The sequence below is a fragment of the Antedon mediterranea genome, chromosome 7 (assembly GCF_964355755.1).
Source record: "Antedon mediterranea chromosome 7, ecAntMedi1.1, whole genome shotgun sequence".
NCBI lineage: Eukaryota > Metazoa > Echinodermata > Crinoidea > Comatulida > Antedonidae > Antedon > Antedon mediterranea.
The window spans coordinates 20,003,652-20,229,331 of NC_092676.1; the positions used below are offsets into that span (position 1 = coordinate 20,003,652).

At 32.9% G+C, this 225,680-nt stretch overlaps 17 protein-coding genes across 23 annotated transcripts; 6 read left to right on the forward strand and 11 right to left on the reverse strand.

The window, feature by feature from the left end:
• Positions 1 to 1,244: 1,244 nt before the first annotated feature.
• LOC140054494 (lysoplasmalogenase TMEM86A-like) lies at positions 1,245 to 6,292 on the forward strand. Its single transcript, XM_072099501.1, has 2 exons — positions 1,245 to 1,348; positions 1,994 to 6,292. The coding sequence occupies exons 1-2, from the start codon at positions 1,331 to 1,333 to the stop codon at positions 2,699 to 2,701; spliced, it is 726 nt and encodes a 241-aa protein (XP_071955602.1). The 5' UTR covers positions 1,245 to 1,330; the 3' UTR covers positions 2,702 to 6,292.
• Positions 6,293 to 17,136: 10,844 nt separating this feature from the next.
• On the reverse strand, positions 17,137 to 50,745 carry LOC140055280 (serine/threonine-protein kinase tricornered-like). The gene is made up of 11 exons (XM_072100577.1): positions 50,654 to 50,745; positions 39,340 to 39,488; positions 32,182 to 32,227; positions 31,522 to 31,728; positions 30,761 to 30,884; positions 24,979 to 25,133; positions 23,989 to 24,091; positions 23,457 to 23,527; positions 21,350 to 21,591; positions 19,318 to 19,502; positions 17,137 to 17,612 (listed from the first exon to the last, which is right to left on the reverse strand). Exons 2-11 carry the CDS (start codon positions 39,462 to 39,464, stop codon positions 17,455 to 17,457), a joined length of 1,416 nt encoding a protein of 471 aa, XP_071956678.1. The 5' UTR covers positions 39,465 to 39,488; positions 50,654 to 50,745; the 3' UTR covers positions 17,137 to 17,454.
• Positions 50,746 to 51,588: 843 nt separating this feature from the next.
• On the reverse strand, positions 51,589 to 66,768 carry LOC140054023 (uncharacterized). Its single transcript, XM_072098822.1, has 20 exons — positions 66,404 to 66,768; positions 65,993 to 66,165; positions 65,321 to 65,429; positions 64,614 to 64,727; positions 63,477 to 63,538; positions 62,927 to 63,052; positions 62,186 to 62,296; positions 61,052 to 61,123; positions 60,381 to 60,489; positions 59,826 to 59,902; positions 58,973 to 59,037; positions 58,256 to 58,448; positions 57,526 to 57,678; positions 57,017 to 57,088; positions 56,480 to 56,636; positions 55,917 to 56,062; positions 55,380 to 55,474; positions 54,692 to 54,767; positions 53,781 to 53,892; positions 51,589 to 53,381 (listed from the first exon to the last, which is right to left on the reverse strand). Exons 1-20 carry the CDS (start codon positions 66,609 to 66,611, stop codon positions 53,305 to 53,307), a joined length of 2,307 nt encoding a protein of 768 aa, XP_071954923.1. The 5' UTR covers positions 66,612 to 66,768; the 3' UTR covers positions 51,589 to 53,304.
• A 114-nt stretch (positions 66,769 to 66,882) lies between these two features.
• On the forward strand, positions 66,883 to 82,488 carry LOC140054646 (uncharacterized). Its single transcript, XM_072099716.1, has 9 exons — positions 66,883 to 67,011; positions 67,508 to 67,770; positions 68,842 to 69,037; positions 78,045 to 78,239; positions 78,833 to 79,010; positions 79,279 to 79,412; positions 79,927 to 80,068; positions 80,311 to 80,477; positions 80,879 to 82,488. The coding sequence occupies exons 2-9, from the start codon at positions 67,543 to 67,545 to the stop codon at positions 81,022 to 81,024; spliced, it is 1,386 nt and encodes a 461-aa protein (XP_071955817.1). The 5' UTR covers positions 66,883 to 67,011; positions 67,508 to 67,542; the 3' UTR covers positions 81,025 to 82,488.
• Positions 82,489 to 118,162, reverse strand: LOC140054650 (tetraspanin-9-like). 6 transcript variants are annotated; one of them, XM_072099722.1, is made up of 8 exons: positions 118,050 to 118,162; positions 108,697 to 108,827; positions 91,966 to 92,052; positions 91,361 to 91,552; positions 90,339 to 90,515; positions 86,815 to 86,973; positions 86,394 to 86,477; positions 82,489 to 84,108 (listed from the first exon to the last, which is right to left on the reverse strand). In XM_072099722.1, the coding sequence occupies exons 3-8, from the start codon at positions 92,029 to 92,031 to the stop codon at positions 84,043 to 84,045; spliced, it is 744 nt and encodes a 247-aa protein (XP_071955823.1). In that variant the 5' UTR covers positions 92,032 to 92,052; positions 108,697 to 108,827; positions 118,050 to 118,162; the 3' UTR covers positions 82,489 to 84,042. The 6 variants fall into 6 exon arrangements, with proteins under 6 accessions (XP_071955823.1, XP_071955826.1, XP_071955824.1 ...); XM_072099725.1 differs by lacking the exons at positions 108,697 to 108,827; positions 118,050 to 118,162 and adding exons at positions 85,493 to 85,592; positions 94,351 to 94,456; XM_072099723.1 differs by lacking the exon at positions 118,050 to 118,162 and having other exon boundaries at positions 108,697 to 108,872.
• A 78-nt stretch (positions 118,163 to 118,240) lies between these two features.
• Positions 118,241 to 120,415, forward strand: LOC140054648 (uncharacterized). 2 transcript variants are annotated; one of them, XM_072099719.1, is made up of 3 exons: positions 118,281 to 118,300; positions 118,398 to 118,523; positions 118,720 to 120,415. In XM_072099719.1, the coding sequence occupies exon 3, from the start codon at positions 118,734 to 118,736 to the stop codon at positions 119,559 to 119,561; it is 828 nt and encodes a 275-aa protein (XP_071955820.1). In that variant the 5' UTR covers positions 118,281 to 118,300; positions 118,398 to 118,523; positions 118,720 to 118,733; the 3' UTR covers positions 119,562 to 120,415. The 2 variants fall into 2 exon arrangements, with proteins under 2 accessions (XP_071955819.1, XP_071955820.1); XM_072099718.1 differs by lacking the exon at positions 118,398 to 118,523 and having other exon boundaries at positions 118,241 to 118,325.
• Positions 120,317 to 128,643, reverse strand: LOC140054647 (metal cation symporter ZIP14-like). Its single transcript, XM_072099717.1, has 7 exons — positions 128,555 to 128,643; positions 127,696 to 127,865; positions 126,433 to 126,561; positions 124,397 to 124,600; positions 123,300 to 123,534; positions 122,200 to 122,387; positions 120,317 to 122,037 (listed from the first exon to the last, which is right to left on the reverse strand). Exons 1-7 carry the CDS (start codon positions 128,595 to 128,597, stop codon positions 121,885 to 121,887), a joined length of 1,122 nt encoding a protein of 373 aa, XP_071955818.1. The 5' UTR covers positions 128,598 to 128,643; the 3' UTR covers positions 120,317 to 121,884.
• Positions 128,644 to 138,240: 9,597 nt separating this feature from the next.
• LOC140055673 (metal cation symporter ZIP14-like) lies at positions 138,241 to 146,615 on the reverse strand. The gene is made up of 7 exons (XM_072101039.1): positions 146,390 to 146,615; positions 142,446 to 142,615; positions 141,766 to 141,894; positions 140,417 to 140,617; positions 139,522 to 139,750; positions 139,099 to 139,286; positions 138,241 to 138,741 (listed from the first exon to the last, which is right to left on the reverse strand). The coding sequence occupies exons 1-7, from the start codon at positions 146,430 to 146,432 to the stop codon at positions 138,589 to 138,591; spliced, it is 1,113 nt and encodes a 370-aa protein (XP_071957140.1). The 5' UTR covers positions 146,433 to 146,615; the 3' UTR covers positions 138,241 to 138,588.
• Positions 146,616 to 147,968: 1,353 nt separating this feature from the next.
• Positions 147,969 to 151,330, reverse strand: LOC140055090 (uncharacterized). Its single transcript, XM_072100299.1, has 5 exons — positions 151,300 to 151,330; positions 150,940 to 151,061; positions 150,335 to 150,435; positions 149,574 to 149,694; positions 147,969 to 148,525 (listed from the first exon to the last, which is right to left on the reverse strand). The coding sequence occupies exons 2-5, from the start codon at positions 151,037 to 151,039 to the stop codon at positions 148,374 to 148,376; spliced, it is 474 nt and encodes a 157-aa protein (XP_071956400.1). The 5' UTR covers positions 151,040 to 151,061; positions 151,300 to 151,330; the 3' UTR covers positions 147,969 to 148,373.
• A 5,284-nt stretch (positions 151,331 to 156,614) lies between these two features.
• On the forward strand, positions 156,615 to 169,997 carry LOC140054397 (uncharacterized). The gene is made up of 3 exons (XM_072099376.1): positions 156,615 to 156,643; positions 160,682 to 161,087; positions 168,460 to 169,997. The coding sequence occupies exons 2-3, from the start codon at positions 161,061 to 161,063 to the stop codon at positions 168,928 to 168,930; spliced, it is 498 nt and encodes a 165-aa protein (XP_071955477.1). The 5' UTR covers positions 156,615 to 156,643; positions 160,682 to 161,060; the 3' UTR covers positions 168,931 to 169,997.
• Positions 169,998 to 171,279: 1,282 nt separating this feature from the next.
• On the forward strand, positions 171,280 to 179,105 carry LOC140055672 (uncharacterized). The gene is made up of 5 exons (XM_072101038.1): positions 171,280 to 172,261; positions 172,988 to 173,030; positions 177,187 to 177,379; positions 177,722 to 177,942; positions 178,366 to 179,105. Exons 1-5 carry the CDS (start codon positions 171,564 to 171,566, stop codon positions 178,561 to 178,563), a joined length of 1,353 nt encoding a protein of 450 aa, XP_071957139.1. The 5' UTR covers positions 171,280 to 171,563; the 3' UTR covers positions 178,564 to 179,105.
• A 3,158-nt stretch (positions 179,106 to 182,263) lies between these two features.
• Positions 182,264 to 187,539, reverse strand: LOC140054112 (leucine-rich repeat-containing protein 72-like). The gene is made up of 6 exons (XM_072098987.1): positions 187,400 to 187,539; positions 186,964 to 187,037; positions 186,479 to 186,744; positions 185,556 to 185,645; positions 184,995 to 185,184; positions 182,264 to 184,709 (listed from the first exon to the last, which is right to left on the reverse strand). The coding sequence occupies exons 1-6, from the start codon at positions 187,415 to 187,417 to the stop codon at positions 184,538 to 184,540; spliced, it is 810 nt and encodes a 269-aa protein (XP_071955088.1). The 5' UTR covers positions 187,418 to 187,539; the 3' UTR covers positions 182,264 to 184,537.
• Positions 187,540 to 187,639: 100 nt separating this feature from the next.
• LOC140054111 (phosphatidylinositol-glycan-specific phospholipase D-like) lies at positions 187,640 to 201,190 on the reverse strand. The gene is made up of 25 exons (XM_072098986.1): positions 201,068 to 201,190; positions 199,872 to 199,930; positions 199,406 to 199,484; positions 198,876 to 198,973; positions 198,428 to 198,538; positions 197,509 to 197,557; positions 197,165 to 197,225; positions 196,534 to 196,641; positions 196,010 to 196,037; positions 195,199 to 195,338; positions 194,706 to 194,895; positions 194,155 to 194,279; positions 193,532 to 193,721; positions 193,325 to 193,435; positions 192,929 to 192,997; positions 192,470 to 192,629; positions 192,201 to 192,253; positions 191,855 to 191,952; positions 191,297 to 191,490; positions 190,552 to 190,764; positions 190,174 to 190,233; positions 189,863 to 189,975; positions 189,510 to 189,536; positions 189,363 to 189,407; positions 187,640 to 188,437 (listed from the first exon to the last, which is right to left on the reverse strand). Exons 1-25 carry the CDS (start codon positions 201,147 to 201,149, stop codon positions 188,351 to 188,353), a joined length of 2,550 nt encoding a protein of 849 aa, XP_071955087.1. The 5' UTR covers positions 201,150 to 201,190; the 3' UTR covers positions 187,640 to 188,350.
• Positions 201,191 to 201,713: 523 nt separating this feature from the next.
• Positions 201,714 to 202,670, reverse strand: LOC140055477 (D(1)-like dopamine receptor). Its single transcript, XM_072100817.1, has one exon. The coding sequence runs from the start codon at positions 202,668 to 202,670 to the stop codon at positions 201,714 to 201,716; it is 957 nt and encodes a 318-aa protein (XP_071956918.1).
• A 1,179-nt stretch (positions 202,671 to 203,849) lies between these two features.
• Positions 203,850 to 204,821, reverse strand: LOC140055478 (galanin receptor 2a-like). Its single transcript, XM_072100818.1, has one exon. It carries the CDS (start codon positions 204,819 to 204,821, stop codon positions 203,850 to 203,852), a length of 972 nt encoding a protein of 323 aa, XP_071956919.1.
• A 137-nt stretch (positions 204,822 to 204,958) lies between these two features.
• LOC140055671 (zinc transporter ZIP12-like) lies at positions 204,959 to 217,672 on the reverse strand. The gene is made up of 13 exons (XM_072101037.1): positions 217,447 to 217,672; positions 214,004 to 214,267; positions 212,288 to 212,498; positions 211,983 to 212,059; positions 211,162 to 211,266; positions 210,650 to 210,824; positions 209,736 to 209,905; positions 209,211 to 209,375; positions 208,752 to 208,841; positions 208,186 to 208,240; positions 207,723 to 207,875; positions 207,353 to 207,540; positions 204,959 to 207,124 (listed from the first exon to the last, which is right to left on the reverse strand). Exons 1-13 carry the CDS (start codon positions 217,468 to 217,470, stop codon positions 206,987 to 206,989), a joined length of 1,815 nt encoding a protein of 604 aa, XP_071957138.1. The 5' UTR covers positions 217,471 to 217,672; the 3' UTR covers positions 204,959 to 206,986.
• A 1,824-nt stretch (positions 217,673 to 219,496) lies between these two features.
• On the forward strand, positions 219,497 to 224,953 carry LOC140054263 (inactive hydroxysteroid dehydrogenase-like protein 1). The gene is made up of 7 exons (XM_072099184.1): positions 219,497 to 219,728; positions 220,495 to 220,617; positions 221,321 to 221,431; positions 221,740 to 221,840; positions 222,657 to 222,773; positions 223,373 to 223,600; positions 223,963 to 224,953. Exons 1-7 carry the CDS (start codon positions 219,515 to 219,517, stop codon positions 224,068 to 224,070), a joined length of 1,002 nt encoding a protein of 333 aa, XP_071955285.1. The 5' UTR covers positions 219,497 to 219,514; the 3' UTR covers positions 224,071 to 224,953.
• The last annotated feature ends 727 nt before the right edge of the window (positions 224,954 to 225,680 follow it).

Here is a 225,680-nt window from a genome sequence, read left to right on the forward strand (position 1 = left end):
ATTCTTTTCATAAACAATAATTATCATCCTAAAAAAACGCAGCAATCTCAGAAAAAATACAACACGAACTGAGTAGCAGTCAATTTATTGATATGATGACGTTTTGTCAGTACCAAATAGCCAGTTTGTTAAATGCACAGGTAGACCTATTTAAACGAAAAATTATGATGAGAAACAACAGCGTTATTTTTTACTTGCTAATCCAGAAATATCAATATATACAGTGCTATTCACAATTTAATAATCGAAGAAGAGAACAATACAACGATAATAACTTTAATATATATGGCTCTGAATTCTACGATGTTATGTCGCCCTCTCTAAAACTATAAAAAAATAGGTAGAGATAAAGAAAGATATAAAATACGGTACATATTTTATCTTTATTTATCTCTATCTATTTCTATATCAACCATTCGGTGTACGTCTGCACGACACATCACTTTTTACACTTAGCCTAAACTATAAAAAAAATGTCCATAAAGTTGTTATTGAATAGTTTTTATTGTTTCAAAATTAAAATGGTTTAATTCATTTACAACAAAGATAAGTAAAGATGAATTTATATGGCGCATGTCGCATCTTTAAGCAGTCACGTACAAGTTTCCAGGTGTTAAATTTGATTTTATTTATTTGCATCTTATTAAAAAATACATATTAAGATAACGAATATTTATATATAGGGCCTAAATACAATTTAAAAAAAAACAAAGAACATTAAAATGTAATAGTGTAGGTATGTAGTAGTAGTATGGTACGGAACATGCGTTTCATACAAATAAATTAATTAAATGATAAATTGGGGAAACTTTACTGTATAACAATATTTTTAATTGCTAAATTACATGGAATTTCCAGTTAGAACTAGGCGTAATTGTATTAACTTATTTTGCACCGCAATAAATAAGTTGCAGGAAAATTATAATATTTTGTCGGTTGTAGGCCCCTACAAAAAGTTGAACAAACTTCATTCAATATTATTATTTATTATTATATCAATATCCGCATATGAAATTTCCAGTTAATTATTTGACACCGCAATCAAATTCCTAGTACTGTACTTTTTAGCATTCCTAAATACCGTATGACGCGGACCTTCTCACTTTACTTGCCCTATTTTTATCTTCTTTGTAATAATGGACGAGTCCATAGAAATCAATCAGCCACGTGATCAAAACATCATTGACGTAATCTCTGTGACGTTGCAGCCAGAGGTAAACACTATCACATGCTATAATCTATAAGAACCATTGCGCAGTTAGTGACCAACTGTAACCATCGAGTTTTTACTGCTTTAAAATATAATATATTGTAATTAACTGTCAGAAAAATGATGAGGAATCGTTTGGTAAGTTGTTTCTGTTTCTCTATACATAGATTAGATTCAAAGAGTGTTTAAAACACTGGACAATGTTAGGCTGACTGAGAGTGAGCTTACTTAGTTAGTATGGTGCATGGACTCGTGTTCAGACCACCAGGAAGACGATAAGATAAGCACACACATTGCATGTGCTATTAGTATTAGCCGTGATGATAGTTCCTATTTATCTTTAAATCTTTCATTTAACTTTATTTTAAAATTCATAAAATATGTTCTAGTGAGTGAATAGTTTTAAAAATAACTTGTCCTGTTAGGCCTACTATATTAACCAACCAGACACAGGGTGTTACAGAACAATATCTTTTTGTTTTTGGTTTATTAACAAAGAAGAACCATGCTGCAGTTCACAAGCCACAAATGCCCAACGTCGTTACCTGACCTGTTGGGTTAATTCAGGAACAATGGGTATAATATGTGTTTACATTTATACAAAATAGCCTTCAATTATTAATCATTATTATATGAAAGTGTCCCCTTAAAATGAGGGTTTCTACTGTGTGCTGGGAAAAGGAGGTTCTCTTACCAAAAAAAATATTTTCCTGAATTCTACAAATTTTCTTCCAATACATGGTTACATTGTTGATTAAACAATTCTTTTTTATTTGTTTTCAGATAAAATCTGTTGGACCAAAACTCCTTCCTTTTCTCCTAAGCTCAATCTTATATTTTGCACTGCAGCCGCAAAAGTGGGAGCCATCACCTTACAGAATCTTCTTCAAATGCTTACCAATAGTCAGCCTATGTTTCTTTGTTCTATCCTACTATTTCTCAATTAAAAAACGTTATTCATCTCTTATACTTGTCGGACTTACTCTCTCATGTGTGGGTGATGCGTGTCTGATATATTGCGAAAACTTCTTCATCCACGGACTTCTATTTTTTGCGATGGCACACCTGACGTATATCATCGCGTTTGGTGTATCCCCCGCAAAATGGTCAGTCTTATGTGTCTGTGGTTTTCTCGGCCTTTCTATTTACCTCTTCATGCTTCCAGGACTACAGAACGAGATGATATTCCTAGGTGGTTTATACATCCTGCTGATCCTGATCATGGCATGGCGTGCTGTCGCAAGACTACAAGTATTCGAGAAAATGTGGACATGGACAAAGATTTGTGCGACTGTCGGTGCTATTTTATTTTGCATTTCAGACTTTGTTTTGGCTGTGAATAAGTTCAGGTTCCCTGTGCCCTACCACCAGGAGATAATCATGGGCACATATTACACAGCCCAGCTTGGCCTTGCGTTATCAGTCGTGGAGTTGTCGTCACGTGGGGATGAAAATACTGCTCAAGTTTGCAGTAAAAAGAAGGAAAATTGATTAATGTGTTTTTAGTAATTTATTAAAGTAAATTTCTCTAAATAAATTAACAATATCATATTTTATAAATTAATATGTTTGATAATATGTACAGCGGTAATAGAAAGCAGATAAAATGAAGGAATAACAAGTTTAATAAGCTTATTAAAAAGTAAAACTTGACACACTAAATAAGTCGTAGACTCGGGTACCCCGAGTAAAAAGTACAGTCAGAACCGTAGCCATGTGACTTAAAGTGGGTTAAACTCTCTGACCTGGGGAGGGGGGGGGGGTGTCTGGTGGAACTCCTGGATCCTAAATGAAAGAGCTATTAGCATTTATACGGCACATTTTAAAGATATTATTGGGGATTACGACCTTGTCTGTGCTAAAAATAGCCCACAGAGAGCTATTTTTTTAAAAAAAACAATCTGTTGTTTCTAGCTTACCCTAATTGGTCCATGTAATTTTTCCCTGAATTTATTTTGTTTTTCTTGCCTGGCTAGCATTGGGTTATACTAGCAACTTAAAGGATACCCTGCTGTTCTATTGCCACATGACATGGTAACGTGAACTACCTCTCTGGCTTGCTACATATTTTCTGTTGAAGAATTCTAATTTTTAAGCAAGTGGTCATGACTAATAGTTTGCTAAAATTATCTTGGCTTCCATCCACTTTATTCTAATTTTAGTATTTTCTCTTGAGTAGTTACTTGAAGATTTATAACTTCTCTTCTTTTGCCTGGTGAGGAAAACTACTAGCAAAGCAAAAGGTTGGCAAACCTGAATTCAACAGTGTTATACTTTCTAAAATTACATTCAGCTCTGTTTGAATGTGGGTATACACAATGCACTGTCAGTTGTAACTATTTATAATCATTATATATGATTACAATAATTTTGTAGTCAAGTATTTTTCTACTAGAAGTTTACTTTCAATTTGTCCACATTTATTATACTGTATATTGATGTACTGTATCATATTCGTGTAATGGTGTTAATTAAAAGTAATAATATTTATGTAATTATTCTAGGCCTTATTTTCACTTACTCTGAAATTTCATGGCCCATAAAGATAATATAGATTTCATAACATGTTTTGTAACCATACAATTTGAAATGATTGTTGTTTATGACGGAAATGATTGTACAGTTTATCGTTTCGTAATCATTATTTCTTGAATTAACGATGCAAATTTCGAAGAAGGAAGAGTCTACTAAAATTTATTGGAAAAATTTGTTTTTGCTTTGTTCCTGCTAATTAAAAAAAAAAGAATGATTAGATAGTACTGTATAACCATATATGGACCTGCCATAAAATCACATGTCTAAACTAAGCTACTGTACTGTAGATAGAGATATCTTAAAATAGCTTTATATTTACTTTATTGATAAATTAAATGATATTTTTATATTTCATTGATTATATGAAGCAATAATAGATTAATGTATTGTGTCGTTATTATCTTAAGTGATATTACTGTTTGATATTTCATAATTGAACTCCTAAAATAGCCTTTTGGTTGTGTAGAATGAGTTGTGTTTGCTATTACCGTTGATTTTGCAATACTGTGAAAACAATGCGATCATAAAAGGTCATACAGGTTTGATGTGGTAAAATAGATTCCATCTGCTACAAATTGGTAAAGGAAAAATGTGTTTTATTATTTGAATGCATAGTTTAATATACAATGTACTTCCAGTATAATAAAAAGATATAAGAAGTCGAACAAGCACAAATAATTTGGCATTCTTTAATTTGTACAACAGCTTGTTGTAGATTTACAGTATAAATAAATAAATAAATTTAAGTATAAATTAGTCACCCATTATAATATTAGAGGAAACATTTTTCCATATATTTCTATTTCTAAGTACAATATACAGTAAAATAGAGAGAGAAAACAAAAGAGTATAACTTACCTTTTTTAAAAACAAGAACAAGTCGATTTTGCATATAATTTTATATTCTTATTTTCCCAACATTACAAGTTTTGTTTTTCACGATAAAGTATTTATGCTAAAATTCAGTCCAACCTTAATTCATTCTCAATTTTTTAAGAGTGCAAAATATTTTACAATAAAAGGTTTAGAAAGGTTTGACAGTGGCGGATCAAAGATTTTGAAATAGGGGGAAGGGCGTAAAAGTAGTGCAATGAAGTATTGAACTTCATTTGATGTACTATCTTTTGTTTTACAATTTGTGAAATTTAGAGGTGGCCCGGGCTGGTTGGCCACCCCCCCTCCCCCTCCTTGAATCCGCCCCTGTTTGAAAGTGAAAATGTATTAAATATTTCATTTCTAAATTCTAAACACTTTAAAGGTTTAGCAAACAAAAAGCAAAACTATTTCATCAATTATAAATATTTATCAATTCTGTATTTATTTGACTGTATTTTGTGTTTCTATATTGCAATATAAGTTTTCTCTCCTTTTTTATTCACTTCATTTGATCATGTAAAATTATTTTTATTTTCGACTCAGGGGTAAGTCAGACAAGATTACCTTGTAAAGTGTAATGCAACAGTCAATGCAAAGACCTAATATATCAGTAATGCTTACTGTAGATTCAGTAAGGATTCTGATACAGGTGTCAAAAGATATTTGTTTTCTCAGGTGTATAAAACAGCCTATTTTATTTAGACAGAAATATGTATCATAGGGTGTAGTCCTATGTTTCTTGTACATCCCAAAAAATGCGTTTAATGCTGTTTTGTTTAATTTATTAGCTTTTTTGTCAAATAAAATAATAATGTACTACTAATATTAAACCGATAGGTGCATTTTTCATTACTACCGAATTTCTTGTCATGTGTTCCATACCTGTGAATTCTGAATTTGGAATAAAGGGATACAAATTAACCTTTGACATTTTGTACATAGATATGTATACGCTGCGCACCCTTTTTATTTCAAATTCTCTATCCACTGGTACCAATAGGTATCACTAATGTACAAGGACATTTCAGTTTTTAAATATTTTTGTGTGTGCTTGTTATGTTTAGCCTATATTTTTTGAGTAAAAAATGAGTATTTTAAATTTTTGATGTGAAAACTAGTTGATTATCAATAAATAAGATTGTAAATGATTTTAATTTAAAACTGAAGTTAGTTTTCTTTGAAACAAAAGCAGAATTTAAGTTGTTTTTGTTTTAGGAATCTCGGTTTACAAAAAGGAAATGGTTAAATCATAGGACACATATATGTCTATTGTTCAAAAAGTCATTCTCTCACGTTACAATAATTATATTATTATTTTATGTTTCAATTGTGGATACGTTATTTATTTTATGGCAAAATATAGCCCCATTTCAACATCCACTCTTACACAATGATACTGGTATTGATATAAGCCCACCTAAATTTAAAATAAACATAAAAAATAAAACAGTGATGTACAGGGGCAGTGGGTTTATACATTGTAGGCACAGTAAACTTAAATATAATTAAAGTATCTATAGTAATGAATTATAAATATGTATATCCTTTGATACAATTTAATTTTAATAGATATATTTAAGAATATTTTACAGATAAACTGAATATTTGTTTTTTTTTTTATCCTGGTAAAATGTAATTCTTAGATGTTATATGTTAATAAAAATATACAGACAGTCTGTGTACAAATGATTCTTTAATTTTGATTATTTTGTCACATTTATAAAGCAGTAACAGTCTAGGGCAGGTCCAGGGGAAGCACTAAGCTACTCTACCCTTTTTGACCGCTAAAATTAAATTATAAATTACTCTTTGATATATTTTTTGACAGACTTTCAATATTATATGTTTGCGCTCCTCTGTTAAAAAAATCCTGGTTCCGCCCCTTTATAATTTCTTACAGTACAAGTCTTCAGCATTAACAAATAGGCCTTCAAGAAACATATTTTTATAGTGTACACTCCAGTACATGCATTTTGAAAGCTCTCCAGTTTCATAATTTCAATACAATCAATACTTAGACTTTTGTACTAAAAAGAAATTGAAAGTCAACTTTCAATACATTTTAAAAGCCAAATAATACACTGTATATAATAGTATAGACAAATCCATTATAATTAAATTTATAGTGGTAAAATCATTAATTTCATTTACTTGTATAAAGAAGGTCTATTAAGGTTTATGCTCTGATGAATCATGGGAAAAGATATTATTTTAGCCTAGTCATATTTTTGTAAACCGCAGAATGCATTTTTGCAGATTAAGTCAGAACACTGAAGTTAAGCGATGTTTTAGGCCAGACAGAACTTGGAGGCGTCTGAGAATGGGTGCCGTATAGATCTTTCCAAGTGACTTGGCATAATGGTTTAGAAATACCATACAAGAGGCATGGGTTCCAGCCTTTGTCTGTGCCATATTAATTGTAAAGGCAAAATGCTTTACTCTCAATGCCGCGTCTTTTGGAAGATATTGCTCTTTCATTAAGGGGGCCCCAGAGCCTAAAAATGGTAAAATGAAGCTTAATTTCGTGTCCTGTCTTTTGCATTACAATTCGCGAAATTTAGATCCCCCCCACCCCCACTTGGATCCGTCCCTGTGTCATGTCATTGAACAGTAGAAATGGATCATATAAAATGGACTGTACTCATTTCCAACTTCTAAGCCAAAGGATTCTAAAAATAATCTTGGTTTAGAAATTAGTATTAGTCATCATAGCTTAGTGCTATCTGCAACACTACATGTGTGTTTAAATAGCTATCATGAGATACCGTAGATAACACCGTTTACTACATGAAGTGAAATAAAGAATATTGGTTAAGTATCAAGAAGGAAACCCAAGCCTAACCTCCTTCAAATGATATTCAACCTTAGGTGGTAGCTATAATAATAGCAAATGCAACAAAGTTTGTAAATGTATATAACCAGACTATTTGTTTGTTTAGTGATATTTATTTATTTTATATGAGAATTATATTGTATATATTTGAGAGAAAGTGTGTTTAAAAAAAAGTGTTTATGTATATTAATTTTATTTTAGACAGGTAGCCCTAATTTATTTATATAACTATTTATATTTCAATGTTTAGGGGCTGAACTTGATTAGTTTTAACTATTTTTTAGCCCTTCCCTTGATATAATTATTATTATTTGTATATTACAATGTTTATAATTTATATTTTATGGGTAAATAAATAAAGAAAGAAAGAAAGAAGAACGACGTCCAGGAGGCCTAGGTTCAGCTGCATAAAAAAGGGGACGAAAAGAAAGAAAAAATAGGTTGTTGAAATAATCAATATAGTACTGTAAAACGCTGTTATGGCAAAGAAGAACAAACTGCATTGTACACACATGGGTTTGTATATACATGCATACATACAAGTTTGAGCGTTTGTACAAATAACAGTTTGTGTACATGTACAAATAACAGTCTGCGTACATGTACAAATAACAGTATGCGTACATGTACAAATAACAGTATGCGTACATGTACAAATAACAGTCTGCGTACATGTACAAATAACAGTATGCGTACATGTACAAATAACAGTCTGTGTACATGTACAAATAACAGTCTGCGTACATGTACAAATAACAGTCTGCGTACATGTACAAATAACAGTCTGCGTACATGTACAAATAACAGTCTGCGTACATGTACAAATAACAGTCTGCGTACATGTACAAATAACAGTCTGCGTACATGTACAAATAACAGTCTGCGTACATGTACAAATAACAGTCTGCGTACATGTACAAATAACAGTATGCGTACATGTACAAATAACAGTCTGCGTACATGTACAAATAACAGTCTGCGTACATGTACAAATAACAGTCTGCGTACATGTACAAATAACAGTCTGCGTACATGTACAAATAACAGTATGCGTACATGTACAAATAACAGTCTGCGTACATGTACAAATAACAGTCTGCGTACATGTACAAATAACAGTATGCGTACATGTACAAATAACAGTATGCGTACATGTACAAATAACAGTCTGCGTACATGTACAAATAACAGTATGCGTACATGTACAAATAACAGTCTGTGTACATGTACAAATAACAGTCTGCGTACATGTACAAATAACAGTCTGCGTACATGTACAAATAACAGTCTGCGTACATGTACAAATAACAGTCTGCGTACATGTACAAATAACAGTCTGCGTACATGTACAAATAACAGTCTGCGTACATGTACAAATAACAGTCTGCGTACATGTACAAATAACAGTCTGCGTACATGTACAAATAACAGTCTGCGTACATGTACAAATAACAGTATGCGTACATGTACAAATAACAGTCTGCGTACATGTACAAATAACAGTCTGCGTACATGTACAAATAACAGTCTGCGTACATGTACAAATAACAGTCTGCGTACATGTACAAATAACAGTCTGCGTACATGTACAAATAACAGTATGCGTACATGTACAAATAACAGTCTGCGTACATGTACAAATAACAGTCTGCGTACATGTACAAATAACAGTATGCGTACATGTACAAATAACAGTCTGCGTACATGTACAAATAACAGTCTGCATACATGTACAAATAACAGTCTGCGTACATGTACAAATAACAGTATGCGTACATGTACAAATAACAGTCTGCGTACATGTACAAATAACAGTCTGCATACATGTACAAATAACAGTCTGCGTACATGTACAAATAACAGTCTGCGTACATGTACAAATAACAGTATGCGTACATGTACAAATAACAGTCTGCGTACATGTACAAATAACAGTCTGCGTACATGTACAAATAACAGTATGCGTACATGTACAAATAACAGTCTGCGTACATGTACAAATAACAGTCTGCGTACATGTACAAATAACAGTCTGCGTACATGTACAAATAACAGTATGCGTACATGTACAAATAACAGTCTGCGTACATGTACAAATAACAGTCTGCGTACATGTACAAATAACAGTCTGCGTACATGTACAAATAACAGTCTGCAAATGTGTATGAATATCAATTTGAGCATGAATTTAGAAAAGGTTTGCAAGTGTGTACAAATAAATTAAACTTACAGAAATGCAAATAACAGTTGAAGTTGAGCAAACTTGAGCAAATGTGCAAAGATAATAGTTAGAACATATGAGAGTAACATTATGAGCGCATATTACTATAGAGTAACACTATGAGCGCATGTTAGAGTAACACTATGAGCGCATGTTAGAGTAACACTATGAGCGCATGTTACAGTAACACTATGAGTGCATGTGAGAGTAACAGTATGAGCACATGTGAGAGCAACAGTATGAGCACATGTGAGAGCAACAGTATGAGCACACGTTAGAGTAACATTATGAGCGCACGTTAGAGTAACATTATGAGCGCATGTTAGAGTAACATTATGAGCGTATGTTAGGGTAACAGTATGAGTGCATGTTACAGTAACAGTATGAGCGCATGTGAGAGTAACGGTATGAGTGCATGTGAGAGTAACAGTATGAGCACACGTTACAGTAACAGTATGAGCGCATGTGAGAGTAACAGTATGAGTACATGTGAGAGTAACAGTATGAGCACACGTTACAGTAACAGTATGAACGCATGTGAGAGTAACAGTATGAGTACATGTGAGAGTAACAGTATGAGCACACGTTACAGTAACAGTATGAGCGCATGTGAGAGTAACAGTATGAGTACATGTGAGAGTAACAGTATGAGCACACGTTACAGTAACAGTATGAGCGCATGTGAGAGTAACATTATGAGTACATGCGAGAGTAACAGTATAAGCGCACGCAAGAGTAACAGTATGACCGCACGCGAGAGGAACAGTATGACCGCACGCGAGAGGAACAGTATGAGTGCATGTGTGATAGTAACATTATGACCGCACGTGAGAGTAACAGTATGAGTACACGCGAGAGTAACAGTATGAGTGCATGTGTTATAGTAACATTATGACCGCATGTGAGAGTAACAGTATGAGTACAAGCGAGAGGAACAGTATGAGTGCATGTGTGATAGTAACATTATGAGCGCATGTGAGAGTAACATTATGAGTACACGCGAGAGTAACAGTATAAGCGCACGCGAGAGTAACAGTATGACCGCACGCGAGAGGAACAGTATGACCGCACGCGAGAGGAACAGTATGAGTGCATGTGTGATAGTAACATTATGACCGCACGTGAGAGTAACAGTATGAGTACACGCGAGAGTAACAGTATGAGTGCATGTGTTATAGTAACATTATGACCGCATGTGAGAGTAACAGTATGAGTACAAGCGAGAGGAACAGTATGAGTGCATGTGTGATAGTAACATTATGAGCGCATGTGAGAGTAACATTATGAGTACACGCGAGAGTAACAGTATAAGCGCACGCGAGATTAACAGTATGACCGCACGCGAGAGGAACAGTATGACCGCACGCGAGAGGAACAGTATGAGTGCATGTGTGATAGTAACATTATGACCGCATGTGAGAGTAACAGTATGAGTACACGCGAGAGTAACAGTATGAGTGCATGTGTGATAGTAACATTATGACCGCATGTGAGAGTAACAGTATGAGTACACGCGAGAGGAACAGTATGAGTGCATGTGTGATAGTAACATTATGAGCGCATGTGAGAGTAACATTATGAGTACACGCGAGAGTAGCAGTATAAGCGCACGCGAGAGTAACAGTATGACCGCACGCGAGAGGAACAGTATGACCGCACGCGAGAGGAACAGTATGAGTGCATGTGTGATAGTAACATTATGACCGCATGTGTGAGTAAAAGTATAAGTGCATGTTAGAGTAACAATATGACCTGTAAGAGTTGGTTTAAATGTTTTAAATGTCTAAATACAACATACGACAAATAATAATATTTCTCTTGACTGTTGAATAATTTATTCATTAAGCATCTTCACAATATTGGCCACTTTACATGCACATCACCACTTTTCTTCCAAAGTGGTTATGTGAATCTTCTATAGCAACAACAAAAAATTAAATAAAAATAACTTCATCATATTAACAAACTAAAACCCAAAATAAATTAGCACTATGTTAAAAACTAACGATTGAATCATTATCAAAATTATAACTATTTTAGAATTTCTATCCGTAATTATAAATCAAAAACAATATTTGTTAAATGATGAGAAAAAAAAAATCTGTCCAAATAATTTTGAAAGCATGACTAAAATCTAGGATTAGAAGCACCCCTATTACCTAAATATTGCACAACATCCGATGCGACAAATATGGTTAAACTCAAATGACTGCCGGACTGGTCTCTCAGTCACGGTTTACTGCATATTCACCGGTCAAGCTGAAAGCAGGCAGCAGTCAAGGGTCAATTAAAGTGCAAATTTACACCTACTTATTAAACAGAAAGTCATTAAAAATTAAGTAAAACAACCCTTTAAAGTCAATATAATTCAAACTAGTTGATATTCATGCTTTTAAAGTTACTTTTGTTATAAGATGGTTATACCGATTTTGTCTGAATAGTAGAATACATTGGGAAAATATCAGTGTTATAATACATATACCATAATACATTTTGTCCTGGTAAATGTTGCAGTATACAGTACATACCACAGTGGTTTAAATACTATATGTACTACCACAGTGTTATCATGTGCCACAGTGTTACACATACAGCATGGTGTTACACATACAGCATGGTGTTATACATACAGCATGGTTTTATACATACACAGTGTTATACACATTACTACTGTGTCTTCATGTACCACTGTGTTTTTTCTCATGTAATAGTGTTATACATGTACCACAGTGTTATACATGTACCACAGTGTTATACATGTACCACAGTGTTATACATGTACCACAGTGTTATACATGTACCACAGTGTTATACATGTACCACAGTGTTATACATGTACCACAGTGTTATACAGTACATGTACCAGTGTTATACTAATGTACCATTAAAACAGTTATCAGTGCTGTAATACCAGCTAGTGTTCCTGGTAAAATGTACCTTAAGCTAACTTAGCTAATTTGTTTAAAAACTGGTGTGGGAAAATAATATACAACTCTTATTAAAGTTTGGTTTGAAATCGGTTACCAATACCAAGTGCGAAAGCAGAGTTAAAATCAATACTCTATACTTGTCAAATGCTATAAAACGACAGTAAAGCCCAAAGTGCACTTCATACTGTATATAATGTATACATCTGCAAAACCAAATCAGAAATACTATTTTGAACAAATGGATTGAAAGTGATCGAATATACATGTCCTCACATCAATTCAATAGAAATGTTTGTTTTGACAATCAGAGAACTACTTTTGTTTTATAATTTAAAACAATTACAATCTGAGTATTTATCAAATTTAAAGCACTAAAAATAAATTGAATATAAAAATAATAGTACAGTATAATTTATTATAAAAACAAAACAAAATTAAATAGACCTAATTTTTTTAGAATGGTATAAATAGCAAATTAGGATCAGAAAACAAAACATTATTTCTAACACAAAGTATTGAAATGAGCATGTTATTAAATTTATTTTCCATCCAACGTGAATTAGCAAAAGGAAGAGTTTAATGATTCGATACCATGATTCAATTTGAACTCATAACTAGGGAAGTGGTATTATTGAATACAAATTATTATGGGTATTACTCTATGTAGTGGGTTCTGTGGGTTCTAAGATCCTGTGTGACGTATCAGGTCTATTATATCCTTACCTCACCATTCTCACACCGCTTTCACACTACCAAGAAAACAAACTCTCGAGTTTACAATTCAAACACACACTTGGAAGCACATCATACAACACCCCAGTGTGTGTAAACCCTAAGTTTTGCTAGGCAGTGTGAAAAGGGTATTAGACCCTATCTTACCTAATGGGTGGATACAAATAGGAAACATATTTGAGAGGATAACAACACACAACTACAATAACAATCTGATTAAAACTCAAATGTTATGCATCTGCAAACAGATTAACAAACCAGCAGAATTATAGATTGCCAGAAACTAATCCCTATCAATCCAAGTCTCTGGGAGAAAATGAAAAGGAAACAAACGAATGTATAGATAGAACATTAACATCACCACAATCTCATTGTGTGCAAAATCTACTATTAGTTTTAACCGGTTTGGACTGGCTTCCTCAGAAGACCTTGATCTTATAACAAGTAAATCCCATTCATAGGAAACCAGACTGAACTAGAAAGAACACAAGCAAAGTACAGATCATTTAAAAATGGATTTAAAACCAACTTGAAAGGGGTTTGACAGTAGACCAAAATATAAAACTTGCAGAGCTATAGGATTAATATAAATGTAACAAAACGGAATCCTTAACAAATGCAAAACAATCGCATTTAATGATGCTATGAAGACAACCACATTTATGATAGGCCTAGAGGGAGTTTATCCTCAGAAGGGAACCCAAACAATAATGCATCATGCCAAAAATATTTAGTGTACAACAAGTAATGAGGTGCCAACATAAAAAGAATGGATTCAAAGATCCACAAGATTAAGACAAAATGCATTAATAGCAAAGTGTTACCATATATCTCTTAATGTCTCTATATACACCATGTTATCATTACGTTATATTTTATATATATACTTATATACTGTACAAATCATTGGATAGAATTTATCGTCATAAAAGGCAGAATACCTGACATTGAAACATATTGAGCTTAACTTGACAGGAAAAATAAATCCAACTGAAATCGTTGTTAATTTGATTTGAGTTTGAAATGGTTAAAGATTGAGTAGCGAGTACGGATTTATATTTCAAAGGTTAGACTTAAATTGTGCATAATAGGGCATTCTTAAAGTATGGAGTTGTTTTGAATATTAACATTACTGTATTGAAGTATTAATAGTGCTTAATACAAAAATTGCTTAGAAATTCAATGTGACCATTAAAAGGTGTTTATTTGTCATATGAATTATTGTGTGTAGAATAATATACTGTAGGAAAAAATTCTATTATTTCAATGTCTGCGAACACAGTAAAACCCCTATCAAGGCACATCATCGGGACCCAACAAAGTGTCTTCTAAATAGGGGTGTCCCCTGAATAGAGATTGGCTGTAGTGTTCAAACATAAATTTCCCCTCATGCGTTTTACACATAGTGTCTTCTCAATAGGGGTGTCCTCTGAATAGAGATTGGCTGTATTGTTAAAACATAAATTTCCCCTCATTCGTTTTACAAATAGTGTCTTCTTAATAGGGGTTGACTGTAGTGCTAAAACATAGAAGAGATGTAGATATGCAGATACCCATTAAGCTCTGTATTAGTACATCATACAGACATCAAATGGTTCCTATTGTCTTTTCATATGGAAAGAAAAAAGTGCATTTTGAAAAAGAGGAAATGACTATCTATTGTCCACTGTTATTATACCAGTGTTTTATACCACCCAAATTATTGCTTTTTCCTGACCAATATTATTTACAGAGTTTATTATATTGTCGCAACTGTACACAATAGCTTTATTTTCTGAATATATAATCTTAAGGTATGTAGGTGAGTTTATATCATTCAAGGAGGCTTAAAATAATAGGCTCAAGTGATTCGCAATAAGGCCACTAAACTGCTAAACAACATGCATAGACTAAGGTATACAGGGTTAGGAATCAACATTCTCCCAGCCCCTCATCACATTGTCCAACTTATCCTCCTTTCTGTTCCTTTTTTTTATTTTCTATAATGTTTACTTCATCTCTTCCTGTCCTTTCTACTCTTCCTATCCCTCTTTCCACATAATCTCTACTTCCTTTCTCATATTACTTCTCCATCAATCATTCCTGCCATCTTCGTTCCATTCTTCTACCTCCCGCATCATCCCCTACTCTCCCTTCCTCCCATTTCATTCATTCTTACTTTTCTCCATATCAGCGATATTCTCCTTTACATAGATACCTACAGTCACTAAATCATCTCCTATTATTATCCTCTTTTCCATGCTTTCCAACCTTTGATCCTAGAGCAAGCATGGGAAGACAACGCAAGGCATAATCACACTGTTTTACTTTACATCACGATAAATTTTTGCCAAAAATACATTCTTATTTATTCATTTATTATCTATATACATATATATCATTGTTAACGTTTTCTTTGGCAACAAAAACAACAACACAGTGATAATATTAAGCCAAAAAACAACGCAAGTGCTCAGGATTTAGGTATTAGGAGTGAGGCTTAAGTGATATAGAGGTTTAACATGCATTACAGGTATGTTTTAAATTCATTTGAGTCCTTCTTGATAATCTGAAATGGTAGCTGCCTATAAGCCAGCTATTTTATATACAAACTATGGCTGATGTATGGATCACTTCACAGATAATCTGAGATAACTAGGTCATGACGAAATCGAATCATGACCCTAATCATCTCATAATGATCATCTCATGATGATAATCAGAGCATGACAACAATCAGGTGATCATCTCATGACTATAATCAGATCATAACAATGATCAGGTGAGCATTTCATGACTATGATGATCACCTGATCACGGCGACCATAATCAGATAATATCAGGTGATCATTTTATGGTCACCTAATGACTGTGACTAGATCATGCGATGATGATAATGATCAAGGATGATCATGTCATGATGATTATGATGACTAATTATGATGATTATAGTAATTATTGCATGACGACAATGATGACGAGTAAATTCTATTTATGATACTACTTATGTTAGTAACAATTATTGATAATGGCGATGATTAAAGAGATTGATTTTTAAATATTATTTTCAAAGCAGTATCTAATATTTAAATACACACTTTCTCAAGTATCTAATATTTAAATACACACTTTCTCAGATACATTTACATATTAACATACCCAGACTGGGTAATAGTCCAACATATCCAAGCCATGGATTCTAATGAATATATTCCTAATGTACAAAACGCTGACAGAGCCTGAGAAAACAAAAACGACAAACATACGACGACGACAACAATGATTGCATTGACTAATAAGAAGGAATGATGCTGTCGACCAATCACAAACTCAATCTTCTTCACCTGACTTGCATAGACTATTCCACGAGATTTTCAAGACAACCGTTGTGTAACAATATTACAGACTGAGCAAAATTCTAAAGCTCTGTCTACACTATCAAACAAGTTTGACAAAAAAAGTGTGATGTGCCCAAATATGGTAGTGATATGCTTAAATATGGTAGTGATATGACATCACCATGTCCATATATGGGCACATCAATCTTTTTGCCACATAAAGTTTGATAGTATAGACAGAGCTTGACTCCTATGATATGTAGCTCTGTTTTATATTTCTGACTTCAAGACATAACGTAACCATTCAACCATGTATATCTGCCTTCCTTTATAGCAGTTGCAAATTGAGCTGTCTACATTATCAAATTTTATGTGACAAAAAAATGGGATGTGCCCATATTTGGACATGATGATGTCGTATCACTACCATATTTGGCCATATCACTACCATATTTGGGCACATCACACTTTTTTTTGTCAAGCTAGTTTGCTAGTGTAGACAAAGCTTAAGAAACAATATTCATCAACTATATTGATCTATTGTCACATATGTTTAAATAACAATTGAACATAGTTTACTCATTCTTGTTTGTGGTAAACATACATAAAAACATCTGTTTTCCACTGAATGCAGTGAATTTACACAAATAACACATCTTTTTCACTCAAAACATTACACATGACAAACATATAGATTTTTGAAATGAATAATTTAGTGAGAGAGAATAATTTTAAATGCTTTTTTATGCTAGAAAAACTTCATCTGTTAAGTACATATTAGTTTCGTTGGTGGCTACCGTCTACCTGAAATTGTTTTGGGAAACAAGTGTTGATAACCGGTTAGCGTTTGCGCTGCGTTGCACTCCCCGTTGTGTTAAGCCTTCGAAACGTTTGAAAGTATAATTAATAAAGACCCAATCTTTATAGTTGTCATCACCTTCTTTAGGTACAGGAGCAACTGAAATAAAAAGAAGAAATATACAGAACATATGAAACAATAATAATAAAAGTGTAAAAGATGATGATGTTGATAATGATGTTATAAAAAGATGGTAAGAAATATAGAGTGATGAAGATAATGATATGGATGATACTGAGATAAAAAGATGATAAGTATGATGATGATAAGAGAGAAGATGATTATGATGATAATTATGATAAAGTGATGAAGATAATGATATGGATGATGCTAACAATGACCAAGTTGATGAAGATGAAAAAGATGGTAAGAAAGATAGAGTGATGAAGATAATGATATGGATGATGCTGAGATAAAAAGATGATAAGTATGATGATGATAGAGATGATTATGATAAGAATGATAAAGTGATGAGGATAATGATATGGATGATGCTGAGATAAAAAGATGATAAGTATGATGATGATAGAGATGATTATGATAAGAATGATAAAGTGATGAAGATAATGATATGGATGATGCTGAGATAAAAAGATGATAAGTATGATGATGATAGAGATGATTATGATAAGAATGATAAAGTGATGAAGATAATGATATGGATGATGCTGAGATAAAAAGATGATAAGTATGATGATGATAGAGATGATTATGATAAGAATGATAAAGTGATGAAGATAATGATATGGATGATGCTGAGATAAAAAGATGATAAGTATGATGATGATAGAGATGATTATGATAAGAATGATAAAGTGATGAAGATAATGATATGGATGATGCTGAGATAAAAAGATGATAAGTATGATGATGAGAGAGATGATTATGATAAGAATGATAAAGTGATGAAGATAATGATATGGATGATGCTGAGATAAAAAGATGATAAGTATGATGATGAGAGAGATGATTATGATGATAAGAATGATAAAGTGATGAAGATAATGATATGGATGATGCTGAGATAAAAAGATGTTAAGTATGATGATGAGAGAGATGATTATGATAAGAATGATAAAGTGATGAAGATAATGATATGGATGATGCTGAGATAAAAAGATGATAAGTATGATGATGAGAGAGATGATTATGATGATAATTATGATAAAGTGATGAAGATAATGATATGGATGATGCTGAGATAAAAAGATGATAAGTATGATGATGAGAGAGATGATTATGATGATAAGAATGATAAAGTGATGAAGATAATGATATGGATGATGCTGAGATAAAAAGATGTTAAGTATGATGATGAGAGAGATGATTATGATGATAAGAATGATAAAGTGATGAAGATAATGATATGGATGATGCTAACAATGACCAAGTTGATGAAGATGAAAAAGATGGTAAGAAAGATAGAGTGATGAAGATAATGATATGGATGATACTGAGATAAAAAGATGATAAGTATGATGATGATAAGAGAGAAGATGATTATGATGATAATTATGATAAAGTGATGAAGATAATGATATGGATGATGCTGAGATAAAAAGATGTTAAGTATGATGATGAGAGAGATGATTATGATGATAAGAACGATAAAGTGATGAAGATAATGATATGGATGATGCTAACAATGACCAAGTTTATGAAGATGATGGTAGAAAGTTGATAAAACTAACATGATGATCGATTTAAATACTGTTTATTAGCACTATTACAAAACAACCACATACTGAACTAATAAATGATTCTTTATTTAATAAGATATTGCACAATGTAAATGAATACTTACGTGGCTTGACCTCAATATCTGGAAAGCTATCAAAATTTGAGGTATCATCAAGACCTTTGACATCAATTGCTATAGGCGACGGTCGTTCACGAATGTGCTCCCAGTCAACCCCTTCAAAAAATGGATGACTCTTGATTTCATCAACTCCATTCTTGCCGATGCGATGATCTGCTTCACAGCATAGCCTATTGGTATAATGTAGATGATATAAAAGTTTATTGACATATCCAACAACAGAGGGCCTCCTTCACAATTCACAAACATCTATGAATTTTTCCTGACTACATTGGGCCCGTTTCTGCTGCCAACCCAAAATATACCGTATATATACCGTATATGAAATTCGTGCACCGTTTTCGCTGCACATACTTCGTGGGTGGGTTGTAAAAAAGTTGGCTTTCATTACCCAAAATGCATTTCGTGAGACGGAAGTATGGATTGACCTCGTGTGAGTGAGGTTTTTACAAAACAATGATGGTTCTCAAAACGTCAAAGCATTGCTTTCTATTTTAAATCTAATGAGTAGAAGTAGCAACGAATTTACACCGCACATACAAGCACAATCTAGAAATTTCACTATAAATAAACTCTGTTATTCAAATTGAGTTTATATTATGCTATATTATCCTATATTGCCGTTTTAATTTCCATTTTCTATTATACAGTATTTTACCATGATTTTACATCACGTTGTGTAAGAACATTCGATTTATTGTAATTAAAATCTTGGTATCGCTTCTGTTGCCATGCAGTCTTCCCCCAACCTTCGCTTCCCCCCACAATTGAATTGCAAAAATAGTGATTTGTTCGGTCCACAGTGACATTTTGATCTGTTGCTTGCTTTTACACGTGTGTTTCAACTTTCAATGCAGCAGAAAAACCAAAACAAACGCGTCGCGCTCTGTTAGTTTTTTACCTCGTGTCATGAATTCGGGTCACATTTACGGTATATTTTGAGTGCAGCAGAAACGGGGAACGAAATATACGGTATATTTTGGAATATACCGTATAATATCCACAAACGATGGGGATATTTATGCAGTATATATACCGCAAATATATACGGTATATTTTTTATGAGACCCATTTCTGCTGCCAAAAAATATACCGTATATAAAATATACCGTATATATACGGTATATTTTTGGCAGCAGAAACGTGGCCATTGTTGACATGAAGAAAAGTTTATATTACATAGATGATACAAAATAAATTTAAGTTGATTTTGCAGGTCCTCTATTTTATAACCAGCCTTTGGCCTGGTGACAATATATGGTGACACTGGATTTCCTTTTAGGTAAGAAAAACAATTTAAAAAAAAATAAATATTTGTGTATGTATTTAACTACTACTATTAAAGTAGATTTGTATCAGGTTTGTATCAGGGAACCAATTTTAATTGGACAGATGTTTGCTCTCCTCTGAAGTAATTGTATTGTACACATTGAGAACACTTTACAATAAAATTACACAAACCAGAAATGGTGTTGATAGTCTATAAGTGCTAGCTTACCTGGATAAACCGACAAATGCCATATTTCTCCTCAAAGAGCGATTTATACTCGAAAGTAGAAAATTCATTGAACACCCCTCTCTCTAAATGGTACAGTCCACTAACCTCAAGTGGGAACATCCCTACAATTCACCATCTTAATTACTTTTCGAGACATGAAAGAGTAAACATGTCTGACAAAGAGCTTGCAATTCACAGTGAATTTGCTGTTTGCAAAGAAAGTTACTGAGATTGCTACTACATGCGCACGAAGCTAAGTAGTTGTTCTTGTTTAGAGATTCATTGAAATATGGCATTTGTCGGTTTATCCAGGTAAGCTAGGCACGTAATAGACTTAGGAAAGCAATTCTTGAGACCCACCCAAGTACAGTATCAATGCCAGGCTAGTGATCTGGAGGCAGTAGGTTAGAGTTTCACAAAGGATGACTTGCAAATTTGATTGTATTCTCAATGTACTGAGTACACAACATAGAGTAGGGATAACATGTGACTAATTAAATACTGTATATCTTTATTAACCTTAAAATAAGATCCTTTGCTTCAGCAGATATCGGATTTTCTGGCGGGAAGACGAGGGTATCTTTCCAGTTCATCACTTTATGGTAAGTTTCTTGTGGTGACTCTGAACAGAATGGCGGAAATCCTATTAACATCTCGTACATAATTACGCCTAGTGACCACCAATCACATGCTTGCGTATAACCAGTTTGTAGAAACACCTCAGGTGCAATGTAGTCTGGCGTGCCTACAGTAGAATATGCCTATAACAAGAGTAAGATGTTAGATCAATTCATTAAATCAGATGACAATAACCTATTGAAACTAGAAAAGCGTTTGATAGCGGTATGGCGTAGTAACAAATGCTGGACTAGCATTAAGAGGCATAGGTTCGAGACGCATCCTTGTCGTTTCAGTGGTGTAATGCAGGGGTAAAGGCCCTGGTTTAGCACTCCAAAAGGGTCTGCTCATTCTCTGGGGCCTGGGTTTAGCCATAGCAACTGCTCATAGCTATTGTGTCATTTGTATCGATGGGATGAAATATTCTTATTGCCTTGTCCTTCGGTAGCATGAAAATAAAAAGTAGTGGATTGTCATTCGGTGTGCCTTGTCCTTCGGTAGCATGAAAATAAAAAGTAGTGGATTGTCATCCGGTGTGCTTACATGGTCCTAGACTACGTCGTCTGGGAGAACAGTCTTGTACAGAAGGGGTATACTGTATCACCCAGTATAAATAAGAAATAAATAAAAATATAAATTTTGCCTTGTCTTTCGGTATACCAACATGATGTAAATAAAGAACTTTTGAAAACAGTAGTGGATTGTTTTCCGGTGTGCTAACACGGTGTAGGCCCTCTGGGAGATTAAAAGGTGTCACCCAGTATAAATAAAAAATATATAAAAATATAAATTTTTTAAAATCTTTTAGAAGGAACCTTTCACATTCAGACATTGTTACAAAAATAATAACAGTTAATATTATCATGAAGTTTGTAAGTAATTTTAATATGAATAATGAATTGAAATGACTAAACAGCATATTTAGTGAGTCATAAACGATGAAAATAATGCGCATGGTGCTCTTCAGCCTGAAGTAAGATAGTACTATGAAGACACATCGATCATGGGAATCCAACCTGGATGATTTATGTGTCATTATCTCTAATTCCAACAAATCCAACAAAAGAACCAAATCACATGTTTCCCCCATTAACATTCAGAATAGTTTTTAAATACAAGCTTTAATTAGACTTAAATATATCGGTTAGTTGTTTATGTTGCATTAAATGTTTTCATAAATGAGTTTTTTTTTAGTGCGGACTATCATTCATTTAATGAAATATCAAAATGTTTGTGTTTGTATACAAGTTTTTTTTACGCGAGCAACATTGGTTTGATACCAGTTTCCGCTTCACAACCTTCAGTGTAAATCTCTCATCTCATCATTTTTTTAAATCTCACCCGTTTTTTTTTTACGTTTAGCGCGGTGAGCCATCAGCAAACAGCACTTTATAAATGTTTATTATTGTAATATTAAAAGAAACACAGGATATCAGAGTATTTATAAATAAAACTGTTTTCTCATTCTTACTCAATCTTTATCGTTTCAAATCAATTATTTAATTTTCAGTATATCACCAGGCTGTTCACAATTAATAATCTGCGTCTCTTTGTGGTGTATATAATAATAATATATATAATTTTTAACAATATATGTATGTATATAATAATAATATATATAATTTTAAACAATATATGTACGGAATTTTAAAAGTCCTCGATAACAAAAAATAAACAATTTGAAAAAATAAAGGGTGATTCATTCATTCATGAAAGAGATACAATAATGAGTACATACAATAGCGAGTTCATTTCTACTAGTGATAAATGATAATTTATACTCAATTCATCCTGTTTAATTCCTCTACACAGGAAGTACATCGTTGTGTACATGTTTGTATTCTAATAGATGATAATTACAGGGTGATCTGTATTTGTAATGAGGCTCGTAAATGATGAGGCGGACAATCTTGTAGATTCTGTGAATGAAGAGTTTGTTTTGTGTTTTTGTTTGTTTTATGAGATGAATAAAGAGAAGTTGTGTTAGTAAAAATAGTTAGATTTTTACCAATGCACGTCGATTCCTCTTCCATGTTTCCATTTTTCTTTTTGAATCTAATGGCTTGTTTGCTTGCACAGCTAAAAAAAACAAAATAAAAATAAATTCACAGCAACATAGAGAGTAACGATTGTTTGTATTTTTGTCACCTTTGTACAATTAATTGAAGCCATAGCGATAAAGAACATATTGTTTATTCATTTAGGAGCCATACAGTAACGCCCCCCCCCCCCCACCACACATAATGGGTTGTTATTGTTTTTGTGGTTATTGCCCTACATTCTTTATCACACAATTCAAAGAAAAATATAGATATAAGTATAGTACAGTAGTAGTCATTTGGGACAACGCTATTTAGGGGACACGTTCCTGTGAAATGAATGAGGGGAAATGTATGTTTTAACACTACAGTCAACCACTATTCAGGAGACACCCCTATGAAGGGACTTTGTTAGGTCTTGAAGGTGGCCCTTAAAGGATAGCTCCGGGTTTAACATTTCTAGAACCTTTGCAGCAACATTGTTGATATCCCAATACTTACTTAATTCTCTTGGATTTGCCCGAGATAAGTCGCGATAAAATTCTGTTCTATGTGCCTTTTTTAAACCTGTACACAGTCCAAAATCTGATAACTTAATATGACCCTGTACAAGAGAAAAAAACAATGATTTAGTATTGCAAGGAACTAGACTTTAAGCTGTCTACACTATCAAACTAGTTTGACAAAATAAGTGTGATGTGCCCAAATGTAGTAGTGATATGCCCAAATATAGTAGTGAGATATGACATCATCATGTCCATATATGGGCACAGAGCTTTACAGATGGACACTATGCATTTTCTTTGGATGAAGAAAACCCAATACAAGATTTGTCGTCAAACCAAAGAAAAAGCAAAGACTATAAATTAGACAGAATTTTCTTTTAGCAAATATTGATCAATTGGGGTTAGTTCAAATTTGGCGTACATATAAAACTGATACGATTCTAGAAAAATAGCCATATATAGGGCATGTGGCACAGTGGGTTAGATCGTGAGTTCGATTCCAAGATTGTCGCATTACTTGTATCCTTAGGCAAGATATTTACAGTACCTCTCTTCACCCAGGTGTACAAATGGGTACCTGGTACTGTATATGTCAAAACACAATTGCGCTGATTACTGGCTGCAACATTATGGGAGTATGTTTCCATGTGTGTTTGACCCAAAAAATGACTGGGGTAATAATGTGAAGCGCAGATCCAAAATGTAATACGTAATCAACCAATCAACACATTGGTTGCCAGACTTTTTTTAAGGTCATGTATGCCGGAACAAGTTATCAAAAACAGAGAATTAAACTCAAAATTAACAATCTTCTCAGCACTACACTGTGGAATTGTAATGTCCAATGACGTATACATGCGGGTTAACAAACATTTTAAGTAAACCACTGTTTTTGACGAGCCTGGACAAAACAGATATGACGAGTACACTCGTCGCTGGCAGACAACATGTTAAAAAGCAAGGATAAACTCGTAAAAAAACTTACCGTAATATCAATAAGAAGATTATCAGGTTTGATATCTCTATGTATAAATTCTAGTTTATGTATTGAGTGAATCGCTAATATAGTCTCTGCTATACAGAATTGAGTACACTCTTCAGAAAGAGTGTCCCTCTTAATTAGTAGTGTCATCATATCACCTGAAAAATACAAATGTTCTTTTGTCAAGATTTATTATGAATTTTGTGAACATTGCTAAATTGGGAACACGTTATAATCAACCATATCTTATCATCTAAATATTTCTTTTTTTTTAAAAGAGAAACTATAGATGGTATTGATATTCCTGCATGCTACCGTAAAACAGATCAGATACGAGATATGTTTATTTTACTGTAAGTAATAACATGTTTTTTTTTGTATCCTGATATGATAAACAACTGTGTTTTTTTTATTGATAAATTTATAAAACACATGCATTTTAAAATACTCAATACATTGTGCATGTCCTTATCCTTGGTGGTAGATTTAATCAACAACTTATATTAAACCTAATCTCTGATTAAAAGACCAATGTAATCTCTTAAAAACTTATCATATTCAAAACAAAAACATCAATAACGGCAATATGAACGTCTTGCATTGAATATAATGTTCGCCAATCAATATAATTTTATTAGCAATATTTCGTTTTCGGTAAACGCCTACCTAGTAAAAATACCATTCTCATCAACATATGTTTCTGATCGTGCACAGAATTAATTTTTTATTTGATAGACATGTATTGCGCGTCAAGAAAACGAAAAGGTCGATAATGTCAGTTTCAAGATAACCTGTTGGCTTAGGATAATTTAAGAACTCTGAAATAGTAGAAGGCAGCTAAAAGTGGAGACAACACCCATTATTTTTGTGTAAAGAGTAATATCTTGGTACATGGGACCACCAGCTTTACATCTTCTCCGAAGGATGCAGCTATAATATTAAATGATTTTCCTCATAGACATGACAGCACAGTTATAACATATTTTAACACATTAGTTTACTATTCTACCATATCTCTGGCTTTATGTGTAGTTGTATACTAATATTAAAATAACTCATTTCAAAGTGTTGAAAAGATGGATATTTTCACAGATAGCACTGATATCAAGTAATAATACTATTGGGATCAGCATTTAGTCAAACACTTTACTTGCTGAATTTTTTTATGAAATATTATACTAGCAGAAGCAGTAAACAGTTTGCTAGGCCAGCTTCTTCACTTTGTTGTGTGGTGTTGGCTAAATTTATTTCAGCGGAAGATGGCGGCTTGGGACGGTTTCGATCCAAGTCGGCCCTAAACCGTCTCGGCCAAAGTCAAGTCGGCCTCAAGTCAACTCGGCCTCAAGTCAACTCGGCCTCAAGTCAACTCGGCCTCAAGTCAACTCGGCTTCACGTCAACTCGGCTAAAAAATAATCGGTAAACTCGGCCCCGTTAAAGTATGGAACGCAAAAAGTGCAAATGAAGGGGATTGATAAAATAATATTTCATCACAATTTTTTAACTATAAATAATTCTGACTTTTAATGAATATTAATATTTAGACAATAATATATTTAGCAAAAAAATAGGAATGATTTCACCAACTTTCCTTTATTAATACGTTTAATAAAATTTCAAATTGCACAATTGAAAACAATTCGTAGCTGCGCCTCCCTGCGCCTTTGGCAGCTTTTTCGATATCTACAACTGCTACGTGTTTTCACTGACCGGGGTATTCCCCTTTTTTTTAAACGCAAATCATGGACAAAAACGATGTACAATCATTTTTTCTATGGCCAAATGGTGGAACGTAGGCCTCCGTCTTCGATTTACTAAAATGCGGTACCTGCACGTGGGTACTTATATTCATATTGGCAATGAGTTCATTTTTTTATATGATATTATTTAATTATATTTTTTTTTTTATTCATTTTTTTTTAAGCGTGGATAGTAAGAATCATAATAATATTAAGCACTTTTTGCATTCCATACTTTATTGTGGCCGAGTTGACCGATTAGTTTTTGGCCGAGTTGACGTGAGGCCGAGTTGACTTGAGGCCGAGTTGACTTGTGGCCGAGTTGACTTGGGGCCGACTTGACGTGGGGCCGACTTGACTTTGGCCGAGACGGTTTAGGGCCGACTTGACCTGCACCCCTTGGGACACCTTCTTTTGTCAGCTGAGGGGCCTAGATTATAATCCTGTTATCCGCCATATTGACAAAATCATCCACCTTAAATCTTGCTATATTATTATATCTGGGTATATTCAAGTACACTACATTAAAAGATTGAGAGGATTATGAGGAAGAAAGTGAAAAAAAATAAGCATTAAATTTAACTCTATTCAAAAGGCATGAAAAAGCCTAGAATAGCCTTAGATAACAGATACAAAGACTGTATATATATAAACTTTATTTAGACACGAGACTGATGTGCAGTACAACTCGTTCAATCAATATTGATTGTTTTTACACAAGTTCGTGATACTGTATTACAAAACAAAAAAAAATCAACACCATATAAATACAACAGAAACAAAAAAAATTGAAATTGAAAAGAAACAAAATTACAGCACAATCCCCTTCATCTGACACCTCTATTTAGGGTACACCATTATGTGTAGGGTACATTATGAACATGGATACATCAAATGTACGGTACAGAGACACAGATATTAAACTGAAAAAGATCTAGTAAATGGTGTATGCCTGGTCTGATGAAAACCACACAGCTATCACTTTATTGATAAGTACAAAACATATTCTATTGAAAAGTGCTCTCCTCAAAGCTAATAGAACACATATTGTTTAAAGAATAACACCAAATTTATGCGATCTCTGCATATGGTGTTTGTTGTCATATCAGTTCGCAAAATCTACAAACAGGGCAAACAACAAATTTATCTTTCCTAGTCGTGTTTGTACACAGTTGGCCATCTACAAACAGACAAAGATAAGGTCATTGATAATAGGTCTAAATAAACACGTCGAATAAAAGCAATCTACAAATAAAGACAATTTCAGTTTTGTACACAATATTAAATAGACATCATACCATATTTGAAAAATTATCATAGTGTGTTAACAGCAATTTTCACATGGTAATGGTATACAAACTTGAACAGACAGAAAATTTCAATGACAATGTCTAAAACAAACTACATTATTTGTCAAATAGTGGGTGGTCAAAATGTGTTTGCCAAGCTTGATAAAGAAATGAGTAGGTGTATGCAAAAAATTGGTTTATTTCGTGGCCTGGCCACCATAAATAATGTTTTGTGGATTTGGTAAACGCAAATCACTTTATATGAATGTTTGAATACTGTAGACATATTGTTAATTAAATTAAAGTAGATTAAAGTAGATTAAATGAGGGCTGTTCTAAAATTGTATTACTGTTTTTCATACTGCTTTCCAGGTGTACAATCTAGGGGCAAAATAGACCTGCACATTTGATAGTTAACTACCAGGATATAGTATGTTTATTATATCCAAGATAATGCAAAAAGCATACACATGTATTCAAGTTGATAAATCTAGGTTTTAGATATATATTAATAAAATTAAGAAATTAAATAGTCAAGTCGAGTGGCCGAGCTGTTAAGGCAGGGGTGCCGCAAACCATAGCTATAAAATCGACACAGGTTCAAAGCACTCCTCTAACATTGTTCTGGTGGTAAAACAAGTCTTATTTAGATAAGAACTTAAAACTGGAGGTCCCGTATAGACATCTGGCTTGTGTGCCCTTTAAAGAACCCAGTTTATCTTTCGGAAGAGTAGGGGGGTACCCTGGTGTACTGGACTATTCAGCCCCTGTCATTGTTAACGAACGCCGTTTGTTGGCAGCACTAGACACGAAGGGACCCTTAGGGGAGAAGAAAGTTGTGGTATGTGTCATCCACATGTGCGCAATTCAGCTCAGTAGGCTGCAATTCGCAGGTTATTCTCCATTTACATTTACAGGATTTTTTGAATAAAAAAAAAAAATCAATCTTTACTGTTTTATCCTACAGTATCCAAACCTACCTACAGAACACATATTATGTTTTGGTTTCTGTCTCCAACTTTTAATCTATTAAATAATCTTGCTATACAATTAATATGATTTTTAACCAATAGATTTCATGGATGCAGAACACAAGTTATCGTAATAAAAGAAGCTTGAGGACAGTCAAAATATATTGATAGATACATAGTGTACCTCAAACTTTATATCAACATTTGATTTCGCCATGCAAACCTTCAAATATAAAAGCAGAATCCATAAGCGGTCCTTTTAATTTCAGAAGTGTCACCAGTGTACCACATGTTTTCACAGATGGTAATGAGGTACAGCTGATGAAACCAACGCAACAGACAGCTTGGATTAATCAATCATTCAATTTAATTATATGGTAAAAATAATTATTATGTACATTTTAATTGAACAAGAAAAGGAGGCTAATTATAGAATTGTCATCGCTTTTTTTTTTGGTCATACGAATGGACATGAAGGATGATCATGTTATTGTGTTCAAAATACTTAAATTAATTAATTTACATTTAAATTAGTAGTTATTAAACAATATTTTTCAAGGATATGATTTCCAAAATATAAAGTGAGGTGTTGATCATAAGATGTATCTAATCTGATCTACAGTACTGTATAGGGGTAAATACAAAAAGGTGAAATATATTGTACATGTTATAAATCCAACATACAAAGTATAAACTCCGTTTGCTCTTGTTTTTAATGTTGTGTTATATTTTTTACACAATTTTAAATTACCGGTTGCGAGCCAATTTATTACAGTAAATTTTGCTGGCAAAACAAGATTGGGGCTAACATGAAACCAAGTGGGAGGTGTGTAGGAGAGGGAGAGTGTGTGGAGAGGGAAATGTGTCGGGGAGGGAAATGTGTAGGGGAGGGAAATGTGTAGGGGAGGGAAATGTGTAGGGGAGGGAAATGTGTAGGACAGGGAAATGTGTAGGGAAGGGAAATGTGTAGGAGAGGGGAATGTGTAGGAGAGGGGAATGTGTAGGAGAGGGGAATGTGTAGGAGAGGGGAATGTGTAGGAGAGGGGAATGTGTAGGAGAGGGGAATGTGTAGGAGAGGGGAATGTGTAGGAGAGGGGAATGTGTAGGAGAGGGGAATGTGTAGGAGAGGGGAATGTGTAGGAAAGGGGAATGTGTAGGAGAGGGGAATGTGTAGGGAAAGGGGAATGTGTAGGGAAGGGGAATGGATAGGAGAGGAGAATGTGTAGGAGAGGGGAATGTGTAGGAGAGGAGAATGTGTAGGAGAGGGAAATGTGTAGGAGAGGGAATGGATAGGAAAGGGAATGTGTAGGAGAGGGGAATGTGTAGGAGAGGGAATGTGTAGGAGAGGGGAATGTGTAGGAGAGGGAAATGTGTCGGGGAGGGAAATGTGTAGGACAGGGGAATGTGTAGGACAGGGGAATGTGTAGGAAAGGGGAATGTGTAGGACAAGGGAATGTGTAGGACAGGGGAATGTGTAGGAAAGGGGAATGTGTAGGAGAGGAAGATGTGTCGGGGAGGGGAATGTGTTGGGAAGGGGATGTTCGATTATTTTCACAAGAACAATACATGTATTTGAATATTGGCCAATGAGAAAATATAAGTATGAATTGGATGCTCATTGGAGGTTCATTTGTGATATTGTTGTTGTTCAGCAATTAAAACTGTACTTGTGTTAATTTGATACTGGTAGAATTGCCTTCTGAGCTGTGTCTTATATTCTGAATAAATTGACATTTATAAAGAGTCTATTAAGTATATGCTTTTAGAATTGCTGATTAAATGTCTTACCTCCGGGCAGGAATTCCATTATTAAATACAAGTTGTTTGGATCTTGGAATGAGTAATACATCTTCACCACCCATGGGTTGTCCGCTTCTACTAAAATATCACGTTCAGCTCGCACATGTGCAACCTGCACTCAGGGAAGAAAACAATGACGAAAACATTAGACAACTCATAACATGAAATTTAAATATTGCGTTCAGCTCGCACATGTGTAACCTGCACTCAGAAAAGAAAACAATGATGAAAACATTAGAAAACTCATAACATGAAATTTAAATATTGCGTTCAGATCGCACATGTGCAACCTGTACTCGGAAAAGAAAACAATTATAACAAAAATATTTTTAACACTTTTACTTTGCTAAAATCTTAATCATATTTGCCAGCCAATTACAATACTACCAAAATGACAATCCCAGGATAAACTTGGAAGTGGAGATGCTTTTTAGCCATACAATTCTGGTACCATTATTGTGACCACCCGTAGTCCTATCAACTAAATTATGTAGTATAGTAATGTCTTGGGCCCATTCTATACTCCATCAGGGCTATTATGTATGGATGACAAGTTGGGAGCAGGAATGCTAGTAGACCAAACCCAGAACCATACGATCATTCTGGACATCTTGTCCCGTCCTAATAAACACTATCCCTGTGGCCTGTCTACGTTAACATGTCCATAATAAGATATCCATAAGTATATATCATTTTGCACACATCAATTGGTATTCAAATTAAGTAATTAGCATATTTAAATGACCCACCTGTTCTTTTTCATGCATATCAGCTTTACGTAAAATCTTCATAGCATATATATGACCAGTGTCTTTCTTTTGAACGAGCCGCACTTCACCAAACGCACCTCTTCCGATTACTCGCAACGACTCAAAATCATCGACCCCTAGTCGTGACCTCTTCAGCCGTAGAAATTCTGTTTCTTTTTGGGCATGATGTGCTCTTTTTTCTCGTTTCTAAAAATTATAGATAAAAAAGAAACATTTTTTGATGAGAAATGAATTTTTATATATTTTTAGTGTAAAACAGAACAAGAAAAAGGGTAATATAATTCTATAGAAAATGGCCGTCTTCTGAGAGGCAAAACAAAATTATCGACTCATTTTCTAACCAATAAAGTGCACATGATCAGTCATTACCAAACAACCAGATGCCCAATCACAACGCAACAATTTTTCCTTCAGGTCAAACGTTAAAAATTATTGCATTTATCCAATAATTAATCGATTTGAATGAGATAATTATCAGTTAATTTTTCTCAAGTGGAATCGGTTAAACCCAATTTCCACAGGCAGTTTATCGGTTAATTATTGGCTGTGGAAACATGACCAATCTGCAAAATACAAATTGTATTGGAAATAATCAGAAAAATGTTATTCTCAATTAAAGCAATGTTTCCTTTATTTTACCTCTTCTTCAGATAGACCTTCTATTATTTCTTCAAGTTGCTTTATTCTAAAAGACAAAAAAATTCACAAAATGAATAACTTCTTTGATAAATTCTTTAAATCAATCAAAAATAAATATGAATTTGAAAATTATATAATAAATTATTAGAATTAGTAATTTATAAAACAAGGAATTAAGTATTTTGATCAGAACAACAATAAACTATGATACTGTAAACGTTAGCATTATGTAAGAAATTGCTTTATACCATGATTAACACTTTCTGGAAAAAATTAAAGGCCAACATTTTATTGTATAGCTTTATAAGTATAAACACTGACGTCAATGCAATCAGGTAACAACTTGAAGATAAGCATAAAACATTAACTTTTTTCCCCCGTAGGAAATGTGACAAAATTAACATTTTCATAATTGTATAAAATTAAACGACAACTACAAATCAGATGTCTCATGGGTCCTATTTGAGACGACTTATGTTGTCATTGTTAAGTCACAACATACAAACAAATTATCTTTCGTATGAAATGATGTCATAGCTTGTAACGATCGTATTCTGCAGATCACATGATGACATGTATACATCATTGCCTCATTTGCATATTTTCATAGTTTATTGACCACAAAGCCAATCAAATAAAATACGTTAACTGAATAACTGTTAAATGTTGTAGTTTGTAATACGTAGTCTTGTTGTACTGTAGGTGACTAGTACTATAGTAGGTACATTGACAGGGTTCCTCACACATTAAGGGGATATATGTAAAAGGGGCTGGTGTGGGCTTGGGGCAAGGGGATGTCTGACCATAGAAACCTTGCTGACTTGATTTGCAACTCAAAACAAAGAATTACAGAATATTATCTATTATCAATTACTGCACAACATCTACAGTTACAAAAATATTACAATGTGGTATATCAATAATAATTGTAATGTCATTAGTATTAGCATATTGTACTACACACTGCATACTGAATATCACAGCAAATCTTATCTTACTGATCAGATACCAATGTTCTCCTGAAGCTGGTTTTACCAGATAGATTTATCAATAAAATTTCTTTAAAATAAATTTCTCCCAAACAGTATACATTTGTAAAAATGGTACAATACACAAACTTTCTTTTTTAATATTTTTAGGCAAGGCCTAGCTTTTAAAACTATTACACAATTGGAGGCTATTTTATGTCAATTAGATTGAAATGTACAGTGCCATACTTTTGTATTCAGATTTAGATATGCAATATATCACTTTACGATTAGGATTGCAAATAATAGTACGGAATTGCTTTTTATCGGGAGAACACTGGGTACAATCATAGAGATATTATAGTGAACTATTCACTATAATATCTCTATGGTACAATACAATATGTTTTATATACTTCAGTTATCTATTATGTCTTTTGCTGAAACATTTATTGCTAACCTGGGATTTTGTTTACACTTACAGCTCCGAATACTTAAATTCTAGGGTATACATGTTCTAAATACCTAATTTTTTTTCAGCTTTGTTTTTTGTCTATGATTGATTTGAGGGCCTACAGTATAAGAGTAACAACATACCTTATGGGAGCTGGTAAAAATAAATGATATTGCTAGATAGGTGGCTTATTTCATAAATAAAAGTATAGGTTCCTTCATAACGCTGAAATATTTTTCAGAAAAGAAAGGATAATATATTTGATGATTTGATTTGAAAGGGTAATGGAGAAGATAAATTGGTTATCTGTTTTATAGGGTACAACATGAAAACACATCTATAATAGAAACACAGCTATTATACAACATTGATTAAAATACTAGGATTTACAACTGTAAATCCTTCCTATAGAATGATTAGAACATAGATTAATAATAAAAACAGGATATTCTTAAAGCTAGCTATACAAAATATGATTTTGTTTACTGGTACAATTTCTAAAAATAACACATTATCCAAATTAAAACATAATATTTCAAGGAGGTTCAGATTCAATATTTTGATATTCAATATTTCTGCATTAATACGTCATCAATACGGGTATACAGTAGACTTTTACAATACTGGCCATGATGATCCAGAGAGCATAATAGCGAATCCTGGATTTTCACATCGACTATCTTGACATGATTACATCATTTTGAGATGTTCCGCATGCATCAGATCGTCGTCTCCTGTCTACACTATCAAACTAGTTTGACAAAAAAAGTGTGATGTGCTCAATATGGTAGTGATATGACATCATCATGTCCATATTCCGCTATTCTACTGATTTTTTTTATTTTAGACTTTTTGCTGATGATTCCAACCTATTTAAACCTTTATCTGGAAATGTGTTAAATTTTGACGAAATTAACCTACAATTTCAAAAAGTAATTACTTGGTGTAATGCCAATAAATTAACAATTAATACTGACAAAACAAAGTTTATTGTTTTTCGTTCAAGAAATAAAAATATTAGTATCAATGGCTCTATCAAGATAAATAATAATAAGATTTCTGAAACGGATACGATTTCTTTTGTTGGTATTATTTTGGATAAATTTCTTTCATTTAAAGACTACATTGTTGATTTGAACAATAAATTAAGGAAGCGGGTTGGTATTTTATTCAAATTACGGCACTATATCCCTCGGAACACTTTAATCTTGCTTTATAACATGCTTTTATTCAGCCACATCTAATGTATGGTATTGAGATATGGGGAAGCACATATGATTCGTATTTAAAACCCCTTTTAGTTACACAAAAAATGTGTGTCAGGTGTATGACTTTTTCTAAGTTTGGAACACATTCATCGCCTTTATTTCATTTACTTAAAATATTAGATATAAATAAACTTTATACCTTATGTGTTTCTAAATTCGTTTCTGATCTATTTAATAATAGATTACCTCATAGTTTATCTGATTATTTTGAAACTACTGATCATGCATATAATACAAGAATTAATCATTATTTTAATTTAGCCATTCCCCCTTATTATTATTATTTGGAATGATTTACCTTTAGAATTACGAACAATTACATCTAGATTTGCTTTCTCTAAACAACTTAAAGAATTACTTTTATTTAAGTATATAAAAGAATAATCTATTAATTTACAATGTTTTATATATTGTTAATTCATCAGATATTATCTATTGAACTGATATGGTTTTGTTTATTACAGTATAGTACATACAGCACTTTATGTTATGTTATGTTATTTATTTATTATTCAACATTTTTTGTTTTGTTTTTGACGTTATCAAATTTTTATTTTCTTTTAAGTTCTGTTATTTATTTGTTAATTTCGTAGCTTAAGTTAGTTAAGATAAAAGGTACCAAGCTTGATTAGCTTCGGCTATACCTTGGCTACCTTTTGTATTGAAATTGTTTTTGTTTGATACAATAAAAGAAGAAGAAGGTATATATTGGCACATCACATTTTTTGTCAGTTTGATAGTGTAGACAGAGCTTTATAGTACCTATCTGACCCTAAATATTACTAAGGTACATCCATAATGTAATATTTCCAAGGATACTACTACTACTACTACTGTATGTTCCTCACGGGAAACAGCTGGTGACATTTAGGTACAAAAATAACATACAGTTAGAAAGCCCAAAGTATACCTACACTGTAAATGGTTAAATATATAAAACATTATTTCCTAAGGGAAGGTGATCAGGTGTTTGGTGGAATTTATTCGCAGTATCAAATATGACATAGTGTTATTATCAATAATTGTATGAATGGAAGTTATTTAAAATATTACAACCCGAGATAGCTACTGTATATGGAACAGGCACCAAACGATAATTTAATGCACTAAGTAGGCCTACAGTCTAATCTTAGTTCTGATGCAGAATGCAAGCAGAAGCCCAACCATCCCCCACTCAAACTTGTAGTACAGTACATGCCATGTATGTATAGTTCAGGTAGAAGTAATTATGAAAATAATACATTATACCATGAACTGAAATATCATGATAGATTTCACATTCTCTTGGTGTTATTTTTTTTTCCATATATAAATGTCAAAGTTCAAGGTTGACATTATTAATATAGTGTATGCCACAACATAAATTCTAAGGATGCTTTGTAGCAAGTACACAGCTGCATTGTAGGTAATCTATAAATTAATTATTGGCCTAATTATAACCTCATCTCCTCACATGTCACTCGAAAAATTAATTGATCATACTGCAATTACAGACTTTATAAAACATTTTTCAAGTGAGTGAGTGAGTGGCCGAGCGGTTAAGACCGTGGAACCGTAATTACGTAGCCATAACATCGGCAGGGGTTCGAGGCTCACTCACTCCAGGGTTCTGGTGGTAGAACGAGTCTTCTCGGATAAGGACTATAAACCGTAGGTCCAGTGTACACATCTAGCTCGTGTGCACTTTAAATAACCTAGTACATCTTTCGAGACGAGTAGGGGGTTACCCCGGTGTATTAGTACATCACAGCCACTGATCACCAACTGGGCCCTCTGGGAGACCAGTCTTTGACTGAAGAGGTTACCCAGTATAAATATATATTTCAATCAATCAATCAACAATTATTTAAAAACACAGGTAGTAAGGGGCATCTTGCAGCCTTATGGGCCACGAGGCCCGAAGAGGTTAGGTAAGTAAGGTAGGTATAGTTAGGGGCATATCCAGTGTAGTTGTGGCTTGGTGGTTATGATGCTTGTCTACCAGTCCAAGGGTCCTGGGTTCAAGTCCCGTCACATGTCAGGATTTTTTCTAAGGACCAAATTACTCACAAAGACTTGTAATAAGACTTTGTTTATGTATAGCATCTTGTGTATATGTTTGTCTTGTGAACCTCTGAGGGTCAGCAATAGCTGGATGGATCACCCTCATTAAATATGGTTTAAAAAAGAATTAAAAAAAATCCGGAGAGAATACTGTAAGGTACTGTACAGTAGTACAAAATGTCCAATAAAATATAATAATCGTTATTTAACAAGAATTTTATTGAACAATTTAAATATGAAAAACAAATCCAGGAAGTATTAACTTTTATTATGCTTATTCTTTCCAACTTAGTGTTAAATAATACAATTAATGGTGAATGATATAAGAGCACTAACATTATGCTATCTTGAACAATACCTCCCACTTGAATGCACCTAGATAATGAAAGGTGCAAGAATCAAACTGATCTGGGAATTCAAATGGGATACTTAAATGTAGCATTTAAATTCAGATTTCAATTATTGTGATTATGGTTTGATTCCAAGAAAATTTTATTATACTAAGATCGTGAATGGGCGTTTTTATTCTAGTTCAACTCTAGTTCAAAACTAATTATATTCGTACGAGCCCTGTTCGGTTGCGAATAAAACCGTGGAATCGTGCCAAATTTAGCAGCATCCTTGCATTTCCAAGAACGTTGCTTGCGTATACAGTTAGGATCAGTCCATCATAAAACAACAAATGTTACATTAGAAATCAAATGACCAGTTTGAAAAGCACGGAGAACAATGACGGGTTGAAAGCAGAATTTGACAAACGCCATCCATGCATGATGGTATGATGTCATACCACCCAGATTATATTGATCCATTGAAATCCAGATATTCAACCTCGCAGCATTTACTTTCAGTATGATCGCAAACAATAGCAGTCATTAATAATATTACAATATAATATTGTTTGAGGTATCACAATGGACATAAATGGCAATCACTCAATTATATTTCTGACTAATAATTAACATAAACAATGATAACTGCTGATGTTTAAATGATTGCTATTAATTTTAATTAAATATAGTATGAAATACTTGAAATAACCATATAAATTTCATTCTTTTAATTAATAAGCTCTGATACTTACTTTACTGCTAATGATAGCAGATAAATTCCAGAACAGAATAGACAGTTTTATATTAATATTAAAAGCACGATCAGGCATTATTTCTTTAATATTAATTATGCTGTATGTTGATAATACAGTACTGTGCCACATAGAGTCACACAAGGGCCCTTTTAGACTTAGTTATTCACCTGGGTACGTTGGTTTCATGGGCCCAATTATCTATAACTATGGTTCGGTAAAAATAGGGCTACTAGGTCCGTGGAAATTGCACTTATATACTTTGAAATATAAAACAAAATATAAGTCTCTCCAGGACCAGACCTACATGGTTGGGGCTGTGTGAAGAAAATAACTAATATAGTTTGAAAATGTAAGGCCTAAGCCTAAATAAAACAAGCTTTCTGGGGGCCGACATACCAGCCTCACCCCTATCCTACGCCCCTGATGTACATATTTTACGCAGCGGGCACTGTCTGTTAAGAGGTATAGAACTCTTCGTGTCGCAACAGATAAACCCTTCGATCTCCGGAGCTCAGCACCCTGTAGTTAGATTGCATTGGATCCATACAGTTGTCTCAATTACAAACAAAGATAATTTTATTCCTACATGATATCACTTTAAATGTCATATCACACATTTGCACCTGCAATTTTATTTCAATAGTAGAAATATATTCATAAAGGTTTTAATATAGTGTCATATTTTATGATAACGTCAGTAGATGAAATTAATATATCTTTGATGAATACCATCTCGCAAATTAAATGAACCACACCCATTGACTAGACTTTGTAAATACAATTAGCATTGATAATTCTTAATCATGTTTTAGCAAACAGAAAAAGGTTTAAAACATGTTTTAATAATCATATTGATTGATATGATAGCAAAACTAGAGAATCAATCGCATACCAATAAACAGATATTTAATGTTTCTACTGAAAATAAGTGAACTTTAATTAGTAATGTGTAATTAGATTGTTTATATGAATACTTTCAACCAGGAAAGAGTACTACTTATATAAATAAAAAAAAATAAATAAAAATTATAAATTATATTAAAAGGGTTGTGTTGAAGCTCTGGGGTGAGGTGGATATCTTTGCTATGTATTCTGTACAACAATTACGACGATGACAGTTATTTTCTTCATAAAACATAATGACAACACAGTGAAAATATAAAACTCTTGAAATGAAAAACTGAAAATTTGTGTACTGTAATTATATAATGACAAAAATGTATTCAAATATTTAAAACTTTTTAAAAGACAGTTCCTACTTGTGTGACTCCTACAATCTATGAAAATAAAATCGTTTTATACTGTATGATCTTAAAAATTAATTATGTGAATATTCACCTTTTTTGTCTTTCTTCATGTTGAAATACTAAATTTGTATAAAAGCTTTCAAGGGTTACTTTCGCCTTCGTCACCTTGTCATAAGTGTGTTGGCTACAGCGGATATCAGCCCCTACCGTCGCCATCAGTCACTATGGCTCAGACCTGATCTGTGAAGGAATAATAATTTTCGCTTATGTTGTTGAAAATTATAATTAAATAACTTAACTGCACTGTAGTCGAATTATTTTAAAAAAAATGTTACTAAAAAAAAATAGACTTTCAATTAACCAGAAATAAAGGAATTTGGATAAGGCTCTTATTGGGGCATAGTAGCCACATCACCCAAAAGACAATACCCTATTCTTCTTTGAACTGATCTGAGAAACAAGGCAATGACAGTATTTGAAGGTTTTTTTGGCATAAAAAACACAAACAAGATGGCGCAAGAATGTTGTGGAGTCATATCTTCTCAAAAAAGCCTTATTCCTGCACATCATGCAGATTCTTCCTTGCCGCTCTGAAAACACAGTGGATTGCGTGGATCACATGTACAACATATTATGTTATGGTTTTTAACTATAGAAGCAATCAACTTAACTATTTTCTGTGTTCGTTGGGACTACAGTATTATTGATCTTTAGTTTAAGAGGAAGCCTACTGTACAAACAATAAAACAGTACAATTAGAAAAGGACAGTTAATGAGATTTATAAATTCCTTAAAAAACGATGCAAATCAAATTTAAATATTTAAATACATGAACAACATACGGATTGTACAGGCACGAGTCTCTGTTTATAATTATTTGTTCAATGATTTAAATATAATACACCATTTGTACAGCATGTAGAAATGGTGTCTACCGTATTAAATAGCGTGTACAGAAGGCGTTGAAATCCATACGACGGAAACACAGAACTGTTTCACATGCAAAGTTACTCTGATTACCGAAACACCATTGTAATCAGAACCCGACAATAGAACTTAAGTAATGATCTTAAAATAAACAGTATAAAATGTGTCATTATAAAAGAATCTTTGACCTAAAGCCTGGGGAGTGGAGACTAGCCAACGCAGCATGTGTGTCTATGTTGTCAGGTCATGGTCTGTGAATGCTGGATACGTATTTATTAATTATTATTTGACCTCTGAACTGATTCTGAATTCTATTCTAAGACTATTTGTCATACTCCTTTTAAGGAACAGGTTTTTTTTTTAATTAGTAAATTCAACTTATATTTTACATCTCTCTGATTTTATCTACTAAGGTACTATAAAAACTCTTTTCTTTGTTCAAACAAAACCAATACCATGCTTCCAATTACATCCTTGTTGGTAGCCACCCTATGGTTTTTGCTACCACAAAGTAAATACCAATAGTCGTGGCATGAAATAGAACTGAAAGTGATAAGTACTGTATTGAGTATTTAACATTAAATGTGTACTTTACTCTACTACACTATAGCATTTTCTTCAAACAAATTTGATAAAAGAAAAACAAAGACAAGAAAAAAAAGAAAGAAATAATATAGAAATATGATAAAATAAATTATATACTGTATGATAAAATACAGTAAAAATCAAAAACGTTGAATCATGGCTCCCTCTCATTATTGGGAGTCATTTTTATACTACAGTATGTTATTTAAGTATAGAAATTTATTGAATGTATTTCTTGATCAATAATCAATCAAACTTGATCAATATAATCAATCAAACTTGATCAATACTCAATCAACCTTGATCAATACTCAATCATCATTAATCAATCAACCTTGATCAATACTAAATCAACATTGATTAATAATCAATCAAACTTGATCAATACTCAATCGACATTAATCAATACTCCATTAATCAATTAATTAATTAATAATCATAAATAATTAATCTTTTCAATGAGTATGGTGTCAGAAAAACTTCAGTCCACAGGTTGCAACATTTTTTGCCCATATATCAACAAAAACATCACCTATTAAATGAGGTGTCACAAATTGTACACATTGTGTGGAATGCTGAATTTCTTTTGGATGAATGATTATAGTTCGTTGATGAACTTTGATTCAAAATTAAATTTTGAAATAAAAAATTTTGTTTGAAATGATTGAGATGTGTTGAGGGTCAGTGTCAAAAATTTAATGATAGATGAAGAAAAAACTACGCAATATTTCGATTTCTAAAGGTTTCTTTGGTGGATAACTTTTGAAATTTAACTTCATTACAACAATTTCTTTTTGCCTGTCGGGGCAGACCTTTTTAAGTCCAGTTGCCCAGTGTAAATTTTTGGTTGAACCTTGGACAACTGATTATGCGAGCACTGCTATCTGAATGATATAGACATGACAATGTTTAGGCTGTCACTATTACCAAAATACTGTAGGTCCACACTTAATGACTGTATGCATATCAAGGCCTAGCAGCTGTTGCGGACAGCCCCTGCAGTGTTGTCTTTGGGCTTGGTCACTCAATACTTGACCACTACCAATGGACAGGTCAAAGTGAAAGGGCGGTTGTTAAATTAGTAAATGACTACCCACAGATTAGATCATTAATGGTTTGAATGGTCAGGCTATCATGTTTACCATAATTGGTAAAAAGGTGAATCCAAAAAAGAAACAACGCAATTTAAAAACCAACAGAATAAAACAGGTACAGTTTATGAACTTGCTCGCAGGAAGGGAAGAAAATAGGGGAAAACAGAAAAATGGAGGAAGGAAGAGGAAAAGAAAGGGAAGAAGAAAGGGAGAAAAAAAGGAAGCGAGAGGAAGGTGGAAAGGAAACTAGGAAGGAAGCTGGGAAAGAAGGAGTGGTCAATAGCCTACTCTGATTACATTACTCATAAGATATGTTTCATAGTATAATAGTAGGGGACTTTCCAATCTATATATTTAACCTTCGTACTGTACATCCATTGAACATATGTAGACTTATTATAGCATTGTAGATTAAGTTCAAATTTTCCAGACGGTGTTTCAATTAAGGTACTTGATGTATACAGATACTGATACTCGAAACTGTACGATAATGTTGACATATTGTAAAATATTAATGATAGGTAAATATAAATTACTGTTAAGATTTAAAAAATCATATCACAGTCTTGAATACAATGCAGTGATGGAGCATGAAGGAAACCAACTGATAGTTAGCACTGGACTTGATCCTATATTCCACCAAGAAATTCTTATGGTTTTTCTCAATTTTATGGCACCCGCCCTTAACATTTCCTACGTCCGTGCCAATGTTTAACAGTGATTTGGCAGCTAATTTGTTTAAATGTTTGTTTTCTAGGAGCATAAAACTTACAATATTTACACAAGATGTTTGAAATACACTGGATAAGTACCAGTCTGTGTTTCAAAAGCAGACTGAAAATATCCGACTTATGAGTACTGTATGCTGGCATTGGCAAACAAATCATTTATTGTTTTTGAACATTAAAGACCACCACAACTACAGGGTATCCTAATAATAAAATTACAATTAAACATAAAAATCGAAACACATTTCACTTTCTGATTGAAGATATGTCACAAACCAAACAGTGTTATAATATAGTACAGTAGTTTCACATTGCTTACAAATTCAGAATGTTGTGGATCCAAAAGAATGAATATTTTCTGTTGTATGCAGAGCATTATTATGTATTGGCATCAAGAGCACCGCAAAGCAAAAATGATTGTATACTTACACTGCAGACTCATTTACTAATTTAAGATGTACCGTATTTATACCTTTGTGAGATATTTGTTAGGCTTCTCTTTAGAATCTATATAAATTTACGTAAGGGCAAAATTCGGTAAATCGCGCGTTATTTCTAGAATGTTTACTCGATGGTATATAAAGTTGGTTAGAATCTCGGTACTGATTTTAACCACCTTATGTAACCCTGTTTACTAATTACATTTAGTTAGCTCGCTTCGATCGCGTACCATCTAGTCACCATAATTTATCTAAGGGCTACTGTAGGGTCATAGTAACACAAACGTGGTCTTTAGTAAAAGCTCTGTCTATACTATCAAAGTTTATGTGACCAAAAAAAATGTGATGTGCCCATATATGAACATGATGATGTCATACGGTTACCACTACCATATTTGTGCACATCACACTTTTTTTTGTAAAACTAGTTTGATGGTGTAGACAGAGCTTAAAAGGAATTTACTGATCTGGATTTGAAATCTAATCACACAGTATAGTACAGCATGATACCTTCCGTGAAAAAAAAAATTATTGTTATTGATTTTACAGTGTAATGTTATTCAGTATAGTATGAATAATGCAAAGATTGAATTTTAAATTAATTCAGTTTTTTTCTTAATACATCAATCAAAGAGCAGGTACCACCAAGTAATAGTTTTTCCAGGGTAGTATTGCCAAATGCTACACAATATCTACCTTACACATTCATGAAAAATGCTGTACAGTACAAACTATACTCCAATAATCAGCAGTTAAATTGCAAATGAAAATTTGTTATTAATGAAAATGCACCATTGGTAAAAGCAAAACATGGGCTGTGTTATAATACAATAATATACAACATTCTGTACTGTATACTGTGCTTGGACAAAAAATTAAAGTAGAAACTAAACGCACTTTTAAGTCTGTTTCTTCCAGTGTTACTAGAAGGCACAAGGCGTGTTTGGACAATATTCACAACTGCCATAAATGGCACTTAGCATCTGTATACCTTCAGTTGATAAGCCCATTGGCACCATGGCCAAACCCCTTAAAAGCTCATAATACAGTGCAGGGCTAGACCCCTTGAGAAAAGCTGGTCTTGAGGATGAGCTTATTATAATAATGTATGGAACAAATATCCCCACTTGTTATCAGTCTGTGATAATATCCACATGTACTACATATTGGACTTTGTAATATCATCACATTACTGCCCCACCAAAGTAAAACATGTGGTAAAACTCCTTCATGAAAGCAGTTGCAAATTATGCAAATATTACGATTCTATAATAAGCTATGCAAATATTGATTCAAACATTCAAAATATTAAACAAATCTTCCTCTACTCTTTATCTTTTCCAACATAAGATGTACGTTGAACTTAAATTAATAATTCTAATATTCAATTTTCGTAATGTAGCTTTTTTCAATTAAAAATTAAATCCTCTTAATGAATATAATGATCAATAATCAATATTAATTACGACATAATGCACCTATAAAGTATCTGCTTATTCCTCATGGTATAACCAATGCACAGTTGAATTCTCAGGGTCAATAAAGGTCACAGTCATATCGTAATAACAATACATTATTAAATTATTATCCTGTTTGTTAAAAGAAAGCCGATCTTTTATGATGAAACAGTTAACAATGACAGTGATTTATAAGTAAAACCAGCAACAAACAAACATCCGTTACAGTAACTTACGTGGGGCTTTAACAAAGCCAAACAACTTTTAAGCCTATATAAGTGCTCTTAAATATCTATATTGGTTCTCATCTAACTAATTTAATTACAGATTAATCTGCTGGTAAAAAGTCAATCAATAATACTATTATTAAACTGTTGGTTCATGCACATTACAAGATGTACTCTAAAATACCTAAAATTCAACAATTTACAGAAAAAACATTGAAGTTTAATTACTTGCTGACTTCTTAAGTAATATAAATCTTAAATGTTAAAAAAATTATGAAATCATTTGTAAAGTTTTGGGTTCAAATCAACTCTAGATCAAGATTTTATACGTACAGTACAATATAAAAGGATGCATTGTTTTGTAACTGGTTGGTTTTTGTATCCCATGCCAATGCTGGGGTAGCACTAACATTTCATTTTGTTTAGCCATTTGGCGAAAGTCGAAATATTTTTTTTAGTCAAATCAGTTTATCTATAGCCAAAATGGCTAAAGTCAAATTTTTTTATTTAGCCAAATGAATCGGTCATTAGCCAAAATTTAAAATTTTTGAAATATAGTGGTAAAAACATTTTAGTCAATTTATCTATGTCAACAGGTCTATACACTGTTCCCTGAACATTTTCGTAAGGCATTGAGATAAAGAACCATGCCTAAATCACTGTCACTGTATGATTAAAAAAAATATTTTTTTTGTATTTTTTTTACATGATCAAAACAATTGTTCAAACTGTTTTTAATCATACAGCATTTATACAGTTATCAATTTAATAAGAAACATTTTACAGTTTTCTAAAATCCCCTGAACGCTATGTTACTTTTGTTTTTTACGCTTGGCTGGTCATGTTTGCTTGTGACGGCTTAAATTGGGTATGCTCAAGAGGTGCGAAAGTGCAGAACCGCCGGCCTAGGCCTACAAAATTATGTACAACAACGCAACGGTATATCGTATGCTAAAAATATTGAGGAAAATTCCTAGCAAACGAACACTCGTATCATTGTTAAACGTAAGATAATATAGGCCAAAGCACAGAGTACACGTCTTTCCATCCCTCAAGGCTGCGCCGAAGCGTTTTTGTCAGGGCGAGAAATTTATCCGATTATTATTTATTTACACAACAACACAGAAGCCGGCGGCCGGCCCCGCTCAGATGCACGTGTGTGTTTAGCTAAATCCCCGTTAGACTCTACCATTTCCCGCATGTTGTTTTGTTTACACTGACGCACGAGGGAAGTTTATTAAGGGTAAAATATGAAACTACATTAAATTGGAAGACTCTAAAATGCATAACGCATACATTTTTTATTTCGATAAGATTAAGACGTCATTCATCGAAGATACTATAATGTTTCTTTTTAATCTGAAAAGTACACCCCTATCGAAAAATAGACAATCCCGGTAATTAGCCGACCGTCGGCTACGTAGTCGATCGTTTGTGCAGCGCACAACACGTGATAGTTTGGGTAGACTTTATCATCCATGTGTCGTGTAACGTCTGTGCAGTCTACTTCTCTCTCTCTGCTATCTCCATCTTTTTGAAATAACAAAGAGACGCCTGGTACAACGAAACTAGTTGACGAAAAATGGAGCTTGAAGTAAACAACGTGATAACGAACAAAATAAATGCTTGGAGATCGACAAATGGACCTTTTAGTTGGACTTTATGCTTTCGCCAAAATGATTATTTAATTATCTATTTTATGATATGTCATCGCCAAAATGGCTAAAGTAGCCGTTTTATTTTTCGCCAATCTAGAAACGTTTTCGCCCATGGCGACTTGGCGATCGGCCAGTGCGAGCCTAGCAATGCTAACTATTTTATCCCATTTCATCAATTAATGGTACTATATTGCATGCTACTCTAGCTTTTTGTGAATAATGAGATTTAATATTATTGTCTCCACAAAAACTTGTTCTACCAGCCAATCAACAAATAAATAATAATCAAATTATTTCTTATTAGTTTAGTATTATTATATTCTACTATCCATCAATTTATCATTTAATAATGATTTTCTGCACATCATATTGTGTGAGATATATGCCAAGGTCATTTCATGTATCATGTATGCCAAGTATGTTAAATAGGCCAAGTTACAGTAGGACTTCATGTTGTGACATCACAACATACTAGCCACACAAAGACATGTAATTGAGTATGAATTCATACATTAATTTAGGACTTCACATTTACTGAAAAAAAATACTTATTAGAGCAAAATACTGTGCACTCATTACCAGTAGATATTTAAAAATGATTTCTCTTTTTTATGGAAAAGCAATAGTTTCCATAGTACTGTAGCTAATCTTTTAAACATTAAATAGAGGTTTGCAAAAAAATATAATTAATAATACACTTTCATAATTGCCTTTCACTTTCGTATCATCACAAAGTTGTGCTAAAATAAACAAAATGTATGTTTACAGTCACTACACAAAATGTCTTTAAAAACATCCTAAACCAACAAAGTCATCAACAACTAACTCAACATAAACTACACAAAATACTAAACAAACTTGAATAAAAGCAAAAGTATAAACTGACTGAATAATCAATTAATATATATTACTAAATTTTAACCCATCTTCTTTGAAATTGAAATGACATGATACATCAATATTTAGTAGTAACACAATGGTACTGTATCTTTTGTGATGAAGAACTTTGTATTAATAATTAATAATTCATTTAAGAGGTAGATTGAGAAAATAGCTATTGGAACAGGAAACTAAACTGTATATTATTGTTGTTAAAACAATTTTAAACATACCATCAAAACAAAAATGTCTGCCTTAAATGCTAATAATAATAATGAATCATAAAAATATAATAATCATTTCACACACTTGGTGTCTAGACCCAATGATGGCTGTACAGTACAATGTACATCAACCTACAGTACTACTACACAGTTTAGGTGGATGTCTGGCTTTCTATCTTCAATTCTACACTGTGAGACATCAACCACAACATTCCTTTTATGGAAGTCAATCATGTTTATTCTTAAGCCCTGTCTACACTATCAAACTAATTTGACAAAGATAAGTGTGATGTGCCTAAATATGGTAGTGACATGCCCAAATACGGTAATGGTATGACATCATTATGTCCATATATGGGCACATCACATTTTTTGATAGTGTACTGTAGTACTAGTAGACAGAGCTTTACAGTTTTGAAAAAGTTGACAACATGAGTTGTTTTGCGAGTTATTATTTTTTTGCAAGTTGTGTAACTACACTGGGCTGGGAGATTAAACAATAAGATAAGAAGAAATAAATAAAATAAGAACAACGACAGCGATCAACAACCACTATCAACATCATTGTGTAGATTGTTTGTCCAACTTTACTACCAACAAAATAGATTATTACTGTAAATGTAATGAGCTCATTGTAGTACAAACCACTGTACAATCCAATAATATTTTATTAGCCTATATTGAAAATAGTGAATGTTACTTTGAACTATGTACAGATTAAATTTAGTGTCTTTTGTTAGTTATGTTGATATCCGGTTGATTTTAGATTGCGATTTAGTAAATTTGTCAACCTATTTAAAAATTATAAACCTATCAGTTTAACTGTGTATGTAAATTGATACAACAGTATAAAGTAAATATATCTGAAAACAGCAGCACTGTAAATACTAGATTATAGACTAGATTTGTGCCTTCATGAAAATAAATAAAAATCCATCTAATGGTTGTACATAAAACGAGTAAGTATATTCAACTCTCCAAATACAGACTCTCTGAAAACTGAAATGAAAACTGGAAACTCTCTTAAAACCAGACTTTTCTAAAGTCTAAAAACAAATTCTGAATAACAGATTTTCCGGAAAAATCATTAGGCCAGCACAAGTCTGATATATAACATAGTTCTGTATTGTATTTTATGGTAAATAAAACATATTTTCATTTTTTGAACCAGCCATCCTATAATTAGGTAAAACGTACTACAGTACTTTCTAGCGAGATCACTGTTGATCGAATACAATTTCTGACTATTTTTCTTTTTCTTTTTGTAATAATTTAACTTTTAAGGCTTCATTTTGTAACTATGCAATTAGTACAAAATGGTTTATGTTTGTACTATACACAGCAGGCTTGGGAAGAAAATATCACAGGCTCATATCAATGTTTAAGATCTGCACTTTGAACATACTATTCTGGAACATTAAATTGGGCTAGAAAAGTATAATGAATAAAATGATATAATAAAATAATGGCATATCAAAAGACAAAAATAAATTTATTTTTTAATTAGAGGCTGCTTGCTAGATAAACTAAACCTGTATACTGTACTTAACATCAACGCTCACTTTTAAGTCATAATAAAAACCAAAAAGTCGTAATGTAATGTTAGTATCAGTTTTAAAATTATATATCAGTTAGTGCTTCTATTCCAATGAAGTATCATCATCATCATATCTTGATCATTAAATGTAAATACTGTACAATAAATGTAGTATATTTTAAGCTGTTGAAATATAAAGTAAACACTAAAGGTCTGTCATTAGATCATTAAGCACTAACATCAGATCCTACAATTGAAAAACACTTAATGCCATACATTATAATGTCATCAAACAAAATCACTATACACCAATGGAATTTGATGATGAACAAGCTATGGAGTATCCACTGCCATTCAAGCACAGACCGTTGAATTTCATCTCGTAATTAATGAGTTTCTCCAATTCATGTAACTGGATCTCCCTGCATACAGTTTCATGTAAATAAATTGCAAAATCTCATCTAACCTAGATAAATATTTGATTGATTGTTTACCTGGGAGATGTATACAGGACCATGGCTATACAGCAATTAATGTATGTTATCATATGTGGGCATTAAATTTAAACTCCAAATTGGCATTGATGTCTTTCTTTCTATTCACACACAAATAAACAGTTTACCAATCGTAAAGACCATTATGTGCAGTCAAAATATTTCTGTTATTCATACATTGTAATTCTTGACTTTACATACTATTACTGGTATGTTGTTAAATGTTACATGATATTTTATTCTTTTTTAAAATTATTTTTTAACACACATTTTGAACAGGTACTTGCTTTATTTACTTAATATAAATGTTCATGATGGGGAGGAAAATCTGATATGGTTTGGCAAAACATAAGTGACTTTGTTTACTAAAACCTTTGATATTTAGATGAATGTATTTAATGTCCAAACTTTATCTCTATTACTACTTTCCATTTAAAATATATACAGTATAAACATTTGTTTTATTCATTTGTGCAATCTCATCTCATCTCATCAATAAATGCAATTTAAAGTAAACGATTACAGAAAAAACAAACAATGTAAACCCATCCTGTATCTGCTGTTTATAATCCAAGCATTTGCCATTTACTGGTAGGAGGAAGGGATCAACATCCTTTTATTGAACAAAAAAGGTTGTTAATAGTGGTCTCTCTGTACTACTCATTATTATTAATGACATGTTTTATGAAAGAAAAACAATAATAATTTATGTGACACATACAATACAAAGTTTTTATATTATTAAAAATGCGTACACTACAGTATGTATTTAAAAACCTAAAATAAATGAAAAATATAAATTGTTATAAAAAAAAGGCACATGATAAAATAATGTTTATTCACTAGAAAGAAACATAGTCTTAACTCTTAGGTTTAAATTAAGAAAGTGAATTCTAAATAAACCTCACTCAGGTCACGTCTTGGTCTAAAGAAGCACCAGTACGTACTGCAGTTGCAGGGCCTGACCTAACTCATTCATCAGGCACATAAGTTTACCTTGCTAGGCCTACTGCCACTAGCCTAGCTAGGCCTACTGCCAGACAGAGAAGGGCATGATTTTGTAATTTGCTTAGCAGTATGCAATCTGTTTTGAACAGAAAAACAACACCCGTGTGTAGTTATCATGGATCTTTATTTAAGAAAATATATATTTACCTGAAATTTGTGAACCATAATCCAATATGAAGATATTCAAAATTATTTACTGTGTAAAGGCCCAGCAGTAGGTTCTCACCTTTCCGCAAAACCGTACCTTATGACCTGTGGTCCGACGAGAAATCGTCCAATCACTTTACGATAGGTTCCCATAAAGCCCGCCCTCTCAAAACAAACACTTGTTGTGGTTTCAAATGCTCGTTAAATTGTGCAAATAATAATTTTTGATGACACAACGTTTAATGTAATTAAAATCAAATTTCCATATGTTAATGTACTTTTAAAAAATCACATAAAAGCATAAAAAAACGAAAAATATAAAACAATATATCCCCGAAACCTCGACAAAGAAATACTGGAAGGTGTCCAGCGGGGGTAGTTTATTACCATTAGTTAAGGTCCTATGTAAAGCACCTAGAGGGGTCGGTGATCCATTAGGCGCTATATAAATACTGTTTATTATTATTATTATTAATGTTATTTAACCTAATTATTTGTAGTGATAAAGTGATGTACATGACGAGAAAATACGGTAATACTTTGGGAATCATAATCATTTTTATATCATTATTAACCATATCACCATTATTAGTTTAATCATTATTTTCCAATCTGGTTTTCATTACTATGCCTACCATCATCAATAATATTTTTACAATATAGTTTTAACATTTATCAATATCATCAACATTGTTCTCATCCTTTGGCTATCATTTTAATATTTTCGTACAGATTGAAACTACTAATTCAGTAATTGATTATTTGAAATCTTATTTTTCCGATTTCTAGAAGAACTTCTATAGACTATACAAATGTTAATACGCACATTAACATTGGATTTAAAAACAATGAATTTTCATGAATAAAAGTAGACTTGCCCCAAGTCTGTATTTATTGTCTTTTTTTATATTTATTTGTTTTTATTTCGACCGCGATTTTTCTGTATAACTCAAGTAATACACGTATGAAACGCCATATGTGCAAAAATATTTATATTTTTACTAATATTAAGACAAAACTCCGTCTGGAGCCCAGACTAGAATAAAAGTTGCAATTTATTATTTCAGTATAAACAAAAATCAGCAACTAATGTCTTAATTCGATTGCTTTACATATTATTATTATTATTTATTATTATAAGTCTGAAATTGAAATATATACAGTAAATATAGCATAAATACATTGTAAAAACAATAATAATTCATTATCATTTATCACACCTGATTCAAGGAACATTTTCCTGTAATTTCCTGACATTTTAAAACTGTGACTAACCCCTATCTATAGGCTACAGGGGACATCACAATTAAGTTTATTTGGTTCTATTGCAATTATTTTATAGATTGGAATGCTTAAAGTCGAAAAACATATTAATTAAACATTTTTCTATAAAATCTATAATCTATAAAAATACAATGGAAATAAAAATAATATACAAATAATAATAATAAATGCATTATACTGTATTTAAGAACATTAATATAGATTGTCACATGATTGCTTTTTAAAACTAACCTTTAAAAAAGACCAGTATCCAAAAAAAAAAAAGTAATTATGTTATTTCCAAGATATCTAATCTATCTTTTAACACTTTTTCAAATTAATAAATTATGGAAAAGAAGTCGGTACTATAATGAAATTCATTATATGATTTTCCTTAATCATAGAATAGCCGACATATTAACACAAGTCTAGTTTCTAGAAGACAATTCTACTTTATAGTAGAAAGATAATCATTTTGGCACACACGGCATGTCATACATATATTTCAATTGGAATCAAAACTCCAACTGGATGATACTAACAACATAAAAAGACAATAACAAGAGACTTAATACAGCAATTCAATATCAACATATCTTATTATATAACAAAGCCAAGAGTGTTAAAGAGTCACTATCCAAATGAGTTTGACCAATCCCATGAAGTAGTCTACTGGTTAGAACATCATATCAAGCTGAAGGTTCCGTGTTCGAATCTTGGTTCGGACGACTTTTTTTCATTCTCAAATTTCCTCATAAATTAATAAATTTCAGTATATCACTGGGCGGTTTAGAAGTAATGTTCTTTGCCTGTGTTTATATACATGTTATCTGCGAGTCTGTCAAATCTAAACAAGATCTAAGATTATATACATCAATGCTTATTATTATTATCAAGAATTGAGAATGAATGCTTAAAGACACCTGGTAACTATTTCATTGCACTATGTATGTTACAATCAAAATACTATATATTGGAAATATCTATTATTGATGCATGCTTTATAGTAGAAAATTTACAATAAGAGTAGCTGGGATTGGAATAAATCAAAGACAATGGCAGCACTGGTCAATGTCTGGGGTCAACAAACATTTTTCTTCTCTTTAAAAAAAAAATTGTATCAGTTGTGTCTATTTTTGTTTTGTTTTTTTATACAGTAGTTATTGAATCATGTACTGTAAATGATAACTTGTGTAATTAGTTTTATAGTAAGTAACGGCCTTGTGCAAAACACCAATCTGGTGATCCAAGTGTTGCATCCTTTTTTAAATAAAGTTGTTATAGTTACACTTGGATTGAAGTACATTTAGCACAAACAGGTTTTTAATTTTCAATACTACTACTTTCTCCATCCTTACGATAAACAGTACAGGTAAAGTCGATTGCTGTTATAAACACACTGTAGTTGGCGGTGCGAAGTAAAACATGGATATAAGAATTGCGTACACTATCAGCAGAACAGATCCTACAGAATAAAAAAATAGCTAAACATTATTATTGATGAAATCAGATAAACACTGCACTTCTAAATGCTCAAAATGAAAATTTAAAATGTTCACTAAGCGATGGGAAAGCTATATTGAAATAAATTATTCAATAGAATGAACGAGCGAGTGAGTGGTCGAGCGGTTAAGACAGTGGAACTGTAATTAAGTAGCCATAACATAGGCAAGGGTTTGAGGCTCACCCGCTCCATGGTTCTGGTGGTAGAACGAGTCTTCTCGGATAAGGACTATAAACCGTAGGTCCAGTGTACACATATAGCACATGTGCATTTTAAAGAACCTAGTACATCTTTCAAGATCATAACTGGCCCTCTCGGAGGTCACCCAGTATAAATAAATAAAAAAAAAAAACAACTTACCTTGGAAATAATCTGACTTGCCATCAATAAAAGTGTAATTCATGATAACTACACTTAATACCACGGACCATAGATGAATGTCATTAAAAACAAGTAAAAAACTCATGTCTTTCTGTAAAAGATAATATTAACACAATGAAAAGGTCAGTATTTCCCTAAAGCCTTGTTTACACTATTAAACTTTATGTGACAAAAGAATGTGATGTGCCCATATATAGACATGATGATGTCATATCACTACCAATTTGGGCACATCACACTTTTTTCGTCAAACTAGTTTGATAGTGTAGACAGAGCTTAATACTATATCTTGCACACACCAATTTTTCATTGTTTTTACTCCTCTCAAAATTTAGAAATATCAGCATTTTGTGAAAATTTAAATTGTGTTTAAAATTATAAATACAGTACGGCATGAATTACACCACCATCTTTTTCTCTTTTAGTATAAACACAGACAAATTTAAGCCCTAACGTCCTCTAAATCTCTATTAAATGGTCACAGATGGTCAACTTTTACATATACGAGCAGCAGCAATAAGTGGTAAACGATGAGCAGAAAACAAAAATATAGAATCTATGTATCTATTTAAACCTCGACTAAGAAATACCGGAATGGTGTCCGGCGGGGGATAGTTTACCACCATTAGTTAGGGTCTAATGTAAAGCACCTAGAGGGGTCAGTGATCCACTAGGCGCTATATAAATATTGTTTATTATTATTACTATTATTATTTATTTCTTATGAGCATTTACACAAAACATAGAGCGGACATGCGGTTGAGCGAAAACCAGTTCAGGATAGATTCTAATTATACATGGGACAAGCACATGGGTTTTCCACTTATGGTTCGTCTGTGTAAATTGGTCTTTATGGTTAATGTTACTAGGTTTTAGAAGAATGTACTTACTATACTATTTGAAAGGACCAGAATGGGTATCTGAAGAAGACACACTTGGACAGCAACTGAACTACCAATCTCAATGCTAGCATAAAAAAGAAAGAAGTTAATTAAAAATGATAATAAAGTACTAAAGCGTGGTTCTCACCTGACGCAACGCAAGGACGTATGTGCAGGGCAAGCGAGTTGTGCGTTTACCGTTCAATAGTGCTTACATTGCATGCAATGCGACCCAAAATCGTCCAATCAAATGAGAAATTGATTCCCACTAGAGACGCATGTAAAGATGCAAAGGCAAGGCAAGCGAGTGAACCAATGACAAGTCACACTACAAATCCGGGTTTAAAATTTATATTTTCTACAGCAGTGAAGCAGAATGAGCGTAGTGAAATAAGGTCCTTTAGGAATAAGTGGAGTTATAATAACAATAATATGGATTTATATAGCACTTACCACTCAAGAGTGCTCAAGGCGCATTATTCAATATATAATCTGGCTTAATAATACGCAATGTCTTTGGAAGGTCACCTTTCAAATGAATGATGTTGTGAAAGTTTATGTTTCATTTAAATAAACAATATAAATTTTAACCTGGAGCTACCCTTTTAGGATGAACAGCCCCCAATTTTCTGGGGAGGGTATTTACACGTGAAATATATAATTGAATAAAATGATACAGTATATATTCTTACTGTACCTCATATTAATATTATTTTGACGAGCAAACTGAACACCGTTGAGTATTTCAGGTAAACTTGGGGCAAGAGCGAGAATAGTTCCGCCCAGAAAAAGCTGAAAAAGATAACATTTGATTAATTAAAATAAGTAAAATATAAAATCTTTATTTAGTTTGGACATTGTAGTGTAGCGGTAGTTTGGTTAACAACATGGTTGTCTTCCAATCCCAAATTCCAGGGTTCATTCTTAACTTAGTGCCAGGATTGTTACAACATTCCCTAAACTGAAAATATACTACACTATCAAACTTTATCTGACAAAAAAATGTGATGTTCCCATATATGGACATGATGATATCATATCACTACTATATTTGGGTATATCACTACCCTATTAGGGCACATCACAAGTTTGGTAGTATAGACCGAGCTTTAGTTTATCTATCCTGTAATTGCCAACTTACTACCTGTTGGAAAAAGAACATTAAATAAACAGACATATGCATTTTGAAAATAAGATTATTGTTGGTTTTAAAGTCATGCCTATCAAAACTTACCTCCGACAATCCTGTAGAGCGGAGTAGAGGGTCGATGTTATCAGCCACTAAGTCAGCACATAACGACATACAGGTGACAGCTATTAATAGTATTATACAACTTTTTAACCTACCCCATAATACAATGGGCTTGTGGTGACCAGACCCTGCAAAAACAAAACAATATATGAAATAAAATCATGAAAATGTGAAAGGTAAGTGATGTGAAGATGTCCTACCCAATCTGACCGATGACCAAACTATGTCATGTTAATTCATTGTGTGCATGCAAGGGTATTAGGACGTTTTTCCTCGACACAGTTTTAATGGTTTCTAGGTCCATGCGATGACTGACACACAAATTGACTTGACCTATTTAGGTCGCCTTATGTCGAAATGAATTTCTGCATAGTTCACTAATTTTAAATCCAGAGTTAATATTGTTCTGGAAGCATTATATCAGTTAACTGACCAATGTGTTTAGTTTCAAATCTGATTCTGAAATGTCTTTTATTTTTCTCTAGTTTTTCATGCACAAAACTAGAGAGTACTTTAACAACAAAATCAAATGACAATTTACTAACCCTTTGTCTCACCATGAGGCGATTCAAAAATGAAAGTGTGTGTTTTTAGCGTATAAACCAATCCAATGAAGTAGGCTAAGGGTAACAAAACAGTGCAGGTATAGACAAGTGGCGTCAGTTTGTCATCTTTAAATGTATCACTGTGATTTGATCCATGCTAAACGAAGAAGAATAAAACAAAAACAATCTTACCAGAAGTTTGTTATTTGTTTTGATGTAACGCAGGAGGCAAAGGCCCCTGGTTTAGCACCAGCATTGGAGTCTCCAATGCTTGGTAGTTTCAGGACTGTTCATGCTCTGGGACTCCTTAAGGTCTGGGGCCCCTGATGCTCTGAGGCCCCTTAAGCTCTTAGACCCCTCATTACCTAGGGTCTCTGGGTTTAGCAGTGAGCGTTCATAGATGAAATCAGTAAAATTCAGGTCCTACATTTTCAATAATTTATTGAAAACCCTACACATCATTGAATACATTGTAGTGGAGAGACGATGCAGAGATTTTTTCTGACCTCTAATGGATTACAAATCTGGTGAACATACCACAGAGAAGAAACAATCAGAACATTGGATGTCATCACCATCATTATGTGTTGAATAGGAAATATTACATCGCTGTAAGACAGACAAAATATACACACATAAGTCAGTGCATTGGTAGATATAAAAACCAAATTGTGCTACCTGTTTTACTGAAAAATACTATGAACATTGGACAACATTTGTACATCCCATTCGCGACAGGGTTTTTCCGATAATACTGGTGGCTAGTTTTCATTGATTCAAAGGTAGGACCGCTTTAGCAATGGGCTTTAGGATCCAGTATAGTTAAAATCCCTGCCAAAATTGTGCGATAAATCGTGACAAACTACTAATTTCACCACAACATTTCCGACACTTGTGCCCCATAAATGCTGCACCTCCCCATATTTTCCCACACTTTTGCTACCACGAAAATATACCCCGTAAATAGGCACCTTCCTGTATGAAAATATTTAAGAGCGACCCCCTGGGTACCAGGTTTATCAAAATTAAATAGATAGCTTACTTACAGAACAGTCAATGACTGCAAATGTTTTTGTGAAGATAGTTGGAGTAAATGCCCCAGCTACTGAGATGAACAGGAGAGAAGATCCCACACCTGCTGAGTGCATGTTGAACCTCTGCTCACTGTGCATTACTCCACCTACAACCATTGATATTCCCTGAAAGAGAAGAAGAAGATCCCAATAATTTGTTTTCGTTTTCTTGTTAAAGACTTCAAAATTGTACTTTAATTCTGAACAAAATTTTATGAATATTGGAGGAATTCCATTCATAGTTTTAAGAACATAATTCATGACATTTGTAATAGTATAATTAAAACCATAATTATTGTACTTCCACAATCCAATCTGCATCAGCGTTGGTGCAAATTGATATTTTAAGATATTTTAGGTTTTTTTTGTGCAAGATGCTATTGTTAATTTCCTGGTAAATTTTTTTCTCTTTGTGTTTTGTATATGTGGATGTATTATCCGAAATAAAAGAAATGAACAAATGAATGAATACCAAATTCAGGAAAGGGTGGCAAGTACGACAATATGTTGATATAAAGTTTGCGATATACCCCTGATTTTTTCAACGTTTCGATTAATATTTTTCGATCGTCCTCGGGTATATATACTTATATATATAAAAAAATATAAGTAGAGTAATATTTTTCATTTCATGGTTGCAGTTGGTCTATTGTATTCCAATTAACTAAGTATTGTGAACCTAATTACTGGAGAAGATACTTACAGGAATCAACAACATAGTTGCTAGCAGTGTCCCTGTCAGAGCAGACCTCACCAAATCCACATAACATATGTCTACGTCATCGCTGGTCTGATGGGCTTTTAACAGTGTTGATATGTACAGGGTTATTTCAACTATTGAACCAAAAGTAGCATTTAAAACGGCTCCTACTGCATGGCTACTTTGAGCTGATATGCTGTGATAAAAAAAACACATGTATTTCAGTATAAGTAATGAAAAATCCATCTTGAAAATAAGCCCATTCAAAATAAAGTAGGAGATAAGGGTTTGTTATGATGACTCTGATAACCTCTATTTTATTTCAATAAGAATTCCACTGTAATATCCAGAGTAGATTTATGCTCACACGGCAGCTCATACTATGATAGTCATTGTCAGTCAGTATGGATGCTGAAGCACTTAATATATGCATACTTATACTAAATAAATATATTGTTTGATAAAGTTATAACAGTAGTTATTTAAACCACTAAGTGTGATTTTAATGTGAAGGACCATTACCACCACCACATCAACAACCGATACCACTTCCATCATTCACCATCAAAACCATCACCACATACAGCCAAGACCACTTATCACAACCACGCCAGTAGTGGACATCATCCCCATTAAAATATCATCCATAACAATTTACGATCAAACAAAACAACTACACATTTACCATCACTAAAAACGGCAATTCCTACTACCACTAACCTTGTGATGGCCATCCCTATGAGGTATGACATTGGAAAGATACTAATCAAAGACAATATAAATTCCTGCAAATGATAAAATAAAAACATTCATTAAAATTATTATATCAATTATATTTTTACTTGAATGGAGTTATGTAACTGTTGTTGCATACTGTTATTAGTTGAGTTGTTTTTTATTTTATTTTTATTTATTTTTTATTTTTATTACATTAGGCAAATTGAAAGGATAACCATAAGCGAATTCATTCACTATCCTAAAGATGGCAATCCTGTTAACAAGACAAACATATACACAAGATGCTCTACATAAACGAAGTCTTATTACAAGTCCTTGGGAGTGGAGTTGTAATTTGTCATTAGAAAAGATCCTGACATGACAGGACTTGAACCCAAGACCCTTGAATTGGTAGCCAAGCATCATAACCACCAAGCCACAACTCCACTCAAATTAAGCAACATGAGTCAGGTAGTTTCAAAGGATACTACTAATTTAAAAGACCACCTATTAAAAAGGATTGTGTAAAATGCAACAAGCATAGAGTTTATATTGTGTATTTTTTTTTCTCTGTGCATTCTTTTTTAAAATTCTGGATCTGACACAAGCATTTGCTTTTTTGGTGATTTGATTGATTGATTTTGATTTGATTGATTGATTTTGATTTGATTGATTGATTAATCTGTTTGCTAAGTTTAATGTAAAGAAACCTGCGTTGGTGAAACCCATTAAAACTGTTATCTATAAAATATTTCCTACCACCGACTAGGTTTCTATTCCAACAGATAGGTAATAGAAAGCAGATTAAAGATGTCTATTCTGAAAAGCAAATATAGAATAAATAGGTAGGACTTACCATGATTGGCGTAATATAATAATTGTGAGGATCAAAATAACCTAAAACAATGGCTGCCAATACTATTGGTAACATGTCTATTTAAAATAGTCAAATTAAGGATACATTTTGTAAACATTTAAACATTACACTCTAATGCATGGTTCTGAAAAAAAATGTGCCCTAAAGAATAGTTCATTAAAATGCACATGTGTATACACACTTTATGTCCTTTCTAAAGGATGATGCACTGAAATAAATTATCTTGGCCCGAACCCACACCTCTCACATGCTAGTCCGATAATCCCAATATCCTTTACGCCATACTGCTCTTTCTAGTCCCGGTTCTAAAACTCTGTCTACATTATCAAACTAGTTTGACACAAAAAGTGTGATGTGCCCAAATATGGTAGTGAAATGCTTAAATATGGTAGCGAAATGCTTAAATATGGTAGTGATATGAACTCATCATGTCCATATATGGGCACATCACATAAAGTTTGATAGTGTAGACAGAGCTTTAGAGAAATTCCCTTTCCCTCTTTATTCAAGAGGCTATTCATTTTAAAAGGATACTGACTATGACAATGTTGATACCATCAATTGTAAACTTATAGTAGTAAACATTTACAGCCTGGTATGAACACATAATAACCTCTCTTGGCTTGGAATGAGATCGCATCCACTAATATGAAAATGAACATTATTTAAACAAATTAGTATATACATTCTTACAAGTGGTGGAATAATAGCTGTTAATAATGAGAAAACAAAGATATTTGACCGATGGCTTTTAGGAACACGTGTCCCAGAGTGGACATTCAATCTCAATATGAACAGTAAATTTTAATTAAAATTGACCGTTTGTTGCCTCCACCCAATCTTAGCAATTTGAATGACTCTTATAATAAAAGATGTACAGTATTGCCCTCCCCCCACCACCACCACCACCACCATAAAAATGAAAATAAAGATAAATAAATCAAACTTTGAATTGGCCTGCCATTTTGAAGCGTTAAGTTACTTAAAAAGTTGCTTTAAAAATATTTATACAGTTTATATATCAATGAAACTGAAAAGGATTTTGTTTTTAAAAAAGACAAAATAAATATTTAAATTTAACAGAAACCCATTGGCTTCCAAAAGTTCCCAATATTTTTCTTTAAATTTATCAGGTAAATAATTGTTTTTTAAAATCAGATTTATTTAAATTTGTTAATAATGAATGGACAGAATTTAGTACTTACATAATTTGATGACTTGATGCTTAGTTTATTCGGGGGTAGTAATAAAACATGCTTTAACATTATCACGTTCATCTGTTAAAGAAATCATTAAGTGATGAATACATTTCAATATCTTTACTACATGATGGAAACATAGAGAAAACAGATTTTTAATTCCTCCATAATTAAAATATTTATAAATGTATGATTCATTTATAAGAAGTTTTATTTCCCTTTCATGGAACAAATGAATAAGTTTCTATCAAATTGGTTACAAACAGTGAAAGTACTGCCTTTTTTCTGTAATATAAGTCCTAGAAAATCAATTTATGGACTATTATAAGAGAGAGTTGTGCAGCTTTGATATTGCACACAATCATACACATGTATTAAAATGATTGGAATTGTACTGGGAGGGATTCAAACTACATTTAAAACCTGGGTGGACTGGGTATATTTGCTAGTATTGTATATCTTAGTGGAGCTGTAGCTTGGTGGTTAACATGCTTGCCTTCCATCCCAAGGTCCGGGGTTCAATCCTGACCTAGTGTCAGGGTTGGAATTTACAACTCTTTCAACTCCACTCTTGAGGCCTCAAATGAGACTTAGTTTATAAGCATGATACTGCTGTACATTATTATTAAATAGTTTATCCATCCTGTAATTAGAGAGTTACTCATTGTTGGATGTGTATGGAATTTTTTAAAAAGAAAGAAAAAAAAATCCAGGTTTTATAACAAACCAAGAATAAGAATAAAACACTTTATATTTGGTGGGGGTATGATGGTCAGAGAAGACCCCAGAGCCAAACATTTTTTGATATAGAATGAAAATATATGCTTGTTTGTAGGAACTACTGTATGTTTGGTAATAGAGTATAGGCCTATGATTAACTCAAATTATCGTTGGGAATAGTATTTGAGGGACTGGTGGTTTGGGACTATAGTAAGTGTGATTTAAAATTATTTATATTTTGTACATGTTAACACTATTGGTATCTATGAATATGTCACAATGTAAATATGCTTTATAACAAATACAGTTAAAATATGGAATCATAATGGCTTGCTTCACTTTTTTTCGGAGCTGATTTCATCGCAGTACAAATACCAAATACTGTGTGATCAAAAAGATAAAAAGAGTGTTTAATCTTACTTTTGATACAGGTATGAATATTACAAAAAATCCAGAGACAAGAATAGTAATTGTATGAACTAGTGACATAAGTGGTAGTCCAAACACAGCCCACACAAAGAACGATGGTTTCTGTAAATTAAAAAAAAAGTTAAATATATTTTATTTACAACAAATACTACATATTGTAAAAAGAGTGTAAAATCTGAAACCAGATCATTTAAGTGAAAAACTTAATGATGGCTTTATCTATCAAACAAGTTCTTTTTTTTTATGGAGCATTACATTTTTTTTAAATATGTAAAATTATTCGCTTGAAAATGCACTTTTATGGAAATAATTGGCTCAAAACTAAGTTAAAATGATTTTTTTGATTGATACAATACATCTACCCCAGTATACAGTAACTCCTAAAGGAATATTTCTATCGATTTGATCAGATATACTGTATGTTTATGACGTCCTATGTACATACATATAGTGCAAAGAACTTGGTACACTATTCGAAAAGAGTAGGGGATTGTGCTGTTCTGGTAAGCGCTGCACTGCTGGCTGCCGTGGGTCCATTGAAGGTCTAATTTAGGCTAGTTAAGCTTGAGGACCAGAATAAATACCTTTAGCTTAAGTTTTTCTTTAAAAGAAGGGAAACCTTTATGTAGAAATTATTGTAAATAAGACTTATTTTTGTTCAGTGCTTTGGTCTCTGGGAAAAGTGCTATATAAATCACTATAGCAATAACAATAGAAATATATTGTTCTTACGCAATAAGATGATTCTGTTGTATTTGACATTCCTCTGGTGATGGCAATTGGAATGTTCTCATCTTCAAGCACTTCACTTTCTACATTATCCTGTGATTCTAATCCTTGCAGCTCTTGCTCACATTTCTTATTTAGGTAAAAATGATTTAAATATGTTTAAGGAGAGTTAAGTCAGTGCCCATTTAGACTTAGGTAGTTATTTACCCGCTAAGATGACTTCAGAGATTAATTCTTGCTAACTTAGGTGGTACTACCTGTAATGTAGGTAATCAATTATGGATCCCGAGTGTGCCTGATGTTCTGTCTTCACTATCAAACATTATGTGACAAAAAAATGTGATGTGCCCATATATGGATACAATGATGTCATATCACTACCATATTCGAGCCTATCGCTACCATATTTGGGCACATCACACTTTTTTTTGTCAAACTAGTTTGATAGTGCAGCTTTAGTTTGCATTTGTTATTCAGTGGTTGTAATCTCATTTTTTATGACATGAGTTTTTAATTATTAAACGATGCGTATATTGAGTAGTTTACAGTTTACCTTTTGAACAAATCTTCCAAACGGCCACAGCATATACCAAGCCAACTTCAAACAAAAATGTCCTAAAAAATAAAAAAAGATATTAAATAATAGTAATTTATCATAGTATTTTATACTATGTAATTTAAACATAATCAGTGATTCTATTGATTATTTATTATCAAATTAATTATAAATAAAACAAAAGAGGGTTGGCTGTAGTGTTTAAATATGCCTCTCATTTGTTCCACTGGAATATTTTCTCTGCAGGATTTCAATAGAATACCTAAATCTCTGTATACGCTATCAAAATAGTTTGACAAAAAAAAGTTTGATGTGCCTAAATTTGGTAGTGATATGGCCAAATATGGCAGTGATATGACATCATCATGTCCATATATGGGCACATCATTTTTTTGTCACATACCGTTTGATAGTGTAGACAGAGCTTCAGAAGTTTAACATTATGGAGAAAGCATATATAGTACATTTTTGTCAACCTATGTAATACTGTATGTGTGGATATAGACATGGAGAAACATAATAATAATCATTAAAGTTTACAATGTAATAAGTTAATATTATAAAGGTAACAGACAATGCAAACACGTTTTTGACTTGATAAGATAATAAAAATGTTAAATGATATTTAACCGGTATAAACTAAATAGACACTGTCAATTATTAAAGGTATACCATAATACTACTGTATAATTACCAGCATAAATTGATATTTTTTACTAAGGTATTATGTTTTGAATATTCAATCAATATTTTATGTACCAGTATTTTATACACCTAAAGGGGGTTACAGTTCACTCACTAAAACTGTCTACACCATCAAACTGTGACAACAAATTATGATGTGCCCATATATGGACACGATGGTGTCATATCACTACCATATTTGGACACACTTTTTTTTAATAGTGTAGACAGAGCTTTAATAATAATAGATAGATAGATTTATATAGCGCAAATAAACGATGTCTCTATGCGCTCGACAATAAAGAGAAAGAGTGGAAAACAAAAGGAAGAGAACAAAAAGACACACACGAAACTAGCACTATCACCGCTTACTGGGGATCAGTGTGTAAGTACCCCAGTTAGCATCGGTTAAGTATTGATCTTTTTAGGGATCTTCTATATTGACCTTACCGTAGTCTTTTCCAATGATAGTCAGAAACATGAGCATCGCAACTAGGGTATAGACCAACGATATCCACCAGCCAAACAATATAACATACAGTACGTTACCAAAACTCAGAGTACCTTAAAGAAAATCAAAGAAACATTTGAATACTTATATATAGTACAACTAAAGGTAATCTAACAACAGTTTTAGAAGAGCCCAGCCACACCTCATAGACACTTCTTGGAGCACACCCTTACCGACACTTCCTCAGAAGCACATCTACAGCCACACCTCACTTACAGCATCATTTATCCTCTGTTCCTGTGTTTATTCTGTATTTATAACGTATTATCCTGTACTTAGTATATTAAGCACAACTGAATAAACAAATGTGATATTTCAACCAAGCGAGTAGAGTCTTCAATACAGTCTAAAACCTCACATATTATATTACAGTATAGATGAATGAATGTGTTTAAATTTTCTGTTGTAAAATAGTATATGACTATGTTTCATATATGCTTATATGCTTGTATGTTTTTAATCAAATAAATAAATGAAATGTCTTAGTCTAGCCAACAAATTTAATTTACAGTCATCATCTTCTACACATTTGGAATCTCTCCTTCTCTCCAAGTTTGATAGTGTGGACAGAGCTTAAGATCTTGATCTTTAACAATTTTGATTCAGTTTCATATTGTTATTTTATAACGATTTGTTACAAACTTACTAACAAATGGTTTTATTATATTTGGGCTCTCATACAATTTCTGAACAACCTCTGATCTTTCTTCTAGTGGTCTTGCTGTCAAATGTGATTTCCATTTCTTGAAACCGAACTATAAATATGAAAAAGAGGAAACTTATTATTATTAGACATTAGGCATATTTATTTTCAGTGTTTTTATACAATTTAAATAGTAAAACCAGTGCATAATCTTTGTTGATTAGAACGAATTATTTACAATAAAGTGTTTTGTTCAGTTTATTTTGTTGGGTTGATTATTTTTGGGTTATAATATGCTGAATTGTTTAGGGGTTAGGTTGATTATCTATGGGTTAAGTTTGATCTTTTTGTGTTTTTATAAATGTTTTTTTTAAATATTTCTTGTGTGGATATTTTCTGATATATTTATTGAAATGCTATATTTTATCTTTATGTGCTACGGTACTCGGTAAGAGGGTTACACAGGCTCTTGTCATAGGGATTTAGTTGCCTTTTCTGTTTTGTGCCACTTACTTTTTAGTTGTTTGTTTGTTGTTGTTTTGATTGACAATAAAGAATGAGAATAAGAATATATAGTGTCATTAGGTATAAATATTTGGCTTTTAAAATCATGCAGCTGATTTCATTTGCAACCATGATATGATACTTTTTAACAGTATCATCTTTACCACTCACCATGTGGTTTTGTTTCATTTTTTGCGCTTCAATCTCATTTTCGGCTTCAATGATGACAAATCCATCTTCATCAATCCTGTCGCCAGTGTGCGAGCGTTGTCTACCAAATCGTAGTCTTACATGACTGTTTGTTGAATGATCACTTCCTATACTGTTAATTGAACAATTCGAGTCTATACAGTAAAGTACCAAAATAACAAGAAAATAAAATGATTGACATGAAGATAGCAACTAAAGAAAACAATTATTATCATTTGTTAATAAATAATTATTCTTCCATTCAGACTATTATTATTTATTTATTTATTTATTGTTGTTGGTTAATTTAATTTAAATACTAAATAGGCTAGCTAGGCCTAATATTATATTTATTAAATAATAATCATTGCAATCACTCCATTGTTTACCTACCTGAGTTAAATGTAGAACTCCTAGGCCTGGTACCTCCAATATCGGTCACTACTGAAGGATCTGACTCATGTTCTGTACCGACCGTAGGCCTAGCTCTAGTGTCACTGATAGGTGTTCTGTTGGCGTTGGCCTGAGCAGCGTCGGCGTTAATTATGTCCATCACGTCGAGCTGAGGTCCATCTCCAACTTCATCTTGTTGTTCGTCCATCTGACACAGTTTCGTTTAATATAAGCTACTTACGCATTTATATCATATATTTTTAATGATGCATTGTTATGACAGATGAAAAAAAGTGGGAATAAGTAAAAAGGCAAAGCCTAAAAGAGCAAAGCATGTGCAACATCAACACATGAACACTCCCACACCGCACACGTCTTCACACACACACCTGAAACAAAAATGACAACAAACGTCACGCATCATCGCCCAACTGCTGTCATATGTTCGTACCAGCACGTGATTGTTTTTCACGTGATCATGATACCTGGAAATGTTATTTGTTTACTGTCAGTGTAAGCGGATGTACTACTACTACTAGGCCTAGTATATTATTAATTAACAGGATTGGATGATTGTTGTAGTGACCTAAACTACCTAAAGTAAACAAGTATGTATTTTAAATTTAGATTATTTTCTTTCTTATTATCAGAACTTAGTAAAAAATCACGTATTCGTCGGTTACAAAAAATGTTCACTTGAGGCCCTAAATATTACAGGACGTGACTCTCATGACAAAAATAAAGGTCGTCTTTATTACATCGTTAGATATATCATCAATCAATCTGAAAAATGTCTCACTGGTGACATCATTGATCCCGTGGAAACAAACAGATACTACTATATAATAATATCATTAATTTAATATTATAAAAAAACATTTCAGTGTATATTCAGTATCTGCTACTGAACTGTATATTCTCTTTACTTCTATTCTACTAATACATACTGACTTTTTCACATTTCTTTATATCATGATAAATGTAGCCTATTTTTTCCAATCAATCAATCAATCATTTTAATTGATCATTTAATGAATAGATCGAGTGTGCCGTCTGAATCATGATATATAATATTAATTGATATTTATCTTTCAAATTTCATAGATTTGGAGCATCTTAGTTGGGACTTTATTATCATCATGTTTCAAAATATAACTGGGTCAGTTCAAAGGTTCTTGAGGTATAGCCTTTTGTCCAGACAACATATCAGACAAGTCTCTATCACCCAGCATTCCAGCACTAATCAAACAGAATTACCAGATTTCAAAACGAGTGTTGACGTTCATGAACACAAATTGGAAAGACCAAAAAGACCCGCTCCAAGGATTTCAAAAGAAGAGTTAAAAATACTGGAAAAAGATACAAAAGTATATTATTTTATTTACAAATAAATATAAAATATATAGTTGATTCAAGGTGATTTCTGATTGGTCAAAAGTTTTTATTATGCTTACAAATAGTAAAAAGAATCAGAATGTGAATTTCTTCCAGAGGTCCCAATTTGAAAAAAAAATATATCAATATCAAGAAAACTTATTAAAGCAAGAGAGGCTCATCTTTTTCTCTTTAAAGTAAAATCATTATAAAACTATGAGGTCGCTATTAAAAAAATGTTTATTTATAGAACAATGTGCTTTTCAGATGTATCAAATGCAGAAAATGTGTTGAGGAAATGCATTTTTTTTTCGCCTTCTACTGTAGAGCTTGGAGGAGAACCCAAATAATACTTCTTGTGACCAGAAGTCAAACGTCTATACACACTGTGTCACATACAGAATAACCACCGTATAAACTCGGGTCTAATCCCACTTCTGGTCTAATCCCACTTCTGGTCTAATCCCACTTCTGGTCTAATCTCTTTCTACTATGTCTGATTTCACATACAGGCATATATCCCTGGGTATAGTCCCCATATTGATGTTTGGTCTGGATATAGTCCTCTCTCTAGCCAGTTCAGATGAGTTTCTACAAGAAATTTTTACTAAAATCATTTTTTTTTTCAGAACAAGGCTTTCCCGGGTATAGTCCCACCTACCAAAGTCGGCCCAATTTTGTGTTCTAGTGGGGTGGGATTATACCAGGGATATACAATATATGATTTTGTGTTCTAGTGGGGTGGGATTATACCAGGGATATACAATATATGATTTTGTGTTCTAGTGGGGTGGGATTATACCAGGGATATACAATATATGATTTTGTGTTCTAGTGGGGTGGGATTATACCAGGGATATACAATATATGATTTTGTGTTCTAGTGGGGTGGGATTATACCAGGGATATACAATATATGATTTTGTGTTCTAGTGGGGTGGGATTATACCAGGGATATACCATATATGATTTTGTGTTCTAGTGGGGTGGAATTATACCAGGGGATATACAATATATGATTTTTATGTATTTGTATTAATATTATACATTATTTCTTCTTTTAGGGATCTTTAATTCCAGAAACGTTAAAGGAGATGCAGAATGATAAAGAATTTAAAATCAATATGGAAAACATAAAAAAATATGGTCAGAAGAAACTTACTAGAGAGGAACGTAAAAAACGGCAGCGTGCATTGAATGATATTGGTATTCCCAGTTTCCGGGATTTTATTAAAACAACATCAAAGAGTGAAGATAAAGGTATTCAAGGGAGACCTATGATTTTGTTTAATCAGAAAAAATGTCAAGAATAGGGAAATTGGATCTGACAATTTAAACTTCAGCTCACTGTTTGCCTTCTTCTCTAAAGTTCTGTCTACACTGTCAAAACAGTTTGACAAAAAGTGTGATGTGCCCAAATATGGTAGTGATATTGTAATATAATGTTGCGTGTTGTTGAGGTACTAATGAAGGACTCTGACTCGCTTGACTGTCGTAACACATATATTATTTATTCAGTATAATACTTCAGTACAATATACAACTATAAGTATAGATAAGGAACGGACAATCAATGATGCTGTCAGTGAGGTGTGAAGTGTGTAGGTCTGCTTCTGGAGAAGTGGCTGTATGGTGTGTCTGGGCCCTTCTGAAACTTGGGAGTATATTGGCTCAGTTCATTTGCATAATGTCATTACATCATCTGTGAGGGTAACGATTGGTCCTAAGTTGATCCAGGGGTGTTTAAGTGGGAGTGATTAACGGTATAATAAGGTATTTCTGTGATGGATGACACTGTCAAATCTGTACTTAAATAGTGTCGATCACTCCTGGTTTTAACGATGGGAAAGTCACAAAATTAAGCTAAGTGTTTTCTTTAGGGATTCTATTATAAACTAAATGGTCATTAAAACATCTGGACAAACTCTCCTTCGGACTTTCTGGGTCAAGTTTGTGAACCTATCTGAATTCCGATACAAAGGTCAATTTCTTAAATATAAAAGTATATCTTTATATTACATCCCTCTGTTTCCCTTTTTTTTTTTTTTTTTAATCTATTTAACATATAAAAATGGTTATAATAGTGGCATGCAAAATTAAAGTTATATAAAAGAAAAAAAACATTATTATACATATATGCAAAAATTGAGTTAGCCAAAACCATTGACTCTGAAGTGTAACCTTATCACTTTCACTCTCTCTCTTCTCTCTCTTAAAAAAATGAAATTAAAAATGAATTTGGTATAAAATTCGCGTAAATCAAACATAAATCAGTTAAAATAAAATTACAAAACTTAAAAATATTATGTTACATTGAACATACATCAAATCGTGCGACAACTCATCGCGTTCTAATGGTCTTCAAACATAAATCATCAAATTAAAATATAAAACTCAAGAAACTGTGGCTGATTAGCCTAAAATCAAAATATCAAACTTAATCACTTAAAACTTTAAAGAAACAAATGTGTGTGTCCCGTTGACACAAACTTATCCACAATATATCGTTATCGTCACAACTTTATCGATTTAAGCATTTATATTTACAGGTAATTACGATTTCAATCGGTCGACAAATTCGACTTTTGTACTCAATTTAAAAAATATTAAAATTAAAAGTACTAAGAAAATCTCCTGTTATTGTATATCAATTAATTAATGCTTGAGATTAACGACTCAAAGGTTCAACAAAATATTTGTTACAAAATGATTGTCGTTCTTTTCAATATCTCAATATATCGATCATTCAAAATTCAAAATTAATCATTATCAAACTCGTTACAAAATCGATACTTAATCATAATTTCAATTCTCTTTTAACTGAAATCACATCATTACTAAACAAATCTCATCAAATACGTAGACTATGCTATCAATAATTTAGCAAATGTCGTAATTTAAAAATAATCTTGCAAAAAATTAAATCAGTAACTTGTTGCATTATACAAACGTTTTATGAATCGTTTTGGCGATCCACTTATCGGTATCTGTTTATCTTTAATGATCTCTTTAATTAATTTATCTGTATCGTTATATCTGTCAATATTCCACCAAAATTTGCGATCATTAGATTCGTGTTTTGTTTTATCGGTGTTACGTTTGGCTGAAGTCGGTTTAGAATATGAAACTAAAACTTGGAAATGTCCTGCTTTAAATCTACCTCGGTTTAATGTCATATTTGAATCATTAGGTGCTGTCATAATTAAATTAGTTTGTTCCTTTATTTGTTCTTCTTTCATTTGGAATGGGGCTGCTAATCCCATGTTATTCTCTACACAGTCAATGTAAGGTTGCAAGTTAAGGGGTTCTACTTTAGTTGGATGTGTAAGGGTATCTGATTGCAATTGGGCTGGTGTCCTATCATGTTCGTCGATAAATTCAACATTGGTTTCGTCATTTACTACATTAATGGTGTTTTGGATTTTATCGTTATTATCATCGGTGGGTTCATTCAACAATTGTTTCAGTTTTTGGAGATGTGTAAAATTTTTGCGTTCTTTAGGCGTTCTCATAAAACAGGGTTTCAGTCTGTTATAATTGAATACGTCGCGAAGTATTTCTCCTTTAATCGTCGCTAGGATGTAGTGTGTTCTGTCTAGTACTTCATGAATTACTAATGGTCCGACCCATTCTGCGGCGATTTTCTTTGAATTTGCTGTTAGTGATGATGATGTTGGCTTGTATAGATGTACGAGTTGTCCTACTGAGTAAATTGGACTTTTTTCTAAGCGTTGGGAAATCTTTGAGTTTTGGACGTTTTGTTGTGTTCGCTGTAATTGTAGCATTGTCTGTGAAATGTTTTGAAATTTCTTCTTGAGATGTTCAAAGTATTCTTCATAGGAATGAGACAATCCTGAAATAGGGTTAAATGCTAATGAGGTCAAACTTGGAGGTTGGCGGCCAAAAACTAATTCGTAAGGGGAGTGGTTTCCTAGATGTGGGGATGTAAACGAGTTATAAGCATAACATGTTGTTGATACAAATCTAACCCAATCTGTTCCGAATTGGTTAAGGTTGACCTTTAACAGGTCCGATACGGTGCGGATATGACGTTCAACTTGTAAACTACCGTGATTGTGGACGCTGATGATTTTCCTATCAATATTAAGGGTGTTACATAATAGTGTTAATAATTTTCCTGTAAGGGAGGTTGCTGCATCTGAAATAAGACGAGATGGGGGTCCAAAAATACTGATGACCTTTTGAATTAGTGCTTCACAAATTGTTTCGGCATCAATGGATTTCAAAGGTACACAAATCAAAAATCTAGTTATCTCATCACATACTACCATAATATGTTTAAAACCTGAAGGTGAAGTTGGCATACTCTTAAAATCTAGACTGAGTGTATGAAAGGGACGGTAAGTTGCTGGTACTCGATCGTGTAAAGGACGTAATTTATCGGTTTTGGGACGAAATTGTTGACATCTAAGACACGCTTGGGTATAATTGTTGACTTTCTCGAACATAAGGGGCATGTAAAATAATTTCCTAATAGTAAGGTAAGTACGCATCGTACCTTGGTGGCTACTTAACAAATTGTCGTGATACTGAGAAATAATAGTCTCTGCTAAGTTTTCAGGAACAGCTAATTGCAATACAAATTCTCCACCTTTATCTTGGAAAAATAAACGGAATAGTAAACCGTTGCACAATATGTACTGCTCTGACTTATTCTGAACTGCACGAGCTGCTTTCTTATCAGCTGGAAGGATATCATGAGCTAAATAATCGTAAACTGGCTTAAAAAATGGTGAAGTTTCTTGTTCAACACGAAATTGTTTAACATCTACTGGGAGGTTATAATCTCTAATTATCTTTCTTTGAATAACATCCATTAATCTATCTAAGTCTTGTTGTTTTGGGATGTGTGCTGACTTAAATTCAGTTATGTTTGGTACTAGTGGTTTGGGCGATGTATACAATTCAACTGGTACATTTCGATGTGTAGTGTCTTTGCTTTGTTTATTTTTGTCTACTAATCGTTCCTCTGGAGGTTGTCGAATGTTTACATTACGTATTGGGGGTGGCGTTACGATAGGTGGCGTTATGATAGGCGGTGATCGATGTGCGTTTGTTTGTTGTCTCGTGATTATTTGTGGTGTAGCGGTAGGTTGAGGTGTAGGTCGCGTGTTTGTTGTCACTGGATTTTGATTAATGACAGGCGTTTGTTTGGGTTTGGGTTTATGTAGGTCAGGTATATTTATTCCCATTTTCTTGGCGTATGACCTTGTTACTGGTCTGCTAGTAAATGTGTTTGTAATCGGGTTAAGAGATTCAGTCTCTGTAATATTAAATGCAATGGGTACAACTTGATCAATTTCGGAATCGTCATCACGAGGGGCTCGGGAGAGAAAATCTGCTAAAACTAATTCAGTTCCTTTCTTATAACCAATTTGGAAAATGTATCCGGACAATCGTAATATTAGTTTCTGTAAACGGGGTGTACATGGCTGATCTTTTGAATTCCAAATTTGTACAATTGCTGAGTGGTCTACGAATGCATCAAATTCGCAACCCTTTAGTAAGTGTCGAAATGCTGAAACGTTAATGTAAAGTCCAAATAACTCTAATTCTGTGACGCTATATCGTTGACAGGCTTGTGGTAAGATTTTGGAATAATAACCTATTATGTGTTCTTTACCGTTTACTGTTTGTGTTAAATATGAACCTGTTGCGGTTCTTGAAGTGTCGCTATATAGCGTAAATCTACCTTCTTTTCTAGGCATTTGAAGAGTTGGTGGTTTAACCATTAATTGTTTAATTTCGTCAAATGCTTTCTGGTGGTCAGTAGACCAACAAAATTTTCGGCGTTTGCTTGCGAGTGTGTGTAACGGACGTAAAATTGATTGTATTTGAGGGAAAAAATGGGATACATAATTTACTGCACCAATAAATCGTTTAGTTTCTTTATGGGTTCGTGGGACTGGCAAATTTCGGATAGCTGCACACCTGTCGCCTAATGGTGTGATACATGCGTGTCCTGAAGAATTAATCAGGATGGTGTGTCCCATATATTGCACTTTATTCTTGAATAACTTACATTTCTTTGGACAAATTCTAAAACCATTTAATTGTAGGGCTTGTAAAACGGAAACGAGGTGCTGCTTATGAGCAAATTTGTCTTGGCTAAATAAAATAATATCATCATGATGGGCGATACAGAATTCTCTAGAATTTGGGATTTCATTTAAAATTTCGTCAATCTTTGCTTGAAATATACCTGGTGAAACGTTTAATCCTTGTGCTAATCTCTTATAAAAATAATGTTTTCCACCATGATATGAAGCTATACCTGTATATTGTTGGGCATGTTCGGCTAATGGTACACAGTGGAACGCTGATTTCAAATCAATTACGCTAAGAATCTGTGCATTAGCGTTACCTATTGTTTTCAAAGTTTCGGCCAATAATGGGAATGGGTGATTAATACGTTTTATCCTGGAATTGAGATAGCGGAAGTCTGTGACAACTCTTTTATCTTTTGAATTTTTCTTTGAAACAAGAAGGACGGGGGAAGTATACGATTGGTGTCCTACTGCTAAGATTCCTAGTTTGACTAATTTGTTCAATTCGGCCTCAATGACATGTTTGTCTTTGTCTGTCGCGAAGTATGGGCGAATAAAAAATGGTTCATCGTTAGAGAGGTGTATGTCAGCTTTGAAGTTTGGGCAGCTAGATAGTTCACCATAAAGTGAAAATGCGTTTCTGTTTTGTTGTAAGGTTTTATACAAATCTTCTTTTTCTCTATGTGTTAAAACGCTGTCTGTTAAATCAACTTGTTTCCTAATTATTTCTTCCTCGGTTAAAGTTAGCAATGGGTCTGTACGTTCTAAATGTGGGTACTTGTTTGCGTTGTCATTGGTCAACTTTATTCTATCTATTGGTAGGTCATTAGTAACTGTGACAAGGTTGGTTAAGTGAAGGCTCGCGATAGGTTGATGTGTATTTAGAGATACGTTTCTGTTTGTGTTGTTAGTGATATCAATGTTGGTTTCTCCTCTGTGTAATTTTACTAACATGTCTGATGGACAAAGTTTTGAAATATGGGTGGTTGCATGTAGAACAACATCAGAATTGCGTACAAAGGCGGGAACCCTTCCTTTTAATTTAACTGTTTTAGTATCACCGGGTTTAAGAAAAATCTTGTGTACTGGACGAAAGCTAAAAATCTTTGGTCTAATGCGAAATGTGTTTTCCTTAAAATTTAAAGTACCGTCGAGTTCAGACAATGTTTCGGTTCCAAGTATCAGGTCGATACCTGTCAAATTTTTAACGATTAATGCTGAAATTTTAAATTTGTGTCCTTGGATAAATAATTCGAATTGCACTAAGTGGTTGGCATATAAGAAGTCACCGTTGCCTAATCGAAATTTAGTTGTGTTCACTTTAACTGGCTTTAAACGCGATAAATAAAGTGAGGAATTAACGTACGATTGTGAGATTATAGTTCTAGTTGAACCACTGTCAAATAAAGTTAAAACATTTCTACCATCTGGTAAATTTCCTTTAACGTAATTTCTGTCGTTAAGTAACAAATCAATATTATCTGAATTTCCTAAGTATTTTGCCTTAAAATTGTCGTATTTAGTATGGGGGGCCAGATTATAGGCGGCATCTAGTCCCCTTTTTAAAAATCCTGCTGGTGGCTAGGGTAGTAATTGTTTGACTGTTGGTATGGGCATGGCGGGGGATAGTTTCCGTAAGAGCGGTTTTGTTGTCGGCAGTGCCTTGCTATGTGGCCTGGTTTCCCGCAGTAATAACAGGTTGGGGGAGGTTGTCTATATCTTGGGGTCGGTGGGGTCTGGAATCGGGGCTTGTATGGGCTTGGGCTTCGGTTTCGTCTTGGGATATAATTTCGGGTGGGGGAACGTGAGCGTCGAGTATCATCATTAAGGGATCGTTTTGTTGTGGCCATGTCTAACTTGAGAGAATTTATCTCATGTTGGAGCGATTCGAGACTATTAGGCCTATCTGTTTCCTTATTGATATTGAATGAAACTTCCCGTGTGGCATCATCTACGGAAAGGTCAAGGTAATTTTGTGTGCTATTTACAATATTTTCAATAGTGGCATCGATTGGGGTGGACATGGCTACAGCTGCTCTACATTTTGGTGGAAGGGTCGAAATAAATTTATTCTTTATCTGCTGGTCAGCGTATCCAATTCTGTCTGCGGCTTGTTTGATTTTGGTTAAGTGCTTTTCGGCGTTGTCGCCAGTGGTGTATGTAATTGAATCGTATTCTCTTATGTGCGCATAGATTGATTTGTTTTTACTAAACCTGTTGATGAATTGGGTTTTTAAGGATTCTAGTGAATCAAACTGCTTTCCCTCAATCCAGAGTCTAGCTTGGCCCTGAAGGCTACGTTTAAAAATACTTATTACATTAATTAATTGGGCATTGTTTACAGGGTTTCCTAACGTGTGGGCCTCAAGGTAGTCGGTAAACGATAAGTAATGTGCACTACATTGGTCGTGATCGGTTATGGAACCGTCATATCTTTTGGGAAGGAAATCGGTTTGTCTTAGGTGGGGCACGGGGTGAGGATTGACGGGCTCATTTAAAATTACTTCGTTATCAACAACGTCGACCATACTTTATAATATTAATTAATCAAAATATCAAAACAATTTAGTGTATATGTAAACTCTCACTTTTTCAATCAAGGTTACAAATCAAAAATCAAAATGGTTTCGACTTACCCCAAATGCTTCGGATCCAATTAAAATGAATTAAAGGAATGCAAAAGTGTTCAAAATTGTTTAAATGTTCAAACAACGAATTAAAGAAATGTTAAAGGTGCTCATCAATGTTCAAATTTTCAAACAACGAATTAAAAAATGCGAAAGGTGTTCATCAATGTTCAAAAAAGTAAATTTAAAAAAAACGATCGAAAAAAAAACGGCGTGAAGTTGAAAGTCTCTAAACGAAACAGTTCTTGTCCGCTTGCTTCTGTTTTGATTCTTCTTGGGTCTTCCTCGATTATCTTCTTTGTCTTTATCCAATGGTTATAATTTCATAAAATTTCTGCTTGTCTCGATTTCATTCAAATATAATTTCAGCTTGTCTTTTGTGTCTTCCTCGATTATCTTTTTTGTCTTCATCCAATGGTAATAATTTGATCAAATTTCTGCTTGTCTCGATCTCATTCAAATATAATTTCAGCTTGTCTTTTGAGTCAAAGTAAATTTCTCTCCTTTCAAACAAATATGGTTATTTTTGTCTTCGTCTTCGTCTTCGTGTCTTGTTAAGTGTTTATTTCTTGTTTTCTCACTCCGTTCCTTATGAAATTTGGGTCTTCCACCATGTAATATAGTGTTGCGTTGTTGAGGTACTAATGAAAGACTCTTACTCGCTTGACTGTCGTAACACATATATTATTTATTCAGTATAATACTTCAGTACAATATACAACTATAAGTATAGATGAGGAACGCGGAGGATCAATGATGCTGTCAGTGAGGTGTGAAGTGTGTTAGTCTGCTGTGAGGTGTGTGCTCCGTGAGGTGGCTGTAAGGTGTGTCTGGGCCCTTCTGAAACTTGGGAGTATATTGGCTCAGTTCATTTGCATAATGTCATTACATCATCTGTGAGGGTAACGATTGGTCCTAAGTTGATCCAGGGGTGTTTAAGTGGGAGTGATTAACGGTATAATAAGGTATTTCTGTGATGGATGACACTGTCAAATCTGTACTTAAATAGTGTCGATCACTCCTGGTTTTAACGATGGGAAAGTCACAAAATTAAGCTAAGTGTTTTCTTTAGGGATTCTATTATAAACTAAATGGTCATTAAAACATCTGGACAAACTCTCCTTCGGACTTTCTGGGTCAAGTTTGTGAACCTATCTGAATTCCGATACAAAGGTCAATTTCTTAAATATAAAAGTATATCTTTATATTACAATATACCCAAATATGGTAGTGATATGACATCATAATGTCAATATATGGGCACATCACATTTTTTGTCACATAAAGTTTGATAGTGTAGACAGAGCTTAAGTTACACCCATTAGCCCTGATGAAAGTATAATATTTAGAGATTAGCGCTTCTTTCTGTGGGTGTTTACCATTTTTATTTAGATTTATTATTATTTTACTTGTATCTCCATTGGGATCCAACCACTGATACTCACACAGCATCTGTCATTTTCAATAATCAATCAATCAATCAATCAATCAATCAATGTAATAATAACAATAGTTTTAAAATAAGGTAACAGATAAAGATAATAGAATAATGTACCCTTTTCTTTGATTCAGATTTTCATGGTTTACTCCGGAAAACACCAATTGAAATTTTCCAGCTTAACATTGGTTTATACTGCAACCAGGCATGCAACCATTGTCATGTGGAATCATCTCCAAAGAGGAAAGAGATGATGAACTATCAGACAGCAGAGAGGTGCTTAGAGGTCCTTAGCAACAGTCCATCCGTTCACACTGTTGATATCACAGGTGTGTAACATATACCCTTTTCACATCTGCATATTAAACATAACACTTGTAAAAAGTTGTAACCATACAACTTGTAACAAGTTTGATCTCCTGATTTATTTTATGTTTTCACACATGTATACTGTACATGAACTGTGTGAAATTGCAGGAGAAAAGCATAGTTGCACACTACAGTATTTGATTACTATGGTTGGTCATATGCATGCGCAGTAACAACTCAGGCCTCTCATCAGTGTGTTTTCTCCCAAGATTTCAAAGGGGTTCCCTGTGAAATCTCAGGAGATTTTCCACAAAATTTTATTCACACTTTGCAAACCACACATTTGCAAAGGTGAGAAGGGTAATAGATTCAACAAATCTGTATTTACCATTCATATTTAGGGTAAGGGAAATACTGAAAATATCCTATCTAAAGTGAACACCACCGCATCACTTAAAATCTTTAAAAATCTATTGACTTAAATGATAAACTTGTTAATCAATAATGGTACAGTATTAAAAAGTAATTTGATGATGATCGAGCGGTTCTTGTAAAGTGCTTTGATTTTGTAAAGACACTATAGAAATGATTGAAGACACATTTTTTATTTTAGGTGGTGCTCCAGAATTGTGCAGTGAATTTCGTTTTATTACTCAGAAATCAAGTGAACTTGGTCTTAATGTGATTGACAGGTGCAACTTGACAGCCCTCTTAGAACCTGGCCAAGAAGACACAGCTAAATTTCTTGCAGATAACCAAGTCATTGTTATTGCTTCTCTGCCATGTTACAGGTACAGTACTTCTGAACATCTTTTTCTCGTCTTTTTGTATTTGTTATCGTTCCAGTTTTTTAAGTGTTGAGGGCCTCATGCTTGTCAGCCCCGGCTGTTTTGAGTCACCCTCATTAAACAAAGTTTAATAATAAAAAAATAAAGAAATTTTAATTTCTATTAATCATAAAAAATCATTAAACATTACTTTTAATATACTATAAATGTCTCTAGAATGTGACCTACTATACATTCTATTCCTATATGACAAAAATACATTTATTTTCAGTGCAAAGAACGTAAATCTACAACGAGGCGCTGGTGTTTTTAACAAAAGCATACAGGGTCTACTGTTACTTAATAGCCTTGGATATGGCAAGCCAGGCTCACCACTTCAACTGCATCTAGTCTACAACCCATTAGGTACATTGGCAACAACAGTTACATTCTTTATTTATAAGCTACATGTGGGCATGGGTTCGAGCCTACTGTATCTGTACAATACTAATTGCATCCTTGGGCAAGATCCTTTATGCTCATTGCCTAATCCTTTGGATGGGATGTAAAGCCACTGGTCCCGTGTACATATAGTGTATGTTAAAGAGCTTTTCAAAAAGAGTAGGGAATCATTTCCTGCTCCACTGCTGGCTGCCGTGTGTCTGTGGGGGCCTAATCTAATTTCCCCATGTTTCCAGTTAAGCTTGAGGACCAGAACATTTAATATATGTGTTGATATGTAGTGGCGGAGTAGCTCAGTAGTTTAAGGTCCGGAGTAATTTCTTGGACTGTCACACTATTAATAACGCACAGGGTTGGTTTACTATCTGTAAATGGATAATCAACTTGCTGATAACACAAAAATAACATTTTTCCAACAAAACTATTATATACTATTATAAAGAAATTAACATAATTTCACTTTTCTCTGATATTACAGGTGCATTTTTAGCCCCTCCACAAGCTGACCTAGAAGTAAAATACAAAGAGGAATTGTGGGATAACTTTGGTATTGAGTTTAACAACCTTTTTACAATTACAAATATGCCGGTTAAACGGTTTGCAGATTTTCTCTACAGAAGGTAATGTTCTACCTGTTGCATACATACAGCATATAAAATGTGACAAAAATTAAGCGGTTATAGCAGGGGCATGTACAGTAATTGTAAGAGCAATATAAATATCAATCCATTATCCAACAATATTTTTACTGACTGCTGATATATATAAATGATCCATTATTTTATGAATTATAAATTGGTCAACCTTATTAGGACTACTGTACTAGATTTTTCAACGATTCTTTTCTAAATTCATATTTAAGGAACGAACTAAAAGATTACATGCACTTACTGGTACGCAACTTCAACAGCCAAAGTATGGAAGGCTTAATGTGTCGAAATTATGTCAACATTAACTGGGATGGAAAGTTATTTGATTGTGATTTTAATCAGCAACTTGATATGCCCATGAGAAGTCCTAAAAATCAAAGTAAGTTTGTTTTAGCACATGACATTTAATGTACACAACACTGGCAGAAATCTTTGTCATTCATCTATGTCCTTGCCTCGACTATTCCAACCAAGAACACGCAGACATACATTTGCTGAATGGTCATTCTCTTGCACAGCTCCATCCTTATGGATGCTCTTCCTTAATCAATCAACGACGCTAACTCTATTCACATATCTTTGGCATAGCATATGAAATTACGTAATTTCTACCTAGTTCGAGTCTTGTGGTTGTAGTGCTTTAGTTAGAGAAAATTTATTTGGTTAGGCCCTATACAAAAGACAATTATTATTATTATTATGATTGTCATTATAAATAGTCATTTTCGATTAAGATCAGTTCTAAATGCAACTTGATTCAATTTACCCAATGTTTGATAGGTAATGAAGCACAGTCTAGTAGAGAGCCTTCCATATGGGACATCAACTCAACATCAGACATTGAAGATCTACGTATTGTGACAGACAGTCACTGCTTTGGCTGCACCGCTGGTTTGGGATCAAGTTGTCAAGGAACGACCGTGTAATCAACAGAATTATTTGTTTGATTCATTAATAGCACAAACAAACATTTCAATGTTAAAAGGTGTGACAATAGATATCCAGTCAATATGAGTAAATTCAGAAATCAATAAAAACTGGGGTACAAAGTGTTGATATGAAAAAATACTAAATTTATTTCATAAAATTAATTTTACCACATTTATATATATTCAGCATTTTATAAAGTTTTAAAATTATCTTTCAAACAGATGTTAGTTAGAGGGCAAACCCTGATGCCATGCTAAGAATTGCGTGTTTGTTGTTTTTGTTTGTGCGTGATTTTCCTGTATGGTATCAAAATCTATGTCAGATCATAGTATTTTAAACAGAAATGTAACGAAGGTCGATTTTAATGATATCATTTAATTAAACTAAGTTTTTAAATTACTAAATTTTATAAGAATAATTGTTTTGTGATTGTTTTTGATATTGCACAGTACTTGCATAAAATACATAATAGTATTTTAGAGGAAAATAAATAAATTACCAAAGACTAGCAAAATGAATATGTTATAGTATACAGTACTTGTATTTATCAGGATGTGATGCATACAGTATATACTGCAATCAAGTCTATAATGTGGTCGACAAGTCAGTATGTTAGAGGGACGTTGAATAACTAATAAGTCGTCAGTATGTTAGAGGGACGTTGAATAACTAATAAGTCTAAGTCTTTCATGGTAATCAGTACTTCATTATTATGTTGCAATCAGGTTTTAGTACTGTATTATATTTAGTATATAAAAATAGCACAATCAATGATAATCTTGAAGGGCGACAGAGACGGATGTAGGAGCACCAACATACAATATGGTAATGTTCAAGATAGATATCAACAAGAACAAGTAGTTCATAGGATTCATTTTAACTCTAAAAAGAGGGATAACACACCCCTAGTGCATATCTATCTATACCTGTCAAAGTACATCATTTTCACTGGCCACTTAAGGCCATACTAGTCTAGAACAGTTTGCCTACAGGGTTAGCATGGAAGGAATGGTATCTGAAACTGAGCTAAAATGAGTGAATTTATACTGTGGTCAAATACAGTATAGCATATGGGGTCCGTGCAAAAATTTTATTAAAAACAGTTCATTATTATTAAAGCACAATTCAAAATTTTGATAATTTTTTATATAATTTTTTAGTATTATATTGTATTGTATAAACGTTTGTTTTAATGTTTAGGTAAAGGTATACAAAGAGTACTGAAAGGTTACAGTACTATTCAAATATTATAGTATGTTAATATTACAAAACATAGGTACTTACATACTACACAATGCACTAAATAATTTCACATGTTACTACAGCTAAAGACACTGATGTGTAAAATGGTTAGTACTGGTGTAATAAAAAATAATCTTATTAAAGGTTTTAGTAATGCAATGTACATGAGTATTAAATGATTGAACAACGGCAGAAAATAAAATATAAAATTGAGACAATTTCTTGGGTTTTCTTTATTAATAATTCCTGAATAATGACGTGATTCATGATATAATATGGTTCATGACATGATCTAAATATTACAAATAATTTGGGAATGTCAAAGGTCAAGAGAGAGGTTTTCAAACATTTTACCACAGCACTACAATACTGGTGACTTAACAAAGATTGTTATTGGTTAGTTCTTTCATAGTGCATTGTGGGATGCAGTGGTATCATGTTTATGATGTTACAGTCCTCAAAATGCACCTCTCTTTCGACCTTAAACATTTTGTTGTCATTTCAATCGAACGTGGCAAATGTCAAAATTGATGAAATGTGACCACTGTAGAGGTGACAATTGCGCATTTTGTGACAATCAAATCAAATGTCACATATGACATTTATTAATTGTCACACACAAATGCAATCAATAATAACAATTATACATTGTATATATTAAACAAATGTGACCACTGTTAAATTGTGACAATCCATTATGACCAAATGTGACAATCGATTGAATATGACAATCTCATGTAAAAGCTATTTGAACAAATACCTTGAATAAATGTATTTAATATATATAAAATGGACATAATCTAATGTTTACAGTTGAGGGAAGTTCATTCATCCAGATTTATGTTTCTCTGGCTTTTGAACCAGCTTACTCAAAATCCTACAATGGTCAAATATTTACATTTGAAATTCAAAATCTATAGAAACTATAATGCTGTATATCCATTCCCAAACCGTACAAACATGCATAATATCCAGAATTAAAATCTTTCTTTTTCTATAAAATCAGATATTTCTTACAAACACAAGAACATGTTTATTATTTTTTTCTCATTTGAAAACGAAAAGTAATTGATAGAAAAATATTCAGCATCCTCAGTTTTTAGAAAAGATACAAGACTAGAATTTTTGACATAGACTATGAAAAGGTATCAAATGGATAAAATAGAAGTTTTATTTATTACTGCAAGCAATAAAGATAAGTTCTTTAAATCGGTTTGCTCCATCCCTAGCACCTCTGTATGGAATTTTATTTATTTTTTTATTATATTTTCTAAACTATATTCTCATGCATATCTGTCCCTAAACTTGTAGCACAACTTAAAATGATGATATAATATACCATCTGTTAAAACTCAAATAAAATGTTATAATTATTAAGGCAAGCTTTCCAAAATGAATAACTGTTTCACAATTGACATACACATAAATTATGATAATCACATCAAAATGATAGAACCATTGATTCCGTGTTGAAATTGATAAATGACAGTTAAAAATGACTTATTTTTAAAATGTTTTAATTTGGTGTTTAATATAAGTAGTATATTTATCTTAATCGTAATTCACACACATACACACTATGCATTCCTCCAATATCGCACCACGCAGAAAAAAAAGCAAAATACCCTGTTTAAGAGTTTAATAAAGTCAAAAACGTTCCACTTCTCCAACTAAATAATTCCCCCACCCCCGCCCCACATAAACATGCAAACAAAGAAAGTTTTATATACATTGTAGTGTACAGTTTAACAGAAGATAACGGTAGTTTTTGTTTATGCGTATTCGCCTTGCTCACGTATTTTCTTATACAGTATCATGGCGAAAACCATACCGAGGATCTGTAATGAAACAAAAACTTGATTTTAAATACAGTTTGATTTTTGTAAGGCGCATAAAAAATAGCAGTAACTTTTGACCAGTGTGACATGAAATATACTGAATAGTCAACTCAGGCATCTAGAAAAAAAAACCAGGACCTCTCCTAAAACATGAAGGAACCAAAAACTAGACATCTAGTATTAAACTCTTCCACCAAGAAACTTGGAAGCACAGCAGGAACTCCACTAGGTTTGAGAACTCAAAATGGTAAAATTTGAAGTTTGGGTACACTCACTATTAATCCAAAAACCAAAAAGTATGGGAACTTCACTAAGTATGGGCACTCTACCAGGAACCCCAAATGTATGGGAACTCTCTCTAAAAAAAAACACCCAGATTCCCAGAAGTATGGGAACTCTCTCTAAAAAAAACACCCAGATTCCCAGAAGTATGGGAACTCTCTCTAAAAAAAACACCAAGATTCCCAGAAGTATGGGAACTCTCTCTAAAAAAAACACCCAGATTCCCAGAAGTATGGGAACTCTATCAAGGAATTCAAAAAGTGTGGGAACTCTTTCAGGAAATAGGACTTCGCCCAAAACAAACAAAATCATCAAAACTATACGTAGTGTACCATAAACTTTATATCAACACATTTATTCAGTTAAGAATACTGGGACCCTCATTAGAATTCTCACAAGATCTTGATTTCTTTAAGATCCACCAGACTTTCTGGAAAAGTGTTAATTTTCTTGGTTTAAAGAGTTGACTATTCAATATATGAAAACAAATGTACTAATTGAGTGGAAACAAACAATGAGTATTTCATGTCAAGTTGGCCAATAGTTTACAACCATGGAAGAATGATGCAACACAATATAGCAGGCTGATCATATCTTTCTTTTTTAGATACCATGCAACTTTGATTGATAAGTAATTAAAACACATTCAATCTCAAAACATTCTGTTCTAACTAATGCAATTTTATAGAAAATATTGTCACTTCTCGTATAGTACGGTACTTTTAGGAATTGTACAATATTGTGTAAAAGTACAGTATAAAGTCTCTTATATAGTAAAGTACAAATAGGATACAAATAAAAATATCGACTTTACCTCTGTCTACACTATCAAACTTGTTTGACCAAAAAAGTGTGATGTGCCCAAATATTAGTGATATGCCCAAATATGGTACCGATATGATATTATCATGTTCATATATGGGCTTATCACATTGTTTTGTTTGATAATGTAGACAGAGCTTTAGACATTTACATGAATATGCAGTAAACAGAAAAATAAAGAGAAAATGCATGTCATGAGTTATGTATCATGCGTCAGAGATTGGGGATATATTTATTCATGCAATTGATGGCAAGACATCATGCACATTGCTAGGCTCACATTACTGTATGAAATGATTTGGTAGACAGCAGGACAGTGTCTACTGCTCCTCTCCCTTCACTTGGTAGTATAATACTAATGAGAGGGCTAAACCAATGATCTGTGGAGTAGTATTAAGTTTATACAAAATGTTATAGCATCATGCTCTTTAAGTGATGAATTATGTTTGCCATGGTAGTGCGGTAGAAACAATTAAATATGATGAAAATACAAATACGTATGGATGTTTTATGCATTTTATTTAATTTTTTGTGTCCTAAGGACGTTTGTTATTTTTACAGAATTCTTTTTCACTCAAGCTCCTGTGAATTCTGTTCCAGTGAGCTCTCATATGGGAGCTTCAACGTGCTCGAGAACAGAGCAATGTAAATGGTTTTTCTGCTTCTTCGTAATTTGTTGGTTATCTTAGGATATTTTATAGAACATTTTTTTGTGTAAAGCGCTTATATATGACTATTATTATTATTAAACCTTCCATTCTCTAGCAGAGTTACATTTCATCTATATAGCTTGTTCTGCATTCAAACACAAACGTTACATTTACTATTTTGGTAATCCGGTGGGAAGGTATTCCTTCCTATGTACGCTTAATTCTAGAGTGAACGAAACAAATTTTACAATTGCATAGGACTGCATCTATTGCTATTGTTAATGTGCTAGCATCAAGTATTCACGGGTTTATATTCTAAGTGCACAAAAAAAATATAAGTACTATATTTAACGATCTTTAAATAGTGTGTACTATTCCACGCCATGTGACCCACAATCATCCAATCAAAAGACAGGATTTTATTTAGGTGTTATATAATATAATATATATATAGTTGGTTCATTTTTACTGCGACTGTTGTATACAGTGTTTCAAAATGAAGTTTATTTCATGGTTGGAATGTGTTCTTACCTGGAAAAGACCAATTGCAATACCGATGGCTCCAATCTGGTACAAGTATTTTGAAAAATCATCCTTTAGCGCATCTTTACAACCCTTGAATATTGAAAATAGTATTAAATTGATTTAATATATTTACAGTACATCTTTGATTTAAAACAACAATTAGAAATCCATTTTTTAATTGGTATGTTTCTTGTTGTCCAAACCTGACTGAAGAAACCATGGATTTTGGTTTAGAGTAAAACATTATAAAATAACTTGTAAAATTACCCCCAGCCATCAGCACAAGCTCAGTTGTCTAGAGGTATGAACTCTAGGCTAGTGATCTGGAGGTCGTGGGTTCGAGCCTCACTCGAATATTCTCAAAGTACTTAGTATAAAGTACAAATTATGTCAAGAGTAGGGCAAAATAAAATAAGCCTATACTTACTTTAGTATAGACATTTGGCATTCTTTGCAATAAAACGCCATTTCCGCAGTTTTCAGTATTATCATCTCCCATACAACAACTTGGAGGTACACTGTTCATGTTTCCGTACAATGTAGTATTTCCCCAGTCGGTGAAGTTGTTAACGCCACAACATTTCTCCTGTAAATGAAAAAATCATTAACATTATATTATAATATATATGAACTAGATTACTTGCACAGATGAAGGGCTAGTGTTGCCGAAAGCTGTTTTACTTTATCATTTTGATTTAGCTTTTTGCTTTATTTTGTATCTCCATCGAGATCCAGCCACAGCATTGTAATTTTTTCAGTAATTTGTCTTTAGATTACTGTAATATTCTTGCTTTAAAATCGTTTAGAAAGAATCAAAATGTAAGACTGGAACAGAAACCTAATGACGCCAACATCCCTCATTAAACACGCAATCAAAATAGCATTACTCTCTCGATCCTCTACTTTAACAATTGTTTATATTTAAACGATTTGTCAGGCAGGCTAAGCAAAACAGAAAGTCTACCCTTCAAAAACAATGTGTACAATAAATTCTAAAATCATACATCAAGACAGCAATCAGCAAATTCAACTAAAATACAAAATTCATTTTTAAACTTTCTTGTATACCTGTATAACTGACCTTTTATCTTGGTAGTATTTCAACTACAATATAATATATTTTTATTATATTTTGTAAATATTTTTGCTGGTCTGTGAGAGAATACTTTAACATAGAAGACTAATTACAGAGGAATGTCAATAAACCAACTGTCACTTTTATACAGAGATACATAGTATAACCATAGAGATATTATAGTTCCCTTAGGTTCAGACCTAGGTTCGAATCCAGCTCTCGCCGCATTGCTTGTATCCGTAGGCAAGATACTTTACTTACGTTGCCTCTCTCCACCCAGGTGTATAAATGGGTACCCAGTTAGATCTAGACACAACTGCGCTGGTTACCGGCTGCATTATGGGAGTATGTTTCCATACGTGTTTGATCCCAAAAAATACTGGGGTAATAATGCTTGTAAAGCGCCTTTGAGCATGATTACTCATGAAAAGGGCGCTATATAAATCTGGTATTATTATTATATTATATATATAATATCTCTATGGTATAACAAAATATCAAGCAATTTGACAAATAAAGCATATGCTTGTATAATTTAAAAATCAATTTATATACATCCACAGGACAACCAAAAATGTCTTCCCTTAGAAAACAGTAAATATTCCATATGCAGCAATAAAGTTTTTATTTGCATGTTCCAACACATGCAATTGACTAGAGTCCAGGTGTTTGACCGTGCAGTTTACTAGAGTCCAGGTGTTGACCGTGCATTTCTAATTGAATGTCAGTACTTTTTTCCAAAACCGAGGGTGTACTGTACTTAGGACAGTCATTGACATTGTTTTGCTTCAAATATTTGTTTATATTTGATGGAAACTACTTGAACTACAACCAATAATAAACACTGTGCCAGTATGGCTGTTTATGTCACGTACGGCGCTCCATACGAGGGAACTCGTTGTTGTTGTTCCCCCATACGAATGCCACTGTTTGCTTTGTTAATAAGGTTACATTATTGTTATACCTCAAGTATTGGTTATTCAGTTGTATTATCTGTGTGAGTATTGTCTATATTATTACCAAGTTGGCGTGGTGGCAGTGGTGGGAGACAAAAATCCTACGCAACACATTTTACTGCCCACAAGAATACTGTAACTAATTGTAGATTTAATATCTTGTTTTTTGAAGATTTAAAGAAACTGAAACAATAATAATAATATAGCATGGTGTGGAAACTGTCTATCAAGTATCTTGTTTTTGTCTTCAATTTATTCTTTTTTTCTTTAGAATTTACAGAATTTTAAGATGAGTTAGAACTTTCAAATAATCAACATCTAAATAATCCAAAGCTAAATAATTGTAGAAGAAAATATGCCTGATTTTTCTTTGTAAGGCTTTTAAAAAAATAATGTTTAAACCGATCCACTCATTTTTTGGATATTGTATGCAGAGTTTTACTACTGTTTTGGCTTACTATGTTGAATAGTACGTACAGTAACGCAAAGTAGCCACAACACCAATACTGCACTGTACCATTAGGTGCGAGACAAATGTTTAAAGTTGTTTCAAGAAAAAGTTGGTTTTTAAAGAACGAGTTGTTGACTATGTTTAAGAGATAAACATTGTGCCGATCAAATTAAGTACTAGATACTAGATTGTATATTTTATATGTATATTCAAAAACAAAAGAACCAGAATGTAATGGACTGAGCCTTGAGATCAGATAGCATCTTTTGCTATGGTGTGTTCATTACTATACTAATACATGATTCATTTAGTAACATTAACAGTATGCCACTATTTCAAGAACATCATACTGTTTGACGGTTTCTGTATTCTTTTGTAATCTAAGAATGGTCAAATTACAGATTTCGTTATCATGCTCAAAAAATAAAATTCCATTCTCATTTGAATTGTTGTCATCTTTACGTACCATAATTTTCTTGAGCACCTCATTAAGAATTTTACTGTCCTGTAGATCAAATGATGACTTAAAAGTGAAAGAGGTTCTCTTTACTTTAATGCGAGAATCTTGTTTGGGAAAAACTAGTTCAAACAAATATCCAATATAAATTGTAAAGTGAAGGAAGAGGACAAAACTCAAAAAGAAAGAAGCTGAACAATACTTTTGAGGGAAAAAGAAATAGAAGAGAGAGTGAGTGTGCATGCATTCAAGAATTGTAATATGTAGCCATAACACTGGCAAGGGTTCAAGGCTCACTTGCTCCATGGCTCTGGTGGTACAGCGAGTCTTCTCGGATAAGGACTATAAACCGTAGGTCCAGAGTACACATCTAGACGTGTAAGGGGGTTACCCCGGTGTACTGATTATTACTGGACACTCTGGGAGAACAAGACTGAAGAGGTCACTTGGTAAAAAGAATAAATAAATAATAAATAAATTAATTACAAAACAACTAAAACGGCAAATAAGAAACAAAAAGGGTCTTTCACACTGGATCATTTAGTAAATATCTTATACCTAATAGGAAAAACCTCTAGAGCTGTCCACACAAGTACATATTTCACTCGCACCTTACTCACAAAGCTATGAAAACAAGTAGGTGAAATGTATGTGTGTTTTCGTCTGTCAAATTTACAGGCCATTTGCACAGCCAGTTAGAAAGTAAAACAAAAAGTCCAGTATGATTGTGGAAAACCATTGCTTCTAAATCATGTCGCAAAAGTGTCACAAACATAGATATAAAAACATTCTTTTATTGTACTTTTTTGTTTTATTACTATATACCATCAACTCTCCCACTAATGGACACCCTTGGGCTGGCCAAATATTTCTGGTTTTCCATTCGGAATGTGTTTTTAATGGTAAAAATGAATTTAGGGCTTTTGAACCTCGTGAAGAGTTTTGGTAGAGTTTCTGGTTTTTAGATAGTCTGGAATTGGGAGAGTTGACTGAAGTGAAACAAAGGACTTACAATATCTTGTAATTTGTCCCATGCAGTCGTTAATCCTTCCTCGTTTGTGGTATTGTACTTAGAAAGTCCCACCATCAAATCGGTAGATACGTATTGTTCAACATCGCTACGGTAGATGAATCCTACGATACCGGCAGCAAGTTCCAAGATGAAGATCAGAAGAAGGAACATAAAGAACTAAAAAAGAAACAAAACAATTATGAGTTAAATTTATACAATATAACAGTAGGAGTGTGTTACAAGAATTCAGTATATTTTCAGTAGTCATGGTCATGTCACCTGATGCATGTACTGTATCATGTCTGACGACAATAAAAGGCTTGCAGTTTTGTGTCTGTGATGCCAACCCTTCATCTCACATGGTTTACTGTGAAATTATTTAGAGGGTTGGGTGTTAGTTAATATTTAGGTATTACATGCTACTGGTCGGGCCTGTTGATGTCAGAAGACACAATACTGTAGGCTGTTTATTGTCTCTAGGCATGATTCTGTACGAGTATGTCTGATTATAAAATAATTTATTCATAAAAGAAACGGAGGCAGATGGTTGAACCACCCACGTTTTTTACATTTTTATCCTGGTTTAGAGGTTTTTGGTTGGTTTTTGTGCCTCAATCAAAACTAAATATTTGTGCTTTAAAACTGTTAAAAGAATAATATCCTTAAACTGAGAATTAATTTTATGGATCGAGTGCTTGACAGAACCCAGTACAACGGGACAGTAAGGAAGGCAAGTGAGCACCAAACTACAGTACCACTATGTGAGTAAAGCCTGGTTTCCATAAAATCGCTACACGACAGAGCGTAGCGATTCTATGGAAACGCTAAATATTCTTTGGTACGCGTATACGATTCATCGCCGACAAAATTGGCAAAGTTGAACATGGTTGAACTTTGCCGATTTGACTGCGATGAATCGGGGAGCCTTCCCGATTGCGTCGGCGACATCTGCGCGTGTAGCGATTTTAATGGCAACGCTGTAGCGATTTTAATGGAAACCAGGCTTTACACATTATACATACGGTTAACAGTAAACATGGGTTTTCCTTGTAAGCTCCAACACATCCGCAGAAGGCTACGATGACAACAATAACACCAGTTGCAATGAGGAGGTTAGCTGCACTGGCTAATGGAATACTGGGCAACAGTGTACCATATCCACCTTGTTCCTTAGCTAGCACTGCACCAGTTGCTAAAATGCCAATACCAGATATCTGAAATAAAGTTAATAAAACAATTTAATACAGACGTAGAAAACCTATTAAGGGGACACCTGTTGGCAGTTTTGTTAAAATATATATTGCTCATCATTTGATTCACACAGGAAAAGTGCTATCATTTTGTTTATAACAGCTCTGTCTACAATATCAAACTAGTTTGACAAAAAGAGTGTGATGCATCCAAATATGGTAGTGATATAATGTCATCGTGTCATATATATGGGCATATAAGATTTTTTCCACATAAAATTTGATAGTGTAGACAGAGCTTAAGGTGTAATAAACATTATATAGAATGTAGCAAACACATAAACGTTCTGCCGTTTCTATGAATATTCTCAATTCCTATTCTTCAAGGTAGATATTCTTTAACATACAAATTTAATTATTTTTTAAAATATACTTACGAAGAATAATAAATTGAAGACAAATACAAGGTACTTGAGACACTTTCCACAACCTTCAACACCCATGTTTTATTATTGTTGCAGCTTCTGAAAAACAAAATAATAAATGTACAATATAAATTACTGATTGCAGATTATGATAATGCAGTGACGCACTTGAGACATATTGCAACATAAGACACCTTGATATGATCTGATTATATCAGATTTACAGCCAGATTTAATATCAAGTTGTTGACAATAAAGTCTTAATAGTACGATATATGATTTTACAGTTAGAACTAGATGATTCAAGATTCAATTTATTTTCAAAATTGCAAAGATTATTTGATGAGATCATTGGTTAAAATTGGAAAAAGTGGAAGGGAAAAAAAACCAAAAGAGCAAAGCTCGATTTTTAATATTAATAATAATAGTCTTTTCTTAGGCTCTCAATGCGCTTTACATCAAAAATAAAAGCAGGAAATGTTAAATTAATGAAAGGCTTGTTTTTCCTTTACATATAAAACGAACAAGGACAATAAAAACATGACAATGACAAGACAATACATAAACAAATAAGACAATTTCTAGTAGAAATACTGTACTATTAAATGGGAAACTTTCGGGACACAAGGAAGTGTCCCCTTAATTAAAAGGCGAGCGCTGAATAGGTACGGATTAGCCGTAGTGTTAAAACATATTATTTCCCCTTGATTGCTACTGTACATAAGTGTCCCATAAATAGGGTTGTCCTAAAAAAGAGAATAATAGCTAACTTTTCACATCGTCATAACTATTTCCGAGATCTTTTTTGTTAAAAAAATTCCACCTATGAATTATATATATTCAGTGTGAATAGGTGTCATTAAGGCAATTTAGATATTACATATTCAGTAGTTATTCTCTAGTCACCAACATTTTTTTAAATTATTATTATTAGAATGTCTTAATAGGCAATTAAAATATCAACTTTAATGTATCTGAAGCTTGAAATGCCAGGCTTTGTAATTTGAACCGCGAAATAGCCACTCCTACATTAACCCACAAACCTGTACGGCTTGCTCTAAAGTGTAAACAACTATTTCAAAGTTATTGATCATTTATTAATCCAATTTAGAAAAAATATGTAGAGTAAAAATTACTTCCAAAATGTAATTCTTTTTTGTCATTTAGGATGCGTATCCTAGATTCAGTACAGGAAATTCTATTAAGAGAGGAAGTGTAGCAGGGTAGGGAAAAATGACCAATTATACCCCATTAGAAATTAAAAGATGGGTTGCAAAAGATAAGACATTCGGGTTAGCTATGCACTTCATTTAGACATTTTTAGGTCTCAAAAACCTGCCCCTTTCCCCCTCTATTTAAAAATCCTGGAAATATCACTGAAACTTTAATTTTCATACTGTAATGTCATTAATATAAATGATTTTTATTAGAAATTTATTAGAAATATGTTTATTCTGATATTGATGCTTTTTAAAAATATTTATCACTGAATATTAATTACGCTTAATAACTTCATGCTTTCTATAACAGTCAGAAATGTTAAGACAGTCCCTAATAATAATATTAATAAACAGTTGAAAACAAAATTGTGTATTAAAACCTTAGCAAATTAGTTTAGAGTACTGTAGGCCTACATACTGTAGTAACAGACAAAAACATGTTCACAATTCTTTATCAATGTCACTGTAATTGCCTTTAAAAAGTAATTGTATTCAACTTGTTGTAATTAGTATAAATTAGAAAATAGAAAGAGATATGAGTAGAAGTATTCTCTAATTGTCCATCTGTTTACACTACAGAAATTAAAATAATATTTGTCCATAATTTTTAATAACTCCACTTCCAAAGTCTCCATTTTGGCCATTACCGTACTTGATATCATAATTCACTGACACTACTAGTCTGAATAACATTCCAGGAATTACCCAAGGACCCTGGGAATATGTAGAGTAGTTGTACAAACATCATGCTATCCCTACAAGCTTAATTGGTACCTGACTATCCATTTAAACTTTCAACTGACACTGTTATACTATATATATAATAAGAGAAAGCACCTGCTCTGGGTCCTTTATAATATTTGTCTACAAATCTCACTTCTTCCAATGATAATATGCATAGAGTACACCACGGTACCATAAAGTAAAAAACAAAAATATGCTTGCTTAAAAGTTAAAATGAAAACAAAATCTGAATAAAAGAATGTGTTTAAAAAAAGACTCTTTAAAGTTAAAATGTTTTGTGCATTAATGAATTTATATTGTATTACAAAAAAAATATTGTAAAAAAATAAAAAATAATAATGTTTAAAAAAAAAGGTTATCCCTAGTAAAAATGTATAATAAATACTCTCTTGGGTTTTAACACCAACTACATCTTTAGTAAAAAAAAACTCACCTAAAATAATCTCCAGTGATAATATATAGTGTACCTAGACTGTAGTCTCTGCTCTAAGTGAACGGGGTGTGGCTGGATAGTAAGTTTTAGCTTGACTGAAACAAGTTTCTATTCGTTGAAATGCTCAGTGAGTTCTTAATGGTCATGGCCTACTGCATGACTCACTGATTACGTTGCTTCCTGCTCTTGAAATTCTACAGTCTAGAAAACTGATAGTACTGTATGCTAAAAGTGGATATTACAATTGGGCATACTACAGCCCCAGGAGATTATCCCTCCTACACAATTCCCTTCCCACACAAAATTATTTAAGACAAAATAGGCTTGAAAAAATACTAGGCCTAATAAGGAAAGAGTGATCATTCTAAGTTCCCTGGCTTAATCAATAAGTCTCTGTAAAAGTAATTAATTTATTGTATTAAAATGATTATAAACAATATACTAGTATTTATGGTAATTAAAATTTTAAATTGACTAAATGAAGCAAAACATAAAGCTCTGTCTACATTTTATGTGACAAAAAATGTCATATATGGATATGATGATGTCATATTCACTACCATATTTGGGCAACCACACTTTTTTTGTCAAACTAGTTTGATAGTGTAAAAAGAGATTAAGATAATTGATAAAATCAAAGATAACATTTTTAAAATTTAGCCGCTAATTAGAGTAATATTGCACAGAGCAACATTACGTTTCAGAAAAAACACCTCTAAAACTATAACAATTATGCAAATATGCACTTTTTAAATATTAATACTGTATCTAAAAATGCTGGTACATAGCAACGAGTCTTAACATCTTTAATGATTTTACATGCAACAAATCATGAATATCAAACGTTTTTAGTAACATATGTTCGAATAAAATCCCTGAAAAGGGAATTGACTAGTATTTTGTTCATGTTTTGGGGACGTATATCTCGGTATCTTTATTTTAAAAAACAATTTACTGAGAAATCCGTAGCAGTAAAAAAAAAAATGGATTGAGGATTTGTTTACAACAGGCCTTTAATTAAAAACATGAATAGGCCTACAAACAATTTCATACAAAAAAATCTACAAAAAAGAGAAAGAAAAAAGAGAGAAGCAGCCACATATAAAACTTTTATTTAAAAAAATGGTTATTAAACAAATCTAAAACATATTTTTCTAGACATTCAGTCATTGACAGAAAGTTACTTATTTTCAGACTGATGATTAAGTACTCGACTAAATAGTCATATTTAAGAATAAAACCAAAGTCTGTAGGGTATTGCTTGCATCAATCGTGACCTTTCTAAGTCAGCGATTTGCGACATAAGCGTGTAAAGGCCGTGCTCAACGTAGTAAAGTCAACGTACAGCAACCTGTGTAAAGGAAGCGCCTATGCCGTCAGCATAACCTTTCAGATCTACTTTATCAAACATACTTGGTTGGCCACTTTCCTGATTAAATTTCATATCTGTATTGGACAGTGCGATGACAGTGCGTATTAAGCAAGTCATCGCATGTAAAATTAAAATCTAAAGTAAAACGGTTTACAGTACTTTATGTTCTGCGTCCTTCAAGAATGTTTGCCGTGTATGGCTATAAATAGTCTGATTATCCGAAACTCTGAAAACTTTCTTTAACTCTTTCTTTAACTTTCTTGATGGAACTTTGATGGAAATTTGCGGTACACCAACTGTACTGTACACCACATATAGTTCTGAAAAGTTTTGATCAATACTCCTGAGGACGATCAAAGTATATTAATCGAAACATCGAGAAACTAAACGGTTCTTTTCAGAACTATATAAACGTGGTGTACTGCAAACTTTATATCAACATGTTGTTGTAAACAGCTCTCCAATGAAAATTTGATTTCACTTCCAAGTATACCGCATATAACTGATACAATATGTTAATCAATTCTACATAGGAAACAATTATGTGTACAGAGTTTAAAAACTAAATAATAATACTGTACAATACTTTGAATGATAAACAACACAATGAATTCAAAGCCACAAGCGCACAGCATTAACAAAACATCTAACATGGATGAACACTCCTCAGTGGTGGATCCAGGATTTTGAAATAGGGTGGGGTAGGGGTTTTTACTAGTGACAATATCTTTTCTGTCACCACTCAGCGGATCTGGAACGCGCTTCCTGTCGATTTAAAAGGAGTGAATTCGGCACTCGGTGGAGAGCAAAACAAAAGAATGTATATATTTACTGCAATGCTATAATGATAATATTCATCAGCAGCGCTTTAAAGAAAAAAACCATCAAGATTAGATCGCTTTGCTCATACAAGAAAGGATGCTAAAATGCTCCTTAAAATACTTCTTGTTTGACCTCATTCTACTACTATATCTGTAATGTACCTTGACCTTTTAATAGGCTATTGACCTTTAAAAATGCTGCTACTAGCCTGGGTGCAGTACAAATTTTGCGGGAAAAAAGTATAGGAAAATTTTTTTCTTTTTTTTCTTATAGAGTACAGGGGCGCAGCCAGCAAAGAATTAAAGGGGGGGTCAAACAATATGTGAGTATTTTGCGAGCGAAGCGAGCAACCATGGGCTGGGGGCCAGGGGGCGAAGCCCCCTGGAAGCTTTGGCGGTCTAGGGCAATCTAGATCATTTGAATCGGTTTACGCACAAACAAATATGACAATGTTAACACTAATAAATTGAAACAAAGAAAACAAAAAACAACATTTTTATATTCCAGGCTGCCACAGACAAACACTTTTTTTCTTGCTTGTTTGTTGATTTGTGTAGAGAGGCTGTAAACTCAAGAGGAATTATTTGAATTCCTCCTTTTTCACCAATACAAAAGTTGCATGAAATGAACGTAGAGATGCAAAAGTTTGAAAAAAGATATTAGAATGATAGCATGGAGTGATATTATTGAGAACCGTAAGGTTAGAGTTCATACACTGTGCAAGTCCAAGAAGCTATCTTGGCTCCGTGTGTATGTGAGACGCTTATCATACCCAGTACATACAATATTTTGTTTAAAAATATACCTATTTTGTTCGAATGTATAGTATAGGTGATAGCTTATACATAATTGTAATAACTAACTTCTAAATTATTATCATACATTTTACGTTAGTTACTATAACGGCGCTCTAGACATCGCGTGATGCATCTTTAAACATAAGTTTGGAACATTCTTCTTGGCTTGGAGACAGAATTCGCGAATGCCATTCTCTGTATTAATGTTCATGTTAAAGTGTATGTTCAAGAGGCACAATCCCGAAAGCTACTCATAAGACATGTGATTTCGCAAACAGGTTTTCGTTCTCCATAAAGTCGAAAAACTCCGCTCAGCTTCAGCAGACGTTACGGGCATAGGGCCTACGCGATTAGAAGAAGTGCACGCACATTCGGGAACACATCTGGATCCGCTAATTTTACACAGTCGCTTCCATCACTGAAGCTCGGAATGAAGATGTTTGTGTCTTGGCAGATCATCGTACCAAATTCAAGTTCCTTGAAGACTTCTTCAACATTACACTTCGATAGACTTGGGTGCTACGCCAAATATGTTAGAGCATGGCCTGTTATCGGCAGAAAAACGGGTTTTTAACTCGGTTTGTTGATTTGGTAATACTGCTCGGTAGTAATCTTCCACAGTATCTCCAGGATGATTTGATCTGTATTGTTGTCTCATGTTTTTATTTATTTTTTCTAAAAAAAAGGGGGGGTCAGGACCCCCGTGACCCCCCCACTGGCTGCGCCCCTGGAGTATACCATATAGAATGGCAGAAAAAAAATCCCCATCTCAGGGTCTTGGGGAAATTTTTTTACGGCACTTTTAAATTTTGGCCTATATAACACACACAAATGCCTATTAACACACACAAATACCTATATATAGGGGATAGGGAAAACCAATTCACATTTTTTTTTACTTGGAGTTGTGTTATGATGATTAAAATTTGCTGAGGCTTACTTTAATAACTACTTCTCATAGTAGTTGATAAATCGAGTCGATAACAATGACATCATCATGCCAGAATCCAATATGGCGTCCAATTTGGCGGAAAAAACAGGGCATTGCTAAACCCCCAAAAACCCTTGCAAACCTAAAAAAAAGCATAGCAAACCCCACCGAACCAACATAAAAGTGATTGAATCATATAGTGTACGACCCACTGGGTATATCCATGTAAAAAAAAAAATTAAATTTCTACTGTTAACTACTTATTTTTGGGATAAAACATCATTTTTTGGTCAAAAATGATTGCTAAACCCTGCAAACCTCCAAAAAAACATAGCAAACCCCACCGAACCAACATAATAAAAGTGATTGAATCATGTAGTGTACGACCCACTGGGTATATCCATGTTTTAAAAAAATAAAATTTCTACTGTTAACTACTTATTTTTGGGGTAAAACATCATTTTTTGGTAAAAAATGATTGCTAATTTTTAACCAAAAAATGATGTTTTATCCCCAAAATAAGTAGTTAACAGTAGAAATTTTAATTTTTTTTTAGATGGACATACCCAGTGGTTCGTACACTCCATGATTCAATCACTTTTATGTCGGTTCGGTGGGGTTTTCTATGTTTTTTTTTTAGGTTTGCGGGGGTTTAGCAATACCCTGTTTTTCTCGCCAAATTGGACGCCATATTGGATTCTGGCATGATGATGTCATCGTATCGACTTGATTTATCAACTACTATGAGAAGTAGTTATTAAAGTAAGCCTCTAGTAATTTTAATCATTAAAACACAACTGCAAGTAACAAAAACTGTTAATTGATTTTCCCTATCCCCTATATATAGGTATTTGTGTATGTTAATAGGAATTTGTGTGTGTTATATAGGCCAAAATTTAAAAGTGCCATAAAAAATTTTCCCCAAGACCCTGGGATGGAGATTTTTTTTCGGACATTCTATATGGTATACTCTATTAGAAAAACCCCAAAAAAATTTTCCTATACTTTTTTCCCGCAAATGTGTATAATAATTGTTCTGCACCCAGGCTACTACTACAAATATCAATTATTAATCATTTTTAATATTATTTTTGCTTTTGATATTTTAATACTATGCTATATTGTTACTTATGTTCCAACAAATGTAAGCGATACACAGTTAGCTGACCAATCACAACTGGATAGATCACCCGAACTACCGCTTGTGATTGGTCAACTCACTTATGTTGCGCTTACGTCCTTGTGTTGTATCCAAGTGGAAACCAGGTGAGCTCTCATATGCGAGTTTCAAAGTGCTGGAGTAAATGATTTTGATTTTCTTCTTGTTTTGGTTATCTTATTTTATGGATCATTTTTGTGTAAAGCGTACAAAGGCATGTGGCGCATTGTGTTGGACGTTCAACTACTGATCGTGAGATCGAGGTTTCAATTGAACTCTCGCCGCATTGCTTGTATCCTTAGGCAAGATACTTTACTTACGTTTGCCTCTCTCCACCCAGGTGTATAAATGGGAACCCGGTTAGATCAAGACACAACTTTGCGGTGATTACTAGCTGCATTATGGGAGACTGTTTCCATACGTGTTTGATCCAAAAACAATGACTGGGGTAATAATGTTCAGCGCTTAGAGGTTTCACAACATTAGGCGCTATATAAATCCAGGATATTATTATTATTATTATGAAAACATTGTAATAGGTGCTATATAAGACTATTATTATAGTGGATGATAATTCAAGTGTGCAATTCATATTCATACAAACGTACTAAATGACAGGCATTCAAAATAGTGTACACATTAGAAACTTTGCATCACTTAATAATGTACTGAACTGTTTTGTGCATCTACATCATTTAAAATTGCAGTTTCAGATACATTCTTCTTAAAAATCGGGGTACTAACAAGTATAAAATTACATTCTGAACCTACATAATTTTCAAAATTTTAAAGGGAAACAGGTCTGACTGAGCCACCTGATCTACCTATAAATAATTTTGTTGAGAATTTACTATAGAACAATAAACAATAATGTTGACTATGAAACTAAGGCCCACACAATTACTATGCTCCTAACAAAATGACAACAACCCTAATCCCTAACTAGATTTAATTCGTCACTATGACGAATTATAGGTTATATGCATTGATAATTAAAATAAAGATAATTTATTTTTAAAAGATATTTTGATTCATTTATTTTCTCAGATTCTTTAAATAATATATAATATATGATAGGACCTTGCTAACGCGAATACAATAGCCGGTATCACAATCCGATCAAAGATCCCTCTGCGTATAATGTCATAAACCACATTTGCTGTTACATAATAATAAAGACATAAGTTATTTTTTATCTAGATTTCATTATAAATCATGTGTATAATATATACACTAAGAAATAAATTTGAACAAACAATACGGATAATAAAAAAAAAAATTTATTTCGTTTCCCAAGGTGAGACTCGATCTCGGTACCTTGAGTGCCATAGACACGAGCACACACCACCGAGCCATACACAACTGACTAAAAATTGTAGAAAAATTCCTCCGTGTATTTACTATGCAGTAACCACTTTGGTGCAGATAGATTATTACATACCGCAATGAATTATAATTTTTTACTATGATGACATCTCTAAAAATGTACAAAAATGATGCACTGTCAAACTATATACTTTTAACTTTAATATATGAACTTTTGAAGGAAGAAAGTTAATGTTAAGTTTGTTATTTTGGCCTAAGAAAATGTCATAATTTGTTTGATTGTCGAAATGAATTTTTTTAAATTTAATATGCAATTAATTATGGCTTAATCAACTTTTGTTCCCTTAGCTTAATAATAAATCATACATAAGATACATACACTTCAAGAAAATTAAATAAAAAATATGTGTTCCCGAGCATTCTGACGATCTATATTAATTTTAAAATTTAGCATATTTTCACCATTTTGTTAACTTACACGTGCGTAGCCTGTCACTTTTGACGTGCTCGTATAAGGCAATTACGCGTTGAAAAGTGAATAAAATATGATGATATTATTAAAGAAAGGTTGTACAACCGAAATCGGACAAAAAGAGTGCGCATTAACGTATAACGCGCAGTGCGCGTGCAAAAATCTGCGCACTCATGGCAATTTTTTAAACGCTTAAAATTGCCTGAAACGTACTCTAATTTCATCGAAAATAAATTTTGACAATTTTGAACATTTTAAGCGCGCGTACGCAAGCGTTATATGCGCTACGCACGTAATTGTATTGCCATATGATGAAATATGACCTGAAATTTATGAGTACCAAATTTTGTTTAATTGTGATTCATGCTTGTGAAGATATGATTACAAACGTGATTTCGTAAAATCGCGCGTAGACCGCGTAATTTTTGATTACGCATCGTGAAAATATAACCACATCGATTCCTGGCCATAAGGAATATACTCTGAAAAATTGACTTAGATAGATGAAACTGATATCAAGATAATTCACGGACAAAATAGTGCTAAGGAAAGAATAAATAAATAAAGATTTTGACAGAATCAAGAGGTTATATGCATGATAATGCATATAACCTAACAATGCAGAATGTTGTTAAACTCCCACCTACAGACTTCAAAGTGATGTGAGAATTGAGACAGCTTCCGAACACAGTAGTATAACTTCCTCAATAAATAAAACCTAGGTATTATTTTACCTATTAGATTGTCTAAGATATTATTCAATCGGAAACTGAAGATTGAAGGCCATTTGCAATTTAGTTTTGCATTCTTGGGGACATTTGTTTTCCCGCATAAACAACCACTTGTTGGTAATTCAAGTACCTTGAATTAAGTCATTGTGGTGTATCTTCTCCGTATTACGTCTTTCCTTCATAAGTTCTACAGTATGACGTACAAGGTAGTGAATTACTAAACAAAGTTCCTTAAGTCTTTAATATTTTTTCTGTAGAGTCACATGAAATGGTGTGTCAACTACTTAAAATGAGTAAACCTTGAGTGGTTGTGGTATTTTTTTCTATTATCGTGTTACGTCAATCCTTTTCATGTGATGCACAATTGTGATTAATCTGTCAGCTTCTAAATTCTGCAATCATGCTGGATTTAAAAAAAAGTTATGATAGCTTATGGGTATTCTTATCCAATGAGTGTAGCACATTCTTAAAATGATCAACTCAATAGCTAGTCATGTCACAAAAGCAACTAAGTCGAGTCGACAATCGGTTAAGGCAGGGGCACAGCAAACCATACTGGTAGCTATACAATCGGCACAGGTTCACAGGTTTCTGGTGGTAGAAAAAGTTTTGTCGGATAAGGACTAAGTAACTGGAGGTCCAGTGTAGACATCTTTTAGAAGAGTAGGGGGTTACTCCTTAGCCATACTGTAGCTATACAATTGGCACAGGTTCAAGACAATCCCCGACCATTGTTCCGGTGGTAGAACCAGTCTTGTTGGATAAGAACTTAATAACTGGAGGTCCAGTGTACACATCTTTCAGAAGAGTAGGGGGGGGGGGGGGGTTTACTCCTTAGCCCCGGCCGTTTGGTGTCGGCACTCGACAAGAAGGGGAGTAGAAAGTTGTGGTATGTGTCATCCATACCTGTGCGCAATTCAGCCCAGTAGGCTGCATTTGCAGGTTATTCCCCATTTACATTTACTTAGCCATTATATTATTATATAGCCATCGGTAGGTGCTGACATGGTGGCTTTTATGGGTCAGTAGAGTGCTTAATCGAAATTTCTTTCATATGAGGATAAATAGATAGTTTGAGCGCAAAAGAAGTTATTTATTAATTATTTACAAAAAACCCTGAACAACAAAAATGATGAAGATGAAGATAAAGTGAAGGCTAAAAATAAAGCAAGGTTAATAATATATAATAATGTTATGTCAATCTTATATAGCGCTTAATGCACAAAGCCTCTAAGCACTTCACATTATTACCCCAGTCAGTTTTGGATCAAACTATCTGGAAAACATACTCCCATATAATAAATGTTGCAGCCAGTAATCAGCACAGTGTTTTGACCTATACAAGGTACCCAACACACTGAACCACATGCCCTTACATACTGAAAAGTTTATCCCTACATTCTGATTACCTATAGTTATATTCAAATAATATTCTCAATCATCTTCAAGGTTCATAAACATTTGTAGCCAATTAACAGGCGCCAAAATAATTTAGTGAAGTTCACAGTATTTTATTGGACCTTGCAAATACATGACGTAAACCTCTTTTGAAGCTGGGGCTTAACTCCTATTTTCAATTTAAATTTTACAATTTATCATAACAAATATTACCAAATTTATTATTTTATTTTCATTAATTACTTTATGAAATCCTTTTACAAAATCATGTCCTGTAGTTTACGATAAACTGGCTCTTGAGTTTGTAGCTATTTTAAAACATGACTATATATGGTGATTCTAGGTCAATTGCACACTTAAAGACACCACTGACATAAAGTAGCATATTACTCATAATGGACCAGCTTGGAAAATGTCTCCATGAATCCAAAATGAGTATACATATGTCATTTCTATTTAATTGCATTAATTCTCATGGTAATTCAAATTTTGTAAGTTCATTGGTATTTATTATAAGTAGTAGAGCAGTGTTCCTATTAAAAATTCAACGTGCCATTTAGCAGATTGCGTTTTAAAAGCACACTACGTTCACATTTTATGATGGCTTAAACAGCTAATTGCCTGTTTGTTACATTACACAACATTTGATTTAGATTACAGTGTATAATGTCTTAAATAATTCACAATTGTTGTACTTTGTGAAATGACAATTATAATATTTTATATGGTTGAATGTACAGAAACTAGACAATATCTACAGTATATATATAATTTAGAAACCTGAGCTGCCCTGACGAGATCTAATAAGATCGAAACAGTTCTGTCTGCAAATATATATATATATCAATATCACAGCCATTTTCCTCTTTACTTTGGGACCATTTGTTACAGTATGTTTGTAATATTTATTGTTATGTCATAAAACAAAATATAAATACAAGATGAACTTGGTAACTTGACCATTTTGCTTACTTTACTGTAGCCAAATCCAACTATTGCTTGTGGCTAAAATACTCTGCAGCTTCAGAACATACAGACACTTTAGAACCACTTATTTGGGATACCCCTACAAATAAACACAGCGAACAATGTACTGTATCAATGAAGAGCAAATGTATATTTTAAACACTATATGACCAATCTCTATTCAGGGACATTTTCCTGAAAGTCACAATACAGTATAATGGAATTTTCTGATTTTATTTCACTATACCTAGCATAAAAAAGGAGGGGGGAGGCGTAGCTGTAGTGTTTGATCTGTATCCACCCCTGTTTTGCATTGAATCAAGAATGATTAGTATAATATATTATCATAGAATGTATTTGAAGTAATTTACTAAAATGCGAAATAAAATATTTTAGCTTTGAGAACAAAATATCAAGGAAAATATGAATGGAACCTTGTGAGAGAAAGTCCTACAAATCTACCCCACCCACTCAAACTTGATCAATTCAATCCCTGATCCCTCAAATCCCTAATCCATACAAGATTTCCCATTGGGATAAGTTGTCTCCGCTGAGATTTACTTCGTAAATTTCTATGTGTCATCCACCTAATGCAGTACAGCACGCAACATGCGAATGACATGACACTGTGTACGATAACTCACAAAAAAAAACAAGAAATGAGTGGGAGAAGAATAATTTAAACCATATTTATAATTTAGTACTAGAAGCACTTTATAAGATCTGATTAATATTTTATTCTAAATATGTACCCTCCAATTCTCCCCCTCCGTGAGCTTTCGCTTCGTGAATTTTGAACACATCACGGACTGTACAAGAGCTTCAATCCAAACTGGAAGTGTGACCATGTTTCTTCAGGTCAAGAGAAACGGAGACTTGGACTTTGGTGATCTTTATTTTAATTCAATTTCTTCGTCCATATAATAGGCTAATTAAATACATTAGTATCAAACTATCATGTTATAATTCTATGTCGTAATGTCTCCACATTACTAAAAGAAATGAAATACTACTACTATGAAAGTTCCCACATGAAGGTGTGGTTGTTGACTAGTCCATTATGGTACAGGGATGTTCTAGGAACTTTTAACTTTTCGTATTTACAGTAAGCCCTCCCTCTGAAGAGCATGGGCTATTTTTGGTTTTATCCAGGTAAGCTAGGCACGAAATAGACAATCAGTACAAGGACCTAACAGAAGGTGTTAGTAATTAGGGTCTTTTTAAATGTGGGCAGGGATAAGAGGGGGATATTATATGGGTAGTGTCGTGGACGCCATTTTCTCCCTTTTCCTTGAACATCTTTCACTTTTGTGCTTTGCAATTTTTGGCATTTTTTGTTTGCACTTTAAAAATTCAAAACCATTAACCTGCTTTTTATAATAGGATAATCTATAATTTAATATTTGAGATTTACCAGTCAATTTGTGCGACATACAACAACCAAAAAAAGACAACTGCTATTGCCGGGAAATACTGTCACAAATTGCCAACATCCTGAATGAAATTTTCAAGGATAAAAACGTTATAAATGAAATTATTTCTCGATGAATATAAAAACCAATTATAAATTATATTCCTTTATGTTTAGGATGTGCTTCCTAATTTGTTAAACTCTTTGTTTCCATAGAAAATGTAAACGTTTATTTATTTTAAACTTTTTATTATTTGATTAATTAAATTAAATCACTGAATAACAGGTGACACCATTTTCAAAGAGCAAACAAGAAATGTGGAAATAATTTGAATGATTGCAATAATTGCATAATTATAAAAATATTATAATCAAAGGCTATATAACAAAACTTATAATGTTGAGTGGAAAGTTAAATTAACAACTAGAATATTTACTTTTTGAAAATATATAAGCCAAATGGTATGGTTCAGTATGTCGACTATCGCTACAACAATTTATTTAATATTCGTAATCCACAACGTGTTACTCGTAGCTCTTCTTCTGTTGGTACTCTTTTTGATATTCGTCGCTGCAGAACTGAATCTTCTTTTCAATCATATATCCCACGTGTTACCAGAATTTGGAATAACTTACCCAGTGAAATCCGCAACTTAAATATTTCTGTTAGTTCTTTTAAAACCAAATTACTTAATTATCTCAATATTTATTTTTTAAATAATTTTGATATTGAAAATGTGTGTAGTTGGTCGCTTTCTTGTCGATGCTTTTATTGTAGAACGTAATTTATTTATTTTTCTCTGTTCTGGGTTGACCAACTAGCATAGGTGTTTAGCACCTGTTTGGTCTTTCCGTGCCTCCTTTTATAATTGTTTTGTCTTCTTATGTTTATGGCAGAAATTGAATAAATAAATAAATAAATGATGATATTCCAGTTGTTGTATCAACTCGATATATACCACCGTTAAGATCTGTCCAGTACAGGTAGTTTCTATAAATATCAATTCTACGCGGACGCTTTCCAGCAAGAATTAATCTTCTGTTAGAGTGGAAAGTCCTAAACTAACAACTAGAATATTTACTTTTTGAAAATATATAAGCCAAATGGTGGAGTAAGTCGACTATCGCTACTTTGCGTTGATGATATTCCAGTTGTTGTATCAACTCGATATATACCACCGTTGAAATCTGTCCAGTACAGGTAGTTTCTATAAATATCAATTCTACGCGGACGCTTTCCAGCAAGAATTAATCTTCTGTTAGAGTGGAAAGTCCTAAACTAACAACTAGGATATTTACTTTTTGAAAATATATAAGCCAAATGGTGGAGTAAGTCGACTATCGCTACTTTGCTTTGATGATGTTGTATCAACTCGATATATACCACCGTTGAAATCTGTCCAGTACAGGTAGTTTCTATAAATATCAATTCTACGCGGACGCTTTCCAGCAACAATCAATCTTCTGTTAGATACGTCAAGGTTAGCTTCTTCAATTACATTCTGTATTCCATCACACCAATACATCTTTCCATCTAAAATATATAAAAGCTGTAGTGATTAGCGGCTGATTCTATTTAATTATGATTATGATCTTAACGCAAAAAAAATAGTTTCGATATCCACTCCCATATAGTTACCGTAGGATAGTTTTTAAAAGTTGTTTGAAAAAAACTCAAATTCAAAATTTATTGGTTATCCGCAACCGTAAGGTATTGCGGATAACCCTTGTTATTGTAAAGATCTTTTTTTTCTTTCATCTTCTTTGTTCTTCTTTCTTTCCCAAATTTTTGTTGCACGCATATCTCTCATCCTTGTCAACATAAGATTGTATAACTTTGTCATAAGATTGACCTGTAGCTGTAGATGTGCAGGAAACTTTGTTATATGACGTTAGATTCGCGTAGCGTAAGTTACGCGCGATTTTATGAATTTCAATGATTGGTCATAGATTATAAACAAAAGTCATTTTGTATTGACACTTGGTTAAAATTTAAGTCATATCAAGGGCAAACTTTCTATGGATTAAAAATGGCATGTTTCACAAGAAGTTACGCGCGCACGCGCATTTAAAGTTTCAAAATGAGCAAAATTAATTTCTAATCAACTTTCTATGCTGATCATGACATTTTGAGCATGTCAAAAATTCCCGCGCTCGCAAAAAAATGTACGCGTATGGTGCGCACGGAGCATGAAAATCATGTTTTTTTCTCTTGAATTATGATTTTCCAACCTTTCCTAGTCATTTTAAAAAAGATTGACATCATTTGAAATTAAAATGACGTCATACGAACACGTTGATTTATACCATTTGCGTGCGTTTTAGTTGAAAAAGTTATAAATATTGTCAAAATAATGCCAATTTTGAATCTACTATAGCTCCTCAGGATTATCCACGACCCCCAATTTTTAAAATTTTATATGTAAGTAGATATGTTGTAGATATGAATTCATGCAGAATCTTTACCCCTCAAATGTTATGACGTCATCGTATGGCCACACGAATGTAAAATATAGGGTTTTTTACTCTTTCGTTATTGCTCATCACATTAAATAGAGCGCATCTCACTTTTACATGCCCAAAATTCTTCAAATTTGTTTTAATGTAATTATTTAGATAATTATCTTCTAAAAATGTTATCTTTATATGTCAATTTGATGACATCATCGTGTTAATAATTGGATTTAAAAGATGGGTCTCGTAATTTTGTCTATACTACACTGTATATAACATATACAGTTTAGTCTGTAAAATACTGTAATATGATATATGCTACATAAATAGGTACAATTCAGCACTGTAAACATATTTATTTCATGTCATAGGATGGCATAATAATTGTTGAGGTTCATATGGTTAAGTATGTGCATGTTTAATCTATGAGCCTATCTACGTTTAATAGTGGTCTACAACATATAGTATCATTATATAATTTGCATATATTTATGACTCATAACTTACTTGGAACTGCTAAAACAAGTCCGGTTGGCCGATGAAGTCCAGTGGTCACTAAATCGGTTCTTGTACTAATGTTATTTACCTTTGATCGCTCTATCTTGTCGAATCCCATATCAGTCCTCCAGCACAGTTATCTAATTAAATATAGTATGTATTTTTATGCGTATAATCTATACACTAAGAAATAAATTGAACAAACAATACAGATAAAAACAATTTAGAAAAATCTAAATTGGTTTTGTTTCCTGAGGCGAGACCTGATCTCAGTACCTTGAATGCTATAGACATGAGCACAGACCACCGAGCCATACACAACTGACTAAAAGTATTTACTATGCAGTAACAACTTTGGTGCAGATAGATTATTACATACCGCAATGAATTATAATTTTTTACTATGATGACATCTTTAAAAAATTGTTTTCAAAATGACGCACTGTCAAAGTTTATACTTTTAACTTTAATATATGAACATTTGAAAGGAGAAAGTTAATGTTAAGTTTGTTATTTCGGTCCAAGAAAATGTCATAGTTTGTTTGATTGTCGAAATTAATTTTTTTAAATTTAATATGAAAAATTAATGATGATGTAATCAACTTTGTTTCTATTAATTTCATAATAAATCATACATACAGTACACTTTAAGAAAATTAAATGAAAAATAGGATGTATCAAAAATAGATTTTGTTCCATGTGCGTAGCCTGTCACTTTTAACATGCTCGTATAACATAGTTTCAAGTTGAAAAGTGAATAAAATATGATAAAATTGGTTGTAAAACAGAAATCATGTAAAAAGAGAATGCATCACAGTTTAACGCGCAGTGCGCATGTAAAATTCTGCGCACTCATGGCAATTTTTAAAATTGCCTGAAACATACTCTAATTTCATCGAAAAATTGTAAGCGTGCGTACGCATGTGTTATATGCGCTACGCAAATATTTGACAGTAAACATCAGTACATCCATGATTTATAAACTGTATAGTCACAAACTTATATTAGAGACTGTATTGATTGTAGTGTGCTACAGTATACATCATTCATTTGGGACACCCTATTCAAGGGACACACTAGTATTAAGGGGAAACCCTATTCAAGGGACACACTAGTATTAAGGGGAAACCCTATTCAAGGGACACCCTAGTATTAAGGGGAAACCCTATTCAAGGACACCATAGTGTTAAGGGGACACCCTATTCAAGGAACACCTAGTGTTAAGGGGACACCCTATTCAAGGGACACCCTAGTGTTAAGGGGACACCCTATTCAAGGGACACCCTAGTGTTAAGGGGACACCCTATTCAAGGGACACCTAGTGTTAAGGGGAAACCCTATTCAAGGACACCCTAGTGTTAAGGGGACACCCTATTCAAGGAACACCTAGTGTTAAGGGGACACCCTATTCAAGGAACACCTAGTGTTAAGGGGACACCCTATTCAAGGGACACCCTAGTGTTAAGGGGACACCCTATTCAAGGAACACCTAGTGTTAAGGGGACACCCTATTCAAGGGACACCCTAGTGTTAAGGGGACACCCTAGTGTTAAGGGGACACCCTATTCAAGGGACACCTAGTGTTAAGGGGAAACCCTATTCAAGGACACCCTAGTGTTAAGGGGACACCCTATTCAAGGAACACCTAGTGTTAAGGGGACACCCTATTCAAGGAACACCTAGTGTTAAGGGGACACCCTATTCAAGGGACACCCTAGTGTTAAGGGGACACCCTATTCAAGGAACACCTAGTGTTAAGGGGACACCCTATTCAAGGGACACCCTAGTGTTAAGGGGACACCCTATTCAAGGAACACCTAGTGTTAAGGGGAAACCCTATTCAAGGAACACCTAGTGTTAAGGGGACACCCTATTCAAGGAACACCTAGTGTTAAGGGGACACCCTATTCAAGGAACACCTAGTGTTAAGGGGACACCCTATTCAAGGAACACCTAGTGTTAAGGGGACACCCTATTCAAGGACACCCTAGTGTTAAGGGGACACCCTATTCAAGGAACACCTAGTGTTAAGGGGACACCCTATTCAAGGGACACCTAGTGTTAAGGGGACACCCTATTCAAGGAACACCTAGTGTTAAGGGGACACCCTATTCAAGGGACACCTAGTGTTAAGGGGAAACCCTATTCAAGGACACCCTAGTGTTAAGGGGACACCCTATTCAAGGAACACCTAGTGTTAAGGGGACACCCTATTCAAGGAACACCTAGTGTTAAGGGGAAACCCTATTCAAGGAACACCTAGTGTTAAGGGGACACCCTATTCAAGGAACACCTAGTGTTAAGGGGACACCCTATTCAAGGAACACCTAGTGTTAAGGGGACACCCTATTCAAGGAACACCTAGTGTTAAGGGGACACCCTATTCAAGGAACACTTAGTGTTAAGGGGACACCCTATTCAAGGGACACCTAGTGTTAAGGGGACACCCTAGTGTTATTCAGTGGATACTCCTATAAAGGGGACACTCTTTAATGAAATGAATGCCACTAGGCCAGACCATATAGGTATAGGCATACTGTAGTCTACATGATGTGTTCGACCGGGCTACGTGTGCCGCTACTTATTTTGAACTTATTTCTTGGCCTCTATTTTTCAAGTTTTAATATGGGATTTTCATCCAGAAATCAATGGCTAAGGCCAGTCGATGGATACTCTGAGCCGGTAAGCTGCAACATTCCTAGCATCGTTGTATGTAAATGTTGGAATTTGTATCTATGCGGTCAAAGCAGTACGACTACGAGTGTTGTTGCATTCCAACGTAGCAGCAGACCGTCAAGGAAGATCTACAGTGCACCACGTTTGCTCTATTCTAATTCCACTGTTACATTCTGTATTCTTTTAAGTGGCGATGTTGAATCGAATCCAGGTCCAGGTAATACTCAGACATCTTCAGTTAAGGTATACTATCAAAACGTACGTAGCCTGAAGAATAAAATGGACGTATACAACTCAGATCTGAATGCACACCTAATTCAGAGCAATTTGGGTATTGTCGCACTTACGGAAACATGGTTAAACTGCAACGTGCTCGATTCTGAACTTTCCGTTTCTAATTACACTTTATTTCGACGCGATAGAGATACTGATAAACGCGGTGGTGGTATCCTGATGCTAGTGAATAACAAATTTACCTGTAACCGAGTGGAACGCCTAGAAAGTGATTCAACGGAGTTCATGTGGATAGAGATTCAGCTAAAGCGGCGTATTAGCCTACTTGTTGGATTATTCTATAGACCACCAAACGCTACACCCGATGTCCTCCGTCGTTTTACTTCGTCTGTGGAAATCGCTATGCTCTACTACAAAAACAGTGAATTCCTCATTCTTGGAGATTTCAACCTGCCCGAAATTAATTGGAGTAGCAACCCTTATTCTGCTCCAGCTCAGTCCATGGGAGAACACTTACTTGATGTATTGCTTTCTAGCTGTGGCCTATTTCAATGCAATACGTACTGTACAAGAATGGATAAAATGCTTGATCTTGTTATTTGTAGTAAAAACATTTCCGACAAAGTCTATACTGCTAACGATATTTTTTTATCTGACCACTCATCTTTGAGAATTGATTTCCGTTTAAATTTTGTTGTTAATTGTAGTAATGATAATTTGAATCGTAAAAGTATAATTTACAATTTTAAAGCACTTGATGTCAATAATCTATGTAATACTCTTAACTGTGTTCCATGGAGTGTCTTAATTGATTTTGAAGGTGATTTAAATGAAGCTTTGGATATGTTTTATAATTTGTTAAATGCTGCCGTCAATGACACAGTGCCTAAAATTAGAAAGCGCAGAAAGCTTCCTCCGTGGTTTGACAATGAGTTGAGAAGTGCGCTTCAACTCAAAGAAAAGTATTATAGATATCTGAAAAAAAATAATAATCGGTTAGCCCAAAGTAATTTCAAATTTGCTCGTGCGTCTTTTAAAAAAATGTGCAATAAAAAGTACAAAGATTACTTGGACTCTTTGGCTAAGCAAATTGTCACTAACAGTAAAAGATTCTGGAGCTGGATGAAAACTAAATACAAGTCAAATAATCTTCCTTCTGTCATGAGTCACGATAACATTTCATTCCAGTCTAATTATGATAAAGCTACCACATTTAATTCTTATTTTCATTCTTTTTTCAGTGAGCCTTCTCCGGACGTTCCCCGGGACTATCCAGGTCTTCCTGACTATGCGGTGGATAACTTAAGTTCTCTGTCTGTGAATCAGCATTCTGTGGAAAAGGCACTTAGTAACATTGATATCAATAAAGCTACTGGCATTGATCAGATTAGTAACGTTGTCTTAAAGGGTGCCTCCTCCTCACTCTCTTATCCGCTTTGCAAATTGTTTCAGCTATCTATTAATTCTGGGGTTTTTCCTTCATCTTGGAAACACGCTAATATTGTCCCAATTCACAAGAGTGGTCCCAAAAAACTAATCTGTAACTATCGTCCTATTTCGTTATTGCCTACTATGTCCAAGATTTTTGAGCGCATTGTGCATGATGGTTTGTCATCACATGTTGCTAATGCTTTAAGTCCTAGGCAGCATGGTTTTGTCTCTGGGAGATCATGTCAAACCAACCTCGCACTGCTTCTTGCTACATCATACGATGCAATTAACAGCAAGAAGCAGTGCGATGTGATTTACACTGATTTCTCTAAGGCTTTTGATTCCGTTTCCCATGATTTGCTTATTTTTAAACTTTCAAAATTTGGTTTATCCGGTTCACTGTTAAGTTGGTTTAAAAGCTATTTAACTAATAGACAACAGCGTGTTGTCATTGGGGGAGAGACATCTGATTGGCTCCCTGTGTTATCGGGCGTTCCGCAGGGCTCGATCCTGGGCCCGCTTTTGTTTAATTTATTTATCAACGATCTTCCTTTAAAATTTAATCATTCCGAGTCTCTTTTATTTGCTGACGATCTGAAATTGTTTAAAGTGATTACCACTCCACAGGATGCTTTTTCACTTCAGGAGGATCTGGATGGTCTCGTGGAATGGACGGAGAAGTGGGGGATAAAACTTAATGCTAATAAATGCAAATATTTATCTATAACACTTAAAAAAAGGCCTGTGCTCTTCAATTATAATCTGAGTGGACATGATCTTGAGATGGTTTATGTATGGAAAGATTTAGGTATTTTTATTGATAGTAAATTAAATTTTTGTTCACATATTAATCATGTGTTGTCAAAAGCTAATAGAATGATGGGCTTAATATGGAGAAATTGTAGGTTTATGAACGACGGCAGGGCACTTTTATCTTTATACAAATCTATTATACGTCCTCACCTTGAATATTGTTCCGCAATTTTCAATTCAATTTCTCCATGTCAGGCCCGTCGAATCGACACTGTTCAACGGAAGTTTGTTCGATTCCTGTCTTATAACTGTGTTAATTTTGCCTTTTCCATTGATTCTGTCAGCAATCGTCGAACGATATCTGATATGGTTTTTTTATATAATATTTTAAATTCTAAATATGACTGTTCATTAATTTCACTATTTAGTTTAAATGTTCCTGGTCGTACACGAAATAGACATTTATTGCATATTCCTTTTAGCCGTGTCAACTGTACTAAGAGGGGACTTTTTCATAGACTACCTTATACATTTAATAATCTAAATAGCAATCATATCGATATTTTTAATGATAGACTTGGTTATTTTAAGAGGACGATGATGTGTTCACTTCTTGAACAGCCTGCATAACCTGTTTTAATTGAAATTGTTTATGGCATGCCAATCTATGTTTTATATATATATATATATATTTTATCTGTATTTTATTGTTAACCGTTTTTGATGTTGTATTGTTTTATGTTTCAAACCTGTTAGTGGCGGTATTTATCGCTGTTGGTTTTGATTGAATAAAATAAAAAAAAAAAATAAACAAAAAATTAAAAAAAAAATATATACAGTATATGTTTTTTTAAACTACCGCCAACCCCTTAAGGTTCCAAATGTGTATTTTAATATGCCTGAACACTATGGTGCAGTACTACTGAGAAATATCATTTTCAGTCACTATTTTCAACACTGTTTAATGAAGTGAAAGTAAAACATTTAATCATTTTAAATTGAGTATGCTAATTTAATTGAGATAAATAGCTTTCCATACTTTCAGTTTTCAAAGTGATTTTAAAGAATGTGTCTTAATTTTGTAATTTATAATTTTATGTAGAATTCTGCAATTAGCCCTACAGTCTGAATTTTCCACTGCAAGGCAAATAAATATTTTATATTTATAACCAGTTTTTTTTAAATTTTCATTTTACACAGACTGTGTGATTCTCAAATTTAGTCAAAATGTCAAACTGCCCTCTCATGAATAATAGACAAAATTAAGGAAATCAAACACACGCACAGGATTGTTAATGTTTTTCTTAGGATTTAATATTCAACAATTATTTTATAATAAAAAATAATAGGTATTATTATAATATTATAGTTAGGCATAGATATATTTACTCTATGGATATAGGCCTTGTAAAATACAAACAATGACGTCACCATCACATTATGATTCACAGCATCAGAAATAGTGTAGGCCACAGCTACAGTACAGCAGGATGTATTCTACTAGACCTATCTAGATGCGTTGATATCTTTTTTAATTTGCTAGCCCCATCATGGCTATAGTCGACTAAGTCGGGATATGACCGGTTGGACCGCCAACAAGTTGAGCCGCCGGTGATTTCTATGAAACGTCCAGTGCATGCGTCTTTTACGACATTTCGCGTAGTAATTAAGGCGGTGTCCTAGTACATAAGTTCATAGTCTTGGTTTATTGTGTCATGAAAATAAATAATATATAATTACATATTACAACAACACAGCAAAGGAAAGTAGTAATATTTAATAATTTAATTGTTTTTAATCTTTCGAGGGAAAAATTCAGCGCACTCCATAATTGTTCTCGCGTGTAGGCCTAGCACGTAAAGTCACGTTGTCTCTCAGGACTAATTAATAGAGTATTAACATTCTACGAAAGCCCATTAATGCCATTTTAAGTATATGTTTTTCGAACGTAATCCGTTCTAACGAATTAGTAATTCGTTTGAACGGATTAATAATCTGTTCAAACGAATTAGTAATCCGTTCAAACGAATTGCAACATATACAACAAGTGCCATTTAAAGTATATGTTGTAATTCGTTTGAACGGATTACTAATCCGTTCAAACAAATTACTAATTTGTTTAAACGGATTACTAATTTGTTCAAACGGATTACTAATCCGTTCAAACAAATTACTAATTTGTTTAAATGGATTACTAATTCGTTCAAACGAATTACTAATTTGTTTAAACGGATTAGTAATCCGTTCAAACGAATTACTAATTCGTTCAAACGAATTAGTAATCCGTTTAAACGAATTAATAATTTGTTTAAACAAATTAATAATTTGTTTAAACGGATTACTAATCTGTTTGAACGAATTAGTAATTCGTTTGAACGAATTAGTAATCCGTTTAAACAAATTATTAATTTGTTTAAACAAATTAATAATTTGTTCAAACGGATTACTAATTCGTTAGAACGAATTAGTAATTCGTTTGAACAAATTAGTAATCCGTTTAAACAAATTACTAATCCGTTTGAACGGATTCCTAATTCGTTTTAACAGATTATTAATCTGTTTAAACAAATTAGTAATTCGTTTGAACGGATTAGTAATCCGTTCAAACGAATTACAACATATTCTTTAAATGGCACTTGTTGTATATGTTGCAATTGGTTTGAACAGATTACTAATTCGTTTGAACAGATTACTAATCCGTTCAAACGAATTACTAATTTGTTTAAACAGATTAATAATCTGTTCAAACGAATTAGGAATCCGTCCAAACGGATTAGTAATTTGTTTAAACGGATTACTAATCTGTTTAAACGAATTACTAATTCGTTTAAACGAATTAGTAATCCGTTTAAACAAATTATTAATTTGTTTAAACAAATTACTAATTTGTTTAAACAGATTACTAATTCGTTCAAACGAATTACTAATTCGTTCAAACGAATTAGGAATCCGTCCAAACGGATTAGTAATTTGTTTAAACGGATTACTAATCTGTTTAAACGAATTACTAATTCGTTTAAACGAATTAGTAATCCGTTTAAACAAATTATTAATTTGTTTAAACAAATTACTAATTTGTTTAAACAGATTACTAATTCGTTCAAACGAATTACTAATTCGTTCAAACAGATTAGTAATCCGTTTAAACAAATTATTAATTTGTTTAAACAAATTATTAATTTGTTTAAACGGATTACTAATTCGTTTGAACGAATTAGTAATCCGTTTAAACAAATTATTAATTCGTTTAAACGAATTAGTAATCCGTTTAAACAAATTAGTAATTCGTTTGAACGAATTAGTAATAGTAATTCGTTTGAACAAATTAGTAATCCGTTTAAACAAATTAGTAATTCGTTTGAACGGATTAGTAATCCGTTCAAACGAATTACAACATATACTTTAAATGGCACTTGTTGTATATGTTGCAATTCGTTTGAACGGATTACTAATTCGTTTGAACAGATTATTAATCCGTTCAAACGAATTACTAATTCGTTAGAACGGATTACGTTCGAAAAACATATACTTCAAATGGCATTAATGGGCTTTCGTAACATTCTTCGAATGAGGTTAAATAAATATTATTTTTTATTTACTAATCTTTTAATATCATATTTTATTGAATTTTACAATGTTAATACACAAAATATTTTACTAAAAAACATGATTTTAAGTAATTATTTTACCGAAAAATGGAGTAGGCCTAGTTCATACAACTGCCGACTGAGGGGCAACATGTTTACGTCATTTTTGGCTAAAAACAATCACTTTCGGTGATGTTTTAGGCCTTATATTTTGGAATCTACAAGCCAGATTTTCATAATTATTTCTTTAATTATAATATTTAATAAATAATATATATACTAGTAAAAACCATGATATATAAACTTTTGAATGTACATCATTATCCCTAAACTAATATAAATATCTGAACGAGCACCGGCGGCGAAAGTTAGCATTTGGCGTTCCATAGAAAATAACGTTTTTCTGGCGGCGGCTGAACTTGTCGGCGGCTGAACTTGGCCTAATCCCTATAGTCTAGGCCCTACCCTCGCACAGCAAGACGACGTCGCCTCCTCCTTTTCTCATCATTCAGTATATAACCTACTAGGGCTAGGCTAGGCCTATTAGTAGGCTAGGCCTATTATAGTAGGGCAGGCAGTTACTACTTTTTTGATATTCCTGGTATCCTTTATGGATTGTAGCCTTAGTAAACAGTGTGGAGCTTTATGTTTCAAATTTGGTATAGCTTTGTGTATACTTACCTCTTTCTTTATGCTTACAGATTAGAACTAGACCTAGCCTATAATTTCTTTTTCAATAATTTGTGTAGTTATTTATTTATACAAAATTGAAATTGGAGCCGAAGCTGCTCCAGGCCACGTGTCGTGTGATGATGGAAAGGATGATGCGCAAAAAAATAATCGCCCTATTTAAATATATAGAGTGCGCTCTTCAGAATTTGCAAAAAACAACAAACGTTGGATGGATGGATGATGAGAGACAAACACATTGCGTAAATTTAAAATAAGAATTCTAATGTAAATTATTTTTGTTTGTATTATTATTGTTGCGTTGTAATTAAAAGTAGAATTGCACTTATATCATTACAGATTTAGGTAGCATTTTTGGACAGTTAGGCAAGCAAGGCTGTATAAAGCCTAGGCCTACCACTAAACATTGTATCATGCTCTGCATGCAGGGCAGCGCACAGGCCAAAACGGTGGGGGAATTAAAAGGTAAATTATAATCGGCCTATCCTTGCTGTAGGTAGTGCTTAGCTAGCTGTATATGCTATTGTAATGTAGTCAAACAATTACCATAGATAACTAAATAAGTCCGAGATGTAAACCCAAAAAACCCAATCATGTATGGATGAATGGTTATGAATATTGTACAATTATTAAAAATATTAATGGTTTTTTTTTCCCACAGAAAATTATTGAAAAATGGCAAAAAATAAGGGCCTCGATTCTTTCAGTTTAAAAGGATGTGATAAAGGGTTTAACAATAAAAAGAAAGGGATCTTTGAACAGATTGAAACTCTTGAAACCAAGTACAATTCTAATTTGATTGATAGATTTTCAACAGATGATAAAGAACAAAGCTGTGATGTTGACACAAAAAACCCTGAAATGTTTAGAACACCGAGCGAACGCCCAAGTAGAAGAAGGGACCAAACCTGCCGAGAAAAACTTGAATCGTCAATGAGAAAAGGATGTGAAGATTATAACGAAAAACCCTACACATCGAGAAAGGATTACAATAACAGAAAATATTCAACAACATTCAATAATAAACGGAAATCCAGACATGATTTTAGTGATCCGGCTAAATGGACAAAATATTCTTTGGAAGATGTTGAGATCGATAGTGAAAGTAAAAATACATCCACAGCATTAGAATTTCTAGCAGAACAGCGGAATAGAAACTCGGATTCGGTTGTAGAAGAAGGGGTAAATTTAAACGATAAAATAACATTCTCAAAACCATCGGGGAAAGAAGTGGTTGATCTGGAAACAAAGCCTACGAAGATGTATGGTAGTGTGTACAGAATGCCAGAGTGTGTAGTAGGTGCTAAGAAAAAAAACATATCGCAGAGATCACATCAAGATGGATCGAAAATATCAGCAGGTGGATCAGTTCAACTTGAATTTGACTTTGAGGATGGACAGGAATCGAATAAGGATAACAGTGAAGAGATGAAAACAAACATGTTTAAGAAAATTAAACAGAAAAAGTTTATCAGGAAAAGACAAGATATAGATGACATTTGAAAGAGAAATATGCAAAAGAAAGGACATAAGTTCAGCAATTATAGTATTATTAGATAAATAAATACTCTGTAAAAAGACGAAATAACACAAATACACACTTTATTCAGATATTCTGTTACCAAATAATTATGCAGTATTATACAGTATGTTCATGGAGCTATATGGTATATTGAACTACTGTGTCAATAGATGTTGGCATAAGGTAAACCTTGACATTTGACCCCTGAAAAGGGCCAGAGGTCAATATGGTAATTTACAGTAAATCTGTATAAAAATTGTGATTTAGTTAGCATTTTTCCCTAAAATTGTTAAAAAATTGTATTGTTAACTGCTACCTGTATTTTTAGATTCCTTATTAGGATATTGTGGTGCACAATAATACTTCTGAAATAAATGTTTCAAATCACATTAAACATTAGGTAATTGTTGCATGTTTACAACAATTAATGTTTGAATTTTTGTAGCAGAGATTAGAATGTTTTTGGGAAGAAAAGATGCAAGGTTGTAAGACCTTTGTAGTATTTGAGCAACCATCTCTGAACGTTCGATTGTGATGCTTCAGAATTGATTTGATTGCATGATGAATACATTACCTTTTGTATATAATCAGTGGAAAATGAGCTATAGGTCAGCTCACCACTTAAGCAGGCAACTTATTAAAGTAGTATAGTTACAATACTACAGGATTTGTTACTACAGTATACAATAACAATTAATAACTACTAACTACTAGTACTACTTAATTAAAAAATAAAAAGTTGTACACTATTAAGGCATAACCAGATTTCATGATTACTTGTTATACGTACTATAAAAGTATACTTTAAAAAGAAAATGATTCTTTACTATTAAAACACAGCAATTATAGTTATTTTATTTCGCTAACTTGTGAGTGCAATATCATTTTTTTTAAAGTAACAAACTCTCCCAAAACAAACATATTTGTAAGATCCAAATACCTAAAAATCAGTATTGGGAGCGTTGACTCTATTATTATGAAAAGGCTTGCAATATATTATGGTTTACACCTTTCACATTGGTTAGCAGGACGTTCCGCAAACTATGGACGAGGTGCCTCGAGTAATTGAGAAAAAAAAAACCACTGTTTATCATAGTAGGCCCCTATATTTTAGAAGTGTCGAGATTAATAATGGTGTTTGTTTGTTACGTGGTTAGGCCTGAAATTGCGTAACCATACCACCAAACTCCACTGATGTTTCTGAAGAAATGCATTTGTACTTATTACATGGTCCAGCTAGGTAGTTGGGCTGAGGTTAGGTCCCAGGGATTGGATTTTAGGCAGAGTAATAAAAAGTTTGCGGAACGCTGGGCTAGCAAATCTCTGAAACATACACACACTGTATGTCTGGTAAAATCCAAAGTTTAGGCGGTGTGAAAGGAGTAAATTGTCATACTGAACACATATATACTCGATTTATACCTTATTACCCCCTCTTAGAAAACTAATTTTGCTAAACTAACTAAATAAAACCATTTTACAATGTTGCTCTGATAACTTCCACCACCACACCAATACCTAGTACTGCTAAAGACACGCACATACCCACGCATACACACAATTTTAAAAACCCATTTCCCAAAAAACTTAATTCTTAAAATTCCACTAATCACCACTATACTATTAGATATCACTGGTAAGAAACAAATTGATATAGAATCTGTCCAAAAAAGGGCTAGCAGAATAATACTGTGTAATGATTATATATGTTATGACCAAGCACTCAAGGATCTTTCTCTAGACACTTTATCTGATAGAAGGCGTAATCTAAGCTATAAGTTTGCTCTGAATTGTTCGAAGAGTATTCATTTCGGAAAATGGTTTCCAGTGAAGAATGTAAGTAACATGAAACTAAGACGTGTAAAGTATCAACAACTCAAATGCAGAGTTGAAAGATATAGAAAAAGTGCAATATCCCATACCTTATCTTGCTTCTAAATGAATAATCTTGTATGTATTACCCCATATTCAGCGCAGTACTTTTCTATTTTTTATTGTTTTCTATTATTCCCTTTTCTAAATGTCTATGGTCCTTTAAGTAATATTTAGAATATGTGAATATCTTTGTAATTCAGCTTCTGCTGCGATGACAATATTGAAATAAATGAATGAAATGAAATGAATGAAATGATATTCTTGTTTTAAAGACATAATCTTTCAATCAAGATACATAATAATGACTTATTTTATCTCGTAATACATGTGACATATAACTCTAGCTTATGTCTTAACTAAGTACAGTATTACTGTAGTTCTTAAGTAGAGGAAGACTGGTATAGGGTTTCACAATGGTAATCTTTGTGATTATAGGTCTAGATCAATATAGCCACTGAATAACGTTACTACTAGTATAACAGCAAATCCAAGCAGCAAGCCGGCATTCTGAAGGAGAAATATTGAAATGTTGGTAGGAGATAGACTTGGATCATTGTAATTTGAATGATTTATTTCTGGAAGCTGTGAAAAATAAAGAAACACATTAATTAGAAAGAGAAAATCTATACAGTAGCATTCAGGAACATAATCCGTGTTGCATGAGAGGGATTTTCACTATAACCATAATGTTTAGGTCTCATCCAAAAAAAAACATTAAAAAAATCAGGTTACATTTGTACCTACCATGTCCACAAGTGCTATATACAAAAAGATACCACCAGCCAGAGCAAATATCCACTCTTCTGCTTCCGTAAGCTCACCCAGTACAATGCCGATTGCAAGGCCGAAATAACAAGTTAATGCTGAGGCTAGGTTTGCCATCACAGCTTGCTTTACTGTCAAACCTGCATTTAAGAATATAGCAAAATCCCCTACAAAATAAAAACACAAAGCAGAATGGTTACTCATTTCTAGGATCAATTCCCAAGTCAATGTAAAAATGTCAGGAAAAGTTAAGTATTATTTCGAGAAACAGCATAACATTTCTAATATCAAGTAAACAGACAGACAGCAGACAGACAGACCACGGAGAAATACGTTAGGAAGGAACAACAGCAAGTATACATCAACAGAACAAACCTTCCCACCGCTACATGAATTATCTTATTGTTACGCAACATTTAACTGTTGCGTGTCAGATCTGAGCATGAGCGTAACCATTGTTTTGCTTGCAACGCGCCATCATAACTAGAGACTCGACCACATGGCAGACGGATGATCCGGCAAGACGTACCACATTGTGTTTCATCACAATTCAGAAGAAAAAAAACATAATAGTCTGATATATTAACATGGACTTTTATGAATTAGAGGACAAATTACAACCAAGAATTCTTGAGGACTAAAGTTTGTATGCGAACATGACGACCAGGAAATTGAACCATTTTGTCTGTATATTGTCGAACATACTATATTATACACATTTTCATAATTGTTTTTGGTAGTAAAATACTGTATATGCTTAATCTGTCTTTTCTGTATTTTTAGGTGTCAACTGACAATCAAGCAAGTTTGCTGAAGATGAACTTATTTCTCAATAGACAAACAATATTGAAAACATAACATCTGTGGCAGAAGTAACAATTTGAATAACTGAACGTGAACTGTGGAACAGAGTCAATGTTCAATCCTTGATCCCCCAGTTAATTGGTACAGAAACAATCTAATACACTTTCCCATCAACCAGTACCGGGTGCACACACCATTATGATGTGTTGTCTTGAGTATTGCTAGGCGATATGATAGTGGTCTAAGATTCTAGTTAGTACAATAAAAATCAGTACCTAATTCATGTGGAAACTCCTCACATATAACTGCTATAGAAATACTAATTCCACTAGCAATGGAGTGCGTGAATGATGCGCCAATAGCCAAGCCATCAATGAAGTTGTGCAGGGCATCGCCAAAGGAAATCATGTAGACTATTGAGGGAATTTCTTTCTTTGTCGAACTGAATCCAACCTCTGCCTGCTCATAGCCACAAATAGGCTTGCTATTGCCATTGTCACAGTCATTTGTCTGAAAAAGATTATTTTTTATTACACATAAATTTATCGGAATTGAAATTTTGACTTTCTTTTTATAATAATCTAATGATATATATTTATGATTTGCATGTTACATTTTCTTTTTTTTTAAAACCTTATTATTATGTTTCATTGTTGTCTTTGATTATGTTTCTATTCTGCAATTTAAGGAAATAAATGTTTATTTTGAATTTGAATTTGAAAAGAAAAAGATTATATGGTGATGTACAGTATATAGTCTATTGACTAATTTGATATTACTACAAAAGGTTGCAATGTAAATGTTGTAATATTTATATAGCACAATAATCAGCAGATTGTTCCAAAAAAATAAAAAAGGATTTATAACAGATTATATTACAAAAAACTAACTCAAGACCCAACAAATATGGGTGGATAGGAGTTGGCCGTAAATAAATATTTTTCACTCATTTATTTCACAGGAAAGTGTCCTTTTAATAAGGAAACTCCTGAATAGGGATTGGTCGTAAAAATATAATCCCTGTCATTCCATTATGGGAAGGTCTCCCCTTAATAGGGGTGTCTCAAAGGAAGGGTTCTACTGGAGTCACAATCTCTGTAGTGTTTACACTATCAAACTAGTTTGACAAAAACCAAATGGTAGTGATATTCCCAAATATGGCAGTGCTATGACATCATCCTGTTACTCTGTCACTTTATTTTATGTTTCAGGCCTCCTTTATAGGGATCAAGCCTTCTTTCAATGTTACTTTGTCATATTATGTATCTCCTTTTATTTTGTTACTATATCATTGAAAGTAAATAAATGTTTAAATGCAAAAAAAAATATGGGCACATAAACTTTGATAGTGTAGACAAGACTTAACAAGTACCTGTAAAGGTGGTGTAAGTTCCTCTGTATTCTTTTCATCTGATAGCGATACTTTACGCTCATGTATCGCAGTTCCATTGTAAGTATGACTACCTACTGTATGCATGTGGTTGTCTTCCATTACCTCCAGTGTACAATGATTACACATATTCTCACTCAATGATATTGTTGAAACATTTTCTAGACTATCGTTAAGTTGAATTTTCTGTGGCATAAACAATTTAAAAAATAGTAAATCAATAACAAATATATACTGTCTATATTAAGTCATTGCTAAACTCTGTTTTGGAAAGATTAGCATATATCAATGGCAGTAACACTAACGTTTAGGTAGCAGCACTGCTTAGGGTTTGAGAACAATTGTCAATATTATGTTCCCATACAGTAGAACCCTTATTGAGGACCCAGTTTAGTGTCTCTTAATGTGGTTTCCACTGAATAGGTGTTAGCTGTAAGTGTTAAACATATGCCCCTCATTTGTATCACAAGAAAGTGTCCCCATGATAGGGGTGTCCTCTGAATAGAGGTAGCTGTAAGTGTTAAACATATAGTGCCCCTCATTTGTATCACAAGAAAGTGTCCCCTTGAAAGGGGTGTCCCCTGAATAGAGTTAGCTGTAAGTGTTAAACATATAGTGCCCCTCATTTGTATCACAAGAAAGTGTCCCCATGATAGGGGTGTCCTCTGAATAGAGGTAGCTGTAAGTGTTAAACATATAGTGCCCCTCATTTGTATCACAAGAAAGTGTCCCCTTGAAAGGGGTGTCCCCTGAATAGAGGTAGCTGTAAGTGTTAAACATATAGTGCCCCTCATTTGTATCACAAGAAAGTGTCCCTTTGATAGGGGTGTCCTCTGAATAGAGGTAGCTGTAAGTGTTAAACATAGTGCCCCTCATTTGTATCACAAGAAAGTGTCCCCATGATAGGGGTGTCCTCTGAATAGAGGTAGCTGTAAGTGTTAAACATATAGTGCCCCTCATTTGTATCACAAGAAAGTGTCCCCTTGAAAGGGGTGTCCTCTGAATAGAGGTAGCTGTAAGTGTTAAACATAGTGCCCCTCATTTGTATCACAAGAAAGTGTCCCCATGATAGGGGTGTCCTCTGAATAGAGTAGCTGTAAGTGTTAAACATATAGTGCCCCTCATTTGTATCACAAGAAAGTGTCCCCTTGAAAGGGGTGTCCCCTGAATAGAGTTAGCTGTAAGTGTTAAACATATAGTGCCCCTCATTTGTATCACAAGAAAGTGTCCCCATGATAGGGGTGTCCTCTGAATAGAGGTAGCTGTAAGTGTTAAACATATAGTGCCCCTCATTTGTATCACAAGAAAGTGTCCCCTTGAAAGGGGTGTCCCCTGAATAGAGGTAGCTGTAAGTGTTAAACATATAGTGCCCCCCTCATTTGTATCACAAGAAAGTGTCCCCTTGAAAGGGGTGTCCTCTGAATAGAGGTAGCTGTAAGTGTTAAACATATGCCCCTCATTTGTATCACAAGAAAGTGTCCCCATGATAGGGGTGTCCTCTGAATAGAGGTAGCTGTAAGTGTTAAACATATAGTGCCCCTCATTTGTATCACAAGAAAGTGTCCCCTTGAAAGGGGTGTCCCCTGAATAGAGTTAGCTGTAAGTGTTAAACATATAGTGCCCCTCATTTGTATCACAAGAAAGTGTCCCTTTGATAGGGGTGTCCTCTGAATAGAGGTACTGTAGCTGTAAGTGTTAAACATATAGTGCCCCTCATTTGTATCACAAGAAAGTGTCCCCTTGAAAAGAGTGTCCCCTGAATAGAGGTAGCTGTAAGTGTTAAACATATAGTGCCCCTCATTTGTATCACAAGAAAGTGTCCCTCTGAATAGAGTTGGCTGTATAGTGTTAAACATATATTATCCCCTGCACCCCATTTGTTTCACAAGAAAGTGTCCCCTAGGTATAGGAATGTCTTAATGGAGGAGTTATTGTATTTAACCCTATCATAGTTGATTGTCATAGAAAGAAACAGTTCCATGTACTCATGCAAACATGTGTATACATTTTTTACATACCTTTTTTCTTCCCACATCTATGATCTTTAGAATTCTTTCTATCAAAAAGAAAAGGTAGATTCCACCTAGAATTGTCATGTTCTTCCAGACAAATATTTTACCTTCTGTGTCCACATCCATCCCATGAGCCTATAAAAAAATAAATTAATCATTGATAAAATATTCCATATAAGGAAGGGTGGAGGAGGGGAAGGGTGGAGGAGCGGAAGGGTGGAGGAGCGGAAGGGTGGAGGAGCGGAAAGGTGGAGGAGCGAAAGGGTGGAGGAGCGGAAGGGTGGAGGAGCGGAAGGGTGGAGGAGCGGAAGGGTGGAGGAGCGGAAGGGTGGAGGAGCGGAAGGGTGGAGGAGCGGAAGGGTGGAGGAGCGGAAGGGTGGAGGAGGGGAACGGTGGAGTAGGGGAAGGGTGGAGGAGCGGATGGGTGGAAGAGGGAAGGGTGGAGGAGGGGAAGGATGGAGGAGGGGAAGGATGGAGGAACGGATGGGTGGAGGAACGGAAGGGTGGAGGAGGGGAAGGATGGAGGAGGGGAAGAGTGGAGGAGGGGAAGGGTGGAGGAGGGGAAGGGTGGAGGAGGGGAAGTTTTTCACCGATGTATTGGGATATTAAGTCCGAACATATGGAAGGATAGGATATTTTTACTTATTTTCAATGGTTTGACAATACATATATAGTGCAATATTGCACTGATGAAGGACTAGTGTTGCCCGAAAGCTCTGCTAACTTTTCTGGCTGTTTACTTTATCGTTTTGATTTAGCTTTTCGCTTTTTTTTTGTATCTCCATTGAGATCCAGCCACTGATACCCACAGCATTGTCATTTTTTTCAGTAATTTGCCTTTGGATTTATATATAGTGCAATAGACGGATACAGTATAACTAGTTTGAAGAATTAGTAACTGAAAACAAAGAAAAATGTACAATTATGTATAGTAAAATTGTCTATTTTCTTAAAAGTATGGCAGCCAAAAGATTTATTTTAAAAAAAAAGAATACTCATCTGATACAGATGTCACTCATTTAAAGTACAGTATATATTTTATATAACACCTAAATAAATTCCTGTCATTTGATTGGACAATTGTGGGTCACATTGCATGCAACAGTATGCACTATTGAACAGTCATTCTATAATACTTTTTTTTTGTGTACGAAAAAAAAAATCTTTTAGTTTTTATTTTATCGTTTTGATTTAGCTTTTTGCTTATTTTATTTATATACATACATATTTATATAAATAATAACATTATAATAACAGTATTTTACTCACCTCTGGTATAAGGCATAATACAGCATTTGCAGCTAAGGTACCCACAGCTAAAGACACTAGAAACATTAAAACCTTTTTATAATGTTTCTTGTTCATTAATGGAACAACGCACATACCAAGTACAGCACCAATATTTATTATCGTAACAAACAGAAATCCAAAGCCCCATACTGTTGGCAAAAAGCAATATATAATTTATCAATTAATTCATAATTCTCTAATCATGTATGTGCAATAAAAAAAGAAATAATTAAGTACAATTATATATTACTATGTCATCATAATAAAAAAAATTAATAAAATTATTATTCAGATATAATAGGAAAATATAAACATCTAAACATGACCTTATTTCTCAGTTTGTTTTGCCACAAACACATTGAATTGTGTTGAATGACGGATAACAACTGTTTAATAAACAAATATTGCTATTTTGGATAGAAAATGGATTATGAATTGATTAACATACAATAATATATTAGTGTTTTAGAATGAAAAGATGAACAAACAAACTGTATGAAGAATGAATGGTTGAATGAGAGATTAGAGAAATATATGGATGAATAAAGAACAGATAATGAATAGTTGAAAGAATATGAAGAATGGGATGAAGGAATAAAAATGAAGAATGGGTGAATTAAAATGAATAAATAAATGAATATATGAAAATAAAGGAGTGGATGAATGAAAATGAATGAAGTGGATGAATTAATGAATAAAAAAATGGAATGGATGAATTGAAATAAATAAAAATAAATTGAAAATGAATGGTTAGTTAAACTGTTCAATCAATATGTTCAAAAGTTTTAAGAGCGATACTGACTTGTGCTGTAATTTTAAGCCAGATCCAGATATTTACCTTCGAGTGAAGAGGGACCTGATGTTGTAGCATTGCCAGTCATATTGTTGGATTCCTACAGTACGTACAGAAAGTTGAATTCTTTGAAGTGTTCAATAAACAGTTCTTAATTTTCAACAATCACTTAATCTGTGGTAGAATTAATATAAAGGGGAAGGAATTAAATACTTGATCTATCCACCAATTTCAGTGTTCTTTTCTTACTCAATTTTGCCTGCTGTACACAGTAGATCTATGTTACTGCTGCTGCACTAAAATGAATATATCTGATTACAATTTTCATGTACCTACTGTATAAAAGAAAATGATGATATTAATATTATAATAATTCTAGGCCTAGAAAGATACAGCTACTTAAAAAGCCATAGCCTTACAGTATGGGTTCGAGGCTCACTCGCTCCATGCTTGTGGTGGTACAAGTCTCCTCGGATAAGGACTATAAACTGTAGGTTATCAAAGAGAATCCACTTTAAAGAACCATGGTATGTACACAAAATTCTCATGTGCACTTTAAATACATCTTTCGAGATCATTAGCGGGTTACTCTGGTGCCAGTGTGTCTTAGCTTTTGTGATCTTAGGTTTCGTGACACCCGTCAAGACGAATTAGCGCTGTAGTTTTCAACACCGACATGGTATAACCAGGGAAGAGATCCTTGGGGAAGAAGTATATAGTTGAAAAGTGTAACGGTGCATTGAGACAATATTGCGCTATATATAAACAGTAGGGACAATAAAAAATACGACGGTTAGGGGAGGACGACGAATATCCTGTGTTATGCTAGAGCGTAAAATCATATACAGTCAACATAGCCGTTTTATTAGTTACGCACCCTTCTTGTGCAAAGACGATGACCCGCTGCAGTATCTCTCTCTCTGAATCACTTGCCTCAAACACCGCTTTTACCACAGCCATTTTAACCCAATAAAAATGTTATTTCATTAAACAATTAAATTGGAAGTTCAATAGTTTTGAAAATTTCACATTTAAGTGTAATTTGAACTGTATATTTAAGGTTATTTATACATTATTTCTAGTCGTTCTTAACGTTACCGTCCTCAAAAAGTTAAGACGACGGAATTTCACGCTAAGCTCTACCCACTTTGTTAAAGCTCATGCATAAATTATTCATGAGCACCGTCTTCTGGCTTCCCGTCATGTTTTGTAAAGTCCTTATTAACATAAAAAGAGTAAGTTTAAGGGTAAATGTACCAATTAGCGGTTAATCAAATAACAAATCAAAGTAATTAAAGTATTGTTATGTTGTACATGGATAATATAGACAAACTTTTCATAATAAATGTTAATATTTTTAAAAAGTGATAACAAGTTTCACCTAAAAGCCTGAGAAATAAAGAGAAATATTTTTTTTAATAATGTTGACCTACTGTATGACTTTTTATTATTATTCATCATTGAAGTATTATTCAGTTAAATAAATACTTAAATAAAAGCTTTAAATAATCAACAAGATATAAATAAATTTTAAATAATAAGCAAAATATAGATTCAAATAGTTTTATCCTAAGTTTAATGCGACGATTATTTGTTTCTTTTCTGTAAAGATTTTATGGCCAGATTATTTCAAAAAGTTATATTTATTAATATTTTGAAAAAAATATCTATCTATCCCATAATAAAATCTGGCCATGAGAAACTTTTCAGCGTGATCATTTCGAGCGTTTCAAAATTATTCAATTGGGTGGGTTGTAATCAAACCAAAATTGTAAAAGTCGAGCTCCTTGAAAATTTAAAGTTATTGAATGCTCTCCTCTTATTTCATTATATGAAGATCTGGTCAAGGTCAAAAGGTCAAACATTTATCAGTCTCATTTTCATTTTGATATTACATCATATCTAAAAATTTGAATAATGTGGGTCGCATAATTTCATCTACACTGTATTGAACCTGTTACAGCTCTTCAGAATGTAAGGGGACCTTCATATTATTATTGAAGGTGCTGTACAGTATTGTATTTGTAGATATGAAAATTAAAGTAATATTGCTATTGTAAATATGTCATACATTACTAAATAAAAAATAAATTACATGCCATTTTCGCTTAGCGAACATCTTATTATAGATATATTATAAATTGTCAATGTCCTGTATGTCATGAACTTTTCACCAATCGGAAGTCCAGATGGTACGCATGCATACACTTGGGAGGTATAAACTGATTTCCCCGACTGAAAATGGTCTACGCTTGCGGACACACCCCTCCCATCACCCAAATAAAGGCAAGACGGAAAACTTTTTTAAGCCTCTAGGCCATGTTTCCAAAGTGTAAGATGCAATTTTTGAAGACCTGCAGCTTTAGTTTTAAAAATTTTCTTATCTCACTCAGCCTCAATTATAAAGCTGGTCATAGGTACTTAAGATAGATAATATAAATAATTTCTGACTATATTGACTGAAACTTTAAAGCAAATAAACTATAAAATACAATAAAAATATATATATATATATATATATATATATATATATATATATATATATATATATATATATATATATATATATATATATATATATATATATATATATATATATATATATATATATATATATATATATATATATATATATATATATATATATATATATATATATATATATATATATATATATATATATATATATATATATATATATATATATATATATATATATATATATATATATATATATATATATATATATATATATATATATATATATATATAAACACAAGAGGCAACGAACATTAAAGCCCCATTCCCTACGTTTTTTAGATCTAATTTAAGATCACAAACTATATTTAATGTAAAAATAATACTATATGGTCCTATTGCGATAACCTTCTAAGACTAAAGAAATGGTTGTTGATTTCCGTAAATCACTTAATGTCAAATATCCAATATTTATTAATGGTATATCAGTTGAGTTTGTAGAAGAATTTAAATTCTTGGGTATTTATATTTCAAATGATCTGAAGTGGCATATTAACACACGTAACATTATTAGAAAGGCCCAAAGAAGAATCTACTTCCTACGTAGACTTAAATCATTTGGTATAAACTCTGAAATAATGTCGTCCTTCTATAGGTCAGTTATAGAGAGTGTAATAACGTATTCTTTAACGGTATGGTTCGGTAGCGCTACCGAATATGAAAAGCGTGACCTAAATAGAATAGTCAAGACCGCATCGCGTATAATTGGATCTACACAACTGCCTTTGGAGAACATATTTTCGGATCGTCTTCTGAAAAAGGCAGTGGCTATCAAAGATGATCATTTTCATCCGGCCTCTAGTATGTTCCAGTTGATGCGCAGCGGTCGGCGATTTCGTTCTATTAAGGCCAATAAGGCACGATTTACAAATAGTTTCTTTCCAGGATCTATTAGAGCCTTAAATATGATGTAGACTTTTTTTTGTAATGTTCTTGTTTTTTTAGTTCGTGTTGTGTCCGTTGGATATTGTGCTCCGCCAACAGAGCAAACAGAATTTCTATGTTTTTTCTAAAACAAATGATAATAAATGATACTTGACTTGACTTGACTTGACTTTTTCGTCTTTAAACGGTTAAAAATGTGAAAAATAAGCCGATTCTAATAATTATAGCGGCCCGCTATAAATCCCAAAATGCTTTGCGCGCGGATTGATATTTTTGTTTTTCACCTGTAATTCGCCCACTTTTCGATCGATCGTGAGGCCAAAACAAATGGAAGACTCCTAACTTTTCAGCGAAAATACCGGGTTTTCCCCAATTTGTATCAACGGAGTCTGGCAAAAATAGAAAGACAATTAATGCAGCAACTATACAACGTCAGACTAGGTATATAGCTCGCGTACGATGTTCGTACGTTACCGATGTTTACCAGCTAGGCCTACAAAACTAAGCCTAGCTAGGCTAGGCCTAAGACCGTCCACGAGAGGTCGATCGCCGCGAGCTACTTAGGTAGTGCATTGTTTCTCACTTTTTATCATAATTTACCATAAAACGTACATTTAAGACAAGGAATGACATGGTTTAATGTTTTTAAAGTGATATATATGTATTATTTTCCAAAAAACTTCCAAAATTGCAGGGAAGGGGTCGTTAATTCTAAACCGCCCGGTGATATACTGAAATTTAATTAATTAATTTGAAACATATATATATATATAACACTCAGCCTCAACCATAAAGCTGGTCATAGGAAATAGATAAATAGATAAATAATATAGATAAATTTCTGACTATATTGACTGAAGCTTTAAAGCAAATAAACTATAAAATACAATATATATACAGTATAACGCTCAGCCTTAACCATAAAGCTGGTCATAGGTACTTATAAATTTCATTTCATATTTTGAAGTACAATAAGTGCATTTCCGGGACCTAACAGCTCCATTTTAGCTCAGTCACAACCATGATAGGGACTTATATATTTTAATAATATGACGTATCAGAGTGAAAAATTTATAAATTCTAGTTATATCAATTAGTATCACTAATGCAACTTGTATTCCCATTACAGGAATATGGAAATGTACAGTATTTAGGATATATATGGTTTTATTTTCTTATTGAAAGGAACTAAACTATAAAATACAATATCAGTATATATATATATATATATATATATATATATATATATATATATATATATATATATATATATATATATATATATATATTATATATATATATATAAATCATACTGTAAATTATAGAAACAGTGCTCATATTCGGAACATGATCTCATAATCGCGTCGAGCATAGCTCATTGGCGAAAGTTCCGTATTTTTTAGTTGTATGAAAAAATGTCTCTGGCTGGATTCGAACCTGCAACCTCTCGCTTACAGGGCGAGTATCATACCACTAGGCCACAGAGCCATGTATGGTATTATCACAGATTATTATCACAGATAATCTGTGATAATACCATACATGGCTCTGTGGCCTAGTGGTATGATACTCGCCCTGTAAGCGAGAGGTTGCAGGTTCGAATCCAGCCAGAGACATTTTTTCATACAACTAAAAAATACGGAACTTTCGCCAATGAGCTATGCTCGACGCGATTATGAGATCATGTTCCGAATATGAGCACTGTTTCTATAATTTACAGTATGATTTATATATAATTTACACAGTGCTACGCAACATCATTGATTTATATATATATATATATATATATATATATATATATAGAGTGCGGCCAGCTACATGCTGGTCGTACGAAACAAATTTGTAGTGATTAAAACAATAAAGTAACCAAGTTTTCTGCTGTTATTTTATTTATTTATGCTCTACCTTGGTATTGAGCACTCTATCCTAACGGTCTGATAATTTCAACCTGAATATATATATATATATATAAATTTCAGAGTTATTGCAATAGACCACGATGTCAAATGGAGCGACAAAACTCGCAAAGACAAAGAAAACCACTGGGAAATACAACTTAAAACCACAAAACCTTTTGGACTTAACATTAGGAACATACTCCCAGATCGGTAAAATTATTCCATTGAATACCAAAATTTAAGTTTCAATATTAACCACCATAAGCTGTTTTTTAGTTTCATTCCATATTGTTTATTTCTATACCAAGCTACCTTCTTTGTTTTCTATTCTTATTCACCCACCATTCACCACCCTCTCTCCTTTTGTTGTATTTCTTTTATTCCTGTCCACCCAGGCAGCACTTGCCAGTTCTTATACTATGACGTTATCCAAATTCCTTCACTTGCACTGATGAAGGGCTAGTGTTGCCCGAAAGCTCTGCTAACTTTTCTAGCTGTTTTACTTTATCGTTTTGATTTAGTATTTCACTTTTTTTTTGTATCTCCATTGAGATCCAGCCACTGATACCCACAGTATTGTAATTTTTTCAGTAATTTGCCTTTGGATTTATATTTGGTGGAATCTTTATTTGACACTTAATATCTTTACATACCTAATTTCAAAGAATGCTATATCGTCAGTTCATATTTCAATAGACTGTATGGCCTCCACGATCAAGTGCAATTAATTAACTTTATTAATAAATCATAAATACCTTAGCATGTAAAAATAGCACATGAATTATATACTGTAATAACATATCTCATGTAGCGTAGAAGGAAAAACTGCTAATACATGTTATTAATAGGATACATATAGCAATTTTGTTGTAAAAAATGTTGAAAATTAATGTTTTAATAGTCGCGTCAAACATTGCATTTGCCGTCATATGTCGACGCGAACGTACTAGTTGACGCAATACACGCATTTCTGACGAATTGTACATTCTCGAGGCTGATCGATTATTTAACTTTTTTACACCAAAATCACCTCAGTATATAGCATGGAGTAAGAATTTACTCCATGGTAAAATGCAATTAACACCCTAAACATATCCTATTTTGTATAACTTACACTTTATAATGGTAGGGCTTGGTCATAACTGATAGGGCTTAGTATTTTTAGGAGGAACATAAAGGTATTCCCACATGATTGTCACATGGTCTCCCAGGAGGACTCCCATCTCTAACCAGACGAGAACCGGTGTTTCAACGTGGTAAAGGGGGGGGGGTAAAAGGCCTCCTACTACAAGTAAATGCAGAATAACAGTCTATCTAGCCTGGCCTAGTTTATTATTAACTATTGTTAATTAAATTCAATTATTTTGATCATATTGAGTGTCATTTTACCTGCCTTTTTTATTCCTGATTGATGATAAAATTTTTGATAGAGATCGTGCTGCAGACAGTCGCTCACGTGGTATGTATGCCAGCAGGCGGCGGGCTGTCCGCCAGGCGAACATTTTCTCGGCGATACCATTTTTTTTAGAGGGAAGATAGCTGTACTTTGTTTCTGTAAGTAAATTGCGTTATTAAGAGTATCTTTTCCTACTAGAGTTGCGTCGATGTTTGGGTTTGCGGGCGAAGAAGTGTTAACTTTATGGATAGTCTGAATACAGACTACTATGACATAGGGTTCAGTACTTCATACAATGTTTAGTTCTTAGATAAATACATACTCTCTGTAAAAAGACGACCATAACACAAATACACACTTTATTCAGATATTCTGTTACCAAATAACAACTTTTGTGTTGTGTACAGGTATTATACTGTATATTGAACTACTGTTGTTGGCATAAGATGATCCTTAATATTTAAACCCTAGAGAAGGACTGGAGGTCAATACGGTCATTTTTACAGTAAATCTGTATAAAATTATGATTTAGTTACCATGATTTTCTGGTTTATTTACATCATTGCATTGTTACTGCTACCTGTTTAATATACAAAATAGGGAAACAGACTCCTTATTATACTGTATGTACACTATTGTGCTAAATAATACCTAAATAAATACATTTAAAACCAGATTTAACATCAAGTAATTATTTGTTGCGCGTTTACAAAATTTACTGTTTGGAATAAATTTTTGTAGCAACGATTAGTTTCTTGTACTTGGTTTTCACTTGGGTACAACACAAGGAGGTAAGCCCTCTGTAATTTGACCAATCATGATGCGATGGAAATTCTGAACTGTCGCTTGTGATGCGCCCTCATCGTATCGAATCCAAATAAGAACCAAGTTTTAAAGAAAAACAGAAACTTTAGAATTAATTTAAATGCATGATGACTAAATTACCTTCCCTGTGGTACAGAGGTAAACTGCTTCCAGCTCACCACTTGTGAAGGTAACTTATATTAAACTACTAATATAGATATATAAAATACAATAACAATTAATAACTACATAAAACTATAAAAACTGAATAAGAAAAATGCTATTAAAATAGTGTACACTAAGGCATGACCAGATTTCATGATTAATTGTACATACTAATAAATAAAAGGTATACTTTAAAAATTTACTATTAAAGCACAGCAATTATAGTTATCTATTTTAGCTAACTTATATTATGGGTACATTTCTCCCAAACACAAGAATATTTGTAAGATCTAAATACAAATAAGATCCAAATACATAAATATTTGGAAAACCAGATTCTTTAGAAAAAAGAAAAGCATTAGCCAATCAAGGTTGTTTGGTATCGGGATGGTTGACTGTATTATATCATTAAAAGGCTAGCAATACTTAATGCTCTGTCTACATTATTGAACTAGTTTGCATTTTTTGACAATTTTTTAGACTACTTCTTTCAAATTACCTAGCAAATTTCTGGAGTTTACACACAGTATGTTTAGTATGCATCGTGGTCTGTGTAAAATCCAGAGTTTCAGCTAGGTCTTTGGTTGTAGACCAAAATTAGTAAACAGATAAATATTTTGGCACATATGGCGTTTCATACATATAATACTTGAGCTCACATTTCAGATAAAAATTGAAACGCTGATTGGTGGACTAACATAAAAAATACAATAACTGCCAAACTTTTATCTTTTTACTACTTTGAGTCTAGAACCTAGACTACTAGGCAATGTGAAAGCGGTATTAATGATTACATTTTAACTATCTTGAAATCGTCCAGTACTGTGCACAACACATGAAATTAACATGTGGAATGGACACTCAGGCTAGTCACATTCATACCATATTTTTATATATATCAATCATTGATTTATACTTTTTCCTCCCTCTCTTGTAAACTTATATTGCATTTGCTAAAATTAAATAACCTAATATACAATTTCACCCTAGATAACTTCCACCACCACCACCCCAATCCCTAGTACTGCCACAACCACACAATCATCAATTATAAATACCTATTTCCCAATAATATAAAATGTATTTAAAAAAATTATTGCTTAAAATTCAACATTGTCATATGAATGTTTTCTCTACAGTACATATATGTTTTTCAAGATTCTTATCAATACAATATATGGGAATATCATTTACTTTTTTATATTATAATATATATTGTATGTAGAAATACTCTGTTTTTACAAATGACTGGCTTTTAGGTTTCGTATTAATATGGTCAGAAAACTTCTGGAGCGGTTATCACTTTAAAAAAACGGCCAGTGCAACAAGTAAATTACTCAATACAACAAGAACACAAGATTACAATTTAGGAACTGGTCGTCTTATGGCAGTAAAGGCATGGGATTCATTACATTATACAAATAATAAATGTTTCTGAGGTGAATGGTGAGAATATTTCATGAGTTTAAAGAATGAAATATTCTCTCCATTCAACCAATACAAAATTTCCCTAATTAATCAACTACCTCCATCTTGAATCATCGTCCAAGGCTAGGCCAGGAGGCTAGGCCATTAAAAAGGGCAGTGCTTCAATTTCTTACGTAGAGTAGAACAGTTATAAATGGCAAGCGGTACATATTGAATTTCAACCTCGCATATCAGAAAATTATCACCATAAATATCACCATTATATCACCTTTCCATTAAGTAGAACTTATACCAAAAGGTACATCTGTGATGCATAATTAGCAAATTAAATGGCAAGGATACATTGAGGTATGTTACTATAAACATAATCCAAATTAAATATATATACTGTATTGGTAAAAGTACTATTACAATAAGCATACAAGCTTTTTTATCAAATAACCTCTGTTCTGCTAAGCATAAAATCAATTTTGCATCACATACACAAACATCCTAGCTACTCAGTTTATATGAACTTAAGCTCGGTTTACACTATCAAACTAGTGTGATGGCCAAAATATGGTAGTGATATGACATCATCATGTTCATATATTTGGCACATCACATTTTTTGTCACATAAAGTTTGATAGTGTAGACAGAGCTTAAGTAATATGGTACATGACATTGGTTAAAATACTATATCCTTATTTTTATGAGAATACATAATTATTATTTATTTCATCTCGTAATAAATGGTTACGAGATTATTGTGAAATATGAGCCTAGCGCGTGCGCGGGTACAAGCAGATTTCTGGAACGTTTTAATAAATGAACTGCCAGTACATAAAGGCTAGTATTACATACAGTATACCTCTACAGTAATTAGTGACTTTTCTAATTTACCATTTAAACACTGGCACTGGAGAGGTAGACCAAGTAGGGGATGACCAGTAGGGTTTCACAATGCATTAAATATTATTTGTGACTATAGACCTAGATCAATATACCCACTGAATAATGTTAGTACAAGTATAATAGCAAATCCAAGCAGTAAGCCAACGTTCTGAAGGAGAAATATTGAAATGTTGGTAGGAGATAGACTTGGATCATCGTCAGATGAATTATTTATTTCTGGAAGCTGTGAATGACAAAGAAACATATTGTTTAGAACTCTAAATTCAACAATGTTTATTTTGTTGCAAATAAAAATTAGAATTTGGAATTCTAAGTTAAGAGACAATCTATATTTCAACATTCAGAGACATTTTTATTATTTCTTTATACTGAGTGACCTCTTCAGTCAAAGACTGTTCTCCCACAGGGTCCATATATGATTAGTATCTGTGTGTGACAGTGGCTGTGTGTATTGTTGTCTTACAATTTATTGTTTCATTAATATAAAAATAATCGCTTAAATGTTGTGGGTCTTGTCACGAAAAGAGCATCAATCAATATAAATTATTAAAACAAAAGTAAAGCATGCATTTGTACCTACCATGTCCACAAGTGATATATACAAAAACATACCACCAGCCAGAGCAAATATCCACTCCCCAGCTTCTGTAAGCTCACCCAGTAGAATGCCGATTGCAAGGCCAAAGTAACAAGTTATTGCTGAGGCTAGGTTTGCCATCACAGCTTGCCTTACTGTCAGACCTGATTTTAATAATATAGCAAAATCTCCTACAAATAAAAGAACGCAGAATTTTTTACTGGAACATCAAGTCAAAATAAATGAGTTAAGCTCTACAAAATCAAACTAGTTTAACGAAAAAATGTGTGATGTACCCAAATATAGGAGTGATATTCGATAATATGGTAGTGATGACATCATCATTACATTTTTTTGTCACATAAAGTTTGGTAGTGTAGACAGAGCTAAAGATTCTAGTTAGTATAGTACAGTAAAACCCAGTACCTAATTCATGTGGAAACTCCTCACATATAACTGCTATAGAAATACTAATTCCACTAGCAATGGAGTGCGTGAATGATGCGCCAATAGCCAAGCCGTCAATAAAGTTGTGCAGGCCATCGCCGAATGCTATCATGTAAGCCACTGAGGCAATTGCTTTCTTTGTGGAACTGAAGTCAACCTCTGCATGCTCATGTCCACAAATAGGCTTGTTATTTCCATTACCATTCATCTGAAAAAGAAGGTTATTATAAGTGATGATATATAATAAGTAATATTACAACAGTAGAAATGTAATATTTATATAGCGCTTTAAACAATCAGCAGATTGTCCCAAAGAAATAAAAAATAACAGATTAAAAGATATTGATAAAGATAAAAAACTATTAAACCGCTCCGAGAGTGCATACCTCCGCCTACTGTAAAATTCTCCTACATAAGATTTCTCTGGGAAAATATATATATATATATTTGTGTTTGATTTAGGCTAATTTCGCTACAAGCATGTGTATGCGAATTTGGTGTATGGTTATGTAACAAGCCTTTCAATTAACAATAGTTTCAGTTGACTAACAATAGAACAGCAGTGCCAAAAACAAACGGGTGAATTTAAAAAGAAATAGTTTTTTATCAAAAAACTTGTAAATTAAATCAAACCATGTTTTAAAATTACAAATCACAAATATAACTCTTGCCTCTTGTACAAAAATGAAGTTTTTTGGACAAGTATTAGTAGTAGAGAAAATGCAATTTCAGTTTACTTGTAATACTTTAAGACTGCTCGCCGGCTTTTGAAAATTCTGTCCTATCTTTTAACACTAGCAGGTCTGAAAATTAAAATTACTAAAATTGGTCCAGAATTGGGACCGTGATAGTGTTGACAGAGCTTAACAAATACCTGTAATGGTGCAAGTTCCTCTGCATTTTTTTCATTTGATAGCGATACTTTGTGTATCCCAGTTCCATTGCAAGGCATGGTCACATGATTACCTACTGTACGCATCTGGTTGTCTTCTATCAGTTGAGGTGTATAGTGATTAGATACATTCTTATCCATTGGTATTGTTGAAACCTTTTCTAGACTACCTCTAAGCTTTTTCTGTGGTATATGAATATTTAGTAAATCATTAAGAAATAAATACTGTCTATATTAAGTCAATGCTAAACTTTGTCTTATAGAGGTTAGCTTATTGACATAGACATTGACATAGACATACTTTATTGTCACATAATAATTGTAAAATGCGAGACTCAGCTCCCTGTTACATTCGTAAAAACATCAATACAATTCGATACAAGTCAAATACATTGTAGGCCTATGTACAGTTTATTAAAAGTAATTGGAGAAATTATCTTACAAATTGTTTGTTAAAGAGACGAATTGAGGAGGAATAAAGGAGTTGTTAAACCTATTTGTTTTTGTCAAAGGATGATGTAGTCTACCAGATCTGCACATAACAAACGAACTATGCAAGGGATGGGCAGAATCGGACATTATGACTTTGGCTTTAGCCAACATCAATTCGATACACATGCTATCTAAATCCTCAGATTTGGTACCAGTAAAGTGAATTATAGATCAAGGGAGCACCTTTAGAACCCAAGCATGTGTCTACTTAATAAGAGTGTCCTACAAAATAGGGGTTGGCTATACAGTATTGTTGAAGCATATATTGTTCCACATTTGCTTCACAATAAGTGTTCCCTTAATAGGTGTCTCCTTAATGTGATGCCCCTTAATAGAGATGCCCCTTAATAGAGATGCCCCCTTAATAGAGATGCCCCCTTAATAGAGATGCCCCCTTAATAGAGATGCCCCCTTAATAGAGATTCCCCCTTAATAGAGATGCCCCTTAATAGAGAGGCCCCCTTAATAGAGATGCCTCTTAATAGAGATGCCCCCTTAATAGAGATGCCCCTTAATAGAGATGCCCCCTTAATAGAGGTGTCCTTAGAATAGGGGTGTCCTAAAGGAGGAGTTCTACTGTATTTTGATGTCCTAATGTCCCAGTGAGCAGTGATACACACTCTTGTTCCTTAATGTTTCAGGATCCAAATCGGTTTATTAGGTACTCGTTCTGAAAATGTGTAAACTATTTAATATCATATTTAAAGCTCTGTGAACACTATCAAAAAGTATATGCCCAAATATGGTAGTGATATGACATCATCATGTACATATAACTATGGGCACATCACATTATTTTGTCACATAAACTTTGATAGTGTGAACAGAGCTTTACATACTTTTTTTCTTCCCACTGCTATGATCTTCAAAATTCTTTCAATTAAAAAGAAAAGGTAGATTCCACCTAGAATTGTCATGTTCTTCCAAACAAACATTTGACCTTCTGTGTCCACCGTCATCCCATGGGCCTATAAAAGAATACGTTAATCATTGAATAAAACAGCGGTTATGCAAAGATTTGGAAGGATAGGATATTTTTACTTATTTCAGAAGGTGTGACATATATAGTGCAATAGACAGATACAATAACTAAATACAGAAGAATCAGTAACTGAAGAAAAACAAAAACACAACCAAAGAGGAGATAATTATGTACTGAAATTGTTTGTTTATTAAGGCCACCAACAGAATTTTAATTTGAAAAAACAATCAAACACAGCTGTAACTTAAGTTAGTTACACCTGAGCTTGATTGTTGTTTCAAATCAAAAATTGATGAAGCAAGGCAATCTAACAACAGCATGCTGAGCTCCGGAGATCAAAGGGTTTATCTTTTGCTGCAGCACGATCAGTTCCAGACACCGTGTGTACAGTATTGTATTTGTTGCACATAGACAAAGGACTGTTACGAGTTCCTATCTTGGCAAGACGTGCTCATTGTCCTGTTGTTAGATTAACTTGGTTAAAGACAACATTTAACATATTTAATAAAATTATAATTGTACCACAATTTTACCCACCTCTGGTATAAGGCTTAAAACAGCATTCGCAGCTAAGGTACCCACAGCTAAACACACTAGAAACATTAACACCTTTTTATAAAGTCTTTTGTTCATTAATGGAACAACGCATATACCAAGTACAGCACCAACGTTTATTATCGTAACAAACAGAAATCCAAAGCCCCATACTGTTGACAAAAAGCAATATAATTGATATAACTCTTAATCAAATTTCTCTTTAAAGATGTATTGTCCTCCAAAAGCATGAAAAATAAGATTAATAAGAAAAGACTTTGAATAGGTCAACGGGAACTATACATTTTGTATGTTTATGCAATTAAAATTATTATAATAATTTTATAAAATAATTTTACTATATAAAATAAATAATATTATTACAGTGCAGGTACAAAGAGTAGTAGAACTACTCTTTTGGGCACCCTATTATTAAATTTTGTTAGGTCTCGAAAGTGTCATACTAGTCTACAACCAGTAGGCCCTAGTATCGCCTGATAGTGTCTTATAATATAAAATATTATCAAGTAAATGGTAACATTATATTTAATGTTATTGTGGAATTTAATTGTACGTTTTATACATTTTTAATGTAAAAAACTGTCAAAATACTGATTAGGTTTATTGCAAAACTGAAGATGGCCCTCTGTGATAAGTGATATTTTATTGTTGTTGATGCATTGTGACGAATGAAAACAAAAAATGATTTTAACTTGTTTCTGGAAAGAAAAAAATATATATAAGTTAAATTTACCACTAAATCACTTTACATCATTTTATATCATAAAACCCTACCTGACGTACAATAGTATTCATTTATTGGTGGTCAAACTTACACAGTAAAATATTTACATGGTTTGAAATTATTTATAGTTAAAAATTCACATAAAAATATAAAAATGAGTTAAAAAGGTTAAAATTTGGTAAAACACGTCATTTAAAATATGTATGACCGCTTAATAGGGATTCTGCATTAATCAGTGAATTATTTAAAATCATAGTTACTATATCCTTTTCATTTGGCAAAGTTATGACAGATAATTGTTTTGTAAACTGAATATGAAACAATTAAAAAAAATTATTTATGGAATTTTAATTTGGAGTATAGTAGTTATTGACATTTTTACGATGGAATGTACATATCAATCAATTTAATTAAATAATTCAAAATTAAATTAAAATAATTATTTACTTAAAAATGTAGAGTAGAACTACTTCTTTGGGACACACTCTATTATTTATGGCGACGCACTGTTGGGTCTTGAAAGTGTCCTATTAATAGGCTGGGGTCCTATTAATCATTTGAAATTAGCACTGCTGACTCTTATGGCAGCCCGTGCATTTAGTATCTGCCTCAGACGTATTGGCCCATGCCTTTCCTCTGGTCAAGATGTGCACTGGACGAGAGAAACCCTTGATCAATGATAGGACCAATCAAGGCGCTTTAAACAGTCCTGGCTTAGTTTCACCAATTATTTATATGATTGTGAAATTAATTGATATTGTCAAAAAAGTATGTATTGTAGATAGTTACCTTATTGTAAATGTGTGTGTACTATTAAAGTAAACTAGTGTTTTAGTTTGTCTTTGAATTATTATAAATATTATATTCTTAATGTTCTCTACTGAACCACTTCGAAAATCAATGAAAGTGTTATTCAGCATAAAGACAGAATAAATAATCAGCGAATCATTAAAAATTAAAATTATGCTTTACCTTTAGTGAACTTAAGTTACAATTGAATTAGGTAATTGTTTTGTAAACTGAATATGAAACAATTTAATAAAAACAAATTATGGAATTGTATTTTGGAGTACAGTAGGTTATTGACATATTATACGATGGAATAACAATTTACATATTTATCCCTCATACACCTGTTGTTCGCACACAAAGTATATGGAATTAATCTTGTAGGATTATTAAAGCTAAGAACGATATTTTTACCAAGGCCATCACAACAAAAAAATATAAAAATGTTTGGTTATTATTGAAAAATGCAAACATCCAACAACACATAATCTTGTTTGTTTTAAGAATAACCACAAACACATTGATTTTTTCCGAATGAATTGACAACAATTAGTCTTTAATAAACAAATATTGCTAATGAATAGAAGAATTATTAATTAATTATATACGTACTGTATACAGGTTTGGCATTCATCATTAACTGCAATCTAATTTAATAGAAAAATTTCAAAAGCGGGCATTGCGCATAATTTTGAGCCCACATTACGTTAGCTATGAATTAGCCCTAGAGCACGTAGGTTTGCCTTCTTTAAAGTCCCGTAGAGAACAAATACTTCTCAAGTTTGGTAAGAGTCTTTTAAAATCTACCAAATTTAGAAATATGTTACCAGCATATAAATCTGATAGGCATTCAAGATCGTTAAGGAGCAATACTAGTTCAAAGTTGGATTCTTGCAGATGTCGTACTGAAAGATGTCTACTATTCCGCACTTAGCACGAATCCTTTAATGTATAATGTTTAGATCTACTATGATGTATTTTACTTCTCAGTTTATGATTGTAATCCAACCTTTTCAGCTCTTGCTGCTGGTTGGAATTTGATGTTTTTTATACCTTAATAAATAAATAAGTGTATTAGAATGAAAAGAAGACACTGTACTGTATGAATGAAGAATGAAAGCTTGAATGAATTAATAACAGATGAGAGAAATAGATGGATGATGAATATATTTTGCAAAGAATAAATTAAGAATAAAATGAATGAAGAATGAAATAAATGAAAATGAATGAAGACTGGATGAATGAAGAATGAAATAAATGAAAATGAATGAAGACTGGATGAATGAAGACTGAAATAAATGAAAATGAATGAAGACTGGATGAATGAAGAATGAAATAAATGAAAATGAATGAAGACTGGATGAATGAAGAATGAAATAAATGAAAATGAATGAAGACTGGATGAATGAAGAATGAAATAAATGAAAATGAATGAAGACTGGATGAATGAAGAATGAAATAAATTAAACTGAATGAAGACTGGATGAATGAAGACTGGATAAATGAAGAATGAAATAAATGAAAATGAATGAAGACTGGATGAATGAAGAATGAAATAAATGAAAATGAATGAAGACTGGATAAATGAAGACTGGATGAAAAAATTGAAAGAAGAATGAAATAAATGAAAATAAATGAAGACTGGATGAATGAAGACTGGATAAATGAAGAATGAAATAAATGAAAATGAATGAAGACTGGATGAATGAAGACTGGATGAATGAAGAATGAAATAAATTAAACTGAATGAAGACTGGATGAATGAAGACTGGATGAATGAAGACTGGATGAATAAAGAATGAAATAAATGAAAATGAATGAAGACTGGATGAATAAAGAATGAAATAAATGAAAATGAATGAAGACTGGATGAATGAAGAATGGATGAATGAAGAATGAAATAAATTAAACTGAATGAAGACTGGATGAATGAAGACTGGATGAATGAAGACTGGATGAATAAAGAATGAAATAAATGAAAATGAATGAAGACTGGATAAATGAAGACTGGATGAATGAAGAATGAAATAAATTAAACTGAATGAAGACTGGATGAATGAAGACTGGATGAATGAAGAATGAAATAAATGAAAATGAATGAAGACTGGGTGGATGAGGAATGAAAGAATGAAAATGAATGAAGACTGGAATGAATGAAGACTGGATGAATGAAAATAAATGAAAAATGGAAAGAACAAATAAAAATAAATGAAAAATGAAAATAATTGAAGAACAGAATAAATAAAAATGACAAGTACAAAAATGAATAAATAAATGAATGAAGAATGGTTGAATGAAGAATAGATGAATGGAAATAAATGAATTAATAAACAGAGAATGAATGGTTGGTATACTGAGATGCAGAGGAAGAAATATGTTCACATTTTATTGGTTAAGTGATGATGCTTATTACCTTCAAGGGCTGAGGGTCCTTCTGTTGTAGCATTGCCTGTCATATTGAAATTCTTCTTGTTCGTCAATCAGTGGGTAGAGTTTATAATGGAAAAGGTATTATTGAGTCTGAATGTGTAGAGTTCTTTCCACCAATTTCAGTGTTCTTATCTTAATTTTGCTTGCTGTAGGTCTATTGTTGCTGTTGCACTACCATTAATATATCTAATTATTAAAATTGTGTACTGCAGCTGTATAAAAGACAATGAGGTATTATTACAATATAATTCTAGGTCTACTACTCTGGAGTAGGCCATAGGAAAGACACAATTATAGAACCCACTTAATGAGAAAGACACATGAGTTTAAAACATATCTAGATAGTCAACCTACTGGTACTATTAGTCTGTAGTAGAAAGGGGTTCCTACTATAAGTAAACACGTCCGAAGTGAGCCTGGTGGGCTGCCACATACTAAATATTAATAAACGCCAGATTATACTACTATACAATTTATGTTTTGTGTGTAGGCCTACTGTAGTGTAGAATGTCTTTTCAGATATTTTTAACTTGATGATAGATAGGCCTACATCTGTCAATAAACATAATAATATTTTGTAATGTTATGGCAGATACTGTCCTGATGATAATAAAAGGCCTAGCTAGGCCTACAAAAATAAATGAATGTATTGTATAAAGGAGTAATAGAAATATACTCTAGGCCTAATATGATACAGAATACAGAAATTTATTGGTTCAAAAAGGAAATTCATTTCGTTGACAAGCGCAAACAATTAAATATAAAAAGTCACGAATACAAAAATACAAGTGTGATAAAAAGATCTTATAAAAATACGAATAAACATCAAACATAGACAAAAATATAAAAATACTATATCGTAACATATAAAAAAATATATGATATTGATAGATCCAGGTCCTAACTAGCGGTTAATGATCGATCACCATCGGCTACTATTCGATTTAGTTAGGCCTAGCCTTTTAGTATGTAGCCTAACTATACTAATAACAGAGATAAACTAGCTAGTAAGGGCCTCTCTCGGATCATACGTGGCTAATGCACCACCGCCGGTTTCTGTGTTGTTTACTACTACGCACACATGCGTTTTGGTTTTTGTTTTGAGTATGAAAACGCCACCATATCGCTGACGTCACAGCTATCATTTGAATAAAATTACTTTTGTTCTCTTTTGTTTCTCTTTTTGTAATAAAATATTTAATTAATTAATTCATTTAAATTTGAATAAGTGTGCATAGAATAATTATCTGCTTTAATTTTAAAATTCAGATTGAATTATTTTCTATACATAATTTCAACTATCTGGTAGTTTTTCACGTTACGTTAATTATTAATTAGGCCATATAAATATTTTTGAATAGATAGCAAACAATTAAATTATTATTTAAATATCATTATTCATAATATATTAACAAAACAGACAAAATACTTCTATCAAAACGTTTAGTAACAATATAGTTTATTATTTAAACACAAAGAAATAAATCAAATCAAATCAATATATATGAAATAGACACATTTTAATCTTATAATTCTTTTTCATATCATCAATTTCGACACAACATTATTCTAAAAATAAACCAGTTATTTTAAAACAACGATGATTATGATCACATGACTGAAATGATACTTAGATTTAATGATCTTATCGTTTTGAAAACCAACATAACGGTATTCAATAACGGAAAATAATGCCCAATAACGATATCAAGTAATCCGATAACGATAAACGTAGCCTACTATATCGGATAATGACGAATGTTTTAACACATGGTAGGCTACCTACAGTAACCCGTAACTACCACATGGTCAACTTCCCGATCACGCGGGGCAATTATGAGTTTAGTGTTGTAGATGAAAATAGGCCTATTTATATCGTTACGACTAATCGGTTTCTATAAATGAAAAAATAAAAAATCTGACACGCCATTTCTAGGCAGTAGACAGCAACCAGCAGGTCATCGTATTTAAGAGAATCTTGCAAGCAAAAGAACAATGGCGTTGGCAATCAAGGTGAAGAGACCAACACTAGGGCTGATGGCTCCAGATGCTGGGTTTTCCATGTCATTACAAAAATGATGATTGCAGCATTTGGTTGCAAACTTTTCGGGTGGATTACCTATAAACAAAACAAGCATTTTATTTTAAAATTTCATATCTAATAAACAACATACCTTTCAATTATTGCTTATTAGATTTAGCATATAATATATATTTCATATTATTTCAAGTAAAATCAAATACGGGTTTAATGTTGCCATATATATATTTCTAAGGGCTTCTTTCTACTAAAACATTTTAAAATAACGGTTTTCCGTGAATATCGGTTTTGTTTAAAAAAAAAAAAAAAATTGAACCTTATTTCAAGTAAAATCAAATACGGGTTTAATGTTGCCATATATATTTCTAAGGGCTTCTTTCTACTAAAACATTTTAAAATAACGGTATTCCGTGAATATCGGTTTTGTTTAAAAAAAAAAAGATCGCATTGAACCTAAAAATTGCTTCAAAAAAACCGTTTTTAAAGACCGGTATTTGACGATAGAAACCCGGAATAAATTGGAGTTTTTAAAACAGTATTTAAATATCGGTTCTTTTTATGTGGACCCGTGATTCTGTTGGCAAAATATACCGTTCTTTCAACCGGTATTTTAAATCTGCATTCTCTTGCTCAACAGAAATAGGCAATACACTTCAACATAATGGCCTGTTTCTGCTGAGAGATTAATACGGATTTAAATACCGTTGTTCTAAAATACGGTATTTTCTTGCCAAGTAGAAACGAGTCCACATAAAAGGAACCGATTCTGAACATGGTTTTTAAAAACCCACATCGATTCCATTACCGGATTTAAAAACTGCCTTGAGCAAATTTATAAGAAAAAACGTTCTTTTGGGGGTTTCAACATCAACATGCCCAACGTTATTATAGGAAGCTTTTGGTTTGTGACGGGACCGTCGATGATCAAAGTTCTTCAGTTAATTATTGTGCGCATACACGACATTAGAACGTTTTCTCTATCCATATTTCGGTATCCATATTTCGGTTTCTAGGTCCAGGCGACAGACCGACGACACTGACCTGTCGTTGTCGGTCCGTTGCGCACAACGAAAGCTCTCTAGTATTAACACGGCCGTCGGACGAATTGTAAATAATTTATAGTTACCGTCAATGGTAAGGTTTCTCCTCATGGCTTCTTCGTCATTGTATTCGAATATTCCGCTCATACACTCGTTGTTACATCTCCTTATAAAATAATGATTGCCCTCGTAACTCATTTTTGTTGCCTAAAAAAGAATCAATCATTAAAATGTACCGTATTAATTGTTAATTAAAAATTAATTATCATACTTTGAATATGGCGATTTTGCAGTTTTAATAAATTAGTTACTTCAGAAAAAAAACCGAAAATAATACTTATAAAAGGATGAAAAAAAAAACTAATTTAACCAAAACCATTGTCTGACAGACAATTTCACTGACAATTATTTGCTGTTGTGACATTAAAATGTTAAATGTAAATAATTTTTTCGGGGGAAAAATACATCTCTAAGATTTTATTATAACATTATCAACAAGTACAGTCAGTCCGACTTGAACGACCGCCGTTTACGTTATCCAATAAAAAGTACTATTAAAAATACATGCCTATCTAAATCATAATACTACCCGAGAATTACTTGCGAATTTTTTTGCAAGTATTCTCAAATGTACTTAGTTTGAAATACAAATTACGTCAGAGTAGGGAAAAACTCCCTGACGCAAAGCTACTCCACAGTAGTTTAATACAATTACAAACACCTTCGTCGCTATAAACCCGTTAATGTTCAGCTTTCCTATAAAATTAAATACCATCCCGATAATATTTTGGATGAAAATTATAAATACTGTCACAAAAATGAAATAATAATTTATTCTAACACGTACTTCACAATATCCGCCTTCGCCTAGAGAACAGTTTTGTGATTTCTCTGGATGTCTGTGGCATTCAGAGTCGTCCAAACCATGACAATGGTAACACAGCGGCTCTGGAATAAAGCAACTATCGGTAGTTAAAAATGTTACATGTTTTACAATAATCTCTACAATAAAGTTACTTTTTTTCTTCAAAGGGTTTATCTGTGGCTGCGACACGATCGGTTCCACGCCCTTAACAGACACCGCGCGCTAGAGAATAATGTATATAGTACAGCACTGTTGGTATTTGTTGCAGCCAGATATAAGATCAAAGGACTGTTACAAGTTCCTATCTTGGCAAGACAAGCTCATTGGCCTGTTGTTATGCTCTGTCTACACTACTAAACCTTATGTGACAACAAAACGTGATGTGTCCATTGGACATGATGATGTCATATCACTACCATATTTGGGCATATCACTACCATATTTGGGCACATCACACTTTTTTTGTCAAATTAGTTTGATAGTGTAGACAGAGCTTAAGATTACCTTGATACAACCATGGACCAACATATCTATAGGCCCATGATGTAGGCCTAACGAATGATCTCTAACGCTTTTGTGGTACGTACCTCCTTTATATTCTTCTTCATGGCTGCTCTCTCCTCCTTCTGTGGGCTCCTGTGCAAATGCGACAACCGCAAGGGCAAGTACGAATACAAACAGCTTCATCTTGTTGCTTATAGTTGCTTAACTATTCACGGAAAAAAAAAAATATGTGTAACTTTTGAACCCACATTCTAAGTAAAAAATTGTCATAAAAAGATTTTTTTTAATGTAACGGCACGCCTTGGTGCAAGCCGCAATATAAGATAATATAAAAAGAATACTGTTACGTGCTAAAACAAAGAGTCTTTCAAAAAAGTTCTCCTTTAAAGCAATGCTACGGACTCATCCATTAATATAGTTTGATAATTAAAAATCGGACTTACCAAAATTGTTTGATCCAATAGATGTCTTGACTACTGAGATAGTGAGCGGTGGTAACACACCCCTGCCTTTTATTGTGCGAGATTCCGCAAGTCATCATCATATTCAACACCCTTTTATACCAATATTTGTCTTAAAACTTCTTCTGTAGTTTCGTGTTTCCCTGGAAACACTGTTAAATAAGGTCTTTGGTCCAAAGCGGCTCAGATCTTGTTTTAGTAGTAAAAGTAGATTATGTAAACAGCGTTCCCGCATTTCCATTGGATACCGTAGTTTATTGTAGTATGATCATGACGTCAAAGGACAGAAGCAGGACAAAAATATGATGGGTGCAAACTTATTCTTAAAATAAATTTGCCACATGTGTCATATGCCTTGCTTTGGAGAGGCATGAAGTGACGGATCCATGATTTTGAAATAGGGTGGGGGGGGGGGGGGCTAAAATTTGTAGGTGCCAAACTGAATTTATTGTCCTTATCTTTTGCATTTCACAGGGCCGGCTGCAACCCCTCTCCCCCTTGAATCCGCCTATGGCATGCAGGAGTCGAGAGGGAGGGAAAAAGGTGTCCACTCTGAGTGGGGTATGGAGTCCGGGCTTCATGCTATGTAACAAGCCAGAGATATGTAAATACAAGTACGAATGTATTCAGCTGATTGTTGTTATTTTGTAATTGTTTTCAGAAGATTATAGACCATGCTGTTGGATCGGAAAATGATGAACCTAAAAAAACCGCGTCAATGGTCAAAAAGGCACTTTATCACGTACAGTACGCCTAAAAATTATGTTTGGATTCATTTTATAATTTCGCTTTGTGGTATACTTAATCTCCGACACCCCCTACCCCATCTCACCCACTTACATTACCTATCGTACCTATTTTCCACCAGTCTTCCATCACACACGTCTTTAACCCGTACCACCACGTCACATTATTTGTAGTCACCCATGAAAAAAATTCAAAAGCCAGAGGTAAAGGTCCGTTGCTGTTTTGGGTGTTTCCAAATCAATGGAAGGATTATATTCAATATTATTATAAGGAGGCGAAGAAGGTTTGTGTATATTTACTTAATTAGGCATTGAGACACGAACTGGGTAACACTGATCTTACATAATAAAGAACTACAATAGCTGACCTATAGCATATATTTTTCCCATAATACACAGTTGGTTATAAAGAGATATGCCTAGTCATTTTGACGTACATCTTAATATTTGTTACCACTTTGGTTAGACTTGCCCCAAGTCTGTATTATCTTTTTTTTTTATTTATTTGTTTTTATTTCGACCGCGATTTTTGTCTGAAAATACAAAATCAAGTAGTATACGTATGAAACGCCATATGTGCCAAAATATTTATCTTTTTACTAATATTAAGACAAAACTCCGTCTGGAACCCAGACTACACTTTGGTGATCCATCACGTCGTGATTGGTTAAATTACTTGGGAACCAAATAGAAGTGTGATCGAGGTAACGTAGTCGGGAACCTCTGACTATAAAAACGTACGGACAAGCATAATTCTCCAAATAGTCGCATAAGAATGAAATGAGGCTCATTTTTGGCAGAACAACATCCCGAAAATGCTATAGACAATAATTATAACTGTAATACTTTTATTGAAGAAAAAGTTACTATCACCTATTCTCTTCTCCTTCTTTGTTTTTTTAAAGTGGTCTTTAAATGGAGGAAACTGTTGAGCTGGGTCAATTCAAACTGTGGTCTTTGTTCTCTAATTAGAGGGACTCTAAAATTGAAGAGAGTATAATGGTATAGGTTGTATATCGGTCTTTAATTGTAGCAGGGAAGAGTGAATCCCTGATTGGAGCGAGTCTTTATTGGAGGGAGACCTGTATATGTATTAACTAGTATTTTTCACACTAAAAGACAACTCAAATCATTATTATTATTAATTTATACATTTGGAAACTACAGTTGAACCTCGTTGAACCATACACCACCCTTAACGGCCGCACTTTCAAAAGGAAGCCAGTTTGTTCTTCTTATCTAATGAGTGCATTTGCATTTTACCTCTCGTAACTTTTTTTTTTAAACTAAACATTAGATTTTTTGTATAATAAATTACCTCCCGTAAGCAGCTACCTACAAAATTTGTATTGACTTTTGAAAACAAAAATACAATTTTGATACTCATTGCGCTTTATATATTAGCTTTATTCGAAGCGGTTTTAAAAACATTTCTGTGGAGAACATTCCTGTGTTTTTCAGGTGAGATTAGAACACTACAGAGATTTTGATCGACCATTTATCATAATGATAAAAGCTTTTAAAATGTGTCTGAAAATCATAAATGATACCAAACCACCTGATCATAAACAATAACATACACTTAGCTGGAGAATTTAGAGGTCCGTAGAACGCCGACAAATATCGTGCATAGCTGGTCATATAGGCCTAATACGTGATTTTGACCCTCTATCGGCAGAACCTCTCGTAAGCGATCACTTATAGTCCCATAAGCGACAACTTTTCCCGGTCCAACTGTATACATTATTAATATTCTAGCCCTAAATACAATTGATATTTTATTTCAATAAAGACATTAAAATAAAGATACTGAATTACGCTTCATTGTTTTTGACTATTCATAGTCTTAACTTGTGTAATTAGAAAGTAGGCCATATATCATGACATTTCTTCAGAATTATTTGGTTATTTTTATTGGTTTTTCCGAAGTTCAAATCTTTTGAATGACTAATGTCATTTTGCGTATTTTAAGAAAAAAAGCATTTTTAGATTTCATATATTGCATAAGTAGAGTTACAAAACAAAGTTGATTGCGAAACAGCAATGACATCATTTATATTTCACTGCAATCGTTCATTACGTGGGCTTTTACAAGTCCTATTCTTATACATGTAACTTCCACTACTACCTTCTCTCGGGTTTTAGTGAAAGTAACATCAATGTGAACGGAAACGGTGAATAATACATGTAGGCCTAAATAGGCCTGCTAGTTTTAACAAAATAATTAGTCATTCGGAAAAAATGGCATGAAGAAAAATGGGGATTTGTAGAGGCTAGATTGGGGGTGGGGGAGGGATGGGTTCAAGATTAAAGTTTCAAGATTCAATTTATTGTCACATAACATAACATACATGAAATTTATTTTCCTGAGCTTAGAAACATAGATACAATACAATTTAAAACACAATATAAAAACGTAACACCTTAACTAATTATCTTGAATTAATGTACATTGTATAGATGACAAGTATATAGAAAAAAAGAGTCTCTAAAATGGTTGGTTTTAACTTTGCATTACCGAATTCTACCATTAAAACAATACTATTTAGTGGATGAGTCACATCTTTTTATCCATCTATTATCCATTCTAATTTATTAAGAGCCGTTTTATCACAAAGATTACATATACTTTCAATTTCTACGCCAATTATTTTACATTATCAAGGTACTGTTTGGTTTTCATTATTATTACATTTTTATTATTATTGTTATTTTATTAGCATAATTGTAATGTGGTTTTAGTAAATTTGATTGTAGAACGCATATTCATATCGAGGTGTTCCACTGCTACAAAAGTGTGTTCAAATAAATTATTATTATTATTTTATTCGGAAACAAAGATTTCTAAGACCTAGTTAATAGGCCTCAGTTAAATGAAAAATCTTAAAACCATTATTCACCAAACGGTGAATAATACATGTAAATAGGGCCTACTAAGTTTAAAAAAAAAAAAGACATTCGGAAACCAAGAGTTCTAATAGACCTAATTATAGTTCAGTTAGAATAGTGGGAAGTTAAGTTAATAGGCCTATACAGTCAAATGAAAAATCTTAAAAACCATTATTCACCAAAAGGTGAATAATACATGTAAATAGGGCCTACTAAGTTTAAAAAAAAAAAGACATTCGGAAACCAAGAGTTCTAATAGACCTAATTATAGTTCAGTTAGAATAGTGGGAAGTTAAGTTAATAGGCCTATACAGTCAAATGAAAAATCTTAAAAACCATTATTCACCAAAAGGTGAATAATACATGTAAATAGGGCCTACTAAGTTAAAAAAAATTACACATTCAGAAACCAAGAGCTCTATTAGCCTCCTAAACTTTAAATAAAATAAATTCTTAGTTTTATTGTATATTATTATATATATATATATATATAATATATTAAAATAAATAGACATTCGGAAACCAAGAGTTCTAATAGACCTAATTATAGTTTATTATAGTTATATAATATATTATATATATAAACACAACAGGCATAGAAATAAATTCCAAACCGCCCGGTGATACACTGAAAATTATTTAATTAATTTTTGAAACGATAAAGATGAGGAAATCTGGGAGAATGAGAAGAAGTCGCCCCAACCGAGACCCGAACTCGGACCGTCTGCTTGATATGCAGTTGCCCTAACCATTAGACCACTGGGGCTTTCATTGTTCTTTAACTCGATCGGATAACGACCCTTTAACATTCTCGGCGTGGTACGGTTGGAACACAACTAGTCCTCAGTTGTACGCACGCGCACCAGAGATCAAATTGATACGCCCTCATCTATAATTCAGTATATTTATTCACTAAGCGGGATCTCGAGAGATACTTATATATATATATAAACACAACAGGCATAGAAATAAATTCCAAACCACCCGGTGATACACTGAAAATTATTTAATTAATTTTTGAAACGATAAAGATGAGGAAATCTGGGAGAATGAGAAAAAGTCGCTCCAACCGAGACTCGAACTCGAACCGTCTACTTGATATGCAGTTGACAGATTAGTGGGAAGTTCAGTTGAAAAGCCTACAGTCACATGACAAATCTTTCAAAAAAATATCTAATTATTGGAAATATTAGGCCCTACAGTAATTATCCGATACTATATGCCACGGAAATATAATAGTCTTATAGATCCCATTGGCTCCGTCGACCAATGGGATATATTCTTTTTTTTTATCGGTTACAGCCATCCATTGAGATCATTTGAAGTATTAGAAAGAGAAGAGTACCTAAACATTCAAATTATTATCGACTGTCTTTAAAAAGTAATTGTTGATTTTACATAATAGCAACCATTAATTTTTTTGCAAGAGGGTAAAAAAAATAACGGACTTGATCAGCTTCAATATTTATCATTATCAATTTTTTTAATCTGGCATTAAATATCCTGATGCTACTTATACTGCCTCATTGCTGATATGAATGTGAACACGTATACAGAAGAATATATACTTGTTAAATTATACGACACCAATGATAATGTAAATTTGCCATCACGTGACAAACTATGTTATGCGTTCGAGTTGAGCTACAGTATCAGCAGCGAGTGAATGAAGCGGAGGATCTTACAAGTATGTAAGTACTGTATATAGTGTATTGTTATGCATTCGCAGACACGTCACAATAGGCCCAATAAGCACCAATAAGACCGTGCATGTAATAATAACGTATTGACGTTTAGGATTATTATTTGGCTTCATATAGGCCTTACAACTTCCACTCACATAACATCCTGTGGGTTTTTGTGGAAGTAGTAATATCCATCCATGAGGATGGAAAGAAAATATACGGAAATGACCAAGTTTAAAAATAAACTCAAAGGATAAAAATACTTTCTCTTCTTCGTCAAGTTAAATCGTGTGTGTTGGAGAATTCGGAAAAACCAAATGTTTTGATTAATTCTAAATGTGTATCATTATTACCTCCGCCAAGGAGGTTATAATGCTTTTGTTTCATCTCGTCTGGACTGTAATAACTCGCTTCTGTACGGCCTACCAACTTCTTATCTGTCTCCTCTTCAACGAATCCAAAATTCCGCCGCAAGACTTATCACTGGCACTAAACGACATGAACATATTTCTCCCGTTTTACGTGACTTACACTGGTTGCCTGTTGATCAGCGCATTCGTTTTAAAATCCTGTTGCTGACATATAAGGCCATCAACGGATGTGCTCCAGCCTACATATGTGACATCATTACTCCGTCAACCAACTCTTCGCTTCGTTCATCCAGCAGACTTCTTCTAAAACCTGGACCCCGTTCCAGAACTCGGTTTTACGGTGATCGTGCTTTCGCTGTCGCAGCCCCAAAACTCTGGAACACTCTACCACTCGAAATACGCTCATCAAAATCTGTTTTCACATTTAAAACTAAACTCAAAACTCATCTCTTCAGAGAAGCATAATCGCACGCTACTACTTGCACTGATCTTGGAAAACACAGCGCTTTGAAACCTTTGTCTCTTGCGCTTTATAAATGTTATTTATTATTATTATTATTATGTTTTCACTCCTGTATGTTTGTGTGTGTGTTTGTGTGTGTGTGTGTTTGTGTGTGTGTCTGTGAACAGCCTGGAGGCCACAGTTTTTATCCGATTCTAACCAAATTTGGACACAATGATCTATGCCCAAAAAGCTCGGACGAGTTCGAATTTGATGGGGAAAGGTCATAGGTCAAGGTCACAACTAACAAAAAACTATTTTACTGCCTAGAGACCACAGTTTTGATCCGATTCTCACCAAACTTAACCACAATGATCAATGACACATCATATAATTGTGGTTAAATTTTGAAGGGTCAGGGTCAAAGATCAAGGTCCACAAAAAAAAAAAATAAATAGAAAAATAATAAAAAAAAAAAAACCCTCAGTGGGACTTGAACCAGCGATCTCAACTGTGAGAGGCTGGATACATAACCATTACACCACACTGTCATCCACAACTTTGTAGTGTGCAGTTAATATATTTACACATAGACCTAATAAAAAAAATGTAAAAAAAAAATATTCAGGGGGAATTTTATGTAGGGGAATTTTACAGTAGGCGGAGGTTTGTACTCTCGGAGTACCCTCTAGTTTTTTATGTTTCAGATGTTGGGAATTAAAAAAAAAACACACAAAAAAACCAACATATAAATGCATACAAAAAATAACAGCTGCTGCTCCCACAGAATAGCTTTGATCGTTGCAGAAAGAAACAAATAGTCATTTTATTATGGCTGTTAAATGTTATGGGAAGGGGGGAGGGGGAATAAAGCCTGTTTATCCCCTGCCTAAATCCGCGCCTGACCTGCATGGGGTGTTACTTGAATATAGGTTGTCCCGAATACTGCATTTCCCCTGGGTGTGGGTGTCACCTGCATGGGGATGTCACCTAGGTTGTGCTACATTTTCTCATCTCACAGGAAATACGTGTCCTTTAATATGGGTGTCAACTGAATGGGGATGTCACCCGGAATAGGTTGTCCCGAGTATTACATTCCCCCTCGTAGGCCTATCAGCATCACAGGAGTTAGGGTGTTCCTTGCATGGGGTGTCACCGATAGGGATGTCACCTAAATAGGTTGTCCCCAATATTACATTCCACCTCGTAGGCCTAATCAGCATCACAGGAGTTAGGGTGTCCCCTGCATGGGGTGTCACCGATGGGGATGTCACCCGAATAGGTTGTCCCGAATATTACATTCCCATTCGAGGCCTAATCAGCATCACCGGAGTTAGGGTGTCCCCTGCATGGGGTGTCACCGATGGGGATGTCACCTGAATAGGTTGTCCCGAATATTACATTCCCCTTCGTACTAGGCATAATCAGCATCACAGGAGTTAGGGTGTCCCTTGCATGGGGTGTCACCGATGGGGATGTCACCTAAATAGGTTGTCCCGAATACATTCCCCCTCGTAGGCCTAATCAGCATCACAGGAGTTAAGATGTCCCCTGCATGGGGTGTCACCGATGGGGATGGCACCTGAATAGGTTGTCCCGAATATTACATTCCCCCTCGTACAGTGGCCTAATCAGCACAGGAGTTAGGGTGTCCCCTGCATGGGGTGTCACCGATGGGGATGTCACCCGAATAGGTTGTCCCCAATATTACATTCCCCCTCGTAGGCCTAATCAGCACCATAGGAGTTAGGGTGTCCCCTGCATGGGGTGTTACCGATGGGGATGTTACCCGAATAGGTTGTCCCCAATATTACATTCCCCCTCGTAGGCCTAATCAGCACCATATGAGTTAGGGTGTCCCCTGCATGGGGTGTTACCGATGGGATGTCAACTGAATAGGTTGTCCCGAATATTACATTCCCCCTCGTACAGTAGGCCTAATCAGCATCACAGGAGTTAGGGTGTCCCCTGCATGGGGTGTTACCGATGGGATGTCACCTGAATAGGTTGTCCCGAATATTACATTCCCCCTCGTACAGTAGGCCGTAATCAGCACCACAGGAGTTAGGGTGTCCCCTGCATGGGGTGTCACCGATGGAATGTCACCTGAATAGGTTGTCCCGAATATTACATTCCCCCTCGTACAGTGGCCTAATCATCACAGGAGTTAGGGTGTCCCCTGCATGGGGTGTTACCGATGGGATGTCACCTGAATAGGTTGTCCCGAATATTACATTCCCCTCGTACAGTAGGCCGTAATCAGCACCACAGGAGTTAGGGTGTCCCCTGCATGGGGTGTCACCGATGGGATGTCACCTGAATAGGTTGTCCCGAATATTACATTCCCCCTCGTACAGTAGGCCTAATCAGCATCACAGGAGTTAGGGTGTCCCCTGCATGGGTTGTTACCGATGGGGATGTCACCTGAATAGGTTGTCCCGAATATTACATTCCCCCTCGTACAGTGGCCTAATCAGCACCACAGGAGTTAGGGTGTCCCCTGCATGGGGTGTTACCGATGGGGATGTCACCTGAATAGGCCTTCTTAATTAGTTACAACGGAAAGTGTGCCCTTAATAGGAGTGTCCCCAGAATAAGTTGTCATGACTGTTGAACAGATATTTCCCCGATCGTTTTACATGTTACTTGTTGATGGATAAAAGTGGTAGTGTGCCACAAAAGAGAAAAAAGCAGTTGTAAAATGTGAAAAAAAATTCACTGAAAAAGTTAACGTATAAGATAGCTATATTTTGATTGACTGGATCAGGTTTATAAACCGACACGCACCGGTATATGCTACTAAACTTTAAATTTAAATTTACTTTAGATATTATATGTCGTAGATTGAGATTCTCTCCTATATAAGTATAGGGAAGAAAAAGTAAATCTATATATAGGTCCAAAGGCAAAAATAATATTTATTTGCGGTTTTATAGACAAACGTTAGGCCTACTCCGAAATACGGGGCACCTGGATATACTGGAAAAGCACTATGTGCTAAGCCATGCATGTATTATATCACTGAGTGTATTGAGTGTATTATTATATCAATTGATACCACATCCGTCACAGACTGGTAGATAAACACCAGGATTCTGATTGGCTGGCTTTCGGAGAAAAGCATTCGTTCTGAGTATTAGCATGTTTCGAAGAACCTAGACAAATATTAATTCAATATTGATTACATAAAATTAAAAAAATGAAATTAATTTATGTTATTATAATTTACAGGTAAACAGAAGACTTATATTACGTTTGCAAAGTTAAAAGATAACGTAAATATGTGAAAATATACACATTTGATCATACGTAGGCTGCAAGAACTCGTAATCAATTGTCAACGTCATCAAATTGAGGGGGCTATACAAGAGATCGAACTGATACGGGGAAATCCATAAATATATTTCCGGTTAAACAGCTATTTCATTGTACATTCCTGGTTTCTAGCGAATTTCGTAATAGCTGAAATTACCAGGGGCTTATAAGAAATCGTCTGCGAAGCTCCAGCCTATTAGCGGCGCTAGACTTTCAGCGGCATTCATTCAAAACTGTGGCTCGTTCGAGGTAGGACGTACTATATATCTTTCAAAACATTTCTACTGCCGTCAAGATGAAAATTAAAAGAAAACTGTTCAAGGTAGGTGTTTTTCTTTTCAATCACTTTCAGGTATACATGGCATTCTAATTATCATTTGGTTTTTTTCTACTCATGTAACTTTAAAATGTTTTGGCCGGTTCTTAATATTTAATAATGTGTCACAAAGATCTTCGTAAAAGTATTTTCTTTAAATTTAGGCCTATTTAAAATACAATATTATAAATCAATTAATATATAGATCTATATACAGTATCATTATTTTTAATTAAAATTATCTTCGTAAAAGTATTTTATTTTTCATTTTTAATTTGTATTAAAATTTTAATTTATTTAAATATAAAATTGTAAATCAATTAATATATAGATCTATATATTAATTATCATTAATTTTAATTAAAAATATTGCGTATGGAATCTGCTTTTCCATATTCTCATCATTAAAATTATTACGGTCTTTTATGGTGGTGATGTTGATAGTGTAAGGAAAGTGGTAGGAAGACAATCAACGGATGATGATGCTGGTGATGATGAAGTTGGTGATGGTGCCAAATGCTGATAGAGTGTGATGATGATGATGTTTGTTGGTGATGATTGGTGGTAGTGATGCTGATGGGATGGTTGGTGGTGGAACTAAGGTGATGAAGTTAACAGATGATAGAAGTGATGGATGTGGTGTGGGTGATGGTGACTGGTGGTGATAGACAATGGTGTCGATTAATGTGCCATTATTGGTGTTGATGGTGGTGGTAGTTATGATGGTGATGATGAGATGTTTTGGTGCAGATGGACAATGGTGTCGATTAATGTGCCATTTGGTGTTGATGGTGACGATGAGACGTTTTGGTGCTGATAGACAATGGTGTCGATTAATGTGCTATTATTGGTGTTGATGGTGGTGGTAGTTATGATGGTGACGATGATATGTTTTGGTGCAGATGGACAATGGTTTCGATTAATGTGCCATTATTGGTGTTGATGGTGGTGGTGGTTATGATGGTGATGATGAAGATCCGTCGATGACAATGATGATGATGATGATGATGATGACAATATCCCTAACTCTTCGATCTTATAATGTAACATATGTTACCATTCCATTGTTTTAAGACAACAGTCCATTGTATATTGGTTAGATCAAGTTACGTTTTTCGAACATAACCCATAATAAATGAAAATGAGCACTAAACTAAAATATTTTTTATAACCCCTATTTTTTCATGTTCTTTGTTTGTCAATGTTGTTTTTTATAGACTTGTTGTCTAATAAAGCAGCTGGCCCAAAGTGGTTTATTTACGTTACATAACCAATACAATAACTTATCTATATTTAATTTTATACCAGCGTGTAATGCAATTAGGTCTATAGACAAGTAAAGTAAAAACACTAGTTTTATCACTAGAGTATTTTAGCAACACAAGGCAATATGCAATATTGTATAATTCTAGACCAAATGCTACAAAGTTCACTTAGTGAATTAGAAAACATTTGTTGTTGGATTAAGGCGATTCACATTTCTGAACTAGTTGTTTATACAGTTCAAATTAAATAAATGAAATAGATAAGATCGTATATTTTAATTTGTTTGAATATAGAGATCCGCTTATAGTTTTATTAGGATTGCAATGGCTATGTTCTATGGTAGAAAACTTTGCCATTGTATGACACTTACCGCCATACAATTTGGTTTCCACTTTTTGGACGCAACGCAACGACGTATACGCAACGCAAGTGAGTTGACCAATCATAATGCTATAGTAGATCATTCATCCCGTTGTGATTTGTCAACATTCTTGCGGAGCGTTTGTTGAGAACTAAACTTTGTTCCGTCCTTAATGATGTTCTTTATCTAATTTTTAGAAGAATTTTCTTAAACAACATTATAGGCTCATCGTAAATTACCGGCTTCTAACAGAGAATACAATACGTTAATACAATGCCGGAAAGTAGCCGACAGTATAACACATGTTCAAGGGCGGATATTAAATTGTCAAATTTATTTTAATAACTGTAGGCCTACTAAAAAAAAAGAATATTATTGTTTATATGCCAAGTAAACCTAATAGTGATAAAGAAAAACGCCTGTCTTGTTAAGCATGCAGCACGCCATTAAAATGCATGATGTAATTAACATTTCATTTAATTCAGAAATAAATGATATGGTTTATTTTTATATTAATGTGTATATGTTGTATATAACGTCACAGTAAATATACACGTTACATCTGTATGTGTTGTACTTTGAACTGAGCGTCGATATATAGGCTACATACCAACGGTAATACATCCATCATACTTGAGATGACATTTGAACAATTGTTATTACTTTTTTATTAATATTCTATTATTTATTCAGTATTATTTGAAAGAATACTATTATATAATAATAATCAATTGGGCAATTATGCAAAGCCTCAATACGCTGAACAAAAGAATTAAAAAGCGGAAAAACTAAGTGAAAAAAAAAGAGTTCAAAAGTTATATAGGCTTAAACAATTCTAACTGCAATAATTGATTAGCCGCGCCGCGTCCATGGTGTAAATGATGCTAAATTAATTGTAATCATAATTTCATAAATTGCCATTTAATTCCAGTTAATTAGTTTTATCCTCAGTCAGAAAATATAAATTTAAGAAATTTGAAAGTATTTGGTCTACGATTTTTTTAAACTAAAATGTCGAGTCCGAGAAGAAGACATAGACCAATGATTAGAAAATAAATAGACAGCATTCAAGGAGATGGAAGGAAACGATATATTAATAATTAACTAATATTAGACAAGAGATTAATTAACTCGTCACTATTGTCATTATGGCACTTATGAAGTTATATCTCTGTCGCCGGAATATCCCTTGTAACATGACTGAAAATGATTATTTCATGACAAGAACAAGTGGGGCTAGACACCTACCTTGATTCTGCTATGTACCCGTAAGGTATCCATAGGCCTCGATGTAGAAAAAAAACTAAATGACCAAAAACAAAACCATTTTAATCATGGATTAAACCTATTCATTTTAAAAGAACGTATACAATAACAATCGTAATAAAACAGGACGGTTCCGGCACTTACTTACTTTTTAAATGTATATTAAGACGATATACATAGTAAACACTTAATAAAGGGGATCTTACTCTACGGAGATTCCAACTAAAAAAATATAGCGATAAATGGCGGCCGATAGGGGACAGAACTTTACAACATCAATTCTTAGCCTATACCTTCTTGCTTTATACGATATGGAGATGCTAAACATTTCATGAGTGCCATTTGCATTACATGAACAAAAGTCAATCCTAACAACATCTGAAGAATAGAGTGTTTAAACAAAGGAACATTAGCATTCGTTCTTTGTCATAAACATAAGTGTTCATAATTAATATTTCATATCATTTACATTAAGATCATTGATAACAAAACCCATTAATTTTATTGATGATCTCAATAGACGCAGGATAAACAAAAAGAGAAATTATCAACAGGACATTTTTATTGCAGACTTAATTGAACCAGGGAGTTGTTATTACTAATTACTAATAACAACTCCCTGATTGAACATAACATAATTAGCCTATAATTAGTAATTATTAAAAAAAGGTACAAAATAATATTAAAAACACTGATTTGAACAATAATAATTACGAAAGAAAACTGACAATCTTATTAAAATAATAACAAACACATTTCAGAGGATAAGATAGAAATCATTCTGTTTAATTTAAAAAAAGATAAATAGGCCTACTGTTTATTTTTCTTGTAGGCCTAAATGAAAACGAATATCTTTTTAAAATTCATACAAAAAACACCAAAATTAATAAAATTAAGAAAATAGCCAACACAAAGTTTCCATATTCCATGTACTGGAAGTAATAAACTGAATATCTTCTTTTTTAAGAAAAAAATATATAAATAATCATGTTAGAAAAACACTATCGCTTTTTGATGATGAACAACTCTAAAATGTATATAGGAAATGGTTTTTTTTATTTTGTATCTATTATGTTGTGTTTATTGTTTTATGTTTTTATGTAAAAGGGTCCTGCGAAAACAGAAGTGTAAAATTCTCTATGCAGGATCCTTGCAATCATTTATGCTATGAAACTGTATTTATAAAGGATGAGTAAATAAATGTAAATATTGTTATTATATATGTTGTTATTATTTAATATTATTAAAGTATACCTATAAAGAGTGAAATTTCACTCTTTTCTTAGTATACTAAAACAAGACTTAATTTAATAATGTGTTTTAAAATGCTTTTTCCAAGCCAAGTTTTTATAAACGTGTAAGCCTAAATAACAATTGTATATAATCATTTTTATTGTTTTTTGGTTAGGGGAGGAGGAGATCGTGTAGGATAGTGCAGTGGCACACCTTTTCTATGTTTTAAACACAAAAGATTGCTCTAGTAAAACTTTTCCTTTGATTTACGCATTACAACTTACTGTGTAATAAGTAATAAGTCTTACTTTTCTTAACTTAAATAATCAAAATTTTAAAACAATTCTTGTTTGTTCAATTTCAAATAATCCTTATTTAGTATTTAGTTATTGTTAAAAGAATTATTTTATCGAAATGGCTATAGGCCTAGACCTATACAGTCTCCAATGTACTGTACTTTGTTTTTATTTGAATTTATTTGAAAAATCATCATAAAAAATACATACAAAGTTATAAAATTATACAGAAATACATTTATAGAAGATTTTTCCTAAAACTGTTTTTCCTTAATTGTTCTTAATTAATTTATTCCAGTTTATTATTTTTTTCTAACTAAATGTGATGGTTCTGTCTTTTTGTTTTATAAAAAGAACACATCTTTCTATGTTTCTTTTAAATTTTGTGTTGTTTAATTGTAATTTTACTGTAAATGCGAAGTAAGAAATATAATACATTTTTGGCAAACTAAAAAAATGGAGAATTTAAACTTATATTTTTACATTAAAATTATGAATAATTCTTATATTTTAAGTATACGTATTAATTTTAGCCTCTGCTAGGCCATAAATTATCACCAACATGCCGGCTTGTATCGGTCGTACCCGGTTGCGGGCAGACGGAATATTGGCTAGCGGTACGGTACTCAAAAATTATATGATTTATCCATGGTGTACAAATGTATACAACATGAATGTACCAATAACAAAAATATTACCATCTGTTTATAATAGTATTTTAGCTTTATTATAACTTTAATATTTGTAGAAATTATTTCTAAAGACATGAATGTTTAATAACTGACCTATTACAATGTAATGCTCCATATATTTGATGCCTAAATTGAACGATTAAAAAAACCAAATTACATGAAAGTTAAGCATTGCAACTGTAAGAGTTAGTCTCTTCCAGATAAGATTCCCATTTGAAGTTACAGATCTTACGATAAATTTAAAATTGAGAATTTCTTAAACACCATTTTAAATAATAACTCACGTAATCTTACGTATTTTAAAAATCAGTACAACATTTTGTAATTTTTTCACAGCGCTATAGAATTTTGAAACAAAGTTGTTTGGATTTATGAAAACATAACTATGTAGGTTTAAACAATATCCTTTGTTTTTGTCAACCTTCAACTTGTATTCTACCGGCGTGTTCGATACCAAGATGTCGACATATTAACAATCAGTGGACCGGCGGTATATTATATAGTAACAATTGCAGAAATTGTTCTAATGTTATTTGTTTGTAATGTTTTATTCTGAATAAGTGAAATACGGTAGAAAGTTAAACGTAAAACAATCTTGGATGAAACCATAACTTCGATGACAGAGATCTATCGGAGGTTCGGAAGTCTTTTGTCAGTGGGCGATGACACGGAGGTTTGTAGACATGGAAGTCAGAATATTAGAGCCTAGAAATATAATATTATTTCAGAACGTTGCATATCGGAAATTACAATATTTTGTTAATAATTCCTAGTCTTTGGACACAAACGATTATGATGGACATATTAGGTATATTATGGTGCCTTAATTGCTGTTCTATATTCTATTGAACATTTTACTGAGAGTCATTTAACCAGATACGTTTTTAGTACCAGCAGTAAGTGAGCTAGGCTCATATGTAATATTACTGTATTTTCTCTGCATTGTTTCGACATAATGTGTCCCTTTTCTATACGTTATACAGTCCTATAAATACCAGTCAATTTTTCTATAGGCTCACAATCTTTATTCCCGCCAGTTTTCAACCCCAACATTCTTATTTGTGTTCATTACCGGATATGACAAATTGTAATCTGAGCCGGCATGCAAAATAATTAAAATTAAAAAAAAATAATAAACAAAGTTGTATGATTATTACAAAAACAATATAAAACGGCGTTTTTAAAAACTTACTTTAGGTCTTAAGAGGCATTGTATATACTTTTTCAATTCAATAAATATTTTATCTATTGAAGAACAACATCAGTGTTCAACTTTAAACAAAAAGGGGATTTAAAACAGTTTTTCTGAAGCTTAATGCCACAATCGAAAATGTTCTACATCACCAGCCAAAGTAGAATTCTTTCTTTATTTAAAGATCTATTGTCCCCAAAAACATGACAATAAAGATTAATAAAATCAGACTTTGAATAGATTATTTTGTAGTTTTAATAAATCAATCACTTCCGTAGAGAAAAAAACTGAAACAATAACATTTTCACATTATAAAATGACAAAATAAATGGTTAAATTCAACCAAAAACCTATTGACTGGCAGCCAATTTGACTATTTTTTTTGCTTTAAATTACACTTTTTTAGGTAAATACATTTGGTTTTTCTATCCAATTTTTGGTCAAGGTGAATGGCATATTAAAAAAAAGAATTATTTTTTCAGGGAGACAATATATATTGAATTGTTTTGTATTAAAAGTTAATAAAGTTAGTTCCTATCAATACAGTTTTGCAGTTCAGCTAGCTACCGAATGTAATGTTATTTAACCCTTGTTTACGGTTCTCATCGGGCGTATTAGGCCGCCCATATTTGTTGAGTGAAAGTGAAAACTATAGTCCTTTGGAAACATATAGTAAAGCCTTGTCTACACTATCAAACTTTATTTGACAAAAAGTGTGATGTGCCCAAATATGATGGTGATATGCCCAAACATATCATGTCCATATTTGGGCACATCACATTTTTTTGTTACATACAGTTTGATAGTGTAGACAGAGCTTAAACCTACTCAGTGTTTATTCGCCATGAAAACCTTTAATATGCAGTATAAACATTAATAAATTATATGTATATATAATTATACATAATAATAATGTTTAAACTGCAAAGATGAGATACGCTGTACTGAACAAATATTTACAATGTATTTGAAAATGCCAACTTCTATTTACTAATGATTGGTAGGTAAGATAACACCTTAATATTACGTACAATTCGAAATTTCTTTAACACAAATATACATTTTTTTTTAGACAATTATGGCAATTCCACCTTGTCAAATTTGCAAGATAACTTTAACCTCGCCAGCACATGCAGAGCAACATTATAGTGGAAAGTCTCACCAAAAAAGGTTAAAGGTTGTGGAAAATTATAAAACAACCGGAAGTGACGTAAGCACAGACTATTGTAGAATCTGTAATGTGGCCTATAGCAGCGAAACACAACGACTAGATCACGAGAAGGGACAGAGACATATTAACGCGCTTAAAGTAAAAGAAAACATTGAAGATGGCGTCATTCTTTACTGTGAATATTGCCAGGTTCAGTTTACGAATATATCTCAAAAGAGAGAACATTCAGTTAGTTCACGGCATATAAGGAAAGCACAGAACCCAACCGAACAACCTAGGAATATGGACACCCCTCAAGTATTAATGGAAGAGGCACACGCGCAGGATAATATTGGACAGATAGAAAGTAGTGAGGATAGGGCCGATTCGTGATTTCAAAAGCACCGACGTAAAAGGACAGTAACAATGATATTTGCCATTGAAAACTTATCACTAACTCAAATAAATAAAAATAAATAGCACGCTATTATTGTATAACGATCATTGAAAATAATATTTTAATTTGAAAAAAAAATACCAGTACTGTATAATAACATAATATGCATTACTATAGATTATTCTGTTAAATTATAATGATATAATTAATATCGTATATTTATTATATTTTATGAAATTAGATATAATAATTGATGCAAATCGACTATGGGATTACATAGGCCTATATTGTAGAACTTCATTCTTTTTGTTATAAATAACTAAATTTTGGTTCAAAATAAAATACTCTTTCTCACAGCTTATTCTTTGACACACCTTCATATCCACCCGATTATCGGTGCTGTATCTAGATGAATAGTTAGTAACACAATTATCACGTGTGTTTCACATGTATATTATATATTATATACTATAACCATGATACAGGCACCACAAATATTATAATATGTTGAGATACATACTGATAATCGGGGACCATATCTTCTACTTTAATTTGTCGCAGGTTTTTTTCTCGTTCGTGAGGGTAACTCACTCTTATTGCATGTAAACAGATAAAATAAGTAATAAAGATATCTATAGATATTTTTTGTTAAAAAAAAAAAATAGAAGTTAATTTATTATTGTAATATACTATATGCCAATGATTATGTAAATATATTACCGTATATGGTAAGGTAAATCTTTTAAGACTAAATACACTAAAACCTATACGGCCAGAAGAATATATTACTATTAAAACAAGTCCAGTAACCGTCAGTAACTAAAACCACTTACATGTTCTTATGTTTGTTAGTATGTAGTTTCTAGTTTAACTTTAGTTTTAAACTGTTGTTTTCAATTTTTTTTAAAAGAGTTTTTATAACTGTTGAGATATTGGGCATTATGGACAATACTATAAATTGGAACAGATTATGGAAATCAATAAAGAAGGAATCCACTGAAGGAAATAATAATTTGTTTGTTGCTTTTTAAACTTCTCATTGGAATTTCCAAAGTCGATACTCAATCAACTCTAGGCCTACTTGTACAAGAATAGAATCGGGGACATTGCAATAAGGGACGTGAAAACTTTTTTAAAGATCTCTTGGTTAGTTGACAATTTTCTAAATGTCGCCCTCTATAACATTCTGTAAAGGACTCGGAGATCCTCAGGAGTTTTAGAGACTGATCGATTTTTAGGAGAGGAAGTACAATTGGAAATGCTGAAATCGTATGAAAATATAAATATGTATTAAATGTATTTAACATTTCTGCAATACCTTAAATCAGTGAAGAAAAATGATTTTAGACACAATCAATCCACACATTAGAACTGGTTGAGTGTAGTCTACTACTGTAGCCTATTAAAACGTTACGTCATTCTGTTCTATCACTAATTATAAATACCATATTAAATATTATCAATACAAAATTCCACACTAAAATCATTAAAAACAAATCAAAAAGTATATTACCGTACTGTATTGTGATAAAACAGTTCAGGCTGTATGCGTACCAACCGGAAGCGCGAACCGGAAAAGCGTATTGTTACGCGAGCAAAGTAGGTCAAGTTCGGAAATACGCGAAGGTTACGCGCACACGCACGCGCTCCATGGATTATAAAAACAATGATACGGGAAATTCCCTTTTATTATTTTTACTACTGTATAATAGTTAATACCATAGTCAATTAAATTAAATAGAAATAAGAATCTAATTAAATCCAAATTAATTGAAATTCATGAAATATTTCTGATATAAAATTTATATTTAAAATAATTTTAAAATAGAAAATTAAATTAAAGTACAATTGTTTTCTTTAAAATTTTCTTATAACTGGCACCCGGGCTAAATTAATTCACATAGGCCCTAATAATAATAGGCCTACAGCTACACTATTTTTTTTATCACGATTTAATTACACAATTGAATTTATACTCAGTCAAAATGGAGCCTTACTTCATATAGTGCTAGTGATATAATAGTATGTGAGATAATGAAATAAATGTTTTCTTTTACAAATGCATGTTTACAGTAGGCCTATAATATTAATTTCTAGCAAATAGTAGTTCATACCACTTTTTCCCGCCGTGAAATCAGTGACCATTCGTACTTCAGTAGCAAAATTCTGCGAAAACAAAATCGTTCCCCACCCAATAACAAAGGTAGGCCATTTAATGCAATCAGCCAATCAAAAACGTGTATACAATTATGTCATTTGCCGTTGACCAATCAGCATTGTCTCTTTAAATGCCACTAACCTTTTGTCCTATCTAACGGTCGTAGTAGATTCCATTTTTACTATCATGGACCTGTCTGTTGAAAATAATAGTCTCCGATTCTTTATTCGTTTTGCTATGAGAATGAGCTGGAATTTATAATCAAGTTTATTGAAATAATCTGAATTATATTGTGCAGCTGTTGGTAGGTGGAAGTTATTATAATATCATATGGATTTGTAGAAATTTGACGTAGTAATTTAACGTGTTCTGTTTACACTCGCTGGGAAATTTTGAAAAAAAATACTCCCGACTACTCACTCAGCTGTTTCCGAATCCAGGCCCCCTACGTACTGTACGCGAATATTCAAAATGGAGTATTATGATTCTCAAATGAGCGATGTTTTTGACGCTGAGGTAAGGACTGAAATGGATCAAATATTAAATTCAGCTCAGTTAAATTCTACATCAGCAACCACAGAACTTCATTTTAATGGAACGGTGGATTCTGTTGTTGATCTATGCAACTCAAATGATGTTGGAAGCGACTCAACGGAACTGATCAACTTTTCTTGGTTGCAAAACGGAATAAACGGTTCTTCAAACAGTTTAGATTTCTCGCAGCTTTCTTCGGCCATCGATACCCATAATTTATTAGTAAATCCACAAACAGGTTCGCCTATATCTCTGGATTTTCTTGTAGCTCAACAACAACAGCAGCAACAACAACAACAACAATCCCAACCACAACAACAGCAGCATCAAACTGTACGCAGTGCATTGGAAGCACAGAATTATGCTCAGCAACAAGCAAGTCAACAAATTCTCAACAGCCAAGTTCCTTATCAACTACAGCAACATTTTATTCAAAATTCAAACATTCATGTTATCCAAAACGGCACGGTGCAAACCGTGAAGCATACAAAGATCGAACCGCAACCCTCGGATATAAATTCACAAGAAAAAGTGTATCCAAAACCAGCATATTCGTACAGTTGTTTGATAACTATGGCACTAAAAAATAGTAAAACCGGATGTTTACCCGTTAGTGAAATATATGCATTTATGTGGTGAGTATTTACCTTTAATTTTTTTTTTCTGTTTTACATTGTTTAAATGAAATATAACTTGTTGAAAATTGTATTTATCATTGTATCTAATTATTATTTTATTCGTTCATTTGACATGAAGTAGGCGTAAAGTAAAACTCTCACAATATTAATGATATATTTTCATTTTGAAAAATGTTGCATCCAATTTGTTTTCAGCTCCCAAAATCTGACCCATTCTTTGGTTAAGTTTGGGGAAAGATACCTGGAATACCCTGATGATGACATTGAGTGACACATCCTAAAATCAATACATAAAATATGTTAGTGATGTGTGTCATCCAAACTGAATTACAATTTTGTCATGAAAAATATTAAAATTTCAAATTACCAAATTTTAATATAGCAAAATTTTAAATTTTTAACCATAACACCCTCTATTTTCAACAATGAAAAAAAGGGAATTCCCCTAATTTATTCTTGTTTAACCGATCAGGATCTGGTTGGATAAGTTTTAGCACCCATAAATTCATGACTGGTTTATTATAACTATAAATACTGTGTAGAGAGGTTTAGATTTAAATGGTCATCTTTTAATTAAATTGTGATCAGGAAGCAATATCAATTTATTAATAACCACACCCCTCACAATCAATTTACTATGAAATGAAATATGAATTATTAATAATTCAGTACATAATAGATAATAAAAAAAAATATTGATTAATATTTGATTTTTTCTTACAGTGAGAATTTTCCTTACTTTAAAACAGCACCTGATGGATGGAAGGTTTGTACTTAAATTTCATTTTAATTTTTTTTTAATATGAATTAATTTAGCTTCAATCAATTATTAATTACATATTACTTGACAGTATATTGAGGGTCTATTTCTATTGAAAAATACCATTTATAAAAAGATTGCATTGCAGCTCAAAATTGATCCACAGAAACCGTTTTTAATCCCGTATTTAATGATTAATTGGGGTTTCACTCGATACTTTTTATGTGGACCCATTTCTGTTGGCAAAAAAATATTGTTCTTTTAAAATACGGTACTGTATTTAAATGAAATGCGCCCTTGTTATTTTTTTTTTTTTGAAATAGTGTTTTTAACAAAAACTCTCACTTTAGTATTTTGCTTATGTTTTTCAACATTGTGATTTTGTTTCCTTGAAGTTGTGAAAATATTTTCTATGAAATGGGATTGCGTTTAAAATATTACCAAACCTAACAATTAAAGATACTAAACAAATTGCAGTACACATTTAACAACAAAAGATCACTTAAATTTTGTCATACTAATAACATCTGCATGTTCCACCCATCTAAAAATGTCATCTTACACCCCCACACCCTACACATATTAGTACGTCGACGTGGACTGTATACCACCCTCCCTCCCCCAATCCCCTTTCAAAACAAATTTAAAACATATAGTACTTCAAATAGGATCATAAAATTAGTATAAAAAGGATTTTATTTAAATTACAGTAAGTTCAATCAATTTTTAACACGCTGTAACTACTTTGAAAAACATTTTGTACTGAAAATAATTTTTTTTTTAATTGGTTAAAAAAATATTGACAACAATGACATGTTCTTCAGGACAAGTGTACAAATATAGTGATGTATGAGGTATTGAATTGTTGGCAATGTAAACAATAGTAATGCGTGTTAATAAAGTCATTAACCCAATTAGCCAGGAGCTGATGTAAAGGCTGTACTATTAAAGGTCAATTCTTGCATCTGTCTAGTTATTTATTTATTGACACTTTCTTGACAATAATATTTCTGCTTGTTCTGAGTAAATTTAAGTAATACATTAACTGTATACATTTTATAGAAACAAATTAAATAATAAATATTCTGTGTACCTGAGTATTTATAGTAAGATTACTAGTTTGTTTGTTCATAACAAAGCATGTGCAAATGCACCCTTGTTTTCTTGAAATTATAGTTTAAATTTAATAATTAATATTTAATAATATTTAATGTTTTTCTAAAATTTTTGGCTGACAATTTACAACCACCCAATCCCAGTAGCTTTGTTAGGGATGCAAAGGGACCTCTATAAAAAGTAGTACTTTAATAATTCATAAAATTGTTTATTTTGATATTGTTTTCATAATACATTTATTACAGTATATGGATTTTATTACAAATATGGATTTATTCAAACTTTATCCATCTTATAAACCCAACAGTATTCGCCATGTCTCTCTCTTCAATATATATATACTATAAATACACCCTTCTTAATGAATTATTTTGAGTAGTAACGGAAATAGACAAATATACTACATTGAACACAATCTAGAATTACATATTGTATTTAGGGAAATGAAAATTATATGCTGGAACATAGCCATGACTACTGAAAACTGTTAACGATCAAAATAGAATAAATGAAACAAATAATATCTGAAAATGTAAGTAATTTATATTAATTCATATTTACTTGGAACATTTTCATTTAAATAATTTGATTAATCTGAATTTAAAAATAGAAAATACTTACAATAGTATCGTGGTTACAAATTATTAATTTTAATTAAAATTGACAGTACTATTAATTAATCTATTTGACATTGTTTATTTAAATTCAGATAAATTATGGCTCATTATAAACTAACAGTAACTCCTTAAAGTTTTCATTCACAATATTATTATAATTTCTTTGATTAATAACTTGGTTTTAAACATTTAATCTTAGTATCATATTTGTAGAGGAAAAATATTAAAATTATTAGCATAAACTTGATTACTATAATAATTTGGTAGTTGGACTAAAGTACATTATGTGAAATTGAGAGGAAATCCTTGTGTCAACTTTATTCGCAATGACATTGTGTTGTCAACAATAGCCATATAAAATGGATCAATTAATGTGGAAATGTCTTATCAATATTCCATGCATATGCCATATTTTTTTATTATTGTATGTAGTAGTAATTTCCTTATAGACATGTCATAAAAATAAATGTTATCTGATATTAATATGCCTGGGCAGGTATATTGAGAAAATTGCTGATTAAAAAACAATTAAAACCATGATAGACTTTCAATTGGTAATAATGTGTCATTATTGACTGATTGGTTCCACCCACAAATAAGTCTTTGTCGTAAAATTACTAATTTTAACCACTCCTTCCCTGCCCTAATTTTCTTTTATTCTTAACTCATCTACATCTCTTAACAATAGATGATTCAACCCTTTGTTCACTGGCCTATGGAATGTTCCACTGACTGAAGGTTGGAAAACAAAAAAAAACCTATAATTATATCAATCACCTTTGACCTAATCCAGGTGCCTGTTGCTGATTGGTCAAATCCCATGTGAGCTATGACTCATTTAATGATATCATGCAAATATAGCTTTCTGATTGGTTGAAATGTATTCTTCCATAATAACACCTGCTCCTATTATTTTGTTATTGATCTATATTTGTGTTCATTGATCCGTATCATGTGTAGTAAAAAATAGTAAAACAAGTGCATTGTCGTCGTCGTCGTTGTACAGTAGTATAATTATGTAGATTAAGGTCTGCATGATTCATGAAAAAGTCATAGCAAATTCATTAATTATGATAATGTATAAAAAATAAGAATCTATAATATAATGGAAATGAAGGCATTTTTTGGTACAATACATGCAACTTATGTTTTGTATTAAAATGACTAAAAGTTATTATTTAAGTTATGATTTTAAATGTATATTTTTTGATTATTTACCTATTACGGTATATGTATAAATAATAAAATAAAAACAGTAATTTAAAATATATATAATAAGTCTGCTCTAAGCAGGGATAGGTCTAGGGGTGGGGTTAAAACAATTAAGGAATGGATAATTAAATAAAACAGTACATAACATACTACTATTGTTTAAATATCCAGATGATTTCTTGGGGAAGTTCAGCTGGGTGGAAGGCCTTAATATAAACTTGAAACTTTAGGTGGATGATTGCTCCTACAGTACTTTGCTGAATATTTGTCACACTATCATTTTACCCTGAACTAAGCCTAGTGCATTATGGAAGTTGGTGTAATTTGCCCTAACCTACCGGAAACAGAGAGTATGGTGGGTTTGTTAACCCAGAACATATCATTATTATAGAAAACATATCAGTTATGAAAAATGATAAAACCAGGTGTGAATAGGACGATCTATTGAGTTTAACCAACCAGAAAACATGCATCAATATTTAACAAGGGAATTGAATATAGCATCGATTATTCAACATTGTTCTTATTTATTGATTTTATGATAATTCTAATTATTACCTCACAAACAATTAATTATTGAAGATGAATTATAAAAATAGAAAATTAATTGTGACTATAATTATGATGAATTATTATTTTAATAATAAATTAATTAATAAAATATAATATAAGCCTCTAGGATGTTCTGTGAGAAGTTGAAAATGATAATATCACTAATTTGTGGGAAAAATAGCTAAAGCCTGAGACATTAAATTAATTTGTTTCTATTACTAAATGCATAAAAGTAGGGCAGTCCGATTAAATTTCATAACAAAGTGCGACTCTCTAAATAAAAGTTGTAGTAGGATGCTTATTGTGATAACAGTGTTTATAAAAACTTTTAGGCCCTCCGGCATTTGGCCTTGTACAGCAATACTGACCATCAGGAGTGTGCCTTCCATTCATATACAACAATTCATTCAATATTCATTGAGTTTTATTACCATTGACTATTGTGAAACTTTATGAATGGACTGTTATTAATTGAGGTTATTCCATTTAATAATGGGGAAAACAAACCTTCAATGAATATTTAATAGACTGGGTTGAAGAAATTGGGTAATCCCACCATGATATAGAGCTTCTTAAATTGCTCTATCTATCTGACCAATGACACAAACTTACTAAACAAAATTACATCAATAATATTAATAAATTGTCGTTTGTTTTTCCTTCAGAATTCTGTAAGACATAATTTGTCCCTCAATAAATGTTTTGCCAAGATTGAGAAACCACAAAGCAGCTCAGGTTCCAGTAGAAAGGGGTGTCTATGGGCCTTGAATCCAGATAAGGTTGCCAAGATGGAGGAAGAGGTGTCAAAATGGACCAAGAAAGATCCAGCTGGAATCCGTCGTGCCATGGCCTGTCCAGGTTAGTTTACACTTTAACCTTAACAGTAACTTTGAAGTCCCACTGAATAATTCCCTCTTATTATGGACCAATTGCCTGTGTTTGAGTTAAGCACAAAATCTTAGCACTTGATTCTGAAAAAAGACCAACCCTATATCCATTCCATCCCAGTTCAAAACTTTTTACAGGGCTTTTTTTATGATTTCCTCCAAAGTGGCTCAATCCCACACTGGACTTTAAATGAAGAAGTTACATATCTGTGGCCGATTCTTCTTAAATTATATGAAGGTACATAGTTGTAATTGTTTAACATTGTTAATTAGTTTTTTGACTACTAAATTGTTGAACTTCTTGTCTTTATAGAGGATCTACCTAGCATAGAAAATGGAACGAAAGGTCTTCCCGGCGCTTCTCCTAATAAGCCTAAACTAATGTCCAAACCAAGAAATAACAGCAGTGATACGGTCATAATGTCCACTCCTGAACTGACCACTACGTGTGCTCCAGCCATAACGACTCTTGCCAATGACTATTTGACCACGGACATTCTGTCTTTGGATACTCATTTGGATCTTGGATATAATGTAAGTTTATCCTTTATTATTTACTTGTTATAAACTTCTTTAAGTACACTCTATTCTCAATAGTAATATCAGGGGTATACATTTTCATCCATTTCAGATTGGATATTAAAATGTAAAGGCTAGTTTTATTAGAATTAAACAGCATTACTTGTTACTTGTAGATATAAGATTAGCAGCATATGATGGGTTAGTTATATCTACTAAATAATAGTAATATCAGGGATGTAACATTTTCATTCATTTACACTGTTTTTAGTCTCGTAAATCACACAAGCATATTAGTGTTGGGCTACTATACCACCTATTTATGCCCAGTTCCAGTTACAATTTTTTTCTATGTTTTCACAACCCTAAAATATAGACAATATTCAATGCTGAAATGTATTATATTAACAATACATTTATTTTTTAATGATGTTACAGGACAACATCTTGGACAACATGAACTACGACACATTGAGCATGGAACTGCCAGTAACGTCAGCGTACCCCGTCAGTCTAACCGCCGCCTTCCTCGATGCATCCCCGGTCAAGGACAGTTCACATGGTCTACATAGTGGACTCGACTCACAGTATTCATTCAGTAGCCCTAGTAGGCCATCGGTCACTGCTTACATGTGACAATGAAGGCACTGGTCTAATTGAGGACCAATAATTTAACCAAAGAATCTCTGATTACCAACTCAAAATCGGACTCATGCAAACATATTTAGGTTTAGCTTTGGTTTTAAGAAACAGAACAATCGGAAGATTTTATTTCTTTTTGGTTCTCAAATGTACAGTAAATCACGTTGTTACATTTTATCATTTAAAGCACTGTCCCTTTTCTTGTTTGTTTGAGTAATAATAAAAACTATAAATAACAAATACTTTTATTCAGTAAAGATACTGTTGGTTTCAAATATTTCACCATCAAATATTAAGGCTCCCTAAACCAGATGCCAAACCAGAAATTCTCTAAAAATCAGACTTCAAGAAAAACCAGAAAATGTTGTATAACCAGATGCCCAGCAAACTGAAAAATCTACAAGCATAACAACAGAATTAACAAAAGTGAGAAAATATTCCAAAACCATATTATTTTACAATCAGAAAACATTCTGAAATGAAATGAGACTTTCTGAAAAGTAAAGATATCGAAATGAAAAGCATATTTATTTCAGAACCAGCTGAAACATGTCTGGTTTGTTGGGAAATTTTCTTGTTTTTTCTGCTAAATTAGTCTTTCCTCAATTTTGAGACTGAGATATTTTAAAGACAAATCAAACTGAAAATAAGTATATTTTTGTAGAAGACGACTGTGGGAAAGGACAGATGGGATATTAAAGGATAGTTTATACTAGATTTTAACAGCATTACTTAACTTACTAGATAAGAAAAACAGAATATGCTAGGTTTAGTTAACTTTTCAAATACTGCTCAAATACAAAATTAATATTGCAATAAATATAAGTGTTTATATTTAGTTTTCCTACAAAATACCTTGTAAATAATCACAATTTGAATCATTTTTAGCATTTAACAATCTTTCAAAACATTCCTTAGACAGTGACATGACAGAGGGGTCCAAGGTATGTTGTAAGGGCTACATCATTCATGCTACAGTACCTGAATATATCATCTGTGTTAAAACTAAACATCTCTACACCTACGGCAACTGTCCTGTGCTTCCTAATGCTCTATCAAACTAGGTTGAAAAAAAAGTTTTATTTGTCCAAATATGGTGGTGATCACCAAAAGATGGTAGTGATATGACATCATATCTATATATGGGCATGTCACATAAAGTTTCATAGTGTAGACAGATCTTAAGGCCTTTTGTTATACCACTCTATGGCGTGGTACATAAAGGATCCCCTTTATAACGGTTACATCGTTTAGGCCATCAGTTAAATTGGCTGGCTATAAACGATAAATATTCTTCATTATTACAGTGTGGCCCATGAGCAGGGTGTCCCTTTTCACCAAAAATATTACCCTGGACCCTTTGTTGTACCACTGTGACAGTGGGTGTGTTTAATACAGTGATTGGTTGGGACCTGAACAGCACCCTTTTGTAATTAGCAAATTGGATAGTACTACGTGTATATCATCTATGCAGTTTGGTATAGAATTTTGTGAATTCAGAAAACCTGTACAGGTATTGTACAGTTTTCAGGTACCCTCAAATTGTTGATAATTGAAAATTACAGTACAAGAAAATAACTAAATCAAATTTACTAGTATTTTAATTTATAATGAAATCTGTATTCTTACCTGTCATACTTGTACCAATAATTAACTTAATAATATTTATTAAGCTGATTCTTCAATAATTAACTTAATATTTATTAAGGTGATTCTTGGTTGCCTGTTGGCATTAATTCTGTTCTGTATAAACTGTAATTTCAGGCTATTTAAATCCATTTTCCCAACATAAGTAAAATTTTATGTTTTATGTTTGCATTAAAATTACTTGAATAAAAACAATTGTATAATAAATAATAAAATTGTTATTTTGTTATTCATACTGTATACCATAGTCACAGATAATCTTAAAATAGAATTTATTATAAGAATACATACTTTGAACAAATCTATGGTACTCAGGATGCAAGAAGTATGTTAATAATATAAAATATAATGATTTATATTTGTGTGTGAGTGATAACTGTAAATATTGTAGACATGCTGTAAATAATAAATTAGAGTGCATACAAATCTATTGTAATAACATGATTATATAGTCACTCTAACTACAAATCTAAGATGTGTGTAGGTAAATATTGATTCATTATGTATTATAAATCATAAGTGGTAATAATTCATATTTCTTTATTCAATGAGTTATGACATGTTGCAGTGTTGCTCATCAAAGCAGAAGATATGATTTTTACATAGATTTTAAATATTCGGTAAATATCAATATGGATCAAAATATTATTGTGAACACAGTTGATACAGCGAAGGAATATAAGGTTTGGAAAAAATATTTTATTTCATTTGTTGACACTTTGAACGCTTATGCCATAATCTTATGAAAAATGAAGAGTTGCTGACCCCCAAATGTTCCCCCTCGCCAAGCAGGTTCCCCCCCCCCCCCACCCTTGCCCGTTCCAATTATAATAAATATATATTGTACTAAATGCTTTATTGAACTGTACATACAAAACTAATACCATAATAGATAAATCTATTTTATATTTGACATGTATATAGAACTTTTATACATGTCAAATATATTTTACAATTATTACTACCTTATTGCTACATTAGAATGGGATTTCTGTATTGAAATGTTCTTCCACATTTCAGCTATTTTAGTATATATCCATTGTATGGTAATAGAAATATATTAATGGTAGTAAAGAGTGGAAGGTGAAACATATAGCACATTATGTATTTTAATATTGCACATAATAAAACATGAAACAGTACACATATTTGGTGCTTTGATACATAGTATTCAAAATCTTGTTACTTTTCCTTGAAATACATATTTTTGATGTAAATTATTAAAATTACTAGGTGTATGAATTAGAGGTCGTGTGACATGAATATTGGGTTATACCTCAAATAATTGGTAAAAACATTATAATGTTGAGTGCTAATATATTGGATGAAATATTACAATATTTTATATGCTTTTTATAACACTTTATTTATGTTTTTTGTTGTAAATTACCATTGAGGTTTTTGTGATAAAAGTACATTTTTAATGACTAATTTTGAAAGTTTTGTGAATCTTGAATAAATAATGTATTGTGGAATTCTCACAATTTTTGTGAAAAATAGTTAGGTAGACATATCACAGAATTTTTGAAAAATGAAAGAACAAAATTTAATCATGTTTTAATAAGTATCTAAGATTATGACATTGCCGCCAGTTTTAAAATTTGTACAAATATTTTTTTTATACAAAATAAAATAATGAATTCCTAATATTATATAGATTATTGACAATGAAATAAAAAAAATGTATTAGGAAGATTTAAAGTAAATTAAATATGTATTTTTAGGGTTTTTGTGTCACCGGTCTTTCTGAGAGGATGACAGTGTTTGTTAGGCTTACAATCCACTGGGACTGGTCTCTGATGGGTACAGTCTTAATTTGTGGCAATGTACACAATATCTACAGCATATAATGCATTTAATGTTCAGTATTATACTTAAGACAATTTGTTTACTCTTATTAATCAAATTCTGTAGATTCAGTGTATGGTCTAGGATTAAGATACTATCTTGATACCATCTAAATCCTAGACCAAAATGAAGACTTCCCATAGTACGTTAGTAGAAAGCTCTAATACCATGTTAATAGCTAAAATGCTGCCCACATTTTACGATCATAACTCAAACAGTATACTTTATTTTGATGATGTAATTGTTCGTACTATATCAAAATTGTCATTTAAACTGCTATGTTAATTTCTGAAACGCCTTTAACATTATATTACCGTAATGTATTTAATTCTGTTATGTGTTCTTTTGTACTATTTGTATGTAGATTGTAATATTCAGTAATTGATAAGTCCAGACAAGTTGACTCAATGTATACAATTTTTTTTATCTTAGATTTTGTTGTATATGATCATTGTGTATAGTTATAAATGAAGCATTTGATGTAGAACTGTTGTTTTTTATACGTGCCGCATGGGATGCAACTTTTATAGATCATTCTCATATGTTTTTTTTCTACCTTGAGATCATGAAGGAAACAAATAAAAATCATATTTCTGCTTCAAAAAGTAATTGTTTTTTTTTTTGCGGTTACCAATTAGCATATTTGATTGGGACGTTTCAGCGAAAATACCAGGTTTTCCCCAATTTGTTTTAACGGATTCTGATAAAAACAGAAAGACAATTCATGCAGCAACTAGACAACGTCAAGCTAGGCCTATAGCTAGCGTACGATGTTTGTACGTTACTACTGTTTACCAGCTAGGCCTACAAAACTGAATTAAAAGATTAAAGACTGTCCAGGAGAGGACATTTGAAGCGAGCTACTTAGGTAGTGCATTGTTTCTCTTTTTATCATAATTTAACATAAACATACATTTAAGACAAGGAATGACCTGGTTTAATGTTTTTAAAGTAATATATATGCATTATTTTTACAAAACATCTACAATTATAGAGAATGGGGCTTCAACATTAACTATTCAAATGAAGTACCACCACAAGTAAAAATTGTGGGTGGGGTTACTGACTTAATACACCATACTGCTTATAAATAACCAAGTAAAATCTCCCCAGGAAATCCATTGAATTATAGTTCTGAGATGGAAATTCCACATAGCTAGTTCCACTGAATTAGTTATAGTGGGTTGGGAATTCCACTAAACTAGTTAGGTGGAAATTGCAATTCCAATGAAAACAATGTACAGGTGCTCTTGCAAAAAAAAAATAGTATAAAAATTTGTCTTGTTTACAATCCATTTAATAAATATTCTTTGTAACACAGAAATACTACAAAGATATGAACTATGTATCAAACACCTAATACAACTCTCATGCTGTACATCTACTGGAGTTATCTAGGAGGACGGCCAGGTGCGGGCAAAAAAATTCTATTGATCATACATTCCAATTCATAGTTGCACACATTTTGTAAATAGAGAGGCATTTTAAAAAGCTATGAAAAATAAACGGTGTGGTAAAAAATGTTATCTGATGACTAAATATAGGTAATATAATAATACATTTCTGACATTTTTATTCAACTTCAGATTTTTATTTTCAAGCTATAGCAAAAATTATCCACCGTATATCCACCATCTTTTTTCACCGTCTAGGGAGTCACCAGACATGTTATTACATTAGGTTAACTACCTAACTACTGATAAAAAGTCTTCCTGGTTTTTATGGAAGAATTTTGCCAAATTTTGTATTTGACCATATTAAGTGAAATTCATGTTTTTTCGTCTCGATTTCTGTTACAAATATTTTATTTATGTACAATTATAAATCAAATATTAAATTTAAAATTCATGCCTGTACCTGGGCTTTAAGTTAAAATGAAAATAGAATACATAACATGAAGATGGTGTGGAAAACAATACAACTATTATAAATATATGGTATATAAATAAAGGAAGTATATGATATATCAGTGACTTTAGTAAAACAAAAATTAACAATGCAAGATTTAAATGTAGAATAAATATAGGAAAAATATAAATGTTATTATATAACAAAGGACAAAGATAATGTCAACAAAAAAATTGGAAATCATCATGTCTATATATGGGAACATCACATTTTGTTGTCGCATAACGTTTGATAGTATAGTAAAAAAAGTTACTAAATAATGTATACTATATGAACAATATATGGAAGATGATTGTTATAATCCTGTAGTATATTATATAATAATGGAAGATATAATAATGCACCAATATGATAGTAAACACACTCTTTTAATAAATAATATATGGTATGATATAATAAAATTATTGTAGAAATAAATACCAAAGAGGTAGAAGATATAGCAACCTTTTTGAAATCTACTGTATATTATCTGAGGCAACAATCGTCTCAGATATTAAATAATTACTTAATGTACAATCAAGGGAAAATAGGGACTCCACTTGTTTTGTGCGTTGTTACATTATCTTCATCTGAACTGTACAGTGATGAGTTCTCCTTTCGTTTCATCTTCATTCTGTTTTACGCCAATTCGACGTTCCTGCGACTTCGGTATTTTTGACCAATCTATTGTCGAGTATTGCATCACTGAACGCCTCAATGCACGGTCACCTTTGGAGGTGTCGCTAAGGTCATCTTCACTAAAATAAAATTTATATTAATTTAGTCTTTGATAATTATGTGGGATAATAAGTAATGTTTATAATCATCTAGCCTAATATTTATAAATAAAATAAATATACTCAAATATAAAGATTTCAAATCGTAGTCAACAACAATTAGTATTATAGTTAAGCTAGCAAAACTATCTTGTAAGATAAAAACACAACAAATTACACTGCAAGATATGTACAGTGTATAAAGGTTTAGAAAATATACTTTGATTTGAAAAAATCACAAATAGAAATACTACTACTTTTACTAACAATTTTTCACGATTATCCCATGTTTCATTATGCAAAATGTTCATTCCGCTGTGTGATGACAAGCCTGTGTTAGCCTGGGGTCTTGGAGGGCCTAGAGGCCATCGGCGTCCAAATGAGATGGTGTCTAGAAGAGCTTGACGATCTTGGTTGTAGTACTGAACTGCAGTATCACGCTCTTGTTTCAACACCTCTGAAAGATAAACAAATGGAAATATTTTCTGGAAAAGTATTCATTGCCAAACTGCGTCAGATCTAAAAGGCCCACCCTTAAATCTACTATAGACACAATTTCTCTTATACATAGCTCTGTCTACAGTATCAAACTTTATGTGATTGAAGAACTTTGATTCATAGCAAAAAGTGTGATGTGCCCATATATGGACATGATGATGTCATATCACTACCATATTTTGTCAAATCACTACCATATTTGGGCACATCACACTTTTTGTCAAACTAGTTTGATAGTGTAGACATACCTTTATTGATATTATTGAACCCTATATGCTATGAATCAACATTCTTAATTTTTTTTCTTATGAAGATATAATTTTGACTTACCGGTTCTATCAAGGAGTTGTAGAGATGGGACATAATGTATAACATAAAATCTGTATTCAGGCTCTTGTGCAACAGGGTTTCCAGACAAATCTACAATAAACAATATAAGACATATTGTATTACTTAAAAATATATGGATAGGATATGGTACTTAACTTAATGTAAAACCCCACATACATTTCTATGTCTTCAATTTAAGCTTTCCACAAGAGGAATTAATATTGAAAAAGCGCTACAGTGATAAATTAGCATGTAAAAGTGTTGTAACTTGGTACGATTTTCGCAAATATTTATGTTCTGCTTGTTAGTGTTACATTTGGTATGTACAGTACGTAATTGTGTATTATGAAGTTTGTCTATATACAGTATACAAAGTTCACCAAGTATGTTATCTACAATGAGGTTTATTTAACAAACAAGTTTATTTACTTGATTGTGCATGTATCCAATCATTGATGCCTTAATGTTAATGTGAATTTATATAGTGCTTTTATCAATCAGTAGATTGTCCCAAAAAAAGATTTGATTACAATGAACTAAAAAGGTGGGGTTTTAAAGAGTTTTGAAAAGTTTGATAGAAGTTGATGCTTAAATGGAATTGGGAAGATTGTTATACAGTTTATGAGTTACAACTGTAAAGATTCTTCAGGCGACTAGGTGGAACAAAATGTATAACCAAATGTACTGGTAGTCAACCTAAGAGATCTTTCAAAGACTGACGTCTATTTAAACTTATTCGTTCTAAAGCTATGTCTACACTATCAAACTAGTTTGACCAAAAAAGTGCCCAAATATGGTAGTGATATCCCAAATATACAAATATGGATATGATATTATCATGTCCATATATGAGCACATAACATTTTTTTGTCACATAAAGTTTGATAATGTAGACAGAGCTTTATTATTTAGCTGCAACTCACTTAACACTCTGAGGTTCTGCATTGCCTTGAATTCCTTCACAGTCTGTTCTAACTTTGTCAACTGGTTGTTCTGCATCATAATGGTGTGAAGGCATGTCAGATGTCCTAGAGCACCATTGATATCAACAAGTTCATTGTCCTGCAGGTACAGTTCAGTCATATGGTAGTTTTTAGTTAGACAGGTGATGTGACGTAACCGATTACCATTCAACCATAAGTATTTCAGATTCTTGAATTGTGATAAGTCACCATCTTTAGCTAACTTCCTAGATGTACAGAAGAAATTATGTGTGTTAATTTTCAGGTTTTTTTTTTAAGATACAGTAAATACATTTTAAATTAAACTTTATTTCAGGTACAATAAGTAATCACTTTTATTTCAGTAGTAATCAGTTTTGAAATACTTATACATTTTACAATATGTTGGACTGTAGAATAAATGAAAAATAATAACTATATTTGTGTATGATGTTATTATAAATTACCTATTAGCCATATAGAGCTGTGTGACATCCTGGTCTTTTCGTATGCCCTGTGACCTCATTTGCTCCTCTATCACCTGTAATAAATATCAACAAATAATTATTTGACATTTTAAATTTATTTATTATTATAAAATGTCATTTAATTACTACTTATTTAGGCTAGCTACTATACTACTATGGTACAGCACTAGACCAGGGCCTAGGCCTATTAGTAAATAGGCCTGCTAGTCTATGACCATTATTATAAACAATACTAAGACTACCTAGGCCTAGCTAGTAGTAGTAGGTTCGCTAGTACTCTACGTAGTAGGCCCGCATCTGTACCTGGGTTGGTAACTATGCTTAATAATTGTGTAGGGGTCTAGATTTATTTTACAGTATTATTATGGTCTCTGCTCTAATTCAATGCTTAAAATATATACAGAAATTGCATTACCTTTTCAACTTCCGCCATGATTGCCACACGGCGTTAGTAAAGTCTTTCAATCAAATTATTACATTTTAAATCACGAAAATCACAGCAAGAAAATCGTTTGTTGTCTGTTGCTTGACAGCGTGCAAACAATAACAAAGTTTTGTAGAGGGCGCTATAATGATTTTGTCTAACTTTTTGATGTCGTTTACAATAATTATTAACGAAAAATATAGTCAAACATTCTTTTAAATTATTATCATCTGAAATAATTACCTTTTAATTAACTTATTGCACACAAATTTTAAAGTAAATAACATTTTGTTCTAATATATATATAATAAGTATACTCATTTCTATTTATATAGTTTTTTCATTGTAAAAATATACTTTATTATTTTTCTAATTGTTGCATTGTTTTAAGTTTTATTTTCCTTCTAGTGTTGGTCTCTATTAGAATAAATTATTCATGAGGTAATGGATATACATATATATATATATTATCAATAATTAAATAAAATGTGAAAAAACTGTCCATTTATATTATAGTTTTTTCATCGTAAAAATATACTGTATTATTTTTCTAAATGTTGTTTTATTTTCTAGTTTTGGTCTCTCTTATATTCATGAGGTAATGGATACAAGTATGCAATTAACAAACCATAATTTATATATATTATCAATTATTTAAAAAATTGTGACAAACTTTGAAACTGGTTTCACATTTTGTTTATAAAGTGCTTGATATCTATAATTAAAAATCTATTAATTCAAAATATAATTTTCAGTACAAAATATAAATCAATAAAATAAAAAATAAAATTTGTAAAAAATTAGCAAGCAATTTGTTAGCATATTTATATATTTAGAAATTTGCATATTTTTGTAAAGCACAGGTGGTACTGAGCAGGAGTATGATATTTTAAACTCACTGCCCACCCAACATCAATTGAAATCCCAGTATGTTATCTTAATCTATTTAACCGTAAATAAGTACAGTGCGCCTGCGAGTCTGCTGCCAAAGTTACTACCCACTGCCGACACGACCAGCGCTGTAGAGTTCTGTAAAGTAACAATCATCACAATTAGCAGAAAATCCTGCAGCAGGCATACTACCACAATAATGAATAGTAGATAGTTATGAAAAAAGGAATTATGTGAATATTAAAAGGAATTTGTTTCACTATAGGTAGATTCACATTAACTTTTATTAATGGTTCCAATTATCATTTTCATTTTATTTAAAATAGCTAATCAACCTAAACCTCTGTCTACACTATCAAACTAGTAACAAAAAAGTGTAATATGCCCAAATATGGTAGTGACATGACGTCATCATGTCCATATATTGGCACATGACATTTTTTTGTTACATACAGTAGACAGAGCTATAGTTAATCACCCTAACATGATCTAGTAGAGCATGTTGAAGAAACATGATTAACCCATGTAGCTTAACCTATTAATTTAATTTATAATTTTTATTAAGAAATCAACTAATCAGTAAATATTTCCATTACACATAACTATACAAGCTCCATGTAAGAAGCCACTTGTCGTATTCGATTGGGAACTTTCGTTGTCAACGTAAAGATTCGTTGAGTACTTTTGTATTCGAATTGTAAATTTGTGCTCAACAGAAAGTCATTCGAATAGAAAACGTTGACAACGAAACCTTTTTCGTTAAGAACAATCTCAACGCTCAAAATACTCCGTTAAAGAAGTACTCAACGGAAAAACTGTACTCAGCGGTGAAAGTCTAAATCGAATACGACAAATTACATAATTTCTATGTGAAAGGTTTTTAAAAATTAAGTCACAGTATTTTATATAAATGCACCTAATAAGAAAGACATGCACTGAAAAGGAAAAGTGACATAACACATGATGGACTGGAAAGAGCTGTAAATACAAATTTTGTGTGCATACATGTGAACTTGAATGTAACATGAATAAGTGTTATTTTTATTTTCAAAATGTAACTCACTTGTATTTTCCAGCTGCCGATTCCTTTACCAAAATGAGATCCTCTCTAAAAATAAATGTTATTATAGTATAAATAATCAACTTCCAACATCCACAATATATTACAGTATATGCAATATTCATAATAAGAAAATCAAATCAAACTTACCTCGTTTGTTGTATATGAAGTAAATGCCTGAAAAACATAAAATTTCTTATTATTATTTTAATTGATTGATTTTGATCCTATTATAATTTGTTTACTCTTGTGATATCAATTCAATCCAGCAGACTTATTACCATGAATTACTCAAGTAGTAGTTTTTAAATAAAAATGTTGATTTGATAACACTATACCTAGGCATTTTATTTCAATATAAATAGGCCTTTAGCCCCTGCATTTATAAACTGTACATACATTAATTGAGAGGTACGGTGTTCCTTAAACAAAACGAAAATAAATATAATTTAATCACTCAATTAGGAAAGCCCAAATAATCAAATAAAAAGAACAATACATACCTTTTCAGCTGGGCAAGGTTCCACAGCACTTGCTAGGCCATTGCACTGCATTGTCACATCACCCTTGCCAAGGCTCTCACCTCCTTTGAACACGTATACAGAACCAGTATCTCCTAAGGACAATAAATAGTAAAAGATATAAAAAGTACAGTAGTGTTACAGGTTACCGGTTTTGTTTATTTACATTAGTGAAGGATGGGGCCAACATCAAATTTTTTTGTCACTTAAAATGTTATAGTGTAGATAGAGCTTCAGATCACATAATTTAAACAAGATGCTATTTACAAAACAATGGTTAAAACAATAATTACCTCCAAAAATTTCTTCGGTGATGTCATCAATTCTGTATGGAGCAGAAACAATCAGGTCACCTGAAAAGAAGAAAACAGAATAAAGCTCTACACTATCAAATCCCCAAATATGTTAGTGATATGCTTAAATATATATATATATGGGCACATTACATTATTTGTCACATAAAATTTGATAGTGTGGACAGAGCTTTAGTGTTGTGGTAATATTGTGGGGCATTTCTATGTGATAGGTATGGTGGCTAAAGTTTAAAATAAAATACAATATTCAAATCTAAAATAGAACACAAACTAGCAAGGCCCATTGTTACTCTCAATGGAGTCTATCTTTGTCTAAACTGTGTGATTTACAGACTATTTCTATTTTTCTTAACTTACCTATTTTGTCGCCAGTAACATCATGGAATTTCGACGCCATTCCAAACCGTGCATAAAATCTGTCACCTTTGAAGGTTGCAACCTCTGGAATGGATGAAGCCTGCATCTGATGGCAGCTATCACTAGTGGCTGACATTTTGGTTAAATTCAATAGTTGTACATAACCAGCTTGATTAAAATTGCTAGATATGCCTAGAATCTTTCCTGTAACATCTACAAATAATATTAATGATGGTTAATTTTAAATATAAAAACTTTTAAACCAGCAATGAAAATGTTGTAAAACTAATGTAGCATTTGGCCAAAGTTAACTCTAATATATCAAACTTCCTGTTTAAAGCTCTGTCTACACTATACGATGAGATACGATGTTATTGTGTCCATATATGGGCACATCACATTTTGTTGTCACACAGAGTTTAATAGTTTAGACAGAACTTTAGTAACGCTAGGTTTGCAGTACACCACAAGTTCCAAAAAGGAAATAAAGTGTGTTTGAAAATGTTATAACGTTTTGGTTGTTATGAAACAATTTTCTGTCAGTTGTACAGGTTTTTAACGAAACTATTAAATTAAAAGAGTCATGTAAAGCTCTGTCAACACTATCAAACTTTATGTGACGAACATCTGATGTGCCCATATATGGACATGACATCATATCACTACCATATTTGGTCATATTACACTTTTTATGTCAAACTAGTTTGATAGTGTGAACAGAGCTTAACTGATGCATTTATCTTACTTCCAGTATCAACTCCAAGAACAAGAATATCACTTCCATCATTGTACAGGTCACCAACAGCCATAGAAGATCCCAGCTTATCAAATGCACTTTCACCATGAAGACAGAACACTGGCTCGCTGATGTTCTTCACATCGTAAGCAACAATGCGACCTACACTCTGTGTGTCATTATCGGAATGAGGGCAGCCTTCACTGTGGGTAAAATAAAGATCATAATAATTCTAATGGTAGACATGCTATTTTTACGGCGAAATGAAGAAAAACTATTGATATAGTATATTATTCAAACTATAAGTGGACTGCGTAAGGTTTATATTTTAACCTTACAGTCAAGAGACTAGATTAAACTTAATAGGATTTGCGAGGTGTTTTCCCAAATGATCGTACCATAAAAACGGTAATGGGCATGTTTTATAACCTTACAGCCAAGAGCCAGAAGACAGCTAGATATTCCAACTTACTTCCACAGGTGAAATTAAATTTATTATTATTAGTACATAAATATTAACATTTTTATTTATAAACCAAACAATTATAAAAATAATATTAAGCTTACACAGAACAAATCCTGTATGTGGGTTGTGACACAAACAATAATGTCCTTCCCGACTTCATTTTCTTCAACTCTATACTATTCCCAAACCAACCATAATCCTAAGTAAAACAATACAAACAGTAACGAACATAGTAACTAGCATTCTTACATATCACTTTTAATAATAATAATACCACATGTATTATCTTTGATGACACAAAACAAAAATATGCAAATACAAAAACAATTCATCATGGATCCTAGCTAGAAGTGGATACTTGTCTCACTAGCACCCAGAACAAAAGACAAAAAGTTTAAACAAATAATGAAAAGTTATCCGAAATTTAAAGACTGAATTAAAAAGTACCTGATCGCCATTGAGTGTAATATCCATTTCAATAACTGACATGACTTGATGACCTAAACAAATATGAACAGTAACAATTATATACTTATTTTCTCTTAGTGCATCTTAAGTCAAAGAGAGAAACCTGAATTTATAAGCAAATATTTTGTGGAGACAAGAGGGTACATAGTTATAAAGTCAGTAACTTTTCCTTCATTTAAAAACATATACAAACAATAGATATACAATAGGAAAGGTAACCAAAAACAAGCAAAAAAAAACGTATATACCTTTAATTTTGTGGTTTGCATACAGGACATTGACCATGCCTCTTTGTTGACCCCCAGCAGATGCAAATGGTGACCCAATTAATAGGTCATTATGTCCATCTCTATTCACATCTCCAACAGTTAATGTCCAACCCAAATTATAATAATCATTTGCAATATCCTATGAAAAATATATACACGTCAATAGGTCTTCACAACTTTTAACTTTAAATTGAGAGTTTGCAGTTTTGTTATTTTTTCTCTCTCTTTTGCAGGTCATGCCCCAATTTTATGTCTTTTCAACATCAATACATACATTAAAATAATGCTAACAAACTGTAAATAAAAAAAAAAATCATTTTTGGCTATATTTTTTCTTTATTTAGGCCTATATATATAATTATATTTTTGTTTTAGTTATTTCTCTCATGTTTCTTATATTACACATATATCCTTTTGCTTTGAATTATATTTACTTACTTGCCCCTTGATAGTAATATTTGGAGAACCAAAATGTTTGCTGCCTCCTAGATAAATATAAACTTCTCCCTGTTAAATAAATTACAAATAGAAATAAGAGATTGCCACCGATTTATAGGTCAGTGAGAGAGGAACTGGCTGTCACAATGGCAGATAGGAAGTTATGGAGGAATCTTATAAGTTCTGCTATGTCCCGGACTAAGTAAGTAAGAAGACATAAGAAACTTTATTATCTCCAAAAATCCGAAGAAATTACAAGCACTTGCAATCAAACATACAAAAAATAAATTGTTCATTTCATATATACAAACATTAGTGAATAATGTGAATTATATCATTTTATGTGATTGATTTGAACTGCATTGCGTAATTGCTACAGAATGAGGAACGACTTACATAATACGAGAAAGTTGTTGATCCAACAGAGGGCGCACTCACAACCAAGTCAGCGATTCCATCTAAATTTATGTCCAGTACAGCAAGTGCGGACCCAAATCGACCGTTTTTCTACAAAAGAAAAACATAATGGTTTGCGGTATTTGAAAGGAATATTGGCTTTTAATAAGTATTATAATATAACCCATTAGATTCAAACATGTCTACCTTTAGGCCAGTAATATGGGCATCAGCAGACACATCCAAGTCTATTTTTCCCTGTGGCAGTCCTTTACTTTTTGACCCATAGATGATGTAAACACGGCCTAGCTGGATGTTGTTGTTTATGCTATATCCAGGAGCTCCAACAATGAGGTCCATTACACCATCTCCATTAAGGTCTTCTGTTATAAAACTCCTGTATAATGGTTGCGTATTATTTTGTTAATACTTAAGATAAAGGTATTTATTCTGGTCCTCAAGCTTAACTGGAAAATGGGTGAGGAAATTCAAGTTAGGCTCTCCACGATAGCCAGCAATGCAGCGCCTACCAGATGAAGCGTTTGTAGGGTTTGAAAGAACCTCCGTTTTTTGTCCCTTTCAAACTAGAGTCCAACAGAAAAAGTGCTAGTAAATAGGCCTAACTTATAGGGAAATTATTTTCATCTACTAGGTACCGTAGGCCTAAATCTGTCATTTCTTTAATTTCTTCTGGTTGCACTTAATTTATGGGAAAAAAGAACCCCTTGTAAAAATCCCATCTATGGGCTTGATTATTATATTAATAATAATAGCTCCTGTACAGCTGCCATTTACTGTGAAAAGTAATCATACAATAGTAGTTTTCTTACCATCCTAATTTGGCATATGCATTCTCAACATACAATGTCGTTAATGGTTCTTGATGATAACGTGTTTTCAACCTCAATTTTTGCTTTTTCATCATTTCTTTCTTTTGCAATGACTTCAATTTTCTCTAAGAAAAGATTAAAATATACAAAATCTAATGGTATTCTTCATAACATTGTAATTATTATTATTGAGTCCCTGCCATGTTCGCATCCCTTCATTAGTGTTTCTATGAATGGATGTTGAGCGCTGGAACTCTAGTTGATCATACCCAGTACCGTTTTACGATCAGGAAATTACCTCACATTGACATTGTTGAATAATATAAGCTCTTTGGAATTAATTCAACTAACTTATTTAAAGTGCATATGTTGTATTGTTTTTTACTTGCTTATTTCAGTCATCACCATATTTATTGTATTATCTGGAGGTTTAGACTTTAAGCCATTATGGCTTATCGTAATCTCCACACACAATCAAATGTATTATTATTATTTATAAATGTATATATAGTGTAATATTTTGTGTGAAATAAAACTGAAACTAAACTAACCTTTAGTCTTGCGGAAGCACTGATGTAGACTCCTCGCTCAGTTCTTCTGTATTTTACCTCATCCAATGACAAACCATGTAAGTGTAGTCTGGAATGGAGACTAGTAGTTTTGATGTTGCGCTGGTTTTGGTAAACATCCGTTTGATTTGGACAGGAAATAAACAAAGTACTGTGTGGGATTTGACAATCTCTGCAATTTTAAAAATACTGATTATTCAATTCTAAATGTTTTATTTCGAAAATAAAGTTTAATCAATTATTAAATCAAACATGGAAAGCTTTATACTTTAAGCTACTGTAGGTCTACACTATCAAAATAGTTTGATAAAAAAGTGTGGTGTGCCAAAATGTAGTAGTGATATTCCCAAATATGGTAGTGATATGACATCATCATGTCCATATATGGGCATATCACATGTTTTTGACACATAAAGTTTGATAGTGTACTGTAGACAGAGCTTTATGAACAACACTGTTATTGCTTTTCCCTTACTCAGTTCCAGTCTGAAGCATCCAGAGTGACGTACGCCAAAGGTTAGTAGTCCAGACGGCCATGTCATCTACACCACCAAGAAAGTAGTCTTGGTAATCCTCTATAAGGAATGGTGATTTGGAAGCATAGCTTCGATACAGCTAGACACAAAGACAAACAGATATGTTAAATTTCCTGTATCAAGAATGACAATTACACTGCCAGATCCAGGACCTTGAAATAAGGATAGTGGGGGGAAGCTGAACCGACTGTTCTATTGATCGAATTTTATTCTAGAATAACACAATTCCATATATCCAAAAAATAATGTAAAGAAAAATGAAAATAACACTAAATGAAGATTTCTCCCATTTAGTAAAGAGATTTGAGAAAGATACGGATACGGCGTAGTGCACAAGATCATTTACTACAGTGGGCAAAGGCACCTGGTTGGCAGTTTCATTTGACTGCTCAGGCACTGGGGCCCCTTAAGCTCTGAGGTCCCTGAGTTTAGCCACTGAGCGCTAATAGCCAGTGATTAGCTATCTTTTGCATTGTTTTTTTCTCAAAATTGTATGGATTAAGAAGCAGAATTATGTTCCAGATTTGTCCATAGCTTTATGTATTCATATAAACTAATATAGCACAGTGAAACTGATATTAAATAAATATATTACTACAAGTGAAAGTATATATCTATTTTGGATACTAATAACGTGTTGAAAATGTATTAATGACCTTGGTATGGTTTCAATACTCAGAATTACAGTAAAATATTTGCTAAGTTGAAACTAATAGAAATGTTACTTGATTATAAACGGAAGACACTAACCTTAGAAATAGCCAACTTCTCTCCAAGTCTATAAAATATACAGTACAATAAAATAATGAAATATATCAGTAATAAAACATCAGCTTTAGTTTTTAATTAAAGTCACAAGAATAAACACAATAATTAGAATGATATTGTCATGAGAGCCACTAATACACAAAAGAATAAATAAAGATGTAAAATTTATAAAATATATAGAGGTAGAGATGGATAGAGCTTTTAAGCCTGGTTTCAATAAAATCGCTACACGACAGAGCGTAGCAATTCTATGGAAACGGGGATCCCCGATCTATTTATCAGGGATCTAATACGCGAGCGCTATATATTCTTTGATACGCGTATACGATTCATCGCCGAAAAAATCGGCAAAGTTGAACATGTTTGAACTTTGCCGATTTGACTGCGATGAATCGGGGACCCTTCCCGATTGCGTCGGCGACATCTGCGTGTGTAGCAATTTTAGTGGAAACGCTGTAGCGACTTTATGGAAACCAGGCTTTGATAAGCATATTTTTTAAACTGACCTGCCTAAGAACATTAGGGCACTACATTCCTCAATCAGCGAGGCATCCACTTTGTTAGCCTGATAGTACTCTTGATAGATGTTGACAAGATCCTGAATTGGTAGGTACCTAATAAAAAATAATAATAATAAAATGTCAATCTAATTTAGCGGTTAATTTACAAGACTTTTAAGCGAGTCACATAATTAACCTGGTCATTGGATCAAACATGTATGTTTCCATAATTATGCAGCTAGTAATCAGTGCAATTACATTTTACATAATTATATGTAAAATAAAAATGTAAACAAACCAACCAAATTTCATTTGTATCTCATTGTTAAAATGACAATAAATAATATCGTATTGTATCGTACATTTGATCCAACCAGGTACCCATATACACATTATACATGGAAAGAGTCAAACATAAGTAAAGTGTCTTGTCTAAGGAAAAAAGCAATGCGACGAGCATTGGCCTCACATCATCAGAAGTTCAACGCTTAACACACTGTGTCACGCGCCCTTACAACCATTTAGCTATAGGAAAACAATTTCTTCTTCTCTCTTTATTATTTTGCTATCACAAGCAAAGTTAGGTTTGGGTAAAACTAACATGCAAACATTTAAACAAAATTTTCATGTCACTAACCATTCTGAGATCTCGCCTATATAACCAGTGTCAAATTCAAATTGGGCAACCACGTCACCTCCTATTAGGGAAACAAGGAAATAAGATATTAAATAGTGTATACATTTATCTAAAGTATATGTGGCATTAAACTATCTTGAAATGTTTATTCATTATAATAAGTTATAAATGCATTCATTGAAACAAGACTAATTGACAAACACATATGGGAATTCTCACGCGAGGCTTCGATGTGCTAATCTTACTAGAATGGTTGGTTAATCCTTTCAGAATAAACTTGTTTACCTGTATATCATCATCATATTATTATTAATTTAATCATAGGCATATAAAGGCCACTTTACCTTCATCCCCTACAGGATGTGCTGCTGAAAATGATCCAAAGAAATTTACCTAAAAAAATAATTTAAATTAGTTATTAAAAGAATGGTTTTGTTTAAAGACCCCTTCCCTGCAATTTTGGACGTTTTTTGGAAAATAATACATATATATCACTTTAAAAACATTAAACCATGTCATTCCTTGTCTTAAATGTACGTTTTATGGTAAATTATGATAAAAAGTGAGAAACAATGCACTACCTAAGTAGCTCGCGGCGATCGACCTCTCGTGGACGGTCTCAGGCCTAGCCTAGCTAGGCTTAGTTTTGTAGGCCTAGCTGGTAAACATCGGTAACGTACGAACATCGTACGCTAGCTATATACCTAGCCTGACGTTGTATAGTTGCTGCATTAATTGTCTTTCTATTTTTGCCAGACTCCGTTGATACAAATTGGGGAAAACCCGGTATTTTCGCTGAAAAGTTAGGAGTCTTCCATTTGTTTTGGCTTCACGATCGATCGAAAAGTGGGCGAATTACAGGTGAAAAACAACAATATCAATCCGCGCGCAATGCATTTTGGGATTTATAGCGGGCCGCTATAATTATTAAAATCGATTTATTTTTCACATTTTTAACCGTTTAAAGACGAAAAAAGTTATCGCAATAGGACCATATAGTATTATTTTTACATTAAATATAGTTTGTGATCTTAAATTAGATCTAAAAAACGTAGGGAATGGGGCTTTGATGAAAGTTTTAGTACATTTTCAGATACTATACGTGTTCAAGTCTAATGAGTATTTTTTTGTCAAACTCTACGCCATGTATAACATAACATGTACAAGCCATGGCTATGGATATAGCATGTTCATATCAACAATCTAAATATTTGTATTTCTTTAGTGAAAGGGAAAAGATTTTGTAAAGTTCTGAACTCTAACCTGCCCCATTGTTGCTAGGAAACCTTGTTCAATTCCAAGACTATGCCATGAAATGTCTGCAACTTGATGCGATACAAACCCCAGCATAAAAACAACCAGTTTCTGTGTTTCCTATTTTTTAATAACAAACAAAATTACTCAAAATTCAATGGTTGGAACTATCATCTGATTTTTTACCAATCAGTGACTTAGAATCTATGTATGTTTTATGTACTATATATAACATCAATAATAATATAATAATAATAATCGATATTTTTAATATATTTTTTTTTTTTTAAGCTGATCATTAGGGACGTCACAACAATACAAAATGATGACATAAACAAGTAACAATAAAAATTAAATTAACATATAATTCATAAAGATAAACAAAATATTAATATAATATAGTAATAATATAACATAAATATAAGGTACTGTATATTTGTTCTACAAATATACTCACTGTATCCCATGGTTGTGGATATGTGTTTCTTATGTAGTTGATTGTCACGTTTAGGAATGGTGCCCAATGGGTGTCTTCAGATACTCCATGGAACTGTCCTAAATCATAAAGGATAATAACCATACAAGTTTGTATTATACAGTAACTATATATAAAAAAAATTCTAGGTCCCTGAATATGACACCATGGTAAGGAATCAAACTTGCGTATGAAATGGCACAGGTTCGATACCTGTTTGTGCTTCTTGCTTGTGTGTATTTTCACATGATCGTTTACCCTCTTTGCCTTGTCATTTCGATACAAACACAAATTTGTCAACAGCAGGCACAAAACAAGTATGGTGTGCTAAACAAAACTATAGAGTGGTAAACAAAAGTATAAAGTGGTAAACAAAAGTATGGTGCGCTGATTGTGGAATGAAATAACCTCTGTAGTTGGAGTGGCCATAGATTACCTGTTATTTCTCCTGTTGTAAGGCATAACTGTAAAGTTAGTCAAAATTATATAAATATTGTTGATATGACACTAACCTTGGTGACACAATGAGTCATAAAAAGTATCTGGGTAAGGATTACCAGCTTGGAATGCATCTTGATGTGCAGCGATCAACTAGTACAGTACAAGAAACAAGGAAAGGAATATCAGAAACTCACAATTGTTTCAACTATCACCACACTACAAATTGCTGTTTGTATCTTAGCATTCAATGAACTGGTCCAATATTGCAAAAAAATTAGTTAAGTGAGATACACTGATTATGAATTGTAGGCCTACTAAAAAAAAGGTCAAACATATTGAATCAATAATCCAATAATTACAAAATAGAACATCCAATTGCTGTTATGTGTTTTTATTTGGCTAGCCCTAGTCTACCACTAATACTGGCAAACACTGCATAGGTATGTTTAAAGGTTCAAAAGAAAACATTAGTTTAAAAAATTAATATATATATATATATATTTAATCGTTGTTAGTTTGTTAAGCTGTGCCACAAACCTTTCCATATTCTACTCCATATTGATCAGTGTATTCAAAATAACTTGCTGCCCGGTGACCTAAAGTAAAAATAAAAGAACTTCTTGACAGGTCTAGAAAGATATGTAGGCCTAGACTTGGATAGCAGGAATACCAATAAGATTCAAGAAGCAAATTGAGTAAAGTTGGGGAGCATTTGCTATACATACAAGTGTCCACTGTAGACTTCACAAAGAGCAATGCATTTTAATGGGCCTTTGTGAGTAATACTAAATCAATAATGTAATGTAAATATGATTACGTAACTATTATATGTATTTATATACTTGGAAAGATTTTGGGGTTGGGTGTGTGGGTGAGGGGAGAGGTGTTTATTAGCGTGTTAAGGAAAAAACAGATAGGCAAGGGCCTAGGCCTAAAATCTCTTAAAATATTTAAAACACATTCTAACAATTATTACTATCGCCGTTGCTAAAGATACGGTACCGTATCCATGCTTTTAAAAACTAAAGATACGGTAATTATAGAGGGCGCTTCCGTTTGGTAAAAGTACAGTAAAATTGCATTCCTAAAACTCGTACCTAAATATAAAACTCCTTCCTAAATATTAAACTCCTTCCTAAATATTAAAAACCTAACCCTCTAAATAATCTCTCTTAAATTAAAAACTAAAAAAAAAAAAAAAAAAAAGACGTCAAGAAGAGTATCGAACCCCCAACCCCTTAAGCCAAAGCCTCATCACATGCCCACTAGGCTACACAGCTGGCTTGCAGAAAACCAATGCAATAACCTATTTGATTAACATCCACATTACATAGCGCCCTCTATAATTACCGTACCTTTAGTTTTTAAAAGTATGGATACGGTACCGTATCTTTAGACATAACGTATTACTATAAGTATCAACCAACATTTTATTTTAAATCAAATACTTATTGTGTATATATATCAATACATCCTATCTATCAATAAAATCTGGCTTGGCCTAGGCCCCACTACCTCTCTCCCCAGGTAGCGGTTTCCTCTCTCTTTTTCTTTCTACTGTACTATGCCAATGGATATTGTAAAGTAGGCCTAGATAAAGTAGGCCTAGGCCTAACCTACTACCTAACTAGGTAGCCTAGCCTAGGCTAGTCATACTTTCTCATAGATAATCTTACTACGCCTAATTTAACTACAAAGACTAGCTTAGGTCAATGCCTTGGTATATGAATTACCAATTTCTATATGTGTTGTGATGCCACATGATTTTACAGGTGATATAGAAATATATACTATTAACAATGAAACAAGAAACATTTTTTAATGCTTGTCTGTCTGATCGTCTGCACAACTTCTTTAAAAACCATAACAAACGCACGTGATCGTCTTCGGCTTCTTCAAAGCAATACACTGCCCTCAGTCGATCAGAATCATTCTCGCAATTTGGTACGATGTCTAAGTTCCGGCTAACTAATATACTATTATAATAATGAAAATTGTAAATATGAATAATGTAGATAGGAAAATTCATTACAAAATAAGCAACATAGTCAACAAGTTAAGAAGTAAAGAAAGATACACATTCCATTTTAATATAGACCTAATCTTTTACCTGTTTTTATAGCATTTCACTTCTTGTGATAGGGCATATAGAGTCGCAAGAGCTTACTTCTTTTGTTAAGCTTATATATTATCTAATTTTTGTTTTTATTATTCAAAAATAATTTCCATTCATGCCATTTTTTGAAATCTAAATACTATTTATGATGTAAAAAGCCAGTGTCAATTCAGAAGAAAAGTCTAAAACGATCACTATCTCAGATGGCATTCTTCAAACCGTACATCTTCGATGTCAAACCCAGTATTCGGTTTGTGTTTTTGTTAATTTTTCTTACAGTTAATGCCCAATTTTCTTCTGACTGTATTCTGAGTGAAGGCGTAAACAAACGGATTAAGAAGGCAATTGGTAAAGGCGACCAATGTCAAAATATTGGTATATATCTCAGGTTTGGTGGCGTAATCCAATTTATACATCGTGGAATAATATAAAAACAAGACCTGGTCAGGAGTCCAAGTTATTATAAAGACAACGGTCAATGCAAAGAACACCCACGTCATCTTCATTTTTGTTTTTGTCAGCGTTTCAGAAGCTTTACCTTGTTGATACTTGTCCATATTTCGTGTCATAGTGGTCATCGCTTGTATTGTTCGATGATACGTAATCAGCAAGCATGTGATAGGAACTAGATAGGTAAATAGGAATATATTTATTCCCATTAAAAGTAACGCGTACTGCCAGTTAAAAAACTCACGACACTTCCCACAGTCATCAACCCTTCTAACAAACCAACCAAACATTTGAACCAAAACGGCATATATCCATGGAAACATTAAGAGAATATATCGCTTTGAAGAAAATACAATAGACTTGCACTTAAAGGGAGTTGCTATTGCCCAGTATCGGTCCACAGCTATCATTAGTAGTCCCATCAGAGACGCGGTTAGAGACGTCCAGAACGGGACGTCCGTACCGTACACTCGACAGACAATCTCCATTGTAAGGCTCTGATCATAAACAATATCTGGCCGGGGAATCATAAGCACTGATGATATCAAATCAGAAATCGCTAAGTTGCACACTAACTGATACGTCATCTTTGATCGAAGAGCCTTCGTACTGACGATAATAACAATGACAATTGCATTTCCAATCAAACCGGTTATACCGAACAAAAGTAATATACAATTGTATGGGTGTGTAAAATCTACTGGTTCAGGGATAAATTCAGTGCAGTTAGCTGTAAAATTCCACATTGCTTCATCAGTGAAATTCGCCATGGTTATCTATGTAGGCCCAGCGATTGCAAAGCAAAGTTCTTCCAATCTAATATGTCGCTAATCAATAATAGTCATACGATAAGATCAAAGACAATTTCAAATAGGAGCAAAAACAATTTAATGAAAACATTAACGATTGATTATGATTGATAGTTTATATCACTACTAAATATTCGATACGTTTTTAACTAATTTAACAAAACATGGAGACTTTCTATGTTTTGTCAATCATTGGTCATTAAAAATGTGTTTTATTCATGACGATGAAGACAATATGTTATATTAATATTGGAATCTTTGTCTACAGTGTGTAGATCAAGGTATTTTTATACTAGAACTAATCAAGGTTTTTGTTTAAAACTAAATTATATATTATGTTTCATTCAGAAACGCGCGGCGTCGTCACAATAGAAATAGTTCGCTATTTGTTTATCATTGGATTCTTTTATAATTCGTCGCTAAACAAATTCATTTAGTATAACTCTCGTTGGTATTCTTTACCCATCACATTAAAACAAGATAGAATCAAGGAAGAGTGAAATTCACTTTTCCTTCATCGGATTGAATCTAGGGCAGGATACTGTTGCAATTAATATAAATCAGATTATTATTGTTATTCACCATATGGAATGTATTACGTTTTGTTTTTAAGTATTTCGATTTATTGATTGTATGTTCCTAACTCAGATAGTTAATACAAACGTTGAGAAGCAACTGTCAGTAATAAAGTTTATTTGTATATGTGTTTATATATCTAACAGTACACACACTCACAGTAAGAAATTTGCGATTCAAACGGCGACCAAAAACGGTTAATATGTATTAACAGTATTTTCAAAGTATAATACTATATCTAAAGGTTTTAAGTTTATCACCCAAGGGCCTATACATTTACATCCTTGTTTTAAACCATGGGTCCATGGTTAAACCAAATAAGATTGAATAGAGAGATTGAAATGTTCCATTCATCGCAAATCAATACATTTGTATAAACGTGTATTAAATCTATCAAAATAATATTTGTTTAAGAAAATTCGGCATGTCTTCAACATTCTAGAAGTAAATTTATATTTATAGAACCTAAGTTTCTTCTATTTTTTAAATTCAGAATAAAGTCACAGTCAAAAACAGTCATTATCTCATATGGCATTTTTCACACGCTAGATGTCAAACCTATAATTAATCGGTTTGTGTTTTTGTTTTCTTGCAGTTAATGCCCAATTTTCTTCTGACTGTATTCTGAGTAAAGGCGTAAACAAACGGATTAAGAAGGCAATTGGTAAAGGCGACCAATGTGAAAATATTGGTATATATCTCAGGTTTGGTGGTGTAATCCAATTTATACATCGTGGTATAATATAAAAGCAAGACCTGGTCAGGAGTCCAAGTTATTATAAAGACAACGGTCAATGCAAAGAACACCCACGTCATCTTCATTTTTGTTTTTGTCAGCGTTTCAGAAGCTTTACCTTGTTGATACTTGTCCATATTTCGTGTCATAGTGGTCATCGCTTGTATTGTTCGATAATACGTAATCAGCAAGCATGTGATAGGAACTAGATAGGTAAATAGGAATATATTTATTCCCATTAAAAGTAACGCGTACTGCCAGTTAAAAAACTCACGACACTTCCCGCAGTCATCAACCCTTCTAACAAACCAACCAAACATTTGAACCAAAACGGCATACATCCATGGAAACATTAAGAGAATATATCGCTTTGAAGAAAATACAATAGACTTGTACTTAAAGGGAGTTGCTATTGCCCAGTATCGGTCCACAGCTATCATTAGTAGTCCCATCTCAGACGCGGTTAGAGACGTCCAGAACGGGAAATTCGTACCGTACACTCGACAGACAATCTCCATTATAAAGCTCTGATCATAAAAGATATCTGGTCGGGGAATCATAAATACGGATGATATCAAATCAGAAATCGCTAAGTTGCACACTAACTGATACGTCATCTTCGAGCGAAGAGCCTTCGTACTGATGATAACAACAATGACAATTGCATTTCCAATTAAACCGGTTAAACCGAACAAAAGTAATATACAATTGAATGGGTCTGTAAAATCCACTGGTTGAGGAATAAATTCAGTGCAGCTAGCTGTAAAGTTCCACATTGCTTCATCGGTGAAATTCGCCATGGTTATACTTATCTATGTAGGCCTAGCGATTACAAAACATGAATTCTTCAAATTTAATATGTCGCTAATCAATAATAGTCATACTATAAGATCAAAGACAACAATTTCAAAGAGAAGCAAAAAACATTTAATGAAAATTAACGCTTGATTATGATTGAAAGATCTAGCCCTAATTATTCTAGTTTACACTAATCAATATTCGATACGTTTTAAACTAATTCACCAAAACATGAAAACTTTCTATGTTTTGTCAATCATTGGTCATTTAACAATTTCTTGTATTCATGACAATGAAGACAATTGTTCAAATAATATTGGAATCTTTATCTACAGTGTAGATCAAGGTATTTTTATACTAGGACTAATCAAGGTTTTTGTTTAAATAAATAAAGTAGATATGTTTCTATACAATATTCTGAAACGGCGTCTTCATAATAAAAATAGTTTCCATCATAAACCATCAAATTCAACACAAGTACGAGTCTGGTATACCGGACTCGTACTTATGTTGGTACATTATACAGGCCGGTGCATACTGAACACGCAAAGCGAGACGCTGCGCGCCGCGCCAAGTGTAACATTTAACTGTAATTAAGTCGGATGTGACGTGTGTAGAAATCAGTCGATTTTCAACTTCGATTGTTTAATGAGTCGTGAATTTGCTTGAATTTGGCAATTTGACGCTGGCACGTTTCGCTTTGCGTGTAGATGATTAATGGGAACCGGCCTTTAGGCCTAAATACATATCAGAGAAGGGTTAGATTTACTCTTCTCTGATAAATATACAAGTACTGTAAATCTGCTGAGAAAAACAATTCTATTCTATGAATAGGCCTATTTTAAATAATACATTTAGTTAAATATTTCCTCAACCATTTCGTTTATGACAAGGTGTTGTAACTCTTAATAAAGCTGTAATTATTCTATTTATTATAAAATAATTATACGATAAACATGTTTAAAATGTTTAAATACAGATTATCTATTATGATTATTATACAAGAAACTACAAATAGAATTGGATTTTCCCTAACAATATTGTTAGATTTAACTAACACTACATTCTTTAATTACCAAAAATAGAATTATCAAAAATAGAATATCAATGCAGTTAGGCCTATATACATTAAAACGATTATCATATAATGCCACGTAAAAAAAAGTTGTTGGTCCTCGTCCTTCTTTCTTTTAAAATTGTAGACCATTGAAGGTACAAAATGAGGTAATGATTTTATGCCCGGATGTTCCTTGGTGATGACGTATTTCATTCAATTTACTACAACAGAATCTTAGAAACAAAATCGTCACGATAGGCCTACTATTCGGCGTACGCAGGTAAACAATTTACAACTTTTTTTACATGGCCTAATACATATTGTCTAATTATCACTTATTATAATAAAAGAAATTAAAATTGAAACTTTGGTTCGCTATTTGTTTATCATCCATTGGATTCTTTCATAATTTGTCGCTAAACAAATTCATTCAGTATAATTCAAGTTGACATTCTTTACCCACCACATTGAAACAAAATAGAATCAGAGAAGAGTGAAATTCACTGATTGAATCCAATACAACACACTGTTGTAATTATATCATTCAGATTATTAATGTTATTCACCATAAAGAATATATTACGTTTTGTTTTTAATCTAAGTACTTCAAATTATTCATTCTATAAATAACTTGATATGTCTCTAACTATATATACTTTGGTATTTCATTGTTAAAGATGCATTGTCCTCCAAAATCATCATATTGATAAAATCATACTTTTAATAGCTCAATTTGCAGTTTTAATGAAGTTATTCACTTCCATAGAAAACAAACCCAACAAAAACAATTACTTTAGTTATAAAATGTCAAAAGAAACGGTTAATTTTAACCAAAAACAATTATTGTTTGACAGACAATGTAAGTATTTTTTGCTTTAAATTCCATTTTTTTCTTCAAGTAAATAATTTGTTTTCGATCGAGTTTTTGGTCAAAGTGATGTGACATTATTTATATATTGTGAAAATATTTTTTTAGTGGGACAATATCTTTAATTAATTATGTAATATTAATCTAAGTTTATTCTATTTTTCCCTACAAAATCAACTGCTTCTACTAGTTAATCATTGCTCTCAGCCTCAGCGGCACGGCACTTTTTTTGCGGCAGTCTCCTATATGTCAATTGCTATCTCATCTTCATAAAGAGCAATAACAAGTAGAATGCCTGTACCAACTAAAAAGCCAATGTTTTGTAACAGGAACACCCACCACTTGCCCGACTGTACACCAGGATTCATCAGTTCTGGCATCTAATATAACAAAATATTAATTCATGGTTAAATAAGTCATTAAGCCCTTCATGGTGATTGGAAAATCACATGATATTGAAGATGGTCAATATAAGTTGTAGGCTACTTATATAGTAAAGTGAACGATTTTGAGCCAATCTGTTCATATTTAAGTCTCACTGCCAATAGATAAATTAGGCCTAATATGCTCTGGTTCGTATAGAAGGAAGAAGAATAGCCTGCACTTACCATGTCACCCAACGCCACGTATAGAAACATGCCTGCAACCACGGCAAAGATCCACTGGCGAGTTTCAGCGTTCTCTCCAATCGGTAAACCAACACACACGCCGGCCAGCGCAGCCAAGGCACTCAGGAAATTGAGTATCAAAGCCTCTTTGAATTTCAAACCGGAATTTAACAGAACAGCAAAGTCGCCTATTAACAGAAAACAATGTTGTTCTTTTTGTTAAATGTTGAATCCGTTGAAAATAAATACAGTAGAGCCATAGTTACATTGTTAATACCGGACCTGGCATTATCTAAAGGAATCATTTCATTTCGTTGAAGCATAAACGGATGATCTACTTGAGTAATACTAGTTCAATTCAATTTCTTACCAAACTCATGAGGTAACTCGTGACAAAGAACAGCGACACTTGTCGACACACCAGCGCCAATAGACAGAGCAAATGCTGCACCGATTGCTAAACCATCAGCAAAGTTATGAACACTGTCGCCAATAAGAATCATAACGGCTACAGAGGAAACTCCTAAAGAGAAAATATTTTAATATATTAGGAATACCAACAACAAAACAAAACTCTTTACACTATAAAGGTAATAACAACAAGAATATGACAAGAAAACAGGAACCGTTTTGTTGACTTAAGCTCTGTCTACACTTTCGAACTTTATGTGATGTGCCAATACGATGGACACGATGATGTCATATCACTACTATATTTGAGCATATCACTACCATATTTGAGCATATCACTACCATATTTGGGCACATCACATTTTTTGTCAAACTAGTTTGATAGTGTAGACAGAGCTTCATGGTGATTGATGAAAACTTACTCTTGCATAAACTGTCTTGTTCTTTGTTAGAAATTACCGGCAACTCGTCTTCATTCTGTAAAAATATATTTAAACAAAACAAATTAAAGTTCGGATCTAGAATAGAACTGTATCTCTGACAAAATCAATTTAGGCCTATCCATCTCTCGTGTGTAGGCCTATAATAAGTATTTAATGTTTGTGACAAGAAATATATTCTTATATTTGTTATACTGAGTGACCTCTTCCGTCGAAGACTGTTCTACCAGAGGGCACAACGTAGGAATACTGGATGATCAGTAAGACGGTGTGAACTAGCCCTCTCTTCTGAAAAGATGTACTAGGAGTATTTAACTGCATTTTGTGTACAGTGGACCTATGGTTACAGAAGACGTGTTCTACCACCAGAACCATGGAGCGAGTGAGGCTCGAACAATTGCCTATATTACGGTCCCACCCCAGGTTCCAATGTCTTAACCGCTCGGCCACTCCCTCAAATGGGACAGCGACAGAATTATCCGTCGAATGAATATACTACTAGATTATTGAATAAGGAAGACCGCTCTAAAGTAAATAACATGTCAAACCTTAGGCCCTATTTTACTGACGTTGTTGCTATTCTTCAAGGGAAATTCTCCGTGGTGGTGGTGATGATGCGCACTTTCTCGTCTTTCCATCTTGGAAGAAGATAAATGTTAAATGTATAAACGTTACGAAATATATTATAATATAGGTTTTATGCCATTTATATATTGGGAGTAAACTCAAATTTATTTGAACACTTTTAAATCAGTGGCACACATTCTTAAAAGACGGTGGGTTCTAATTCACTGGAAATCATGTCAAAGGCCACATCATCCTCGTACATTCGTATTTTCGTTAGATAGTACCCTTTTTCAAATTTATAAATACAAATACTTTAGGTGTTGTTTTCTGTTTCTCGAAAATGTCAAGACATTTTAAAGCAGTTTGCCTGTTCATCAAATGCATCACAATAGTTATTTTAGCTCGAAAATTCAGTGGAATAACTAACAAATACAACTTACCACCACCATTCCCATTATTCGTTCAAAAATAAAGAATGCATAGATAGCCCCCATAGTAACAAGTCCCTTCCAGACGTACTCCAGCTCCTCACTCAGAGGCCCGTGGTCACCTTCATCTTCATGATCGTCATGAGCGTCTGCACCATGTGCGTGCAAACCAAACGCCTACATGAACATATTAAAAAAAACGGCGTAGAGGGTAATCTACTCTAGGTCCATTTCGAGTAAATTTTGGTCAAAAGTATTTGGCACACATGGCGTTTCATACGTATACTATTTTAGATTCTAGTTTACAGACAAAAATCGAAACGCCGAGTGGTGGACATCAATTTGAAAAAGACTATCACATTTCATAAAACAGAGCTTAGGATAATTCTGAGAGTTAAATTTACTGGATCACAGTATGCACGAGGTGACGCGTATATTAATTAACATAATTAATTAATGTATACTAGAAATCTCTCTTGTATTTCGTTAATATAATATCGTTTGGTTCAGTTCAGATAATCAAACAAAACAACTTACTTGTGGAAGAAGATGTAAAATTGCATCACCAGAAAGTGTCGCCATTGCAAGTGCTATTAGAAACTGGATAACGTATACATAGGAAGTTCTGCCAATGCACGGGAAAATGAAGACGCCGATTAAAGATGCTAAGCTGATAATGATCACAGATGATATAGCAATAGCCCATACTAAAATAATACAAAAAATAATATGGCGTTTTTTTTTTTCAATCTATACAAAACTTAATCAATTCAGGCGTCTTGCAGTGGATTATATTTTTTTTAAAAATTATGTCCAATAAAAGAATTATAAATGATGATATCTGTAAATTTTAACGTGGATAATGTTACAAACGTCAGATATTCGTTTTTCTTAAACTTTGTTTGACTTATAACAGCCGAGATGACATGCGTAAAGCCCTCAACACTTACAAAAAGGGAACGATAGAAACACGAAAAACGAGAAAAAAAGATTATAAAAATACATATTCCATTAATTAATCAGCCACTATACCATCAATAAATAGAGCTTAATTAAACGGAGTGTTTTGAAATATTATTATTTAAAATGAAATATTCGTCGAAGGGTGTTGAACATTTTGTGAGAGAATTTATATACTTATTTATGTACTTTGTTATATCCTGTACAATACAATCAATGAAGGTCATTTTGTGGTACACCACATAGACATTGCAGAAGGCCGAAACGTCGACAGGTTCTCAACTTTTTTTTATATGAATCATGGTGTACCGCAGACTTTACTGTCTCTTCTCGATGAATGCAAACAACAATCAAATCATTATTGTTCCATTTTCTATGTACCTATTTTTTCTCTATTAATATTGATATATTTGTAGGCCTATTGCTATTGTATCGAATTTCTAATAAATAAATAAATAATCAAATCATATTTCAACGACAGTAAATCGTACTTTTTCCTTTGTCCTCCTCCGGTTCTTCTGTTGGGTGTTCTTCATGGACTTCTTTACAGGACTTTGACAAAACTTGTTGTAGGAGCGCCGGGCATATTCGTTGCAGATCGTCTCTGTGTAGTCCAGTCTCGTGATCAATCCCAAATATGTCCAACAAATTCTCTCCACTGTAACACTACAATATACGGTAATCTCAGTTAAATCCGGATAGATTTAATTTAAATGAAAATGCACAGTGAGTTAAACCTTAACACCCAGCTGACAATACCAAGTGCACGACAAGAATTTGCACCTTATTAATAGTAGGCCTAGTGGGTTGTAAAAAAAAATTCAAATATGAAAAATATATGTGTTTTGATTAGTTTGGCCAACTCTGACGTAATTAATGATGATAAATAATGACTTAAGAAAAATGTTGTTCTCAGGTGGTGGTCGTCATGATAGCCCAGTGTTCACCGCCACCGAGCTTATGTTGTTGGCGGCCGTAAGATACTTATACATTTTACACTTACATAGTGATGTTCATCCTCGTCATGATCGCCATGATCATGATCGTCGTCATCATGATCATGATCGTCGTCATCCGTTTCTCTCCTCTTTCGGTGATTATGTCCATCCTAATAAAATAATTAATAGTTTCGTTTCAAGTTGAACACAGACATTTGTGCATTTAAAAATACTTAAATCTATAAAATGTTAATGATGCAATCACCAGACGTACATACTTAATAGAATTATTCAGTGTATAAATCGTGATTTTTAAAACATTACTTTCTATTCACACATTTGTATGAAAATAATAACAATTTAATTTTAGAGGGAAATATTTCATTATGTCCAATAAAAGAATTATAAATGGTGAGATCTGTACATTTTAACGTGGTGGATAATGTTGCAAACGTCAGATATCGTTGGTACAATCCATGGATATTTAGTTGCAATTCATCAAGTAGATACCAGTGGGCATTTGTTTGCTATGCCGATAAATATAAATAAAACGACCAGTCAAACTATGTTGTACACGAGATTAGTAGATAACATGGTTATTAACAGAATGAGTAAGGTACGAGGGTCAGGGCGTTATTGACTGTGAACAATTCCAGGTGGTACTTGGCAAATATATGATTGGTTAATTACCTACTTGGTTTACTTGACCTGGTCACACCAAAATGAATATTCATAATTTAAGAATACCATTTACATGTATGTGGTAATGTAGATTATTAATATTACCAATTCAAGTAATATTGAAAGGCATTGGGGCATTTTTAAAAAGTTGTTTACATAATATTTAGAATATATTTAGATTATAATTTAACCTAACTATGCTTACATCTTCCCCAGCACCTTCATCTCCATGGTCTTCTGTTATTTCACCAATTTCAAGAGCTTCCAACATTAATTCAAATCCTAGTAATAAAATAATTTTAAATATTGAAATTCTTTCGTTTGTTTGACAATTTCTTTGTTAAATCTTTGATTTCAATGTACATTAAGCTCTATCTACACTATCAAATACTTTGATCAAAAAAGTGTGATTGCTCAGATATGGTAGTGATATGACGTCATGTGCATATATGAGCACATCACATTTTTTGGTTTGATAGTGTAGACAGAGCTTTGCTAAATATAATATACCTTCTTCTGTAATGACATCATCATCATCTGCGTACTCTTCGAATAGTTCGTCAGTGAATGATTCCGGATCAACAGCCGTCGGTTCTCCAATACAATAGCCCCTGAAGAGGTTGTAAATGACAAGAGCTGATAGTTCCTGTACTTTAGAGGTTTTTGCGCCAACCGTGTGGTTTGCAACTAAATCATCAAACACATCCTCAGCCGTAAAACACTGATTAAAACAAATTTAAATTTTTAAAGAAAACTATACCAATCACATTAACAGGTTAAAGTTATGCACTAATTTGAAATTAAATGAAATAAATTAAAATAAACCACACAATAAATTGTTTAAATAACACATCTATCGCACCATGGACATTGTATGAACAATCTGTTTCTATTAAGAAACTAATTCCTACATCTTTAGAATTAGGTTGGTCTACATACAGCAACATTGATTTCATGGTGTGACGATTAAAAAGTTGTCCAAAATGAACGGATTTCACAGCGAAAGCCAAAAGACCATTTTATGATTCGTATGGCGTGCAAGAGAATGGTTGAATGTGTACTATAACCATTTGTTGTAAAACCGAAGAAGTGTTCTTTCTATATATATTACAATTTTTTTTAGAAATGTAAAATGTGCTCTGGCTTTTAAACAGCATGTCAAATAATGTATTATTCATTTTCTAATTTTTTAAAATTGTCTAAAAGAAGCTGAATACTATACAAATTGCTAAATTTTTATTTATAAATTAAATACTATGGTATATTCACGGATTGATAACTTTAGTTGAAAAGGCGAAACAACAATTCTTGCAAAAATAGTTGACCTAGTCAAACAATGGATCATAAAAATTGATCTCAAAACGCAAAACCTAAACCTACTATAATAGTTTTGTATTTCGCTAATCAACCAGAGGTTTTACAATTTAGGTTTTACCAAACGAACTCCAGTATTCAATACATCATAGTTCGCTGAACTAGTTCATGGACTAAGTTAGTCAAAGACTAGTTTTAAATAAAATAAATATTTTGGCACACATGGCGTTTCATATGTATACTACTTGAGCTAGACAAAATCTAAACGCCTTGCGTAGTAACTGCTTCTGAATGCTCTGGGAATATAGCTGGCTAAAGCCGCGACGCGCAAAAGATAGTGTAACTACAACCTTTAGGGAAAGTCTATCTGTAGTTCCAGACCAACTCGATCTATGGGGTTACTGAGAGTATGACACAGCAGCCCTGGTCTAAATTAAAATTTACGTTAGTAAAAAAAAGTTTTAACAGTTTTTATTTATTCTCCAGTCTACACCTAAATAAATTATAGCACTACACTGATACTGTTGTTGTAGGTATTGTGATAAATATAAAGTTAAAATAAAAAGGTCCCGATCTATGACGCAACAACGTTGTATTACGCGAAACGCAAGTAACTTGTCTAACACAAGCGGGAGTTATGTTACTATGATTTGACAATCTACTTGCGTTGCTTAGTAGAGTGAAATCAGCATTGCTGACTCCTATGGTAGCCCCTGCATCTAGTATCTGCTTCAGACGTATTGGCTTATGCCTTTCCTCTGGTCAAGGTGGGCACTGGAAGAGAGAAGCCCTTGATCAATGTTAGGACCGATCAAGGTGCTTTAAACAGTCCTGGCTTTGTTTGTATCAAACCTGTTAGTGGCAGTAATTATCGCTGTTGGTTTCGATTGAATAAAATAAAAATAAAAATACCTTGTAATAAATATCAGCGTTATAAATTCGTGATACATCTTGCACAATCGACTCAAAATCATCCTCAGCAAGCTTGTCCACATTTTGGTTGCCACCAGTGAGTGTTACGTAATGTTGGTCATACGTGTTGCTTGTCAGACAAGCGGCATAATGCGTTGAAAGTATGCTCAAGATAACAAGAGATACCTTCTCATACTCGTCCTCGTCCAAGCCGTAGGCTACATCTGCACCAACAACATTGAACAAGTCAACGGGATCTAAGCACTAAATACAAACATTAATACAAATTGTTTAATTTGGGAGGAAATAAACAAGATATATTGAACAAGTCAACGGGATCTAAGCACTAAATACAAATATAATAGAAATCGTTTAATTTTGGAGGAAATAAATAAGATATATTGAACAAGTCAACGGGATCTAAGCAGTAAATACAAATATAATAGAAATCGTTTAATTTTGGAAGAAATAAATAAGATATATTGAACAAGTCAACGGGATCTAAGCAGTAAATACAAACATTAATAGAAAGTTTAATTTTGGAGAAAATAAATAAGATATAGGCCTACAAGTTTTGAATTAGGATGACATTAAAATCCCATAGCCCATAACAGTATAGTAATATTAATAATATTTAAATAGAGCAAAATAAAGAGTAACATATTATTATTATACCACTAATAGGCCTAATGAACATATTACAAAAATAGATGCAAGAAAAGTGACGCCGCAGCAAGCAAGCTTTAACGCCCCTCTCATAATAGTGAAAAAAGACTAAAACACACAATTTTAAGATGTTATTAAAATAAATCATTGATAAAACTACAATAGTTAAATTAAATGTGATAACCATTATACAATTTTAAAATAAACATCTATTTACATTGTTCTTGTATTCAATAATATATAAACTTCTCTTTTGAAATTATATAAATCTAATTTCGTTACTGATATTATTTAATATTCGTTGTTTCCCGAGACAGTTATAGTAATTCAATTCAATTAAACTTTATTATTCCACACAAGAAAATTCATTTCTTCGTGGTAGACAAATATCAATACAACATGTTTAAATGTATACACAAGAAATTACAAATAGAACAACAAATTATCATCTAAAACACCATTATAACAATCTAAAATATGTTAAAATACATAAAAAGAATTTAAATATTGCACAACATAAAATTCCATCTTAGCGTTCAGAAGTCTAAAAATGTTTTAAAAATACACAAGAAATACAAATTTGCACAGCATTATCTTAATCTCAGAGCGCCATTGTAAACAGCGCTCAATATTTGTCTTTCTCATGATCAGTAATAACAGCTTCGAGTTATAAATAAAATGTATTAAAAAGACATATATTAATAAAATACATTGAAATGTTCAACAAAATGCCTATATTATTGTTTACGAAAATTTTAATATGAATTGTTTTTTGTATTATGTATAATCTCAAAATGCAAAATGCAGACAAAATCTTCTATTATAACTTATAGGTTTATTTGTACAGTCACGCATACCGCAACAACCACATACTCAATCGTAAATAAAGCATTGGATTGTGTTTTTTATTTCAGTGTTCCAAAAACAAATAGTACTATTTAGAGTTGATCTCTCCTCAGGGAGACTTTATTTATGTAGGGCAGCATATTATGAGCAAAATAAAATGTTAATTTCTTAATGGATGGCTATTTCCTGTACAATGACATTTACTAGTGACTTAATCGTTAGATTTCTAAAATAAAGAAAAAAAGATTAATTTTAACATAAAACGCTTTCTTAAGAGATTTTGTAAAAAGAAAATTACATAATTCAATAATTAAATCAATTCTACCAGCATAGTTTACTGACAGAACACTTAAAAAACATAATTTGAAATCCTTTTACAAGTATGTTGCAAATGTAAATATGCATTTCATGTTCTTGTTTGCTTGGCCATTGGTTTTAAACAATATATTTAATAATATGTACCGTATGGTACAGTAAGCCTACATTCGAATGGTTAAACATTATGGTTAAAAAAAAGAAATTAGGCCTATTAGGAATGAAATAAATGACAGCAAAAGTAAGGATAGAACATGGAATTAAAGAAGGAGGACTTTTGACAATTGTGATAGAAGAAAGATATGATGGTAAAACAAGAAGAGAAAAGTAAGTGATAATTATGCTAGATAGATTTAAAAATAAAATATTAGGAGAAGAAGAAGAAGAAGACTGTCATGACCTTCTTTATGGCTGGTAGACAAGGTAGCCTAATCAACATGAAAAATCACGGACAACATGCTTCTCTATACATTAGTGAGGTTACCTACTAAACGTTGAGTCTATACGTAGTACAGGAGTATTAAGTATTATAGACAGATTACTGTCACGACTTCTAGCTCATGACACATAAAAGCTATTGACATAGGGCCGGGCTTACTGTAGCGGATCTTCTTTTATACCTAAAAATAATAAAGCCTGTTTTACAAAATATGAAAGACCATGGAATCGTTATCTAACAAAAGAAACTGCACTGACAACAAATTAACTTTGAATGAATAACTTTGAAACGAAGACACATGTAAGATCGTGTGTTCGAAAATCAACAAATAATTTTTAAAAAACACGCCATGGAAACATAATGCGAAGACTTTAATAATAAAAATACAAAGCGTACATATACACAGAAATTATCAGACATCTTGGGAAATAAGAAAATGACAAAGATCCAGTGTTCAGGGCACATCCACTTAACCCGGCCTACGAAATACAATATCTATATTGTTCGAACACAATAACCAGGGCGTCTGAGTCACAAACATTGTGTCTGTGGTATAAATAGTAGCAGGGAAATTTCACTCTTCCCTGACGGTACTGGTAAAATAGTACAAATAATTTTGTTTGCATGAAACACCAAAGCAATTATAGACCTAATTACTAACACTCCATCGAAACACCAAGTCTGTAAACAGCTACATTTAATACTATTCAACGTTTGCTTTGTTGTTCTTCAATTCCGTGTTTGAATTTTAAGTACGTCATAACTAAATTTACACGATTATTCCATATTACACTAACGATAGTCCTCTATTCAGATTTAATTCAAGACAAATAATTTTAATGATTTAAACAAATTTACTATTAAGCTATTTCTATTAATTTATTAATAAGTATTAAAGTTCTGGAAAGAACCCGTAATATGAATGGTAGAGAGTGGTAACGACAATGACATCAGCTTTATTGGACCGGATGTGCAGGTAGTTTGATCGCCCCAACATCCCAAAGCAACGAGCCAAAGTGGCAATTTTAAACAGTCATTACACAATCTACATATTAAAATTATATTCAAACTTATATATTAGACTTAGAGAGCTGTAAAATTATCATTCATTTTACTTTTATTTCGGTTAGTTACAAATAATACTAATTATTATAATACTAATTATTTTCTTTCTTACCTCATTGCAAGAACTTTCAGTCATGCCATTTTGCTTTGAACAATTCGTACGTTTTAGAATATTTTCCACTAACAAAGACACACCAGCTGTCGTGATATTTTCAGAGTGCTCTTCATTTTGTAACTCTAATTCTTTAATATAATCTTTGGACAAGTCAAATGCGTCGTGATGGTCTTCTTCTGTGTGTATTTCATGTTCAGATCGAATCACTGATAGTATCTGCGCAATGCACACGAGACGAAAAAAAAGTTTGGTTGCCATTTTGAAGTTCAGTTTCGTACTGTGTGCAACACACTCTGATAAGGTTCAGTCATGCAGATTTTATCTCGTATTTGCATAAGAAGCAGACAAAAGCAGATTGCCGAACGTTCCAGAAATGTTATCCTTAATACAACCGTCACAAATACGTAAGCAGCCAATCATTAACAACGTTGTTATGTGAACAATCTGCAAGAGTTTGTCTAATTATACAACTCCCTCAAGAGTTGTCCTTGAAGTATTATAGGCCTATTGTAAAAAAAATTAGCGGGACAAAACATGCAGACAGCCCAACCAGATCAATCGTTGGATCGGGATCATGGCCACTCTTACACACACAAATCGTGGATAGATATTGAATTAGTAATATAGGACTACATTACCGTCCTGAATAAACTCATGATTTGTTCATTTTGTTAAAAAAGGACGTGATTTCAATTCCACGTTTATAGTTGTCGTATAATTTTTGCCCGTAATAAAATAATATAAGCATTATCAACAATAAATAAGTGCCTATAAGACTTATGAGAATGCACCTGTGCTCTATCAGGCCTTTTGTATAATGCTTCCAATGCATCCGTTTTAACTAGATGTATTTTCATACATCATATAATGTACAGTATTTTTATATGTAACTAGTAGGCCCTATTTTGTGTATTTTTAAAAAATAAGGCCAAATCATATTATTCAGTCACATTGAAACCTTCAAACAAAATAAGGCCAGATTAATTATAAATCCAGGATATTATTATTTATCATCGTCATCACCATTGTCATTATTAATATTAATCTTCATAATACATCTCTATACGTGTTCCGTTGATTTATGAAAATTAATTTTAACTAAGTAATCCCTATGTGGTGTGCAGTGAAGGAATTTGTCTGTGGTTTGTCGGTCACATGTTCTTTGTTACCAGCTTTTGACAATTAATGTGATTGAATAATAGTATTTGAGACATGTACTTAACTGTTGTTATGCATCACAAAGTGTATTATTAGGTTGAGTGATCAGTGTCCTCTTTACAACCCTTGCAATCATGCTTTTATCAAAATCAGACTTATCACAGGTTTTTTACTGTTCTATTATGTATACAGCTCTAGGGTGGTGCATGCGCAGAGTGGCGGAGTGTGAAATAATTTTGAATTGTTCAGTCCGATGCTATGATTTGGGTCATATGTTCTTGTTATTAACTTTGGTAATTAATGTGAATGAATAATATGATTTGAGACATAATAATTACCTTTTGTCATGCATCATGTAGAGAAGGAATTAAAGTTTAAATTAGGTTCAGATCGACACCAGTGCCCTTTCTACAACCTTTGTAACGAACCTTGAATCCATATCAGAATCCTATTCATTTTCTGCTGTTTTTCAAAGACATCAGTGCAATCAGTCAAGGAAAAATATATAAAAATGTGTATGTTTATTAATTATTTATTAAATATATATATTTTCCTCCTGAAAAAAAAAACATTTGTCATATAGGACTATACAATTTTAATATCACATAATAGCTATACTAAAGTTACACAAAATAAAAACATATCACTTGGAATTTAATAATAATATATACATGATTAATTATTATACAGAATTTAATGTATACAATAATATTCACTAGATAATTAATTGTTAAATATAAAAAGAATCAATTGAAAAATGTTTAAAATATTTACTGTATCAAATGCTGCCAAAACATCTACTAAGATCTATGTTAATATCTACCCCGACCCCCCTCCCCCACCCAATTAAATAAATCCAGGTCAGCATTTGAACTTTGACACACAAAAAGTAAACAAAATCATCACGATGGCGGTCGCCGTAGACAAATTTGACTTGTTGTTTGACGAAATTGTCCGACAATTTACGTCATTCAGTGAAGCATTTGCAATTGTAGGAGCAATTTACACCACACATAAGACATTTAATATTATACATGGATGTTACAGGGCAATCTATGTGTATGGTGCACCTAGATTAAGGGGAAGACCTAACCTTGTAAGCCGGTATGGTCGGTGGGCACGTGAGTACTCCATCCAGCTAGGCTAGTGCCATGTCCGCTGCTCTCTCTTCGCTTAAATGGCATGCAGAAATAATAGGAAGGACGGATATCCGGAAGGACTAGGCCTAGGTCCTCTAGAATTAGCCTACCGTAATATTATAATATAGCCCAAGGTGCCAAGTGTAGCCTAGAAATACTAAAGCGTCGGAGCTGGAAATTCTGGAAACATTTTTCAGAATATTATGTATTATTTTATTACAATACAATTTAATAAATTAATTTACAGACAGGTATAGATAGGCTAGTGGTAGTAGAGATATTAGATAGTGAAATATTATATCAGGTGAATCCAGAATGTTGAAATAGGGGAGGAGGTGAATCCAGAATGTTGAAATAGGGGAGGAGGGGAAAGTATGTTTTTGATGGTGCACAACCGATCCCCCCCCCCCCCCCCTTTGTTAGATCCACCTATAAATATGCAGGCCTTATTATTGATGAGGCTGTTTTCAGTTTGTCAATCATGCATGGAAGTCAACCTAGGTTTATGATACAATCTTCCTATCGGTGCATCTAGGGCCTTGCATCTTAATTCTATTGTCTCTCTACAAGGGGACGAGGTGAACCGTGCTAGTAGAAAACTGTAAAAATGCAACTTAATCAATAACATGGTTGTACTAAATGCACAGTTGACCCTGATCACCAACCCACTGCGTTCATTTCCCATTTGCAAAACTTGGTTAATTTAAGTTTAATACTAATAAATTGCAAAGTTTTTAATTCTTTATAGTGGTCACAGGATGTACAGATGGTATAGGGAAATCATATGCACAGGAACTTGCAAGTTATGGGATGAATATTATTTTAATTAGCAGATCAAGTGATAAACTACTTAAATGTTCCGAAGATTTAGGTAAGACCACTTATGCAATCTAACAACACTGAGCTCACCTTGTCAAGATAGGAACTCATAACAGTCCTTTGATCTTATGTCTGGCTGCGACAAATACCAACAATTCTGTAGTACTATGTACATATTCTCTGTGGCGCGTGTTGTGGCACCAAGGGGTGTTGAACTGATTGTGTCGCAGCCAGAGATAGACCCTTTGATCTCCAGAGCTCAGCATCCTGTTGTTAGATTGCCTGGGTACTGTAAAACGTTGTGCTTTTATTAAATTACCAGTTTGGCTTCGTTTTGAGCTGCAATGTATCGGTGCACCAAGTACAATATTAATTCTCAGATGGTAGATTATGTGCTACATCACAATTTTTATTCCCTAATTTGATCATAGAGAAATACATGAAGAAATAAGTTATTTCTTTACGGTTTAATTAAAATCATCAACTAGAACTATATACAGTATTTATTTCCATCTTTTATGTGATAACAAATTCAGTAGATCACAGTACTGATTTAAAAATTTGATCACAGATATACATATACATTACACAGCAAAAACTTAAAAATATTCAACAACATGAAATCAATAGAGCATAACAAACATTTATTCATGTTCATTGGTTGATTTCTGCTGCGAAATGCCAACTATGCTACATTTAATACTAAGTGCCGTTGCTGCATGAGCAAATTAGAAAACGATAAATTTTATTTTTAGAAAGGCAATTTGGAATTGAGACGCTCACAGTGACAGCTGATTTCAGTCAGGGACGTGCCATTTATACTATGATTGAACAAGAAATAAAAGACAAAGAAATAGGAATTTTAGGTAAGATTGTTCTTCCTACAAATTCCCCTACAAATAAAGGGGAATTGGTTGGACAAATTATTGTTAGTGCTAAGTTACATTTAAAAAAAACCACAGCATGCATGTTAAAAAAAACCACAGCATACATGCATTATAAAAAACCAGAGCATGCATGCATTAAAAAAACCCACAGCATGCATGCATTAAAAAAAACCAGGGCATACATGCATTTAAAAAAAACTGAGCATGCATGCATTTAGAAAAAAAAAATGAGCATGCAATATTACTATGACAAAAAAAATAGTTTGTCTTGTTTGTTTTTTCCCTAGTGAACAATGTTGGTGTAATGTACTATCCTGAAAATCTGCATGAGATGAATATGGATCGAATTTTCCAATTGATTAACGTTAATGTCACTGCTGCAACTGTTGTAAGTTGGGAAACCGGGTAGAAAAAACCGTTTCATTTGGAAATGTGATTCTGCCTGAAAAACATTATTGCCACTTCAATGGATTGAACTGTATTAACCTGTAATTGATAGTATTTCAGTTTGTTGTAGGTTATTGATGCAATTTATGAGCCCACAGAGCTGTTAAAGACCATATCCGTTCTGTTAAGAGGGAAGTGTCTATCTACACGGTAAACTGTGACAACAGCATGGCCAACTGTGTGTGTAACCCACATCCATATCCCTTCTGTATAAGAAGAAAGTGTCTATCTACACAGTTAACTGTGACAATATAGCATGGCCAACTGTGTGTGTAACCCACATAGCTGTTAAGGTAGCACTGACCATATCCCTTCTGTAGAAGAGGGAAGTGTCTATCTACACAGTTAGCTGTGACAATATAGCATGGCCAACTGTGTGTGTAACCCACATAGCTGTTGAGGTAGCTCTGACCATATCCCTTCTGTATAGGAGGGAAGTGACTATCTACACGTTCAACTGTGACAATAGCATGGTCAACTGTAATTCATTATTTTCTATCAGCATAGTTGACCCTGGCTAGTTTTCTGTGCTAACAGAATAAAAGCACATGCTTGACCTTCGATAAAAATTAAGACATTAGACGCACGGTTGACTGTAGGAATAGGTAACAATGAATTTGATGCATGGTCGACAAAGCCAATTAAGCTTATATTTTCCACCCGGTTGACCGTACAAATAGCCTCATCTACATAGAAGAGAATATGAGGACTGAACACCTGAAAACTGCTAGTTTGAAATGTAAATTCATTTTTTCAGATGAGTCGTATTGTATTGCCCCAAATGGTGGAACGAGGCAGTGGAGCCATTGTGAATTTATCAGCAGCAACGTCCATTAGGCCAAGTCCGCAACTAGCAGTATATACAGCTACTAAGGTAACTTAAACATAACAACAAATTGTATAGGCTGTATTCAATATTATAATACAATTCAATTCAACATTTATTTCAATCAAAATCAGCAAACATTTACAAAAAAAATTAAAAAAACAACAAATTTGGACGAAAGATCACATGAAATCTTTATTTGTTCCACATATAAAAATATACATGGAAAATTGTTTTCCTCGACAGAAATATGGTAAAACAAACAAAGCATTCACAATACATCATACACAACAATAATAAAATGACAGTTTATAAGAAGATTCATAAAAACATACATCAATCTAATATAAAAGTTATATTTAAAATTATATTCCCATTTAAAAACTGTAAAATCTAAGATCTAACATTCATTGAGACTCGCATGCCAAAAAAAAAAAATTACATAAAGTATATAAGCATAAAAACAATTTAACAATTACGCTTAAACTTAAGATTAATTCTTGTTAATAATATTCTCTCTCTGATGAGGATATTCCCACATGTTTAGGTCTAAGACACATCAGATGCTGTCCATAAAACTTAATTTAGATACAGTATCGACTGTGGGAAAATTGTTTTGGTTGACTACAGACATGTACTCTTTCCAGACTTATTTAGATTATTTGGCCCAAGCGTTACAGTATGAGTATGCAGACAAAGGAATAACGGTGCAGAGCCTAATGCCATGCTTTGTGGCCACCAAGACATCACAATATGGTGGTGATGTTCAGAGTCCAGGCTACTTTATACCATCAGCCAGCCTTTATGCCAAAAGTGCTTTGCAAACACTAGGTGTGACTAGCAGAACGACAGGTTATTGGCCTCATCAACTACAGGTAAGCTTTTAATTTTAATAACTTGCGATGATCTTTATTACCTAAGCACAGTAGAACCTCTCCTTTGGGACACCTCAATTCTGGGACACTTAACTCAGAAACGAACGACGGCAAATTATGTTTTACACTACGACCAACCTTTATTTATTGGACATCCCTATTATAGAGACACTTCCCGAAGTGTCCCCTTAATAGGTCTTTTTCTGTATTCCACTTTAGTTTGGGAGATAGAATAAAAAGCACTTCTTTGAATAAAGGTCACTAAAACATTATAAACTGTAACCCCAATTCAGGTCAACCCAAAGTTAGTTGCAACTTGATGGTGGACCAAATTGATTTTAATATTATTTCTTTTCTTGTAGTTTTACATTGTAGAAATGTTACCAAAGAGTGTTTGGCTATGGTGCACCAACATAGTCAACAGTGCAATAAAGAGGAAGATTAAAGCTGGACAACAGAAGAAGAAATGATCTGAAAATAATCAACAACTTCAAGAACCACTCAAAAATGCTTTTTTCTTGGCAAAATTATTTTATTTTGTATTGTAGTATTTGCTTTTTTTGTTAGAACGATAGCGCCTACAGTTTTTAAGTTATCATTCTGTTATTATTTTTCAGTGTAAATAGATATATACTTGCGGAACATTCAATTCAAGAAAATTGGTTCAAAAATTTGCATTCTTTTAACATGAGCTGAAATATCAAAATGGTGCCCTCTATGGCAATATTCTGCCAAGTACTTCACTCAGTTTCTGAGTGCTTCTTGGTGTTATTGTAGAAGAGCTTATGTAATCACTAATCAGGTAGATGCAGCAATAGATCAAATAGCATCAAAATGATTGTAGCGTAAGAAAACCAAAATGTTCTCAACCATACTTTATTACCTTTTTGGAAGCACATAATGTACTGCAAACCTAACTTTACTAGAATTTAATTTCGCATACAAGAGCATTTTTAACAATAATTTAGTTGTTGCAGTGAAGAGTCCGATATAAGCCTTGCACATCTACATTATTAGTGTAGTAGTCCAGTAAAATATCACATTCACCATTGCATAACGTTAGTAGTTAACGAGATTGTCAACGTAGGTTCTAGATGGCCATTTGGCTTAATTTATATTTATATAGTAGCACACAGTGCTATACTCCTGTTTTAGGGAATCTAAATGGCCCTCCAATCCTGGAGGCCTCTGGCATTTTTAGCCTTTTTCAACATATTTTAATGCCAGTTTGTTACTCTTGACACTGCTCAGGAGCCTGTAAGCTACTGTAGTTTACATTTTTGGCAGATATTTATTCAATGATATTTTGTTTTTGCAGTAGTATTTTAAAAGAATTATGTTTGTCTATTAAGTTTTTTAGGTATACATTAAATGTATTCTACTATTAATGTATCATATTCATGATTTTTTTTCAAAATTTATTTGTCCTTTTCTATTATCTTTTAATAATTTATTTTCTTTACATTTCCCTAATCCTTACGACACAAAATCTGCAACTTCACATCAAAAGAGAATTCTTAAAAGTTGTAACGATTCAATTACTGTATCCTTTGAAAAACTTTTGGTACAGGTTGACTTTTAATCATGAGCACATCATTTACAACCATTACTCATTGGTTTTGCGGTCGTTCAAGCGCATTCACAGACCATTATAAGCTAGATTAAGCATGAATGAAATATATATAAATATATATTTCCTCCATGGATTAAGTTATCATATTAATGAGAGTGAGTGGCCGAGCGGTTAAGACAGTAGAATCATAATCCATAGCCATAACATTGGAGGTTCGAGGCTCACTTCCTCCATGGTTCTTGCAGTAGAACAAGACTTGGATAATGACTATAAACCATAGATCTAGTGTACACATATTATTACTTGTGTCACTTTAAAGAACCTACTACATCTTTCGACACAAGTAGGGGGTTTCCCTGGTGTACTAGTTCACACACTGAGCCACTGTCGTGGACAGACGTAATGGTGGCGTAGTTGGCTGCCGGTGACACGATGTGACTCTTGGAGGAGAAGACAGTTGTTGAAAAGGTGTAATATCCAAGTCCACATCGCTCTGATCTTCACGAA

What these genes read in the sequence shown, in the direction of transcription:
- LOC140054263 (XM_072099184.1), top strand. Translation starts at nt 219,515, where the DNA reads ATGGCGGTCGCCGTAGACAAATTTGACTTGTTGTTTGACGAAATTGTC. An exon ending in CAAAGAAATAGGAATTTTAG is followed by an intron (nt 221,432 to 221,739) that starts GTAAGATTGTTC and finishes TTTTTTCCCTAG; the next exon opens with TGAACAATGTTGGTGTAATG. An exon ending in CAGTATATACAGCTACTAAG is followed by an intron (nt 222,774 to 223,372) that starts GTAACTTAAACA and finishes TACTCTTTCCAG; the next exon opens with ACTTATTTAGATTATTTGGC.
- LOC140055673 (XM_072101039.1), bottom strand. Translation starts at nt 146,432, where the DNA reads ATGACAGGCAATGCTACAACAGAAGGACCCTCAGCCCTTGAAG. An exon ending in AGGAACTTGCACCATTACAG is followed by an intron (nt 139,751 to 140,416) that starts GTATTTGTTAAG and finishes CTTCTTTTTCAG; the next exon opens with ATGAATGGTAATGGAAATAA. An exon ending in ATATATCACTTGTGGACATG is followed by an intron (nt 138,742 to 139,098) that starts GTAGGTACAAAT and finishes TGTCATTCACAG; the next exon opens with CTTCCAGAAATAAATAATTC.
- LOC140055478 (XM_072100818.1), bottom strand. Translation starts at nt 204,821, where the DNA reads ATGGCGAATTTCACCGATGAAGCAATGTGGAACTTTACAGCTAGCTGC.
- LOC140055671 (XM_072101037.1), bottom strand. Translation starts at nt 217,470, where the DNA reads ATGACTGAAAGTTCTTGCAATGAG. An exon ending in GGAGGAGGACAAAGGAAAAA is followed by an intron (nt 209,906 to 210,649) that starts GTACGATTTACT and finishes GTATTATTTTAG; the next exon opens with TATGGGCTATTGCTATATCA. An exon ending in CGAGTTACCTCATGAGTTTG is followed by an intron (nt 207,541 to 207,722) that starts GTAAGAAATTGA and finishes TTCTGTTAATAG; the next exon opens with GCGACTTTGCTGTTCTGTTA.
- LOC140054397 (XM_072099376.1), top strand. Translation starts at nt 161,061, where the DNA reads ATGAAAATTAAAAGAAAACTGTTCAAG. An exon ending in TTAAAAGAAAACTGTTCAAG is followed by an intron (nt 161,088 to 168,459) that starts GTAGGTGTTTTT and finishes ATTTTTTTTTAG; the next exon opens with ACAATTATGGCAATTCCACC.
- LOC140055477 (XM_072100817.1), bottom strand. Translation starts at nt 202,670, where the DNA reads ATGGCGAATTTCACTGATGAAGCAATGTGGAATTTTACAGCTAACTGC.
- LOC140055090 (XM_072100299.1), bottom strand. Translation starts at nt 151,039, where the DNA reads ATGAAGCTGTTTGTATTCGTACTTGCCCTTGCGGTTGTCGCATTTGCA. An exon ending in TGAAGAAGAATATAAAGGAG is followed by an intron (nt 150,436 to 150,939) that starts GTACGTACCACA and finishes GCTTTATTCCAG; the next exon opens with AGCCGCTGTGTTACCATTGT. An exon ending in GAGAAACCTTACCATTGACG is followed by an intron (nt 148,526 to 149,573) that starts GTAACTATAAAT and finishes TTTTGTTTATAG; the next exon opens with GTAATCCACCCGAAAAGTTT.
- LOC140054650 (XM_072099722.1), bottom strand. Translation starts at nt 92,031, where the DNA reads ATGGGTGTTGAAGGTTGTGGAAAGTGTCTCAAGTACCTTGTATTTGTC. An exon ending in ACCCATGTTTACTGTTAACC is followed by an intron (nt 90,516 to 91,360) that starts GTATGTATAATG and finishes TTTCTTTTTTAG; the next exon opens with TTCTTTATGTTCCTTCTTCT. An exon ending in GGGACAAATTACAAGATATT is followed by an intron (nt 86,974 to 90,338) that starts GTAAGTCCTTTG and finishes TTTCATTTACAG; the next exon opens with GAGAAATGTTGTGGCGTTAA.
- LOC140054647 (XM_072099717.1), bottom strand. Translation starts at nt 128,597, where the DNA reads ATGACTGGCAATGCTACAACATCAGGTCCCTCTTCACTCGAAG. An exon ending in AACTTACACCACCTTTACAG is followed by an intron (nt 123,535 to 124,396) that starts GTACTTGTTAAG and finishes AATCTTTTTCAG; the next exon opens with ACAAATGACTGTGACAATGG. An exon ending in GGAGTTTCCACATGAATTAG is followed by an intron (nt 122,388 to 123,299) that starts GTACTGATTTTT and finishes TTTATTTTGTAG; the next exon opens with GGGATTTTGCTATATTCTTA.
- LOC140054648 (XM_072099718.1), top strand. Translation starts at nt 118,734, where the DNA reads ATGGCAAAAAATAAGGGCCTCGATTCTTTCAGTTTAAAAGGATGTGAT.
- LOC140054112 (XM_072098987.1), bottom strand. An exon ending in ACAACTCCTTGATAGAACCG is followed by an intron (nt 185,185 to 185,555) that starts GTAAGTCAAAAT and finishes TTTATCTTTCAG; the next exon opens with AGGTGTTGAAACAAGAGCGT. An exon ending in TGGGATAATCGTGAAAAATT is followed by an intron (nt 184,710 to 184,994) that starts GTTAGTAAAAGT and finishes ATTTTATTTTAG; the next exon opens with TGAAGATGACCTTAGCGACA.
- LOC140055280 (XM_072100577.1), bottom strand. Translation starts at nt 39,464, where the DNA reads ATGGCGACGGTAGGGGCTGATATCCGCTGTAGCCAACACACTTATGAC. An exon ending in ATATGCATGAAAAAGAACAG is followed by an intron (nt 30,885 to 31,521) that starts GTGGGTCATTTA and finishes CCCTGAGTGCAG; the next exon opens with GTTGCACATGTGCGAGCTGA. An exon ending in AGAGGAATCGACGTGCATTG is followed by an intron (nt 21,592 to 23,456) that starts GTAAAAATCTAA and finishes CTCTTGTTATAG; the next exon opens with GCATATTCTACTGTAGGCAC.
- LOC140054646 (XM_072099716.1), top strand. Translation starts at nt 67,543, where the DNA reads ATGTTTCAAAATATAACTGGGTCAGTTCAAAGGTTCTTGAGGTATAGC. An exon ending in TCACACTGTTGATATCACAG is followed by an intron (nt 78,240 to 78,832) that starts GTGTGTAACATA and finishes TTTTTATTTTAG; the next exon opens with GTGGTGCTCCAGAATTGTGC. An exon ending in GCTTCTCTGCCATGTTACAG is followed by an intron (nt 79,011 to 79,278) that starts GTACAGTACTTC and finishes ATTTATTTTCAG; the next exon opens with TGCAAAGAACGTAAATCTAC.
- LOC140054023 (XM_072098822.1), bottom strand. Translation starts at nt 66,611, where the DNA reads ATGGACGAACAACAAGATGAAGTTGGAGATGGACCTCAGCTCGACGTG. An exon ending in TTGCAGTCATTGACTGTTCT is followed by an intron (nt 57,089 to 57,525) that starts GTAAGTAAGCTA and finishes TCTGTCTTACAG; the next exon opens with CGATGTAATATTTCCTATTC. An exon ending in CTGATTGTTTCTTCTCTGTG is followed by an intron (nt 56,637 to 57,016) that starts GTATGTTCACCA and finishes TTCTTCGTTTAG; the next exon opens with CATGGATCAAATCACAGTGA.
- LOC140055672 (XM_072101038.1), top strand. Translation starts at nt 171,564, where the DNA reads ATGGAGTATTATGATTCTCAAATGAGCGATGTTTTTGACGCTGAGGTA. An exon ending in GAAATATATGCATTTATGTG is followed by an intron (nt 172,262 to 172,987) that starts GTGAGTATTTAC and finishes TTTTTCTTACAG; the next exon opens with TGAGAATTTTCCTTACTTTA. An exon ending in CAGCACCTGATGGATGGAAG is followed by an intron (nt 173,031 to 177,186) that starts GTTTGTACTTAA and finishes TTTTTCCTTCAG; the next exon opens with AATTCTGTAAGACATAATTT.
- LOC140054111 (XM_072098986.1), bottom strand. Translation starts at nt 201,149, where the DNA reads ATGTTTCTTGTTTCATTGTTAATAGTATATATTTCTATATCACCTGTA. An exon ending in TCCTAGCAACAATGGGGCAG is followed by an intron (nt 197,558 to 198,427) that starts GTTAGAGTTCAG and finishes TTATTTTTTTAG; the next exon opens with GTAAATTTCTTTGGATCATT. An exon ending in CTTCATATACAACAAACGAG is followed by an intron (nt 189,408 to 189,509) that starts GTAAGTTTGATT and finishes ATTTATTTTTAG; the next exon opens with AGAGGATCTCATTTTGGTAA.